Source organism: Aquarana catesbeiana, linkage group LG01, assembly GCF_042186555.1.
Source record: "Aquarana catesbeiana isolate 2022-GZ linkage group LG01, ASM4218655v1, whole genome shotgun sequence".
Classification (NCBI taxonomy): Eukaryota; Metazoa; Chordata; class Amphibia; order Anura; family Ranidae; genus Aquarana; species Aquarana catesbeiana.
In genome coordinates, this window is record NC_133324.1 from 17,408,140 (window position 1) to 17,696,497 (window position 288,358).

Here is a 288,358-nt window from a genome sequence, read left to right on the forward strand (position 1 = left end):
CACATTTATGGCATTATGAATAATCAGTATAGAATATGATGTACATCTAATCCTCACACCTGACAGACGTAAAACTTTTTTCTAGAAACAGTTTTCTATTTTTTGTATATATATATATATATATTTATGACACTTCTATTTGCACTGATAATATTATCTGTGTGACACTCACTCCCTCAGTTATTCCCCCTACTCTACCTCTCCGGTATTTGTCTTTAATGGTTTTGCTCTCTAATCCATTTTTATTGTTTTATATTTCAGCTCGCCTCTCCCCTTTTTTTTTGCCACACCAATAAAAATTGTTTGCTCAAAAGAAAAAAAAAAATGCTCAAAATTTCCCCAGTGCTACCCGACAGGTTTCACCATATTATATGGATTTTGAAAAGGAAAACCGTACAAAAAGAAAATGACATGCTAACAATGTAGATGATACACCTACATGCATGTATACTGTGTATATATATATATATATATATATATATATATATATATATATATATATATATATATATATATATATATATATATATATATATATATATATAGGGGAGATTATATATATATATAGAGAGAGAGAGAGAGAGAGAGAGAGAGAGAGAGAGAGAGAGAGAGAGAGAGAGAGAGAGAGAGAGAGAGAGAGAGAGAGAGAGAGAGAGATCTATATCTATATATATATATCTATGTATATGCAAACATTATATTGTCAAAAGTATTGGGACACCTGCCTTTACACACATGAACTTTAATGACATCCCAGTCTTAGTCCGTAGCGTTTAATATTGAGTGATTGGACACAACTGATCTCATGGCAAAGAGCCACTGAAGGACGCAGCGATCACAGATCAGTGCCAATGCGTGCCGCAGGCAGCGTGAGCAACGGGAGGACATCATATGACGGCCGCCCTGGCAAAGTGCGGCCATGCTGTAACCGTCATTCGGCTATAGCGTGGCCGCGAAGGGGTTAATCACCTTTAGATTTACCAAAAGTAGTATAAGTCCTGCCATTCAACTCACTCAATTTGTGTCTAGTGAGGTAGGTTCTCATAATACATCATTCTTGGTAGATCTAAAGAAGTCCGATCAGTAAGATTACATTGTGTATGGCCTTAATATGATATTTCTTTTTTTTTTAAGTAAAAAAGCATTTGGAGCACACAAAGTGGATTTATATCATTTGCAGCTATTGAGAAATGTACTTAAATAAAAGTTTTTTTGTGCCCCGAGTTCAACTTTAATGATATGATAGTCAGGGCCACCGATAGAGGGGTACCACCGATCCTCCTGTAGGAGGCCCAAGCACACAGGGGGGCCCAGATAGCAGGGGGATCGGTGCAGTGGGGACAATTACAGAACAGTGCCCTGTGTCTGTGTCTCTCCCTGCAGCAGCTGAAATCCGGTTTCTCACCCTCTCCCTCCCACTGGCTTTCAGCTGCTGCAGGGAGAGACAGACACAGGGCATCATTCTATAATTGCCCATACATCCCCCCCGTCCCACCACCCTGATCCCCCTTCCTGTCCTGCCCACTTCTGACTCCAGTGTGTGCCACCTGTATGCCCAGCCTCCCCTACCGCAGTTCTGCTGGCTTTCCTCTCTCACCGGCTTCTGTGGGTACACAGGGGGATGTGTCAGGATGGAGAGATAGAAGGGACTGGTAAATATGTCATTTACCGCCCCCCTTCGTCTTCAGAATGGACACAGTGAGTGATTAGTACTGATCACTAACTGTGTTCATTCATTACTGAAGCATAGTAAACTGTGTTTACTATACTTCAATTTATGAATGAACAGAAGCCTCTGTCTTCTGTTCATTCATCTTCAGTGCATCTGATGTTAGAGAAAGGAATCCCTTTTTCTGTTTCAAAGCTGAGATGTCAGGGGTCTGTTTAGACTCCTGATATCTTACAAGAACACCCCAACAGCGTTGTAAAAACAAATTGTAAAAAAACATTGTTAAAAATTGTAAAAAAAAAAAATTTTTTAAATGAAGGGCTCATTCACACGGGTTCTCTGGCTCATACAGTGTGAATGAGCAGTTTGCTGGGGCCGCATATTATATATATATATATATATATATATATATATATATATATATATATATATATATACTTATAAGGATTCTGCAGCTGAACGAACACAGCCGCAGGACCTAATCTATTCCTAATTGTTACAGACAGTCTACTGACTGGAATGGTACCAGCTGATTGGAGAAAAGCCAATGTAGCACCAATATTTAAAAAAAGGCCCAAAATACATCCCTGGGAATTACAGACCAGTTAGCCTAACATCAATAGTATGTAAACTCTTGGAGGGGATGATAAGGGACTATATACAAGAGTTTAGTAATAAGAATGATATCATTAGCAGTAATCAGCATGGATTCATGAAGAATCGTTCTTGCCAAACCAATCTATTATCCTTCTATGAGGAGGTGAGTTGCCATCTAGATAAAGGAAGGCCCGTAGATGTGGTGTATCTGGATTTTGCAAAAGCGTCTGACACAGTTCCCCATAAACGTTTACTGTACAGAATAAGTTCCGTTGGCATGGACCATAGGGTGAGTACATGGATTGAAAACTGGTTACAAGGGCGAGTTCAGAGGGTGGTGATAAATGGGGAGTACTCAGAATGGTCAGGGGTGGGTAGTGGGGTTCCCAAGGGTTCTGTGCTGGGACCAATCCTATTTAATTTGTTTATAAACGATCTGGAGGATGGGATAAACAGTTCAATCTCTGTATTTGCAGACGATACTAAGCTAAGCAGGGCAATAACTTCTCCACAGGATGTGGAAACCTTGCAAGAAGATCTAAACAAATTAATGAGGTGGACAACTACATGGCAAATGAGGTTCAATGTAGAAAAATGTAAAATAATGCATTTGGGTGGCAAAAATATGAATGCAATCTATACACTGGGGGGAGAACCTCTGGGGGAATCTAGGATGGAAAAGGACCTGGGGGTCCTAGTGGATGATAGGCTCAGCAATGGCATGCAGTGCCAAGCTGGTGCTAACAAAGCAGAGTATTGGCATTAAAAAAGGGATCAACTCCAGAGATCAAATGATAATTCTCCCACTCTACAAGACTCTGGTCCGGCCACACCTGGAGTATGCTGTCCAGTTCTGGGCACCAGTCCTCAGGAAGGATGTACTGGAAATGGAGCGAGTACAAAGAAGGGCAACAAAGCTAATAAAGGGTCTGGAGGATCTTAGTTATGAGGAAAGGTTGTGAGCACTGAACTTATTCTCTCTGGAGAAGAGACGCTTGAGAGGGGATATTATTTCAATATACAAATACCGTACTGGTGACCCCACAATAGGGATAAAACTTTTTCGCAGAAGAGAGTTTAACAAGACACGTGGCCACTCATTACAATTAGAAGAAAAGAGGTTTAACCCTAAACTATGTAGAGGGTTCTTTACTGTAAGAGCGGCAAGGATGTGGAATTCTCTTCCACAGGCGGTGGTCTCAGTGGGGGGCATCGATAGCTTCAAGAATCTATTGGATATGCACCTGAACGACCGCAACATACAGGGATATACAATGTAATACTGACATATAATCACACACATAGGTTGGACTTGATGGGCTTGTGTCTTTTTTTCAACCTCACCTACTATGTAACTATGTAACATGGCCCTAGCAGACTAAATCTAACAGGTTTCGAGGGACATGCCCTCTTTTTCAGAGCCCGAGTCCTAGATTCAAATATAAAATAGCAACAACCTCGCCTACTATGTACTGTAAGTGTGCAGGTGTGGGTGATAATACACACTGTTGTTTGGAAGACATACACATGCATCCACACACCTGTCAAATTAGGACCTGCGGCTGTGTTCATACAGCTGCTTCATCCCCATAGAGTAACATAGGGTGCCTACACACAGCCCCAGCCACAAAGAAAGACACGGATTCCCACTGTATACAGAAACCATGTGATCGACCCCCCAGACCTCATCTACAAGAGTTAACTCAACACAGTTTTATCTCTTAGATTTAGCAGGAATTTTGTGAGTTATGTTATGTTTGTGTCCGCTAATAATGATTTTAGTGTCATTTTAGTGAAAATATTGTTCTGATATTTGTTCTGATATTTTCGGGAGGGGGGTGATTGGGGTTCCTGTGAAGTATTCCCCGTGATTTCTAACAGCAGCCCTGATGATCGTTGATAAAATGATGACCCGGAGTTCATGTTTTCCAGTTAGATCCGTTTATTCATCACACCGAGGAGAGACAATTCACAACATTTTAGACCAGCATACATTTATATGATTTTCTATAAAGACAAAATATATATTAAAACAAAAAAAATGTCATTTGGATACATATGGTTCAGGACACACATGTATTAATATCGACAGGAAAAGAGTCACAGCAGAAAAGATCCACATTGGAGCTCTAAGCGCCCCATACACTGATCAATTCAATATGAATTCAAAACAACTGTCATCTAACATTGTCTTTAATATCTGTTATTGGGTAATATGGATGACATACATTATATTACCAAAAGTATTGGGACACCTTCCTTTACACACACATGAACTTTAATGACATCCCAGTCTTAGTCCGTAGGGTTCAATATTGAGTTGGCTCCGCCCTTTGCAGCTATAACAGCTTCAACTCTTCTGGGAAGGCTGTCCACAAGGTTTATGAGTGTGTCTATGGGAATGTTTGACCATTCTTCCAGAAGCGCATTTGTGAGGTCAGGCACTGATGTTGGATGAGAAGGTCTGGCTCACAGTCTCCACTCTAATTCACCCAAAAGGTGTTCTATTGTGTTGAGGTCAGGACTCTGTGCAGGCCAGGCCTCCACCCCAAACTCCCTCATCCATGTCTTTATGGACCTTGCTTTGTGCTCTGGTTCGCAGTCATGTTGGAACAGGAAGGGGCCATCCCCAAATGTTCCCATAAAGTTGAGAGCATGAAATTGCCCAAAATGTCTTGGTATGCTGACGCCTTAAGAGTTCCCTGCAATGGAACTAAGGGGCCAAGCCCAACCCCTGAAAAACAACCCCACACCATAATCCCCCCTTCACCAAATGATTGGGACCACTGCACAAAGCAAGGTCCATAAAGACATGGATGAGCGAGTTTGGGGTGGAGGAACTTGACTGGCCTGCACAGAGTCCAGGCATAAGTCAGGCCCTTGATGTTACAAAAAAAGACCACCATGTCTCAGAATATTGATCAGGGACCAATCAGTGAGGTTCTCTATCATGTCCCCATGTGATCACCAAAAAAGCTAATCATGTGGATCCCTGTACTTCTGAATTTTTGGACTGAAGGCAGGGACATGAAGGAGCTGCTGTTACTCAAACTGCAGGGGAGTGGTAGCTGTAGTCCTGATTCAGGACTGCGGCCTCGATGTGCATGAGAACGGCATTCTGTAGATCCCAATTCAGAAGAAGAGCTGCAAACTGACTGGTCAGTAGTAAACAGGAAATGGTTATTTGCTTAGGGGACTGGTGGGATCACCAGGTTGTGCTGTGACTTTAAAACAGGGGTCTCCAAACCTTCTAAAGAAAGGGCCAGTTTACTGTCCATCAGACTATAGGGGGACCGGACTCTGCTCAGTGGGAATAAATGGTTAGTGCCAGTGGGAGGAATAGTGCCCCATTGTTGGTGTCAGTGGAAGGAATAGTGCCCCATTGTTGGTGTCAGTGGAAGGAATAGTGCCCCATTGTTGGTGTCAGTGGAAGGAATAGTGCCCCATTGTTGGTGTCAGTGGAAGGAATAGTGCCCCATTGTTGGTGTCAGTGGAAGGAATAGTGCCCCATTGTTGGTGTCAGTGGAAGGAATAGTGCCCCATTGTTGGTGTCAGTGGAAGGAATAGTGCCCCATTGTTGGTGTCAGTGGGTTGAATAGTGCCCCATTGTTGGTGTCAGTGGGATGAATAGTGCCCCATTGTTGGTGTCAGTGGAAGGAATAGTGCCCCATTGTTGGTGTCAGTGGAAGGAATAGTGCCCCATTGTTGGTGTCAGTGGAAGGAATAGTGCCCCATTGTTGGTGTCAGTGGAAGGAATAGTGCCCCATTGTTGGTGTCAGTGGAAGGAATGGTCCCCCACTGTTGGTGTCAGTGGAAGGAATAGTGCCTCAAGGACCAGATAAAGGCAAGAAAAGGGCCACAGTTTGCAGACCACTTACATGAGATTACCAAAGGACTAAGAAAAGCCCCCCGACTTTTTAATGTAAGGAATCATAGAATTTAAAGCCCGGTACTGCGAAACGTTCTGCCTTTAGTTTTAGTAATATGGCGTTGGACACATATCGAGCTGATGAGGTCAGTTGTGTTTTCTGCTGTATAATGGAGTTTCCTTATACTGGGACTTTCCATCTTGATGGTCACATGAGGCCCCATCCCCCATTCCTATACACCTCTATTCTTACATAGCATTATATCAGCTGCTGGTGCCGAGCGGAGTCATCAGTCTTCCTCCTCCTACACCTCAATAATGACCGGTCCCAGGATGACCCCCCTATTCCTGATCATGGTGGTGTTGAGAGTCAGCTGGTCCACAGGTGAGAATTACAATGTAAAATCCCATTAATTGCAATATATATATATATATATATATATATATATATATATATATAGTGTGTATGGGCTGCCATAGAGGAACTACAAGCTTCGGCATTATATATACCCCTCTTTTTCTTCTTTTTTTATTTAATTTAGAATAATATTAGGGTGGAGGTTAGAAAGTTCACCAATCCCCCCCCAGATCTGTAATGGTGTACAATGGGGCGGTTGGTGTCCTATCAGTACGGTGTGCAGACCTCAGTCATTGGTACACACTCAGGTTGTGTTACACACTCAGGTTCTCTTCACTTTCTCTCTATTGAGTCACTGAGGTGGGGGTGGGAAGTCCTTCCAGTCTGTAAATAGTGTGGTGGAGTCATAGCAGGTCAGGGACAGTCTTTGCTGAGTCAGGACCTTGTATATGGAATGGAGGGGGGGTCCCCACTGTACATGTGGGGGATGCAGCAAAATGAGATTCCTGGTAAAGAGAGATAAGAGAGAGGTCACTGCTCCCACAGAGAGAGAGACCACTGCTCCCACAGAGAGAGAGAGAGACACAACTGCTCCCGCAGAGAGAGAGAGACCACTGCTCCCACAGAGAGAGAGACCACTGCTCCCACAGAGAGACCACTGCTCCCACAGAGAGAGTGAGAGACCACTGCTCCCACAGAGAGAGAGAGAGGCCACTGCTCCCACAGAGAGAGAGACCACTGCTCCCACAGAGAGACCACTGCTCCCACAGAGAGAGTGAGAGACCACTGCTCCCACAGAGAGAGTGAGAGACCACTGCTCCCACAGAGAGAGAGAGAGACCACTGCTCCCACAGAGAGAGAGACCACTGCTCCCACAGAGAGACCACTGCTCCCACAGAGAGAGTGAGAGACCACTGCTCCCACAGAGAGAGAGAGAGACCACTGCTCCCACAGAGAGAGAGACCACTGCTCCCACAGAGAGAGAGACCACTGCTCCCACAGAGAGACCACTGCTCCCACAGAGAGACCACTGCTCCCACAGAGAGACCACTCTCCCACAGAGAGAGAGACCACTGCTCCCACAGAGAGAGAGAGAGACCACTGCTCCCACAGAGAGAGTGAGAGACCACTGCTCCCACAGAGAGAGAGAGAGACCACTGCTCCCACAGAGAGAGAGACCACTGCTCCCACAGAGAGAGAGACCACTGCTCCCACAGAGAGACCACTGCTCCCACAGAGAGACCACTGCTCCCACAGAGAGACCACTCTCCCACAGAGAGAGAGACCACTGCTCCCACAGAGAGAGAGAGAGACCACTGCTCCCACAGAGAGAGAGAGAGACCACTGCTCCCACAGAGAGAGAGAGAGAGAGAGAGACCACTGCTCCCACAGAGAGAGAGAGAGAGACCACTGCTCCCACAGAGAGAGAGAGAGAGACCACTGCTCCCACAGAGAGAGAGAGAGAGAGAGAGAGAGAGACCACTGCTCCCACAGAGAGAGAGAGAGAGAGACCACTGCTCCCACAGAGAGAGAGAGAGAGAGAGAGAGAGAGAGAGAGAGAGAGAGAGACCACTGCTCCCACAGAGAGAGAGAGACCACTGCTCCCACAGAGAGAGAGAGACCACTGCTCCCACAGAGAGAGAGACCACTGCTCCCACAGAGAGACCACTGCTCTCACAGAGAGACCACTGCTCCCACAGAGAGACCACTGCTCCCACAGAGAGAGAGAGAGAGAGACCAGTGCTCCCACAGAGAGAGAGAGAGAGAGACCACTGCTCCCACAGAGAGAGAGAGAGACCACTGCTCCCACAGAGAGAGAGAGAGAGACCACTGCTCCCACAGAGAGAGAGAGAGAGAGACCACTGCTCCCACAGAGAGAGAGAGAGAGAGACCACTGCTCCCACAGAGAGAGAGAGAGAGAGAGAGAGACCACTGCTCCCACAGAGAGAGAGAGAGACCACTGCTCCCACAGAGAGAGAGAGAGAGAGAGAGAGAGAGAGAGAGACCACTGCTCCCACAGAGAGAGAGAGAGAGAGAGAGAGAGAGACCACTGCTCCCACAGAGAGAGAGAGACCACTGCTCCCACAGAGAGAGAGAGACCACTGCTCCCACAGAGAGACCACTGCTCCCACAGAGAGACCACTGCTCTCACAGAGAGACCACTGCTCCCACAGGGAGAGAGACCACTGCTCCCACAGAGCAGTAAAAAGGGTCACTGGTTCAAATCCCAACCTCGACACTACCTGCCTGGAGTTTGCATGTTCTCATTGTGCCTGTGTGGGTTTCCTCCCAAACTCCAAAGACATGCTGGTAGCATACGTCCCGACTGCCCCTGATTTTAAGGGACTGTCCCTCATTTGGAACAATGTCCCTCTTTCCTCCTCATTTTGGTCTGATTTATATAATTGTATATAAAATGCACTACTTATCTATCAAAAAGTGTTTCCCAGTGCTAAACCTTTCATCCCATCTCTAAATTGTTACATTTGTGAATTTCAAAAGCCATCATAAATGCATACTAGTGGTAAAAAGGGGGGGGAGCGAAACGCGTTGGTGGCAGGGCCTGGCTGAGGGTACCTCTTACACACCCATCTTAGGGACAGCATCTATGTGCGGCTACAGGGAGTCCTTTCTTAACCTTCAGTGGTAAAAAAGCACTTGGGAGTTTAACCAATCTTTTTTTTTTTTTTTTGTACAATTCTACTTTAAGGGGACGTGGCAAGGGGGTGTGCCCAATGCCTACATACTTTTGCTAATAGGTGTCCCCCATTCCCATTTCAGAAAGTTGGGTGATATGTGGGAGGTTAATTGGCTTCTGTCCAAAATTGTCCATAGTATATGAATGTGAGTTGAGGGCCTTGGATTGTGGGCTCCTTGAGGGTAGGGACCGATGTATGTGTGGAGTGATGTGTAAATTGGTACCTTAAATAAATAATGATATAATAGATGAGCATCTTAATGAGACACAATGTACAGGTCCAACTGGATGGACTGGTGTCTATATTCAACCTTATTAACTATGTATACCTTAGAACGAAGCCCTCCAGCAGTACGCTGTCACCGCTGAAGGCGCTTCCTTCTTCACCAGGTCTTAATTCCATGTTTGCTTCCTCTGGACGTCTGATTGGCTGCACCGTCACATGGGCGGCGAGAGTCACAGACCATGGCGCGGAGCTCTGAAGTCGGCGGCGCGGGTATGCCGTTTTTTTCAGAGCACGTCATGCAGTGTGAATGTCTCCTAAACCAGGTTTAAGAGATAACCACACTGTACCTACAGGTAAGTCTTATTATAGACTTATAGCATTCATAGCTCCCAACTGTCCCTGATTTGGAGGGACTGTCCCTGATTTGGAGCAATGTCCCTCTGTCCCTCATTCCTCCTCATTTCTCCCTCATTTTGCTCTGATCTATAGAGATGTATATAAAATGCACTTTTTATCTTTCAAAAAGTGTTTCCCAGCGCTAAACCTTTCATCTAAATTCTAAATTTCTGCATTTGTACATTTTAAAAGCCAACATAAAGGAATAGGGGTGGTAAAAAAATAAAATAAATAAATTGTGGATTTAATTAACCTGTTTTTGGGTTAATTCTCCTTTAAGGGGGGGTGGCAGGGGGCGTGTCCCATGCCTACATACATTTGCTGGTAGGTGTCCCTCATTCCCATCTCAAAATGTTGGGAGGTATGTAGCATTACCTGTAGGTACAAGATCATAAAAGAGGGTTTACTTCCACCAAGGAATGTGGGGTGTGAAGACCTGTCATCATCTACAGCAGAGATCAGAGGATGAAGAATTTATAGTGTTAAGTTGGCCATACACTAGCAGATTTTTTTGAACAGATGTGTATCCATGTGTGTTTGTATTTTATGTCTGTGTGTTTGTTACCTGGAGCTGTGCATTTTTTTGCTTTTTCTATAAGTCATGCTGCTGTCATTAAATGGTTAATTATTTTTAGCTGAACGCGTGACGCGTGATCATCATCTGTACACCTTACTGTGTAATTGGCTCGCCAGCAACAGCAGATGTTACTATACCAATGGGCAATCATAACAAGAAATAAAATATCCCAGCACTTCTTTCTTCTCACGCCACTTAATCAGACCTATTGGTAATATTGCATCAGAACCTGTGGATTGTCCTCACAGTATCCTCCCCACCCCTCACCCCGGCATTCCTCCAGTCTATGCAATCCCTGAGGTTGCATCAGCAGCATTGTGGATGTCTCTGCAGAGTCCCCCCAATCCCTGCACCATGAAGACCCCCCTGATCCTCCTGATATCCCTGACCACCCTCTACACAGCTACAGGTGAGATCTGCCAGTGTGGAGGGGGCACTGCCTGGTCTGCTGGGACACTGATCTCTGTGTCAGGAACAATGATCTTTGTTTTATTACTTTATCTTGGGGGTCTATTTGAGTGACAATGATGTCTATATTGGGGGTCTATGTTGAGGGACAATGATGTCTATATTGGGGGCCTATGTTGAGGGACAATGATGTCTATATTGGGGGGCTCTGTTGAGGGACAATGATGTCTATATTGGGGGGTCTCTGTTGAGGGACAATGATATCTATATTGGGGGTCTATGTTGAAGGACAATAAATTCTATATTGGGGGTCTATGTTGAGGGACAATGATATCTATATTGGGGACCTATGTTGAGGGATAATGATGTCTATATTGGGGGTCTCTATTGAGGGACAATGATGTCTATATTGGGGGCCTATGTTGAGGGACAGTGATGTCTATATTGGGGGTCTATGTTGAAGGACAATAAATTCTATATTGGGGTCTATGTTGAGGGACAATGATGTCTATATTGGGGACCTATGTTGAGGAATAATGATGTCTATATTGGGGGTCTCTATTGAGGGACAATGATGTCTATATTGGGGGCCTATGTTGAGGGACAATGATGTCTATATTAGGGGCTTATGTTGAGGGACAATGAATTCTATATTGGGGGGCCTATGTTGAGGGACAATGATGTCTATATTGGGGGTCTCTGTTGAGGGACAATGATGTCTATATTGGGGGTCTCTGTTGAGGGACAATGATGTCTATATTGGGGGCCTATGTTGAGGGACAATGATGTCTATATTAGGGGCTTATGTTGAGGGACAATGAATTCTATATTGGGGGGCCTATGTTGAGGGACAATGATGTCTATATTGGGGGCCTATGTTGAGGGACAATGATGTCTATATTGAGGGTCTATGTTGATGGGCAATGATGTCTATATTGGGGGTCTCTGTTGAGGGACAATGATGTCTATATTGGGGGCCTATGTTGAGGGACAATGATGTCTATATTGGGGGTCTCTGTTGAGGGACAATGATGTCTATATTGGGGGCCTATGTTGAGGGACAATGATGTCTATATTGGGGGTCTCTGTTGAGGGACAATGATGTCTATATTGGGGGTCTCTGTTGAGGGACAATGATGTCTATATTGGGGGTCTCTATTGAGGGACAATGATGTCTATATTGGGGGCCTATGTTGAGGGACAATGATGTCTATATTGGGGGCCTATGTTGAGGGACAATGATGTCTATATTGGGGAACTCTGTTGAGGGACAATGATATCTATATTGGGGGCCTATGTTGAGGGACAATAAATTCTATATTGGGGGTCTCTGTTGAGGGACAATGATGTCTATATTGGGGAACTCTGTTGAAGGACAATGATATCTATATTGGGGGTCTATGTTGAAGGACAATAAATTCTATATTGGGGGTCTATGTTGAGGGACAATGATGTCTATATTGGGGGCCTATGTTGAGGGACAATGATGTCTATATTGGGGGCCTATGTTGAGGGATAATGATGTCTATATTGGGGGTCTCTATTGAGGGACAATGATGTCTATATTGGGGGCCTATGTTGAGGGACAATGATGTCTATATTGGGGAACTCTGTTGAGGGACAATGATGTCTATATTGGGGGTCTCTGTTGAGGGACAATGATGTCTATATTGGGGGTCTATGTTGAAGGACAATAAATTCTATATTGGGGGCCTATGTTGAGGGACAATGATGTCTATATTAGGGGCTTATGTTGAGGGACAATGAATTCTATATTGGGGGGCCTATGTTGAGGGACAATGATGTCTATATTGGGGGCCTATGTTGAGGGACAATGATGTCTATATTGAGGGTCTATGTTGATGGGCAATGATGTCTATATTGGGGGTCTCTGTTGAGGGACAATGTCGTCTATATTGGGGGCCTATGTTGAGGGACAATGATGTCTATATTGGGGGTCTCTATTGAGGGACAATGATGTCTATATTGGGGGCCTATGTTGAGGGACAATGATGTCTATATTGGGGGCCTATGTTGAGGGACAATGATGTCTATATTGGGGAACTCTGTTGAGGGACAATGATATCTATATTGGGGGCCTATGTTGAGGGACAATAAATTCTATATTGGGGGTCTCTGTTGAGGGACAATGATGTCTATATTGGGGAACTCTGTTGAGGGACAATGATATCTATATTGGGGGTCTATGTTGAAGGACAATAAATTCTATATTGGGGGTCTATGTTGAGGGACAATGATGTCTATATTGGGGGCCTATGTTGAGGGACAATGATGTCTATATTGGGGGCCTATGTTGAGGGATAATGATGTCTATATTGGGGGTCTCTATTGAGGGACAATGATGTCTATATTGGGGGCCTATGTTGAGGGACAATGATGTCTATATTGGGGAACTCTGTTGAGGGACAATGATGTCTATATTGGGGGCCTATGTTGAGGGACAATGATGTCTATATTAGGGGCTTATGTTGAGGGACAATGAATTCTATATTGGGGGGCCTATGTTGAGGGACAATGATGTCTATATTGGGGGCCTATGTTGAGGGACAATGATGTCTATATTGAGGGTCTATGTTGATGGGCAATGATGTCTATATTGGGGGTCTCTGTTGAGGGACAATGTCGTCTATATTGGGGGCCTATGTTGAGGGACAATGATGTCTATATTGGGGGTCTCTATTGAGGGACAATGATGTCTATATTGGGGGCCTATGTTGAGGGACAATGATGTCTATATTGGGGGTCTCTGTTGAGGGACAATGATGTCTATATTGGGGAACTCTGTTGAGGGACAATGATGTCTATATTGGGGGTCTCTGTTGAGGGACAATGATGTCTATATTGGGGGCTTATGTTGAGGGACAATGATGTCTATATTGGGGGCCTATGTTGAGGGACAATGATGTCTATATTGGGGGCCTATGTTGAGGGATAATGATGTCTATATTGGGGGTCTCTATTGAGGGACAATGATGTCTATATTGGGGGCCTATGTTGAGGGACAATGATGTCTATATTGGGGAACTCTGTTGAGGGACAATGATGTCTATATTGGGGGTCTCTGTTGAGGGACAATGATGTCTATATTGGGGGCCTATGTTGAGGGACAATGATGTCTATATTAGGGGCTTATGTTGAGGGACAATGAATTCTATATTGGGGGGCCTATGTTGAGGGACAATGATGTCTATATTGGGGGCCTATGTTGAGGGACAATGATGTCTATATTGAGGGTCTATGTTGATGGGCAATGATGTCTATATTGGGGGTCTCTGTTGAGGGACAATGTCGTCTATATTGGGGGCCTATGTTGAGGGACAATGATGTCTATATTGGGGGTCTCTATTGAGGGACAATGATGTCTATATTGGGGGCCTATGTTGAGGGACAATGATGTCTATATTGGGGGTCTCTGTTGAGGGACAATGATGTCTATATTGGGGGTCTCTGTTGAGGGACAATGATGTCTATATTGGGGGGCCTATGTTGAGGGACAATGATGTCTATATTGGGGGCCTATGTTGAGGGACAATGATGTCTATATTGGGGGCCTATGTTGAGGGACAATGATGTCTATATTGAGGGTCTATGTTGATGGGCAATGATGTCTATATTGGGGGGGTCTCTGTTGAGGGACAATGTCGTCTATATTGGGGGCCTATGTTGAGGGACAATGATGTCTATATTGGGGGTCTCTATTGAGGGACAATGATGTCTATATTGGGGGCCTATGTTGAGGGACAATGATGTCTATATTGGGGGCCTATGTTGAGGGACAATAATGTCTATATTGGGGAACTCTGTTGAGGGACAATGATATCTATATTGGGGGCCTATGTTGAGGGACAATGATGTCTATATTGGGGGCCTATGTTGAGGGACAATTATGTCTATATTGGGGGCCTATGTTGAGGGACAATGATGTCTATATTGGGGGTCTCTGTTGAGGGACAATGATATCTATATTGGGGGCCTATGTTGAGGGACAATAAATTCTATATTGGGGGTCTATGTTGAGGGACAATGATGTCTATATTGGGGGCCTATGTTGAGGGACAATGATGTCTATATTGGGGGTCTCTGTTGAGGGACAATGATGTCTATATTGGGGGCCTATGTTGAGGGACAATGATGTCTATATTGGGGGTCTCTGTTGAGGGACAATGATGTCTATATTGGGGGCCTATGTTGAGGGACAATGATGTCTATATTGGGGGCCTATGTTGAGGGACAATGATGTCTATATTGGGGGCCTATGTTGAGGGACAATGATGTCTATATTGGGGGTCTCTATTGAGGGACAATGATGTCTATATTGGGGGCCTATGTTGAGGGACAATGATGTCTATATTGGGGGCCTATGTTGAGGGAAAATGATGTCTATATTGGGGGCCTATGTTGAGGGACAATGATGTCTATATTGGGGGCCTATGTTGAGGGACAATGATGTCTATATTGGGGGTCTCTATTGAGGAACAATGATGTCTATATTGGGGGCCTATGTTGAGGGACAATGATGTCTATATTGGGGAACTCTGTTGAGGGACAATGATGTCTATATTGGGGGTCTCTGTTGAGGGACAATGATGTCTATATTGGGGGTCTCTATTGAGGGACAATAATGTCTATATTGGGGGTCTCTATTGAGGAACAATGATGTCTATATTGGGGGCCTATGTTGAGGGACAATGATGTCTATATTGGGGAACTCTGTTGAGGGACAATGATGTCTATATTGGGGGTCTATGTTGAGGAACAATGATGTCTATATTGGGGGCCTATGTTGAGGGACAATGATTTCTATATTGGGGGCCTATGTTGAGGGACAATGATATCTATATTGGGGGCCTATGTTGAGGGACAATGATGTCTATATTGGGGGCTCTGTTGAAGGACAATGATGTCTATATTGGGGGCTCTGTTGAGGGACAATGATGTCTATATTGGGGGCTCTGTAGAGGGACAATGATGTCTACATTGGGTGTCTATGTTGAGGGACAATTATTTCTATATTGGGGGTCTCTGTTGAGGGACAACAATCTTTATTTTGGGGGTTTCTGTTGAGGGACAATGATCTCATTATTGGGGGTCTCTATTGAGGGACAATGATGTCTATATTGGGGGGCCTATGTTGAGGGACAATGATGTCTATATTGAGGGCTTATGTTGAGGGACAATGATGTCTATATTGGGGGGCTCTGTTGAGGGACAATGATGTCTATATTGGGGGCCTATGTTGAGGGACAGTGATGTCTATATTGAGGGTCTATGTTGAGGGACAATGATGTCTATATTGGGGGCCTATGTTGAGGGACAATGATGTCTATATTGGGGGTCTCTATTGAGGGACAATGATGTCTATATTGGGGGCCTATGTTGAGGGACAATGATGTCTATATTGGGGGCCTATGTTGAGGGAAAATGATGTCTATATTGGGGGCCTATGTTGAGGGACAATGATGTCTATATTGGGGGCCTATGTTGAGGGACAATGATGTCTATATTGGGGGTCTCTATTGAGGAACAATGATGTCTATATTGGGGGCCTATGTTGAGGGACAATGATGTCTATATTGGGGAACTCTGTTGAGGGACAATGATGTCTATATTGGGGGTCTCTGTTGAGGGACAATGATGTCTATATTGGGGGTCTCTATTGAGGGACAATAATGTCTATATTGGGGGTCTCTATTGAGGAACAATGATGTCTATATTGGGGGCCTATGTTGAGGGACAATGATGTCTATATTGGGGAACTCTGTTGAGGGACAATGATGTCTATATTGGGGGTCTATGTTGAGGAACAATGATGTCTATATTGGGGGCCTATGTTGAGGGACAATGATTTCTATATTGGGGGCCTATGTTGAGGGACAATGATATCTATATTGGGGGCCTATGTTGAGGGACAATGATGTCTATATTGGGGGCTCTGTTGAAGGACAATGATGTCTATATTGGGGGCTCTGTTGAGGGACAATGATGTCTATATTGGGGGCTCTGTAGAGGGACAATGATGTCTACATTGGGTGTCTATGTTGAGGGACAATTATTTCTATATTGGGGGTCTCTGTTGAGGGACAACAATCTTTATTTTGGGGGTTTCTGTTGAGGGACAATGATCTCATTATTGGGGGTCTCTATTGAGGGACAATGATGTCTATATTGGGGGGCCTATGTTGAGGGACAATGATGTCTATATTGAGGGCTTATGTTGAGGGACAATGATGTCTATATTGGGGGGCTCTGTTGAGGGACAATGATGTCTATATTGGGGGCCTATGTTGAGGGACAGTGATGTCTATATTGAGGGTCTATGTTGAGGGACAATGATGTCTATATTGGGAGCTTATGTTGAGGGACAATGATGTCTATATTGGGGGGCTCTGTTGAGGGACAATGATGTCTATATTGGGGGCCTATGTTGAGGGACAATGATTTCTATATTGGGGGCCTATGTTGAGGGACAATGATGTCTATATTGAGGGCTTATGTTGAGGGACAATGATGTCTATATTGGGGGCTTATGTTGAGGGACAATGATGTCTATATTGGGGGGCTCTGTTGAGGGACAATGATGTCTATATTGGGGGCCTATGTTGAGGGACAGTGATGTCTATATTGAGAGTCTATGTTGAGGGACAATGATGTCTATATTGGGGGCCTATGTTGAGGGACAGTGATGTCTATATTGAGAGTCTATGTTGAGGGACAATGATGTCTATATTGGGGGGGCTCTGTTGAGGGACAATGATGTCTATATTGGGGGGCTCTGTTGAGGGACAATGATGTCTATATTGGGGGGCTCTGTTGAGGGACAATGATGTCTATATTGGGGGGCTCTGTTGAGGGACAATGATGTCTATATTGGGGGGCTCTGTTGAGGGACAATGATGTCTATATTGGGGGGCTCTGTTGAGGGACAATGATGTCTATATTGGGGGGCTCTGTTGAGGGACAATGATGTCTATATTGGGGGGCTCTGTTGAGGGACAATGATGTCTATATTGGGGGGCTCTGTTGAGGGACAATGATGTCTATATTGGGGGGCTCTGTTGAGGGACAATGATGTCTATATTGGGGGGCTCTGTTGAGGGACAATGATGTCTATATTGGGGGGCTCTGTTGAGGGACAGTGCCAGTCTTGTGGGAAGTTATTGACTGATGAAAGAGCCAGAAATAAAACTATTTCTGTTTGAAGTTCTCCGCTGGGGAGGATGAAGATATTAGCTGCAGGCTGTGTTTAGTAAATACAGGGAATGTAGCATGCAGTGTTACAATGCTGTAGAAATGAGAAACCCCACCATGCTTAGACTGGTCATGCTGGACCTCGTGGTTCAATAGAAGCGGAGTCAGCGTATTGTTGCGTAATATAATAAATATTGCAGCGTGACTTGCATCACGTGGAGTTAAATGCCTCCCTTTGTCATATGATGGTTGGAGGAGGGTGTGTCTCTATGTCATTGGAATTCCCCTGTCTTCCTTGGCCAAATCCCATTCCCAGCATTCTTTCTTCTTTATATTCATATTTTATACAATAAAATACTAATATTTCATACAATGTAATCAGACAATTGTGATCTGGGAGTATGTGAAGGTATACACTTTGTATATAAAGTATCATAGAGCTCCCCGTGTCCAATGGCGTCTATTCTTTTGTACGATAAAAATTGTGCAACACTGGGAGTTTCCAACTTCATGGTCACGTGAGGTCGCCCTCCCCCCTCATCCTATATCCAACATATCATTACATCAGTGAATGCAGATCAGTGGAGTTCATTCTTCTCCTCCTCCTGCACCCCAATAACCCCAATACTGACCAGTCCCAGGATGACCCCCCTCATATTCCTGCTCCCATTGGTGCTGACAGCTAGCTGGACCGTAGGTAAGAATTTAAATGTAAAATCCCATTCACTGCCATCCATATTTTGTGTGAGTGTATGGGCTGCCATAGAGGAACTACAAGTCCCAGTATTATATATCTCTCTCCATTATTGTTTACTTTATTTTATTATAATTTTGGGGTGAAGGTTCACCAATCGTCCTCCAGATCTGAAAGGGTGTAAATTTAGGGGCGTTTTTGTTTTTACTATTGAGTCACTGAGGTTGAGAGAGTGGTCCCACAGAGAGAGACCACTGCTCCCACAGAGAGAGAGACCACTGCTCCCAGAGAGAGAGAGAGGCCACTGCTCCCACAGGGAGAGAGAGAGAGACCACTGCTCCCACAGAGAGAGAGAGGCCACTGCTCCCACAGAGAGAGAGAGACCACTGCTCCCAGAGAGAGAGAGAGGCCACTGCTCCCACAGAGAGAGAGAGAGAGACCACTGCTCCCACAGAGAGAGAGAGGCCACTGCTCCCACAGAGAGAGAGAGAGGCCACTGCTCCCACAGAGAGAGAGAGGCCACTGCTCCCATAGAGAGAGGAACCACTGCTCCCAGGGCAGCACAGTGGTGTAGTGGGTAGCACTCTCACCTAGCAGTAAAAAGGGTCACTTGTTCAAATCCCAACCTCAACCCTGCCTGGAGTTTGCATGTTCTCCTTGTGCCTGTGTGGGTTTTCTCCAGTCTACTCCCACACTCCAAAGACATGCTGGTAGCATACCCATAGAGAGAGAGAGAGAGAGAGAGAGAGAGAGAGACCACTGCTCCCACAGAGAGACCACTGCTCTCACAGAGAGAGAGAGACCACTGCTCCCACAGAGAGAGAGACCACTGCTCCCACAGAGAGACCACTGCTCTCACAGAGAGAGAGAGACCACTGCTCTCACAGAGAGAGAGACCACTGCTCCCACAGAGAGAGAGACCACTGCTCCCACAGAGAGAGAGACCACTGCTCTCACAGAGGGAGAGAGAGAGACCACTGCTCTCACAGAGAGAGAGACCACTGCTCCCACAGAGAGAGACCACTGCTCCCACAGAGAGAGAGACCACTGCTCCCACAGAGAGAGAGACCACTGCTCCCACAGAGAGATAGACCACTGCTCTCACAGAGAGAGAGACCACTGCTCCCACAGAGAGAGAGACCACTGCTCCCACAGGGAGAGAGACCACTGCTCTCACAGAGAGAGAGACCACTGCTCCCACAGAGAGAGAGACCACTGCTCCCACAGAGAGAGAGAGGCCACTGCTCCCATAGAGAGAGGAACCACTGCTCCCAGGGCAGCACAGTGGTGTAGTGGGTAGCACTCTCACCTAGCAGTAAAAAGGGTCACTTGTTCAAATCCCAACCTCAACCCTGCCTGGAGTTTGCATGTTCTCCTTGTGCCTGTGTGGGTTTTCTCCAGTCTACTCCCACACTCCAAAGACATGCTGGTAGCATACCTCCCGACTGCCCCTGATTTTAAGGGACTGTCCCTCATTTGGAACAAAGTCCCTCTGTCCCTCTTTCCTCCTCATTTGTCCCTCATTTTGGTCTGATTTATATAGTTTCCCAGTGCTAAACCTTTCATCCCATTTCTAAATTGTTACATTTGTGAATTCCAAAAGCCAATATAAAGGCATACTAGTGGTAAAAAGGGGGGGGGGGGGCGAAACGCGTTGGTGCGGCTTCAGGGAGTCCTTTCTTAACCCTAAGTGGTAAAAAGGCACTTGGGAGTTTAACCAATCTTTTTTTTTGTACAATTCTACTTTAATGGGGTGTGGCAAGGGGTGTGTCCTATGCCTACATACTTTTGCTAATAGGTGTCCCTCATTCCCATTTCAGAAAGTTGGGTGATATGTGGGAGGTTAATTGGCTTCTGTCCAAAATTGTCCATAGTATATGAATGTGAGTTGAGGACCTTGGATTGTGGGTTCCTTGAGGGTAGGGACCGATGTATGTGTGGAGTGCTGCGTAAATTGGTACCTTAAATAAATAATGATATAATAGATGAGCATCTTCATAAAATACAATGTACAGGTCCAACTGGATGGACTGGTGTCTATATTCAACCTTACTACTATGTATGCCTTAGAATGAAGCCCTCCAGCAGCACGCTGTCACCGCTGAAGGCGCTTCCTTCTTCACCAGGTCTTAATTCCGGGTTTGCTTCCTCTGGCCGTCTGATTGGCTGCACCGTCGCATGGGCGGCGAGAGTCACGGACCACGGCGCGGAGCTTTTTTTCAGAGCACGTCACCGGCTGCATGCAGTGTGAATGTCTCCTGAACCAGGTTTAAGAGATAACCACACTGTACCTACAGGTAAGTCTTATTATAGACTTATAGCATTCATAGCTCCCAACTGTCCCTGATTTGGAGGGACTGTCCCTGATTTGGAGAAATGTCCCTCTGTCACTCATTCCTCCCTCATTTTGATCTGATCTATATAGATGTATATAAAATGCACTTTTTATCTTTCAAAAAGTGTTTCCCAGCGCTAAACCTTTCATCCAAATTCTAAATTGCTACATTTGTACATTTTAAAAGCCAATATAAAGGAATAGGGGTGGTATAAAAAAAAATTGTGGATTTAATTAACCTGTTTTTGGGTTAATTCTCCTTTAAGGGGGTGTGGCAGGGGGCGTGTCCCATGCCTACATACATTTGCTGGTAGGTGTCCCTCATTCCCATCTCAAAATGTTGGGAGGTATGTAGCATTACCTGTAGGTACAAGATCATAAAAGAGGGTTTACTTCCACCAAGGAATGTGGGGTGTGAAGACCTGTCATCATCTACAGCAGAGATCAGAGGATGAAGAATTTATAGTGTTAAGCTGGCCATACACTAGCAGATTTTTGAACAGATGTGTATCCATGTGTGTTTGTGTATTTTGTGTCTGTGTGTTTGTTACCTGGAGCTGTGCATTGTTTTGCTTTTTCTATAAGTCATGCTGCTGTCATTAAATGGTTAATTATTTTTAGCTGAACGCGTGACGCGTGATCATCTTCTGTACACCTTACTGTGTAATTGGCTCGCCAGCAACAGCAGATGTTACTATACCAATGGGCAAGTCCCCCCAATCCCTGCACCATGAAGACCCCCCTGATCCTCCTGATATACCTGACCACCCTCTACACAGCTACAGGTGAGATCTGCCAGTGTGGAGGGGGCACTGCCTGGTCTGCTGGGACACTGATCTCTGTGTTAGGAACAATGATCTTTTTTTTATTTCTTTATCTTGGGGGTCTATTTGAGTGACAATGATGTCTATATTGAGGGTCTATGTTGAGGGACAATGATGTCTATATTGGGGGTCTCTATTGAGGGACAATGATGTCTATATTGGGGGTCTCTATTGAGGGACAATGATCTCTATATTGAGGGCCTATGTTGAGGGACAATGTTGTCTATATTGGGGGTCTCTATTGAGGGACAATGATGTCTATATTGGGGGCCTATGTTGAGGGACAATGATGTCTATATTGGGGGCCTATGTTGAGGGACAATGATGTCTAAATTTGGTGCCTATGTTGAGGGACAATGATGTCTATATTGGGGGGCTCTGTTGAGGGATAATGATGTCTATATTGGGGGCCTATGTTGAGGGACAATGATGTCTATATTGGGATCCAATGTTGAGGGACAATGATGTCTATATTGGGGGCCAATGTTGAGGGACAATGATGTCTATATTGGGGGCCTATGTTGAGGGACAATGATGTCTATATTGGGATCCAATGTTGAGGGACAATGATGTCTATATTGGGGGCCAATGTTGAGGGACAATGATGTCTATATTGGGGGCCTATGTTGAGGGACAATGATGTCTATATTGGGGGCCTATGTTGAGGGACAATGATGTCTATATTGGGGGGCTCTGTTGAGGAACAATGATCTCTTTATTGGGGGTCTCTATTGAGGGATAATGATGTCTATATTGGGGGTCTATGTTGAGGAACAATTATGTTTATATTGGGGGCCTATGTTGAGGGACAATGATGTCTATATTGGGGGTCTCTGCTGAGGGACAATGATGTCTATATTGGGGGCCTATGTTGAGGGACAATGATGTCTATATTGGGGGTCTCTGTTGAGGAACAATGATCTCTTTATTGGGGGTCTCTATTGAGGGATAATGATGTCTATATTGGGGGTCTATGTTGAGGAACAATTATGTTTATATTGGGGGCCTATGTTGAGGGACAATGATGTCTATATTGGGGGTCTCTGCTGAGGGACAATGATGTCTATATTGGGGGCCTATGTTGAGGGACAATGATGTCTATATTGGGGACCTATGTTGAGGGACAATGATGTCTATATTGGGGGCCTATGTTGAGGGACAATGATGTGTATATTGGGGGTCTCTGTTGAGGGACAATGATGTCTATATTGGGGGTCTATGTTGAGGAACAATGATGTCTATATTGGGGGCTTATGTTGAGGGACAATGATGTCTATATTGGGGGCCTATGTTGAGGGACAATGATTTCTATATTGGGGGCCTTTGTTGAGGGACAATGATGTATATATTGGGGGCCTATGTTGAGGGACAATGATATCTATATTGGGGGCCTATGTTGAGGGACAATGATGTCTATATTGGGGGCCTATGTTGAGGGACAATGATGTCTATTGTGGGGGTCTCTGTTGAGGGACAATGATGTCTATATTGGGGGTCTCTGTTGAGGAACAATGATGTCTATATTGGGGGTCTATGTTGAGTGACAATAATCTCTATATTGGGGGTCTATTTGAGTGACAATGATCTCTATATTGGGGGTCTCTGTTGTAGAACAATGATGTCTATATTGGGGGTCTATGTTGAGGAACAATAACCTCTTTATTGGGGTCTATGTTGAGTGACAATGATCTCTATATTGGGGGTCTCTGTTGAGGGAAAATGATGGGGGTCTGTGTTATGAGACAATGGTCTATATTAGGGGTCTCTGTGGAGGGACAATGTTGTCTAAATTTGGGCTCTATGTTGAGGGACAATGATGTCTATATTGGGGGGCTCTGTTGAGGGACAATGATGTCTATATTGGGGGCCTATGTTGAGGGACAATGATGTCTAAATTTGGTGCCTATGTTGAGGGACAATGATGTCTACATTGGGGGTCTCTGTTGAGGGACATTGATGTCTATATTGGGGGCCTATGTTGAGGGACAATGATGTCTATATTGGGGGCCTATGTTGAGGGACAACGATATCTATATTGGGGGCCTGTGTTGAGGGACAATGATATCTATATTGGGGGGCTCTGTTGAGGGACAATGATGTCTATATTGGGGGGCTCTGTTGAGGGACAATTATGTCTATATTGGGGGTCTCTGTTGAGGAACAATGATCTCTTTATTGGGGGTCTCTATTGAGGGATAATGATGTCTATATTGGGGGTCTATGTTGAGGAACAATTATGTTTATATTGGGGGCCTATGTTGAGGGACAATGATGTCTATATTGGGGGTCTCTGCTGAGGGACAATGATGTCTATATTGGGGGCCTATGTTGAGGGACAATGATGTCTATATTGGGGACCTATGTTGAGGGACAATGATGTCTATATTGGGGGCCTATGTTGAGGGACAATGATGTGTATATTGGGGGTCTATGTTGAGGGACAATGATGTGTATATTGGGGGTCTATGTTGAGGAACAATGATGTCTATATTGGGGGCTTATGTTGAGGGACAATGATGTCTATATTGGGGGCCTATGTTGAGGGACAATGCTGTCTATATTGGGGGCCTATGTTGAGGGACAATGATGTCTATATTGGGGGCCTATGTTGAGGGACAATGATTTCTATATTGGGGGCCTTTGTTGAGGGACAATGATGTATATATTGGGGGCCTATGTTGAGGGACAATGATATCTATATTGGGGGCCTATGTTGAGGGACAATGATGTCTATATTGGGGGCCTATGTTGAGGGACAATGATGTCTATTGTGGGGGTCTCTGTTGAGGGACAATGATGTCTATATTGGGGGTCTCTGTTGAGGAACAATGATGTATATATTGGGGGTCTATGTTGAGTGACAATAATCTCTATATTGGGGGTCTATTTGAGTGACAATGATCTCTATATTGGGGGTCTCTGTTGTAGAACAATGATGTCTATATTGGGGGTCTATGTTGAGGAACAATAACCTCTTTATTAGGGTCTATGTTGAGTGACAATGATCTCTATATTGGGGGTCTCTGTTGAGGGAAAATGATGGGGGTCTGTGTTATGGGACAATGTCTATATTAGGGGTCTCTGTGGAGGGACAATGTTGTCTAAATTTGGGCTCTATGTTGAGGGACAATGATGTCTATATTGAGGGGCTCTGTTGAGGGACAATGATGTCTATATTGGGGGGCTCTGTTGAGGGACAATGATGTCTATATTGGGGGGCTCTGTTGAGGGACAATGATGTCTATATTGGGGGGCTCTGTTGAGGGACAATGATGTCTATATTGGGGGGCTCTGTTGAGGGACAGTGCCAGTCTTGTGGGAAGTTATTGGCTGATGAAAGAGCCAGAAATAAAACTATTTCTGTTTGAAGTTCTCCGCTGGGGAGGATGGAGATATTAGCTGCAGGCTGTGTTTAGTAAATAGAGGGAATGTAGCATGCAGTGTTACAATGCTGTAGAAATGAGAAATCCCACCATGCTTAGACTGGTCATGCTGGACCTCGTGGTTCAATAGAAGCGGAGTCAGCGTATTGTTGCGTAATATAATAAATATTGCAGCGTGACTTGCATCACGTGGAGTTAAATGCCTCCCTGTGTCATATGATGGTTGGAGGAGGGTGTGTCTCTATGTCATTGGAATTCCCCTGTCTTCCTTGGCCACATCCCATTCCCAGCATTCTTTCCTCTTTATATTTATATTTTATACAATAAAATACTAATATTTCATACAATGTAATCAGACAATTGTGATCTGGGAGTATGTGAAGGTATACACTTTGTATATAAAGTATCATAGAGCTCCCCATGTCCAATGGCGTCTATTCTTTTGTACAATAAAAAATACGCAACACCGGGAGTTTCCAACTTCATGGTCACGTGAGGTCGCCCTCCCCCCCTCATCCTATGTTTTCTAACATATCATTACATCAGTGAATGCAGATCAGTGGAGTTCATTCTTCTCCTCCTCCTGCACCCCAATAACCCCAATACTGACCAGTCCCAGGATGACCCCCCTCATATTCCTGCTCCTATTGGTGCTGACAGCTAGCTGGACTGTAGGTAAGAATTTAAATGTAAAATCCCATTCACTGCAATCCATATTTTGTGTGTATGGGCTGCCATAGAGGAACTACAAGTCCCAGTATTATATATCTCTCTCCATTATTGTTTACTTTATTTTAGTATAATTTTGGGGTGGAGGTTCACCAATCGTCCTCCAGATCTGAAAGGGTGTAAATTTAGGGGCGTTTTTGTTTTTAGGAAATGACTCAGTCATGCGTCCCCTTTCTGTTTTACTATTGAGTCACTGAGGTTGGTGTGGGAAACTGTAGTCATTTGACTTTGTAATTAGTCAGCTGTGGTGGCGTCATTGCGGGTCATGGACGGTCTATGCTGAGTCTGGGCCCTATACGTAGAGTAGTGGGGCCCCTGATGTATAAGTTGGGACACAGTGAAAATGGGCTTCCTGGTAGGTTCAGGAGAGACTTCAGAAACTTTATATACAGTCTGGAGGAAAGAAGGGAAAGGGGGAGACCTGATTGAAATGTTTAAATATATTATGGGCTCTGAATAGGGGTCGGGAGGGGCAGTATTTTCAATGTCAAGATATCAAGACCAAGATCAAGAACACGGGGATATGACCTCAAACTAGAAGGGAGGAAAGTTCAAAACTAAGCTTAGAAAGTATTATTTTACAGAAAGAGTAGTTGATGCTTGGAATAGACTTCCAGCAGAGGTGGTCAGTCAGTTGGGTTGTGGTTGTGGATCGTGAGGAGGGCTCTATGGAGTCTAGAGGGGGTTCTGTACCATGCAGAAGTCCTAGTTAACACAGAATGGTATTCACAGCACAAAGGGGTTGTAAATAGTATAGAGTAGGGGTCTCCAAACCAAAAGAAAGGGCACGTTTACTGTCCTTCAGATTTCAGGGGGGCCAGACTTTGCCCAGTGGGAGTAAACAATGCCAGATCTTTGGTATTGGGGGGGGGATAGTTGGTGTCAGTTGGAGGAATAGTGCCCCATCCTTGGTGTCAGTGGGAGGAATAGTGCTCCGTCATTGGTGTCAGTGGGAGGAATAGTGCCCCATCATTGGTGTCAGTGGGAGGAATGGTGCCCCATCGTTGGTGTCAGTGGGAGGAATAGTGCCCCATCGTTGGTGTCAGTGGGAGGAATAGTGCCCCATCGTTGGTGTCAGTGGGAGGAATAGTGCCTCATCGTTGGTGTCAGTGGGAGGAATAGTGCCCCATTGTTGGAGTCAGTGGGAGGAATAGTGTCCCATTGTAGGTGTCAGTGGAAGGAATAGTGCCCCATCGTTGGTGTCAGTGGAAGGAATAGTGCCCCATTGTTGGTGTCAGTGGCAGGAATAGTGCCCCATTGTTTGTGTCAGTGGCAGGAATAGTGCCCCATTGTTGTTGTCAGTGGCTGGAATAATGCCTCAAGGGCCAGATAAAGACAAGCAAAGGGCCACAGTTTGGAGACCCCTGGTACAGAGGGATGTATGGGAAGGTTTATGTAGTATGCAGGGGTCCTAGATAATAAAGAAAACTCTTTTGAGCACAGAAAGGTTGAAGATATTGCTAGGGGGTGTATGGAACTGGGAGGGGAGATGGTTGATGTAGCACACAGGGGTTCTAGATAACAGCCATCCCCGCCCGGAGAACACAGTGGTTATTGCTAGTGGCTATAAAATAGCCATTAGCAATAATAGCTTGTAAAATCCAACAGGCTGGTTGTACCCAAGTTGATCGATCAACTTGGATACATTCAGCCTGCCCATACATGTTTCGAATCTTGGCCGGTTCCTGCTGAACCAGCCAAGATTCGAAAAATCTATGGCCGGCTTTGGAGTACAGATGGATTGTAGTAGTGCAAAAGGCTGTATGAAGTCTGTAACGAAGTGGGGGATGTTCTGTAGCACAAAGGGATCCTATATAATAGAAAGAATTTCTTAGAACACAGAAGGGTTGTAGGTAGTGAGGGGGCTGTATAGAGCCTGGCAGGTAGGTTAGTAGAATGCAGGGGTTCTAGATAATAGAGAATGGCTCTTTATGGTAAATGAGGTGTCTTCAGTTGGGTATACAGTTGGTGGACTTACCCTATATTGAGCTTTATGGCTACCTACACCAGCTAAGCCTTCACTCTGTTTTGTGGCACCTACAAATCATCGTGGTCTGCAGACATATTGACCAACAATGCTACGGTCCCCGGCTTAGAAGGTGCTAGAGATCTAGAGAACAAAACCTGACTGATCTAAGGCCATCCTATTTCATGGATATGAATCAATACTAAAATCCACCCCATCACTGGGGCACCACTGTAGGCAAGGAGCCACCTGGAATGTGGCATTGTAAAATTCTTGTGACTAAGTAGATGGAAGAATAGGACTTTGGAGGGGGGATGATTGTAGTTATCCAGATATCCTGTCTCTATATGTGATGGGTATAAGTCTGAGTTACTCTTGAGGGCCATAAAGGGCAGTTTTTCAAAAAGATCCAGAAGCCGGAGATTTTATAGAACCCCAAGGAGGAACTGTTGTAGAGTCCTGGCCCCACATCCTAACCATCTCTCCTCGAGCCCCCAGCAGTTAAAACATGTTCAGTTGATCACAAGATCAAATGGAACAAACATTGATTGGTAGGCAGTGAAAGCGCCCCCACTCTTGGCTAGATTTGTGGTGAAAAATATGGACAAATAATATAGACACAGATTCTGGGCTCATCTTGGCTCTAGCAATAAAAGTCCTGGATAGTTTGCGTCCAGCTGTTCCTCTTGCGTGAGGCCTTTTTGGGTGCCATTTTGTCCCCTTGACCATAACTTTGCCACTTACCTTCAGGGCTCCGCCAATGACACCCAGTTAACCCCCAATAAAGAATTATTAATCCAGAGTACAAGCAAAACCTTTTTGAGGTAGCAGTTGGAGCTGGGGTGGTTGTAGTCATCCAGATGTTCCATTATGGTGTGTTTATGGGTAAAATTCTGGTCGGTTCTTGAGGGCTACAAAGGATGCAGATGCCGAAAACCCCCCATAAATCCATTGGAACAATTTTTCTAGAAGATCCAGAGGCTGAGAATTGTATGGGGGCCCCTTGGAGGAGCTGTTGTAGAATCCCGATAGGTGATGCTGCTGGTAATCCATGGGGGTAGGTTTGGTGCTCCGTTGTGAAGAAGAAATTCAGATTATCTGTAGTTAGGTCTTTTCGTTTCTCAGAACGTTCAGGGACTTTCCAGCCTCGTTGTACTGAGTAACACGTCTTTGTTTGTTCAGGAAGTTGCCAACACCCAGTGTGATCTCATCACAGGACTGAGCTGTGTAACGTGATCTTCATTTCAGGAAACCTTTTCTGTAAGGGATAGAGAAAATTGAGTACTGTCCATGATACTTTTTTTATTTGCACTAATGTACAATTTTTCAGGACAAGCTTTCGGGGTATGTCCCCTTCTTCAAGGTCCAAGCAGCACTGATTCACAATTTTTTTTAGCAGAATGTTAAAAAAAAACAAAACACATCTCTGAGAGAGAGAAAAATAAAAAAAAGAGAAAAACAAACACATACAAATCAATGGTAAGGGATAAAGATTCTCAGCAAAATATGTGAAAAAATAGAGCCTGTTGGTAGTCATGCTTCCTCCGCAACACATTGTAATTGAACCTTTTTTTTAATTAAAAATTAGTATTTAATCACTTCCCATCCAGGCCAATTCTGATATTTCTCTCCTACATGTAAAATTCATCCTTTTTTTGCTAGAAAATTACATAGAACCCACAAAGATTATATATATTTTTTAGCAAAGACCCTAGAGAATACAATGGCAGTCGTTGCAACTTTTTATCTTGCACAGTATTTGCACAGCAATTTTTCGAAAAAACAGGTTAATGCTTTTAAAAAAAACAAAACATTAAAGTTAGCCCAATTTTTTTTGCACAATGTGAAAGATAAAGTTACGCCGAGTAAATAGATACCTAATATGTCATGCTTCAAAACTGCACACGCTCATGGAATGGCGCCAAACTTTGAAACATGAAAATCCCCATAGGCGACGCATTAAAAATTTTTTACCAGTTACATGTTTTGAGTTACAGAGGAGCTCTAGGGCTAGAATTATTGCTCCCGCTCTAACGTTCGCGGCGATACCTCACATATGTGGTTTGAACACCGTTTTCATATGTGGGCGGGACTTATGTATGCGTTCGCTTCTGCGTGCGAGCACACGAGGACAGGGGCACTTTAAAAGATTTTTTTTTTATTGTTAATTTTACTTTAGTTTTTTTAGTTTTACACTTTAAAAAAAAAAAAAAATTGATCACTTTTATTCCTATTACAAGGAATGTAAACATCCCTTGTAATAGGAATATGGCATGACAGGTCCTCTTTACAGTGAGATATGAGGTCAATAAGACCCCACATCTCACCTCTAGGCTGGAACAGCTGAAATAAAAAAAATAAAATAAACGATCTCGGCTTCCCAGCAGAGGCGGCGTCATTCGTTTGAATGCAGAGGCTGGGCGTGACGTCATAAAATCCCACCTCCGAGCGATCATAGAGACACCGGCGACCATCTGGTCCGCCGGAAATCTCTATCGTCACCATCCGGGGCCAACGGATCCTGTGTCCGACTCACCGATCGCTGCGGTAAATCGGTACAAGCACCAGAGGGCGGCGGGAGGGGGGGCGTCCCCTCTCGCCGCCCATAAGAACGATCAAGCGGCAGAACAGCCACTATCATCATTCTTATGGTGTAGAAAATCGACGGCTATCTGAATGATGTCTGTAGCTGCACCCATCATTCAGATATACCCGCACAAAGTCAAGGACGTCATATGACCTACCTTGGGCGGGAAGTGGTTGAAATGTGAAAATGTATTTATACTAGTATTCTGGGGTCAATCCACCGAAATTACATTTCAGTTATAGGTGGTGCCTGCTGGTGTCCTCTATAGTGCACTATTACACTATTACATAATACTGTACTTTCACATTTTTTTTTTTCCATCCTTTTATTGTATCCTAGATCTGCTGGTCTCCTGCAGCCTCTCCTGACAACATGCACTCCAGAGATGGATGCATGGCATTTCTCAGAGCGGCCTTCTTGATGGTGACAACAGCGGATCATACTTGAGTAATGTCCACCTGTAGTCTCCATCAGAAACCCAAGTGATAGGATGACGAAAAGCACAATTGGGAGAACATGGCTGCACGGAAGCTGCTTTAAGGTGTATAGGGGGCACCCGCGCTACTGCGCGACGTCGGAGCCAATGCGCGTTGCCGGCGGCCGTGATGTCTGGCGACGACCCGCAATCACTCCTGAGAGAGACAGAACGGGGATCTGTGAATGAAAACAGACAGATCCTTATTCTGTTAGGGAAGTAGAGACAGATCTGCTGTTCCTGGTGATCAGGAACAGCAGTACACTCCCCCCACAGTTAGAAACACCTCCCTAGGGAACACCTAACCCCTTGATCGCCCCCTAGTGTTAATCCCTTTCCCTGACAGTGACATTTATACAGTAATCAGTGGCTATTTTTAGCACTGATCATTGTATAAATGTCACCGGTCCCAAAAAAGTGTCAATAGTGTCCGATCTGTCAGCCGCAATGTAGCAGTCCCGCTAAAAATCGCTGATCACCGCCATTACTAGTAAAAAAAATAATAATAAAAATGCCATAAATCTATCCGCTATTTTGTAGACGCTATAACTTTTGCGCAAACCAATCAATATATGCTTATTGCGATCTTTTTTTATGTAGAAGACATAGTGGCCTAAACTGATTATGAATTTTTTTTTTTTTTACATTTTTTTGGGGGGGGGGGGATATTTATTATAGCAAAAAGTAAAAAATATTATTATTATTTTTTTTTTTCAAAATTGTCGCAAAAATTAGCGCAAAAAATAAAAACCGCAGAGGTGATCAAATACCACCAAAAGAAAGCTCTATTTGTGGGAAAAAAAAGGATGTCAATTTTGTTTGGGTACAATGTCGCACGACCGCGCAATTGTCAGTTAAAGCGATGCAGTGCCGTTTCGCAAAAAAATTGCCCGGTCATTAAGGGGGAAAATCTTCCGGTCCTTAAGTGGTTAAGTACCATAGTTTGACACGGTTCCACAAGCATGCACAATTTTAAAGCGTGACATGTTAGGTATCTATTTACTCACCATACCATCATCTTTTATATTTTACCAAAAAATTGGGTTATATATTGTGTTTTTTGCCATAAAATTCATAAAAGTGTATTTTTCTCCCAAAAAAATTGCATGTGAAAAATTGCTGCACAAAAACCATGTTACCATAAAAAATTGCAACACCCAACATTTTATTCTCTAGGGCCTCTGCTTAAAAATATATATAATGTTTGGGGGAGCTGAGTAATTTTTCTAGCAAAAAAAATGATTTTTTTTTTTACATGTAGGAGAGCAATGTCAGAATTGGCCAGGGCTAGAAGTAGCTATTAAATGACTTCAGACCAGACTAATAGGGCGTACACACGGTCGGACTTTGTTCGGACATTCCGACAACAAAATCCTAGGATTTTTTCTGACGGATGTTGGCTCAAACTTGTCTTGCATACACACGGTCACACAAAGTTGTCAGAAAATCCGATCGTTCTAAACGTGGTGACGTAAAACACGTACGTCGGGACTATAAACGGGGCAGTAGCCAATAGCTTTCATCTCTTTATTTATTCTGAGCATGCGTGGCACTTTGTCCGTCGGATTTGTGTACACACGATCGGAATTTCCGACAACGGATTTTGTTGTCGGAAAATTTTATCTCCTGCTCTACAACTTTGTGTGTCGGAAGATCCGATGGAAAATGTGTGATGGAGCCCACACACGGTCGGAATTTCCGACAACATGCTCCGATCGGACATTTTCCATCGGAAAATCCGACCGTGTGTACGGGGCATTAGAACAGTTGATGCAACTTTACTTTAACATTTTGAGGTAAAGTTCAACATTTCAATGGAACGTCCCCTAATTAACTTGACTAGGCTGCCCAGACATACCTCATCAAGGTGGTAGTCTATGATTGGTGTTCCCCCAAAGCTTGACTGATATCCTGGCAGTTCCTCATGACGGTTTAATATGTTTTAAAGGCAGTGAGAGCCACCTGCCTGCCGCTGACTGGGCCGGGGCCTGCTATCTTGTGACGGCTTCCCAAGGGTTCAGGCTGAACTGGGTTTGGCCCAAACCTTAGCTCATCTCTGTTCAGAATTCATTGACGGGTATATGTTACCTGCAGGGGACCTCCTTCTGACCTACATATCACCTCCTTTATAGACTTGTATTAGAATGCACAACCCTATGACATGAACAAAAGTCTTTTTCTATGTTTTATTTTTGCAGGGGTTGAAGTTATGGAGACCCACCATCTATACGGCGCGATTGGCTCATCTGTGCTCTTTCCTGAAGTGAATGTTGGTAATGACACGGTTTATGACTTGATACGAGGCGATGGAGCCCATAAAGGCTATGTTGTGACATGTCATGGAGTCTGCAACGTGCGATTTCCGTACACCGAACGTGGCCACTTCTTCCAAAATAATGGAACTTTTCTTTTAAACAAGTTAAGAGCGGAGGACAGCGGAACTTTTGACTACAAGATCAACTTAAGCCTGAAGGGACGGATCCATCTCCGGGTGATGGGTGAGTGTGGTGTATAGGTGGCAGTCATGAAACATGGGAGAGGTTGGAAAGAGACACAAATATAGGCCAAAGCACTCCAAACCAGGGCCAGTAATGTAGAATGTGTTTCTGTTTTTGATGCCTTGGTTTTAACGAAGGACAACTGTTGTTTACCTCCAGTCTCCGCACCATCCCCAGGCTTTTCCCCCTCCCTCCTCTGTAGTTCCCCTAATGTGTTATATATTTTTTTAAATGCTTACCTTTTCTAAAGCTTTCAGGCCAGTCATGGGTCTTCTCCTCCACTTACTCTCTTGCCCCATGGTATGTGATATTTATTGATGCAGGGGGTGTAGTTAGCACCATTTTCTGCACCAGTACATTGTAAAGGACGTGCACATTGGTGACATCCCTTCAGCAAGTGTGCCCACTACTCCCTTAATTCATAACCCTCAACCATACCCCCCAACTTTTTGAGATGGAAACGAGGGACAGCTGTTAGCAAAAGCATGCGTGTGTGTGTGTATCATGTACTGTACCATTCCTGAGACTTTCCTGCAGGCGATCCCTTTATGAATTGTTAAAATAGTAATGAAAAAATAGTACACAGAGTCCAGCTCAAGTTTGTAAAATCACTACAGCAGCGCTATTGTCATAATAGTAGATGACCAGCTTTCATGTGAAAACACCACACAAGTAAGTTCAGTTGATAGATGGTGAGTAAAGTCCCAGAAGATACACAAGTGAAGATCCTATTACAGTAAAACGACAGTGCACCTCACACCAAAGTCTGTGCGTCACACTCCCCTTTGGGGTTCACACTCACCAGAGAGATGAACACATCAGGCATTGATATGTATGGGCAACCGTCAGCCTCAGTATCATGGAAATGGTCACACTTTGTCCTGCAATCTCCACCGGTACTCGGATAGAAGAGAGTTTCAAGTTCATCTCACGTTTATTGAAGTATTCAATCAGTACATTCTATCCATTTCCATCAGTAAGTATGCATATGAGGTTAACTAAATAACGATCACCATTTAACACTACCCAGGTAGTATAAGACTCACACAATAGGACGGCAGCATCCAACGCATACTTCCTGGTTCGTCACTTCCTGATTGTGGAAAGCACACATAGTTTCCAGTCGCCGCAAGGTCACCCACTGACGCGTTTCGTCATCACGACTTCCTCTGAGGGCGTGGCCTTACGGCGCGGCGTCCCGGACCTATATAACAGCCCACTGATATGCAGGGATTAACCCTGCGAGTGCGTTTAGCTCTAACCTCCACCGCACATCAATACTACAGCATGGGCAACATTCTAATATATACCCTATATAACACAGACATCGATTATATCTGCATATTATATATAGTGTCTACTGATTAACAATAAGTCAGCCTATCATGATACACTATTCTATATGTCAACCTCCTCCTGAGGACATAACGCAAAGGGCTAAGCTGTACCACTCGTTAAAAAATATTCATATATAATGATGCATTAAAATACAATAGATTCCTAAAATTCCTACCAGAACAAACTAAAATGATTTATTACTAGTAAGTGTTAAAACTAATAATAAGCAATGATTAAATAAGATTAAAATGAAAGGCCATCCGCAATCTAGAAACTTATTACAAAACTAAAAACAAAACTAATAGCAAGAAACACCTTACAGTGCGGAACAGAGAACTGGAGTAATACTCAATAATGTGATAATCAGTACAATATAACTCCACAATATCAGCAAATGAATTACTAATATAGTGTTAAGATTACTCTTCATGCAGTGTGAAGGTGGGACCAGATCTGAGGCCAGAAGCTACGGTAATTTATATGAGGAGGGCAGAATTAAAATACAGGAGCGAGGATAAAATGAACGAGAATAGGATAGGATAGCAGGATCTTGTGCAAGGAGCAAACTGACTTACTGCAGGATTATACCAGCCATGAGAAATGTGTACACAGAGGGAAATGAGCCCAGAATAAATGAAAGAAACTTATCAGGAACAAAGGTGAAGTGTCCCGGAAAGGAGCGCAAGGTTATGGGACTGAAGAGGGCTTGATATATTGCAGTAAAGAGGAGAGCCAACACAAAGCTGGAGAGGCTGGAACAGAGCAGATGGAGAATGATAGCCTGAAGCTTCTGGCTGGCCGGGCCCCCCTGTTAACTGACGGGTCTCCGGCCCCCTACAGGAGGACCGGTGGTACCCCCTTATTGGCGGCCCTGCTGGTATACTTTAGAAGACACCACTCCCACTCCCAGTTGTGCAGCTCTTTGAGGCCATTACTGCTGGGGCTGTACCAGCTCCACCAATCCAGCAGTTCATGTCACCTCTCTCCCAATGACCCTCCCATGGTTGCTATGGGGTACAGGAAATGCTCTCCTCCAACCACTGTACTTACTGTTATTCTCCTGAGGTAACTCAACCATGGATTGACTCCTCTATTCCCCCATCAACACAAACAGTGTTGATAGGGGAATCCCTCACGCTGAGCCATTGTCCTCTCCCAGTGGGTAAGCCGTCCCCACCAAGAGAAGACAGTGATTATTGCAAGCAGCTATAACAGCTGCTAGCAGTAATTACACATAAAAATCTGGCAGGCTGGTTGTTCCCAAGTTGATTGATCACCTTGGGTACATTCAACCCAACCCAAATGCTATGGTTAAGCAGGAACCAGCCGACATTCAAACCGTCTACGGCCAGCTTAAGAGTCAATAGAGTCCTCAGATTCCCAACCCCTCAGGGAATCCCGACTGGTCCCCCCCCCCCCCCCAGATGGGGGCACAGGCCAACAGAGTAACAGCCTACATCTTACCAGTGTTACCCAGCAGCTCCCCCAGGCCATGTCAGTGAGCCCCTTTTATGTAGATCCCTGGAAAATTGGTGGGAAAACCTAGCCAATCCATTCCTCAGAACCATCACACATCTACATCGTAACAATGTGCACCTGGCTGATTCCTAAAAGTATGCTGCAGGTATGTACAGTAGGTAGATGAGGAGTATCCAGCAGGTATATAGTTTGGAGAATGCGGCAAGTATGTAGGTAGATAGGGAGTATCCTGCAGGTATGTCGGAGGTCTGCTGCAGGTATGTAGGTAGGTGGGAGAAAGTCACAGGTATGCAGCCACAACATCTTAAAACTTGTAAGCTCTAATACATCACATTTTTGTTCTTGGGTTTTCATAGATTTTAGATAGCACTATTGATAACAAATGTTCAGCTAATGTTCCAGGCGGGGAATGTTTCTAGAACTTGCTGTTGATATGTTTCGTATTTTTTTTTTTTTCTCTTTTTTTTTTTCTCTGCAGCTCCGGTGAAGGAACCGGTCTTGCTGAAACAAGAGGCGATAGTAAACGGTAGCCAATGTCTGGTCACCTTCACATGCCAAGCTGAGGGCGATGGTCCATTCAACTTCACACTACTCAGGAATAATAATGAGAAAATACAAAATGTCACCAGCCTGTACAACTCCAGCTCTCTGTCTATGGATGGCTGGCATCCCGGTATATTCTCCTGTATGGTGGCAAATGCGATCAGCTTCCAGACATCCTCTGGTATTGAACTTCTACCTCCAGGTACATTATTCCTATGCTGTAAGACTGAAACTGGTTGCTTACTGTAACACAGGCCCTAAAGCTGAAGTGTAGTTTACCCCTATAATACCTTCCCTCGTTCCCACCTCTTCCCCTTCTTCAACATGCAATTACAATTCTGCTGTGAAATCATTTTGTTTTAAAGAAATACTTCTTTTGAGACCCAATGAGGTAATCACTAGGTCCGTCTGATGCTCTTTGCTCTGAGTTTGGTGGGAGAGTCCCATGAAAAAACACATTCCTGGCATCCATGTAGGCTCCTCCCTGCTGGCCACTGGGTGCTAAAGACTGTAGATGTGCAATCTGCTGATCAGTTGACTGTGAATGCACATCTAAAGGGATGCCGGGGATGGGTTCTTTCATAGGATTGAAGGCCAAAAAAGCTGTGAGGGATGGGCAACGACAGTATAGATCAGAAGAAAAGGGGTTGATGATGACTGAAATCATACAGACAGGAAATGAAGGCAGGCTCTTGAGAGCTCATCATTGCCCCATCATTGGTGTCAGTGTAAGGAATAGTACCCTATTACTGGATGCAATGGTGCCCCATCATTGGTATTAATGGAAGGAATAGCACCCCATCATTGGTTTCACTGGAAGGAATAGTGCCCCATCATTGCTATCAGTGGAACGAATAGTACCCTATTGCTGGAAGGAATGATGCCTCATCATTGGTATTAATGGAAGGAATAGCACCCCATCATTGGTTTCACTGGAAGGAATAGTGCCCCGTCATTGGTACCAGTGGAAGGAAAAGTGCCCCATAATTGGTGTCAGTGGAAGGAATAGTGCCCCGTCATTGGTACCAGTGGAAGGAATAGTGCCCCATCTTTGGTATCAGTGGGAGTAATAGTGCGCAATGTTTGGTATCAGTTGGAAGAACTATGCCTTGTATCAGTGGCGGAATAGTTCCCCATCATTGGTATCAGTGGGAGGAATCAGGGCCCTCTTTAACGCGGGGCAAAAGGGGCAGCTGCCCAGGGCCCTGTCATTGTTGAGGGGCCCAAAGCAGCTGTTTCTTGAGCCCCTTGGCATGGGTAGTCCAGGACTGGGAGCAAGGAGAAGCGAGAGCCCGGGAGGAAAAAGAGCTTCCCGACCACCAGAAGGTGAGGAGCGGCAGGCGCAACCCCGATGCGGCGGCGCCACCCAGAGGCTGGATTCCTCCAACCACCTCTCCAAGCTTGGACAGTGGCCCAGAGGACAGGCGGATCGGGCCCCCCGGGGACCGGCGGGAGGTGCATGCACATGCAGACAGGGACTGCTAGTGCTACCCGGGACAGTCCCCAATCTAGGAAGTATCTGCTGGAACGAGCAGAGCACCCCCATCCTCACCACCCAGAAGGAGAAGGGCCCTGCCTGCTGCTGTCCAACGTGAACGTCCTGTGGAAGGAGGTACCAGGCATCATACACACCAATACACAGACTGTGACAGGGGGTGCACAGAAGGGACTGCAGCCAGGTCTAAAGCCCCCTCTCTCATCCTCCCCTCTCACCCCTCTCTCATTCTCATCCCCCCTCTCTAATCCCCAATCCCTTCTCTCATCCCCAAACTCCCTCTCTCATTCCCCCCTCTCTCTTATCCCCAATCCCCTCTTTCTCTTTCATCCCCAATCCCCTCACTCTTTCTCTCTTATCCCCAATCCCCCCTCTCTCTCATCCCCAACTTCCCCTATCTCTCTCATCCCCTCCCCTCTCACTCCCCCAATCCCTTCTCTCTCACCCCCAATCCCCTTTCTCTCATCCCCAATCCCCTCTCTCTGATCCCCAATCTCACCCCCTCTCTCTTCCACTCACCCCCTCTCTCCGAAAGACAAAACCAGAGAAAATCGGCAGGTCAACTCAGCAACCCTATCTCTTCCAACTCTTTCTCTCACCCTCTCTTTTTCACTCACCCCCCTTCCCTCTAACTACCCCCCCCCCTCTTTCGCCACTTCTCTCTTACCACCCTAGCTCACCCTCTCTCTCTCTAACCCCCACTTACACTGATCACACCCTCCAATCTCCCCCTCCCCATGCCACTGATACCAATCCACCACCACTGCCCACACCCCCCTAGCCCCAGCAACCAATGGGTGAGCGGTAATAATGTGCAGTAACCTCTAGCAACCAAAACCAATCAACAAGCAGAAATGATGTGCTGTAACCTCCAGCAACTAATCAGTGAGCAGTAATGTTATGCTTTAACCTCTGGCAACCAATCACAATTGCTGCCTGATCTGCTGCACTAAACTGATTTGGAGTTTAGCTGCTATTTACTGTATGTTTCAAAGCAGGTGGAGAGCAAAATTGCATTGGGGGGCCCGAAAAAAATGTTTGCCCAGGGTCCAATCAATATTAAAGATGGTCCTGGGAGGAATAGTGCCCCATCATTAGTGTCTGTGGGAGGGATAGTGCTCTCCATCTTTGGTGTCAGTGGGAGGAATAGTGTTCCATTATTGTTTGTTGTGGGGAAATAAAATGTTTTTAACAGGATTACGCTATGGAATTTGTCTCTTTCCTTCCCCTATGATTTGAAATGAGCACTATCTCTAGATGATCCATATCCATTGATGCAGCTGGTCCTGGGAAATCGGTTATAAAGGTTCTAAACAAGTAGTATTTGCTTGCCTATTGTCTTATACCATCTGGTAAGAATTTTATTCAGAGGGGGATGTGAGTACTCGCCTTTCTCTTCACATGTGGTGGTGTCGGTGGCAGTTTGCAATCTCTGCTAATACGAATTAACCCCGTTCTGTATCTGCCTGTGGACTTAAATGTTGCTCAAATTATGGACTTTTGCATATTTGCACTGATGTGATCTTTTATTGCATGAATATCTATGTTTGATATTTTTAACCTTGATTTTATTATTTAGGTTTTTTAAGCGCTGCCTATATTTGTTTCTTTTTTATTATCTCTTTGAACCCTGGTGCGGGTTTTAAGGTAGCAGCTGTTGCCTTAAATTGGCTATATATTACTATATTGTTCTATTGTTCTATTTCACCTTAACCATATAAGAAATAGGCGCTGTTTTCTCTCTATATATTTTTTTGCTAAATAGTGCCCCATTGTTGGTATCAGTGGGAAGAATAGTGCCCCATCATTGGTATTAGTGGGAGGAATAGTGCCCCATCATTGGTATCTATCAGTGTGAGGAATAGTGCCCCATCACTGGTATCTATCAGTGGGAGGAATAGTGTCCCATCATTGGTATTAGTGGGAGGAATAGTGTCCCATCATTGGTATTAGTGGGAGGAATAGTGTCCCATCATTGGTATCAGTGTGAGGAATAGTGCCCCATCACTGGTATCTATCAGTGGGAGGAATAGTGTCCCATCATTGGTATTAGTGGGAGGAATAGTGTCCCATCATTGGTATTAGTGGGAGGAATAGTGCCCCATCATTGGTATCTATCAGTGGGAGGAATAGTGCCCCATCACTGGTATCTATCAGTGGGAGGAATAGTTCCCCATCATTGGTATCTATCAGTGGAAGGAATAGTGCCCCATCACTGGTATCTATCAGTGGAAGGAATAGTGCCCCATCACTGGTATCTATCAGTGGGAGGAATAGTTCCCCATCATTGGTATCAGTGGGAGGAATAGTTCCCCATCATTGGTATCAGTGGGAGGAATAGTGTCCCATCATTGGTATCAGTGGGAGGAATAGTGTCCCATCATTGGTATCAGTGGGAGGAATAGTGTCCCATCATTGGTGTCAGTCTGAGGAATAGTGTCCCATCATTGGTATCTATCAGTAGGAGGAATAGTGTCCCATCATTCGTATCTATCAGTGGAAGGAATAGTGTCCCATCGTTGGTATCTATCAGTGGGAGGAATAGTGCCCCATCATTGGGGTCAGTGGGAGGAATAGTGCCCCATCATTGGTGTCAGTGGGAGGAATAGTGTCCCATCATTGGTATCAGTGGGAGGAATAGTGTCCCATCATTGGTGTCAGTGGGAGGAATAGTGTCCCATCATTGGTATCAGTGGGAGGAATAGTGTCCCATCATTGGTGTCAGTGGGAGGAATAGTGTCCCATCATTGGTATCTATCAGTGGGAGGAATAGTGTCCCATCATTGGTATCAGTAGGAGGAATAGTGTCCCATCATTAGTATCTATCAGTGGAAGGAATAGTGTCCCATCATTGGTATCTATCAGTGGGAGGAATAGTGCCCCATCATTGGTGTCAGTGGGAGGAATAGTGCCCCATCATTGGTGTCAGTGGGAGGAATAGTGTCCCATTATTGGTGTCCGTGGGAGGAATAGTGTCCCATCATTGGTATCTATCAGGGGGAGGAATAGTGTCCCATCATTGGTATCTATCAATGGAAGGAATAGTGTCCCATCATTGGTATCAGTGGGAGGAATAGTGTCCCATGATTGGTATCTATCAGTGGGAGGAATAGTGTCCCATCATTGGTATCTATCAGTGGGAGGAATAGTGTCCCATCATTGGTATCTATCAGTGGGAGGAATAGTGTCCCATCATTGGTATCTATCAGTGGGAGGAATAGTGTCCCATCATTGGTATCTATCAGTGGGAGGAATAGTGCTCCATCATTGGTATCTATCAATGGAAGGAATAGTGCCCCAAGGGCTGGATAAAGTCAAGAAAAGGGCCACCTCAGGCCTGCAGGTCCACAGTTTGGAGACCAGTGGATTAGATCATTTCCCTTTTAAATACATAATAATTGCTGAATTGTTTTCTCCATTTTACCTTTAATGGATTATGGGTGAATGGATACAATTTTGTACATGTTATTCTGCTTTAATAAAAAATAGTAAATGTAGTTTTGACTTGTTTGGCTCTGTTCCTTGGAGTGTGAAGCCCCACCGAGTCATTGCATTCTTTGTGTTCCTCTCTAGTAACCCTGAAGGAGATGGTAATAAGGCTGATTGTGATCGCTTTCCTGTGTCACTGGTTCTTTGCCTTGTGCATCCTATCTAAGGAATTTATTTACAAGAAGTTGAGAAAAGAGAAGCAGAAAGACGAGGACAATACAAAGAAGACTCTACAGAGCGATGCTCATCAACATCGTGGTCCTGAACATCGTGACACCGTTAACAGTACCGACGGCTCGCATTCCATCTGCCCACTTACCAAGTGGAGGTGTCCAAATCACAACCGTTCTACAGGTTGGTTCAATAAAAGCCATGCATTTAAATCTGTGGGGGCCACCCACTTAGGGCCCTGGTCCATGCAATTCATGCCTTTCCGAACTACTGTAAATGTGCAGTAACTTAAATACAGTTGAGGCTGTGATCCAGAGTCTGATGTGATTGGCTCAGTTTCTCTGTACAGCACTTCAGTATACGTTAGAGCTATATAAATGTATAATAATAATAGTGTGTGACTGTGGGGGGCATTAGAGTGTAAGCTCTTCTGGTACAGAGACTGGTGGGACTGACTCAGTGTTCTCTGTACAGCACTGTGGCATAGGTCAGAGCTATAAAAAAATGTATAATAATATTGTGATCTACCTATTCAGATCAGATGTTGCTTTTCATTAAAGTTTGTTTATGCTTTTTCTTTGATTTAGTGGACAAGATACTCTGCCTGATCAACAGAATCTTCACTATTGCAGACAATTTTCTCGGGTTCCTAAAAGAGTGTGCTGTGCTGATCATCTGTCTGGATGGTAAGAAAATCGGTCTCTGTCAGAGCTTTGCAATGACTCCAGTGAGACTCAAAACTTTTTTTTAGAGTACATAGATACTAAATAGGTGCCTGGAAAATTGCGAAAGATTATGCATTATTGGCCATAAAACTGCTTAAAACCTGCAGAACATTATATATATTCTGAACACAGAGGGTATATAGAATAAAAATATAGTTGCAAAATGGGAAGGCTCCCCCAGGGTTTTTTTTTTAGCAGCAAGGTAAGTAATTCAATAGAGTGATATACAGTGGGGACGGAAAGTATTCAGACCCCCTTAAACTTCTCACTCTTTGTTATATTGCAGCCATTTGCTAAAATCATTTAGGGTTCCTTTTTTTTCCTCATTAATGTACACACAGCACCCCATATTGACAGAAAAACACAGAATTGTTGACATTTTTGCAGATTTATTAAAAAAGAAAAACTGAAATATCACATGGTCCTAAGTATTCAGACCCTTTGCTCAGTATTTAGTAGAAGCCCCCTTTTGATCTAATACAGCCATGAGTCTTTTTGGGAAAGATGCAACAAGTTTTTCACACCTGGATTTGGGGATCCTCTGCCATTCCTCCTTGCAGATCCTCTCCAGTTCTGTCAGGTTGGATGGTAAACGTTGGTGGACGGCCATTTTTAGGTCTCTCCAGAGATGCTCAAATGGGTTTAAGTCAGGGCTTTGGCTGGGCCATTCAAGAACAGTCACGGAGTTGTGAAGCCACTCCTTCATTATTTTAGCTGTGTGCTTAGGGTCATTGTCTTGTTGGAAGGTAAACCTTCGGCCCAGTCTGAGGTCCTGAGCACTCTGGAGGTTTTCATCCAGGATATCCCTGTACTTGGCCGCATTCATCTTTCCCTCGATTGCAACCAGTCGTCCTGTCCCTGCAGCTGAAAAACACCCCCGCAGCATGATGCTGCCACCACCATGCTTCACTGTTGGGACTGTATTGGACAGGTGATGACCAGTGCCTGGTTTTCTCCACACATACCGCTTAGAATTAACGCCAAAAAGTTCTATCTTGGTCTCATCAGACCAGAGAATCTTATTTCTCACCATCTTGGAGTGCTTCGGGTGTTTTTTTAGCAAACTCCATGTGGGCTTTCATGTGTCTTGCACTGAGGAGAGGCTTCCATCGGCCACTCTGCCATAAAGCCCCGACTGGTGGAGGGCTGCAGTGATGGTTGACTTTCTACAACTTTCTCCCGACTGCATCTCTGGAGCTCAGCCACAGTGATCTTTGGGTTCTTCTTTACCTCTCTCATCAAGGCTCTCCTCCCCCGATAGCTCAGTTTGGCTGGACGGCCAGCTCTAGGAAGGGTTCTGGTCGTCCCAAACGTCTTCCATTTAAGGATTATGGAGGCCACTGTGCTCTTAGGAACCTTAAGTGCAGCAGAAATTTTTTTGTAACCTTGGCCAGATCTGTGCCTTGCCACAATTCTGTCTCTGAGCTCTTCAGGCAGTTCCTTTGACCTCATGATTCTCATTTGCTCTGACATGCACTGTGAGCTGTAAGGTCTTATATAGACAGGTGTGTGGCTTTCCTAATTAAGTCCAATCAGTATAATCAAACACAGCTGGACTCAAATGAAGGTGTAGAACCATCTCAAGGATGATCAGAAGAAATGGACAGCACCTGAGTTAAATATGAGTGTCACAGCAAAGGGTCTGAATGCTTAGGACCATGTGATATTTCAGTTGCAAAAGTGTCAACAATTCTGTGTTTTTCTGTCAATATGGGGTGCTGTGTGTACATTAATGAGGAAAAAATGAACTTAAATGATTTTAGCAAATGGCTGCAACATAACAAACAGTGAAAAATTTAAGGGGGTCTGAATACTTTCTGTCCCCACTTTATATATAGAAAAGGTATTTTATTCATTTGTACACAAGATAATACCATGGTAGTTAAAATATGAGCTCTGGTAGGAGAATAAAAGCAATTCCAAATACAAAGATTGTAAACAAAAAATTATACATAACATTACATATCAGAAAGTCAATTGTATTTACAAGTCTGACGCGTTTCGACCCATATATTGGGGTCTTCTTCAGAGGATTAGTTTGCTAATGAATTAATGTATTCGGAAAAGAGGTCTCCTACACAGAAATCCCTTAAAACCTTGTCAGGAATGATCCTGCACACTCCCCGGTCAGATGGCAACCAGGAGAGAGACAGCACCTCAGAGGTATGGCTTACAAGGAGTCACACGTGTAAGTGCCCCTCAGGGCGTGACAGGCAAAGAGGACCGCACCTGTAGCAGATACCCAGATTGTAGTTAAATAATAGGTCTAAGAATGGATGTACAAACTCCATAAAATCAAAAATATATAAACAGGTGGTCAGAGTAGTCAAAGCAAGAACTGTATGAATGTTGTAATCTTTTGTTTATATATTGTATACATCAAATGAGAGTAAAAATCAAAAATGAGTGATGGAGAGAAAAGAGCAACTGGCGAGTGTTGCATATGAGGGTAAAAGAAGTGAAAAAAGTGAGAGAGAGAGATATTTGCAATTTTTTTATATTGTTAAATTGTATATATTTTCAGGAAAAAATACACCAAAATGAATTTCAGTGCACGCAAATGCCATATCATACTTATTTTTTGTGAAAAAAGTTCTGTGGAGTAAATAGATACCAAATATGTCCGTACAAATCACATATGATTCTTTTCCACATTGGTTTTAACATTTCACAAAACATCTAAGTAAATGTAATGCCGCGTACACACGACCGGACTTTACGGCATACTTTGCCCGGCGGACTTTTCGACGGACTTTCCGAATGAACGAACTTGCCTACACACGATCAACTAAAGTCCAACGGATTTGTACGTGATGATGTACAACCGGACTAAAACAAGGAAGTTCATAGCCAGTAGCCAATAGCTGCCCTAGCGTCGATTTCTGTCCATTGGACTAGCATACAGACGAGCGGACTTTTCAACCGGACTCGAGTCCGGGGGATAGATTTGAAACATGTTTCAAATCTAAGTCCGTCAAACTTTTGAGAAAACAAAGTCGGCTGGAGCCCACAAACGGTCGAATTGTCCGACTAAATCCGGTACGCCGGACCAAGTATGCTGTAAAGTCCGATCGTGTGTACGCAGCATTACACATTTAATCACCAAGCCTTTTTTCTGAGATTTGGTGTTTATAAGTTAAAAACTTTTTTTTTTTTTTTTGCTAGAAAATTACTTAGAACCCCCAAACATTATATATATTTTTTTCTAACACCCTAGAAAATAAAATGACGGTCCTTGCAATACTTTCTGTCACACCGTATTTGCATAGCGGTCTTACAAGCGCACTTTATATATATATATATATATACAATTTTAGGGTTGTGGGGAATTTGGGATAGGGAGGCTCTGTACAGGGTGGGTAGGGGAAATTTGGTGGGAATGTCATTTTTGTAAACTGGCCTCTGTGATATGCACTCTGAACCCTGTACCCTGTGTGTAACACACTCCTGAACCTTGTACCCTGTGTGTAACACACTCCTGAACCCTGTACCCTGTGTGTAACTTACTCCTGAACCCTGTACCCTGTGTGTAACACACTCCTGAACCCTGTACCCTGTGTGTAACACACTCCTGATCCCTGTGTGTAACACAATGTTGACCCCTGTACCCTGTGTGTAATGCACTTCTGAACCCTGCACCCTGTGTGTAATGCACTTCTGAACCCTGCACCCTGTGTGTAATGCACTTCTGAACCTCTCACTGTATACACGTTTTTGTACATTTCATGTTCCTGACCACTGCACTCTGTATGCTGGGCTGTATATGAAATAATCCTAACCACTGCACTCTGTACCCTGGGCTGTATATGGCAAACTCCTGACCACTGCACTCTGTACCCTGGGCTGTATATGGCAAACTCCTGACCACAGCACTCTGTACCCTGGGCTGTATATGACATAATCCTGACCACTGCACTCTGTACCCTATGCTGTATATGGCGAACTCCTGACCACTGCACTCTGTACCCTGGGCTGTATATGACATAATCCTGGCCACTGCACTCTGTACCCTATGCTGTATATGGCAAACTCCTGACCACTGCACTTTGTACCTTGGGCTGTATATGGAAAACTCCTGACCACTGCACTCTGTACCCTGGGCTGTATATGGCAAACTCCTGACCACAGCACTCTGTACCCTGGGCTGTATATGACATAATCCTGACCACTGCACTCTGTACCCTATGCTGTATATGGCGAACTCCTGACCACTGCACTCTGTACCCTGGGCTGTATATGACATAATCCTGGCCACTGCACTCTGTACCCTATGCTGTATATGGCAAACTCCTGACCACTGCACTTTGTACCTTGGGCTGTATATGGAAAACTCCTGACCACTGCACTCTGTACCCTGGGCTGTATATGGAAAACTCCTGACCACTGCACTCTGTACCCTGGGCTGTATATGGCAAACTCCTGACCACTGCACTCTGTACCCTGGGCTGTATATGACATAATCCTGACCACTGTACACTTAATGCTATGTTTTACATTACATGAAGTGTTTATTGTCTTAACAGTTGCTGGTTGCTAAGTAGTCACTGACCATTCTGTGAAGTTCTTCTTTAAGGTGAGCTGAAAATCATAGGTAATGGAAGAGTTTACTATTTTCTTGAAATAATTGTGCTGATTGTTGTATGTGTCTCACTTTGTGGCAGAGAAACGAAGGCCTATTGTGTGGTTACAAGGACTGCGGCACACGTAGCTCAGCCTGTTCCTTTAAGACCCATTGTTTGGCCACACTCACTATTTGGCACACTACTCTGCGGGGGGGGGGGGGGGGGGGGGTTCTGCACCAATTTCCTGGCAAATAAACTCCTGCTATTAATTGCTATTGATAAGAAAGATTGGAGTAGTCATTTGTTCCTAAGAAAGGGTGGCAATATTATCATTATTCTGGTTTCCCCTGACCCGTACACCGCCCCCCCCCAGTCAGCACCCAATATTGATATACTACTGGTGGAGAAGTGGGGGTCAGATCAGACCATTTACCAAGAGAGTGATCTGAGCTCCGGGGCGCCCCTACCTCTGCAATATGATCACATTTGCATTGTGTGCTGATTCATGCAGTCAGGTGATCCTGCAGAGGACATTTTTGGGTTGCATGCTATGTGTCCCCTGGTGTAAGGAAGGGCATGCCAATAGATGAGATGGCTCCTCTGGACAGATTTCTGTGCACAGGCTAATACATGTTCCCTTTCGTGCTTGCAGCAATTGAGCACTAGCTAATGTTCATGCGCATACCCGTGCGCACGCTCATACGCGTCTGCGCCAGCGCTTACGTGCCCTTGTGACAGATGTTGATGCCAAACAGGCTATTTAAACTGGGCCAGTGCTCAGGATCAGATTCTTTGTCTTCAGCTTCCTGTGTATCCTGTGATCCTGTATCCTGATTCCAGTTGCTGACCTGGCTTGTCTTGACCAATCTCTGATCTCCGCCTGCACTGACCTCAGCTTGTCCCCCTCGACCTCGGCTTCTGTCTGCTCCACTGGCTTCTGCTTTACTGATCAGTTCCAGACCCGGCTTGTTCCCTGACCATGCTCCTGCCTATGCCTTGTGCTCGATCCATCATATCTGTGTATGACCCGGCCTGCCTGACTCTATTGCCTGCTGTCCTCAGGACCTGCCTACCACGCTGCTATTCCGGCTGACTTACTATCTGCTACCAGCAGCCATCTCAGCTGTCTGCTGTCGCCAGTGCCAGCCTGCCTTAGTCTGCTGCCTACCAGCTTGCCTGCTACTGGAGTCTTCTGATGGCTTCACCTGCCCTGCTGCTAGCAAGACCTATAGGTACCAGTGACTCCTGGTGCTCAATTTTCTTGGGGGGGTGGCCCCCTCAGCCAGCCACCCCACCCATCCAGGTCACGGCTTTCCCCCTGCGTCTCCTCACGAGTCCCGACAGTTGCTTCTCCTCCTGGCCAATCGGGATTTAGGACGCAGGGCCAATCGGGATCTTAGAACTCCTGGACAATCGGGTCTCAGGACCCGCTTCCTGATTGGCCAGGAGGAGAAAGAGGAAGACATTAGCGAATAATAATTTGCTAACGTCACACAACTGGGTGGGCTCCGGGCACTGTGCTCTGCTCCTGGAGCACACCCTTTTTGAAGCCAATTAAAATCAAGCTCTAATCACGTTCTTCTGAAAAAACATTGGAATCCATTCGTCCAGCGCCCTGCATGTAGATTAGGGGCCGGGCCCATGGATTGGAGGGGCAGCGCCCCTAATGGAGCGGCCGCCACTGTATTGCTTGAGAGTGTGTTTTTTTTTTCCTTGGGAGAGTGCATGTGATCAGCACAGGGCCAATCAGCACTGTCCAGACAGAGGGTCAGGAGTCCTGCATCCTGATAGTACAAAATATTTTACAGCGCACACATACAAGAATGACATTTCCTGCAGGGCTAGTTAAAAACACCTGAACATATTTAAAAAATACGGGGGGTTTGGTCACACTATATGGTCATATAGTTCTAAGCCCACTTACTGCGACAAAGTACCCCGAATTAGTGGGTCCTACACTAGTAATAGAATGAAAGATCCTTTGTCTCAACCATGGGAGCTAAACTCCTCTATGTGGGAGAACTGAAGGGGATACATCCTAAACACTGGTGGCCACTAAATAGGAGGTATTGAGGAGGGGGAGGGGTGCTCCAGCCCAAAAAACCTGGTCAGGGCCTATTGCATCTTGATAGGACAGCCAGTGCAGTATGAAAACTCCTCCTACAAGCTTTAACCAGACACTGATAAAAGTCACAAGACTGTTATATACTGCTGATGAGAAAAGGTATTTAGCAGTTTATATTTACTAAAATAATTGCATTTCCATGTTCTGTGTACTGTGGCAGGCCAGTTATAGTGAATGCAGGGTCCTGGGTTTACTAACACTTTAAATTGTCCAGCTGTTAATAATTAGTTCAGAGCTGGTCTACTCCCTAAGCCCTGGTTCACACTACTGCGACTTGTCCTGCGACTTGAGAGTTCAAAGTCGCATGACAAGTTGCACCCCATTAGCAGCAATGGAACTGTTCTAATAGGAGCGACTTGAGTTGCTCTGACTCTGAAAGAGGTTCCTGCCCTACTTTTAGTGGGACTTCTTAAATACGACTTGCATTGACTTCTGGTAAAGTCGTATGTAAGCCGCGATGAAGTCGCACCAGCATGTCCGAATTCGATGTCGTGGCAGTGTGAATCGGGACTTAAGCCTGGTACACGCTATCCATTGTTTTTTTTTTTTTTTTTTTGTTTTTCTGCTCAACCCAGCGGGCTGAACTAAAAAAAACCTGAAGAGCTCGGGAGGAGATCCTGTACTAACAATCCGATGTTAGTACAGGGATCTCTTCACTGAGCTATCGTGTTTTGACAGAGGGGGCTCCCCAGAACACTGTGGCCAGCGCCTTTGGCTGAGAGCGCCAATCAGATGCCGAATGGCAGACCTTTTTCGGTCATGCCCCTTTGACAGAAGCAGAACATTCTGCCAAGTACTTGATTTACCTGATCACTTGTAAAATTTGCCACATACAATATGTAGGCAGGACCACACGAAGGCTGCGTGATCGCCTCCATGATCATGTCTATGACATACAGAAAAAACATTCTACAAATGTAGTGAACCATTTTAATAGCAAGCATGGGTGGGGGGGGGGGACATGCAGCCCTAAAGCGGAGCTTCACCCAAAAGGGGAAGCTCCGCTTGTTTGACATTTGGCACTTTTTGGTCGGAGTGGGGTACCTGGTTTTGATAGGTACCAGCTCCCACTTCCAGCTCAGATCGACGCAGTGATCTGAGCCGGAAGTTCAACCCCCCCCTTACCCTACATTCTTCTGGGACTCATCACAGGTCCCAGAGTACTACGGGGCCATTCACAAGGTGCAGCACAGCTCTCGCATGCGCATTAGGAAACAGGCCGTGAAGCTGCAAGTCTTCCCTTCCTGATTCCCCTACTAGAGATGGCGGCGGCAGCACCCAAAGCCGACTGAAGAATCGGCTTGGGTGACAGCATCGCTGGATGCCTGGACAGGTAACTTTTAATTTTTTGGGGAGAATCTGGAGCTCCTCTCTAAGTATACAGGAGATTAGGAGGCCACCCAGGGGAGGTGATTTACTGTGCAAGGCGGAAGTTTTTTGGATTTTTTACTTAAAGACACTAATTCCGAAGGGTCTAAATTTTGAGTGGGACCTCCACACACTTTTATGATTAGACCTGATGTCTCCGGGGGCCTCCCCATATTCTTATTTCTTTATTTTCATTTATTTATTGGTTGGTTTTGTTCACTAGAAATATTTTGGCTATTGGTTATTTTGCATTTTTGTATTTACATATTTTGATTTATTTCAATTTTTTTTTTTTTTTGATTTTTGATCTTTAGTGCACATATCTCTATAATGTACACAATGTCATAGTAATCCCCTGTATTTCTGCTCTCTTTGAACAATGATGGGTTCAGCTTTTGCTGCTGTGTAGTATGGTATATGTATCTGCCAAGATTTATATTGGGCGCAATGGTTTACTGTAGGGACAGGGGTGCCTTCCTTCTGTTGCAAGGCTGGCCGGAGTAGTGATAGCGACAGTGATTTTAACAAGTGAGGGACTGCTGGATGTAGGATCCTCCAAGCTTGCACATCATGAACCAGGGGGGTGCAGTTTGCCTGGGCGCTGGATGACCTTGTCCTGGCACTGTTGGTGAACTTCATGTTTTGTCAGATGTCGGCTTCCCTGCTCCTCACAAGATGTGGTGCAGCCATTAGAAAATGTATTTTTATGGTTGAAGTGGTTCTGTGGGGGGACATCCGAGCCAAGTTTTCAGTGTGTGGGCTTAGGGAGTAGACAAGCTCTGAACTAATTGACAGCTGCACAATCATTATATTAATTTGCTCAGTGTTTGAGTCTTCAGGTTATAAATAAGCACTAAGTGTACAAGAGGCGTCAACCCCTCTCTCCCCCCACTGAATGTATCCTGCCTTGGAGTTTAAATTTGACCTCAATATACCTGTAGTGGATTATCTTTTTCACAGTGTGGCATGTCTGGACTTTTTCCTGGTCTCTAGTGCAGCATACGAACTGGGGGTGCACCCTGTTGGAAGGTGTGTCGGGTTTGTTCAACAGGAACTACCTGCAGCATTGGCTTTCTATTTCCATGGAGATAATGTCCTGGCCAGGTTTCAGTGGGAAGACTGTCCCTTACATTGGTGGTCAGTGGGAAGAATGTCCCTTACATTGGTGATCATTGGGAAGAATTTCCCTTACATTGGTGGTCAGTGGGAAGAATGTCCCTTACAATGGTGGTCAACTGGAAGAATGTATCTTACATTGGTGGTCAGTGGGAAGAATGTCCCTTACATTGGTGATCATTGGGAAGAATTTCCCTTACATTGGTGGTCAGTGGGAAGAATGTTCCTTACATTGGGGATCAGTGAGAAGAATGTCCCTTCCATTGGTGATCAGTGAAAAGAATGTTCCTTACATTGGTGATCAGTGGAAAGAATGTTCCTTACATTGGTGATCAGTGGGAAGAATGTATCTTACATTGGTGGTCAGTGGGAAGAATGTTTCTTACATTGGTGATCGGTGAGAAGAATGTTCCTTACATTGGTGGTCAACTGGAAGAATGTCCCTTACATTGGTGGTCAGTGAGAAGAATGCCCCTTACATTGGTGATCAGTGAGAAGAATGTCCCTTACATTGGTGGTCAGTGAGAAGAATGCCCCTTACATTGGTGATCAGTGAGAAGAATGCCCCTTACATTGGTGGTCAGTGAGAAGAATGCTCCTTACATTGGTGATCAGTGAGAAGAATGCCCCTTACATTGGTGATCAGTGAGAAGAATGCCCCTTACATTGGTGATCAGTGGGAAGAATGTCCCTTACATTGGTGGTCAGTGGGAAGAATGTCCCTTACATTGGTGATCAGTGGGAAGAATGTCCCTTACATTGGTGATCAGTGGGAAGAATGTCACTTACATTGGTGATCTGTGGGAAGAATGTTCCTTACATTGGTGGTCAACCGGAAGAATGTTCCTTACATTGGTGATCAGTGGGAAGAATGCTCCTTACATTGGTGATCAGTGAGAAGAATGCCCCTTACATTGGTGATCAGTGGTAAGAATGCTCCTTACATTGGTGATCAGTGGTAAGAATGCTCCTTACATTGGTGGTCAACTGGAACAATGTTCCTTACATTGGTGGTCAACTGGAAGAATGATCCTTACATTGGTGATTAGTGGGAAGAATGTTCGTTACATTGGTGATCAGTGAGAAGAATGTTCGTTACATTGGTGATCAGTGGGAAGAATGCTCCTTACATTGGTGATCAGTGAGAAGAATGTTCCTTACATTGGTGATCAGTGAGAAGAATGTCCCTTACATTGGTGATCAGTGAGAAGAATGTTCCTTACATTGGTGATCAGTGAGAAGAATGCTCCTTACATTGGTGATCAGTGAGAAGAATGTCCCTTACATTGGTGATCAGTGAGAAGAATGCTCCTTACATTGGTGATCAGTGAGAAGAATGTCCCTTACATTGGTGATCAGTGAGAAGAATGTTCCTTACATTGGTGATCAGTGAGAAGAATCCTCCTTACATTGGTGGTCAGTGAGAAGAATGTCCCTTACATTGGTGATCAGTGAGAAGAATGTTTCTTACATTGGTGATCAGTGAGAAGAATGTCCCTTACATTGGTGATCAGTGAGAAGAATGTTCCTTACATTGGTGATCAGTGAGAAGAATGTCCCTTACATTGGTGATCAGTGAGAAGAATGTCCCTTACATTGGTGATCAGTGAGAAGAATGTTCCTTACATTGGTGATCAGTGAGAAGAATGTCCCTTACATTGGTGATCAGTGAGAAGAATGTTCGTTACATTGGTGGTCAACTGGAAGAATGTTCCTTACATTAGTGGTCAGTGGGAAGAATGCTCCTTACATTTGTGGTATGTGGGAAGAATGCCCCCATACAGACAGCAAAAAAAGATGACCGTTGTCATGTTGTTGACTCAATGACATTGGCCCTAGAACTATGCAGGCACCATCAAATTGGAGTTTAATCAATCCATAGCTCAAGAAGGAAATCTGGTTGAGAATGGCTGCTCTAGACTGTTCTTCAGATCCCTGTCTAGTTGATGCATATATCATTTTCTATGGAATAGTGACTTTTTTTTTCAGAGTTGAAGGATAACGTGAGTGTTTTTTAAATTATGTCTGTTTTCTTTGGTTATGACTTCTTCCTAGGAAAAATATGATTTATTTATAGACTTATAGACTTATATCATCATATGATTATAGACATGATTGTTATGATCCTTGGTATATACTGTATGTTGCCCAAATGGCGGAGATGCATTCAAAGCAAATAAAAGCTAAAAATGTAAAGCTCATATCTGGCATAAAGCTATCCCCCCTTCCAGTCCCCTTTAACTGATTGCTCTAGTAACAAAAAATTGCTAAAATTGAAATGCCCCTGTCTACTTACTTTAGTTATGTGACTTTCTGTTCCCAAGCCTTCTTCCTCTGCATTCTTCCTGCATGGGTTCTCCTTTGGTTACTCAGTGACATGGTCACTTCCTATTGAATGTCCAGTGGTGGGGTTCTCTCAGGATCCAGAAGGGGACTGATAACAGTGGAGAGCTGAGAGGACCAGAGGTCTAAAGGAGCACCAGATTAGTGGTCTCCGCACCTGAAAATGGCAACAGCTGAGGACCTGGATGAGGGACTGAGGGAGGGTTGGAACTCCTTTTGGGTTTCTCTTACTGTCCTAGATACATACAGAAAATAAATATCTGACAGGGTGTTAGTCTTCCTCTACCAACTGTCAGATGGAAGAATCGTGTCCCATTATTTGTGTCTGTGGGAGGAAGAGTGCCCCAAGAGCTTGATAAAAGCAAGCAGAGGCTGAGCATCCGGCCCCAGGCCCGCAGTCTGGAGACCACTTTTTTACCCTACCAAAAAAAAAAAAGTGTATTTCTATCAGTGTTGCTGTTGGAGAGTTCCCCTCACTTCCTGTCTGGTAAATCAATTGTCAGCAGGACAGGAATTGAGGGGAAATCTCTCTAATGGCGTCCCAAATCGCAGTAAAAACCCAACAGGGATCTAATCCTTTACCATCTAAAACAAAACCTTTAAAACACACTTTAAGACGGTTGTTAAAGTCAAACCGATTAAGAGATTTAAAAAAATAGGCAATACGTTTGTTTGGATTTATCTAGTTCTTTATGAATGCATTCTTTTTTTACCTATGTTATTATACATCATAGTTGGGCCTCATGTACACGGGGCGTTGGAATAAACGAGCTGTGAAGCCACTACCAACGCCAGGAAAAAACAGCTGTACAAACGCGTTTTTAGTAGCTTTTTGCATTGGCGTCAATGTACGTTTAGCCGCGTTAGCTTTTAGCAGTGTTTCTCTGCCTCTATTCAAAATTAATGGTTCCCTATGAAAGCTGTCTACTGATCCAACTTTCAGCCAATTAATTTGAAAAGAAGTCGCATCCATGTCCATCATTCTTCCTGGCCTTCTTCCCCCTCCGATCTTCTTCTTTCGGTCTTCTCCCTCCGGTCTTCTCCGACACTGCTGTCTTCTCCGCCACCGACCCGGTCCTCCTCCGGCACGGTCTCCGGTATTTGCACTATCTCTGCTCTCTGCCCCGTTCTTGTATAGCCATGGGGCGTGCCCATCCGGTGACGTCACCATGAGACCCCTCCTCCTTGTGACATCATGTGACGCCACAAGGGGCGGGGGTCTCATAGTGACATCACTGGATGGCCACGCCCCATTGATATTTAATAACTAGTAGAGAGCGGAGCTGTCACAAAGATGGGAGACAGTGTCAGTGGAGGACCGGGTTGGCGGCAGAGAAGACCAGAGGAAGAAGACCAGAGGAAAGACTTGTCGAAACCGTCTCTTGTTTTTATTTACACTATACTGCCTTTTTTTGGGGGTGAATGGGTAGCGGTACAATGTACCCCATACTCCTTCACATGGTGGGGAGGGCCCAGGATCTGGGATCCAGATTCTAATAAGCCCCCTGCCCACAGACCCCAACAACCACAGCCCAGGGTTGTCAGGAAGAGGCCCTTGTCCCCCTCAACATGGGGAGTGGGACAAGGTGCTTTGGCTCTGCACCCCCCCAGCCTCAAGGCACCCACACCCCCCATGTTAAGGGTGTGTGGCCTGGTATGGTCTGGGGGGGCACCTGCTCCCCCCTCCTTCTCCTGACCTGCCGGGCTGCATGCTCGGATAAGAGTCTGGTACAGATTTTGAGGGGGGCCCTGTGTGTTTTTTTTTTTTTTTTTTTGCATGGGGTTTCCCCTGAAAATTCATACCAGGACAAAGGGTCTGGTCTTAGGGGGACCCCTCTGCAGGTTTTTTCAAAACAATGAGCTGAAAGTGCAGCTTAATGCTGTGTCTTAACGTTTTACACACATTTACAAGCATTTGGCATTTGAAATATCGGTAAACTACAATCCTGAACGCAATTTATCTGCTTTCCTTGTCAAAAGAAGTTTATTGAGTATACAATGTTATAAAGATACATAAAGTAAGTTTACAAGGATCTATAAAGTAAGCTCATTGTTTTACAGTAGGGTTTATATAGGTAAATATCATGAAATTTCAAATATTAAACATTGGGTTCACGTAAACCTAAATTAAAGATATATATCATTTCCTTAGTTACTTTTGTAGGTATTTAAATGATTTATACCTACTATACATATTGTTTACAAGTAGAGTGTATATAGGTCAAATAAATTCTGATAATGAGCTTTAATCGTAAGATGGAGAAAAGGAAAAAGAAAGAAGAAAAAGGGTTGAAAGGTAGAGGTATGGTCCACAAGGTTGTCCCACTCGTCAGTTTATTATTCTTTTTAGTTCTCTTTGAAGCCTTAGAATGGGTGTCTCTGTAAGTCATTTAATCTGTTACCATGGCAACAGGACAGAGTCATTGAAGTTTGACAGGAACTGTTGTTTTATCCAAGGATGCCAAAGTTTTTCAAATTTTGGAATTTGATTTTGATCGATGGCTACCATCTTAGCATGGGACATTGTACAATTTATCTGCTTTCAAAGAAACGTCAGTAAACGCCTCTAAACTCCTATAAACAACAAGTGTACATCTATACATAGGACAACATTTGAGGAGAGTTCAGGGGGCTGCTGAAAAAAACACCAAACTGCTCCTAAACGTCCGTTTAGCAGCTGCAGTTGTACATGAGGCCTAATTCTCTATTTGTTTTGTGTGTTTCAGGAGAGATTATCCCAGCAGAGTGTGGTTGCGTGCCGGCATTTTTCCTGCTCTGTAGAGTGATCTACTGGATATTCTTCTTCGTAAACAGATGTAGGCAAACAAGTGGGTATTGATAAAGATTATTTTCCTTTATGACCTAACGGGACGATCCATATAGAGGAATTTGCAGGTTTTGTTGTATTTACTCTTTTGTGACCCGGGATCAGTGATCATTGGATGCCCAGACCAAAATGTGGCAGTGTGAGTATATGTTGGTCAACCTAACCCTGACTTTGTGGCTTATTTTCTATCCTAAATCCAAATTTTTTTTCTGAAGAACATATTGTTCATGGTTTCTATTTAGCACACTACTTTACTTAAAACAAAAAATCCCTGCTATGTTAACCAGGTCACGACCGCCCTATAGCAGATATAGTGGGCATCCGTTCTGTGCAGAATCATATATATATATATATATATATATATATATATATATATATATATATATATATATATATATATATATATATATATATATATATATATATATATATATATAGTGGAACCTTGGATTACAAGCATAATCCTACAGAAGAATGCTTGTAATCCAAAGCACTCGCATATCAAAGCGAGTTTCCCCATGGAAGTCAATGGAAACGAACATAATTTGTTCCACATTGACTTCTATTGCATGCGGCCAGAGGTGGGGGGGGTGCCGGAGAGCCTCGGAAATACTCGATGGCAGCTCGGCTGAACTCGAAAAGCCTCGGGAACGGAATATTTCCGAGTGATTCCGAACGGCTCCGAATCGTTCCGAGTGTCACTCACCGGCGCCTACCGCACCTCTGGCCAAATGTGGTACTGCACAACCCATTAGCTTGCATTCTGCTCATTTTGCGAGACAACACTCACAAACCGAGTCAGAATTTGAAAAAAAAGTTGCTCGTCTTTCAAAACGCTTGTTAACCGCTTTACTCGTAAACCAAAGTTCCACTGTGTGTGTGTGTGTGTGTGTGTGTGTGTGTATATATGTATATGTGTATATATATATATATATATATATATATATATATATATATATATATATATATATATATATATATATATATATATAATTCTGCACTTTCGCCTAGGGGGCAGTGGGATGCTTTTGCTGTGATTACTCAAAGCAGAGGTTGATCTGCGGGTGCCGGGCACTGGATGTCCACCAGCATCCGCCGATCACAGATCGACTCTCTGCCTATGTAAACCAGGCAGAACTCTGTCCTGTCTGGGGGAAAGTGATGGATTTTGTGTCCCTGCAAAGCAGAGAATAAAAGCCATCACTTCCCTGAGTAAAAGCACCACACACACAGTACACATAAACACTGGCTAGGCACACATTTAACTCTTTGATCACCCTAGATGCTTAACCCCTTTCCCAGCCAGTGTCATTAGTACAGTGACAGTGCATATTAGCACATTTAGCACTGATCACTGTATTGGTGTCACTGGTTTCCACACTGGTTTCCACACTGGTTTCCACAAAGTGTCAGTTATTATCAGATTGTCCTCAGCAATATCACAGTCCCGCTATAAGTTGCTGATCGCTGGCATTACTAGGATAAAAATTAAATATTTCAGTATATATCCCATAGTTTGTAGATGCTATAACTTTTATAGCAAACCAATCAATATGCGCTTATTTTTTATTTTTTTTAGCAAAAATATATAGCAGAATACATATTGGCCTAAATTTTATGAAAAAAATAGATTTTATTTTATTTATTTTTTTTATTGGATAGGTTTTATAGTAAAACAATATTGATTTTTTTTTATAGATGTCGGTCTTTTTTTGTAAAGCATGAAAAATAAACGCAGAGGTGATCAAATGCCACCAAAACAAAGCTCTATTTGTGGGAAAAATAAACAACAAAAATTGTATTTGGGTACAGCGTTGCATGACTGCGCAATTGTCAGTTAAAGTGATACTAAAGGTTTCTTTAAAAAAAAAAAATAACAAACATGTTATACTTATCTCCACTGTGCAGCTCGTTTTGCACAGAGTGGCCCCAATCCTCCCCTTCTGGGGTCCCTTGGCGGCTCTCTCGGCTCCTCCCCACATTATAACCCCCCAGAAGAAGCGCTCCCAAGTCCAGCATTCGGCGTCCATAGACGCCGAATGCAGGACTCGGCCCCGCCCCCCCGGCGGCCGCATCATTGGATTTGATTGACAGCAGCGGGAGCCAATGGCTGCGCTGCTATCAATCTATCCAATCAACAGCCGAGAACCCCATAGCCAAGAGACGGCGCGTCCCCATGGGACAAGTTCGAGGGTTCAGGTAAGAAGAACGGGGGGGGGGGGACCGGTCACTGCCAGGTGTTTTTTCACCTTAATGCATAGGATGCATTAAGGTGACAAAACACTTACCTTTTACAACCCTTTTAAAGTAACGCAGTGCCATATCGCAAAAAATGGCATGGTCATAAAAGAGGGGGTAGGGGGGAGGGTAAATCTTCCGGAGGTCGATTGGATAGGCAAATGAATGCACAAAAATGTTTACTTTTTTAATACTGTAATCAGCAGATCGCAGGTGCAATGCCGGGATCCTGCAGCCTCTCAGACAGCTGTCGGCCCGTACCTCGTACGGGCAGGCAGTTGCTGAATGGCAGGAAGAATCAAAAAACTACAACTAAGTAGCAGATCTCTGCAGAAGAAGATCCACTAATCTCACCTCTCCAGTGGCCCCCATGCCTTCTATCCTTGTTGCAGACTCTTCATCATTCAACACTTCTTGGAGTATCGGCCTCCTGTATCTCCTTCCATGTGGAGGTTCCACCCTCCATCCCCTACATCACGGCTGTGTCCTGTAGAGATGTAGGGGTTGAAGGATATAATCCAGAAGGGACACAAGCATCCCTCAGTCCCGGAAAGTGATAGATGCTTAACCGTCTAATGGACACTGCAATGCTTTAACGGAGAGAAGATCGGCAACACGGGCCACCGGAAAGGTAGGTATAATTCCTCATGTTTTTGCTGGGACCCGCTATTTAGACTTTTTTGGGGGACGATTAATTTTCTGTTGCTCCCCTGACTTTTTTAAATGTATCTTTTTAGACCTGACCATATGATGATGATCCAAGTCATGTAGAAAACAACCATCCATTCCCTATTAATAATATCTTTGTCCTTTGTTTTTTGACCATTTCTCAGATGTAAGATTCTCTTCTGCTGTCGAAGTTTTCTGTAACCCGGCCATGATCTTCTCCAATATGGTTGTCATTCCGGCATTCTGCATTGCTATTTTGGTGATCATCACCATACGCTGTGAGTAGAAGGGTCTTCCTGTGTGTCATAGCTCTTTTTTCAGCTTTCTCTCTGTTGGGGTTGGTTGTGTGCAGGGGCGGACTGATAACTCATGGGGCCCCCGGGCAACAGGAGATTATGGGGCCCCCCAGGCAATCAGAGATTATGGGGCCACACAGTATACACACACACAGTATACAATCACACAGTATACACATACATGTACACACAGTATACGCACACACAGTATACAATCACACAGTATACACATACATGTACACACAGTATACGCACACACAGTATACAATCACACAGTATACACATACATGTACACACAGTATACACAGACAGATGTAAAAAAAACAGATTTATACATACTGTCCCTGGTTTTACTGAGGCTGGCAACCCTGATGGGGCCCCCTAGTGGCCCAGGGCCCTCGGGCAATGCCCGAGTGGCTAAATGGTCAGTCCACCCCTGGTTGTGTGCATTTACAGGTTGATTAGATCTGTCTTCTCCATCCATGTGGCTGAAGGACCAGCTTCAAACTGCCCGCCTTATATATTTTTTAATGCAGACCAATGGCAGTGCGTTGTTGTGAATGTACACAATAGATTAGGAGGCTTTTTGCCTTGTCCATGTGTTTGGCGCTGTGTTGACCAATGTAGCCCACGATTGCCAACCGCCTGTAAATTTAAGGACAGTTTGAAAAATCGGCCAAGCTACAAGCTGCCCATAAATGTCTGTCATGGACAGCGGCTCTCCGTAAGAAATATGACGGCGGACTGGCTTGGGAACAGCGCGTGTGCAGTTCTGAAGCCAGGTGAGCTTGGGCAGGGCTCGGACAGGCGTGTGGAGACATCATGGCGCCACTTGGCATCTTTTATGAGTTACAGTGAGACTAGAGGGGGAATCCCCCTTACATCAGAGTCCACAGTGTTCCACCTATACATCAGAGTTTGCAGGATTCCCCTTTACAGTGCCAGGGGGAACTCTGTGGACTCTGATGTAAAGGGCAATGCTGCAGACCCTGATGTAAGTGGGAATGCTAATGCTGCAGATGTAAGGTGGGGGGGGCCCTGTTGACCAGAGACCACCTTTGATCGGGGGCCTCAGCGTTCCCCCTTTTATCAGAGTCCTCAGAGTTTTCCTTTACATCAGAGTCTGCAGCATTTCCTCTTACATTATGGTCTGCAGAATTCCCCTTAGCATTGAAAAGGGGGACCCTGCAGACTCTGATGTAATGTTTTTTACCTTTTTGTTATACCTTGAACACATTGCTAATTGCACTAGCTTTATGTTTGTAGCTTAAATATTAACAATTGCTCTGAAAATGTTAATTTTGGCTAACTTTTTAAACTGTCTGTAAAAATGTGGTTTGGTCAGTAATGTTTTCATGTTGTGTCAGTAATTTGGCCCTGCCAGTATTTTTTTTGCACAAGTAAATTTCACTTAGGGAAACCCTGATGTAGCCTAACACATGGTGTGAACCAGGGGCGTTGCTAGGTCTACAAAAGATCTGGGGCTAGAGCCCATAGCAGCGTAGTAAGGAAAGTCATATGCTTGGGCGGGCATACACATGTATATACAGTAATATATGTGTGTGTGTGTAATATATATCCCCAGAAAGCCCCCCCCTTGCATCAGGGTCCCCAGAGAGCCCCCCACTTGCATTAGAGTTCCCAGAGAGCCCCCCCTTACATTAGGGTCCCCAGAGGGCCTCCCCCTTAAATCAGGGTCTCCAGAGAGCCTTCCCCTTAAATCAGGGTCTCCAGAGAGCCTCCCCCTTAAAATCAGGGTCCCCAGAGAGCCCCCCACTTACATCAGCCTCCCCTCCCCTTGGGGACCCCTGCAGAGACTCGGGGCTATGGGCCCCAGATTCGGGGCTATAGCCCCAAAAGCCACCCCCTAGCAACGCCCCTGGTGTGAACAAACCCTCACACCTGGAGGAGCTTGTTGGACATCCTATTCCAAAACCATGATCATTAATATGGATTTGGTCCTTGTTTATGGCTATAAGAATCTCCACTCTTCACATAAGGATTTGGAGGAAGTCTGTGGGAATTTGTGCACATTTACGAAGTCGGGTACTGATGTTGAGAAGACCTGGCTCACAATTGGCCTTCCAAATTAAGGTGTTTAGTGGGTTGAGGTAAGGGTTCCTCAGGGGGGAACTCGGGTTCCTTCCTCCATACTAAACCATGTCTCTATGGAGTTGGCTTTGGGACACAGTCATAGTGGAACAGAAAAGGGTCTTAACCAAACTGTTGCCACAAGCATTTGCTGTATCCTTCATTGGAAACACCTTAACTCAATTATTTTAAAGAAGGTCCCACATATATTTGGCCATAAAATGGTAGGATAGATGTATACCTGATCCCTGATTTTTAAGGGCACTTCCAATCACACCTAGAATATAGTCAAGTAGGTGCATTATTTAGCTTTAAGTGTTAGTTTATTTTTGTGCCAAACTATTCAAGGCCAGATGTCCACCTTTGGCACTCACCTGATTCTAAAATTCTACTACTTTTTTTCATTACGAACAATTTCTGGAACTGCTGACAAGTGCGGGTTGCTATGCTTCTTTTTATTTTTTTGGTGGAGGGGGCCTGGTCTTTCTGGTCTTTTCATTGTAATTTTTGTGAATGACAATTCTACCACGTGATATTACACTAGGAAAAGTAATTCTAAGTAAATGATCAGCTCACCATAATTCTGGAAATCTATCTGCAAACTTGAACCTATCCCCCAAGTCTTATCTGCACCTGAATCGAACTCCCAAATCTTACCCTAAACCTTAGCCTGACTCCCAAATCTTACCCTAAACCTTAGCCTAACTTCCAAATCTTACCCTAAACCTTAGCCTAACTTCCAAATCTTACCCTAAACCTTAGCCTAACTCCCAAATCTTACCCTAAACCTTAGCCTAACTCCTGAATCTTACCTTAAATCTGAGCCTAACCCCTGAATCCTACCTACACTTGAACCCAATCCTCAACTCTTCCCTTTAAACCTGAATCTAACCACCACATCTTACCTTAACCTAAGTCCCAAATCTTACCTTAAATTTGAGCCTTACTCCTAAATCCTACCTAAACCTGAACCTAACCCTCAACTCGCCTTAAAGAGTAAGTTTACACAAAAATCTGTAAGGTGAACTTACACAGGAACCCCTCCTCACACCCCCTCCCTCCCGAATTAACACTGACCTGGATCGCGCCAATCTCCTGTTCTGAGCCCCGGTATATCCGCGTCAGGAGTCCAGGGCTTAGAAATCCCCTCAGTATCCACGCGTCTTCTTCCCAGCTGACAGAACAAGCTACGCAGCTTCTGATTGGTCGGCACTGCCCATGTGATGGTGTCGACCAATTAGGATGCTCTGAAATGTCCCTCCTGAGGGCGTACATTTTGGAGATTCAGCTCCGTGGATATCCTGGGGCTCAGAACGGGAGATTGCTGCGATCCAGGTCAGCGGGACTGGGGGAGGGGGGGCGGGGGGGTTGTTGGGGTTGAAAGGAAGGGGTCCTGTGTAATTTCACCTTACAGATTTTTCTGTAAAGGTGAACTTACCCTTTAAGGTGAGTTGAGGGTTAGGTTCAGGTAAAGTGGTTCTAAAGGCTCAAGGTTTTTTGCATGACAGTAAAAAACCTCTGTACATCTCTGCAGCTTCCCCACCCCAGTCCCTCCTAAGACATACTTGAGCCCCATCGCAATCCAGTGGTGTACAGGAGCCTCAGCTCTCCAAGGACTCCCCCTCCTCATTGGCTGAGACAACAGCGGGAGCCAATGGCACAGCCAGCCTGTTCTGTCCAAAACCATTTTGCAGGTAAGTATAACATGTTTGTTATTTAAGAAAAAAAAAAAAAAGCAAATTGCCTTTAATGTCACTTTAAACCTGAACCTAACCCCTGAATCTTACCGTAAACCTGAACCTAACCCCTGAATCTTACCGTAACCTGAACCTAACCCCTGAATCTTACCGTAAACCTGAACCTAACCCCTGAATCTTACCGTAAACCTGAACCTAACCCCTGAATCTTACCGTAACCTGAACCTAACCCCTGAATCTTAGCGTAAACCTGAACCTAACCCCTGAATCTTACCGTAACCTGAACCTAACCCCTGAATCTTACCATAAACCTGAACCTAACCCCTGAATCTTACCGTAAACCTGAGCCTAACCCCTGAATCTTACCGTAAACCTGAGCCTAACCCCTGAATCTTACCGTAAACCTGAACCTAACCCCTGAATCTTACCGTAAACCTGAACTTAACTTGGAAAGAAGAAAGTAATGGCTGCACATCCAGAACTTCCAATTGCCTTTTATTTTGTTTCACAAAGATAACCCCAAAGACACCAAACTTTGGTCACGTAGGCGCGTTTCACACATACATCTTGTGCTTAAACATTACAATGACAATTACAATTTGAAAAACAAAATTCCCCTTTAAGACCATTGGGCGTAAGTGACATTTGACGTCGCTTCCGCCCTCCAATGCTATGGAGCCGAGCGGGGGGGGGGCCCATCTTTCCCTCTCTCGGCATCCATTTTCAGAGGGGAGAGGATCTGATCGTCTCCGCCACTACCGACGGCTCTGGTAAGTGTCCGAGACGACCAGAGCGCGGCGGGAGACGGGGCACCTCTCCCGCCGCGATAAAAGTGATCTTGCGGCGAATTCGCCGATGACACCTCTTTTATCTGAAAGCCAGCCATCCGCCGTTTCAGAGGATACCAGGGTTATGGCAGCTAGCTGCTGCAATAACAACTGCATTCCATGTCAAAGTACCAACGTATAACGAAGGCAGCTGGTCGTTAAGTGGTTAAAGGTGTCAGCGCTGAAAGCTGAAAATTGGCCTGGGCAGGAAGGGGGTAAAAGTGCCCGGTATTGAAGTGGTTAATAAAAGTCAACTTTGTCAATATAAGGACCTGTAATGGAACTTTGAGCGCCGATGAAAGCTAAGAGATGAGCCGATTCCCTTTGTTCCTAGAGATCGGGGTCTCGGTATGTGTATTCATTTACCCTCTACTGATGAATGCACTTTCTATTAGGAAGCTGCACTCCCAGCCCGACTGCAGTGTGGATATGGAATGGCCTCAGACAGCTTGCCTTTGTAGGCCACCTTCCCTGACACGTTTTGCCCCAACCACTGGAGGGCGGTGGTGGGGCAAAATGCATGGGGGGGGGGCATGGCCTGTAAAGGAGAGTTGTCTGAGGCCGTTCCGTATCCACACTGCAGTCGGGCTGGGAGTGCAGTTTCTTAATAGACATTGGGGTTTATTTACTAAAGATGGAGACTGCAAAACCATGCTAACTTCTTCATAGAAACCAATCAGCTTCCAGGTTTTATTGCCAAAGCTTAATCGAACGAGTTGAGGTTAGAAGCTGATTGGCTACCATGCACAGTTGAACCACATTCTGAGTGCTCCAGTTTTAGTAAATCTCCCCCATTGCCAATACAAACCTCACTAATGGCATTCTGCCCAAAATTGTATATACCACGAAAAAACAAAACATATATCAAAAGGGAAAATGTCACTGAAATACTATATAATGTGCACATTTACTAGGAATAGAATAATCTGTGACGTATCTGGATGCCATCATTTGAAATGTTGTGATTACATTACAGACAGATGTGTTATGTTGGTGTCACCCGTATTTTACAGATGGTTCTCCTTGTGGAACGATGGACATATCGCCGGCTGTTCTACCCGTGGCCTGTGTATTGATTTTCATCTTTTACTCATGTAAGTGAATATTTGTTGGTGAAGAAATATGAAACCAAAGATGCTTTTCAACAAGGTTCTAGCAGCTGTAGACTTATCTACATGCAAATATTATTATAGATATTAATACAGCACCAACAAATGATGCAGCGCTTTACATATATTGTACATTGGCATTAGTCCCCACCCACGAGGAACTTACAACCTAAGGTCCCAACCTCACATTTACCTACCAGCATGTCTTTGAGGTGAGAACCCTAGTGCTGCAAGGCAGGACTTTTAACCACTAAGCCACCATTTTCCTTGGAAAATGTTGCCACTGCTCAAAATAAAATCCATGGCTAAAATGAATAATGGAGTGTAAATTTGCCGTCCCCTCAAAATAACTCAACACACAGCCATTAATGTCTAAACCGCTGGCAACAAAAGTGAGTACACCCCTAAGTGAAAATGTCCAAATTGGGCCCAAAGTGTCAATATTTTGTGTGGCCACCAATATTTTCCAGCACTGCCTTAACCTTCTTGGACATGGAGTTCACCAGAGCTTCACAGGTTGCCACTGGAGTCCTCTTCCACTCCTCCATGATGACATCACGGAGCTGGTGCATGTTAGAGACCTTGCGCTCCTCCACCTTCCGTTTGAGGATGTCCCACAGATGATCAATAGGGTTTAGGTCTGGAGACATGCTTGGCCAGTCCATCATCTTTACCCTCAGCTTCTTTAGCAAGGCAGTGGTCATCTTGGAGGTGTGTTTGGGGTCATTATCATGTTGGAATCATGCCCTGTGGCTCAGTCTCTGAAGGGAGGGGATCATGCTCTGCTTCAGTATGTCACAGTACATGTTGGCATTCATGGTTCCCTCAATGATCTGTAGCTCCCCAGTTCCGGCAGCACTCATGAAGCCCCAGACCATGACACTCCCACCACCATGCTTGACTGTAGGCAAGACACACTTGTCTTTGTACTCCTCACCTGGTTGCTGCCACACACACTTGACACCATTTGAACCAAATTATCTTGGTCTAATCAGACCACAGGACATGGTTCCAGTAATCCATGTCTTTAGTCTGCTTGTCTTCAGCAAACTGTTTGCGGGCTTTCTTGTGCATCATCTTTAGAAGAGGCTTCCTTCTGGGATGACAGCCAGAAGGAGAACTGACAGGCTGACCCCCCACCCCTTCAACCTCTGCAGCAATGCTGGCAGCACTCATATGTCTATTTCCCAAAGACAACCTCTGGATATGACGCTGAGCACGTGACCTCAACTTCTTTGGTGGACCATGGTGAGGCCTGTTCTGAGTGGAATCTGTCCTGTTAACCACTGTATGGTCTTAGCCACCATGCTGCAGCTCACTTTCAGGGTCTTGGCAATCTTCTTATAGCCTAGGCCATCTTTATGTAGAGCAACCATTCTTTTTTTCAGATCCTCAGAGAGTTCTTTGCCATGAGGTGTCATGTTGAACTTCCAGTGACCAGTATGAGAGAGTGAGAGCGATAACACCAAATTTAACACACCTGCTCCCCGTTCACACCTGAGACCTTGTAACACTAACGGGTCACATGATACCGGGGAGGGAAAATGGCTAATTAGGCCAAATTTGGACATATTCACTTAGGGGTGTACTCACTTTTGTTGCCAGCGGTTTAGACATTAATGGCTGTGTGTCGAGTTATTTTGAGGGGACAGCAAATTTACACTGTTATACAAGCTGTACACTCACTACTTTACATTGTAGCAAAGTGTCATTTCTTCAGTGTTGTCACATGAAAAGATATAATACAATATTTACAAAAATGTGAGGGGTGTACTCACTTTTTTTAGATACTGTATATATACATACATACATACAGTGTATATATAATATATACTGGGATGTAGGTGTATGCACAGATGTTGCATCCATCCACAGAACTAAAGTAGATGTAAAACCCAATTGCATGATATTTCGTTTTTCAGAGACCATGTAAACAACTGCCTTTAATACTATATCATAGGCATGCGCACATGGGGTGCCAGACGTGCCTGGGCACACCTAATCACCCTGTACTGTGCAGATTTCCCCTGCTGCCTGTCTGCAGAGAAAAGGAATGGGAAATCTCTGTCCTCAGTCCCTTTCTCTGTCTCAAAAGTGAGGCATCAGGGGTCTGTTTAGACCCGGATATTTCACCAATGCCTCTTGACGGGGCTCACAAAAAAAATAAAAAATAAAAATATTGTAAAAAAATGAATAAAATAATAAAATTGAAAGAAAAGAAAAACAAACTACTGACACTAATGCACTGACACTAATCTCTGCCCTTCTGACTTGTCCACTGCTGTATACACGTATATGTGTTTGAGCTTTGGGGTGCATACCCTAATGCAATAGGCTGCGCACACCTATGTACTATATATACCTTTTTTTTCTCTAGTCATCTTCCAGGACGGCACACCTGAGAGATGAGAGGCTCCTCCCTACAGGAAACACAATCAATCGACAGCTGTTTTAAGTCCCCAACCTTCCCCTTGATCCTCAGTTTTTGATTGTGTTTCTCCCTACACAGCGAAACCGTTTGTTTTTTTCCAAATAACCTGAAGCCTGGGGCTGGTGGTCCCCCCCTGGGAGCCGGACCAAATGCCTGGGGAAGGCCTACGGCCACATCACCCTGAAAGTGAAAGAGGGCGCCCCCTGCCCGATCTCGTATGATCTCGGAGGCAAAGCAGGGTCGGGCCTGGTTAGTACCTGATGGGCCTCTGGGTCTGGCCGGATATATTTATCCTTCCTGGGGGGTTCCCCTATCCTTTCCTCAGGGGGGGCAGCAGAAACTGGAAGAGCCCTCCTGAGAGCTGAAGGCCCCTGGGTACAGTGGTGTCCCCAGAACTTCAGGGGCCTTTTTCCTGTCTCCCCCCCTTACCTGTCTGGGCGTCCGTTCAGACAGGGGTGCTGGCTGTCAGTTCTTTCCAGGGCCCCCGACTCCTGGGCCCCTGGTAGCTCGCGTGGGCTGCTGGGGAGGGCGCCACCTGAACGACCCACGTTCTTACCCAGGAGGGAAGGCTGAGAGTCAGCAGGAGCAGGCGCCCACATCCTCCTTTCGAGGAGGCACCAGTTCACTACGGTGAATGTCTGCCTAAACCACCTCAGAATGGAATGAGGAACGTACGGCATTGCCCCCCCAAGTGTATATACTGACTGGCAGGACACAGCCTAACCTTGCAGCTCCCTACGGGGACAGTAGTTGGGGGGGGCACTTTGGCGGCTATCCTCCTTGCGTGTGGACCATAAGGATGGAAAAGCAAGCCCGGTAGCTGTGGAAAAAGGGGAAGACTACAACGGTGAGTACTTTCCTTTACCTTGGGAATTTAGCTGCAAAATCCCCAATCCCAGCCAGATGGTTTCTGGGCATTTGAGATAATCTCCCCTGGGGTCTAGATTCAAATAGCCCAGAAGCTTCTGCTAAAAACACCAGCTACAGCTCCCTCTTACATCAGAGATGCTGTATGGTGGACAAGTGGTGCAGAGGAGCGAGTGTGCCTAAACCACCTCAGATGGGAAAGAGGTAGGTAAGGCATTTCTTCCCCTTCCCCCTGAATTTACTGAGTGGTGCAGTGCAGGACCTGGGGTCTGCATAACAAAATAGCCCAGAAGCTACTGCTAATACCACCAGCCACAGCTCCCTCTTACAGCAGAGACACTGTGGTTATCACAACAGTAGGTTTCCAGACTCTCCCTACATGTCCGGTTGTGGGACATTAGTAGGGATGAATAGAGCGAAGGGGGGGGGGGACCTGGTAGATACAAAGAGTTCCTTACAGGCCAGGTATACCACTGAACAATTTATGGATTGTGCAATGGTTGAAGGATTCAGGAGTAAGCTCTCCTGGTCAGCAGGTGCACTAGGTTATATGGCCCTATTAGCCCAGCTGCTAGGAATCTGAAGTCATAAGCCCCAACCTCCCACTCCACCTTTACATTGTGGTTATATTGAAGTGCAGGAGGTAAGAAAAAACCTTTTTGTTGGTTTGGGTTACAGTCAACTCAGTGACAGATCTAAAGGCGATTTACTATAAATCGCTTCCTATATCCTTTAAGGATTTTCTGTGCAAACATATGCAAGAGCTAGATAGATACATGATTGCTTGTTTAAGGCCTGCAGGTGGCTATTTTCCTCCAGGCTAAATTGGTGATCACCTTTTCTAGAGGCTGTCCTAAATTGGTCTCTAGGGCTGGGCTCATTGAGTCTTTAGTTTCTGATCAGCCCCACCTCTGTGTGAGCTGGCCAGCGTTTGCTCAGTCTACGGAGGTAAGGTAGGACAACAGCTACTATAGTAAGGTGTCCAACCATTTTTAGAATTTGTTCCTTCACTGGGGGTGAAGTGTTAGTATCTACAGCCCAGGCTATGCCTAGAGATCAAATTGCTCTGTTTGGTTATTTCATAAAGGGATACACCATGACTCCTCCTTGGTTGCACACCAGTAGACCTCAGTAGTGAAGGTTTGTCCTTGCTGGGATGTTTTGTGGCACAGCAGAAATACACATTGAGATTTGTGACATCTCTGCTCATAAGGGGTATAGTGCTGTACATCAGAAATGCACTGCACTGAAGCTTTGTTGTTGTCTGTTATATCCTAAAGGTACTGCCTTATTTGGCTACAGGTCAGAAAAATACAACAGGGAAGGTGGTCTGTACTTTCTGGTCTTGTGACGCACGGCGGAAATGCACATCATTGAGTCTTATGACATCTCTGCTCATATTTGTTATATTGCTGCACATCAGACATACTCAAAATTGAGTTCTGTCTGGGTTTTTTTGTGTCCTGTATTACTGCCTTATTGGTTGCTTATTAGAAAGGCAGTAGTGAAGATTGATGGTCCTGAATTGTTGGGAAATACAAATTGAACCTGTGCCAGGGGTAGTACTGGTACTGCCTTTGGTAATCGGTGCAGCCCTGAAAAGTGGCGTCAGGCTGACAGTGCTATTAACGGAAAAGGTTGCCGATTTTAGGCATGCGATTTGACATGTTGAGTCGCATGCCAAATCCCTTCAATATGGATGTGCTATCTCTATTCAGATTGTTATGTTGTTGCACATCAGACATATACAAGATTGAAGGTTGTCTGTCCCTTTATGTCTTACATTTACTGCCTTATTGGCTGCATATCAGAAGGGACACAGCAGTGGGGTTGCTTGTCCTTTTCTGATTTGTTTTTGCTGCCTCAGCAGGGAGACACATTGAGGATGGTGGCGTCTCTGCTCAGTATTGGTATATTACTACACATCAGACATACACAAAGATTGAAGATTGTTTGTGTCCTGTATGTTCTATATTTACTGCCTTATCGGCTGCATATCAGAAAGGCACAGCAGTGAGGGGTGTCTTTTCTGTTTCTCATTGTTCTACCTTGCTGCTTCTTAGGGATACACAGCAGGGGGTTGTTGGCTGCATGCCTCCAGGGAGATACAGCATTGGGGACCCCTCGCTTGTTCAACCTGAAAATTGCAAGTTACCTGCGACCTGTGTAATCTTGAGGTCTGTGGATCCAGAAAGCAGGGTCTGCTTGGTGGCGCTGCGACCTGGAGTTGCACAGACACAAATGGTTCCCATTGGAAGCCATAGTGTATGACTTTTCTCTTGCGTTTTTGCGGTTGCAGGTTGGGTCGCACAGGTGTGGGAGCCCTAAGTTTCCCTTCTGGTTGAGGTTTTGCTACACACAAGAATAGACATCATGGAGTTTATTGCCTTACTTTGCAATACACCAGAAAGATCACAGCTAGGAAGGCTGTCTGTTTTTATATGGCTGCACAGCAGAAATACTCAACATTGAAGCTTGTTGGTGCTTTCTGTTTCAGATTCCCTTACCTTACTGCACTTCAGAAAAACACAATGCTGCAGGTTGCTTGGGTCCTTTCCATGTTGGTGCTATGTGACTGCACTACAGAACTGCATAGCAGAAAAGATATTGTCTTGTTATGTTGGTTTAGCTAGCCAGTGCCATATTGATCTTATAACTGTATTTGGTGGTTCATCAGAAATATGCAACATAGAAGTTTGGGTCTTTCTGTCTTATATTTATTGCCCTGTTTTGCTGTACATCAGTAAAACTCCACCGTAAACAGGACTCCCGTCCTTTATGTATATATATCAGTTATGACCTAGCTAGCTGCACTTCAGAAACACGCAGCATTTAGGGTCGGTTCACACTAAGGCAGCACGACTTACAGCGCGACTGCCTCAGGCGACCCAGGACACGACTCAGCGGTGACTTGCGAAACGACTTCTGTATAGAAGTCAATGCAAGTCGCCCCCAAAGTCCTACAGGAATCTTTTTCTAAGCCGGAGCGACTTGCATCGCGCTGATTTAGAACGGCTCCATTGCACAGAACAGGACGCTACTTGTCAGGTGACTGTCGCCTGACAAGTCGTCCCAGTGTGAACCAAGTCTGAGGGTTTGCGTGTGTCTTAATGTTTTTACAGATTGGCTGCACATCAGAAAACCAGACTGTGAGGATTGTTTATCTACATTGAAGTTCAGACTTGGGTCTCTCCCATATTTGATATGTTGGTTTAGCTAGCCACACTCGGATACACATTATTGTCTATTCTTGTGTCCTTCTGTCTAAATCTATTGTGCTGGGTCCACAATCTATGATCTTTTTTAATTTGTGATATTAATAATGCATGTATCACCTTTTGTATTTCAGCCCTCTTTTCCGTGGAGGGGCCTGGAGTTCTGGCTGCAGACGTCGCATGTCAGAAAGCCTCAGCCCCTTACATTCAGGGATGCTGGAACCATTTCCTAGGGTTGAAGCCCAGTAGGGTTATAGGACACTGGAGGAAGGCGATAAAGAATCACCCTGCTTAGTAAGAACTTGGGAAGTTCTGTTTAGAGGAGTATTATGACCTGAAGATGAAGTATAAAGATGTCCACCCGACCGAATAGGTTACGGCTCGGTGCATGGCCTTCATCTCACCCTTCTAGCAGAACTAGATGTAGCAGTATAAGTGTTATACTCCTGCTATGAACTTTATTCTCCTGAAGTAGGCACTCAGGCGTAAGTAAAGCCACAGAGTGGGCATGCCTTAAACCCAGGGATCAAGCCTTGGTTAATCTATTACCCTTAAGTAGGCTTCCCTTTAGTCTTTGCTGATGTAAAGATAAAAATGAACAAAAAAGGTTGTCTGTTAGGGGCCCACCTTTTTTTGCAGTTTAATTCCCTGAACAGGGTAGTGTTAAGACAGGCCCTCTTAGTGATCAATTAGTGTCCTTGTCTTACAACACAGGTCTCTGATTAATCTTTAAGGGTTCTAAGTAGCACCTACAGGCACAATAGGCCAGGGTTGTTAGATGTGTGAGACAGGCAACATTGATAACCTACAAGTTTAACATGTTTTCTGATTCCATCTTTAAGAGCCCACTCCACCAAGGTCCTGCATCCGAAGCAGAGAAGGCAGGGACATCGGTGGAGTAGACATGCAGACCAGCCGCATGATCCAGCTATAATACCTTCATCAAGCATATGGAGTGGAGGTAAAACTCACTGCAGAACCAAGGTTCGCCAAGAGGGTCTTGCAGTGGTCCCACCCTAAGGTAGGCCTGAGGTACTTGATTATCCTCTCAGGTGTGCCGTCCTGGAAGATGACTAGAGAAAATTGACAGTTACTTACCGATAACTGTTTTTCTAGGATATCTTCCAGGACGGCAGGCCTACTTCCCGCCCATTGGAGGAGGGAAAATGGTAGAACACTAGAAGGTGAGTACCTATGAGGAATGATTTCCCTTGTGAACCAGGTTCAGGAGTTACTTCTCTACAAACCGAGGATCAAGGGGAAGGTTGGGGACTTAAAACAGCTGTCGATTGATTGTGTTTCCTGTAGGGAGGAGCCTCTCATCTCTCAGGTGTGCCGTCCTGGAAGATATCCTAGAAAAACAGTTATCGGTAAGTAACTGTCAATTTTTTTTTTCATTCTACATCACACCTCAGATGCTGAGATGCTGACGATCTCATGCAGCCTCTTTGCAGAAATTTCCTGTCTACATGCACTACAGCAATGGTTGGATGGCATTACTCAGAACGGGTTTCCTAAAAGAGACCACCTCTAGAGCAAGCTCTATGACTAAGCCCCAGTAGAGGTGAAACATGTTAGTGGGAGGATCCTGGATGCAGTGTCTGTTTTTCTGTTACCTTGGGTCTTACCCTTTGGAAGTGGTTTTCAATAAATGATATTTGAGTGATCGGGTTTACATCTACTTTGTCTATTTTGTGAAAGTTACAGTGCTATGGAGTGCCCTCCATTGCACTGAACAGAGAGAGCGTCATGGGATTTTATGGGCTCCACAACACGGCCTACATTTTATGAATGTGCTACAAGATGCAGGCAGTGGTATGCAGTAGTGTTGGACAGTATGAAGAGCTGATAGTTATATCTACTCTCCATATACAATTGTACTCAAAAGTTTTCCTCCCCTTGGAGAATTGGTAATATACAGGGTGTACCATTTTTAAAGAAAACATGAGTGAGCCAACAAAACCCATTTCTTGTATTTCTTATGGCATTCATGTTCTGTAACTGGAGGTGACAACAGAATGGCGCAATCATAAAAAGAAATGGCAACAAGTAAACCAATGAACTGCCCCCCCCCCCCTGTTCAAATGTCTGCATCCCCTTAGTTTTTAATACAGTGTATTGCCCCCTTTAGTATCAATGACAGTGTGCGGTCTTTTGTAATAGTCTATGAGGCCCTCAATTCTTGCAGCTGCCCATTCATCTTGGCAAATTGCCTCCAGGTCATGCAAAGTCTTTGGTCGTATGACAAGGAGACAGAAATTACCCAACGCGTTTCAAAATAGACAGGTTTCTTCCTTCTTCAGAGGTAGATGGTTATCATGAGTAATTCTAACAAAATGAACACCATCAGATAACACATCAATAATAGGAATACAAACTAAGATACAGTGTATATTATTGACTAACCCACTCGGGCAGAGAACATCAAGTGCAAAAACGTATCATATAAAATCACAAGGAAAGAGTTTTGCAATTGCATGCTACCAGAAGTCCACCAGAACATTGTGCCAGAGCCCTAGTCTCTTTGCCCACTGGGGGACCCTCACTTGAGAATACGCCTAGTCTTCATCAAAAAAGACAGATATGCCAAATAAAGTAAATGAAAATAAAATGAACCAAAATATAAACTGGCAGTGGTAAGCAATATATAATATTTAGACAGCCTTGAATGGGTACTTATTGCTTATTGCTTTACATCAGTAGGTGGGACTGACCAGAGTGCCCAGGTGAACCATAAGGAGGCTGAAAGAAAAGGGGTGTAAGGAGGTGCGCTTCACTCAACTCTTAGATAAAATGTTGAATGCCTAAGGAGGAGGAGGGCCGTTAAATTGCAATCTGATAAATCCCCAAATGTAATCTTATAACTAGCAGGGATATACACAAAAAGCTTACTTTGCTGAGAAGATGGTGGAAAGTGAGGCGTTCAAACAAACATACATGAAGGTTGATCATATTGCATGAACCTCACGTTTGAGATCTCCCCAGAGTGGCTCGATGATATTAAGGTCAGGAGACTGAGATGCCCACTCCGGAACCTTCACCTTTTTTTCTCCTGTAACCACTGGAAGGTCACCTTGGCCTTGTGCTTGGGGTCATTAATCAAGCAAATGATTCCGGATGGCTGCACTTCCAAAAATCCTCTTTACTGAAGCTTCATTTGACAAGTGGTTAACATATGGAGCAGGGGACAAAGCAGTAGATGCGTTTTGCACAAATGTTAGTGCTTTGTCATTGGGCAGGGCCATGCAGTCAGGGAGGACAGGTGAGGCAGAGTCTCACCTTCCATGAACATAAAAAAAAAAAACGGGTAACAAGCTGAAATTAGGAGCACTCCCTTTAAGAAAGTGCTCCTAATCTCAGCTTGTTACATGTATAGAAGACACCTGGGAGCCATAATTGAAATGCGTTTTTTCTGGATATTTTTGTTGTTCTCTCCCTCACTGTTAAAATAAACCGACCATTAAAATTATAGACTGATCATTTCTTTGTCAGTGGGGCAAATGTACAAAATCAGCCGGGGGGATCCCTCACTGTATGTTCAATTTCAATGCCAAAATTTCACCATTTCTACCAGGCAGGGTGACTATGCAAACTTTTGAGCACAACTGTAAATGAACCCCCTAAATGTCATCCAGTTAGGGTCTACAGCTACTTGAACCCTAAATAATATGTAGCTTTAACATAAAACTTGATTGGCTTATAATGCCTGTAGGTCAGCGTCGAAAACCCAACTTCAGCCAAAGATTTATTTTTTAGAAGTGACAGGACATTTCTTTGTGGTCAGACACAAATTTCAAACCCTCCCTAACTCCAATACATAACTACAAAAAAAAAAAAATTGTTAAGAGCTGGGCTTGGGATAAGTACGTTGGAGACTAATGGTGGCCATACACGTTTCATTTTTAATGTCCAAACAGTGTGTAATTCGAATCGGCAAATAATCAAATAGCCATTAACTTCCCTTCCGATTGATTTAAACTTAATTCTGATCAGAATTGATCAAAGTGGATCAGCCAGGGAGGAAAATTATCAATCGTTTTGCATAGAACATGAGCACTGGGATACCTTGTTCATGAACACGATCATATTTTTCGATTGATCATGTTATGAGATTACATGGTGAAAATAGAGATGACTTGTAATCAAATCTTAAGTATCAATCTACTTCCCCATGTGTGGCATATTGATCAAATAAGTTGCCAACTATAGATCATTTATTCCTATATGGAGATGTTGGCCATTGATTATTGTTCAAAGCTTGTATGGGCCACACCATAAGATGGCATGAAGCAAGTAAAATCATTTTTAACCAGTTGTTTCTGCCTATAGGGATAAAGGCCAAAGTCAAGGCTAAAGGAAAAGCGTACATTCAAGGGAAAGAAGGTCAACCGGAATCTCAACATCTAGTAGACATACCGAACGGTGACATAGGACATCCAGAGAACAACAATGACATAGGACGTCCAGAGAACAACGGTGACATAGGACAACTAGAGAACAACGGTGACATGGGACAACCAAAAGACAACAGGAACCCTAATTGTGAAGGACCTGTTCCTCCTGGCATCATAGGCAATCCAAATGTTGAGCAAGACGCTCCAATGCAATGTGAGGTCTTCAATGAGGGACATCCAGAAGACCAAATGATCCCTAAGCCCAGGGATGGTCAACTAGCCGAAGCGGTCCCATGTAACAGTCATGTGGGAGCAGGACATTGCTTACTGACTATTGAGAAGGAGTTGGTGGTTGACAAGGGTCCAGTATCGAATGGTTAATGAAGATTGAGAGAGGTTTTTTTTTCAGGTCCGCTAAGTGGAAGCATTCCGAACCTTCCCCAGGAAATATATCTACTCTGCAGCTGTGCAGAGAGACACCAGGATGAGATGAACCTGGTGGAGTAGAGCAGAAACAGCAAGAGGAAACACTGTATGTATAATGAATTGTTAAATCATTCGGGATTATGTATGAACCCGTACCTATGTACAGATAATGTGGCTAGTATGGATATTGAAAGCACAATGCAATTCCAAATTTTTCTTGCATTAGCAGTAATGGTACAGCATGTTTCGGCAATGCCATGTGGTTATCATGAAGGGTTTAAGGTCCAATATCCCGAAAAAATATTGTATTGCGTTAACTGTATATGGTGAATACATGTAGTATTCAACATATGAATTTATTTTTATTTCACCTGTATTTATATTTTGCTCCATATTTATATGCTGGTCAAGCTGTCAAATAAAAGTGATATCATGGTTGTTTCATGGGCAAATTATCTCCCAAATTAAACAGGAGCTATAAGAAGAAATAAACTGCCAGGAGTCAAATAAACAAGGACATGACCTCAAACTAGCAGGAAGAATGTTCAAAAATGAACCATAAAGTATTATTTTACTGAAAGAGTAGTTGATACGTGGAACAGACCTACGGGTATGTGTAACGAGTCAGTAATCCATATGGGGTCCAATTATTAAAAAAACTGGAATAGTCATTCATCCAGTGAATCTGCATGTACATCTATTCTGTGCACACTGGCCAAAAAATTACCTCTAGCGTATTCTAGAATTGTTACATTGGTTCTCTTGCAACATTATGTATTTCTTGTACCCCAAAAAAACAAATTGGTTACATTTATTTTCAAATTCCCTCTAGAGTTCTCTAGAATTGTTACATAGTATCTCTTGTTACAAAGACCCATGCATTTCCTGTGCCCAAAAAATGAATTGGTTAAATGCATTTGCTAATTCCCTCTAGCGTTCCCTAGAATTGTTACATTGTATCTCTTGATACAAAGATCTATGTATTTCTTCTGCCCCAAAAAACAAATTGGTTACATGTATTTGCTACTTCCCTCTAGCGTTCTCTAGAATTGTTACATGGTATCTTTAGTTACAAAGACCTATGTATTTATTTTGCCCCTCTGCTTTATCTAGTGGTCATAATGCCCATAAGAGTTTTGGAGATAAAGTAGGTTCACTAGATGAATGGCTATGCATTTTCTTTTTTTTTTTTTTTTTTTTATAAATGTACCCCTCAGTGAATTCACACATCTTTGGGACAGGTATAGATCTATAATCAGAATTTATTTTATTTGGGGGGGAGCACACTAGATGTTTGTCATATGACCCCTCCCCCTTCCCTTTCCCCAAAACAGGATTGTGAAATTAATAAAAATATATAAGAGTGTAGTTTACCGCAACCCTTTTCATGGTCACTTTTGCTGGACAGCTTGGCCCGCTGGTGAATGTGGAGGAAATAAATGAATGGATTCATATGTTGGGAAAGCCATAAACCCCATATAGTTATCAAAACACGGTGCAGGTTGTGGAAGCCACCTTGCAAAGTGCTTTTCATTTTATTGTACACTATAACTCTAAATCCATAAGTACTATAAACCACCAAAAAAAGAAAAAGGAAAACAAAACTTTATCTGTGGAGAGTAAAGGTTAACGTGACATAATGTAAAATCCACACAGATTTAGTGTCATGTGACACTCGCAGAACACATGACCACAACCCAAGAGAGTGACGTGTCATCTCATTTATAACCTAGAGGCCGGTTGTGTGAGCAGATTCCTCACTGCTAGACTCTTGTACTGTTGGGTCTGTGCAGTTCAAGCTGAGCTCCAGGCACAAAAATTTAATCGAACTCCTTGCCTACCGGGAACTTTCACCCCCTCCCTGCCCAGGCCGATTTTCAGCTTTCAGCGCTCTCACACTTTGAATGACTATTGCGCGGTCATGCTACACTGTACACATATGACATTTTTTGTCATTTTTTTTTTCACACAGATAGAGCTTTCTTTTAGTGGCATTTAATCACCACTGGGTTTTTTATTTTTTGCTAAACAAAGAAAAAAAGACCAAAAAAAAAAAAAAAAGTTTCCTAGTTTGTTATAAAATTTTGCAAACATGTAATTTTTCTCCTTCACTGATGCACTGATAAGGCGGCACTGACGAGCACTGATAGGTGGCACTGACAAGCACTGATAGGTGGCACTAATGTGCACTGATAGGTGGCATTGACGAGCACTGATAGGTGGCACTAATGTGCACTGATAGGTGGCATTGACGAGCACTGATAGGTGGCACTAATGTGCACTGATAGGTGGCACTGACGAGCACTGATAGGTGACACTGACAAGCACTGATAGGTGGCACTAATGTGCACTGATAGGTGGCATTGACGAGCACTGATAGGTGGCACTAATGTGCACTGATAGGTGGCATTGACGAGCACTGATAGGTGGCACTAATGTGCACTGATAGGTGGCACTGACGAGCACTGATAGGTGACACTGACAAGCACTGATAGGTGGCACTAATGTGCACTGATAGGTGGCATTGACGAGCACTGATAGGTGGCACTAATGTGCACTGATAGGTGGCACTGACGAGCACTGATAGGTGACACTGATGGGCACTGATAGGCGGCACTGATGGGCACTGATAAGGCGGCACTGACGAGCACTGATAGGTGGCACTGACAAGCACTGATAGGTGGCACTAATGTGCACTGATAGGTGGCATTGACGAGCACTGATAGGTGGCACTAATGTGCACTGATAGGTGGCATTGACGAGCACTGATAGGTGGCACTAATGTGCACTGATAGGTGGCACTGACGAGCACTGATAGGTGACACTGACAAGCACTGATAGGTGGCACTAATGTGCACTGATAGGTGGCATTGACGAGCACTGATAGGTGGCACTAATGTGCACTGATAGGTGGCATTGACGAGCACTGATAGGTGGCACTAATGTGCACTGATAGGTGGCACTGACGAGCACTGATAGGTGACACTGACAAGCACTGATAGGTGGCACTAATGTGCACTGATAGGTGGCATTGACGAGCACTGATAGGTGGCACTAATGTGCACTGATAGGTGGCACTGACGAGCACTGATAGGTGACACTGATGGGCACTGATAGGCGGCACTGATGGGCACTGATAGGCGGCACTGATGGGCACTGATAGACGGCACTGATGGGCACTGATAGGTGGCACTGGTAGGCAGCACCCCACCCACTACAGAAACCTACAGGAGGGGGTGGAGACAAGACCAGCCCCCCCTGCACAAGGAGAGAGAGCAGCAGTGATCGGTCTTTATTACAGGAAGTCCCACACTGGATTACTGCACAGATCTGGAAGACATACACAAATCTCACCGAGATTCAAGAAAAAGACACACAATGAATGGATTTAGATGATCTTTCCTTATCCTGGAGTTCAGCTTTATGACTTCTAGACTAGAGTCTGCATTCTGGTGACTAGGGCAGAGGAGACTGAGGAAATTCTTCCTACTGCCTGCAGCAGACTAATGCCATCATTATTATTATAATACAGGATTTATATAGCGCCAGCAGTTTGCGCACCACTTTACAACATGAGGGTTGACAGTACAGTGACTATACAATTCAATACAGGAATCAGAGGGCCCTGCTCATTAGAGCTTACAATCTAAGAGGGATCACTAATAATATATTAGAAAATTATATAAAGTATGTGTGTATGTATGTATGTGTATATATATATATATATTACACAAAGCCAACAGCCAATCAGATGCTGTTTTGGCAATGCCGACATGCTGAGTGTCCATAATAAGCCGGGTAATCTGTATACTTTGTGGGGTTCATACATTTCCTTCCTCCTGTTTCCTATGTGAGTTTGAGGAGTACATTTCGGTCATATTCTGTAATTGAGTCCAGGAATATACTGTATGTTGAAGAAAGGGATCCCCATTTTAAGTTCCCTGTAAGAGATTTTATTTACTAGACCTCTAATTTCATGTCACCTTTATTTAAATGAGAATTCCAGTCGGGTTATGAACCACTAAAACTTTTATATCCAAATGTGGAATGTGAGCGGCAGATTTATCCCCAGCTGGAAGTCAGAGCAGAACGTCAGCCGAGGATCTCTTTTTAGTTTTGGGTAGAGAATGGAACGGTTAGAACCTCCTGTTATGGTAAAAAAAACCAATGAATCCTGTTCTGGTTAATAATGATTAAATGACATTAGTGCTTATATGCTAACATCTGGAGTTCTCATTTAAATCTATGACAAGGTGACTTTTTTTAATACGTGACCTGTTAAAAAAACATCCTAACGTTTGTTGAGAAGAATGAGAGATGATGAGGTTGTGTGTTGTGAGCTGTAACATTCTCAGGTGTAGATAATGTGCTGGGTGAGGACTTGTGATATCAGATGTGTATGGAAGAAGAGGTTCTGTGTGCGTCCAGGAGAGGTCTGCCCACCCGCTGTACATACCCCCTCATCTCCTGGAAGGGTGTGTGTCCCAATGTTCAGTTCAGGGGTTAAATGCCATGTATAGGTCCAGAGCAGCACAGAGCGTTTCAGGAGTTTGTATTGTCCAGCAGGGGGCGTCCTATCCATCTATGATTGTAGAAATACATGGGTGGTGGTACTCTCCGGGCTTTGTGGTTATAAGCGCGAGGGCGCCATTCACCTGATCAGACCTATACCCAATCATGTGTAGGTATCTGATGGATCCGGACACCTTGTGATTACAATGTATCTTTTGTGTCTTTTTTTTTTAATATATAATATATTCAACTTATTGTAAAATGTATCTTTATGTGAAATGTACTGTGATATTGTATCCGGATTCATTGATAATAATAACTGTATTGATTTTGATCATGTAAAGCTTTGATAACCTAAAATGACAGAATATTCTCCAATGTTACTAACAAATGAAGTGCAGTCTGTAGCACTGATGTATTGTACCTCTAATATACAATCTGTTACAATAAATATTGGATATTTCTAACCACATGCTGTATGTTGTGATGTTAAATTAAAGTTCTTTCAAGTAGATTTAAAGAAGAATTCCAGGCATATCTATATAACTATCTCTCTCTATCCATCACTCACTCTCTCTCTCTCTCTCTCTCTCTCTCTCTCTCTCTCTCTCTCTCTCTCTCTCTCTCTCTCTCTCTCTCTCTCTCTCTCTCTCTCTCTCTCTCTCTCTCTGTATTTGTGTGTATATATATATATATATATACACACACACATACACTATATTACCAAAAGGGACACCTGCCTTTACACACACTTGAACTTTAATGGCATCCCAGTCTTAGTCCGTAGGGTTCCATATTGAGTTGGCCCGCCCTTTGCAGCTAAAACAGCTTCAACTCTTCTGGGAAGGCCGTCCACAAGGTTTAGGAGTGTGTCTATGGGAATGTTTGACCATTCTTCCAGATGGGCATTTGTGAGGTCAGGCACTGATGTTGGATGAGAAGGCCTGGCTCGCAGTCTCCACTAATTCATCCCAAAGGTGTTCTATCGGGTTGAGGTCAGGACTCTGTGCAGGCCAGTCAAGTTTTTCCACCCCAAACTCGCTCATCCATGTCTTTATGGACCTTGCTTTGTGCACTGGTGCACAGTCATGTTGGAACAGGAAGGGGCTGTCCCCCAAACTGTTCCCACAAAGTTGGGAGCATGAAATTGTCCAAAATGTCTTGGGATGCTGATGCCTTAAGAGTTCCCTTCACTGGAACTAAGAGACCAAGCCCAACCCCTGAAAAACAACCCCACACCATAATCCCCCCTCCACCAAATGATTTAGACCAGTGCACAACGCAAGGTCCATAAAGACATGGATGAGTGAGTTCGGGGTGGAGGAACTTGACTGGCCTGCACAGAGTCCTGACCTCAACCTGAGAGAAAACCTGTGGGATGAATTAGAGCAGAGACTGTGTGCCAGGCCTTCTCGTCCAACATCAGTGCCTGACCTCACAAATGTTCTTCTGGAAGAATGGTCACACATTCCCATAGACACACTCCTAAACCTTGTGGACGGCCTTCCCAGAAGAGTTGAAGCTGTTATAGCTGCAAAGGGTGGGCCAACTCAATATTGAACCCTACGGGCTAAGACTGGGATGTCATTACAGTTCATGTGTGTGTCAAGGCAGGTGTCCCAATACTTTTGACAACAGTGTACACAAAAAGAACATAATGAGAAAGGATTCCAAAAGAAGTATTCTTCAGAAAGGATTCATAAGTAAGCGGGACCAACAATTTTTTATTAATTATCCATACAAAAATTAGAAACAACATTAATATGTGGTGTAGTTTAGTAACCCTCCTCCAAAAACATTTAGTTTAAAATGAAGACAACAAAGGGTCTTAAAGAGAGACAGCGGTGTCTATCACAATCAGCCACACATGTCTTAACACTCCATAAACGCAGCTTGACAAGGAATTTGGGACTCTGATCCGGGCATTGATTGGTTAGGGGGTTAATTGATTATTGTAACACACACTCCGAAGAGTGATTCAAGGTATAGCCTGAAAAAATCTTGCAGACAAGATTTTTGGTCGCTTTAGAAAGAGAATTGTCCAAGTATAAGCGGAATGGTCCTGCTAGATCTTCACTCGAGCATAATCCATTGGCTTAAGCTATCATATACAGCAGAGTTCATCTATCAGCCATAGGGGTCAACAGAAGAGTGACTTAATAAGTATGGAACGTGGTGAGTTAGATAGGGAATGGCACAGGTCAAGGAAACCAAAACGGGTGATAGTAGCAGTAAATTCACTTTACCCTCGTTCACATTGTTTGGGAACTAATGCAGCTCACCGTTTTGACGTCTTGACCCGGCAGTCCTTTATCCCTTTGTATAAACTTCACCAAGACGATCCTAATGCTTCAGAGAGAGACCATAAGCAGGTTATCAAGCGAGTAGTATATTTCTTCAAGGAATTCCGCTGGCTGGTTAACCTTGGTAGGTGTCTTTAGAAGTTTTCCATGCAGCAATGGCGTCCCTGGGGGGGGGGGGGGGAGGGGGCCCTGACCCCCCCCCAACATTATGCTGTGCCCCACCATGTGCCCCCCCAATAAAAAAAAATGTATTTATTTATTTTTTTTTTACAAAAAATCAATGTCTAAGAGGGAGAGCGTCCCCAGTCAGCTCCTGCGGGTGATTCCTCCCCCCTCCGTCTGCTCGCTGACACTGCATAATGTGAGCGCTCACACAACCACAGCCGCCCGATCTGCTCCTTCTCCTGCATCCTCATTGGCAGGGAGAAGAGCGAGTTGCAGGAAGGACTCCACCAGGGCTCTCAGTTACTGAAAAAACAGACTGATTTCTCCCATCCTTAGGACGGGAGAACAAGCCTGTAAATTCCAAGAGATGCCAGACCAGCGCTGTCAATAGCAGGGGCAGGACAGCAAGAGGAGGCTGGGGAACCCCACAGTGGCAGAACACCAGGGCCCGGTGGCAAGACAACCTTTGCAACCCTGATAGTTCTCCCACTGCTTTGGACCCTTATATTTTCTTGGTATGCTGGTGACATATATCTCTTGTTTTCTGCCACCCTGGGGGGGGGCCCCAATACAGTAGGAAGGGAGCTCACTGCAGAACATGTGAAAGGGCCCGATGTGGGGTTGTAGTAAAGGGCCCCAGGAGATATATATATATGTATATATATAATTGCATTTTATAGTTGCCCCCCTAATTTTGTCCCTGTCCCCCCAGGTGCCCCCCCTAAAGCTGGAGACACGACTGCCATGCAGAGTCCGTTTGTTTAGCCAATTCACGTCAGCCCAGTTAGATCAACTATTAGTTGTAGGCTGGGTATGTCAGCCAAGCAGAGCGGAGCTACAGGTGGATGGATGAAGTTTCACCGTGGAGCCATCATATAGGCAGATAGACTGGTGCTCATGTTGCAGGAAACACAAGTTTGTCTTGCTTACATGTTTCGCTTGTACACCAAGCTTCCTCAGAGCATGCGCATTTGCAACAAGAGTGTCCTTAAGTAATCAGGAATTTAATTGGGTAACTTGGAATCAAGGTAGGAAAACATAGTGTACACAGCTACACAATATCTGGCGGCTGCCCCACCTCTCCACCTCATCCATTCAGAGAATGCTTTGTTGCTTTATATTCATTTAGGAAATGCAAAGCATTCTCTGAATGTGTGAATGGCACCCCCTTGTGTTCAGTAAGCAGAAGTGCAATCGCTCGGCACAGGACACAGAAACAAGTGGAGAATAATGTAGTAGCGGTGTCTATACAATGATTTCCAGCTTCCAGGGGGATTGGCCTGGCATGGCAAACACGTGCCTACTTACAGTGGTCCAAGCTGGAACAATGTATCTATGTATAGAATACCCGTGCCTGGAATTCTTCTTTAAACCTTGATGATGACATTGAGTTTCCTATAGCATTGTGTGTCGTAAACAGTCGCCATTTATTTAAATAATCTTTTTTATACTTTTTAACATCCTTTGTTATACCTCAGTTTTGCCGATCTCTTGCAGCCTCTTTTGTAGCAACTTCCTGAGAGGCAGGGTGGTGACGTCATGATCTCCACCTCGTCCAATCATAGAACACCTTGTAGTCATTGAGAAAATGCAAAGTAACCTCTGAATGGTGCCTGTGCCAAGCAAGTGACCTCCTGTGTTCACTATGCAACGGAGCAGCCGCTCGGCACAGGACCCAGAAGCTAGTAGCAGAGGTCACAGGAATAGCAGTGCTTAGTTAAAAAAAATCCAATATTACTAGGTGTTTTGTTTCATTTTGGCTGCTTTGTGGTAAAGCAAGGAAATGCAAAACCAGTAGTGTATTAATGTGTATTTACTAAACAAGAATGCTGCATATACAAACCACTTACAATTGTGGTAAAACAATACAAGATATACAGAGTAATACAAATATGCATACAACACATGCACACGCTACCTAACCATCCTAGCCAAGGTGCATTGACATTGCTCTGTATGTTATAGGGGTATACTAAAAAGTCACTAAGCCCGCTGGGTTGGCCAAAAACAAAAACTAGTGTGTGCGAAACTTTAGTAAATCAAGCTCAATGTCATTAACTGAAAAGAAAACAGCTGTGTAGGAGGCCTAAAACTGGGTGAGGAACAGCCAAACTCTGCTACTAAGATGAGGTTGTGGAAGTCAGTTTCATGTCACAGGTCATACACCATGGTGAAGGATGAGAAAGAGTTAACATGACTAAAACTTTAAAAATAGCTGACAGAGGAATATTTTTATTTTAGGGTCTTGTTTGTCATGATGACCATGGGATAGATAAGGTCTGGTAAGAACGGGTTTTGAAATTATGTCTTCAGACAAAGTCAGAACGTCAGCATTAAATAGTTTAAATTATGTTTTTAGATAATATCAACCATCAGCTAAAATATTAGTTTAGACTGTGTCTGAGATGCTATATGTTTATATAGGAATTATGCCTCATGTGATGAACTCTGTCCTCCCTTCCTCCCTCCTTTTCTTTGTGCAATATTCTTTGTCCATAATTTGTATAAAGGTACGACCCTTACCATAAAAATCAAGCATTCATTGAACGACTCTCTTCTGTGCATTGGATGCTTCCGGAGCTCTGAAAGAATTCTCACTGATTGTCCAGGTCTAAGCAGATTTAACCCCTTACACATGGCAAGACTGATCACAGCAACAAGACACAACGTAGTTATACTGATTCCAACATTATCTTTATTGAAATGATTGGACTGTCTTTTTTCCCTCTTATTCTCTATTTCTCACTTTTTACATTTCATTTCCTCTTTTGCAATATATATATATATATATATATATATATATATATATATTTTTTTTTTTTACATGGCCTCCATTGCGGAGATTCATTTCACTTCCTTTGTGGTCACAGGCACAGGAAATAAAAAAGATATCTCCCCAGCAGAGACAGTGACGGGAGATAAAACTTAACAGAGGTCCTAACCCTTCCCTACACTAAACAAACATAAAAAAAAAATGCTGTCAGTTTTGTATTGTCCCTTAGGGCTATCTTAATGCATGTGCACCCCTGGGCAGTGCCCGTAGCCCCAGGTGCATGTGAGCCCCATGATAGCGTTGCATCATACTTGCCAACTGTCACGGATTTGCTGGGACAGTCACGCTTTTTTACTAAGCTGTCCCAGGATGGCAGCGTCCCAGAATATGGGATGCAGATACAGCAGTAGCAGGTCCGGCCACACCTGGAGTATGCTGTCCGGTTCTGGGCACCAGTCCTCAGGAAGGATGTACTGGAAATGGAGCGAGTACAAAGAAGGGTAACAAAGCTAATAAAGGGTCTGGAGGATCTTAGTTATGAGGAAAGGTTGCGAGCTCTGAACTTATTCTCTCTGGAGAAGAGAAGCTTAAGAGGGGATATTATTTCAATTTACAAATACTGTACTGGTGACCCCACAATCGGGATAAAACTTTTTCGCGGAAGGGAGTTTAACAAGACACGTGGTCACTCATTAAAATTAGAAGAAAAGAGGTTTAACCTTAAACTACGTAGAGGGTTCTTTACTGTAAGAGCAGCAAGGATGTGGAATTCCCTTCCACAGGCGGTGGTCTCAGCGGGGAGCATCGATATAAAAAACTATTAGATAAGCACCTGAATAACTACAACATACAGGGATATACAATGTAATACTGATATATAATCACACACATGGGTTGGACTTGACGGTCTTTTTTCAACCTCACCTACTATGTAACTATGTCACAGTGTTAAATCTAGAATCAGAATGACATGTCTCTCCTTCCCCCTGCTGTTTTCGGTGCTCTTCCAGGGCTTTGCAGAGGTTAAGAAAAGTCCCTGAGGCAGAGCATCTTACTACTACTGCTGCTACTGCTAAGTATTCTTAAGAATAGGTGCATAAATTGGGGTAGGCTGGTAGGGGCCCCAGTGCATTACTTTGATCAGAGGCCCATGATGCTATAAAGACAGCCCTGTTGTCACTAGTACAGAAGGTAAAGCAAATCTTCTAATGGTGGGACCCGCTTAGATTACATCAAGAAAAGGCACTTCCCCCTAATTTTGTTGAGATTTATTCTCACTTCTTGTTGTGTCTCCAGGACAGGAAGTGAATGGGAAATCTCTCCAACGGACTCAGACAGCAAAAAACTGACAGAGTTTTCCCTAATCTATCTAATACTAAACAGAAAGGTCTATACATACATTTTAATATGTTCTCTTTCTTTTTCTTACAATAAAATCTCTCTTCATTTGTTGGATAATGTCCTCAGCATCTTTAATCTTCAAGCGTTTACTTTCTTCTATCAAAGGTTTCTCATCTATGCTGCATGCCGCCAGGTTCTTTAAAAGTTGCCCTTTTGGGACCTCCATGCAAAGATCATTAGGGAGATGGAACGCAAAAATTAGATGATTCCAAATACTCCATACCTCATATTTTTCTTCTTTGATATGACTGCAATAGCCATTGTCAATGAAACGAACACATTGGATGGGGCATTTCCTCCAGGCAATACCTTGATCAGAAATCTTCACTCTCAAAACACTGGAGGTGGATTCGGGTCTCCAGTACAATATTCCATCCTTCCTGTAGACAAAGGGAAGGGGTTCAGAAGGGTTCAGAAGGGGTTCAGAGCTATCTCTTACTGTGGGCACCATCGGGAAGTTCTTGAACTGGTCACTCCAGTCAGGGCTGTGCACTAATATATAATGAGCCATCTCCTTCTTGTACAAGTCAGTACCCAGAATCCTCAGCTGTGGTTCTTCACCCCCACAATGCTGAGCCTGGTACAAATCCAGAAGAGAAAACAAAGGGAAGGAAAACTTGAAGTTACCATAACGGGAGGAAGATGCATTAAAAGCGGGAGAATTGGCAAATTGTGCTTTAATTCTTCCTTCGTATCTTCTGGCCATCTCTTGTAAGATCACTCTACTTACGATTCCATATGAATTTTCACGTGCTGCTTCAACGTTTTCTGAATCAATACTTGCACTCCAGAATGAGAGATCTCTAAATCCAGGTCTTAAGGTGGGCTTTACTATCCTGAAGCCCCCTTCATTATAAATTGCCTCCATAGAGGCCCTGTCGGTGACGTGCTGTAGGTAAGAGACTGGAAACTCCTGTTGGATGAGTTGGAAATCATGTAATTCCATATTATCAAAGGTTTTTAACATTTTATTCCCACTGACATTAAGTTGTCTGAAATTTCTGTTCAAGATGGTGTAAGCACCTTCTAAAGACAAAAGTTCTCCCTGTACACAGTGGGCTTTACTTCCTCTGGAGCTGGTAAAGCTCTGAAGCTCCATGTTCCCGAGGTCTCCTGAAGCCCATGACTCTGCCATAGTTGATGCTCTTCTCTGGTGTGGGTTCTGAACCTTTTCTCTCTTCGATCTGACCAGGTATCAGAGTTACGTGTAGTTTGTCAGGTTATCTAAAGATATGCCAACCACACCCACAACAACATCACAATATAGAAACACAAATCATAGTAAAGTTAAATATTCTTTACAATATGAGTGAAGTGATATATGAGAGTCATCTACTTAAATTCTAGTTTTCACATTTTTTCAATAAAAGCATATTTCATTCAACCCTTGTACCAGGAAACACTTCAAAGGAAGAACCAGTAAATGTAACTTAATGTGGTTGTACACCCTGTACAACCACTTTTACCTACAGGTAAACCTATATTAAGGCTTACCTGTAGGTGCTGGAAATATCGAAAGATCGGAATATAGGAGATATTTACTAAAAAGACGAGCGCCGATGACTAGAATCATGTCGTTTCGATTAGGGGTCATGCTGTGACTGGCGGCTCCCGTGCGCATGCGCGGGAGTGACGTCACACGACTCCGGCCAGTCACAGAGCCGGAGTTCGCAGCCCCAGAAGGAAGAGGGGTGAAGATGGAAGCTCCCTGTTAATGGGGACAACGGCGACAGCGCAGGCTTCTGTGTCAGGTAAGTGACACATTATGGGCTACTATGCGATGCATAGTAGCCCATTATGTTTTACCTTTGCAGGGAAATAAAGAGGAAGTAAAACTCACCAGAGTTTACTTCCTCTTTAAAGTAGTTGTAAACTCTATCGAAAAAAAAACAAAAACCTGCAAGACAAAGGCATAATGAGCTACAGTAGTATGCATAGCATACTAGCTCATTATGAATTACTTACCTGAGATCGAAGCCCCCGCAGCGGTCCTTGTTCACTACTACGGCGGCCGACATCTCCCCGGGGACTTACTTCCGGGTATCGCGTCTCCGGCGCTGTGATTGGCCGGAGCCGCGATGACGTCACTCCCGTGCATGCGCGCGGGAGCCGCCGGGAATGGCACAGGCTAACTGAAGCAACGGCATGTATGTGCCATTGCTTCAGTTTGCGTAAGTGCGCACGTGCCGATGACGTTGGCACATGCAAATACAGGGGATATCTCCTAAACCGTGCAGGTTTAGGAGATATCCAGTGTAGCTACAGGTAAGCCTAATTATAGGCTTGCTTGTAGTTTAAAGTGATTGTAAAGGGTTTACAATCACTTTAATGATGACCTTATCTCCAGACCTTATCTATGTTAACCTTCCCAATCAATAGTGCACTCCTTGTAGAAGTATGATTCATCAGATGACTAATAAAAGATATGGAGTATCAGCCCCAACGGTGGCCTATGGTAGTAGACGAGTCCACCAAAGAGACGGAAGTGAACCATTTGTCCTTCAAGGGTATTTTTTTTACGCTCTTTTTTTTATTACCAGTACAGTTCAACATAAACTCCCACAAAATGTGAGCTAGTTTTAACTGTGTATAATGATGGCTTACATGTTGTCAGCTTCCTGTATGGCTATCTCTCTCTATCACACTCTCACACTCACATTTAGCCTGTAAAAGCACTTCTATGTAACCCAATGGGGGTTATTTACTAAAGGCAAATCCACTTTGCACTACAAGTGCACTTGGAACTGCAATTGCTGTAGATCTGAGGGGGGCATGCAAGGAAAATAAAAATCAGCATTTTTGCTTGCACATGATTGGATGATAAAATCAGCAGAGCTTCCCCTCATTTCAGAGCTTCCCCCCAGATCTACAGCAATCCACAGTGACTGCACTTACAAGTGCACTTGCAGTGCACTTGTAGTGCAGAGTGGATTTGCCTTTAGTAAATCAACCCCAATGTCTCCATGCACACATAGGCATTTACGGGCATATTGAAAGAAGACTATTTACGGGCTGAAAAAAAAGCACCAAAAACACGTTCAGGAGAGGAGCTGAGGAGCAGAAAAAAATGATAGACTCTCCTAAATGCTATTTTTTTCAGCCGGCAGGTGAATGGGGGAATCCCCGCCATCGGGACATTATATTCTGAGAGCGGCTTCCACTGCTGTTAGAATAAATTGGGGGCTGTAGCATTTCTAACATTTTAGTTTTCTCGAATTTCGCCCATCAAAGGAAAGACAATCTGTTTCCTTTTAAGGAACGAAAAATACCTCTTAGATTTGTGAGGTGGTTCCTCGGGGTCCTCCCAGGCGATTGCAGTCTTGACTGCCTGGATGAAAGGATGCACCAGAGCATAACTAAACCCAGAAGGATCTGATTCTTCTGAAGAGTCCTTCGAGGGAACTTCAGGTAACGAATCCTTAGCCGGTCGGCTTGACGGAAGAAGTGGAGTGCTCACTGCTGATGGACTGTTGATGGACCTGGAACTAGGGCCACTAACTCTGAAAAGGAGTCCTTCATTGTCCGCTTAAGCAGATCAACAACCTGCTGACTCTCCAGCTCACGGTTGGCCGTATAGTCCCTGAAACAATCCTTACAGACCAGCTTGTCCAGTAGTGGTGTAGCCCCACATGCCCAGCATTTCTTCCTTGCATAAGTTGGAGGAGAGGGAGACCGATATCGTCTTCTGGATCTTGACCTCTAGTTGACCTATGGCGTAAAGAACGGGACCTGCGGTCTGGGCTGTCATCATCACGGTGTCTTGAGGATTTTCTGGACATATATATATATAATATATATACAGCCCTCCAAAACTCCACTCGCCTGCTCGCATTTTGCGAGTGGATTTTGAGGGATGGCGAGAAAGGGCTGCCCGGGAGCAGGGGGGGGGGGGGGGGCGAGCACCGCCGGAGGCAGATTGAACCCGAGAAAAGGCTGGACACAGGCTGCATGGTGGACACAGATAGGCTGCATGGTGGACACAGGTAGGCAACATGATGGACACAGGTAGGCAACATGATGGACACAGATAGGCTGCATGTTGGACATGGGCAGGCTGCATTGGTGGACAGGGGCAGGCTGCATTAGTGGACACAGGCAGGCTGCATTGGTGGACACAGGTGAAGCAGCATTGGTGGGCACAGGTGAGGCATCATTGATGAGCACATGTGAGGCTGCATTGATGGGCACTGATAAAGTTGTTGTTTATATTTATTTTTAGAACTTAATTCTGCATAAAACATTTAAGTGTCATTTCATGAGATAATTTATGAGGGCATGTTTAGGGGTGGAATTAGGGGCGGGGCGGGGTAGTGGTTGGGTGGGGCAACTGGTGGTGATTAACCCTTGAGGCCTGGCTAGTAGCCCTATATATATATATATATATATATATATATATATATATATACAGACCCAGTATATATATATAGTCTTCATTCCCCTTTTTTTTTTTAGCCTTGCACCTACCACAGAGCAGTGTCAGGTAAAACCTGCAGGGCACGGCTGAGCAGAATCAACAGCCATAGCCCTTAAGATTCTGACCTTTTATATGCCAGAGGTGGGTGGGTTGATCCCAGAGCCCACCCCCCTCAATCGATTCCAGCAAGATGGCAAAAACTGTCTGTGAGGTTGTTTACATTCATGCCTGGTACCTATCATAGAGTTCTTATTACAAATAGATTCTTCCTGTTGATATATAGATACATATATACACTGTTCTTCTTAGACATATATACATTCTTCCTATTACTGCTTTGGTTGTATGTAATGTCATCACTCTATCATATATAAAGTTACACTAATCACCTGCTGGTATGTCTGCATATATTTACTTATAGAATTATATGCTGGGTGTATTAGTACTACTGCTGTCAGTTATTTGGGGTGAGTTACTAGTTATTGTCCTAGAAAGGAATCATCTCTACATACGCTGGAACCCCGGCCAAAATTTAAAAAAAAAAAGGCGTGGGGTCCCCCCAAAAATCCATACCAGACCCTTATCTGAGCACGCAACCTGGCAGGCCACAGGAAAAGAGGGGGGGACGAGAGAGCGCCCCCCCTCCTGAACCGTACCAGGCCACATGCCCTCAACATTGGGAGGGTGCTTTGGGGTAGCCAACCAAAACACCTTGTCCCCATGTTGATGAGGCCAATGCCTCATCCCCACAACCTTGGGCGGTGGTTGTGGGGGTCTGCGGGTGGGGGGCTTATCGGAATCTGGAAGCCCCCTTTAACAAGGGGACCCCCAGATCCTGGCCCTGGCATGTGTCCTGGTACGGTTCAGGAGGGGGGGCACTCTCTCATCCCCCCTCTTTTCCTGCGGCCTGCCAGGTTGTGTGCTCGGATAAGGGTCTGGTATGGATTTTTGGGGGGACCCCACGCCGTTTTTTTTTTTTTATTTTGGCGCGGGGTTCCCCTTAAAATCCATACCAGACCTGAAGGGTCTGGTATGGAATTTAGGTGGACCCCCCATGTCATTTTTTTTTTTTAATTTTGGCTGGGGTTCCCTTTAATATCCATACCAGACCTGAAGGGCCTGGTATGGAATTTAGGGGGACCCCCCACGTCATTTTTTTTTTTTTTTTTTGGTTCGGGGTTCCCCTGTGGGAAATTTCCATGCCGTTTTTATCAATGAACTTCTATGTGTATTGTCGGACCGGCAATGCATTAATAGCCGCGAGTAGTTTTAAATGACTTTTTTTCCTTTGAAATGTCATTTTGCTGTCAGACTGTGCTAAACACGGGAAACATGCGCCCCTTTACAGGCATACTATAGACACCCCCCAGGTACGAAATTTAAAGGGATATTACACTTTTATTGTTTCACTTTAAGCATTATTAAAATCACTGCTCCCGAAAAAACGTCCGTTTTAAAAAAAAAATTTTGCATTGATCCATGTCCCCTGGGGCAGGACCCAGGTCCCCAAACACTTTTTATGACAATAACTTGCATATAAGTCTTTAAAATTAGCACTTTTGATTATTCATGTTCGTGTCCCATAGACTTTAACGGTGTTCGCACAAACTTTTTTCCTGTTCGCATGTTCTGGTGCGAACCGAACAGGGGGGTGTTCGGCTCATCCCTATTAGAGACTGAGTAACCCCCACCTTTTTAGTGAGGTGGGAGGGAAATTGTTCATTAAAAGCCCGCGTTTTCCTGTGGAACTATAAGACAAAAACAAACTTTTAAGCCAGCCTTTATGGGAAAAGGTGGGGGCTGATTTGAGTAGTAAAAAGCTAGTAACGAGGGCATTCAGACAGATTCTGCAGACACTCACTCCAGCAGACACGAGAGACTTGGAGACATTCTCACACACACACACAAAGATACATTTATACAATCTTCATGAAAAGAATAAGAAACGTATTGATGCTATTTTTATATTCTATATTTTGACATTTTTTGCTATTTTCATTATTAAATACATTTTTGAGTTTTTACACGAGAACTGAACGGATTTTCTTGGACCTTTCCTCATCAATATGAATTATTGATATATCATTATTAATACAGTAATAACTCTATTTATTTTATCCGCTAGTTATCCTTCCAGTTTGGTTAGGGATAGTGAACCATCTAGTGACAATGCAATGTATAATTTAACTAAGCTGACAGAAATGCTAGCACAGGGGTTTCAGTCTGGACACTATAACAAGTTAAAATCATTCTATGGTATTGTTCCTGTGCCACAAGGAGAAGAGGGGTTCGAGGCATGGAAAGGGCACACCCTTCAATGTCTGGGGAAGTGGTTTTAGTTACATAGTTAGTCAGGTTGAAAAAAGACACAAGTCCATCTAGTTCAACGATAAAAAAAATATATATATATCATACAATCCCATATACCCAATCCTATACCCACATATATTATACCCCTATACCCAATCCTATACCCCTATATCTTAGTTTCCTCTTGCTCAGAGGAAGCTAAGAAGCAGCGCCTCTCCGAAAGCCTGCGCTCTCCAGCCGCTGAAATAATTTGCCTGTACCGAGATGCACACAAAGGTGTTTCTGGTGACAGCGGATGTCTCTTGGCTTCATACTATGATTCCCCATCATAGGGCTTATGAGGCAGTGGAATATTTCTTGGGATTTAATAAGCAACTACCCAGGAAACAAAAACTTCATTCTGGAGCTTTTAAGGTTTGGAATTGAACATTATTACTTCTATTTTGGCGGGGATTTACTCTTTTGTTTGCAAAAAACAGGTGTGGCGATGGGAGCCAAATTCGCTCCCAGTCTCGCCAACCTGTCTATGGCCTTTTGGGAAAATGAAGCCATATACACTCTCCCTAAGAAGGAATCATTTTTTTTAGCGGAGGTATATAGACAATGCCTCCGAGTGGATGAACAGTCGTTACACACTTTCATGTCTCAACTAAATTCTAACTTATGGGGAATTTATTTTTAATTTCAATAGTTTTTATTGGTATAAAAGTTATACAATCAGCAATTGACATCACAGAATTACATTTGTATAGTTGTCATTACATGTGAGGCTTGTACTGCCTACAAAAGTATGTTCCAGTAAATAAGTACAGTAAACCAGGTAACTTCTGGATGCATTATACACTTTATATAGAATTATTTATGACTTGGTATAACTTGCTCTATAAGTAATATCAAAACAAAGGGAAACATCGTTGTGTTGTAGGCTGACACTAACTTAAGGTAAAGAAGAAAATAAGGAAAAAAATATAATATTGCACAGTTCGGGTCAAGCAAAAATCAATAACAGGCAGAACATTTGTTCATTACTCAACTCAATCAATCATACTTAAATCACTCATAGTACCATATGTACCAGCTAGACCACTTGGTTCTCATTTTTTGGTAATTACCTTGGGTTGCTGCAAACATGGGGAATTCATTTTTCTTTGTCAAAAGAAGTTTATTGAGTATACAATGTTATAAAGATACATAAAGTAAGTTTACAAGGATCTATAAAGTAAGCTCATTGTTTTACAGTAGGGTTTATATAGGTAAATATCATGAAATTTCAAATATTAAACATTGGGTTCACGTAAACCTAAATTAAAGATATATATCATTTCCTTAGTTACTTTTGTAGGTATTTAAATGATTTATACCTACTATACATATTGTTTACAAGTAGAGAGTATATAGGTCAAATAAATTCTGATAATGAGCTTTAATCGTAAGGTGGAGAAAAGGAAAGAGAAAGAAGAAAAAGGGTTGAAAGGTAGAGGTATGGTCCACAAGGTTGTCCCGCTCGTCAGTTTATTATTCTTTTTAGTTCTCTTTGAAGCCTTAGAATGGGTGTCTCTGTAAGTCATTTAATCTGTTACCATGGCAACAGGACAGAGTCATTGAAGTTTGACAGGAACTGTTGTTTTATCCAAGGATGCCAAAGTTTTTCAAATTTTGGAATTTGATTTTGATCGATGGCTACCATCTTAGCATGGGACATTGTATTATTCATTCTGTGAATTGTTTCTGCTAGTACCAATGTAGGAGATTTCCATGCCTTGGCCACTGTTTGTTTTGCAGCCGTTATTAGTTGGATCATAAGTTTGAATTGAGAGAGTGTTAACCATTCCGGTTTTAGATTAAGTAAAGTTAAATATGGATCTGGTTGTATTATTTTTTTAAATATTTTAGATGCAATCACGAAGACTTCCTTCCAGAAGGTTTGGATTACTGGGCACGTCCACCATATGTGTAAATATGTGCCTATTTCTGGGCATCGGGGAATTCATTTTTATATGAGTACGGTGACACTAGTGTTCATTTTCTTGATTTAAAACATATATATATATATATATCGCAAACATAATCAGTTGTTTACTAAAAAAATTGTAGTTGCCACCACCCAGCATGGCTAAGAGCCATTCCCAAAGGACAGTCAAAAGAAGAGGACTTCTCAATGCAAGCTAAGATCTTGAGGGAAAGTTTTTTGAAGAAGGGGTATCCCCAAGATGCTGTGGAGAATGAGGTCCAATGTACCTTGGCTCTAGATCGTCAGTCTGTGTTAACATCCAATAGGAATAGATAGCTAGAAGGCACTAACAGATTTGATTGGGCTTTTGTTACCACTTTCTCTACCCAACAGTGGGTTCAGGACCTTTTGAAAAAACATGGAACATCCTTAAAATACCGGGCACTTTCACCCTCTGCCTGCCCAGGCCAATTTTCAGCTTTCAGAGCTCTCACACTTTGAATGACAATTGCCCAGTCATGCAACACTGTACCTATAAGAAAATTTTATAATTTTTTTACACAAATAGAGCTTTCTTTTGATGGTATTTAATCACCACCGGGTTTTTATTTTTTTGCTAAAAAAGACCGACAATTTTAAGAAAAAACATTTTTCTTCATTTCTGTCAGTAAATTTTGCAAATAAGTAATTTTTCTCCTTCACTGATGTGCACTGAAGAGGCGGCACTAATGGGCACTGATGAGGCGCCACTAAAGTGCACTGATTGGGTAGCACTAATATGCCGCACTGATGGGCACTGATATGTGGTACTGATGAGCACTGATAGGTGACACTGATGGGCACTGATAGGTGACACTGATGGGCACTGATAGGTGGCACTGATGGGCAATGATAGGCAGCACTGATGGGCGGCACTGATGAGCAGGCACTGATGGGCACTGAAAGGCAGCACTGACCGGCAGCACTGATGGGCACTGATTAGTGTCACTGATGGGCACTGATAGGTGGCACTGATGGGCACTGATGGGCAACACTGATGAGCAGGCACTGATGGACACTGAAAGGCAGCACTGACCAGCAACACTGATGGGCACTGATTGGTGTCACTGATGGGCACTGATAGGTGGCACTGATGGGCAATGATAGGCAGCACTGATGGGCGGCACTGATGGGCGCCACTGATGAGCAGGCCCTGATGGACATGATGAGCAGCACTGACCGGAATCATGGATGGGCACTGATTGGTGTCACTGCTGGGCACTGATAGGCGGCACTGATAAGTGTCACTGATGGGCACTGATAAGCAGGCACTGATGGGCACTAAAAGGAAGCATTGGACGATATCACTGATGGGCACTTATTGGTGTCACTGATGGGCAATGATATGCAGCACTGATGGGCACTGATGGGCGGCACTGATCAGCAGGCATTTATGGGCACTGAAAGACAGCACTGACCAGCATTACTGATGGGCACTGATAGGCGGCACTGATGAGCAGGCACTGATAGGCAGCACTGACCAGCATCACTGATGGGCACTGATTAGTGTCACTGATGGGCACTGATTGGTGTCACTGATGAGCACTGCTGGGGCTGCACTGATCATCAGGGCACTGATGATCAGTGCCATGATTATCTGTACAGGTATCACCTATGAGGAGATGCGGTTGATCGGCTCTCCTCTCCTCACACTCTGTTAGTGTGAGGCGAGAAAACCTGATAAACGGCACTTCTGTGTTTACATGTAACCGGCTGTGATTGGACACAGCCGATCACATGGGTAAAGAGCCGTATCATTGTCTCTTTACTGAGATCAGGGTTGCGGCATGTCTTAGGAACACGGTGCGACCGCAATCGCCGTGCTGCATGCCCCCGCGGGCGCGTGATTGCGGTGGGACTGGGCAATGCCATATGATGTTGGCCCAGAACAAGAGGGGATCCTGCCCGCCACCATTTTACTATACGGCAGGAGGGAATTGGTTAAAGATGACAATGTTTTGGGTCTTACCGACAGGCCTTCAGGTCAGTTTCAAAAGCACCTGAACTCTTAAAGACATAATAGACCCAATCCAATAGAACCTTCTCCAGGAAAAAAAAATGTTTGAAAATCTCAAAAGTTTTTCTCCCTGTAAGAGATGTAAAGTATGTAAAACCTCAAACTATCCGTACCTCCATTTTTTATTCCAGTACCACTTCTAAAAATTATCCTATTAAGGATTTTTTCACTTGTCACTCTAAAGGAGTAGTTTATCTGCTGCGCTGCAGATGTGGCTTACAATATGTAGGAAGGACTGCCCGACCACTAAATGTTCGCATTGGGGAATATTTGGCCAATATTAGGAAAGGCTTTCCCTCATTTTGCTCAATGTCACAATAAAAACCCATCATGCTTACAAGTTTATGGCATTGAGAAGTATTCCTCATTATGGAGAGGTAGTAGCATTAAAAGACAATTCTCTCACCGTGAGATACGGTGGATTTTCGACCTTCAGACCCACCAAGCCTGGGGGCTAAACATCGAATGGGATGTGAACACCTTCCGTAATAACAGCTAGCCCTCACGGGCACTACACCATAGTTTAATAATTCCTCCTTTGTTCCCTTTTTTGCATGTTCTTTTTTCTGTATGTATTTTTAGAATTTTAATCAATCTATTTTTGGTACTGTATTTTTTTTATATATATTACATGTTTTTATTTCATTTTTTTTCTTTTTATTATTTTATTTGTATTTTTTAATATCTATTATCCCTTATTATTATTAGTATTTTTAAAAAATGTATTATTTTTGGTATATTATATGTTTTTCTTGCAGATAATATATATATATTTGTTAATAATTCATTTCTTGTTAACCACTTCACCTCCGGAAGGTTTCCCCCCTTCCTGACCAGGACATTTCTTGCGATACAGCACTGCGTTGTTTAACTTACAATTGCGCAGTCATTCGACGCTGTACCCAAATAAAATTGATGTCCTTTTTTTTCCATAAATAGAGCTTTCTTTTGGTGATATTTGATCACCTCTGTGGGTTTTCTTTTTTTGCGTTATAAACAAAAAAAGACTGACAATTTTGAAAAAAAAATATATTTTTTTTACTTTCTGCTATAAAACATATCTAATAAATTTTTTTTTAAAAAAATCAAATATCTTCACCAATTTAGGCCAATACGTATTCTGCTACATGTTTTTGGTTAAAAAAAATCCCTATAAGCATATATTGATTGCAAAAAAATTATAGCATCTATAGCATCTACAAACTATAGTATATTTTATGAAATATTTACTTATATTTATTTATTTCTACTAGTAATGGCGGCAATCAGCGACTTATAGCTGGACTACGACATTGTGGCACACACAAAGTGACACTTTTGATACTTTTTTGGGGACTAGTGACACCAATACAGTGATGAGTGCTAAAAAAATGCACTGTCACTGTACTAATAATGACACTGGCTAGGTAGGGGTTAACATCAGGGGCAATCAATGGGTTCCTATGGAGTGCTTTTTAACTGTGGGGGAGGTGCTTGGGAAGACAGAGGTCCCTGTTCCTGCATAGCAGAAACACAGGATCCCTGTCTTCTCTACTAACAGAACGGCGATCTGCCTTGTTTGCATTGGCTGACCACCATTCTGTCTCTGTCAGGAACTATACGGTCAACAAGGGGTTAAAGGAGCACCTTTGAGATTAAACTACACATCGAGCACCTTTCACATATATGGACTAGTATTTAATTTATTGATCATTAGTGGTTTTTTGATATATTGTTTGCAAATTATTTCTTAGAATTTTGTATAGGGAACATTCAAGGTCTTTATTACTGTTTATTTGCATATTGTTTATTTGCGCACTGTCTTTGTTTGCACTTTATGTTTTGTAAAGGAGACATTCAAGGTCCATATTGTTGTTTATTTGCACTTATGTATTGATTACAATGTAAGATCTATTTTTAAAGGGACAGCGCACTATTGTTTTGAGGATTTGCTAGTTTGCCCAGTGTTGGAAATGTATAGGCTGCCGTAGTCCTACCAGGTTTATTTATTTAAAACTTGAATCAGTGTGTACCAAGCGCCAGAATTTCCTTTATATTATTGAACTTTAATTTGTGTCCATTCTTTTCCTCATCCTATGATCGCTCTTCATTTGTCGGATAATGTCCTTAGCATCTTTGATCTCCAAACATTTGCTTTCTTCTAACAAAGCTGGCTCATCTATGCTGCATGCCGTCAGGTTCTTTAAAAGTTGCCCTTTTGAGACCTCCAAGCAAAGATCATTAGGGAGATGAAATGCAAAAACTAGATGATTCCAAATACTCCATACCTCATAATTCTCCTCTTTGATATGACGGCAATATTCATTGTCAATGAAATAGTCGCAGGGTATGGGGCATTCCCTCCAGGCAATACCTTGACCAGAAATCTTCACTTTTAAAACACTGGAGGTGGATTCGGGTTTCCAATACAATATTCCATTCTTTCTGTAGACAGAGGGAAGGGATTGAAAAGGGTTCAGAAGGTGTTCAGAGCAACCCTGTGCTTTGTGCACCATCGGGAAGTTCTTGAACTGGTCACTCCGGTTAGGGCTGTGCACTAATATATAATGAGCCATCTCCTGCTTGTACAAGTCAGTACCCAGAATCCTCAGCTGTGGTTCTTTGCCCCCACAATGCTGAGCCTGGTACAGATCCAGAAGAGAAAACAAAGGGAAGGAAAACTTGAAGTTACCATAACGGGAGGAAGATGTTTTGAAAGCGGGAGAATTGGCATATTGTGCTTTTATTCTTCCTTCGTATTTCTTGGCCATCTCTGGTGAGAGCACTCTCTTTACGACTCCATATGACTTTTCACGTGCTGCCTCAATGTCTTCTGAAGCAATAGCTGCGCTCCAGAATGAGAGGTCCCTAAATCCAGGTCTTGAGGTTTGCGCTACTATCCTGAAGCCCTCTTGGTTATAAATTTCCTCCATAGAGGACGTGTCGGTGACGTGCTGTAGGTAAGAGACTGGAAACTCTTGTTGAATGAGTTGGAAATCATGAAATTTCATATTCTCAAAGGTTTCTAACATTTTTTCCCCACTGACATTAAGTTTTCTGGAATTTGTGTTCAAGGTGGTGTAAGCACCTTCTAAAGACAAATGTTCTCCCTGTACATAGTGGACTTGACTTCCTCTCGAGCTGGTAAAGCTTTGAAGCTTCCTGAGGTCTCCTGAAGCCCATGACTCTGCCATAGTTGATGCTTCTGTGGTGTGGACTCTGAACCTCTTCTCTGTCTGACCAGGTATCGGAGTTAGGTGCAGTGTGCTATGATATATAAAGATATAATAACCACAGCAACAATTAGATCACAAAAAACACAAGTCATAGTAATGCAATACATGAGGGTCACCTACCAACATTCTAGTTTCCATTTTAACTATTTGACCTCAGGAAGGTTTTACCCCCTTCATGGACAAGCTGTTTTTTTTCTGCTTTTAAGCACTGCGCTACTTTAACCGCTCGCCAACCAGCCGCTGCAGTTGTACTGCGGCAACATTGCTCGGCTGCACGAATCGCCGTCATGTTACGTCGCTTTTATATTTGGCCACTAGGGGCGCTTGTCCACGGAGCCCATACTCGCCCACAGCTCCCGGTTCTTTGAAGGGAGAACAGACAGATCGTCTGTTCATACAGAGTATGAACAGCGATCTGTCATCTCCCCTACACAGCCCCCCCCTCTTCAGTTAGAACACACAATAGGGAACACATTAACCCCTTGATCGCCCCCAAGTGGTTAACCCCTTTACTGCCAGTGACATTTTTACAGTAATTAATGCATTTTTAGAGCACCGATCGCTGTAAAAATGCCAATGGTCCCAAAAATGTGTCAAAATTGTCCAACGTGTCCGCCATAATGTCGCAGTCTCGATAAAAATAGCAGATCAATATACGCTTATTGCGATCTTTTTTTTACCAAAAATAGGTAGAAGAATACATATCGGCCTAAACTGAGGAAAAAAGGAGTTTTTTTATATATTTTCGGGGGATATTTATTATAGCAAAAAGTTAAAAATATTGCGTTTTTTTTTCAAAATTGTCGCTCTTTGTTTATAGCGTAAAAAATAAAAAAACGCAGAGGTGATCAAATACCACCAAAAGAAAGCTCTATTTGTGGGAAAAAAAAGGGCGTCAATTTTGTTTGGGTGCAACGTCGCACGACCGCGCAATTGTCAGTTAAAATGATGCAGTGCCGAATCGCAAAAAGTGCTCTGGTCAGGAAGGGGGTAAAATCTTGAAGCGGTTAACTGGCAATTGCGCGGTCATGCAACACTGTACACAAATAAAAATGTATATCATTTTTTCACACAAATAGAACTTTCTTTTGGTAGTATTTGATCACCACTGTTTTTTTAATTCTTTATTATATACAGTTGCAATAAAAAGTATGTGAACCCTTTTGGAATGATATGGATTTCTGCACAAATTGGTCATAAAATGTGATCTGATCTTCATCTAAGTCACAATAGACAATCACAGTCTGCTTAAACTAATAACACACAAAGAATTAAATGTTACCATGTTTTTATTGAACACACCATGTAAACATTCACAGTGCAGGTGGAAAAAGTATGTGAACCCTTGGATTTAATAACTGGTTGAACCTCCTTTGGCAGCAATAACTTCATCCAAACGTTTCCTGTAGTTGCAGATCAGACGTGTACAAAGGTCAGGAGTAATTCTTGACCATTCCTCTTTACAGAACTGTTTCAGTTCAGCAATATTCTTGGGATGTCTGGTGTTAATCACTTTCTTGAGGTCATGCCACAGCATCTCAATTGGGTTGAGGTCAGGACTCTGACTGGGCCACACCAAAAGGCGTATTTGCTTCTGTTTAAGCCATTCTGTTGTTGATTTACTTCTATGCTTTGGGTCGTTGTCCTGTTGCAACACCCATCTTCTGTTGAGCTTCAGCTGGTGGACAGATGGCCTTAAGTTCTCCTGCAAAATGTCTTGATAAACTTGGGAATTAATTTTTCCTTCGATTATAGCAATCTGTCCAGGCCCTGACGCAGCAAAGTAGCCCCAAACCATTATGCCCCCACCACCATACTTCACAGTTGGGATGAGGTCTGTCCACAGAATATTTCGCTAGTACTGCTGTGGAACATCTAGGTGCTCTTGTGCAAACTGTAAACGTGCAGCAATATTTTTTTTGGACAGCAGTGGCTTCCTCTGTGGTATCCTCCAATGAAATCCATTCTTGTTTATTGTTTTAGGTATCGTAGATTCGCTAACAGGGATGTTAGCATATGCCAGAGACTTTTGTAAGTCTTTAGCTGACACTCTAGGATTCTTCCTCACCTCATTGAGCAGTCTGCGCTGTGCTCTTGCAGTCATCTTTACAGGATGCCCACTCCTAGGGAGAGTAGCAGCAGTGCTGAACTTTCTCTATTTATAGACAATTTGTCTTTCCGTAGACTGATGAACAGCAAGGCTTTTGGAGATACTTTTATAACCCTTTCCAGCTTTATGCAAGTCAACAATTCTTAATCGTAGGTCTTCTGAGAGCTCTTTTGTGCGAGGCATCATTCACATCAGGCAATGCTTCTTGTGAAAAGCAAACCCAGAACTGGTGTGTGTTTTTTATAGGGCAGGGCAGCTGTAACCAACACCTCCAATCTCATCTCATTGATTGGACTCCAGTTGGCTGACACCCCTCTCCAATTAGCTCTTGGAGATCTCATTAGTCTAGGGGTTCACATACTTTTTCCACCTGCACTGTCAATGTTTACATGGTGTGTTCAATAAAAACATGGTAACATTTAATTCTTTGTGTGTTATTGGTTTAAGCAGACTGTGATTGTCTATTGTTGTGATTTAGATGAAGATCAGATCAGAAAATTGTAAAAAAATATATATATATATATATATATATATATATATATATATATATATATATATATATATATATTTTTTTTTTTTTACTTTCTGTTATAAAACAATTCCAATAAGATCTAATTTCTTGGGGGGGGAGGGGGGCGTGACCGCAACGTGGGCAAAATGGCCACTTGAGACTCCAGCTCCTCTCAACGGACCGGCTTCCTCAGTATCTGCCCGCTTCCCAACGCCTCGATTAGCTTACCCAGCCCTGTCAGCAAGCCCTCACCACCCGAGGAAACATGTCGCTAAGGCGAAAGGAAGATAGAATCCTGTAAGCTCACAGATTACATGTTCCAGCCGACCGCGAGGTGCTTCCAAGATGGTGCAGCGGCCAACTCACTGGCTGCAGCACCTGTGGTTCTCTCCTCTCCTCACCCAGAGCTGCGCTCCTGTTCCCATGGCAAACTTCCACAATCCAGGACTGACTCTCCAATCCCCTCTCCTGCTTCTCCTCTATACAGCAGCCCTGTCAAAGCCAAAATGAGGATGGACTCAACAAGTGACTGCCAGGAGGCAACTAGTTGGGAGCATAAAATTGTTCAAAATGTCTTGGTATGCTGACGCCTTAAGACCCCTTTCACACTGGGGTGGGGTGGGGGGGCATTAGCGGTAAAGTGAGGCTAGTTTCAGCAGTGCTTTACCGCTTTTTTAGCGACGCTATTCGGCCACTAGCAGGGAGCTCTTAACCCCTCTAGGACTTTTTTTTCCCCATCCTGCAAGCGCACCGCCCCAGTGGGGAAAGCACTCGGGATTTCACACTGGGGTTGCAGAAGAGGCACTTTTCGGGCGCTATTTTTAGTGCAAAAACGCCTGTAAAATGCCTCAGTGTGAAAGGGGTCTAAGAGTTCCCTTCACTGGAACTCAGGGGCCAAGCCCAACCCCTGAAAAACAACCCCACACCATAATCCCCCCTCCACCAAATGATTTGGGCCAGTGCACAAAGCAAGAAAAAAAGTTATCACCCTGGTATTTGAAAGGAACTTCACTAATTATAGTCATATGGTTAAAGTTTGGGATATTGCAGAATGTGTTTAGCCAGTTAGAAGAGTAGGGTGTTCTATTTGTCTTTTACAGGAACACAGCGGGACAACTTGTCAAGAGTTCTGCTTAGGGGGCCGGCTGTACAAACTATCTCTACGTGAAAGTTAGTGATAGGGGCATGTTCAGGTGAGAAAGTCGCCTCTGTGGAGAGGACAGTCTCACTAATAGCATTCTAGGTTAGATAATTGCAAAGTATATATGTACTTCTCTTTTGCAGGCTTGCAAGAAGTTCTTATGCCTCGTCTGAGGAAGTCCATGGTAATACGAGAAAAACTCACCCAAGCTCTAGCGCTATATAGTATATTTGGTGTGTAGAGTAGTCGGTGCTCTGGCTAATTAAGCTTACAAAAGATCCATAGAAAGTACAGGCCGGAAACTCGACAGCTTCTCCATGGAAAATATTTATTTAAGCCTTACAGCAATAACATCATCCAAAAATACTGACGTGTTTCGGCCTTAGCCCTGAGTCCATGGTAATACATTATAAATATGTGGTGATATTATACTTGAAGCATAGTTAGTTAGGGTGTTTGGCTATTTTACCCTACCAATCATTTTATGTTTGGCCGGGGGGGGGGGTGCACTAACAATGTGTACTTGGTAGAGTTCTCCTTTAAATGTGTTTATATATATTGTTCAGCAGATGACTTATATTTTTTCCCTCTAATTTATTGTACAGATTGGCCACATATTGGGTATGCCCCATGGGATTTGTTCATATGTTATTTCCCTTTTCCCCCTCTTCCAAGTTTGTGAGATACTAATTGTAAATTTTTGTAGGGGCGGCTGCCCAAAGCCACTGAGGACATGGCTTATTTTTTTTAGCGGGGGGTAGATGTAGAACCCTCCTAGGTAGGTGCTAGAGAGTGCATCGTTTTTTGGGTTTCCCTCTTCAACAGGGAAATTTAGGTGCTCTCTGCCTAGCAGGGAGCAGTGATCCATTGATTGGGTCTGCTCAGTGTGATCAGATGCTGCTCATGTTGTCTGCCCGTTTCACACAATAGGAGGGGCAAATTGGAGAGTGGGAGGAAACCTGAGAAATGGGAGCATGGGTGTAGATACAGCCCTCGCCATTGGCAGAGGAAGGTGGCTCAAGGCACGCTGGGTGACTGTATTTATACCAAGAGAGCACATGTGCTCGGGGTCTTCAGCTGGAGAGCAAGGTCCCGTAGGGTTGACACCTGTCCGGGATTTGAATCATGTGTCCGGGTTTCAGGGACTAAAACCTGGACACATTATTCAGACTGGGCTGTGGCTCCCCAAGTAACCACGATAGTCACACACAAATCTGTTGCCGTCCGGGAGCTGTGGGCGGCTGTCTGGGGGCAGGTTCAGCATCACTGGGGGCAAGGCAATGATGTTAGCAAGAGCAATTTGCCCACACCCACTGTTAGCTGTAGCACGCTATGCGGACCGCATTACTACTCTCCTTGGGGCACCCAAAGGTGTCCCAGGCCGCTAAAGTGTTCGGGTTTGGCTTGAAGAAAAGGTTGTAACCCTAGGGTCCCGGAGAAAGGCGGTCGCTGCCCCTTCTCTGTACAGGCTGCCATGCGGCCCCAGGTAGGTCGACCTGAGAGCCAGGGCCACAGAAGCTGCAACCCAGATGTCCTGCAAAACTGACTGGGAGGGAGACGTACCTAGAAGAATCTGTTCCCGGATACTGTGAGTACAGACATTCTAGGGGCCTGTTCTGTGAGGGCCATCCCTTGAAGCAGTGGCGTCGGGAGGGGGGGGCTGGAGCCCCGAATGGGTCTCCGAAAAGCCCCGGGTGTCAGGCATGCACAATTTTAATGTTAGCCCCGAGTGCTGCTGTGCCGGGACCGAGTGAGGCCGAGTGTGGCCGAGTCACATAGCAGGTCCTGCCTTCTGGAGCCTGCAGCACCTTTGATGGACGTTACACTGGTCCAATGGGCACCATCATAGGCACTGCGGGCTCCAGAAGGCGGGAATTACAATGCAGCCACCGTGCCACATCAATCCCCGCTCAGCGCTCGGGCGGGCAGCTCTCCTCCTCTCCTCTGGCTGCCTCGCACACCACGGCTGATCTGCTGCTGCAGGACACAAGATGAAGTCTGTCACCTGGTCAGGTAGGTCAGTGTGTGTATATCAGTGTTTGTCAGGTAGGTAGGTCAGTGTATGTCAGGTAGGTAGGTCAGTGTATGTAAGGTAGGTCAGTGTATGTCAGGTAGGTAGGTCAGTGTATGTCAGGTAGGTAGGTCAGTGTGAGTGTAGGTCGGTGTATGTATGTCAGGTAGGTAGGTCAGTGTGTGTATGTCAGGTAGGTAGGTCAGTGTGTGTATGTCAGGTAGATACATCAACCCCACACAACCCCACCTCCCAGCCAAAAAAACCTGCGCCACAATCAAGTGAAGCCAAGTTAGAGTTGTCCTCCTCTGTGTATAGTTAAAAGTTGGAGTATCCCACTAATCCCTTCTCCTATCCAAGTTCTGCCAATAAAGTACAAAAAATGAATCCCCTTGACTGGTCATTGGATAACGAGTGAATAAGTGTGCACTTGGTCATGTGAAAAAATACCCAAGCTTCTGGCTGCAGGATATGAGGATAATCAGAGGGAGGCCCAGGGAAGTCTATCCTCAGCGACCTCTACGGGGCAGTGCTACAGTCCACTCATTGTAGAAGCAGAAGATATGGGATATCAGCCCCAAAGGTGGTCTATGGTAGCAGATGACTCCACCAAAGAGACAGAACAGAACCCATACGTCCCTAGTTCAAAAGAAATCCAACCAAGAGTTTTCTTACCCACTTTTCTTCATCAGCAGCACTGTCCCGCAAAAACTCTTCCCAGCCGGGACACACCAAGCAGAACACCAAAATCCAGCTTCTTGGCTTAGAGTTACAGCTGTGTATGATGTCGGCGTACGTTTTGTCAGCCTGCGACAGGGCTCTTTCTTTCTTCTTCTCTCTCTCTGTCACACTTTATCTTCTTACAAGAGGCCCTAGGGGGATGTGACCACACCTGAAACTTTCAGTTAACCCTCCGTAATCTGCTCCCCTTCCACCATACACGTCTAGCACGCTTTGCATGAAATGAAAGTCTTTTTTTTCGGCGGGAACTTTCACTTTGGAAAGTACATTTTCAAATAAATGAGTAAATACGGTGACGCTATGTTGACTTCAATCATTTGCTAGAGTATTCTTTGCGGAGTTAATTTTCACGTTGTTCAACCTTATTCACTAAGATAAGTGAAAAATTAAGTTTCCTGACGCCTTCATGGCAGCACATACTGGGGGTTGTGACTCCGCCTCCACAACCTGACAGGATTGGTCTAGCTATAAAAGTTTGAAGAGAGATGACCCCCACCATTCTCTTTTTTATCCTCACCTGACAAGATGGATGGACATCGCAGAGCCTCTTACCGCATCGCCCCAGCAGGTTCAAGCCTCTCCTGTTTGGAAGTCCCTCCTGTACAGTCTCTAAAGGAGCTTCTATGGAGGGAACCCCACTCTGGTGGTCTCAGGGGCTTCAGCACATATCCTCTGGCATCAAGCAAGCTTTAAAGAAGCTTCAACAATTGCAGTGGTCTCCGTTTTTTCTTTTTCCTTCTTTCCTTTCACTTTTACCTCCAGTATCTTTCTACTATCTAATCCCAACATCTTCCAATAGACTTGGCATCTTTTCTTACTTTTCTCATACTTTTTTGTTCTCCTCTGGGACCTGTAGTCCCACAGCGCTAGTTCTATGCCTGTCATGGCCACCGCGTGTCTCATCTGCATCGCGCATGCGCGAGGGGCAAAGATAGGGCCGTTCTAAGCCTTTTCCAGCTTCCAAGATGGCGCCGGAATCTTCGCGCTGCTTCTGCGCATGCGCGAAGCGTCATTTTGCCGCGACGGCGGCGGTCTTTTTTAAAAGAGGACTCCAGATGAAGGAAAATATTCTAGTTATGGTTCCAGCCTTCGTTTCTGCACATCATTGCCCAGAAACTATTCCACTGGATCCAGGTAAGTGCCTGTTTCTCTTCCTCTCTGATTATTATTCTTGTTTATCTTTTTAAATAAATAAATAAAATCGTCATGATGAAGGTAGTGTGTATATGTTTATACACACATATATATATGTATATATATGTCTGTTCTGTCCTCCTTCCAGAACTTCTTCTGTTCCTGCCTGCCTCTTCCTCTCTGCTCATGGAGACCACTGCCCCAGCAGACCATCCACGGCCGGTAAGGTAAGAGGCTGTCCGCATTCAGTGGTAAGTATTGAAGAGAGAGAGGAAAAAAGAGAGCATATCTTCTAACAAGAATCCTTCTGACAGCCCTTCCAGGTCTAAATCAAAACGCACAGAGAAATCAAGTCACTCAAGCAGGAAATCCCGCAGAAGTCGGTCACGCTCCTCATCCCGTCACAGGCACTCACGCCGCAGTCATTCCCGCCATGGTCACTCACGCCGCAGTCACTCTCGGCGTAGTCGATCGCATCACAGAAGATCTTCTTCATCACGTCATGGGCGAAGTCAACATACCCGTCCCGCAGTTAATACCTGCTGGGTTTGTGGCGCCACCGCATTGCCAGACAAATTAGCATGCCGTACGTGCTTCAATGAAGCCACAAAAGAAAGAGAATCTGACGTCAGAGAAGTAACCGAACTAATTCGGGAATCCGTGCGAGAATCCATAATAGAATCAGCAACACCCATGCCGGCCAGATCAGACCCAGGTACTTCCATGACCCCCCCTCGTTCAGCTATCGAGGCTGGGATGGAACCAGAATCCCCTTCAGAAAACGAAGATCCAGATGGACCACCAGGGTTTGACTTCACTCTGGTCGAACCATTTGCAAAATCAGTCAAGGAAGCCATAGGTTGGGAAGAATCTGAGGAAGCACCTCAGAAAATCCGGAAGTATTTTCCAAACCTAAAGAGGGACCCAGATTCCCTTTCATTGAGGAATTGAATGATTTGATCAAGGATGAGTGGCAAAGATCCGACAAGAGGCCCAGCCTAAACAATAGACTAGCCAAGATGTATCCTTTGAAAGAACCTAAAGTCAATCCCTTGATTAACGCTCCCACTGTGGATGCCTCCCTAATGCGTCTGGCAAGACATGTCACCCTACCCATCGAGGACGCTGTTTCTTTCCGTGACGTTCTAGATCGGAAGATTGATCTGGAACTCAAGAAAGCCTACTCCACAGCAGGTGGTGCATGTAGACCAGCAGTCACCACAGCAGCAGTTGGTAGAGCCATCTCTAGCTGGACTGTCAATATTGAAAAATCTCTCCAAGAAGGAACGGACTTACAGAAAGTGATTACGTCTCTGCAGGAACTTAAATTGGCAGGCGATTTTATCGCAGAAGCCTCCGTGGACGTTATCAGGTGCTCGGCCCGAGCAATGTTAGCCTCGGTGATGGCTAGGAGGGCTCTGTGGTTAAAACCCTGGGTGGCCGACACAGCATCAAAGACGAATTGGTGCAAAATCCCCTATGATGGTTTGAATCTCTTCGGCTCTAAGTTGGATGCAGCCATTTCCAAAGTGACAGGGGGAAAATCCGGCCTTATTCCCTCTGACAAAAGACCTAGGAGATCAAGAGGTCCTGCTTACAAGGGTAGTCTTCCCGAAAGATACAGAGAAGCCAAAACCTATAGACCAGGTAAAGAATTTAAAAGAAACTGGAGGAACACACAATCATCCTTTCTGAGGATGCGGAAAACCAAGGCCACCCCTTCCGGCGAACAACAGAAGTCCTTTTGAAGGTACGCCCGCCCATCCTCTGAGGGTGGGCGCCAGACTCAAAGAATTTGCACGAATATGGTCAGAAAACATCAAGGACCCTTGGACCATTTCCACGATCAAATTCGGTCACAAGTGGAAATTCCTGTGCAAGATTCCCAGAAACCACTTCCTTCCAACAAAACTACCGTCTTCTCCAGACAAGAAAAGGATTCTTCTGAAGTACATAACAGAATTAGTACAGAAAAGGGCCATTTTGGAGGTTCCGCTATGTCGAAGAGGCAGAGGATTCTACTCCCCTCTTTTTCTAGTAAAAAAGAAGACAGGGGACTTACGGCCAGTGCTGGACTTAAAGAGACTAAACAGAAACATCAAGTTAGAATCCTTCAAAATGGAAAGTCTACAATCCATTCTGTTAGCAGTAAATCTAGACGATTGGATGCTGTCCGTAGATTTATCGGACGCTTATCTTCACATCCCAGTACATCCTGCCTTTCAAAAATTTCTCCGCTTTTCAATCAACCAACATCACTTCCAATTCCAGTGCCTACCCTTCGGCATCTCGTCAGCTCCCAGGACCTTCACCAAAGTTCTTCTACCCGTCATTGCATACCTCAGGGAAAAAGGTCTGAGGGTGCACCATTATCTAGACGACATACTTCTTCTAGCAGAGAGTCGCCAGGTCCTGATACAACACCGAGAAATCTTACTCTCAACTCTGCAAGATTTCGGTTGGCTAGTGAACTGGCAGAAAAGCAGGCTACAACCCACACAGAAGATGGTATTTCTGGGGGCAGAACTAGACACCATCCAGAACAGAGTGCAGCTTCCTCAGGAGAAGATCATGCCCCTGATCCAGAAAATTCAGAGGCTAATCTCAGCTACACACCTACCAGCCAGAGTATGTATGAGTATCCTAGGCTCCATGTCTGCAACCCTGCCCATGATCCAGTGGTCCCAATGGCACACAAGAATCTTACAGAATTCCTTCCTGAGGCAGTGGAATGGAGCATCAATGCTTCAGACGATCTACATTCACAGGTATGTGAAACAATCCATATGGTGGTGGACACGATCCAGCAACCTCAAAAGATACAAACCTATAGCACCTCCACAGCCAGAGGTGGTCACTTCGGACGCCAGCCAGGCAGGATGGGGAGCTCATTACCAAAACCTAGCAGCCCAGGGGCAATGGAAGTTTCAAGCTCATGGTATAGTGTCGAATATACTAGAACTCAGAGCAGCCTTTCAGGCACTCCTGGCTTTCTCTCCATACCTGACGGGAAAAAGCGTTGTGATCCAAATGGACAACAGAGTAGCAGTAGCATATATTCAGAGGCAAGGGGGTACGAGGAGTCGCACATTAATGGAAGAAGTTCGTCCTATCATGGATTGGGCACAAGTGCATCTAGTAGACCTGAGAGCGGTATATGTCCCAGCAGCCCAGAACATGCTGGCCAACTATTTGAGCAGGGAACTTCTCTCGAACAACGAGTGGTCATTGAGCCAACAAGCTTTTTCCCTCCTGTCAACAACTTGGGGAATACCGGAGATCGACCTAGCAGCCACCCCTACGAACACCAAATGTCGGAGATTCCTGTCGAGGGCGGCTTTCCCGTCGGCCGAGGGGATAGATTGTCTGACCCATCCATGGAATTTCAAGCTGGGCTACATCTTTCCACCAGTACCCTTAATCGCGAGGTTCCTATCCAGGCTTCGGAGATCGTCAGCCACAGTAATAGCAGTAATTCCTCTTTGGCCGAGGAGACCTTGGTTCACTACCCTACTACAGCTCAGCCTGCAACATCCACTGCCTCTCCCGGTAACATCAGACCTCCTATCTCAGGGTCAATTTCTACATCCAGCACCAGAGAAACTACACTTGACAGCTTGGAAATTGAAAGGACTAGGCTATTAGAGCAGAGATGCTCGCAGGAAGTAATTGCAACCCTTTTACAAGCAAGAAAAAGCACCACCAACAAAACGTACTCACAAGTCTGGGATAGGTTTTGTTCACTAGCTCAACAAAAAAATTGGAACCCAGTATCACCCGAGCCACCGCAAGTTCTGGAATTCCTTCAGCTGGGTATTAACAAAGGATTAAGCTCAAGTACCCTTAGAGTCCAGATTTCTGCCCTATCAGCTAAAACAGGCATTAGATGGGCCCTGCATCCTCTGGTGATCCAGTTCATGAAGGCTTGCCTAAAAATCAGACCTCCAAGAAAACCCACTTTTCCAGCATGGGATCTTTCTACAGTACTTGACGCATTATCAAAACCTCCTTTTTTTCCGGTTGAATCAATATCTCTTTGGAACCTGACTCTAAAGCTAACCTTCCTTATCGCTATTACATCTGCAAAAAGAGTTTCGGAACTTAGAGCACTACTGATAACAGAACCATACCTAGTTCTCTATCCCGATAGAGTGGTATTGAAGCCTTCGGAGCATTTCACTCCCAAAGTAGCATCTTCTTTTCATTATAACCAGGATATCACCCTTCCATCCTTTACTGACGACCAAGGTGAGCCTCATGCATTGGATATCAAAACAGTCATTACCAACTATCTAGAAACCACAGCTTCCTTCAGGAAAACCGATACTCTTCTCATAATTCCACACGGACCTAGGAAAGGTCATCCAGCAACTTCTCGAACGATCGCATCCTGGCTGGTTAACACCATCAAAAAGGCATACTCTACTCAGCAACTTAATATCCCGGAAGGTATCAAGGCACATTCAACCAGGGCAGTGGCAACTTCATGGGCAGCATACTGCAGGGTTTCACCAGAAACAATATGTAAAGCAGCGACCTGGTCATCTAGACATACGTTTACTTCTCACTACAAAATTGACTTTGCTCAACTAACAACAGCAGACTTTGGCAGATCCATTATTAAAGCCAACTCCACAGCTCTTTAGAATAATAAAATGTGTTTGTTTGCACCCTCCCGACTGGCGAGTTATTTCCCAGTGTGTGCTGCCATGAAGGCGTCAGGAAAATGGAAAATTGTATACTCACCTTTCCGTAATTTTCCTTTCCTGACGCATCTTCATGGCAGCACACAGGTTCCCACCCTGTTCTTAGATGATATATACAGAGAATGGTGGGGGTCATCTCTCTTCAAACTTTTATAGCTAGACCAATCCTGTCAGGTTGTGGAGGCGGAGTCACAACCCCCAGTGTGTGCTGCCATGAAGATGCGTCAGGAAAGGAAAATTACGGAAAGGTGAGTATACAATTTTCCATTTTTTAACCACTTGCTCGCTGGGCATTTACACCCCCTTTCTGCCCAGGACAATTTTCAGCTTTCAGCGCTGTCGCACTTTGAATGACAATTGCGCGGTCATGCTACACTGTAACCATATGACATTTTTATCATTTTTTTTCACACAAATAGAGCTTTCTTTTAGTAGTCACCACTGTTTTGTTTTTTGGTTTTTTTTTGTTAAACAAACAAAAAAAAAAGAAACTTTGAAAAAAAATAGTTTTTCATATTTTGTTATAAAATTTTGCAAACAGGTAATTTTTTTTCCTTCACTGATGTGCGCTGGTGAGGCAGCACTTATGGACACTGGTGGGGCAGCACTGATTGGTGGTACTGATGGGCACTGAAAGGCAGCACAGAGAGGTGGCACTGATAGGCGGCACTGGGCACTAATTGGTGGCACTGATGGGCACTGATGGGCAGCAAAGAGAAGTGGCACTGATAGGCGGCACTGATGGGCACTGATAGGCAGCATTGATGGGCACTGATAGGCGACATTGATGGGCACTGATGGGCGGCATTGATGGGTACTAAAAGTCAGCACAGAGAGGTGGCACTGATAGGCGGCACTGGGCACTAATTGGTGGCACTGATAGGCAGCAAAGAGAGGTGGCACTGATAGGCAGCACTGATAGGTGACACTGATGGGCACTGATTAGCACTTCTGATGGGCACTGATGGGGCGGCACTGATTGGTGGCACTGATGGGCACTGAAAGGTGGCACAGAGAGGTGGCACTGATGGGCACTAATTGGTGGCACTGATGGGCACTGATATGCGGCACAGAGAGGTGGCACTGATAGGCGGCATTGATGGGCACTGGTAGGCACTGGTAGGCGGCACTGATAGACAGCACTGATAGGTGACACTGATGATGAGGCACTGATTAGCAATTCTGATGGGCACTGATAGGTGGTACTGGTGGGCACTAATTATCAGCACTGGAGGGCACTGATGTGCACTGTGTGGGACTGATGTCCCCTTAACAGAAGCAGGATATCAAGCCGCTGCCCGCCCCCAGGGGTGCGCATCGCGGCGATCGTTGTTGCGGTGTGTCAGTCTGACACACCGCAACACTGATCTAGGTAAAGAGTCTCTGACGGAGACTCTTTACCATGTGATCAGCCGGGCTTAATCATGGCTGATCACAGTGTAAACAGGAAGAGCCATCTGTCAGACGCGAGTAGAGGAAAGCCGATCGGCTGCTCCTCTCACAGGGGGGTCTGTGCTGATCGATTATCAGCGCAGCCCCCCCCCCCCAAGAATGCCCACACTGGACCACCAGGGACCCCACTAGGACCACCAGGGATGCCACCACTAGTCACCACTAGGTATGCCACCCTAGACCACCAGGGATGGCATTCAGGGCCCACAATGGATGCCAATCAGTGCCCACAATGGGCATCACTGATTGGCAGGCATTATTGTTTGGCACTGATCGGCATCCATCAGTAACATTTATTAGTGTACAGTGCCACCTATCAGTGCCCATCAGTGCTGCATATCAGTGCCACCTATCAGTGCCCCATCAGTGCCACATATTAGTACCCATCATCAGTGCCCATCAGTGCCACTTCATCGGTGCTCATCAGTGCCGCATTATCAGTGCCTGTCAGTGCAGCCCCATCACTGCCCATCAGTGAAGAAGGAAAATTACTTATTTACAAAATTTTGTAACAGAAACTAAAAAAAAAACATTTTTTTTCAAAATTTTTGGTCTTTTTTTTATTTGTTCAGCAGAAAATAAAAAATCCCAGAGGTGATCAAATACCACCAAAAGAAAGTTCTATTTGTGGGAACAAAATGATAAAAATTTAGTTTGGGTACAGTGTAGCACGACCGCGCAATTGTCATTCAAAGTGCGACAGCGCTGAAAGCTAAAAGTTGGTCTGGGCAGGAAGGGGTATGTGCCCGGTATTGAAGTGGTTAAGGTGGGAGGTGCTGGGGCTTAGGGTCTGTTCTACCCAGGTAAAGCTTTAAAAAAAGGAAGGTTTGAAGAGCATGTATGCCAACATTTCAAAAAAGGTTTTTTTTGAGTGTCCAGAAAGTCATTGTAGGCGGAGCATGTACTTTAATTAGTGGCGGGGAATTCATTTAAAATGGGCATGGTTCTACAAGAAGCATATCAATAACATATTCATTTATTTGGTGCAGGTATATGTATAGCGCCTACAATTTATGCAGTATGCCACATTAAATTTTTAAAATACTGTATATACTGGAAGATTGATAACAATAAGAACAGAAACACGGCTATTTCTTCCTGAAAATAGATCTTTTATAAGCAGCTGCACAAATATCGTGCAACGAAAAGATCGCAAGTGCAATCATTTTATTCTACAGGGCCTTTGCTTTCAGGAAACCTATTATGTTTGGGGGTTCCAATAAATTCTTCTCTTCCCCAAAAATGCAGATTTTAACTTGTGTATGAAACATTTAAAATTGCACCAGTTAAGAGTTAAAGGGGTTGTAAAGACAGAAGCTTTTTTTTATCTCAATGCATTCTGTGCATTAAAGTGTTACTGAAACCCACAACAGTAAAATCTGTCTGTATATGCAGCATAGCATGCTTGTTATACTCACTGTGGAACTTAAGGGGTTAATCCTCTGCATTGTGTAAAAAGGCTGTTTGATCCTGTATGCACAGGTCCTCCCCCTCCTGCACTGTCTATCTGGGGAAGGCCAGCTAACACACAGGCAGGGTAGCCGAACCTGCACATGCTCAGTTGTGTCTTTTATGCTGGAGAGAACATTTCCTATTTCACACAAGATTTTATTACATGTTAATAATATATTTTGGGTTGTATACGTCTCGTTTTTAAACAATATCATATCATGCTGTGTTGTGTGAACTTTGTTTTTTTTAAAGTTTGTAAGGTTTTTTTTTTATTTGTGAACTGAGCATGTCATTGGCACAGCGCCAATCAGCACTGGCCGGATCGCGGGTGAGGGTTCACTGATGCATAGGAAGTTTCATCAGAGGAAAGTGAAATCTCCTCCTACATGAACACGGAATCACTGGGACCCTGCAGTTTACCATGTGACCACGATATACAGATGAAAAAAAGGTATATAGCGGCAGTATTTTGATATAAAAAGATGATTTGGAAGCTGTGTGCACTGTGGGGGGTGAATTCATTGTTTTTATATTGCTGGGTTTGGTAACACTTTAAGATAAAAAGCCTTCTGTGTGGATCAGCCCCCCTAATACTTACCTGATGCAGCGATGTTGTGCGAGAGACTCGGCTGTCCGGGACTCTCCCTCCTGATTGGCTGAGACACACAGCAGGTGCCATTGGTTCCCACTGCTGTCAATCAATGTCAGTGAGCCAATGAGGAGAGAGAGGGGGTGAGGCCGAGTCATGCCTTCATGTCTGAATGGATTCATTCGATCAAAGATTGTTATGGCTCAGAACAGTGGAAAAAGAAGTCTTTGGAAGTTTGCAGTCAGGGTGTCCAAGCCGAGGTGTCCTCCCACACACCAATAGAAAAACCGTCATCAAGAAAAAGAAGCAGCCGGCAACTCCATAACACAAGCGTATTTATTGTAAAGCCTTCACAGTCAGCAGCAGACTAGTTTTGGCGATAAGCCGTGTTCACAGCACACCATGTCTGAATGGACACACAGAGCAGCGGCTTGGCTCAGGTGCCCCCATAGCAAGCTGCTTGCTGTAGGGACACTCGGCAGGAGGGAGGGGCCAGGAGCCCGAAGAGGGACCCGAGAAAAGGAGGATCGGGGCTGCTCTGTGCAAATTTACTACACAGAGCAGGTAAGTATAATATGTTTGTTATTTTTAGACAAAAAAGAAAGACTTTAAGGATTGGTTATATGATTGTAAGACTGAGCTCTCTCTCTCTCTCATTCTCTTTCTTTCACTCTCTCATTCTCTCTCTCCTCTCTACTCCCCACTCCCCCCTCTCTCTTTCCTCTCTCTCTCTTTATCCCTCTCTCTCTACCCCCTCTCTCCCTCTCTATCTCTCTTTATCCCCCCCTCTCTCTCTCTCTCTCTCCTCTCTCTCTCCTCTCTACCCCTCTCTCTCTCTCTCTCCCCCCTCTCTCCTCTCTACCCCTCTCTCTCCCCCCTCTCTCCTCTCTCTCTCATTCTTTCACTCTCTCATTCTCTCTCTCCTCTCTACTCCCCACTCCCCCTCTCTCTTTCCTCTCTCTCTCTTTATCCCTCTCTCTCTACCCTCTCTCTCCCTCTCTCCTCTCTATCTCTCTTTATCCCCTCCCCTCTCTCTTTCTCTCTCTCATTCCCCCCCTCTCTCTCTCACCCCTCCTCTCTCTCTCTCTCTCTCTCTCTCTCATATTCTCTTTCTTTCACTCTCTCATACTCACTGTCCTCTCTTTCTCTTTCCCCCTCTCTCTCTCATTCTTTTTTCTCATTCTTTTTTCTCATTCTCCTTCCCTCTTTCTCTCTCTCATTCTCTTGTTCTTCTCTCTCATTCTCTCTTTCATCCCTTTCATTCTCTCTGTCCACTCTCTCTCATTTTCTCCTTTATTTTCTCTCTCTTCCCTTCTCTCTCTCTCTCTCCCTTTCTCTCATTCTTTGTCTTCTTCATTCTCATTCACTCTTTCTTCTCTCTCTCTCTCTCTCCCTCTCTCGCACTCTCACTCTTTCATCTCTCCTTCTCTCCATTTCCTCTCTCTCCTTCTTTCTATTTCCTCTCTCCTTTTCTCTCTTTCCTCTCTCCTTCTCTCTCATTTTATTTCCTCTCTCCTTCTCTCTAATTCCTCTCTCTCATCTTTCTTTCCTCTCTCTCATTCTATTTCCTCTCTCCTTCTCTTTCTTTCCTCTCATTCTATTTCCTCTCTACTTCTCTTTCTTTCCTCTCTCTCATTCTATTTCCTCTCTCCTTCTCTCTCTCTCTCTCTCATTCTCTCTCTCTCTCTCCCATTCATTCCTCTCTCTCATTCTCTCTTTCCTCTCTCCTTCTCGTTCTTTCATCTCTCATTCTCCCTATTTCCTCTCTCTCCTGCATTCTCACTTTCATCTCATTCTCTTTTTCCTCTCCCATTCTCTCCCTCGTTTATTCCTTTCTGTCATTCTCTATTTGCTCTCTCTCTCTCATTCATTCCTCTCTCTCCTTCATCCCCCCTCTCTCTCTCCTCTTTCTCTATTTCCTCTCTCTCTCATATTCCACTCTCTCTCATTCTCTTTCTTTCACTCTCTCATTCTCTCTTTCCTCCCTCTGTCTCTCTCTCTCTCTCCTTCTCTCTTCCTCATTATTTTCTTTCTCACTTTCTTTTTCTTCTTTCTCACTCATTCTCTCTTTTCTCTCTCCCTCTCTCTCATTCTCACTTTCCTCTCTCTCATTCTCTCTTTCATTACTCTCTCTCTCATTCTCTCTTTCATTACTCTCTCTCTCATTCTCTCTTTCCTCTCTCTCATTCTCTTTTTCATTCCTCTCTATCTCTCTCTCTTTCTCTCTCTGTCTCTGTGTCCTCTCCCTCATTCCTGCTCTCTCTTTCCTTCTTTATCTCTCATTCTCCCTCTATCGTTCTTTTTCTTTCTCGTTCTCGCTTTCTTCTTTCTCATTTTCTTCTCTCTCTCCCTCCCTCATTCTCTCTTTCCTCTCTCTCTCTCATTCTCTCATTCCTTCTCTCTCTCTTTCCTTATTTCTCTCTCATTCTCCCTCTATCATTTTTTTCATTCACATTCTCCCTTTCTTCTATCTCCTCTCCCTCTCTATTTCCTCTCTCTCCCTCTCTATTTCCTCTCTCTCTCTCTCTCTCTCTCTCTCCTCTCTCTTTCCTCTCTCTCTCTCTCTCTCTCTCTCTTTCATTCTCTCTTTTCTCTCTGTTTTGCATTCATTGAAATGTTTGGCTGAGTGCACATTGAAGAATCTCTCTATTACACAATATAAACATTCATATGATACAGACAGTCAGTGTACTAACAATGGTCACAGCACTTTCCAGGCAAGTCTGTAGTATCCGTGATGTGTAAGGTAATACGGTTGTATTGGTAACACCGGCCACATGAACACATCCTTACCTATCTATACAGAGAATACAGAGCCTGTGGAGGGGATTTCATGGCTGCCCTATACTAAGCAGGGACTAGGCTGACCGAGCAAACTCTCTCAGTGTCTGCTGAACAGTTGCACCTCCCTCCCGTTCTAGATGTGACATCGCAGGTCAGGAGGGGGTGAACTAAACCCCTTGGTTTTACTGTGAACTGTTAGGGTCAATTCAGTTTGTTGCAGGCTGGCTGGATAGTTGAGCTGGGTATGATTGCTTGCTGTTTTTTGACATGCGCTTCTTGCTGCAAAGGCCAGTTATAGGTTGTGGTGGTTGCCATTTGTGTGTACCAGGAGGGGGCTGGGCAGATGGAGACAATAGATTTCATTGGAAGAGGCTTCCTGACACTAAAGGGTGGAAGTCAACTCTTTCACCAAAGTAGCAGGAAACAGAATGTTATGATATGACGGCACTGCCCGGTTGAGAAAGGCTGTGCAAGTGTCACTGAAACATGAAGGGTTCTACTCACAGAGATCAGAAGAGCACTGCGGTGGAGAAGAATAGTCTGTGCTGAGGCTCCAGGCACCAGACCTCTGTCATGTGCCAAGCATAGCAGGAGGTTGAAAACACCGCCAGAATGCTACGCTCTGACTGGACCAGTCTCCCACTGACGTCATCGTTGGAGTTTGCATAATACAGGGCGGCCCCATCCTCGCCCACTCATATAGCATAACCAGCAAGGAGGAGGCAGGCTCCTTCTAGGGAATGGGTGCTCAACTTGTGTCCCTCCAGCTGTTGTGAAACTACAAGTCCCATCATGCCTCTGTTTTTGGGAGTCATGCTTGTACTTGTCAGCCTTGCAATGCCTCATGGGTCTTGTAGCTCTGCAACAGCTGGAGAGCCACAGATTGAGCACCCCTGTGGATGTTCCTTCAGTTCTCCACCAGAGACCTAGAGCAAATGAATTACTACTGGGGGAGGGGGAGATTCGTCCCGATCTATGTCTGCCTACATGATCACAGCAGCAATGTAGCAAATCAATGTCCCCCCAATGGGATGGTAAGACAAGGCCTCGGGCCCTCATCTGTGTACATTGTAACCTGTATGACTAAGGGGGCTTTGCTGCTTGTGATGGCCATGTGTGAGGCAGTTTGAGTACTGCCTACATAGGGAAAATGGGGGGATAGAGAGAGGGGGAAAAGAGAGAAGCGGGAAGAGAAAGAGGGGAGAGAGAGGAAGGCAGGGAGAGGGGGGGAAGAAAGAGTGAAGGCAGGGGGGAGAGGAGAGCAGAGGGGGAAATAGGGAGGGCAGAGGAAGGAAAACAAAGGGGAGGGGGAGAAGAATGAAGCAAGAGAAAAAAAGGAGGGGGAGAAGAGAGAGAGAGAAAGGGGTATAAGGGGGGAGAGAGGGGAGGGAGGATGAGAGAGAGGGGGGGAGAGAGGAGGGAAGAGAATGAGAGAGGGGGAGGGGGAGAGAGAGAGAAAGGAGGGGAGCGAGAGAGGGGGGAAGAGAAAGACAGGAGGGAAGAGAGAGGGGGGAAGAGAAAGACAGGAGGGAAGAGAGAGGGGGGAAGAGAAAGACAGGAGGGAAGAGAGAGGGGGAAGGATGAGAGAGAGCGGAGGAAGAGAGAGAGGAGGGAAAGACAGGAGGGAAGAAAGAGGGGTGAGGAAGAAAGGGAGAGAAGGGAATAGAGGGAGAAGGGGAGGATGAGAGACAGAGGAAGGAAGAGACAGAGAGAGAGGAGGAAAAGGAGAGAGGAGGGAGAAGAGAGAGAGGAGGGAAGAGAGGGAGAAGGGAAGAGAGGGAGAAGGGGAGGATGAGAGACAGAGGAGAGACAGAGGAAGGAAGAGACAAAGAAAGGGGAGGTAAGAGAGAGAGGAGGGCGAAGAGAGAGAGAGAGAGGATGGAAGAGAGAGAGAGGAGAGAATAGAGAGAGAGGAAAGAAGAGAGAGGAGAGGAAGAGAGATAGAGAGGATGGAAGAGAGAGAGAGGGAGAAGATGGTGAGAGAGTGAGGAGGGAATAGACAGAGAGGAGAGAAGAGAGAGGAGAGAGAGTGAGATAGAGAGGATGGAAGAGAGAGAGGAGGGAAGATAGAGAGAGAGAGAGGAGGGGAGAGAGAGCGGAGAGAGAGGGGGGTGAGAGAGAGAGGGGGGAGGATGGAAGAGAGAGAGGGGAGGAAGAGAGAGAAAGAGAGAGGGGAGGGAGGAGAGAGAGAGGAGGGAAGAGCGAGAGTGGAGAGAGAGAGGGGGGATGAGAGAGAGAGAGGAGGGAAGAGAAAGAGGGGGAAGAGAGAGAGGGGGGAGGAGGGAAGAGAGAGAGTGGAGAGAGAGAGAGGGGGATGAGAGAGAGAGAGGAGGGAAGAGAAAGAGGGGGAAGAGAGAGAGGGAGAGAAGGAAAGAGATAGAGAGAGGAGAGAGAGGGGAAGGAAGAGAGAGAAAGAGAGAGGGGGAGGGAGGAGAGAGAGAGAGGAAGGAAGAGAGAGAGAAGAGGGAGGAGAGTGAGAAAGAGGAGGGAAGAGGGAGGGGGGAGAGAGAGTGGGAAGGGAAGAAAGTGAGAGAGGAGGGAAGAGAGAGTAGAAGAGACAGAGAGAGAATAGAAGAGAGGGGAGGAAAGAGAGAGAGAGGGGGAGAGAAAGATGGAAAAGAAAGAGAGGCCAAGGAGGGAAGAGAGAGAGTGGAGGGAGATGAGGGAGAGGAAAGTATAAGTGGGGGAGAGAGGGGAGGGAGGATGTGAGAGAGAGGGGGAAGAGAGAGAGAGGAAGGAGAGAGGAGGGAAGAGAGAGAGGAGGAGGGGAGAGAGGGGGAAGAGAAAGACAAGAGGGAAGAGAGAGAGGGAAGGAAGAGAGAGAAAGTGGAGGAAGAGAGCGAGGAAGGAAGAGAAAGAGGGGGAGGAAGTCAGAGAAGGGAAGAGAGGGAGAAGGGGAAGGATAAGAGACAGAGGAAGGAAGAGAGGGAGAGGAGGGAAGAGAGGGAGAGGAGGGAAGAGAGGGAGAGGAGGGAAGAGAGAGAGAGGAGGGAAGAGAAAGAGAGAGTGGTGAGAAAGAGCAAGGAGGGAAGAGAAAGAGGGGAGGGAAGAGAGAGAGTGGAGGATGCGAGGGAGATGAGGGAGGAGAGAGGAGGAAAGAGAGATGAGAGACAGAGGAAGGGAGAGAGAGAGAGGAAGGAAGAGAGACAGAGGAGGGAGGGGGAGAGGAAGGAAAACAAAGGGGGAAGGGGAAAAGAATGAAGAGAGAAAGAAAGGCGGGGGGGAGAAGAGAGAGAGAAAGGGGTATAAGGGAGAAGAGAGGGGGGAAGAGAAAGACAGGAGGGAAGAGAGAGAGGGGGGATAAGAGACAGAGGAGGGAAGATAGAAAGAGAGAGAGTGGAGTAAGAGAGCGAGGAGGGAAGAGAGAGAGAGAGAGAGTGGAGAGAAGGAGAGACAGGAGGGAGAGAGAAAGACAGGAGGGAAGAGAGAGAGAGGGGAGAGAAGAGAGCGGGGGGAGAGAGAGGAGGGAAGAGAGAGGAGGGAAGAGAGAGAGAGTGGAGGAAGACAGGGAGATGAGGGAGGAGAAAGAGAGGAGGGAAGAGAGAGAGAGATGAGGGAATAGAGAGAGAGACATGAGGGAAGAGAGAGAGGAAGGAAGAGAGAGGAGGGAAGAGAGAGAGGGTAGAGGTGGGGGCGAGAAGCTTTAGCACAGGGGTCAGCATAGGCTAGAGCAAAGTTAGGCATCCGACAGCCACTTAGGTAGTTAGTGTTGCATGACAGATTAGAAGGTAGTAGGCACCAAGACCCAGAGTAGATTTTTGAATCGATGGCTTTTGCTGGGGAGAAGCTACAGTATGTTCCAGGCTGGTTAGACAATGGCTGTAGGATCTCCCCATCATTATTGATCTTGTCTTCAGGTCTCTGACATCAAGACAGATGCAACATCATGATCATTTTTAGGGGCCCCTGGAACTGAATTTTGCTGCAACATTCATCTGGAGGCATCTCTATTAATATGTCAATTTGACCTGCACTAAAAAAAAAATCCCGCCACCCACTGATCATAACTGGCCTTGTCCAGAGAAATTTGCCAAATGACAGCTGCTTCTCCCCAGCTGGTAAGTAAACATGGGGGCGGGGTCACCCTATGGCGTCATGCATGGTGGTCTCGGAGAGACAGCTATGGTCACTCAGTGATATCACTGTGTGATCTACCCCATATGTGGTTAGGTGGACAGAGGTCATCGTGATTGACACTGGATTTACATCAGGGACACGTTTATTGATTTTTAATAAAGGACTTGTCGAAAATTGTCTTTGTGTTTTTATTTACTTTTCACATATTTTTGGTGAATGAGCAGGGGTACTAAATTCACATTGGGGGGTCAGGATCTGGGGGGCCCCCAAACACCAAACCAGGCACTTGGGTCCTGTCAAACACTGAGTGTGCGTTTTAATTTACTTTTTGACACTTTGCTGGTGAATGAGTAGGGGTACAATATACCCCTACTCATTGACATGGGGGGCTGGAATCTAGGGGCCTCCTTATTAAAGGGGGCTTCCAGATTCTGATAATCTAACCCCCTCAGCCCCACAATCTCTGGACCAGGGTTGTGGGGAAGAAGCCCTTGTCCTTATCAACATGGGGGCAAGGTGCTGTGGGGGGAGCACCCCTCCCCCATGTTGAGGGCATGTGGCCCTCAATTTTCATCTCCTCCCTTTCCTGGCCTGCCGGGCTTTATGCTCAGTTAAGAATCTCATATGGATTTTGGGGGAATTTTGCTCTCTGCCTGCTGCCATTTTATGGAGTTTTCTTCTTAAGCCACTTGGTGGCCATTGGTAATGCAAGTCCCATGGATTCGTACTGTAGCTGCATTATTACTACAGATAAAAATATTATACAGATCCCACAAAACAAGACACAGTCACTTCCATTAATGTAAGTGAATAATTAATATTAAAGCTATACAAATATAGAGTGCAATTTTTAAAGAGATCGCTTTTAGTATTACAACATTCATCAGATAAAAGAAAAGCAGTGAAAAAATGCTTTGGCGTTAATGACATGAAGATTGTCCATGAGATTTGGAGAGGTTTCATTAATCACAGGTGTGGCTGGAATCCAACATTCCTCATGCAAGCAAATAAAGCCCAGCTGGTCCATGATATTTTAAATTCAGTCCACCATCACCCATCAACTCCAAGTTCTACTACCTATGAAGAAGAATAACAGTGATAAGAACAGACGAAGGTGAAGCTCATGAATGGAAAATGGAATAAGGTGACAATAAAACAATTACTGTGACTTGATATAGTGAAAGTTATTTCTCTTGTAGTAATGGTGTTTTGGAAGCCATTTTTTGGTATTCTATAAACTACCCCAAATTGGAGAGCCATTGCTCTGGGCACCATGTGTCAGTCCCACTGTTGGTCTGGTGGAGAACTTGGATTTGGTGCCAATAACTGAGTAATGCTACATTTAGTGGCACCAGTAGTATTGGCAATGAGACTGGACCTTTGGCATTAAAATCAGGGTCAGGGCTTAAGGGGTAGGATTAGGAATTAGGTAGTAGCTAGAGATTAGGTTATGTTAGGGGTTACGGTTAGGATTGGTGTTGGTGGTTAAGAATTAGGATATATTTAGATTCAGGGGTTACAGGGTGAGTTAAGATTATGGTTAAGAATAAGATTATTAGTTAATATTATTAAGGTTAATGTAGAACTACAGTGCCTTGAAGAAGTATTCATAACACTTGAAATTTTCCACATTTTGTCATGTTAAAACTAGAAACATAAACGTATTTTATTGGAATTTTATGTGATAGACCAACTCGAAGTGTGAAGTGGAAGGAAAATGATAAATGGTTTTCCAAATTTTTTACAAACAAATATGTGAAAAGTGTGGGGTGCATTTGTATTCAGCCCCCTTTACTTTGATACCCCTAACTAAAATCTAGTGGAACCAATTGCCTTCAGAAGTCACCTAATTAGTAAATAGAGTCCACCTGTGTGTAATTTAATCTGAGTAGAAATGCAGCTGTTTTGTGAAGCCCTCAGAGGTTTGTTATAGAACCGTAGTGAACAAACAGCATCATGAAGGCCAAGGAACACACCACACAGGTCAGGGATAAAGTTGTGGAGAGGTTTAAAGCAGGGTTAGGTTTTAAAAAAATATCCCAAGCTTTGAACATCTCAAGGAGCTCTGTTCAATTCATCATTCAAAAATGGAAAGAGTATGGCACAACTGCAAACCTACCAAGACATGGCCATCCACCTAAACTGACCGGCTGGGCAAGGAGAGCATTAATCAGAGAAGCAGCCAAGAGGCCCATGGTAACTCTGGAGGAGCTGCAGAGATCCACAGCTCAGGTGGGAGAATCTGTCCACAGGACAACTATTAGTTGCGCAAACCAATAGCCAAAAAACAAACAAACCACAATAAACAACTGCGTGTTGTAAAGTGTATTCACTATGGTGATTTATGATATAAGAGCGTGGTTCCTTTGTTTCTTTTTCACGGTATAGGTGTTTTTACACTTTACAACACGCAGTTCTTTATTGTGGTTTGTTTGTTTTTTGGTTATTGGTTTGCGCGGGTTTGGAACCTCTAGTTCCCATATTTTCGTTCAACATTTTTTCAGTAGTGGATTTAGGAGTAGAGATGGATTAGAATACTGGAACGAAAAGTATAGCCGGAAACTCCAGATAATCCTTACGAAGACTTTATTATGACATGATAGTAAATATAATAAACATAGGCTCACACGTTTCGGCTAGACGACTTGGTCACAGTGCTGTGATCAAGGGGGCCCTTACCAAGTTTGATAATGTTTGGGGGGTGGGCTGGATTTCTTCAGCTACAGTCTAGCATTGATATATGGTACTATTCCTCTGTCCTCCTAAATGCTTACTTCCTATTGGTATCCAATGGTTATTTAAAAAGTAACTCTTGAGGGAAATGGAATGATGTTCAGAATTACTTCTCTTTAATGTTACCTGAATGATAGTTTTATATGGGGTGGTGCTTTCCTGGTGGGGAGAGGAATGTGGGAACTCTTCTACTTGTCATACTTTGATGTGATAGGGTAACATCTCACTGGCTTGACAATCATCTTCCTCCAGCCGGAGGATTTATCAGTGCATGTTCTGTGGGGCAAATGTTTAGTTTGCTTCATTTTTTATCTTGTAATGGTTTTATATTCCACTATTGTGGGTTGATATTTTTTTGTGCACTGTTGTGTATAATTTTTTAATATTTGTAAAACTTCAATAAAATGTACTTTGCAGAAAAAAAAAAAACAGGGACGGCCACACCCTGCTAACCACTTGCCCTCTGGAAGATTTACCCCCTTCATGACAGGTATTTTTTTTTGCGATACGGCACTGTGTTATTTTAACTGACAATTGCACCACTGTAAAATTTATGTCAATTTTCCCAATAAATAGAGCTTGGTGGTATTTGGTGGGTACTCAATCTGTTATGTTAATTTACAGCTAAAAATGCTCCATTCACAAATATCACTTAGGTGTGGAATTTTTAAAGCTGAACTCTGGGCTACAGTGGCAGCTGGTGCTAAAGTTTTTTTTTTTTTAAACAAACACCCCCAGGTCCACACTCACCCCTCCACAGTTGCGGCGCTGCAGCTTCTTCCTTGGCTTCTCCTCCCGGCCAACCCGACCCGCCTCCTGTCCTGACTGGCTGGGAGGCGAAGCCAAAAGACAATAGCGAATATTGATTTGCTTGTGTCACAAGTGGGTGGGTTCGGGGCGCAGTGCTCTGTGCCCCAAGCCCAACCTTTTTCAAGCCAATTAGAGCCTCAATCACTGCCTGCCTGCTGCAATCAGGCACCATATAACAGTTTTGTGTGTTTCTTTAGGATTCCACACACAATACAACAACAGAGTTACATGTACGTTTAGCCCAACTTATGTACCATCAGAAGGAATTATTTTCATCTCTCTGCCACTAATATGGGAGTTTTTATGAGAGATCAAATATATTCCTTCAGATGCGTTGATACCAATCAAAGCTTGCAGACATTTTGAAGCCTTGTGAATTCCCCCTGAAGATCCTTGTAGCCAGAAAAAAGGGGGTTTGCTGCCTGGATCAACCTCCAAAAATAAATACATTAATCAAGTAATAAATTGTGTATAAACCTTCATCCACACTGAAACGTGGGATGCAGTTCGGGCTGCCCTAAAGGCATACAAAGAAACTAAGAGAATACAGTTCTCTTAAGAGGGCAGAAAAAACCCGAACACAGTGGAAAAAACAAATTAATTTTATTAATACAAAAATTCAACACCACACTAAAGGACAATTATAGAAAAAGGGGGGGGGGGGCAAGGATAAGTGACTATCATTGACCCATTAAAATAAGGACAACGTTGTCATTAAAAACTAAAAACAAAGGGAGCCGCGGCTATAGATCACACATACATGCCACAATCATCACTCACAGGCACTGATGACATCGGGAAAAAAATCAAAGCAAATATTAATGGAGTAAGTCCTGTTAATCATAGGTCATTGATGTGGTATAGTTGGGTATATGGTGAATGGATGGAGCTTGCTAGTGAAAGTTCATTAGATGTGTTGGTTCAGCACGGTCAGTAAAACATGTAGACCCAAACCATAATGAGTGAGCAGGATAAACAGCAGATGCAGCCGGCAAGTTTGCATAGATGATGTTAGGTAAATAGCAGAGGGGAAAAGGGGATGAAGAGTAATGGCAGAAGCATCAGGGGGAGTGCTAATAGCTGGGAGAGCACATCCAGGTATACAAATAAAGACTGGATCAATAGATCTCTCACCGTTTGGAGGGTGTCCACCGTCCTCATGTAGCGATATTCTACCCCAGGAAGTTTATGGCTGACAAAATTGCTCCTACTTGGGCCATGTTCCTGCCATGAAGTCGAAACCCTCGCTGTATATTGGTTACCGCTCTTGAAGTTGCACGACCGTCCAGGATGGTAAAAGGCCGGTCGTCAGCTGTTCATTCCTTGCTGCCACTCCATCCAGTAAGCACGTGGTTCCGGAGTGACGTGCTGATGTCACGCTGCTGACGCGTTTCACCAGCCCTTGTAGCCAACCTGGCTAGTATTTTACTTTGAGGCTTCAGAAAGGTGGCAATCTTTGTTTACTCAGATGGGAGACTTTTATTGGCATCTAGGTTTTAACTCGATCTGTGGAACTGGTCCTGTCCTTTCAAATGCTAATGAAAGAACATATGTGTATGACTGATTAGTGTGAAAACTATATCTTTAATAACCCAGAATTAAACTATATCTACATTTTTACAACTTCTACAGATCACATCACATCTCAGCTACTTTCAAAACTATCCTACTCTTACATTTATGTTACACTATACCACAAAGGTTGTGGAAAGAGGGGGTTGGGGGGAGAAACTAATGGGGACTACTCCAATCAAGTCCCACCTCACCACCCACAGCTAATTGGACTATCCCGGTACCTCATAAAGGCATACAATTATAAGTAAAAATTGAATTTATTCAAAAACATCAGCTTAAAAACATCTATACATACTCAATATAGATTTCACAAGTATCTATTACAATACAAAAATTACAGTAACGTTTAAAAGCGCCCACAAGGGTAGTTGAAGGCTGTTATTAGAATACTTGGGAACGTAACCTCAACAGTTTCGCGAATTGACCGCTTCTTCAGGAGGCGTCCAAGTAAGTTCCCTATAAATCAAATAACCATAATTATACATACAATATACAGAAATGATATGATAACAATAAATAACGTTGGAGTGATAGTTGTTCTCAGATAAGAGTATACGCTCACCAACCACTGCCCAATCCGGGCTTTAGACGGCACTGTGCGACACCCAGAAACGGGCGCTCCCCCGGGGGTGAGCACGGGGTTTTTTTTATGGCAGAGTACACTGGTATATAAAGAAGATAAAGTGTACATTAGGTAATGGAAATTAGGATCCAATTTGGATAAGTGGCAGCCACCCAAGTGAACTGAAATGAAGGATTGAGTAAGATGACCAGAGAAAAAAGGGGAAAAAAGGGAAAAGAAAGAAAGGAAAGAAAGAAGGATAAGGGAGCCAGGGAGTGGATGAGAAGGATAAGGAAGCCAGGGAATCAGAGAGAAGGAAAAAGAAAAAGAAAGGGAAAAGGAACAGGCCCAGGGGAAGAGGAAGGGGGGGAGGGGGGGACAGGAAAGGGAGGAGGGGGGGGAGGGAAAGGGAGAAGGGGGGAGGAGGAGAAGGGGGGGAAGGGGGGGAGGGGAATAAAGAGGGAAGAGGAAAAAGGGAAGAGGAGGAGAAGATAAGGAAGGGGGGAACAACTAGGATAGTGAGGGATGCAGTAAGAGAAAAAAAGGGGATAAAAAGACAATCCTCCACCCAAAGTGCACCTAGTTAAATATTGGTAAAGGAGTAACGAAATAACACCCACCATTACTTTAATAATGAGGATAATGAGGCAAGAGGGATTAGTACGTGTTTGTCTTAACAACCTAGACATAGTATTCTGCTAGTGTGTGCTCAGACTCCTCAGTAGTAGGGATAAGCTTCGTGTTCGAGTCGAACCCATGTTCGACTCGAACATCGGCTGTTCGGTCGTTCGCCGAATTGCGAACGATATGGGCCATTCGCGCCAAATTCGTGTGGCGCGTCACGGCCCATAATTCACTGCGGCATTGCAGTGCATTGCTTGCTGATGATTGGCCAAGCATGCACTATGACCCGCATGCTTGGCCAATCACAGCGCCGCCTTAACAGAGAGCCGTAATTGGCCAAAGCCAAGGAGGCTTTGGCCAATTATGGCTCAGGGGATTTAGTACACGCCCCACACTATATAAGGCCGCCTGCACGGCGGCCCTGTGCAGTGTGTTCCGGTGTGCTGAGAAATAGAGAGAGAGAGAGACAGTGTCATTTCATTTGAGTTAGCTAGATTAGGCAGGACAGTCAGTCAGTTAGCTGCACTTAAAGTGTATTGTGTATATATATGCATCCCAGGTGTTGCATATATATATATATATATACACTGTATTCAGTTTAGCTAGATCCGTTCCTGTTATCTTCTAGACTATTTACATTTAGTGCAGTGCGTCCTGCTCACAGTGTTCAGCTAGATCCGTTCCTGTTATCTTCCTACTGACAGGCAGGCTTGTCTTGTTACAGTATATAAAGCTACCTGAAGAAAATTACTGGTGTTCTTTTGATCCTATTAGTACCACAGTCAGGCAGCTAGACTATTTACATTTAGTGCAGTGCGTCCTGCTCACAGTGTTCGGCTAGATCTGTTCCTGTTATCTTCTTACTGACAGGCAGGCTTGTCTTGTTACAGTATTTTGAAGAAAATTACTGGTGTTCTTTTGATCCTATTAGTTAGTGCAGTGCGTCCTGCTCACAGTGTTCTGCTAAACTTACAAGTTAGTGGGGTGCGTCCTGCTCACAGTGTTCAGCTAAACCTACAAGTTAGTGGGGTGCGTCCACCTTACAGTGTTCAGCTAAAGCTACCTGTAGAAGGTTGGTGGTGTTCTCATACTACAGGCAGGCAGTTGATTTTGCTAGCTGCAGTATCAGTATATATATATATATATATATATATATATATATATATATATATATATCCCAGCTTAGTGCAGCTACAGGCCATTAGTATGTCTGGAAGGCCAAGAAGGAGAGGCAGACAGTCACAAGCCAATAAGAGAGGGCAAGCAGGCTCTGTGTCTAGTGCTGGTCGTGGAGACGGTGCATCCTCATCAGCACGTGGCCATGGGACACGCTTGGCCTTTTTTTCGGCAGCTGTTGAGCCGCAACATGCGGAAGACTTGGTCGAGTGGATGACCAAGCCGTCTTCATCCTCCTCATCCTCTCTCACCCATGCCCAGGGTACTTTGTCTGGCAAAGCAGCGGCCTCTTCCCTCGGCTCAATGTCATTAGTGACTCCTTCCCTAGCCCCACCATGTCCTCCTGAGGAGTCCCTCGAACTGTTTGACCACAGTGTTGGGTACATGCTCCAGGAGGATGCCCAGCGTTTGGAAGGCTCTGATGATGATACTGAGCTCGATGAAGGCAGTAACATGAGCACGGACAGAGGGGGTGCCCAAGAAGGACAGCAATCTGGCAGTCATGCTCCCCCTGCTGCAGCATACTGCCAGGTTTGCTCCAGTGATGAGGAGGGAGGGGATGATGAGGTCACTGACTCAACGTGGGTGCCTGATAGGAGAGAGGAGAAGGAGGAGGAGGAGGCAGCACATCACCAACGAGGCAGGATGCCCTCCAGGGGCCAGCCTAAGGGCAGCACATTGACTGCATCACACCCCAAAGCACCACATGTGCAGGGCGCTGCAGTCTCTGCGCGTTATTCAAAAAGTTCTTTGGTGTGGGCCTTTTTTGAGACAAGTGCATCAGATCGCACCGCTGCTATTTGCAACATATGTTGCAAGCGTATCTCACGTGGCCAAAACATCTCCTGCTTGGGTACCACATGCTTGACCAGACATATGTTGACCTGCCATGCAGTTCGTTGGCAAGTGTATCTAAAAGACCCACACCAAAGAACAAAGAGGACCTCTCCTTGCTCCTCATCAGCTGAGATTTCCAACCCCACTAGACCTTCAGTCCTCTCTGAGACCTGCACTGAGAGGAATGAAGGTGTACAATTAGGTGTGTCACAGCCAAGTACTTGTGGGCAATCTGCTTTTGGTACACCAACGTCAGATTGTACCAGGCAAATTTCCCTGCCCCAGCTGCTGCACCGCCGAAAGAAGTTTTCTCCCAGCCATCCACATGCCCAGCGGTTGAATGCTAGCTTGGCAAAATTGCTAGCACTTCAACTGCTGCCTTTTCAGTTGGTAGACTCTGCCCCCTTCCGTGAGTTTGTGGAATGTGCGGTTCCTCAGTGGCAGGTACCCAAACGCCACTTTTTCTCACGGAAGGCGATTCCGGCTCTCTACCGGCATGTGGAAGGCAATGTCCATGCCTCGCTGGACAGGGCGGTCAGCGGTAAGGTGCATATTACCGCTGACTCATGGTCCAGCAGGCATGGACAGGGACGTTACCTAAGTTTCACGGCGCATTGGGTGACTCTGCTGGCAGCTGGGAAGGATGCAGGACAAGGTGCAGTAGTGTTGGAGGTTGTTCCGTCACCACGCCTCCAAAATGCTAATGATTGTGACACACCTCTCTCCTCCACCCCCTCCTCTTCTTCTTCCTCCATGGCCTCTTCCTCGGAACCAGCGGTGCTCCGTAGTCATTCAAGGGGCTACGTAAGTATGCAGGCCAAAAGATGCCATGCGGTGCTTGAGCTGGTGTGCTTGGGGGACAGGAGCCACACTGGGGCAGAGGTTCTGTCAGCTCTGCAGGGGCAGGTTCAGAGGTGGTTGACGCCACGCCAACTTAAGGCAGGAATGGTGGTTTGCGACAATGGCACCAACCTCCTCTCTGCCCTCCGACAGGGACAAATGACCCATGTGCCCTGTTTGGCTCACGTCCTTAACTTGGTGGTGCAGCGGTTCTTGGGCAGGTACCCGGGCTTACAGGATGTCCTGAGACAGGCCAGGAAAGTCTGTGTGCATTTCCGCCGGTCATATAATGCCAGTGCTCGGCTGACGGACCTCCAAAAGGAGTTTAACCTGCCCAAGAACCGCCTAATCTGTGACATGCCCACCAGGTGGAACTCAACGTTGGCCATGCTGTAGCGGCTGCACACGCAGCAGAGGGCCATCAATGAGTACCTGTGCAACTATGGCACCAGGACAGGGTCAGGGGAGCTTGGTTTTTTTTCCCCACGCCAGTGGGCCATGATCAGGGATGCATGCACTGTCCTGTCACCATTTGAGGAGGCCACGAGGATAGTGAGCAGTGACAGTGCATGCATCAGTGACACTGTCCCCCTTGTCCACCTGTTGGAGCACACGCTGCGTGGAATAATGGACTGGGCACTTGAGGCAGAACAGAGGCAGGAAGAGGAGGACTTCCTTAGCTCTCAAGGCCCCCTTTATCCAGACAGTGTTCCTGCGTGCCCGCCGATCACACAGGAAGAGGAGGAGGAGGAGGAAGATTGTGTCAGTGTGGAGGTGGAGCCTGGCACTCAGCATCAGCAGCAGTCTTTAAGGGATCAGTCCCAAGAAACACATGGACTTGTATGTGGCTGGGAGGAGGTGGCTGCGGACCATGTCGTCCTTAGTGACCCAGAGGACTCCGGACCGAATGCCTCAGCAAACCTACGCTGCATGGCCTCCCTGATCCTGCAAAGCCTGCGTAAGAATCCTCGTATTCGTGGTATCAAGGAGAAGGACCAATACTGGCTGGCAACCCTCCTTGATCCACGTTACAAGGGTAAGGTTGCGGACCTTATCTTGCCATCGCAGAGGGAGCAGAGGATGAAACATCTTCGGGAGGCCTTGCAGAAAGGTCTGTGCAACGCGTTCCCAGAGACTGGGAGGTTACAAACTCCTGTTTCTGGACAACGTGTTGCTGAGGCTTCGGTCAGTCAAAGAAGGAGCGGTGGAGAAGGTGGCCGTCTGACCGATGCGTTCAGACAATTTTTTGGTCCGCAGCCCCAAGGTATGATCGGTTCCAGCAACCATCGCCAGCGTCTGTTTTACATGGTGCAGGAATACCTAGGGGCAAGATCAGACTTGGACACCTTTCCCACCGAAAATCCACTGGGTTACTGGGTCTTGAGGATGGATCACTGGTCAGAGCTTGCACAATATGCAATTGAGCTACTGGCCTGTCCTGCATCCAGCGTTCTTTCTGAACACACATTCAGTGCTGCTGGAGGCTTTGTAACCGATCACAGAGTGCGCCTGTCCAGAGACTCAGTTGATCAGCTCACCTTCATAAAAATGAATCAGTCTTGGATCACCAGCTACCAAGCACCTGATGCTGATGTAACCGAATAATTTTTCTATGAATGTGAGATCCCTTGAAGACTGCCTATGCTGAGTGACTATCCTGTTATGCTAAGTGACTATCCTATTCCTCCTCAATGTTCATGTTGATAGCTTCTAAGAACATTTTTGTTTCAGGGCACCACCACCAGTGCCTAAGGCTCGTTCCTGCGCTCAACTAGAGTATACGTGAGGGGTTGCAGTGTTGTGGCACCACCACCAGTGCCTAAGGCCCAATTTTTCTGCCCCTGTTTAACAGGGGCATGTAATTACAATATTTGCTCTAATATTTCACAGCAGGGCCCATTCCTGCGCTCAACAAGAGTATCTGTGAGGCTTTACAGTGTTGTGCCACCACCACCACCGCCTAAGGCACAATTTTTCTGCCCGTTTAACAGAGGCCTGTAACTACAATATTTGCTCTAATATTTCACAGCAGGGCTCATTCCTGCGCTCAACAACAGAATCTGTGAGGGGTTACAGTGTTGTGGCACCACCACTGCCTAAGACCCAATTTTTCTGCCCCTGTTTAACAGGGGCATGTAATTACAATTTTTGATATAATATTTCACAGCAGGGCCCGTTCCAGCGCCCACCAAGAGTAACTGTGAGGGCTTACAGTGTTGTGGCACCACCACCACACCACCACCAAAGGCCCAATTTTTCTGCCCCTGTTCAACAGGGGCATGTATTAAAATTCTTGATATAATATTTCACAGTAGGGCTCGTTCCAGCATCCAAGAGTAGCTGTGAGGGCTTACAGTGTTCTGGAACCACCAACACCTAAGGCCCAATTTTCTGCAGAGTATATAGGGCAGGCCGTATAGTATATACAGGCGGTCCCCTACTTTCAAACATCCGACTTACAAACAGAGGGAGACAACAGGAAGTGAGAGGAAATCTACCCCTAGGAAGGGAAATTCTCTCCTCTAAGAGTTAATATGGGAAAAAGGTGTCTCTACTTATGCTTTATCACCGATCCTTGTTTCCCTAATAACTCAAAATTTTCAAAATCCAATTGTCATTGGGACAGAAAGTGAGGTGAAATCTTCTGAACAGGGGCACAGACAGCAAAACAAATGTTACAGGGGTAATTATAATCTTTCCCTATATTATCCAAAAAGCTTAAAAATGTATTTTTTTGGCTGGAGCTAGACATGTACTGTAGGGGTATACATTTTGGCCTAAATTGATGAAGTAATATGATTTTATCAGATATGTTTTATGACAGAAATTTAAAAATATTGTTTGTTTGTTTTTTTCAAAATTGTTTGTATTTTTTCATTTATATTGCAAAAAATTAAAAACCCAGTGGTAATCAATTACCACCAAAAGAAAGCTCTATTTGTGTGAAAAAAAATTATATAACTTTAATTTGGGTACAGTGTTGCATGACCGTGCAAATGTCATTTAAAGTAGCACAGTGCTAAATAGCAAAAAATGCCCTGGGCATAAAGGGGGTAAATCTTCTGGAGCTAAAGTGGGTAATGGCAAAATTAGTAAGAGAAAAATGAATATCTCATTAAAAGCTAAAATAACAAAACCAGCATTTACTTCAATTGTCACCTTTAACCACTTCAATACTGCCAATTTTCAGCCCAGGCCAATTTTCAGCTTTCAGCATTGTCGCACTTTGAATGAGAATTGTGCGGTCATGCTACACTGTACCCAAATGACATTTTTATCATGTTTTCCCCACAAATAGAGCTTTCTTTTGGTGGTATTTATTCACCACTTAGTTTTTTATTCTTTGCACTAAATAAACGAAAAAGACAGAAAATTTTGAAAAAAAAATCATAGTTTGTTTTCAAATTTTGCAAACAGGTAATTTTTCTCCTACACTGACGGGCACTGATGAGGTGGCACTAATGGGCACTGATAGGTGGCACTGATGGACAGTGATAGGCTGCACTGATCGGCTGCACTGATAGGCGGCACTGATGAGCACTGGTAGCGGGCACTGATAGGTGATACTGATGAGGAGGAACTGATAGGCTGCACTGATTGGCACTGATAGGTGGCACTGGTATTGGGCACTAATGGGCACTAATAGGTGATACTGATGAGGAGGCACAGATGGGCACTGATAGGCTGCACTGATGGGCACTGATAGGTGGCACTGATGGACACTGATAGGTGGCACTGATGGGAGGCACTGATGGACACTGATAGGCAGCACTGATGGACACTGGTAGGGGGCACTGATAGGTGATACTGATGAGGAGGCACAGATGGGCACTGATTGGCAGCACTGGTGGGCACTGTTGGGACTGCACTGATAATCAGTGTAGATGTCCCTTTTACCCAAGCAGTTTATCAGCTCTCTTCTCCTCTCCCCATGCCTGTCAGCGTGAGGAAATAAATGCCGATAACCGGCTTGTGTGTACATTGTGATCAGCTGTGATTAGACACAGCTGGTCACATGATAAAGGGCCGCTGACTGGCTCTTTACCTCAATCTGTGATCAGCAGTGTCCGGAGGACACTGCAGTGGGCGCGTGGAGGGCATGATCATGAGAGGACTTCATATGACTCCCTCCCAGAACTGGTCGACTGCACTGTATCCGTCATTCGGCTATAGAAGTATCTTATTCAGATCCCCTCCTCTAGGGGTTTGATGGAGTCGATCAAGTACTAGCACTGAAATTTTGGGGAAGCCGCTGTTATGGACAGCCGCTACATGGCGACCCCAAGAAAAATCAGAGTTGCTACTTTTCATAGCTGCATTATGTCGGTATAGTCTTTTGCACAGTTTTTGAATAGTTTTACCAACATAATAGCAGCCGCACTCACATTGCAATAAATACACTACAAATGTGGTTTGGCAATTGGCATAATGTTTGGGGGTGAACCTCCACCCATTGGGAAGGCATGGGTTTCTGTCTGTGTTGATATAACGACAGTAGCCACATGCGCCACAGGGAAAAGTGCCAAGGGTGTTACAGGGATCACCTTGAGTGAGTCCCTTGAATTCGCTTTTAACTAAAAGGTCCCCTACTGATGTATTACGTCTAAAGGTGACAAGGGGAGTTGGGGAAACGAAGGGACCTATGAGTGGATCATTAGTTAGAACATGCCAATATTTGTTCAGGATTTGTTTCACTTGTGAGTGTTCATTCCAAAAAAGTAGTAACTATTCTAGTATAAATTGGTATACAAAGGTTAAGTACAGCGCTGCGCTGGAAGTAAACAAAAACAGCAACCAACACACCCGTAGACTCAGGATCAAAATAACAATAAAAAATTCAAAAGTGTGGCGCTATAAGCTCCGTAAATAAGTGATGAATAAATGAATCTGAATAGTGGAAAAATCTTAAATATTAAGTGACTTCAAAGCAAACATTTCAGTGTGAACCAAAAAGTGCCACGTGAATGAATGTAACTAGTGAACAAAGTAATAACACTTATATACATTCACTAAATCAAATGGTAGGTGAAAAAAAAACATCACAAAATGGTATTAGATATAAAGTCCATATCACAATAGGTGAAAAAAACAAAAGCAAAAAGTCCGTGGTAACAGTGCATAAGCGATGATAAACAGGTGTCTCCTGAGCATGCAGAGGGATTGTTTAGACCCGGCAACCTGGTAGATAAATGGACCGTAGGGAGACCAGAAGTGCACAGAAGATTGAAATCAGTGCCAGGACCATCACCAGAAATCATGGAGGCTTACCAGAAATAGTGGCCTGAAATAGCATATGCCATACAGGTCAAAAGGGCTTGATGACCAACAGGTCTGGGTATTATATCTGGTCAGATGTCATCACCACACAGAAAGGGGGAAGAAATCAGCACGGCATGCATCTTTTCAAATACCTTGGAATGTCTTCAAACATTTATTTTTATTTATTTTAAATAGGTCCTGCCTTCTCTCTATGGGGGGTTTCTGACGTTTGAAACGCCCTTTGTGGAACTGCAGCAAAGGTATGGGACACCTTTCATCTTCTAGGCGCTATATCCCTTTCTGGCTCATCCTGGCTCTTGCAAGGCTGCAGCTGATCGTTTACATAAATGTATGACTCAGAGGGTTGGCCGTGTCATTGCCAGCATCCCTTGTAATTTTTAGAACTAAATGTGTACCTCAAAATGGGATTTTAAGGGCAATGCAGAAATTGGCAGTGTTGAATTATAGTTAAAAAGAAGTTTATTGATACAAAAACGAATAGGATATACATGAACATACACATTGATCTATAGTTAAGAATAATTATAAAAACATCAGATATATGGAAACATATGATGCATCCTACTGCTAGTTACAAGTACCACCCCCGATAGGTGTGATGGCGTCCTGATAGCAGATTTCCAACGCGTTTCAACTTATTGTAAGGATAAAGTCTTCCTCAGGGAGGGACTGCATTACATTCTAAAATTTTAAGTAACAGCATGATTATTGGTATATACTTAAATATTTGTTTGTTACCTATATCTACAGAAATCGCATTACAACAGAAAAGTATTATATGCGACTTACATTTGCATTTAACTGTGAAAAATCGCTTTCCCAGTGCTGGCAGGGGTCCTAACACGTGATTGTCAATGCTGCTCAAATATCCTTTACGGGATGGCCTGGTATATTGTGAAGAAACCAGTATTTGGCAGTCGTGATAATTAAACAACTGAAAAACATGAAGGTATAAGGGAAATGCTAAGAAATTGAACATCAAAAAGGTCAAAGAATGGAAATAATGGTGATTCGTAGGGAAAATAAGGTTCCCCAGGGCCATCATAGAGTAAAAGAGATCAAATACCTTAAATTGGTTGTGTCAGGTGTATTGTTCCAAGTGACACCTGACACAACCAATTTAAGGTATTTGATCTCTTTTACTCTATGATGGCCCTGGGGAACCTTATTTCCCCTACGAATCACCATTATTTCCATTCTTTGACCTTTTTGATGTTCAATTTCTTAGCATTTCCCTTATACCTTCATGTTTTTCAGTTGTTTAATTATCACGACTGCCAAATACTGGTTTCTTCACAATATACCAGGCCATCCCGTAGAGGATATTTGAGCAGCATTGACAATCACGTGTTAGGACCCCTGCCAGCACTGGGAAAGCGATTTTTCACAGTTAAATGCAAATGTAAGTCGCATATAATACTTTTCTGTTGTAATGCGATTTCTGTAGATATAGGTAACAAACAAATATTTAAGTATATACCAATAATCATGCTGTTACTTAAAATTTTAGAATGTGATGCAGTCCCTCCCTGAGGAAGACTTTATCCTTACAATAAGTTGAAACGCGTTGGAAATCTGCTATCAGGACGCCATCACACCTATTGGGGGTGGTACTTGTAACTAGCAGTAGGATGCATCATATGTTTCCATATATCTGATGTTTTTATAATTATTCTTAACTATAGATCAATGTGTATGTTCATGTATATCCTATTCGTTTTTGTATCAATAAACTTCTTTTTAACTATAATTCAACACTGCCAATTTCTGCATTGCCCTTAAAATCCCATTTTGAGGTACACATTTAGTTCTAAAAAAGGCTGCAGCTGATCAGCTTTTTAATTGGATGCCATAGATGTCTGCAAATATGTACATAATATATATGTGGTCAGTATTCATCTATCAATGTATGTTTTGAATACTATATTAACCACTTCAGCCCCGGGTCATTTGTCTGGCCAAAGACCAGAGCACTTTTTTGCGATTCGGCACTGCATCGCTTTAACTGACAATTGCGCGGTCGTGCGACGTGGCCCCCAAACAAAACTGACGCCCTTTTTTTCTCCCACAAATAGAGCTTTCTTTTGGTGGTATAAGATCACCTCTGCGGTTTTTTTTGGGGGGGTTTTTTTGCACTATAAACAAAAAGAAAACGTCAATTTTGAAAAAAAAGCAATATTTTTTACTTTTTGCTATAATAAATATCCGCCAAAAATATCTAGAAAAAAATTTTTTTCCTCAGTTTAGGCCGATACGTATTCTTCTACATATTTTTGGTAAGAAAATCGCAATAAGTGTATATTGATTGGTTTGCGCAAAAGTTATAGCATTTACAAAATAGGGGATAGTTTTATGGCATTTTTATTAATAATTTTTTTTTTTACTAGTAATGGCGGCGATCAGCGATTTTTATCGTGACTGCGACCATATGGCGGACAGATCGGACACTTTTGGCACTATTTTGGGACCATTCACATTTATACAGCGATCAGTGCGATTAAAAATGCACTGATTACTGTGTAAATGTGACTGGCAGTAAAGGAGTTAACCACTAGGGAGCGGTGAAGGGGTTAAGTATGTCCTAGGGAGTGGTTCTAACTGTGGGGGGGAGGGGCTGTGTGTGACACGTCACTGATCACCGCTCCCGATTACAGGGAGCTGTGATCAGTGACAGTGTCACTAGGTAGAACGGGGAAATTCTTGTTTACAATAGCATTTCCCCGTCCTTCCTCTCCATGAGATGATCGCGGGTATCCCCACGGACATCGAGTCCGCGGGACCCGCGATCCTACTCATGGAGCTCGCGGCGGGCACGCACCGCCGCCCACACGATGGCACGGCGGCAAATTCAAAGGGACGTACAGGTATGCCCCTTTGCGCAGCCGTGCCATTCTGTCGATCTATATCTACATGCGGCGGTCGACAAGTGGTTAATAAACTTGTTTTGGGCATTTGAATGAGATGGAATACATTAGATGTTCTTACAATTATGTCTTTTTTTCCTTTTTAATTACAGACTTAATTTTGTCGCAACGTAACCCTTTACCCCTGAAGAAGAAGTTTACCTTTAATAAACTCGAAACGTTGGGTCTGCTATTGTCATATCATATATGTCGATAGAGTTGGTTACTGTATTATGTACAATTGAATCATTATATTGTCATCTGTGCATCCTGCCCCTTTTGATAGTTTTGTATAATTGCGATAGTTTTTATCTTTCTCAATAAAATAATTTTCAATATTTTTGAACTATACCTATTAATGAGGTTTAACAGTGACCCAATTCAAAGTTTCATTTAGAGAATATGCACTCTTGGAGTGGTTTGTTCTATATCGTCTCGGGCAGTGTTTCTCAACTCCAGTCCTCAAGGCGCCCCAACAGGTCATGTTTTTAGGCTCTCCATTATTTTGCACAGGTGATTTGATCAGTTTTACTGCCTTAGTAATTACCACAGCCATTTCATCTGAGGGAAATCCTGAAAACATGACCTGTTGGTGCGCCTTGAGGACTGGAGTTGAGAAACACTGGTCTAGGGATGTGGGCCAGCTGACCTCGTAGACCTTCACAAGGAAAACACCACTCTCTAGTAACCAGGCCCGGACTGGGACAAAAAATAGGCCCGGGCATTTTGGATTGAGCAGCCCATGACATGTTAACCGGCCCCTTCCCCACTCTCCACCCTGACAGATTCCCTGAGAGAGGGGAGGGGGAACCCAGCAGAGGTGGGGGGGGGGGGAGGTGAGGTGGGACCAGGAAAGAGCATGGTGGGATGGAGAGCACAGGGAAGAACCTTGAGAACATGGGGTGGGGAGAGAGCACAGGGAGGAAGAGAAGAGCACAAGGGGCAGTGGAGAGCATGGGGGGAGGTTGAGAGCATGGGGGGAGGTGGAGAGCACAGGAAGGGCGGCGGAGAGCAAGGGGGGCTGGTGGAGAGCACAGGGGGGCTGGTGGAGAGCATGGGGGGGATGTGAAGAGCACATGGGGGGAGGTGGAGAGCACAGTGAGGACAGCGGAGAGCATGGGGGGAGGTGGGAAGCACAGAGAGGGCGGCGGAGAGAATGGGGGGAGATGGAGAGCACAGGGGGCTGGTGGAGAGCATGGGGGGGTGTGAAGAGCACAGGGAGGGCTGCAGAGAGCATGGGGGGGAGATGGAGAGCACAGGGAGGGCGGCGGAGAGCATGGGGGGAGATGGAGAGCACAGGGAGGGCTGCAGAGAGCATGGGGGGGAGATGGAGAGCACAGGGAGGGCTGCAGAGAGCATGGGGGGGAGATGGAGAGCACAGGGAGGGCGGCGGAGAGCATGGGGGGAGATGGAGAGCACAGGGAGGGCGGCGGAGAGCATGGGGGGAGATGGAGAGCACAGGGAGGGCGGCGGAGAGCATGGGGGGAGATGGAGAGCACAGGGAGGGCGGCGGAGAGCATGGGGGGGAGATGGAGAGCACAGGGAGGGCTGCAGAGAGCATGGGGGGGAGATGGAGAGCACAGGGAGGGCGGCGGAGAGCATTGGGGGAGATGGAGAGCACAGGGAGGGTGGCGGAGAGCATGGGGGGAGGTGGAGAGCACAGGGAGGGCGGCGGAGAGCATGGGGGGAGATGGAGAGCACAGGGAGGGCGGCGGAGAGCATGGGGGGAGATGGAGAGCACAGGGAGGGTGGCGGAGAGCATGGGGGGAGATGGAGAGCACAGGGAGGGCGGCGGAGAGCATGGGGGGAGATGGAGAGCACAGGGAGGGTGGCGGAGAGCATGGGGGGAGATGGAGAGCACAGGGAGGGCGGCGGAGAGCATGGGGGGAGATGGAGAGCACAGGGAGGGCGGCGGAGAGCATGGGGGGAGATGGAGAGCACAGGGAGGGTGGCGGAGAGCATGGGGGGAGATGGAGAGCACAGGGAGGGCGGCGGAGAGCATGGGGGGAGATGGAGAGCACAGGGAGGGCGGCGGAGAGCATGGGGGGAGATGGAGAGCACAGGGAGGGTGGCGGAGAGCATGGGGGGAGATGGAGAGCACAGGGAGGGCGGCGGAGAGCATGGGGGGAGATGGAGAGCACAGGGAGGGCGGCGGAGAGCATGGGGGGAGATGGAGAGCACAGGGAGGGTGGCGGAGAGCATGGGGGGAGGTGGAGAGCACAGGGAGGGTGGCGGAGAGCACAGGGAGGGTGGCGGAGAGCATGGGGGGGAGATGGAGAGCACAGGGAGGGTGGCGGAGAGCATGGGGAGAGGTGGAGAGCACAGGGGGGCTGGTGGAGAGCATGGGGGAGAGGTGGAGAGCACAGTGAGGGCAGCAGAGAGCATGGGGGGAGGTGGAGAACACAGGGAGGGTGGCGGAGAGCATGGGGGGAGATGGATAGCACAGGGAGGGCGGCAGAGAGCATGGGGGGAGGTGGAGAGCACAGGGAGGGCTGCAGAGAGCATGGGGGGGAGATGGAGAGCACAGGGAGGGCGGCGGAGAGCATGGGGGGAGATGGAGAGCACAGGGAGGGTGGCGGAGAGCATGGGGGGAGGTGGAGAGCACAGGGAGGGCGGCGGAGAGCATGGGGGGAGATGGAGAGCACAGGGAGGGCGGCGGAGAGCATGGGGGGAGATGGAGAGCACAGGGAGGGTGGCGGAGAGCATGGGGGGAGATGGAGAGCACAGGGAGGGCGGCGGAGAGCATGGGGGGAGATGGAGAGCACAGGGAGGGTGGCGGAGAGCATGGGGGGAGATGGAGAGCACAGGGAGGGCGGCGGAGAGCATGGGGGGAGATGGAGAGCACAGGGAGGGCGGCGGAGAGCATGGGGGGAGATGGAGAGCACAGGGAGGGCGGCGGAGAGCATGGGGGGAGATGGAGAGCACAGGGAGGGCGGCGGAGAGCATGGGGGGAGATGGAGAGCACAGGGAGGGCGGCGGAGAGCATGGGGGGAGATGGAGAGCACAGGGAGGGTGGCGGAGAGCATGGGGGGAGATGGAGAGCACAGGGAGGGCGGCGGAGAGCATGGGGGGAGATGGAGAGCACAGGGAGGGCAGCGGAGAGCATGGGGGGAGATGGAGAGCACAGGGAGGGTGGCGGAGAGCATGGGGGGAGGTGGAGAGCACAGGGAGGGTGGCGGAGAGCACAGGGAGGGTGGCGGAGAGCATGGGGGGGAGATGGAGAGCACAGGGAGGGTGGCGGAGAGCATGGGGAGAGGTGGAGAGCACAGGGGGGCTGGTGGAGAGCATGGGGGAGAGGTGGAGAGCACAGTGAGGGCAGCAGAGAGCATGGGGGGAGGTGGAGAACACAGGGAGGGTGGCGGAGAGCATGGGGGGAGATGGATAGCACAGGGAGGGCGGCAGAGAGCATGGGGGGAGGTGGAGAGCACAGGGGGGAGGTGGAGAGCATGGGGGGGCTGGTGGAGAGCACGGGGAGGGCAGCGGAGAGCATGGGGGGAGGTGGAGAGCACAGGGAAGATGGTGGAGAACATGGGGGGAGATGGAGAGCACAGGGAGGGCGGCGGAGAGCATGGGGGCACTGGGGAGGTGGAGAGCACAGAGGGGAGGTGGAGAGCACAGGGGGGCTGGTGGAGAGCATGGGGGAAGGTGGAGAGCACGGGGGGGGCTGGTGGAGAGCATGGGGGAAGGTGGAGAGCACGGGGGGGGGCTGGTGGAGAGCATGGGGGGATGTGAAGAGCGCATGGGGGGTGGCAAGCACAGAGAGGGCGGCGGAGAGCATGGGGAGAGGTGGGGGCAACGGAGAGCATGAGCGGGCAGCGTAGAGCATGGGGGGATGTGGAGAGAACAGGGGGGAAGCAGAGTGCGTGGGGGGATATGAACAGTGCAGGGGGGGTGGCGGAGAGCATGGGGGGTGGCAGAGAGCACAGGGAGGGTGGCAGAGAGCATGAGGGAGGTGGAGAGCACGGGGGGGTGGCAGAGAGCATGGGGGAGGTGGAGAGCACTGGGTGGGGGCAGAGAGCATGGGGGAGGTGGAGAACACTGGGGGGCGACAGAGAGCATGGGGGAGGTGGAGAACACTGGGGGGCGACAGAGAGCATGGGGGAGGTGGAGAACACTGGGGGGCGACAGAGAGCATGGGGGAGGTGGAGAACACTGGGGGGCGACAGAGAGCATGGGGGAGGTGGAGAACACTGGGGGGCGACAGAGAGCATGGGGGAGGTGGAGAACACTGGGGGGCGACAGAGAGCATGGGGGAGGTGGAGAACACTGGGGGGGGGGGGCAGAGAGCATGGGGGAGGTGGAGAGCACTGGGGGGGGGGCAGAGAGCATGGGGGAGGTGGAGAGCACTGGGGGGGGCAGAGAGCATGGGGGAGGTGGAGAGCACTGGGGGGGGGGCAGAGAGCATGGGGGAGGTGGAGAGCACTGGGGGGGGGCAGAGAGCATGGGGGAGGTGGAGAGCACTGGGGGGGGGCAGAGAGCATGGGGGAGGTGGAGAGCACTGGGGGGGGGGCAGAGAGCATGGGGGAGGTGGAGAGCACTGGGGGGGGGCAGAGAGCATGGGGGAGGTGGAGAGCACTGGGGGGGGGGGCAGAGAGCATGGGGGAGGTGGAGAGCACTGGGGGGGGGGCAGAGAGCATGGGGGAGGTGGAGAGCACTGGGGGGGGGCAGAGAGCATGGGGGAGGTGGAGAGCACTGGGGGGGGGGGCAGAGAGCATGGGGGAGGTGGAGAGCACTGGGGGGGGGCAGAGAGCATGGGGGAGGTGGAGAGCACTGGGGGGGGGCAGAGAGCATGGGGGAGGTGGAGAGCACTGGGGGGGGGCAGAGAGCATGGGGGAGGTGGAGAGCACTGGGGGGGGGCAGAGAGCATGGGGGGGGGCAGAGAGCATGGGGGAGGTGGGGAGGCAAAGAGCATGAGGAGGCAAAGAGTATGGGTGGTGTGGAGAACCTAGGGGGGGCAGCAGAAATAAGTAGGATAGGAGAGGCGGTGGGGGCGGCTGCATATAGAACAATCATTCTCTCCATCTTCCTCCTGCAGTCTCCTGCTTCTCCTCTACCTCTCGCAGGCATTCTGATACTGCAGGAGGAAGATGGAGAGAATGATTGTTCTATATGCAGCCGCCCCCACCGCTCCTCCTATCCAGGTTATAGGTGGGTGGCGGAGAGCACGGGGCTGCACTCACGTTTTCTGTTATCGGCTTCAAGATGTTAGCAGCAGCAGGTGTCTGCTCTGGCTCCTCCCCCTTTCGCAGTAACGCCCCCTGGCACCGACGGCTGACGTCTGACCTATGCGGGCGGCCGCAGAAGGCTCTAGCTCCACCCCCCCTCTATGTTTACGTCCCCCCAGCGCCGATGGAGTTTAACTGGCAGCCGGGCGGCCGCGGAGAGGCTGCATGAGCGGCGTGGGCTCAAAGAGCCTTGTGACCCGCAAGGACTTGCAGCCTGGTGGCCCAGGCAGCCGCGGCCCACCGGGCGAATGCCCGGTTTGCCCTATGGCCAATCCGGGCCTGCTAGTAACCGGCAACCGAGCAGCCTGATCACAGAGAAGGGAGCTGCTAAGAGCCCAGCCCTGACACACACTATGCTTAGGTTATGAATGAACGCAGTGAGTGAGAGGGGGGGGGGGGGGGTGCTGCGCTACCCAAGGGGTCTCAGCTTATAGGTATTAATGATAATTCCTAGTATTCATGGATCACGAGGTTTTAAATATAAATGGTCAAAAACGTAAAAAAATCACATGAATTGGAGTAGAGAGTATGCGTAGATATAGTGACTCGAAATTGTTGCATATATGTTAATCCAACAGGTGATGTAAATATCAATATAAACACTAATACATATGTTGATCTAAAAGTGAAAAAAATATATATATAGGTAGAAAACCAATTCTGCATGTGTTAAAATTTTCTTAATAGTACAATATATCCAAAGTGCTCGTGCTCTCGTGTCTTAAATGAAAAAGATCAAAACTAATACATATGCTAAAGTGCAAAGAATGAAGCAGTAATATAAAACAGGTCACGTATCAAGTGAAACAAACAAGAAAGGGGATATGGTCGCCTGATCCTAATGTTGCGACCGGTGCAACAGTGCAGATATAGTGTGAATGGTCAAGTAAGTAAATAAATCACTTATTGACCCACTCTCCTTATTAGTGTCCAAAATAAATTGGTATTCACGTGTCCAAAAAATCCGTGCAGTCAAGAAACAAAAGGTATGAATGGTGTACAAAAACCAGTGCTCAAACACAGTAATCAAATGACAGTGGGGTGTTGTTATGCAGATCAGACACTCTATGTCCTCTTCATGCAGCATGCACTAGTGTAGGTAATGGCCCCTTACCTAGCGGTGCTAGGTCAACCGCATATAAGTTGTTAAATCCCGAGGTCCTGGGTCTCTCCTGCATCTCTGTGTCCAGACTTGCTGACTCTACAGGATCCTATTGGGGGCTGGGGTATGCCTAGTTGTGGTCCTAATTGGGGTCCTAGGACAGTGCGGCTCCTAGCTCCTCCTCCACATCATGTCTACAGTGTATGTAAGATATAGGACAAGGTACCCAGATAGTGAAGTATGTTTTTTTAGGGTCACTTTATTCACATATGCAATATACAGAGTACTCACATTAGCAGTTTTTCTCATACAGCGTGGTATCCTACGAGCAGCGAGCTCGCAATGCATTCAGCAAGGAAAGTAAAACGAAACAAGCCTATTCCGTCCCTACGCGTGACGTCACCGATCACGTGACTTCTTCAGGGGATAAACGAAATAGGCTGATGTTGGTCTTAAATAGTCTCTCCCATAGGAATAGATTGGCGGCCATTTTCTTGTAGCCGCGCCGGCCATTATTAAGTTTCCAATGCCTATTCCGTCCCTACGCGTGACGTCACCGATCACGTGACTTCTTCAGGGGATAAACGAAATAGGCTGATGTTGGTCTTAAATAGTCTCTCCCATAGGAATAGATTGGCGGCCATTTTCTTGTAGCCGCGCCGGCCATTATTAAGTTTCCAATGTGCGCGGCCATTTTTTTGGTTGGTAAAGGGTATGGCAAATGTATTCAGTGGGAGGAGGCCAAATTGTTGGTATGTTTCCATGGTGATGGAGCGGAAAGTCCTTGTCTCAGTTGAATATCTTTCAGAAATGGTCGTTACACAACGGCAAACTCTGAAAGGGTGCAGCCCCGCTGACATGTGGTTTAAATAGTGAGCTAATCGTAGGTTCCTGTTATGTGTAACATTGTGAGAGGAATATATATAAATCTTTATTATAAATGTTAAAAAATGTAAAAAGATGTTAAAAAATATTAAAAAAGAACTTTAAAAAGAACACTTGGGTTTTCAGTATAAAAAACTTATGTAAAACTCCAGGGGTGTATCCATAGGTAAAAAGGACCAGTTCGTTCTATATAAAATATGTGTATATAAAAAAGGGGCGGTATATATGGTGATTGGTTGGTTGGCTACTTCACAGGGAGGTGATGGAATAGGCTTATTTTCCCTATCCTGTAAATAACACACTTGAGCAGGAGAGAGGGGGGGGGGGGGAGGGGGTGAAGGGAATCATCCAGAGAAACAGGTATCAGCATACAGGTAATATGTATTAAAAAAGTGGGAAGAGATTGTCATGCACACTACTCATTGGAAATCGCATAAAAAGTCGCATTAAAAATCACTTAGAAACAATCGCATTAAAAATCACTTAAAAAGCAGTTTAAGTCGAACTCAATGTTCAAACCTCTCTAAGGTGTATATCCACTTGGATTCGAGTTGGCTGAGGGTTCTTACTTTGTGACTTCCCCGCCAGTGTCTCACATACGGTTCAATTCCCCAAAATTTTAATTGTGTGGGGTCTTTGTTATGACACAACAGGAAGTGTTTAGAAACACTGTGTTTGTCATACCCCTTCAGGATGTTATTCACATGTTCCTTAATCCTGACTCTGAGGGGTCTTTTGGTGCGGCCTATGTATTGTAGGCCGCAACTGCATTCTAGAGCGTATACTGCTCCCTCTGTGTTGCAGCAAATGAACTCTTTGATCTCGTATGTCTCTCCAGTGCTATTTGATGCAAAATGGAGTTTCTTTTCATTTGGGCGCTTGGTTCTTAAGCACGCGAAACACCTTTTGCAGGGGAAGAAGCCATTACGTGTGAAGAAGGAGATCATTTTCTTTGGGGGGTCAATAACGTTTTTTACGATTTTGTCTTTCAAGGTGGGTGCTTTTTTGTATATGAATCTAGGGTTGTGGGGAAGTTTATCTTGCAGGTCTTTGTCGGCCAAAAGTATATGCCAGTGTTTCCTAATAATTTTCTCTATTCTTTTATGTTGAACGTTAAAATCCAAAATTAGTGGTGCTAGCATAGATTCCGTTTCCTTCCTGGTTTTATCTCTGATAAGTTCATTTCGATCCATATTTTTTACTTCCAATATCTTGTTTCTTATAAATTGCTGATCGTATCCTTTGTTGGTGAATTTCTGTGCAATATGCTCTGCCTGTTCCAGGTAGGTATTTAAGTGGGTACAGTTTCGTCTGACTCTCATAAGTTGGCCTTTGGGGACATTGAACAGCCAATTCCTGTGGTGACAGCTGTCTCTCGGGAGGTAGCTGTTTCTGTCCACTGTTTTAAAGTGCGTGCTAGATGATAATTTGCCGTGTTCCTGTATGATGTCTAGATCTAGGAATGTCACCTTTTCTTCGCTAATTTCCCAGGATAACCTGATATTTCGGTCATTAGTGTTCAGATTCTCTAGGAATCTAGTGAGTTGGTCTACTTCGCCTTTCCAAAGTATAAAAATATCGTCAATATACCTCTTGTAGATGGCTAGTTCAGTGGGTCTGTTCTTAAAAACATTTTGCTCCTCCCACTGGGCCATGAAAAGGCCTGCCACGCTTGGGGCAAACTTGGCCCCCATGGCTACTCCTGTTCGTTGGTGGTAATAGTTTTTATTGTACCAGAAGTAGTTCTCCTTAAGACAGAAGTCTAGGCATTTCACTAGAAACTTCCTTTGGACGCAAGGTAACTCGGTGTATAGTCTAAGGCCCCATTTTGTGGCTTCACATGCTTGATGGTGCAGTATCACTGTATATAAGGAAGAGACATCTGCCGTGGCTAGGATCCAGGGTCCTTCTTCTTTCGGAATTTCTTCTAATATTTGTAACATCTGCTTCGTATCTCTGAGGTATGCCTCTGTGTTCTGGACCGCTGGCTGTAGGAACACGTCGATATATTGTCCAATCCTTGATGTTAGAGAGTCTATGCCGTTTACAATGGGTCTTGGTGGTGGATCCGTCTTATTTTTATGTATTTTCGGCAGTGAGTATATGATTGGGGTTCGGCAAGAGTCCGGAATCAGGTAACGGGCTTCTTTTTTATTTAGTATGTTTTTCTTGATTCCCAGACACACCACCTTTTCTAATGCCTTTCTGCACTTGAACATTGGATTACTTAGCAGTCTACTGTAGGTCGTCTCATCTTCCAGCATCTTAGTCATGCTCGTGTGGTATTGCTCTTTGGATAAAATCACAATTCCCCCTCCTTTGTCAGCTGGTCTTATGACCAGATCTTTCCTTCTTGTCAATTTCTTAATACCGCTTTTTATATGATTAGGTTCTTCTTTCTTTTTGATTTTTAAAACTTTAATATCATCTAAAACAACTTGTTTAAAAACTTCAGTGTACTTGTTGTTTTTTACAGGTGGATTAAAAACAGATTTATTTTGTAGTGTGCTGTGTACAATCTCTTCATCATAGGGTGCCGTATATCTTGGCCTTACTGGATTTCCTGCCATATACTTGGCAATGTTCAGTTTTCTCACGAACTTTTGGATTCCCAAATAAGTTTGGAATTTGTCCATATTTTTGTAGGGTGCATATTTCAATCCTTTGTCCAGAACCCCTATTTCTTCATGCGTTAGGGTCTGGCCACTCAGATTGAATATACCCTCTCCTTTTATACTCTTCTTCTTTTGCTCTCTCTTTCCGGATCGCCTTCCTCTCTTCTTTCGTGGCTTCTTCTCTGGCTTCTGTTTTCGTCTAAATGTCTCTGGGGGGGATTCTCCCGGCCTCTGTCTAAAAAAGGCCTGCTATGGTCGGGATTTTCATTTTGTGGGGGGTATTGTCTATATTGGTTGTTTCTCTCTTCCCCTCGATCGGTCAGAGGAGCATAATAATTGTAGGTGGGTATCGGACTTCGTTCATGGTCTCGGTAGTCTCTCTGTTGGGGTACTCTTCTTTCTCTCTGTTCGTAGTCTTGGCCAGGACCCCAATTAGGACCACAACTAGGCATACCCCAGCCCCCAATAGGATCCTGTAGAGTCAGCAAGTCTGGACACAGAGACGCAGGAGAGACCCAGGACCTCGGGATTTAACAACTTATATGCGGTTGACCTAGCACCGCTAGGTAAGGGGCCATTACCTACACTAGTGCATGCTGCATGAAGAGGACATAGAGTGTCTGATCTGCATAACAACACCCCACTGTCATTTGATTACTGTGTTTGAGCACTGGTTTTTGTACACCATTCATACCTTTTGTTTCTTGACTGCACGGATTTTTTGGACACGTGAATACCAATTTATTTTGGACACTAATAAGGAGAGTGGGTCAATAAGTGATTTATTTACTTACTTGACCATTCACACTATATCTGCACTGTTGCACCGGTCGCAACATTAGGATCAGGCGACCATATCCCCTTTCTTGTTTGTTTCACTTGATACATGACCTGTTTTATATTACTGCTTCATTCTTTGCACTTTAGCATATGTATTAGTTTTGATCTTTTTCATTTAAGACACGAGAGCACGAGCACTTTGGATATATTGTACTATTAAGAAAATTTTAACACATGCAGAATTGGTTTTCTACCTATATATATATTTTTTTCACTTTTAGATCAACATATGTATTAGTGTTTATATTGATATTTACATCACCTGTTGGATTAACATATATGCAACAATTTCGAGTCACTATATCTACGCATACTCTCTACTCCAATTCATGTGATTTTTTTACGTTTTTGACCATTTATATTTAAAACCTCGTGATCCATGAATACTAGGAATTATCATTAATACCTATAAGCTGAGACCCCTTGGGTAGCGCAGCACCCCCCCCCCCCTCTCTCTGTATACCATTTAATTCGGGCTTGTGTCTGAGCCCTTGTTTTCGGTGCATGCAGCCGCCCAGCGATAGAGGTTGCATATAGGTTTAAAAGTCGAGTATACGACCATTATAACATTTTTTCCAATCTGGTAGCGCAGGAATAACCCCCGTTTTTATTTTACTGATTCATTACATACATACATTCCCGCAGCAACCATGGAAGTGTTGTCATTTTTGGAAAAAAGAAAAATAAACCTAGAGGAAGTGTTTAATGTTAACCAACCCAGTAGAAATAAAACAGGCGACCTAGAAAGCTTAATGAGAAGATTGGGACACAATATGGAAAAACAAGTCAGTCTATGGTGGGACGTCAACACCTTTGAGACATTTTTAAAAGAAAGTATTGTCCCAAGGAGATTAAGATGGGACGTCCCTCCAAATGACGGCCTAGTTGACCAGGAGTCGATTGACGAATGGTTCAAATTCTTCAACGATAAAGGCCTAGAACTCCTGAGGTTCCTATTACAAAGGAAAAAGAGGAAGACCGAAATAATCAATCGGAATATTGCTGAAATTAAGGAGCAACTGGAAACTTTTAAAGAAACAACAGAATTCAAAACACTCACCACACAGCTAAATAGGGATTTAACCAAGAAGGACAAAGAGGTACAACAAAGAAAAAGTAAAAAATACATTAGGGACATTAATGATTTTAGGAACGACCAAGCCTTCAAATGGCAAAATCAAATAGGAAAGACAGAAGTCAGCTCCACATATTCAACTCCTGAGAAAACAGTAAGAATGTACCCACAGCAGACAAATGAACCTCCCATACAGAGCCCACAAAGAAGAGGCTACTACAATCAAAAAGACGGAAACGAAGGAATGACACCCAGACAACAATATCAAGATTATGGATATAGGAACGAATATCCACATACCCCCCAGAGAGGGAACAGAAGACCTCAACAAAGCGATAGAACGCCACAGAATGGAGGGAGGAGACCATTTTATGGAAAAAACAACAGGAAGCCTTACAACAACTGGCACAAACCCCCATACGACCAAAGGGATCAAAGAGGATACATACAAGATTACAGAGAACACAGGAGGCCATATGAATACAGGGAAAATAGAGGACCAGTACACGATTACCACGGACCAAGGGGTAGAAGTCCTGGCCAAGACTACGAACAGAGAGAAAGAAGAGTACCCCAACAGAGAGACTACCGAGACCATGAACGAAGTCCGATACCCACCTACAATTATTATGCTCCTCTGACCGATCGAGGGGAAGAGAGAAACAACCAATATAGACAATACCCCCCACAAAATGAAAATCCCGACCATAGCAGGCCTTTTTTAGACAGAGGCCGGGAGAATCCCCCCCAGAGACATTTAGACGAAAACAGAAGCCAGAGAAGAAGCCACGAAAGAAGAGAGGAAGGCGATCCGGAAAGAGAGAGCAAAAGAAGAAGAGTATAAAAGGAGAGGGTATATTCAATCTGAGTGGCCAGACCCTAACGCATGAAGAAATAGGGGTTCTGGACAAAGGATTGAAATATGCACCCTACAAGAATATGGACAAATTCCAAACTTATTTGGGAATCCAAAAGTTCGTGAGAAAACTGAACATTGCCAAGTATATGGCAGGAAATCCAGTAAGGCCAAGATATACGGCACCCTATGATGAAGAGATTGTACACAGCACACTACGAAATAAATCTGTTTTTAATCCACCTGTAAAAAACAACAAGTACACTGAAGTTTTTAAACAAGTTGTTTTAGATGATATTAAAGTTTTAAAAATCAAAAAGAAAGAAGAACCTAATCATATAAAAAGCGGTATTAAGAAATTGACAAGAAGGAAAGATCTGGTCATAAGACCAGCTGACAAAGGAGGGGGAATTGTGATTTTATCCAAAGAGCAATATCACACGAGCATGACTAAGATGCTGGAAGATGAGACGACCTACAGTAGACTGCTAAGTAATCCAATGTTCAAGTGCAGAAAGGCATTAGAAAAGGTGGTGTGTCTGGGAATCAAGAAAAACATACTAAATAAAAAAGAAGCCCGTTACCTGATACCGGACTCTTGCCGAACCCCAATCATATACTCACTGCCGAAAATACATAAAAATAAGACGGATCCACCACCAAGACCCATTGTAAACGGCATAGACTCTCTAACATCAAGGATTGGACAATATATCGACGTGTTCCTACAGCCAGCGGTCCAGAACACAGAGGCATACCTCAGAGATACGAAGCAGATGTTACAAATATTAGAAGAAATTCCGAAAGAAGAAGGACCCTGGATCCTAGCCACGGCAGATGTCTCTTCCTTATATACAGTGATACTGCACCATCAAGCATGTGAAGCCACAAAATGGGGCCTTAGACTATACACCGAGTTACCTTGCGTCCAAAGGAAGTTTCTAGTGAAATGCCTAGACTTCTGTCTTAAGGAGAACTACTTCTGGTACAATAAAAACTATTACCACCAACGAACAGGAGTAGCCATGGGGGCCAAGTTTGCCCCAAGCGTGGCAGGCCTTTTCATGGCCCAGTGGGAGGAGCAAAATGTTTTTAAGAACAGACCCACTGAACTAGCCATCTACAAGAGGTATATTGACGATATTTTTATACTTTGGAAAGGCGAAGTAGACCAACTCACTAGATTCCTAGAGAATCTGAACACTAATGACCGAAATATCAGGTTATCCTGGGAAATTAGCGAAGAAAAGGTGACATTCCTAGATCTAGACATCATACAGGAACACGGCAAATTATCATCTAGCACGCACTTTAAAACAGTGGACAGAAACAGCTACCTCCCGAGAGACAGCTGTCACCACAGGAATTGGCTGTTCAATGTCCCCAAAGGCCAACTTATGAGAGTCAGACGAAACTGTACCCACTTAAATACCTACCTGGAACAGGCAGAGCATATTGCACAGAAATTCACCAACAAAGGATACGATCAGCAATTTATAAGAAACAAGATATTGGAAGTAAAAAATATGGATCGAAATGAACTTATCAGAGATAAAACCAGGAAGGAAACGGAATCTATGCTAGCACCACTAATTTTGGATTTTAACGTTCAACATAAAAGAATAGAGAAAATTATTAGGAAACACTGGCATATACTTTTGGCCGACAAAGACCTGCAAGATAAACTTCCCCACAACCCTAGATTCATATACAAAAAAGCACCCACCTTGAAAGACAAAATCGTAAAAAACGTTATTGACCCCCCAAAGAAAATGATCTCCTTCTTCACACGTAATGGCTTCTTCCCCTGCAAAAGGTGTTTCGCGTGCTTAAGAACCAAGCGCCCAAATGAAAAGAAACTCCATTTTGCATCAAATAGCACTGGAGAGACATACGAGATCAAAGAGTTCATTTGCTGCAACACAGAGGGAGCAGTATACGCTCTAGAATGCAGTTGCGGCCTACAATACATAGGCCGCACCAAAAGACCCCTCAGAGTCAGGATTAAGGAACATGTGAATAACATCCTGAAGGGGTATGACAAACACAGTGTTTCTAAACACTTCCTGTTGTGTCATAACAAAGACCCCACACAATTAAAATTTTGGGGAATTGAACCGTATGTGAGACACTGGCGGGGAAGTCACAAAGTAAGAACCCTCAGCCAACTCGAATCCAAGTGGATATACACCTTAGACACTTTTGCCCCGAGAGGTTTGAACATTGAGTTCGACTTAAACTGCTTTTTAAGTGATTTTTAATGCGATTGTTTCTAAGTGATTTTTAATGCGACTTTTTATGCGATTTCCAATGAGTAGTGTGCATGACAATCTCTTCCCACTTTTTTAATACATATTACCTGTATGCTGATACCTGTTTCTCTGGATGATTCCCTTCACCCCCTCCCCCTTCCCCACCCCCCCTCTCTCCTGCTCAAGTGTGTTATTTACAGGATAGGGAAAATAAGCCTATTCCATCACCTCCCTGTGAAGTAGCCAACCAACCAATCACCATATATACCGCCCCTTTTTTATATACACATATTTTATATAGAACGAACTGGTCCTTTTTACCTATGGATACACCCCTGGAGTTTTACATAAGTTTTTTATACTGAAAACCCAAGTGTTCTTTTTAAAGTTCTTTTTTAATATTTTTTAACATCTTTTTACATTTTTTAACATTTATAATAAAGATTTATATATATTCCTCTCACAATGTTACACATAACAGGAACCTACGATTAGCTCACTATTTAAACCACATGTCAGCGGGGCTGCACCCTTTCAGAGTTTGCCGTTGTGTAACGACCATCTCTGAAAGATATTCAACTGAGACAAGGACTTTCCGCTCCATCACCATGGAAACATACCAACAATTTGGCCTCCTCCCACTGAATACATTTGCCATACCCTTTACCAACCAAAAAAATGGCCGCGCACATTGGAAACTTAATAATGGCCGGCGCGGCTACAAGAAAATGGCCGCCAATCTATTCCTATGGGAGAGACTATTTAAGACCAACATCAGCCTATTTCGTTTATCCCCTGAAGAAGTCACGTGATCGGTGACGTCACGCGTAGGGACGGAATAGGCTTGTTTCGTTTTACTTTCCTTGCTGAATGCATTGCGAGCTCGCTGCTCGTAGGATACCACGCTGTATGAGAAAAACTGCTAATGTGAGTACTCTGTATATTGCATATGTGAATAAAGTGACCCTAAAAAAACATACTTCACTATCTGGGTACCTTGTCCTATATCTTACATACACTGTAGACATGATGTGGAGGAGGAGCTAGGAGCCGCACTGTCCTAGGACCCCAATTAGGACCACAACTAGGCATACCCCAGCCCCCAATAGGATCCTGTAGAGTCAGCAAGTCTGGACACAGAGATGCAGGAGAGACCCAGGACCTCGGGATTTAACAACTTATATGCGGTTGACCTAGCACCGCTAGGTAAGGGGCCATTACCTACACTAGTGCATGCTGCATGAAGAGGACATAGAGTGTCTGATCTGCATAACAACACCCCACTGTCATTTGATTACTGTGTTTGAGCACTGGTTTTTGTACACCATTCATACCTTTTGTTTCTTGACTGCACGGATTTTTTGGACACGTGAATACCAATTTATTTTGGACACTAATAAGGAGAGTGGGTCAATAAGTGATTTATTTACTTACTTGACCATTCACACTATATCTGCACTGTTGCACCGGTCGCAACATTAGGATCAGGCGACCATATCCCCTTTCTTGTTTGTTTCACTTGATACGTGACCTGTTTTATATTACTGCTTCATTCTTTGCACTTTAGCATATGTATTAGTTTTGATCTTTTTCATTTAAGACACGAGAGCACGAGCACTTTGGATATATTGTACTATTAAGAAAATTTTAACACATGCAGAATTGGTTTTCTACCTATATATATATTTTTTTCACTTTTAGATCAACATATGTATTAGTGTTTATATTGATATTTACATCACCTGTTGGATTAACATATATGCAACAATTTCGAGTCACTATATCTACGCATACTCTCTACTCCAATTCATGTGATTTTTTTACGTTTTTGACCATTTATATTTAAAACCTCGTGATCCATGAATACTAGGAATTATCATTAATACCTATAAGCTGAGACCCCTTGGGTAGCGCAGCACCCCCCCCCCCCCCCCTCTCTGTATACCATTTAATTCGGGCTTGTGTCTGAGCCCTTGTTTTCGGTGCATGCAGCCGCCCAGCGATAGAGGTTGCATATAGGTTTAAAAGTCGAGTATACGACCATTATAACATTTTTTCCAATCTGGTAGCGCAGGAATAACCCCCGTTTTTATTATAACACAGTGAGTGAGCGGTACCAATCACTCACTGTTTACATTCAGAAAAGGAAGGGACCTGTAAATGGGTTGGGCAGCAGGGGGAATCTGCGCCACAGAGGGTAATTAGGGTGTGCTAAGGCACACCCGGCACCCCCTGTGCACATGTCTACGTCTGTATGACTCAAATGAGGAGCACGTCCACTGATATCTCAAAGTGGGCCCTCTGGGTATCCAGTCTCCAGGAGCACACAACAAGTGCTGAGCTAGTGCTGGGCTCTCTTATCGGACAGGCCAGCATGTACTGCACACATGAAAAGCATGGAAGCATTATGTATTGAAGCAGGAGATAGCTGGGGGATACAGGAGAACTTGCTATAATAAACTTTTTTCTTAGCTTACATTTGCACAGCAGTGACAGTTTCTGTGCTTCCCGTCTGCTGCCATTTTTCAAGTTCTTCTGCATATGGCATCTTCCTTCTTAGGCCGCCGGGTGGCCAGTGATGATGCAAATCCCCTGCATGCGTATTGCAGCTGCATTATCACTAATATACAGATCCGACAAGACAAGACACAGCCACTTCCATCAATATTTTTAATGATTTCAATTAATTAATTATTATCAATGCCATACAAATATAGATGGTCAAGATACAGCCCTAACCCAGTAAACCAATTACAAAGTATCACCTGAATACACCAAGGGGCCCTCAAAAACATATACAGTAGGTGCAAAATATAAATCATTCTTTCAGGATATATATGGAGAATATTATGCTGTATATTGTACTGAATAAACTATATCAGCACAGACCTCCGGCTTATGCTTGATCCAGAACACCATAAGGCCTCGTTTACATTGACGTACTACAGCATACACCTGTGTGAGGGTCAGTGCTATCTTCATCCACAAAAATATATTCGTCAACTAAATTAACGCTATTTTAGTTGACTAAAATACGACTAATACTAAAACAATTCAGATGACTAAAATACGAACAAAAAAAAAAAAAAAAAAAGAAAAAAAAAACGATTTAGATGAATAAAATACTATGGCATTTTAGTTAAAAAAAGCTTTGACTAAAGCTAAATTGAAATTTGACGTCAAAATTCATACTGCACTACCACACAAGAATAAGTAGGGGGGATCTACGATGCTGCTGAAGGAAAAAAAAAAATAAGAAAAAGGCATTTCTTATTTGGTTTCTTAATATTTAGTGATGGTAATATATTCAGGTAATATGTGCAATGCCATTACATTCAATAGAGTTTACAGTTTACAAAAAAAAATATATATATATTTTAAAGTGGTTGTAAAGGCAGAAGGTGCATTCTATGCATTAAGATAAAAAGCCTTCTGTGTGTAGCAGCCCCCCCTAATACTTACCTGAGCCCCATCTCTATCCAGTGATGTCCACAAGTCCCTTGGCTATCCGAGACTCTCCCTCCTGTTTGGCTTAAACACAGCAGCGGCGCCATTGGCTCCTGCTGTTGTCAATTAAAGTCACTTATGCAGCGTACACACGAGCGGAATTTCCGACAGAAAGAGTCAGACTGAAGCTTCTCATCATGGAACAAATTACTATCGGGAAAACCGCTCATCTTTATGCTGTTCCGACGTACAAAAAACGATGCATGCTCTGAGGCAAGTAAGAGACGGAAGCTATTGGCTACTGGCTATTGAACTTCCGTTTTCTAGTCCCGTCCTACCTGTTGTACGTCACCGCTAGGGATGAGCTGAACACCCCCCGGTTCGGTTCGCACCAGAACTTGCTAGAACCCTATTGACGTCTATGGGACTCGAACGTTCAAAATCAAAAGAGCTAATTTTAAAGGCTAATTTGCATGGTATTGTCCTAAAAAGTGTTTGGAGACTTGGGTCCTGCCCCAGGGGACATGGATCAAAAAAAAGTTTTAAAAACGGCCGTTTTTTTGGGAGCAGTGATTTTAATAATGCTTAAAGTGAAACAATAAAAGTGTAATATTCCTTTAAATTTCGTAGCTGGGGGGTGTCTAAAGTATGCCTGTAAAGGGGCGCATGTTTCCCGTGTCTAGAACAGTCTGACAGCAAAATGACATTTCAAAGGAAAAAAAGTCATTTAAAACTACTCGCGGCTATTAATGAATTGTCGGTCCGACAATACACATAGAAGTTCATTGATAAAAATGGCATGGGAATTCCCCACAGGGGAACCCCTAACCAAAATAAAAAAAAAAACTGGCGTGGGGGCCCCCCTAAATTCCTTACCAGGCCCTTCAGGTCTGGTATGGGTTTTAAGGGGAACCCCGCGCCAAAATTTAAAAAAAAATTGGCGTGAGGTCCCCCCAAAAATCCATACCAGACTCTTATCCGAGCACGCAACCTGGCAGGCTGCAGGAAAAGAGGGGGAGACGAAAGAGCCCCCCCTCCTGAACCGTACCAGGCCACATGCCCTCAACATTGGGAGGGTGCTTTGGGGTAGCCCCCCAAAACACCTTGCCCCCATGTTGATGAGGACAAGGGCCTCATCCCCACAACCCTTGGCCGGTGGTTGTGGGGGTCTGCGGGCGGGGGGGCTTACTGGAATCTGGAAGCCCCCTTTAACAAGGGGACCCCCAGATCCCGGGCCCCCCCCCCCCCCCGTGTGAAATGGTAATGGGGTAAAAAGTAGCCCTACCATTTCACAAAAAACTGTCAAAAATGTTAAAAATGACAAGAGACAGTTTTTGACAATTCCTTTATTTAAATGCTTCTTCTTTCCATCGTCTTTCTTCTATCTTCTTTCTTCTATCTTCCTTCAGTTTCTTCCTCCATCTTCTTCTTCCTCTGCTTCTTCCTCCGATCCTCTGCTTCTTGCTCTGGTGTTCTCATCCGGCATCTTCCTCCGCGGTGTCTTCTTCCCTTCTTCGTTCTTGGCCCGCTCCGTATCCATGGGAGGCTCCCGCTGTGTGACGCTTCTCGTCTTCTGACACTTCTTAAATAACAGAGGGCGGGGCCACCCGGTGACCCCGCCCCCTCTGACGCACAGGGACTTGACGGGGACTTCCCTGTGGCATTCCCCGTGACGTCAGAGGGGGTCACCCGTTACGTAATGACCCCGCCCCCTCTGACGTCGCGGGGAATGCCACAGGGAAGTCCCCGTCAAGTCCCTGTGTGTCAGAGGGGGCGGGGTCACCCGCCCTCCGTTATTTAAGAAGTGCCAGAAGATGAGAAGCGTCACAAAGCAGAAGCCTCCTATGGATGCGGAGCGGGCCGAGAACGAAGAAGGGGAGAAGACGCTGCGGGGGAAGATGCCAGACGAGAACACCGGAGCAAGAAGCAGAGGATCGGAGGAAGAAGCAGAGGAAGAAGACGATGGAGGAAGAAACCGAAGGAAGATAGAAGAAAGAAGATAGAAGATAGAAGAAAGAAGATAGAAGAAAGAAGATAGAAGAAAGAAGATGGAAAGAAGAAGCATTTAAAGAAAGGAATTGTCAAAAACGGTCTCTTGTCATTTTTAACATTTTTGACACTTTTTTTGTGAAATGGTAGGGGTACTTTTGTACCCCATTACCATTTCACACAGGGGGGTGGGATCTGGGGGTTCTCCCTGTTAAAGGGGGCTTCCAGATTCCGATAAGCCCCCCCCGCCCGCAGACCCCCACATCCACCGGCTAAGGGCCCTTGTCCTCATCAACACGGGGACAAGGTGCTTTGGGGGGCTACCCCAAAGCACCCTCCCAAAGTTGAGGGCATGTGGCCTGGTACGGTTCAGGAGGGGGGGCGCTCTCTTGTCCCCCCTCTTTTCCTGCGGCCTGCCAGGTTGCGTGCTCGGATAAGGGTCTGGTATGGATTTTTAGGGGGACCCCACGGCAATTTTTTAAAAAATTTTGGCGCGGGGTTCCCCTTAAAATCCATACCAGACCTGAGGGGTCTGGTATGAATTTTGAGGGGGGCCGCTACGTCATTTTTTTTTTAAATTTTGGCGCGGTGTTCCCCTTAATATCCATACCAGACCTGAAGGGACTGGTATGGAATTTAGGGGGACCCCCACGCCAGTTTTTTTTTTAATTTTGGTTTGGGGCTCCCCTGTGGGGAATTCCTATGCCGTTTTTATCAATGAACTTTTATGTGTATTGTCGGATCGGCAATTCATTAATAGCCGCAAGTAGTTTTAAATGACTTTTTTCCTTTGAAATGTCATGTTGCTGTCAGACTGTTCTAAACACGGGAAACATGCGCCCCTTTACAGGCATACTATAGACACCCCCCAGGTACGAAATTTAAAGGAATATTACACTTTTATTGTTTCACTTTAAGCATCATTAAAATCACTGCTCCCGAAAAAAAACGATTGTTTTTAAAACTTTTTTTGCATTGATACATGTCCCCTGGGGCAGGATCCAGGTCCCCAAACACTTTTTATGACAATACCATGCAAATTAGCCTTTAAAATTAGCACTTTTGATTTCTCCCATAGACTTTTAAAGGGTGTTCCGCGGCTTTCGAATTTTTTTTTATATTGTGAAAGATAATGTTACGCCGAGTAAATTGATACCGAACATGTCACGCTTCAAAGTTGCGCCCACTCGTGGAATGGCGACAAACTTTTACCCTTAAAAATCTCTATAGGCGACGTTTAAAAAAATTCTACAGGTTACATGTTTTTAGTTACAGAGGAGGTCTAGGGCTAGAATTATTGCTCTCGCTCTACCGATAACGGCGATACCTCACATTTGTGGTTTGCATATGCGAGCGCTACTCACGTATGCATTCGCTTCTGCGCACGAGCTCGTCGGGACGGAGCGTTTAAGAACATTTTTGTTTTTATTATTTATTTTACATTATTTTTTTACATTTTTTTCACGGTTTAAAAAAAAAAAAAAATTGGGTCACTTTTATTCCTATTACAAGGAATGTAAACATCCCTTGTAATAGAAAAAAGAATGACAGGACCTCTTAAATATGAGATCTGGGGTCAAAAAGACTTCAGATCTCATATTTAGACTAAAATGCAATAAAAAAAATAAAAATGACCCTTTAAGAGCTATGGGCGGAAGTGACGTTTTGACGGGGGCCATCTTCCCCTCACTCGTCTCCATACAAAGCATCGAAAAGGACCCGATCGCCTCCGCCGCTACCGACGGCTCCGGTAAACAGCGGAGGGCACGGAAGAGAGACGGGAGGGGGGGCCCTCTCCGCCACAGAGACCACCATTATCGTAAGCCGAACCACTGGCTGAAGACGAGGATATCTGGGTTATGGCAGCTAGCTTCACACTGAAGGCGGGTTTGAAATCGCGCGAGTTCAACATTTCAGTGTGAGTTCGGGGGGGGTGATTTTAAAAGGTTCGTTCACAGATGTCTATTGAAATCGCCCCAAAGTTGCCAAAAGTAGTACAGGAACACTTTTAGAAATCGGTGCGGCTCCACAACGCCAGCGTTGCACCGATTCAAACGGTGCCGTTGCCAGTAATGGGCTGCGATTTGGCATGCAATTTGACATGTCAAATCGCGCCGATGTGAACGGAGGCTAATACCAGAAATAATAGCTTAACAATGCATTACAATGTAACTAAACCCATTTGACTAAAATACGGCTAAAACTAAGACAATTCAGATGACTAAAACACAGCTAAACCTAAAATGGTATTTTAGTCAAAAGACTAGAACAAAATCGAAATTTGACATCAAAATTAACACTGGCAAGTGCCATCTGTGCCCTCACCGGGATCGACAGATGTTCCACGTTTCCCCAAGCAGGCAGTCCCATACACACTGTCCATGTGAACGAGGCCTATGTACCAAAAACTGACTTTTTAATGGAGGTATACAACAGTTAGTTCTGGATTGAATATGTATGTTTTTAAGAGTTTTTTTTTTTCTCATAGATATACCTGTCTGGAGTACAGCTCCTTAACCACTTCAGCCTCGGAGGATTTGGCTGCCAAATGACCGGGCCACTTTTTGTGATTCGGCACTGCGTCGCTTTAACTGACAATTGCGCGGTCGTGCGACGTGGCTCCCAAACAAAATTGACGTCCTTTTTTTCCCCACAAATAGAGCTTTCTTTTGGTGGCATTTGATCACCTCTGCGGTTTTTATTTTTTGCGCTATAAACAAAAATAGAGCGACAATTTTGGAAAAAAAAGCAATATTTTTAACTTTTTGCTATTATAAATATCCCCAAAAATATAAAAAAAACAAATTGTTTCCCCAGTTTAGGCCGATACGTATTCTTCTACGTATTTTTGGTAAAAAAAAAAAAAAAATCGCAATAAGTGTATATTGATTGGTTTGGCCAAAACTATAGCGTCTACAAAATAGGGGATAGTTTTATGGCATTTTTATTAATTTTTTTTTTTTTTTACTAGTAATGGTGGCGATCTGCAATATTTATCATGACTGCGACATTATGGCGGACACATCGGACACTTTTGACGCTATTTTGGGACCATTGTCATTTATACAGCGATCAGTGCTCTAAAAAGGGGTTAAACACTACGGGGAGATCAAGGGGTTAAGTGTGTCCTAGGGAGTGATTCTAACTGTGTGGGGGATGGGCTACGAGTGACATGACACTGATCACCGCTCCCGATCACAGGGATCAGAAGATCATTGTCCTGTCACTAGGCAGAATAGGGAAAGGCCGTGTTTACATCTGCAGCTCCGTGACACGATCGCGGGCACCCGGCGGACATCGAGTCCGCGGGTCCCGCGGGCACGGTCACTGAGCTCGCGGCAGGGGCGCGCACGCACCCGCATGGCGCGAAATTCAAAGTGACATACAGGTGCGTTACTTTGCGCAGCCGTACCATTCTGCCGACGTATATCGGCGTGAGCCGGTTGGCAAGCGGTTAACTTATTTATGCAATGAAATTATTAAAGAGATCCCTATTAGAATTATAACATTCAGTAGATTAAAGAAAAACTGAGAAAAAACGTTTTGGCCTCAACAATGTGAAGATTGTACAGGAGATCTTGGGGAGTTTCATCTGGTATCCAAAATTCCTTGTGCAGTTATAATCAGTCCGAGTCTTCTTCAGATAGAAAAACAAAACTTTCATTAGGATGTGGCCATAGGAGTGCTTTCCTTCTATTTTTCTTCTTCAGAGCTCTGGAGAAATAAAAAATGATAAGAACAGAGTGAAGATGGTGACAATGAAGGCGACAATCGGTGGCGGCTGTTTTTTTTTTTTGGGGGGGGGTGGCAAACAACAGCCCCCCCCCCCCCACCTGGTCGGCCGGCGGCAACTCCCCCCACCCCCGCTGTAGGTCGGCCGGGTCACCCACACCACCCCCCCTCACTGTCGGTCGGGTCACCCGAACCCCCCACGGGCAGTCGGTCAGTTATCCAGCCCCACACTTACCCAATGCAGATTGTGGGCGGGTAGCGCTCCAATCGGTGATGGGCGTCTCCTCTGCATTAAACAAAAACAAAAATCCTCAATGTGTAGCGCTGGGGAAATGTCAGTCTATGCAGCCAAAACTGTGTGCTGTTAAATAAGCTGGCTGTTACTTGTAGTCCCACAGGGTCAGACACATGACTCCAAAGGATTGTAGTCACCAGAGTATGTGTAAACATTTGAAGTTTATTAAAAAGTAATCATTGAAAACCATCATAAAAAAAACAGATCGACAAGGAGGGCTCCAAATACCATACAGGGAACTCTGCTGAAGAGGAGAAGGGAAGTGGTCTGCCTGGGTCAAGATCACTCCATCCCAAGGAGGTCAGCTGAACCAATACAGGCATGGAAGACACTTGTGGGAAGCGCTGCTGTGCATCCAACGTGAGGTGCAGGAGGAAGGACAGCTGGAAAAAGCTGGCAGCACATTGGTGAGGACGTCTGCTGCAGTATACAGCGTCTGGCCCGCTGTTGGCCCTGACGGTGGGGGATAATCCACAGACTGAGTCTGATCGACCGCACTAGGATGACGTCAGAGGCTGGGAGCAGCACCGGAGCCGTCCTCCTCCTCGTCCAATAGGATTGCCTGTCCTTTCAGCCAATCGGGACCCGCTTCCTGATTGGCCGGGAAGAGGATCAGTGTGAAAATAGCGAATATTCATTTGCTATTGTCACACAACTGGGTGGGCTCGGAACACAGTTCTCTGCACCCCGAGCCCACCCTTTTTTGAAGCCTATTAGAGCCTCTGGCTCTGCTCACGTGCTTCAACCCCCCCCCCATTGGAATACATACATACGGTGCCCTTCATGTAGATTAGAGAGCCGGGCACATGGATGGGGGGCGGCACTCGTGCGCCCCTAATGGATGGGCCGCCACTGGTGATAATCAAACAGTTGCTGTGATCTGATAAAGTGAAAGTTATTTCTCATGCACTAATGGTACCTTGCAAGCTATTTTGTTATTCAATAAGTTAACCCAGTTTGGGGAAATGTTGCCCTGGGTGCCAAGTGTCAATTCTGCCAGTGTTCTGGTGGAGCTCTTGGATTTGGTGCCAATAACTGAGCAATGCCACATTCAGTGACGCCAACAGTAAAGGCCTTGATTGGGGTTTAGGGGTAGAGTTAGGGGTTTAAATCATACGGCGCTCCCCCACAATCCAATAGTGGACCATTCTAGATGTCCTTACATCCAGAGCAAGTCTATGGGCTTGATGAACTCAGGAATGGTCCACCTCTCAGGTTCGCTAGCTTGCGGGGGACAGCAGTTGGTCTTGTGCGGGGAGGATCGGAAGACCAGGTAAGTATTTCTCTGTTCTCCTCTTCCCTGGACAAAAACGAACACTTAACCCTTGCAGTGTGGGAACAGCCCCACTGCAAGGGAAAATTTTTTTTTAGCCCGGACATGGGCTTTAAAGTAAGGGGTTAGGGTCAGTGTTAGGGATTAGGATAAAGTTGGGCTAGGTTTACACACGTGGCAGCCCTTTCTGTCTCTCTAAAAAATGGGTCTAAAAATGTACGCCTCCATCTGACTGCCTTTGCAGTATAAGGATGGTGGAAAACACAGCTTAATTGCCTGGTTTACTGTCCCCCAACAAATGTAAAGGAGCCCTTAAGCTGAGGGTTAGGTTAAGCGTTAGGTCAGTCTTAGAGGACTTGGCATACCTAGTACAGAAACATGGGAAAGCATACCTACTGTACATATGTTTTCAATCTAAAGCAATGCTGAGGGTCAAGTATTAAAGGAAGAAGTCAACCAGGAGAGATCAGATCCCTCGTAAAACTGACCAAGACCAGAAAAGTGTGATCAACAATTAGAGACAAACCTGGTCCGGTGGTTGTGTCATCAGAAGGCAGTGGTAGCTCGCTTTGAGGAGGTGGGTCCTTGGTACACTTGTTCTTCACTGGGGCTGCCAATGAGAGAGGTGACGTTATATCATTCTGATTCATTCTGATTTTACCTCAATCTTTTATGCTAATTTCCAGCTAAAATGTTCCATTTACAAATGTAGCACCACCCCCGTGAGAGCCGCTTGAGAATGGTTAATCCCAAGGATTACCCTGACCTTGCAAGTTTCCTGATACCTTCCACACCCTGGGTGCAGACATTCCTAAATGAAAATGCAATTGTACAGACACCAGACTGCAATAGATAAATTAAGTGTTGTTTTACTTATGGTTCTTAGAGCAGGTAGTGCAGGAACGACATAAGCAGATAATGTTACAGCCTAAATTCTAAACACACTTGAACAGGTATGCAATATATGAAAAATCACAGTAAAACTAACAGCACACAGGGTGTTCTTCACACTGACAATGCTGTGCCGCTTTTTGCAGTCCTCTGAGTGTCCGGGTCCCTGCTCTTAGTTGAAGGCCCAAGTCCCAAGGGGCTGGCTCCTCATCAACTCAGGCTAAGTACCCCTCCCAGAATTCTGTTCACTCCTTCCAGCCACCTGGAACCTGTAGTTCACAACAATATGCTCCCTGTGTTAACTTGGCTTTCTGGACTACATGTCCTAAAATCATTTGTTCTTCTGTGGAATCCCGCTCTGCACTGAAAGTATGACAAGGTAGAGTCTAAGCGAAACACTAGAGGACAAGAGGATCTGCCAGTTCAGTATTAGTGGGTGTAAAAGGGTGGCCCCATGCGGTTCCACATCTGACAATGGGATTTTAACTTCTGAGAAACACTTTGATCATAACTGTAATGTCAGGAAAAGGTGTGACCAGAAATGCGTGGACTGCCACAGAGACTATCAGTTACAAGTACAATGTAAATAATATATATTATTTTTAAATAAGTGAACAACATAAATGTAAACGCACCTCCAATATACCAAACTGTGTAAAAAAAAACAGAACCAATCAAATAATGACACACAATGAACAACTGCCCAACCCAAATATGTCATACATGGGAGATCAAGCAGAGGGAGCTGGGAGCAAGACAGAGCAGGGAGAGGGTAACAAGAGATGGAGAGAGCAGGTGGGAAACGATCAGGCTGCAGGGTTGGACTCAGGGTCCAGGAACAGGATACAGGAAGCATGATGCAAGAACAGAGGAATGCGGGTCAAGGGCACATGGGGACAGAACACCAAGGCAACAGGAGAAGCACAGACAGGACTTAAATACACTTCCTGCAATGAGCATCAGTTATGACTGATGATATGAGCTTCTGGCTGCTGAGAGACACCCGCTGGTTTAGATTCAAGGGTTACAGGATGAGGTTAGGGATTAGGTTAAGATTAGAGATTAGGTTAAAGCCCAACTCTAGGCAAAAAAATAAGTTTCACCTGCCAGTGGGGCTGTGCTAGCACTGCAAGGGTTAACGTGCTTGTTTTGTCCAGGGGAGAGGAGAAAGCCTTATACTCACCCGATCCTCCGCTCCACTGGCATACGGCGCTCCCCCACAATCAAATGGTGGATCGTTCTTGATGTCCTTGCATCCAGAGCAAGTCTATGGGCTTGATGAGTTCAGGAACAGTCCACCTCTCAGGACCACTAGACTTGCACGGGGAAGATCGGAGGACCGGGTAAGTATTTCCCTGTTTTCCTCTCCCCTAGACAAAAATTAACACTTAACCCTTGCAGTGCGGGAATAGCCCCACTGCAAAGGAAAACCTTTTTTTTGCCCGGTGATGGCCTTTAAAATAAGGGATTAAGGTTAGGGTCAGTGTTAAGGATTAGGATAAAAATGGGCTAGGTTTACACATGTAGCAGCCCTTCCTGTCTCTCTAAAAAATGGATTGCATTCATTGGGTGGAAAGGATCATTTTTGCCACACCCACAAAGCATGTGTACTCTACGTCTCCATCTGACTGACTTTGCAGCGTAAGGATGGTGGTAAAAACACGGCTTAATTGCCTGGTTTGCTGTCCCCAACCACAAATGTAAATGAGCCCTTAAGCTGAGGGTTAGGGTTAGGTTTAAGGGTTAGGTCAGTCATAGAGGACTTGGCATACTTAGTACAGAAACGTGGGAAAGCATACCTACATATAATTCCAATCTAAAGCAAAGCTGAGGGTCAAGCATTAAAGGAAGAAGTCAACCAGAAGCAGAGATCAGATCCTTTGTAAAGTGACCAAGATCAGAAAAATATGATCAACAAATAGAGACAAACCTGGTCCGGTGGTTGTGTCACCAGAAGGCAGTGGTGACTCAGTTTGAGAAGGCGGGTCCTTGGTACGCTTCTTCTTCACTGGGCCTGCCAATGACAGAGATGGATATATCATTCTGGGTTTTATTTTAATCTTCTATGTTAATTCCCAGCTAAAATGTTCCATTTACAAAATGTAGCGCCATCCCCGTGAGGGCCGCTTGAGAATGGTTGACCCCGAGGATTGCCCTGACCTTGCAAGTCTCCTGACACCTTCCACACCCTGGATTCAGACATTCCTGAATGAAAATGCAATTGAACAGACACCAGACTGCAATAGATAAATTAAGTGTTGTTTTACTTATGGTTCTTAGAGCAGGTAGTGCAGGAACGACATAAGCAGATAATGTTACAGCCTAAATTCTAAACACACTTGAACAGGTATGCAATATAAAAAAAATCACAGTAAAACTAACAGCACACATGGTGTTCTTCACACTGACAATGCTGTGCCGCTCTTTGCAGTCCTCTGAGTGTCCGGGTCCCTGCTCTTAGTTGAAGGCCCAAGTCCCAAGGGGCTGGCTCCTCACCAACTCGGGCTAAGTACCCCTCCCAGAATTCTGTTCACTCCTTCCAGCCACCTGGAACATGTAGTTCACAACAATATGCTCCCTGTGTTAACTTGGCTTTCTGGACTACATGTCCTAAAATCATTTGTTCTTTTGTGGAATCCCGCTCTGCACTCAGAGTATGACAAGGTAGAGTCTAAGCGAAACACTAGAGGAAACAGTCTCCCTGCAGTCAAAGCTGCAGCATGTCTTCTCCCCCTGATAGCGCAGGCAATCCAGCCAGCTCCTGGCTACATCCCCCCCACCCAAAATCTTTGGTCCTCCAAAGTGATGAACTTCACATGGTCTTTACAGAGAACAAGATCAACACACAAATGTAGCAAAATGAACCATAACTCAATGTCAGTAGTAATGTGCACATATCAGGGTTCTGTTGGAACCAGTTATATACATCTTCTGTTAGTTCATAATCAGCCTGTTTTTAGGCCAGGGCTATGGCTGTGGCCCACCCAGTGGTGTCGGATGGCAAGGCAAGATCACCCCGTACCCAATGAATAGCAGTGGGGTCTGGCACTTAATTCTGTCTTTAAATAGTGGGTATCAGTTCATCACTTTTTCCTAGAATGTCATAAATTAGTCTCTTGGGAGGATTTTTGTTCCATCTCAGTTGAATAGCTGAAACATCTTCAGACACAGAGTTCGGGTCTAGGTTCAGATTTCCAGTACTTCTAGGGCTGGTGGGATCCACTGGGGGAGCAGTAACATCTGCCTCAAGGACAAGAGGATCTGCCACTTCAGTATTAGTGGGTGTAAAAGGGTGGCCCCATGAGGTTCCACATCTGACAATGGGATTTTAACTTCTGAGAAACACTTTGATCATAACTGTAATGTCAGGAAAATGTGTGACCAGAAATGCGTGGACTGCTACAGAGACTGTCAGGTACAAGTACAATGTAAAATAATATATATTATTTTTAAATAAGTGAACAACATGAATGTAAACGCACCTCCAATATACCAAACTGTGTAAAAAAAAAAACAGAACCAAACAAATAATGACACACAATGAACAACTGCCCAACCCAAGTATGTCATACATGGGAGATCAAGCAGAGGGAGCTGGGAGCAAGACAGGGCAGGGAGAGGGTAACAAGAGATGGAGAGAGCAGGTGGGAAACGATCAGGCTGCAGGGTTGGACTCAGGGTCCAGGAACAGGATACAGGAAGCATGATGCAAGAACAGAGGAATGCGGGTCAAGGGCACATGGGGACAGAACACCAAGGCAACAGGAGAAGCACAGACAGGACTTAAATACACTTCCTGCAATGAGTATCAGGTGATGACTGATGATATGAGCTTCTAGCTGCTGAGAGACACCTGCTGGTTTAGATTTAAGGGTTACAGGATAAGGTTAGGGATTAGGTTAAGATTAGAGATTGGGTTAAAGCCCAACTCTAGGCAAAAAAATAAGTTTCACCTGCCAGTGGGGCTGTGCCAGCACTGCAAGGGTTAACATGCTTGTTTTGTCCAGGGGATAGGAGAAAGCCTTATACTCACCCAATCCTCCGCTCCACTGGCATACGGCGCTCCCCCACAATCAAATGGTGGATCGTGCTTGATGTCCTTGCATCCAGAGCAAGTCTATGGGCTTGATGAGTTCAGGAACAGTCCACCTCTCAGGACCACTAGACTTACACGGGGAAGATCGGAGGACCGGGTAAGTATTTCCCTGTTCTCCTCTCCCCTAGACAAAAATTAACACTTAACCCTTGCAGTGCGGGAATAGCCCCACTGCAAGGGAAAACCTTTTTTTTTGCCCGGTGATGGCCTTTAAAATAAGGGATTAAGGTTAGGGTCAGTGTTAAGGATTAGGATAAATATAGGCTAGGTTTACACATGTGGCAGCCCTTCCTGTCTCTCTAAAAAATGGATTGCATTCATTGGACGGGAAGGATCATTTTTGCCACACCCACAAAGCATGTGTACTCTACGTTTCCATCTGACTGCCTTTGCAGCGTAAGGATGGTGGTAAAAACACGGCTTAATTGCCTGGTTTGCTGTCCCCAACCACAAATGTAAATGAGCCCTTAAGCTGAGGGTTAGGGTTAGGTTTAAGGGTTAGGTCAGTCATAGAGGACTTGGCATACTTAGTACAGAAACGTGGGAAAGCATACCTACATATAATACCAATCTAAAGCAAAGCTGAGGGTCAAGCATTAAAGGAAGAAGTCAACCAGAAGCAGAGATCAGATCCTTTGTAAAGTGACCAAGATCAGAAAAATATGATCAACAAATAGAGACAAACCTGGTCCGGTGGTTGTGTCACCAGAAGGCAGTGGTGACTCAGTTTGAGAAGGCGGGTCCTTGTTACGCTTCTTCTTCACTGGGCCTGCCAATGAGAGAGATGGATATATCATTCTGGTTTTATTTTAATCTTCTATGTTAATTCCCAGCTAAAATGTTCCATTTACAAAATGTAGCGCCATCCCCGTGAGGGCCGCTTGAGAATGGTTGACCCCGAGGATTGCCCTGACCTTGCAAGTCTCCTGACACCTTCCACACCCTGGGTTCAGACATTCCTGAATGAAAATGCAATTGTACAGACACCAGACTGCAATAGATAAATTAAGTGTTGTTTTACTTATGGTTCTTAGAGCAGGTAGTGCAGGAACGACATAAGAAGATAATGTTACAGCCTAAATTCTAAACACACTTGAACAGGTATGCAATATAAGAAAAATCACAGTAAAACTAACAGCACACATGGTGTTCTTCACACTAACAATGCTGTGCCACTCTTTGCAGCCCTCTGAGTGTCCGGGTCCCTGCTTTTAGTTGAAGGCCCAAGTCCCAAGAGGCTGGCTCCTCACCAACTCGGGCTAAGTACCCCTCCCAGAATTCTTTTCACTCCTTCCAGCCACCTGGAACCTGTAGTTCACAACAATATGCTCCCTGTGTTAACTTGGCTTTCTGGACTACATGTCCTAAAATCATTTGTTCTTTTGTGGAATCCCGCTCTGCACTCAGAGTATGACAAGGTAGAGTCTAAGTGAAACACTAGAGGAAACAGTCTCCCTGCAGTCAAAGCTGCAGCATGTCTTCTCCCCCTGATAGCGCAGGCAATCCAGCCAGCTCCTGGCTACATCCCCCCCACCCAAAATATTTGGTCCCCCAAAGAGATGAACTTCACATGGTCTTTACAGAGAACAAGATCAACACACAAATGTAGCAAAATTAACCATAACTCAATGTCAGTAGTAATGTGCACATATCAGGGTTCTGTTGGAACCAGTTATATACATCTTCTGTTAGTTCATAATCAGCCTGTTTTTAGGCCAGGGCTATGGCTGTGGCCCACCCAGTGGTGTCGGATGGCAAGGCAAGATCACCTCCTACCCAATGAATAGCAGTGGGGTCTGGCACTTAATTCTGTCTTTAAATAGTGGGTATCAGTTCATCACTTTTTCCTAGAATGTCATAAATTAGTCTCTTGGGAGGATTTTTGTTCCATCTCAGTTGAATAGCTGAAACATCTTCAGACACAGAGTTCGGGTCTAGGTTCAGATTTCCAGTACTTCTAGGGCTGGTGGGATCCACTGGGGGAGCAGTAACATCTGCCTCAAGGACAAGAGGATCTGCCACTTCAGTATTAGTGGGTGTAAAAGGGTGGCCCCATGAGGTTCCACATCTGACAATGGGATTTTAACTTCTGAGAAACACTTTGATCATAACTGTAATGTTAGGAAAAGGTGTGACCAGAAATGCGTGGACTGCCACAGAGAGGTACAGGTACAAGCTACAAGTACAGTGTAAAATAATATATATTATTTTTAAATAAGTGAACAACATAAATGTAAATGCACCTCCAATATACCAAACTGTGTAAAAAAAAACAGAACCAAACAAATAATGACACACAATGAACAACTGCCCAACCCAAGCATGTCATACATGGGAGATCAAGCAGAGGGAGCTGGGAGCAAGACAGGGCAGGGAGAGGGTAACAAGAGATGGAGAGAGCAGGTGGGAAACGATCAGGCTGCAGGGTTGGACTCAGGGTCCAGGAACAGGATACAGGAAGCATGATGCAAGAACAGAGGAATGCGGGTCAAGGGCACATGGAGACAGAACACCAAGGCAACAGGAGAAGCACAGACAGGACTTAAATACACTTCCTGCAATGAGCATCAGGTGATGACTGATGATATGAGCTTCTGGCTGCTGAGAGACACCCACTGGTTTAGATTCAAGGGTTACAGGATGAGGTTAGGGATTAGGTTAAGATTAGAGATTAGGTTAAAGCCCAACTCTAGGCAAAAAAATAAGTTTCACCTGCCAGTGGGGCTGTGCCAGCACTGCAAGGGTTAACATGCTTGTTTTGTCCAGGGGAGAGGAGAAAGCCTTATACTCACCCGATCCTCCGCTCCACTGGCATACGGCGCTCCCCCACAATCAAATGGTGGATCGTTCTTGATGTCCTTGCATCCAGAGCAAGTCTATGGGCTTGATGAGTTCAGGAGAAGTCCACCTCTCAGGACCACTAGACTTGCACGGGGAAGATCGGAGGACTGGGTAAGTATTTCTCTGTTCTCCTCTCCCCTAGACAAAAATGAACACTTAACCCTTGCAGTGCGGGAATAGCCCCACTGCAAGGGAAAACCTTTTTTTTGCCCGGTGATGGCCTTTAAAATAAGGGATTAAGGTTAGGGTCAGTGTTAAGGATTAGGATAAAAATGGGCTAGGTTTACACATGTGGCAGCCCTTCCTGTCTCTCTAAAAAATGGATTGCATTCATTGGACGGGAAGGATCATTTTTGCCATACCCACAAAGCATGTGTACTCTATGTCTCGATCTGACTGCCTTTGCAGCGTAAGGATGGTGGTAAAAACACGGCTTAATTGCCTGGTTTGCTGTCCCCAACCACAAATGTAAATGAGCCCTTAAGCTGAGGGTTAGGGTTAGGTTTAAGGGTTAGGTCAGTCATAGAGGACTTGGCATACTTAGTACAGAAACATGGAAAAGCATACCTACATATAATTCCAATCTAAAGCAAAGCTGTGGGTCAAGCATTAAAGGAAGAAGCCAACCAGAAGCAGAAATCAGATCCTTTGTAAAGTGACCAAGATCAGAAAAATATGATCAACAAATAGAGACAAACCTGGTCCGGTGGTTGTGTCACCAGAAGGCAGTGGTGACTCACTTTGAGAAGGCGGGTCCTTGGTACGCTTTTTCTTCACTGGGCCTGCCAATGAGAGAGATGGATATATCATTCTGGTTTTATTTTAATCTTCTATGTTAATTCCCAGCTAAAATGTTCCATTTACAAAATGTAGCGCCATCCCAGTGAGGGCCGCTTGAGAATGGTTGACCCCGAGGATTGCCCTGACCTTGCAAGTCTCCTGACACCTTCCACACCCTGGGTTCAGACGTTCCTAAATGAAAATGCAATTGTACAGACACCAGACTGCAATAGATAAATTAAGTGTTGTTTTACTTATGGTTCTTAGAGCAGGTAGTGCAGGAACGACATAAGAAGATAATGTTATAGCCTAAATTCTAAACACACTTGAACAGGTATGCAATATAAGAAAAATCACAGTAAAACTAACAGCACACAGGATGTTCTTCACACTAACAATGCTGTGCTGCTCTTTGCAGTCCTCTGAGTGTCCGGGTCCCTGCTCTTAGTTGAAGTCCCAAGTCCCAAGGGGCTGGCTCCTCACCAACTCGGGCTAAGTACCCCTCCCAGAATTCTGTTCACTCCTTCCAGCCACCTGGAACCTGTAGTTCACAACAATATGCTCCCTGCGTTAACTTGGCTTTCTGGACTACATGTCCTAAAATCATTTGTTCTTCTGTGGAATCCCGCTCTGCACTCAGAGTATGACAAGGTAGAGTCTAAGTGAAACACTAGAGGAAACAGTCTCCCTGCAGTCAAAGCTGCAGCATGTCTTCTCCCCCTGATAGCGCAGGCAATCCAGCCAGCTCCTGGCTACATCCCCCCCACCCAAAGTCTTTGGTCCTCCAAAGAGATGAACTTCACATGGTCTTTACAGAGAACAAGATCAACACACAAATGTAGCAAAATTAACCATAACTCAATGTCAGTAGTAATGTGCACATATCAGGGTTCTGTTGGAACCAGTTATATACATCTTCTGTTAGTTCATAAACAGCCTGTTTTTAGGCCAGGGCTATGGCTGTGGCCCACCCAGTGGTGTCGGATGGCAAGGCAAGATCACCCCCTACCCAATGAATAGCAGTGGGGTTTGGCACTTAATTCTGTCTTTGAATAGTGGGTATCAGTTCATCACTTTTTCCTAGAATGTCATAAATTAGTCTCTTGGGAGGATTTTTGTTCCATCTCAGTTGAATAGCTGAAACATCTTCAGACACAGAGTTCGGGTCTAGGTTCAGATTTCCAGTACTTCTAGAGCTGGTGGGATCCACTGGGGTAAGCAGATAATGTTACAGCCTAAATTCTAAACACACTTGAACAGGTATGCAATATAAGAAAAATCACAGTAAACTAACAGTGACAGTATTGGTCTCTTATAGGGCCTATGACCCCAGGCAGTGACGGCTGGTGCTCAAAATTTTTGGGGGGGGCGCAAACAAACTAAAAACTTCTGAAAAAAAAAACATCGAATGCCACTGTGCCATCAAATGCTGCCACTGAGCCCATCAAATGCTGCCACTATGGCCAACAAATGCTGCCACTGTGCCATCAAATGCTGCCACTGTGCTCATCGAATGCCGCCACTGTGACCCCCCCCTGCCCGCTCGTCGTCTGCCCGGCACTTACCCTGTCTCGGTGGGGCAGCGGTGACAGCGGCGAGTGGTGTCCTCCATGCGTCTCCTCCTGTCCTCTCCTTCCATCCTCTCCTCCTGATAGACATCCAATCACAGCGCCTGTCGTTTCAGCCAATCAGGTGATGGGTAACAGACCCGAGCACCTGATTGGTGGAGAGGCAATTCAGTGTTAGGAAAGCAAATTTTCATTCGCTGTTCTAACACACCTGGGTGAACTGCGAACGACAGGCATAGTGCTCGCAGGTCATCTTTTTTTACGTCTATTAGAGCCAATGGCTCTAATCAGGTGCTTCAAAAACACCCCCCACTGTAATTCAGGTGCCTGGCGCCCGAAAAGGGGCTGGGCGCCTGAATAGAGGGTGGCAGCAGTGGTCATGGATAGATTCATGCTACGCATGAATCTATCCATTGGTCTTAGAGTGGGTGGCTGGAGAGAGGGGTGGCACCCGTGTGCCCTTATGGATGGGCCACCACTGACCCCAGGCATAAAAGGCAGAGGAATGACCTCTTTCTCTGTCAGACAGCTCCCTCCAACACCTGGTGTCGCGGGCCCAGAACCCTTGTGAACAGATATCAGCACTATAATATCAGAACAGTAACAACCAATTTCCAAGAAGGAAGAGTTCCCCTTAAATGTGTGAATATTATTCACAAAGTCCTTTAGGTGGGGGGGGGAAGGAATGATGAAGAAGTCCTGATGATGTAATGATCTGGGGTCTTCAGCTAGCTTAACAAGGTCCCAGAGAGAATCTCTGTGTACAAGCATCCATTATTGTAAATGGCATGAGCAAAATGTCTCCTTGTTAACTTCGGTACAAAGGGGTAGAATATGGTTTCTGCATGCAGTGTCTCTAGGGTGTATAGTAGGTGAGCTTCTGCCTGCTCACCAATGCAGATGATACCAGGTTTACAAGAACATAGGGCTTCAGAACAGGTCCCCACAGAATCTGCCACCAGGAAAGAGGTGTCAAACCACACACCTCGTGCCGTGGGTGTTCAGCAGGATCTGTGTTTGAGGCGGTGAAGGTGACCCCATCGATGATCTCTCATCTGTCAGGAAGCTGGCAAAGGCGCTCTGGGTTTTCTTCACAGTGACAAGGCTGCACTGCTCCTCGCAGCCCTCCGAGCGTCCGGGTCCCTTTGCTCTTCTGTGGAATACCGCTCTGCGCTCAGAGTATGAGAAGGTAGAGTCTAAGCTAAATACTAGGGAAAACATTTTCCCTGCAGTCAAAGCTGCAGCATGTCTTCTCCCCGTGATAGCACAGGCTACATCCTCCCCCCACCTGAAGTCTTTGGTCCTCCAAAGAGGTGAACTTCACACAGTCTTATTATATTACCTTTCAATTAGATACTGTATATGTCAGTAGTAATTTGCACACATCAGGGTTCTGTTGGAACCAGTTACTGTATATACACCTTCTGTTAGTTCGTAATCAGTCTGTTTGCAGGCCAGTGCCATGGCTGTGGCCCACCCAGTGGTGTCGGAGGGCAAGGCAAGATCACCCCCTACCCAATGAATAACAGTGGGGTCTGGCACTAAATTCTGTGTTTGAATAGTTGGTATCAGTTCATCAGAACTTTCTCCTAGAATGTCATAAGTTAGTCTCTTGGGAGGATTTATGTTCCGTTTCAGTTGGATAGGTGAAACGTCTTCAGACACAGAGTTGGAGTCTAGGTTCAGATTTCCAGTACTTATAGAGCTGGTGGGATCCACTGGGGAAGCAGTAACATATGCCTCAAGGACAAGAGGTTCTTCCAGTTCAGTATTTGTAACAGTATAGTATAGATGTAACAACCCCGGCTTCAGCCTTCCTTCTCCAAGTACTCCAGCAATGACCACCATAGCTTAACCAGTTCCCGACCGGCTCACGCAGATATACTGCGGCAGAATGGCTCCCCTGGGCGAAATCCCATACGGGTATGGCCACCAGAGGGCATGCACAAATGCCAGCATGGGGATTTGTGTGTGTAAACACACAAATCCCTGTGCTGTCAGGGAAGAGGAGCCATATCGTTTGTTCCTACTAAGTAGGAAAAATGATATGTCTCCTCTCCTAGTCAATCCTATCCCCATACAGTTAGAACACACTGCGGGAACACACATTTAACCCCTTGATCGCCCCCTAGTGTTAACCCCTTCCCTACCAGTTTCATTTACACAGTAATCGGTGCATTTTTATAGTTCTGATCGCTGTATAAATGCCAATGGTCCCAAAAAAGTGTCAAAGGTCTCCAATCCATCCATCGCAATGTCGCAGTACTACTAAAAATCGCAGATCACCACCATTACTAGTAAAAAAAAAAGAAAAAAATGCCATAAAAATGCCATAAATTTTCCCCATAGTTTGTAAACACTATAACTTTTGCACAAATCAAATTTTTCAATATGGTTGCCCTTTTTTTGTTTATAGCGCAACAAATAAAAACTGCAGAGGTGATCAAATACCACTAAAAGAAAGCTCTATTTGTGGGGAAAAAAAGGAAGCAAATTTCTTTTGGGTACAGTGCCGAACGACCGCGCAATTGTCAGTTAAAGCGACGCAGTGCTGAATTGTAAAAAGTGCTCTGGTCAGGAAGGGGGTAAAATCTTCTGGGGCTGAAGTGGTAGAAATATAAAGAGATAGACCTCATGGTGCAGTATATCAAAGTAGGTTTTATTATATTAAAAGGGGATAAACTCACATGCTCCGTATAAAAAATAAAGCTTTGTTTGTCATAGCATTCAGTATTATGTATTCTGCTACCTATTTTTGGAAAAAAAAAAGCAATAAGCATATATTGATTGGTTTGTGCAAAAGTTATAGTGTCTACAAACTATGGAATATTTTTATTCATTTATTTAAAGAAATTTTTTTACTAGTAATGGCGGCGATCAGTGACTTATAGCGAGACAGAGATATTGCAGAGGACAAATCGGACATAACTGACACTTTTGACACATTTTGGGGACCAGTGATACAGTGATCAGTGCAAGAAATATGCACTATCACTGTACTAATGACTGGCTGGGAAGGAGTCAGGGGCGCTCAAAGGGTCAAATATATGCCTAAGGTGTGCTTACTAACTGTGGGGGAGGTGCTTTGTCTAGGGAAAAGCAACGACCTGAGTTTCTGCTTTGCAGGAACATAGGATCCATGCCTTCCCAAATGACAGAACGATAATCTGCCTTGTTTACTGTAACGGATCCCTGTTGCACTCCACTTGAGTGCTTCCGTCAGTACACTGCTTCCTCCAACCTGGACCTTCAGATATCAGATATCACAGTCCATATATTGTAAGAACCAGGTGAGACTAGCTCAGTTACACAGCTTGAACATGGAACTGTTTATTGAAAACACAGGTACACAGAGGTAACACTCGGAACAATCCCCCCCCCCACCTTTGCATTCAGGGAGGGGCAAACTTTACCTCCTCCAGTAGCATGCCACACAGGTATTTAACTATCCAATAGTAGACTGTCTTTGGGAGGGGCTGCTGGGGGGATCCCCCTCCCACTCTTACAGCTTATTCACATAGACATACATTGCATAATACTTTGCTCACAAGGCAGACACAAACAATAGAACAATGGAATACAGCCACACCCCAAATGACCCAGCAAACAGTCCACAACAGTATATAAGCATAGGCGTGCGCACAGGGTGTGCTAGGTGTGCCTAGGCACACCTTAATCACCCTGTGTGGCTTAGATCTTAGATTCCCCCTGTTTAAACCCCTGATATTTCACCAAAGTCCCCTATCTGGGCTCTTAAAAAATTTGTAAGAAATAATAATAATTAAAAAAAAAAAATTGTAAAAATACAAAATAACATAATAGAAATAAAACCCACTGACAACGTCCACTGTCCTACTGAAACTGCCCACTGCTCTACTGACAGTGTTAGTATATATACATGCACACACACACATATGTGTTTGAGCTTTGAAGTGCACACCCTAATGCAATAGACAATATTTATATATATATGTAGCAATAACTCTCGGTGGAGCTGCTGGTTTAAAGCGGGCTGTTATCTTCACTCTCACCACCTCTGTTTCACTGGCACAAGGTCTAGGGTCCCGTTGAGTTTACCTCCGGACAATGTAGGAACCAAACACTTGGGTATCTTTTTCCAATGCTTTAATGAACAGGTAATAAAGGAAGTAGCAGGAAAGAGGTAGAAGGAAAGTTGCAGGGAAGCTCAAATACCTTTTCGTAGTATTCTTTAGTACATTGTTAGGAATTGAACACTTGTAGTTGAATGCACTCCCCTTGTGGGATTCAATCTTTGCCCGCCTGGATAGGCCTCTCTCACTTGCCTGGCAGCCAGTACGTAGCACGAACAAAAGTCTCTGCCACAGACTTGTTTAGAACAAAACCCGTACGATCCTCTGCCACAGGATGTATTGGTTTACGATGAATATTAGACACAGCACTTGAACCTTTAAGCCAACCCGGCAGTACTATGCAGTAAGATTACTTCAGGATACGTCCTCCATCGGAGTCACCAGGCCCCTCTCCAGACCAGCACTCTGCATGATCCTTCCATGACGGGTCCTCCCCTGGGATCTCCTCGGTTGTCCAGCTTCTTCACTCAGGATAGACAGCCCAGGACCATTCCTCTGCCACTGTGGTAGGCCCCAGACAGGCTTCTGGGCCCACCCACACGCTGCAGCGACGTGGGCCTCCGGAACAGAGGACCACAAGGTGGTATTCCTAATGCATACCTGTCAGCCAGGAGGGCCAGCAGGTGGCTGAAAACGAACCCCTAAACATGGCGTCTGTCCCATAAATACCCTCTCCCAGAATGCAACTCGGAGGACCACCTCCACCAAGTTGTCTCCGGGACAGAGGAGCACTCATATGCTTCAACACGTTGCCTTTCCAACACCGGCCCATGGGGACAACGACACCCACCAGTGCAGTGCGGAACTACAGGCAACTCAGCCAAGCTGGAACAGAGGCAAATCTAACTTCACCTAACAAGTAACCCACAAGATTTACCTATCAGTAGTAGATTAAAAATCTACCAGCACTACATATACATATATATATATATATATATATATATATATATATATATATATATATATATATATATATATATATATATATATATATATATATATTAGGGATGAGCCGAACACCCCCCTGTTCGGTTCGCACCAGAACATGCGAACAAGAAAAAAGTTCGTTTGACCACGCGAACACCGTTAAAGTCTATGGGACACGAACATGAATAATCAAAAGCGCTAATTTTAAAGGCTAATATGCAAGTTATTGTCATAAAAAGTGTTTGGGGACCCGGGTCCTGCCCCAGGGGACATGGATCAATGCAAAAAAAAGTTTTAAAAACGGACGTTTTTTCAGGAGCAGTGATTTTAATAATGCTTAAAGTCAAACAATAAAAGTGTAATATCCCTTTAAATTTCGTACCTGGGGGGTGTCTATAGTATGCCTGTAAAGGGGCGCATGTTTCCTGTGTTTAGAACAGTCTGACAGCAAAATGACATTTTGAAGGAAAAAACTCATTTAAAACTACCCGCGGCTATTGCATTGCCGACAATACACATAGAAGTTCATTGATAAAAACGGCATGGGAATTCCCCAAAGGGGAACCCCGAACCAAAATTTAAAAAAAAAAATGACGTGGGAGTCCCCCTAAATTCCATACCAGGCCCTTCAGGTCTGGTATGGATATTAAGGGGAACCCCGGCCAAAATTAAAAAAAAAAAAATGACGTGGGGTTCCCCCTAAATTCCATACCAGACCCTTCAGGTCTGGTATGGATTTTAAGGGGAACCCCGCGCCAAAAAAAAAAAAAAAACGGCGTGGGGTCCCCCCAAAAATCCATACCAGACCCTTAGCCGAGCACGCAACCTGGCAGGCCGCAGGAAAAGAGGGGGGGACGAGAGTGCGGCCCCCCCCTCCTGAACCGTACCAGGCCACATGCCCTCAACATTGGGAGGGTGCTTTGGGGTAGCCCCCCAAAACACCTTGTCCCCATGTTGATGAGGACAAGGGCCTCATCCCCACAACCCTGGCCGGTGGTTGTGGGGGTCTGCGGGCGGGGGGCTTATCGGAATCTGGAAGCCCCCTTTAACAAGGGGACCCCCAGATCCCGGCCCCCCCCTGTGTGAAATGGTAAGGGGGTACAAAAGTACCCCTACCATTTCACTAAAAAACTGTCAAAAATGTTAAAAATGACAAGAGACAGTTTTTGACAATTCCTTTATTTAAATACTTCTTCTTTCTTCTATCTTCCTTCATCTTCTGGTTCTTCTGGCTCTTCTGGTTCTTCCTCCGGCGTTCTCATCCAGCATCTCCTCCGCGGCGTCTTCTATCTTCTTCTCCTCGGGCCGCTCCGCACCCATGGCATGGGGTGAGGCTCCCGCTCTTCTCTTCTTCTTCATCTTCTTCTCTTCTTCTTTTCTTCTCTTCTTCATTTTCTTCTCCGGGCCGCTCCTCACACATGCTGGCATGGAGGGAGGCTCCCGCTGTATGACGGCGCTCCTCGTCTGACAGTTCTTAAATAACGGGGGGTGGGGCCACCCGGTGACCCCGCCCCCCTCTGACGCACGGTGACTTGACGGGACTTCCCTGTGACGTCACGGGGAATGCCACAGGGAAGTCCCGTCATTTCCAGTGCGTCAGAGGGGGGCGGGGTCACCGGGTGGCCCCTCCCCCCGTTATTTAAGAACTGTCAGACGAGGAGCGCCGTCACACAGCGGGAGCCTCCCGCCATGCTAGCATGTGTGAGGAGTGGCCCGGAGAAGAAAATGAAGAAGAGAAGAAAAGAAGAAGAGAAAAAGATGAAGAAGAAGAGAAGAGCGGGAGCCTCCCCCCATGCCATGGGTGCGGGGCGGCCCGAGGAGAAGAAGATAGAAGACGCCGCGGAGGAGATGCTGGACGAGAACGCCGGAGGAAGAACCAGAAGAGCCAGAAGAACCAGAAGATGAAGGAAGATAGAAGAAAGAAGAAGTATTTAAATAAAGAAATTGTCAAAAACTGTCTCTTGTCATTTTTAACATTTTTGACAGTTTTTTAGTGAAATGGTAGGGGTACTTTTGTACCCCCTTACCATTTCACACAGGGGGGGGGCCAGGATCTGGGGGTCCCCTTGTTAAAGGGGGCTTCCAGATTCCGATAAGCCCCCCGCCCGCAGACCCCCACAACCACCGGCCAGGGTTGTGGGGATGAGGCCCTTGTCCTCATCAACATGGGGACAAGGTGTTTTGGGGGGCTACCCCAAAGCACCCTCCCAATGTTGAGGGCATGTGGCCTGGTACGGTTCAGGAGGGGGGGGCGCACTCTCGTCCCCCCTCTTTTCCTGCGGCCTGCCAGGTTGCGTGCTCGGATAAGGGTCTGGTATGGATTTTTGGGGGGACCCCACGCCGTTTTTTTTTTTTTTTTTTTGGCGCGGGGTTCCCCTTAAAATCCATACCAGACCTGAAGGGTCTGGTATGGAATTTAGGGGGAACCCCACGTCATTTTTTTTTTTAAATTTTGGCCGGGGTTCCCGTTAATATCCATACCAGACCTGAAGGGCCTGGTATGGAATTTAGGGGGACTCCCACGTCATTTTTTTTTTTTAACTTTGGTTCGGGGTTCCCCTTTGGGGAATTCCCATGCCGTTTTTATCAATGAACTTCTATGTGTATTGTCGGCAATGCAATAGCCGCGGGTAGTTTTAAATGAGTTTTTTCCTTCAAAATGTCATTTTGCTGTCAGATTGTTCTAAACACAGGAAACATGCGCCCCTTTACAGGCATACTATAGACACCCCCCAGGTACGAAATTTAAAGGGATATTACACTTTTATTGTTTGACTTTAAGCATTATTAAAATCATTGCTCCTGAAAAAACGGCCGTTTTTAAAACTTTTTTTTGCATTGATACATGTCCCCTGGGGCAGGACCCGGGTCCCCAAACACTTTTTATGACAATAACTTGCATATTAGCCTTTAAAATTAGCACTTTTGATTTCTCCCATAGACTTTTTAAGGGTGTTCCGCGGCATTCGAATTTGCCGCGAACACCCCAAATTGTTCGCTGTTCGGCGAACTTGCGAACAGCCAATGTTCGAGTCGAACATGAGTTCGACTCGAACTCGAAGCTCATCCCTAATATATATATATATATATATATATACATACACACACAGTTGTGCTCATAAGTTTACATACCCGGGCAGAATTTATGATTTCTTGGCCATTTTTCAGAGAATATGAATGATAACACAAAACCTTTTCTTTCACTCATGGTTAGTGTTTGGCTGAAGCCATTTATTATCAATCAACTGTGTTTACTCTTTTTAAATCATAATGGCAACAGAAACTACCCAAATGAACCTGTTTAAAAGTTTACCCTGGTGAATTTGGCCTGATAACATGCACACAAGTTGACAAAGGGGTTTGAATGGCTATGAAGGCCCCTTTCACACTGGGGCGTCGGTGGTGAAGCGCCGCTATTTTTAGCGGCACTTTACTGTCATATTTGTGGGGGTATTCGGCCGATAGTGGGGCACTTTTAACCCCCGCTAGCGGCCGAAAAAGGGTTCAAACCACCCGCAAAGCGCTGCAGCAGCAGTGCTTTGCCGGCGGTATAGCCGCGCTGCCCATTGATTTCAATGGGCAGGAGCGGTGGAGGAGCGGTATACACACCGCTCCTTCACTGCTCCAAAGATGCTGCTAGCAGGACTTTTTTTAGCGTCCTGCCAGCGCAGGGCTTTCACACTGGAGTGTGAGGAGCGGCTCTTTCAGGGCGCTTTGCAGGCGCTATTTTTAGCGCTGTAGCGCCTGCAAAACGCCCCAGTGTGAAAGGGGTCTAAAGTTAACCACCGTCAACTATGATCTGTTTGCTTGTAATTAGTGTGCGTGTATAAAAGGTCAATGAGTTTCTGGACTCCTAAATAAAAAATTGCCCTGCGTTTAGGTGTGTATCATATGTGACTGTTTACCATAGTGATACCAGAAACAATAAGAGTATATAAATATAAAAAAATATCTCTAATTCCTCCTAAGTGTAATGTGCAAATAGGTTATTTCAACATATAATATACTATGTGTACATAGAATGAATAGACAAATTTATCAGAAGTAAATCAAAAACACCTATTAATAAATACTCTGCATAAAATAAATAAATAGATAAATAAAAAATAAAAAGACGTGCAATATTTGCAATACTTCACACAAAGTGTAACATGCAATGCTTAAATACATTCATATGAGTGACAAGTGATTCTTGAATAAATCAATGTAATCCCTAATAGTGAAATATCATCCAGAAAAAACTTCATATAACAGTGTTCAGAAAAAGTTCCCAAAAGGAGATTCTGTGCATAACGTGTTCAAAGGGTAAATTAAATGTCCGAATTATCCAACGTGCTGAGTCCAGGTGTCACAAAAACATGCCGTGATGTGCCTCAGTGAACCCCAAAGTGATTGTGCTCACCTTAGAGCGTGTGACACAGTGTTCAGCTTTGTCAAATCACGCTGTGGAGCCACTCCCGGGCTCTGTGTAGCAAGCAAGATACGACCTCCAATCAGGCTCCCTATGGCTCCATAGACATCGTACCAGAAAGTAAAAAGAGACAACTACAAGAAGCATGTGGCCTGGAGCATGACCAAAAAAAGAGAGCATGTTCTTTTGGTGTCACCAATAATGGGGCACTATTCTTCCCACCGATACCAATGATGGGGCACTATTTCTCCCACTAATACCAATGATGGGGCACTATTCCTCCCACTGACACCACAGATGGGGAATTTCTCTTCCCACTGATACAATGATGGGACATTATTCTTCCCACTGATACCAATGATGGGGCACTATTCCTCCCACTAATACCAGTGATGGGGCACTATTCCTCCCACTGATACCAATGATGGGACACTATTCCTCCCACTGACACCAATGATGGGGCACTATTCCTCCCACTGATACCAATGATGGGACACTATTCCTCCCACTGATACCAATGATGGGGCACTATTCCTCCCACTGACACCAATGATAGGGCATTATTCCTCCCATTAATTACAGGATTTTTTCTACTTGCATTGGCCACAGTCCGACCCCCTTAAGTCTGAAGAACAGTAAACTGGCCCTTTGTTTGGAAATTTTGTAGACACCTGTTCTAGACTAACTTTTTTTGTTAGCGTACATACATTAGCCTACATCATGCCTTATATATATAAGAGTATATATTTGCTTAACATAAATAAAAGAATAATATTTTTGCAAGTTATTACCGTTTGGGTCTTGAGAACTTCCTTTTCTTTTTTGGCTCTTAGGCTTCATTTCTTTGATAAAATTCCTTGCCATATTTAACTCCAACCATTTATTCTGATCAAGCAAAGGTGACTTATCTATTTTACAGGCTTTCAGGCTCCTAAAAAGTTGCATTTTCTGAATCTTCAGGCCATGATGATTAGGAAGATGGAATGCAAATACCAGGTGGTTCCACACAGACTTTATATCTTTGATATAAACACATTTATCATCAACTTTAAAATGATCACAGGGTTGGGAGCATTTTTCTGGGCCAGGAGAATCTTTAGAAATCTTCACTTTGAGAGAAATTGAGGTAGATTCTGGTCTCCAATACACTATTTTATCCCTCAGGTGGACAAAGTGATCCCCATCCTCAACGGTGGGCATCACTTCGAGGTTCATGAACGGATGACTCTGGTCAGGGCTGTGCACTACTATATAATGCGTAATCTCTTGTTTGTACAAATCAGTACCCAGAATCCTCAGCTGGGGTTCTTTGCCCACACAGTGTTGATCCTGATACAATTTCAGAAGATCAGATAACTGGAAGGAGAACTTGAAGTTACCATACCGTGAAGCATATTTGTTAAATGCTGGAGAGTTGGCAAATTGTTTGCTAATTTTTTTCTCATGTGGATCAAAAATTGATTCTGGCAGTATTTCCTTTGCCTCCTTGCATGCCTTTTTACGTGCTGCTGTAATATCTTTTTGTGCGATGTCTGCACTCCAGAATGAGAAGTCTTTATATGCAAAACGAAAGTCTGATTTAATTATCTTGAAACACTCCTCCATATAAATTCCATCCATAGAGGACTTGTCAGTGACATGCTGTAGATTATTGACCGGGAACTCTTGTTGAATGTGTTTGAAACTATGGGGTTCCAAATTTGTAAGGGTTTCTAACATTTTCTTCCCGCTTTCAAGTTCTGTGTATTTTTTGGTCAAGAGGATTTTAGCATCCTGGATGGATAAATGTTTCCCTGCTGCAAAGTATACTTGACTTCCTTTTGAGCTAAAAAAGCTCTGAAGATCCACGTTACTGAGGTCTCCTGAAGTCAGTGGCACTGCCATAGTTACTACTTCTCTGCTGCGAACGTCTTCTCTCTTCTGTCTAGCAGGGTGTTGGAGTTATTTGTGTCGTGAAAGATTTTATACAGGTGTACTAACCACACCTACAACTATATCACTACGCAGAAACGCAAGTGAAAGTAAGATTGAATATTCTATATCAGGGATCTCCAATCTCTTCTCTACAAGAGCCACGTCATATATTGTACAAATATTTGTATGCCAAAAAAATGTGTTTCATGAATCAATGAACAATAAATTATTAGTTAAGCTTTGCTAGGATCCTTTTGGGAATCGTCATGAAATGAGTCAAAACAAAGGAGAGAGAACGTCAGTAAAACAAAATGTAGCAATAACTCACGGTGGAGCTAGTGGTTTAAAGCGGGCTGTTACCATCACATTCCTTACCTCAATTTCACCAGAACCGGGTCTAGGGTCCCGTTGAGTTTAATACCATACAATGTAGGCACCGGATACTTGAGTATCTTTTCCAATGCTTTAATAAACGTAACTGTAGGAAGTAGTTGGAAAGAGGTAGAAGAAGAGTTGCAGGGAAGTTCAAATACCTTTTCTTAGTGTATTATTAGGAATTGGAATCTTGTAGATGAATGTACTTTCCTCTTAGAGTTGAATCTTTGCCCGCCTGACTAGGTTTCTCTCACTAACCTAGCAGCCAGTACGTAGCACGAACAAAAGTCTCTGCCACAGACTTGAATAGAACAAAACCCGTACGATCCTCTGCCACAGGATGTAATGGTTTATGATGGATAGCAAACACAGCACTAGAACCTTTAAGCCGACCCGGCAGTACTATGCGGTAGGATTACTTTAGGATACGTCCTCCAACCGAGTCACCAGGCCCCTCTCCAGACCAGCACTCTGCATGATCCTTCCATGATGGGTCCTCCCCTGGGATCTTCTCAGTTGTCCATCTTCTTCCCGTAGGACTACAGCCCAGGACCATTCCCCTGCCGCTGTGGTAGGCCCCAGACAGGCTTCTGGGCCCACGCACACGCTGCAGCAACGTGGTCCTCCCAGGCGGAGAGAGAGGGGGAGGGGGGGTAGAGAGAGAGAGAGGGATAGAGAGAGAGGGAGAGAGAGAGGAAGAGGAGATAGAGAGGAGAGTGTCCCTACAGCAAGCAGCTTGCTATGGGGGCACCTGAGCCAAGCCGCTGCTCTGTGTGTCCATTCAGACATGGTGTGTTGTGAACAAGGCTTATCGCCAAAACTAGTCTGCTGCTGACTGTACTCACTGTGAAGGCTTTACAATAAATATGCTTGATGTTATGGAGTTGCCGGCTGCTTCTTTTTCTTGATGACCGTTTTTCTATTGGTGTGTGGGAGGACACCTCGGCTTGTGCTGTCCTAATTGGATTTCCAGGCTGTGGGCGCTCAGTCTGTACAGGCTCAGGGTCTGTCTGTCTTTGGGGTCTTGTAGCACCTCCAGGTACGGGGCCAGTTTGTAATTTCTCTGCAATGATTGGTAAACAATTAATTTTTTTTAGAGTTTGTTAGCTCATTTCTCCATTCTCCAACATGTTTTTCTTTGGAGTCATTGATTATGTTTTTTATTTGAGATTTTGTCAGGCCGCATTGTTGAGAGTTTGGGATAGACAAGGTGTTAATGAGTTGTTGCAGGCCACACGGCTTGGACTGGTCTTTACTGTTTAGTAAGGCTTTATGGTGGTATGAGTTGGGACTGCTGTTTTGTAGGTGGTCCCAGTATGATAGCGCTGTACTGCAAGAAGTAAGGGAAATCTGCCCAATTCAGACCGGCAAGCACTGTTGGAGATACTCCGATAGACTTGGAGGAGGTGCTTGCAGAATTCCAGATGGAATATTTCTGTTGTGCTGGGGTCCCATTTGAATTGGTCTGGGTAGGTGAATGGACCCCAAACTTCACTGCCATAAAGAAGAATTGGGGTGATGATGCTATCAAAAATTCTGAGCCAGACTCTCACTGGTGGTTTTAGGTGGTACAGCTGTCTCCTGGTGGCATAGAAGGCTCTGCATATCTTGTCTTTTAGTGCCTCTATGGCTGGCTTGAACTCTCTCTCATTCCCTTTTTCATTCTCTCTTTCCTTTCTCTCATTCTCTCTTTCATTCCTCTCTCTCTCATTCTCTTTCTTTCTCTCTCTCAGTCTCCCTGTCCTCTCCCTCATTCCTGCTCTATTTCTTTCTTTCTCTTTTTATTCTCCCTCTATCATTCTTTTTCTTTCTCGTTCTCGCTTTCTTCTTTCTCATTCTCTTCTCTCTCTCTCTTCCTCCCTCCCTCCCTCCCTCATTCTCTCTCTCTCTCTCTCATTCTCTCTTTCATCTCTCCTTCTCTCTATTTCCTCTCTCTCTCTCTCTCTCTCTCTCTCTCTCTCTCTCTCTCATTCCTTCTCTCCCTCTTTCCTTATTTCTTTCTCATTCTCCCTCTATCATTTTTTTCTTTCACATTCTCTCTTTCTCTCCTCTCCCTCTCTATTTCCTCTCTATTTCCTCTCTCTTTCCTCTCTCTCCTCTCTCTCTCGTTCTCTCTTTCTTCTATCTCCTCTCTCTCTCTCTTTCCTATCTTTCTCATTCTCTCTTCTCTCTCTATTTTGCATTCATTGAAATGTTTGGCTGAGTGCACATTGAAGAATCTCTCTATTACACAATATAAACATTCATATGATACAGACAGTCAGTGTACTAACAATGGTCACAGCACTTTCCAGGCAAGTCTGTAGTATCCGTGATGTGTAAGGTAATACGGTTGTATTGGTAACACCGGCCACATGAACACATCCTTACCTGTCTATACAGAGAATACAGAGCCTGTGGAGGGGATTTCATGGCTGCCCTATACTAAGCAGGGACTAGGCTGACCGAGCAAACTCTCTCAGTGTCTGCTGAACAGCTCCACCTCCCTCCAATTCTAGATGTGACATCACAGGTCAGGTCCGGAGGGGGCGAATAATACAGGACGGCCCCATCCTCGCCCACTCATATAGCATAATCAGCAAGGAGGAGGCAGGCTCCTTCTAGGCAATGGGTGCTCAACTTGTGTCCCTCCAGCTGTTGTGAAACTACAAGTCCCATCATACCTCTGCTTTTGGGAGTCATGCTTGTACTTGTCAGCCTTGCAATGCCTCATGGGACTTGTAGTTCCGCAACAGCTGGGGAGCCATGGGTTGAGCACCCCTGTGGATGTTCCTTCAGTTCTCCACCAGAGACCTAGAGCAAATTAATAACTACTGGGGGAGATTAATCCCGATCTATGTCTGTCTACATGAATACAGCAGCAATGTAGCAAATAGTAGGCACCAAGACCCCGAGTAGATTTTTGAATAGATGGCTTCTGCTGGGGAGAAGCTACAGTATGTTCCAGACTGGTTAGACAATGGCTCCCCACCATTGTTGATCTTGTCTTCATGTCTCTGACATCAAGACAGATGCCACATCATGATCATTCTTAGGGGCCCCTGGAACTGTATTTTGCTGCAACATTCATCTGGAGGCATCTCTGTTAATATGTCAATTTTACCTGCACAAAAAAAAAAATCCCGCCGCCCACTGATCATGACTGGCCTCGTCCAGAGAAATATACCAAATGACAGCTGCTTCTCCCCAGCTGGTGAGCAAATATGGGGGCAGGTTCACCCTATGGCGTCATGCATGGGGGTCTCAGAGAGACAGCTATGGTCACTCAGTGATATCACCGTGTGACCCCATCCCATGTGTGAATCGGTGGACAGAGGTCATCCTGATTGACACTGGATTTACATCGGGGGACATGTTTACTTATTTTTAATAAAGGACTTGTCAAAAATTGTCTTAGTGTTTTTGTTTACTTTTTACATATTTTTGGTGAATGAGCAGGGGTACTATCTACCCCATACTCATTCACATTGGGGGGATCAGGATCTGGGGGCCCCCAAACACCATACCAGACACGTGGGCCCTGTCAAAAACTGTGTGTGCATTTTAATTAACTTTTTGACGCTTTGTTGGTGAATGAGTACAATATACCCCTACTCATTCACATGGGGGGGCTGGATACTGGGGGCCCCCTTATTAAAGGGGGCTTCCAGATTCTGATAAGCTACCCCTCTCAGCCTCACAACCACCGAATCCAGGGTTGTGGGGAAGAAGCCCTTGTCCTTATCAATATGGAGGCAAGGTGCTGTGCCCCCCTTCCCGTGTTATTATTATTATTATTATACAGGATTTATATAGCGGCAACAGTTTATGCAGCGCTTTGCAATATAAAAGGGAGACAATACAGTTATAATACAATAAAATACAAGAGGATTAAGAGGCTCAGAAGAGCTTACAATCTAATATGGCACGTGGCCCTCAATGCTCATCCCCTCCCTTTCCTGGCCTGCCGGGGGCTTTATGATCGAATAAGGGTCTGATATGGATTGGGGGGGGGATGTTGCTCTATGCCTGCTGCCATTTTTTTGCATTTGGACGTCTTTCTTCTTAGGCCGCTTGGTGGCCATTGATAATGCAAGTCCCATGGATTCGTACTGTAGCTGCGTTATTACTAAAGATAAAATTATTATACAGATACCATAAAACAAGACACAGTCACTTCCATTAATGTAAGTGAATATTTCTTTTTAATGCTATACAAATATAGATTGCAATTATTAAAGAGATCGCTTTTAGTATTACAACATTCATCCGATTAAAGAAAAGCAGTGAAAATATGCTTTGGCGTCAATGACATGAAGATTGTCCATGAGATTTGGAGGGGTTTCATCAATCACGGATGTGGTTGGAATCCAACACTCCTCATGCAAGCAAATAAAGCCCAGCCCAGCGGGTCCATTATATTTTAAATTCAGTCCATCATCACCCATCGACTCCAAGTTCTGCTACCTCTGAAGAAGAAAAACAGTGATAAGAACAGAAGAAGGTGAAGCTCAAGAATGGAAAATGGAAAAAGGTGACAATGATATAGTAAAAGTTATTTCTCTTGTAGTGATGGTGTTTTGGAAGCCATTTTTTGGTATTCTATAAACTACCCCATATTGGAGAGCCGTTGCTCTGGGCACCATGTGTCAGTCCCACCATTGGTCTGGTGGAGAACTTGGATTTGGTGCCAATAATTGAGTAATGCTACATTTAGTGGCACCACTAGTATTGGCAATGAGACTGGACCTTTGGCATTTAAATCAGGGTCAGGGTTTAGGGGGTAGGATTAGGGATTAGGTTAAGGTTAGGAGTTAAGGTTAGGATTGGTGTGGGTGGTTAGGAATTAGGATATATTTAGATTCAGGGGTTACAGGGTAAGGTAAGATTATGGTTAGGAATAAGATTATTAATTATTATTATTAACCGCTTCCCGACCGCCGCTCGCCTATGTACGTCGGCAGAATGGCATGGGTGCGCAAAAGGGCATACCCGTACGTCCCTTCGTAATCCCGGGCTAGCTGGCGTGTGCTCCGCCAGCGCGCAACGTGGGGGGCGTGCCCGCGGACTTGATGTCCGCCGGTGGCCCGCGATTGCGACGAGGAGAGGCAGAACGGTGCAATGCCTATGTAAACAAGGCATTTCCCTGTTCTGCCTAGTGACATGACAGGGATCTAATGCTCCCTGTCATGTCCTAGGTAGCCCACCCCCCCCTACAGGGAACACATTTAACCCCTTGATCTCCCCCTAGTGTTTAGCCCCTTCCCTGCCAGTGACATTTACACAGTAATCAGTGGCTATATTTAGCTCTGATCGCTTTATGAATGTCAATGGTCCCAAAATAGTGTCAAAAGTGCCCGATCTGTCTGCCGCAATATCGCAGTCCCGCTAAAAATCTCAGATCACCGCCATTGCTAATAAAAAAAAAATTATAATAAAAATGCCATAAATCTATCCCCTATTTTGTAGGGGCCATAACTTTAACTGACACTTTTTGGGGACCAGTGACACTAATATAATGATCAGTGCTAATAATATGCACTTTCACTGTACTAATGACACTGGCAGGGAAAGGGTTAACATCAGGGGCAATCAAAGGGTTAACTAGTGGGCCTAGCCAGTGTTCTTGTACAGTGTGGGATGTCCTTTTACTAGGGGAAGAGAAGGATCCATGTCCCTGCTTTGCAGGAACGCAGGATCAATGCCTTCCCTACTGACAGAATGGTGATCTGCATTATTTACATAAGCAGATCGCCGTCCTGCCTGTGTACTGAACAATCGGCGGGTGCCGATGGACATTGAGTCCACGATAACTGCCGATAGGCTCCTGATGTGTGTGATCACAGCAGAAGCGAGCTGCCGGTAGCGTGCGTGCAAGCACGTATATATACGTGTTCGGCGCACACGTGCCGCCCTGTACCAATTAAACTGCTATGGGGCGGACCTGAAGTGGTTAAATAGATGAATTTAGATCAATGTATGGCCAGCTTTAGACAAGACAAAATATGATCAACAAATTGAGACAAACCCAAGTCTAGAGGTTGTGTCACCGCAAGTAGGCACTTCGAGGAGGTGGGTCCCGAGTACGCCTGGTCTTCGCTGGACCTGCCAATGAGAAAGATGGAATTATATCATTCTGATGCATCCTGACTTTATATCAGTCTGTTATGTTAATTTACAGTTAATAATTCTCCATGAACAAATATCACTTAGGTGTGGAATGTCTAAAGCTGAACCCTGGGCTACAGTGGCGGCTGGTGCTAAAGTTTTTGGGTGGGGGGGTAGCAAACAAACCCCCCCCCAAGTCCGCACTCATCCCTCCACAATTGCAGCGCTGCAGCTTCCTCGGCTTCTCCTCCCGGCCAACCCGATCCGCCTCCAGTCCTGATTGGCCAGGAGGAGAAACTGGAAGAGAATAGCGAATATTGATTCACTGGTGTCACAAGTGGGTGTCACAAGTGCTCTGCGCCCCAAGCCCAACCCTTTTTGAGCCAATTAGAGCCTCAGGCTTTAATCATGTGGCTTAAAAAAAAAAAAACTAACAGAAACCTATGAGTCCGGCGCCCCGCATGCATCCCCGCATGCAAACTAGGGATGCAGCACCCCAGCACCCCTTATGGACTGGCCCCCCCTCCTGTGGGGCTAAAAACTCTCATTTTAAATATATTCCGCAATAGCCAGAGAGGATATAAATCTACTTTGTGCACACCAAATGCATGTAAAAACCCAGATATTACCTTGTCACTGTGCTGTACACAGCCTGTGCAGATAGCAGAGCTGTGGAAGGGGCCCGGCAGGCTCCTCCCTCTACAGACTGCCTACAGAAAACTACAGGAGGGGGCGGAGACAAGACCCGTCACTGTGCACAAGGAGAGAGAGCAGCAGTGAGCGGTCTTTAGTACAGGAAGTCTCACACCGGATTCTGGAAGAAATACACAAAGCGCACCAAGATTCAAGAAGAAGACGCATGATGAATGGATTTAAACAAAATGTGTTTATACTGAGTTCAGCTTTAACCATTTGTCTACCAGGCAATTTAGCTTTTTTTTTTTCCATTTTATGCACACATGTTAAAATCTGCATTTTTTTGCTAGAAATTACTACCCCCCCCCCCCCCCCCAAAAAAAAGTATATATTTTCTCAAAGCAGACCCTGGAGAATAAAATGATGATTGTTTCTTTTTTTTTGGGGGGGGGGGGGGGGGGTTGCACGTTATTTGTTCAGTTATTTATTAAAAGCATAGTTTCAGGAAAAAATATCCGCTAAAATGTATTTTAGTTCAAACACATTATTATACCCACTTTTTTTTTTTTTTTTAGTTAAATATAAAAGATTAGGTTGTGTCAAGTAAATAGATACCAAACGTGTTAATTCTTAAATTTGCACACGCATGTGGAATTGCAAAAAAAAATTTTGGTACCCCAAATTCTCCGTAGGAGATGCTTTAAAAGCCTTTTACAGGTTATCAGACCAGGTTAGATTAAACTTTGAATTATGGGCCAAGAATTATTGCTCTCACCCCAACATTCACTATGATACCTCACATGGGTGGCGTGATTAATGTTTACATACATGCCCTGTGCTGCGCTTTTGGAGTGCGTGCAGAGGGATGGGTGGGGGTTGCTTGAATTTTTTTACAATTATATTTATTTATTTTATAAAATTCTCTTTCTTTTTACCATTTTTTATAATGACAGCTGTGACCCTAGTAGGGACCTAATAGACCTCCCATCCGGGGTCATCAATCGCGGGAGGGAGCTCCTCCTGCTTACTCTGGGGAAGTAGCTTCCCATGGTCCCGGAGAGCCCAGGAACCACCACGGGCGGCTGTGAGCTTAATGTAACCACTTATCTACTATGACACTTATGAACTTACCTTGAAAGCCTTATTTTATCTCAGAGAAGGAGCATTTCACAAAAAAAAAAATATTCCTGGTGGTTGGCTGTTGCAATCACACCTTTTCTATATCAAAGCTCAGTGTTGATTTATGAGCTATATTCACAAAGATTGCCGCTCAGGCTTCACACCTTAAACAGCTTCAAGGCCAGGGATAGCAGTGAGTTTCACTTTGGATTTCAATCGTTTCAGCCTTTGGTCATGCTTTTTCCCTAGAGAGAGCAAACTGAATGTATGCAAGAAACCTCTAGTTCTGAAATAAAAACTGAATAAAAAATATTACTGGCTTCATCCTGATGTAGTGTAACATATAACATCTCTATGTTGTCTGTTTTTGTATATTGTATGAAAAAGTAATAATAAAGAATGATCTGATTAAAAAAAAAAAAAAAATATATATATATATATATATATATATATATATATATATATATATATATATATATATATATAAAACATCTCTGGGGGTAATATTATTATTATTATTATACAGGATTTATATAGCACCGACAGTTTACGAAGCACTTTACAACTTGAGGATCAATATCATGTGTGAAACTTTTAGTTCCACTCATCCTGTAGGTATACACTTGCCTGTAGAGTTTGCTCTAGTGCTGACTTATTTTTTGGATTTTTTAATTATTTTCATCTAATTTCATGATTATGGTTTATTGTAGGGTTACCATTTGTCCCTGTTTTGAGAAGTCTGTCCCCAACAGTGTAGTCCTCCTTCTTAACTTCTTATTTAGTACAGTGGGTATAGAAAAGAACCCCCCCCCCAGCACATATTGTTACTTTGCAGCCCAAAATGAAGACAGACACAGTTTTTGTTTTATCCTGCTGTATTTACTCAGTGCAACGTACAACATCCAAGTGAAAGATAGAACACCAACTTTTCAGAAAAAAACAAATAAAAAAAATAAAAAAACAGAATCACTAATTTGGAAAAAGGACTCCCCACCTTGTATCAGTATTTTGTTGGACCACCTTTTGCTTTAATTAGTGGTGGCACAGTGGTGTAGTGGGTAGCACTCTCACCTAGCAGTAAAAAGGGTCACTGGTTACATAGTTACATAGTAGGTGAGGTTGAAAAAAGTCACAAGTCCATCAAGTCCAACCTATGTGTGTGATTATGTGTCAGTATTACATTGTATATCCCTGTATATTGCGGTCATTCAGGTGATTATCTAATAGTTTCTTGAAGCTATCAATGCTCCCCGCTGAGACCACCGCCTGTGGAAGGGAATTCCACATCCTTGCCGCTCTTACAGTAAAGAACCCTCTACGTAGTTTAAGGTTAAACCTCTTTTCTTCTAATTGTAATGAGTGGCCCCGAGTCTTATTAAACTCTCTTCTGCGAAAAGTTTTCTCCCTATTGTGGGGTCACCATTACAGTATTTGTAAATTGAAATCATATCCCCTCTCAAGCGTCTCTTCTCCAGAGAGAATAAGTTCAGTGCTCGCAACCTTTCCTCATAACTAAGATTCTCCAGACCCTTTATTAGCTTTGTTGCCCTTCTTTGTACTCGCTCCATTTCCAGTACGTCCCTCCTGAGGACTGGTGCCCAGAACTGGACAGCATACTCCAGGTGCGGCCGGACCAGAGTCTTGTAGAGCGGGAGAATTATCGTTTTATCTCTGGAGTTGATCCCCCTTTTAATGCATGCCAATATTCTGTTTGCTTTATTAGCAGCAGCTTGGCATTGCATACCATTGCTGAGCCTATCATCCACTAGGACCCCCAAGTCCTTTTCCATCCTAGATTCCCCCAGAGGTTCTCCCCCAGTGTATAGATTGCATTCATATTTTTGCCACCCAAATGCATTATTTTACATTTTTCTACATTCAACCTCATTTGCCATGTAGTCGCCCACCCCATTAATTTGTTCAGGTCTTTTTGCAAGGTTTCCACGTCCTGCGGAGAAGTTATTGCCCTGCTTAGCTTAGTATCGTCTGCAAATACAGAGATTGAACTGTTTATCCCATCCTCCAGGTCGTTTATAAACAAATTAAATAGGATTGGTCCCAGCACAGAACCCTGGGGAACCCCACTACCCACCCCTGACCATTCTGAGTACTCCCCATTTATCACCACTCTCTGAACTCGCCCTTGTAGCCAGTTCAAATCCCAACCATGGCACTACCTGCCTGGAGTTTGCATTGTTCTCTCCGTGTCTGCGTGGGTTTCCTCTGGGTACTCCGGTTTCCTCCCACACTCCAAAGACATGCTGGTAGGCAGGGGCGGACTGACAACTCATGGGGCCCCCCAGGGAATCAGAGATTATGGGGCAACACAGAATACACAAACACACACACAGTATACAATCACACAGTATACACAGAGATGTTGCTATTGGGTCAGAAGGTACTGGAGAGGTGGGGCAGCTATAATCTCAGGCTTTTTAGACCAGGAGGATGTAGGTAAGGGCCATTTCAGAGACAGATGTAAAAAAAAACACAGATTTTTACATACTGTTCCTGGTTTTACTGAGGCTGGCAACCCTGATGGGGCCCCCTAGTGGCCCGGGGCCCTCGGGCAGTGCCCGAGTGGCTGAATGGTCAGTCCGCCCCTGCTGGTAGGTTAATTGGCTTCTGTCCAAAAATTGGCCCCAGTATATGAATGGAGTCGGGGACCTTGGATTGTGGGCTCCTTGAGGGTAGGGACCGATGTGAGTGTGTGATGTATGTGTGGAGCGCTGCATAAATTGACAGTACTATATGGGGACCTTAAATAAATAATAATAGATGAGCATCTTATTGAGACACAATGGATAGGGATAGGGACAATTGTAGACACTCACTCAGGTTGGACTGGTGTCTTTACTCAACCTTACTAACTATGTAACTATGTAATTTATAGACTTTAGTCTGTTGGGATTTGTCTCTACTCTCTACTAAAATCTGCTGCCCTCTGCCAGAAGGTTGTCAATGGGAAGAAGTTTTACCTTCCAACATGACAATGACACAGCAAAAATGAGCACACAGAGGGTGAAGGAGAAAAAGGTGAATGTCCTTGCATGGCCTGGTCAGAGCCCAGACTTAAACCCCATTGAAAATCTGTGGAACGACTAGAAAACTGCCGTCCACAAACGGTCACCATCAAATGTAACTGAACTTGAGCAGTTCTGCAAAGAAGAGCGGGCAAAGTCTAGATGTACAAAGTTAGTAGAGACAAATCGCAACAGACTAAAGGTTGAAATTGAAGCAAAATGTGGTTAAACAAAATACTGACGCAAGGGGGTGATCCTTTTTCCAACTCAGTGGTTTTATTTATTTTTTCCTGACCTATTGGTGTTATATCGTTCACTTGGATGTTATAAGTTGCAATAGTAAATACAGCTGGATAAAACAAACACAGTGTCTGTCTTCATTTCAGGTTGAAAAGCAACACAATGTTATTATTTTAAGGGGGGGGGTATTCCTTTCTATACCCACTATATGTTAGGTGCTAATTAATGAATTATTAATTAATGAAATTAAATGAATTATTAATGCATTTTGAATATATTTTATTTATATTTTATTTATATTTCTAATTATATATTATATAAATAAATACGTACATAGCTACTGTGTTATATATCTAACCTCTCTCTATAACATTTTATTATAAATTTACATTATTATATTATATTTAAATATATTATATTAATTTTATAAATATTTATATGTTGAATAAATTGGACCCTGTCTACTAGATTGCTCGTAATCCTGTTTTCTATACTCTGATCAATTAGCACCCCCAACAATGAAATATTGCTCTTTTAAAATATACCATTGAAAGTGTTTTGTTATATGCGTTTGAGAAATGAAAAAAACATATCATATATAATAAATGAAACAATACAGACAGATCCTAATGGTGTGCCTTTTGTAAAACAAGTAAAGCTATTTTATCACAAATATTATATTGTTTTACTTGTCGGGTGCTCTTCTTAGCTAAATAATCAATTACACATTAGCTTTGCTACCTAGGACAGCCTGTCATTCATCCTTACTCCAAAAATATCACATTGTTGTAGGCTAAACCACGTTTTAGAATAATCTGTCATTATTCTTTATCAGATGCTGTGAGGAAATCCGTGTTGTCCATTTATTTTCATTTTTAAGCTATTTCTTGAAAAGGAGGCCAAGAAATTCTGTTTAATTTCTAGTGAAATTCTGGGGCCGTTATGACCAATACTTTTTTAGCCAGAGTTGTTTTAAGAGTTTAATACAAGGGTATTCTAGCTTAGCATTTCTCAACCTTTTTTTCCCAATCGTGTCACCCTTATAAAGTAATCAAAATCTCAAGGCACACTGGTCTAAAATCTAAAAACAGAAATGTAACCCTTTAATGAGAAACCTGAGCCGGGGGGACAATGCACAAAACCACCTTTGATGAAAGTAACGTCACATCAGAAGCCATCCTTCACGTCAGAGGTCCCCCCATCACATCAGAAGTCCTTTTCACTTCAGAGGTACATAATCATATCAGAGGTCCCCCCATCACATCAGAAGTCCTTTTCACTTCAGAGGTACATAATCATATCAGAGGTCCCCCCATCACATCACAAGCCCCCTTCACTTCAGAGGTACCCAATCATATCAGAGGTCCCCCCATTACATCACAAGCCCCCTTCACTTCAGAGGTACCCAATCATATCATGTACCCAATCATATCATGTACCCATTACATCACAAGCCCCCTTCACTTCAGAGGTACCCAATCATATCAGAGGTCCCCCCCATCACATCACAAGCCCCCTTCACTTTAGAGGTACCCAGTCACATCAGAGGTGCCCCATTACATCACAAGCCCCCTTCACTTAGAGGTACCCAATCATATCAGAGGTCCCCCTATCACATGCCCCCTTCACTTACGAGGTACCCAATCATATCAGAGGTCCCCCCATCACATCACAAGCCCCCTTCACTTAAGAGGTACCCAATCATATCAGAGATCCCCATCACATCACATGCCCCCTTCACTAAAGAGGTACCCAATCATATCAGAGGTCCCCCCCATCACATCACAAGCCCCCTTCACTTTAGAGGTACCCAATCACATCAGAGGTGCCCCATCACATCACAAGCCCCGTTCACTTAGAGGTACCCAATCATATCAGAGGTCCCCCTATCACATCACAAGCCCCCTTCACTTAAGAGGTACCCAATCATATCAGAGGTCCCCCCATCACATCACAAGCCCCCTTCACTTCAGAGGTACCCAATCATATCAGAGGTCCCCCCATCACATCACAAGCCCCCTTCACTTAAGAGGTACCCAATCATATCAGAGATCCCCATCACATCACATGCCCCCTTCACTAAAGAGGTACCCAATCATATCAGAGGTCCCCCGATCACATCACAAGCCCCCTTCACTTTAGAGGTACCCAATCACATCAGAGGTCCCCCATCACATCACAAGCCCCCTTCACTTCAGGAGGTACCCAATCATATCAGAGGTCCCCCCATCACATCACAAGCCCCCTTCACTTTAGAGGTACCCAATCACATCAGAGGTCCCCCATCACATCACAAGCCCCCTTCACTTCAGAGGTACCCAATCACATCAGAGGTCCCCATCACATCACAAGCCCCCTTCACTTAAGAGGTACCCAAATACATCAGAGGTCCCCCATCACATCACATGCTCCCTTCACTTTAGAGGTACCCAATCATATCAGAGGTCCCCCCATCACATCACAAGCCCCCTTCACTTCAGAGGTACCCAATCATATCAGAGGTTCCCCCCATCACATCACATTCCCCCTTCACTTCAGAGGTACCCAATCATATCAGAGGTTCCCCCCATCACATCACATTCCCCCTTCACTTCAGAGGTACCCAATCATATCAGAGGTCTCCCCATCACATCACATGCCCCCTTCACTTCAGAGGTACCCAGTCATATCAGAGGTCCCCCCTATCACATCAAAAGCCACTTTTACTTCAGAGGTACCCAATAATATCAGAACCCCCATCACTTCAGAGGTACCCCATTATATCAGTAGTCCCCATCACTTCAGAGGTACCCCATCACATCAGAGGTCCCCCATCACTTCACAAGCCCCCTAAACTTCAGAGGTACCCCATCATAGCAATAGCCCCCATCACTTTAGTGGTCCCCCCATCACATCAGAGGTCCCCCGATCACATCAGAGCCCCCCCATCACACCAGAGTCCCCCCCATATATCAGAATCCCCTCTACACATCAGCCCCCCCCACATCAAAGTTCCCCATGTACATCAGAGTTCCTGTTTTACATCAGACGTCCACCCATAACGTCAAAGCCCCCTGTTTATACATCAGAGTCTCTCCTATATATAAGAGAGGATTTCCACCTTCTCCTGAATGCTGAGGGAGGCCATGCATTCTGCTTGCCCTAGATCAGAGGCATGCGTTACCATGGTTCGGGTGAGCTGGCCATCATCGCAACGAATGATGCTGTGCATCCTGGCCCTAGAGTGTCATTGATTATTGAAGTGCTGGAGGCCAGTCAGCTTGATGGCAACTCATGATGCTGATCCAGGGCTAACTGGGTTCAGTATTCGTGGCACTCCATGGGAACCCAGACAGCACCCCGGGGTGTCACATGACTCTGATTGAGAAGCACTGTTCTAGAGCGAAGAAATGGATTAGATAAGCAATAAAATGTTTCTGAAATTACAGAACAAGTCCAGCTCCAGCTGAAAGTAACAATTACTAGCTATACCTATTTATTTATGAAGTAACAATCTTTATGTCTCATTTTTGTTAATCGAGACTGACTTTGTTCGCATACACTCCAATCATTAGCTTGAACCCTTGAATATAATGAGAGCAAATTAATGATTAACATAGCTCTAAGAATACTAGGTTTGCAGGTTATTACCGTTTAGGGCTTGAGAACTTCTCTTTCTTTCTTGTCTCCTAAAATTACTCTTCATTTTACGGATAATATCCTTAGCCTCTTTTTCCTCCAGCCATTTATACTCATCGATCAAAGGTGAGTCAGCTATAGCGCAGGCCGTCAGGCTGTTTAGAAGTTGCTCTTTTTTGATCTCCAGGCCACGGTGATTAGGAAGATGGAATGCAAACACCAGATGGTTCCACACACTTAGCACCTTATACTCTTCATTTCTGAGATGAAAACAATAGCCTTGCTCTTTAAAAAAATTGCAGGGTAGGTGGCATGTCCTTGGACCAGGATCCTCAGCAATCTTCACATTGAGATAAATAGAGGTGGATTCTGGTCTCCAATACACTGTTTCATCCCTCAGGTAGACAAAACCATGTCTGACAGTGTGAACATTTGAGAGGTTCCTGAACTGGTGACTCTGGTCAGGGCTGTGCACTAATATATAATGCGTAATCTCCTGCTTGTAAATGTCAGTACCCAAAATTCTCAGCTGTGGCTTTTCACCCCCACAGTGCTGAGTCTGGTACAGAGACAGAAGATCATATAAGTGGAAGGAGAACTTGAAGTTACCATACCGTGAAGATTTATCAAAAGCTGGAGAGTTGGCAAATTGAGCTTTAATTTTTTTCCCATATCTTTTAGCCATCCAAGATGGGAGCACTTCCTTGGCTTCCTTAAATGACTCTTTGCGTGCCTCCCTAATGTCTTCTGGTGCGATTTCTGCACTCCAGAATAAGAGGTCTCTAAATTCAGGACGAATGGCTCGCATTGTTATCTTGAAACGCTCCTCGTCATAAATTCCATCCATAGAGGACTCGCCAGTGACATGCTGTAGACGACAGACTGGAAACTCTTGTTGAATGTGCTCAAAACTATGTGGTTTCATATTTTTCAGGGTTTCTAACATTTTCTTCCCGCTTTCATTAAGTTCCGTGCTTTTTTTGGTCAAGGTTTTATAAACCTTTGTGATAGATAAATGTCTCCCCTCTACAAAGTGGACTGGACTTTTTTTTGAGCTGTAAGAGTTCTGAAGCTTTATGTTCCTGAAGTCTCGTGAAGCTGATAGCACTGCCATAGTTACTACTTATCTGCTGCAAACGTCTTCTCTCTTCTGTCTAAGTGGGCGTTTGAGTTATGCGTGTTGTGAAAGATTTTATACAGGTGTACTGACCACACCTAGAACCAGATCATAATGCAGAAACGCAAGTGAATGTAAGACCAGGCCCTAGCTGCAGGCCATAGTTTAGAGACATCTGCTCTAGATCATATTATAGGGACTGAGTGGGTGTTTAAGCATATTTATCAGAAATTAGAAGTTGGAGTTATGTGTATTGAGAAAGATTTTATACAGATGTACTAACCACACTTAGGACTAAATCAGAAATGCAGGACTGCAAGTGAACGTAAGATTGAATATTCTATATCAGTGATCGCCAAGGTTTTTAGTATGAGGGCCATATTGTATATTTTGCAAAAATTTGTGGGCCATAAACCAGTCAGTTTTTAAAATCGATGAATAATAAATGAATAAACATGTTTTGCTATGATCTTTTTGGGAATTGGCATGATATGATTCAGAACAAAAGGGAGAGAAATTCATGACTCCTGCTTGGTACGTTATACCCACATAAACCTCCCAAACTTATGACTATAAGCAAATAACGAATGACACCGATTTGGAGAAAATTTGGCCATGTTGGCCATTTATTAACAAATAAACAAATTAACATTCCTAAAAACAATAACCGTAACCCAGTACCCGTAACATAAAGGTTGCTGGTTTTGGGAGGCACCAAAGAACCAAATTCAGGTTGTGTATCTGAGTTAAAACTTAACGATCCCTAACTGCACAACGCCGACTCTGGGACAAACACATATCCCCACAGATGCCTCCTTGTTACCCAGTTATTCGTGGCCAAGATGATGATCTGAGTGGATGTCTGTGCTTAATCCTTAATCGCTTAATCCTCCCTTCACTGTGACTGCTGGCACACTCATGTGCCGTTGATCGTCTGGGGCAGCAACAGCAAGGGGTAAGAAGCTTTGTTTCCCTCCCCTGGCAGAGAAAGCTGTTCCGGCCTCTTGCACCCACGTGGAGACCAGTACGCGCAGACTTACCAACACAGCGTCCCAGACAGAGCTGGGAGAGCCGACCTCCTCCAACCAGCAAGGCTTGTTTGATGTGATGGCGGCCATCACGGCCTGTCAGGCCACCCTGACTTCCAAGATGGAAGCTGTGCAACTAGATTTGGGACTCCTCCGCCAGGACAAGGATATGGGCAGGTCCCGGTTCTATTAAGCAGAACAGCGCCTAGGCCATGCTGAAGACACTGTGGTGGAACACACTACTAACCCCTGCTCCTTACAAACAAAATTTCGTGCCTTAGAGTATAAGGCTGAGGATGCTGAAAATTGCAACCGGAGAAATAACCTTTGCATTGTGGGCCTCACAGAAAGTGTTGAAGGCCCTAATCTGACTGTATTTGTGGAGAATCTACTGTGCACCATACTACCTGTGGCTCAGTTCTCTCCTTTCTTTGCAGTAGAGAGAGGCCACCATATTCCTCCCAAGCCTGGACCCCCTGGGGCACCACCCCGCACCTTCATCCTAAAATTTCTCAACTTCAGGGATATAAATTAAGTTCTTTGGGCGGCCAGAGTGCAAGGAAACCTAACACATCAGAACACCAAACTTCTCATCTTCCCTGATTATTCAGTGGAGACCCAAAAATTAAGTTTGATAGTTTGATCAGGTTAAAGCAGCCCTGTGCAGCCGTGGCATTTGCTACAGCATTCTCTTCCCGGCCCGCCTGCGGGTTCAAGATGGGCCAACAACCTGGTTTTTTTTTTACCTCTCCCTATGAAGCATCCAACTGGCTGAAGTCATTACCTCCAAACCGCTGAAAGCAGAATTAGTGCCTTGGCTAACAAATCTTTTGCCCTCAGCTGATACTAGATGTGGCTCTTTTGTTTCAGATGCTTTCCCTGTTTTGTTGAGCTCAAATCAAGTACAGTACCTGAGCATCACTGTAGGTTTACAAATATAAAAGATGATGTTACGCCAAGTAAATAAATACCAAAGATGTCACGTTTTAAAATTGCGCACGCCTGTACAACGGCTACAAATAACAAAATTTTACTATCCATAGATGACGTTTTTTTTTTTTTATGTTTTATTTATCAAGTTTTGCAATAACAATTAAAAGAAACATTAGCAACAAAGGCCCGATGGGCCACATACAATATTACAACATACACTTCTTCAGCATTTGGCTCATTGGAAAACCCCAAGACCCATACCTAACGATAATGTAACAAGATTAAAGACCCCCGTGTACAGAATATACAATTCCAATGAAAGAGTAAATATCCCTTTGGCTCCACCAATATATACCCCCTTCTTGTAATATATCAGCACCAGTGACATGTATGTAGATGAATGAGCCCACTGTCACTCCAATGGTAAAAAAACAGGCAAATTACCTACACCCCCAGATCAGCATCTACACATATGATAGGTTACAATATATATCCATCAACAAGAATAGCCACTTAATCGGACACTGTGGTTGCACTATTCGCCCAAATACCTCACACCTTATCGAACTTCTTTGGTATACCCCTGCTAGTGTAAGTAGCCTTGTATAAGGGGGCAGCCTTGTTAGCCAGAGCCTTCCATGCTGAAATAGACGGAGGGGTAGACTTTTTCCATGAGAGAACTATTAGTTTCCTAGCATAATCAATTAGAAGTGCCAGCAAAATACGTGTCACTCTTTTCGGAGCTAGAGTGTCAACCAGTCCTAAGAGACACACCTGCACCGTTGGCTGTATATGAATAGTAGTAAACTCCTCTATACACTCGGTGACCCCTTGCCAGAACTCTTGGCTAGCCACACAATTCCAGTATATATGTAGGAAATTTGCGGCGGATGAAGTGCAGCAACAGGGCGAAAGGGTAGGGAACAGCTTAGCCAATCTAGCTGGAGTAAAGTATATGCGATGTAAAAAATTTACATTAGATGAGCTGATCCCTGGCTGTCACCAGTCTAGTAAAATTAATATCCAGATTATCGTCCCAGTCATCCCCATCCATGTGGGGGAACACAGCCTCCCCATGCCATTCTACATCGTGAAAGAAGCTCACCAGCCGCTGTAAACAACTGTTTGCATATAGTAGACAGGACCTTATCTAAAGCGTCATCTCTGAGTAAAGATTCCAGATCACTCATTTGTAGTCTATTACTGGTATCGTCAAAATGGGTACTATACGCATGTCTAAGCTGAAAATAACGAAACAAGTGAGTATTGGGGAGATGAAATTTAGTCTTCAGAGAATCAAACTGTAGGAGTTTCCTGTTGCCCACTATGTCCTTCAGAGTCTTAATACCATATTTAGTCCAAGTATAGCATGGCCCCCATGGGGACAGCTGAAAATTACCTACTCATCTGCACAGCCATGACCAAGTAAACCTTCCAACCCACCTGACACTCTGGGTTCAGACATCTTTGTTACATTGTGCAGCAAGAATCAAACAACTCAGTAATATTAGGTTCTGAGATATTTTACTTGAGCCAGATAGAGTAAGTTACTTCACAAAGGTAATGAATCTGCTGAGCCGGCTTAACAGCGCCAACTCAGCAAACAAGTTCCTCCAAAGGACACAAACAATAGTTCAGCAACAAACAATGGTATATACATGAATGTACACTGTATTTAGATCCGAAATCACCACCTAGTGGATGTTACAGTTAACTACTTATGTCCCCACACACCCTCTCACCTGCTGACCTGTGGATGGGGGAATCACTTCCGCAGTGTTATTGTGTTCTGCAAGTAGGGAGCCTTCCCAACCCACACAATACAATGATCAGTGTTGCTAACCATAGCTGGCAGCACTGATTGTTTTGGGAAAAACCTGGCAGGCTGGTTGTACTCAAGTTGATTAATAGTTTGAATTATGTACAACCAGCTAGCCCATACATAGATCAACTATGGCTGGTCTCTCCTTTAATTGGCTTCATTTCAATCCATGTATGGCCCACTTAACCACTGCGCAGTCCCTAAACATCCTTCAACAAACCATTACATTTTTCCTTCCCAGATTCCTTCATCCTCCACACCTTTACATAGTGCCCACTGTCATACCCTCCGCAATCCTCTCCTGTATATATTGCCTGCTGTCATACCCTCCACACTCCTCTCCTGTACATACTGCTCACTGTCACACCCTCCACACGTCTCTCCTGTACATAGTGCCCACTGTCATACCCTCCACACTCCTCTCCTGTACATACTGCCCTCTGTCATACCCCCCACATTCCTCTCCTGTACATAGTGCCCACTGTCACACCCTCCACACTCCTCTCCTGTACATAGTGCTCACTGTCATAACCTCCACACTCCTCTCCTGTACATACTACCCTCTGTCATACCCCCACACTCTTCTCCTGCACATACTGCCCACTGTCATACCCTCCACACTCCTCTCCTCTACATACTACCCCTTGCCATACCCCCCACACTCCTTTCCTGTACATACTACCCTCTGTCTTACCCTCCACACTCCTCTCCTGTACACTGCTTACTGTCATACCCTCCCCATTCCTCTCCTGTACATACTTCCCACTGCCTTACCCTCCACACTCGTCTCCTGTACATACTGCTCACTGTCATACCCTTCACACTCCTCTCCTGTACATACTGCCCACTGTCTTACCCTCCACACTCATCTCCTGTACATACTGATCACTGTCATACCCTTCACACTCCTCTCCTGTACATACTGCCCACTTCCATAAACTCCTCTACTGTACATAGTGCCGGCTGTTATACCCTCCACACTCCTCTCCTGTGCATACTACCCACTATCATACTGTCCACACTCCTCTCCTGTACATACCACCCACTGTCATATCCTCCACACTCCTCTCCTGTGCATACTGCCCCATCATACCCTCCACACTCCTCTCCTGTTCATACTGCCAACTGTCATACCCTTCATTCTCCTCTCCTGTACATACTGCCAACTGTCTTTCTTTCCACACTCCTCTCATTTCCACACTCCTCTCCTGTACATACTGCCCCTATCATACCCTCTATACTCCTCTCCTGTACATACTGCCCCATCACACCCTCCACACTCCTCTCCTGTACATAGTGCCCCCATCACACCCTCCACACTCCTCTCCTGTACATAGTGCCCCCATCATACCCTCCACACTCCTCTCCTGTACATACTGCCCACTGGCATACCCTCCACACTCCTCTGCTGTGCATACTGCCCTCTGTCATACCCTCCACACTCCTCTCCTGTACATAGTGCCCACTGCCATATCCTCCACATTCTTCACCCTCACTTGCACATACTTCCCACTTTTATATCATCCATACTCCTCCTCTATGCCTCTTCAACTAAAGGAAATCTTCTCAGTCCTCATATTTGTTCTGCCCATTAGTAGTGCTCATTGCATTTTGTGATTACTACTGTGATGTATAGAGGAAAATAGGGGAAGTCAGCTACTCAAAATACACCACTGGTAAAAAAAAGTGTCCCTGAAAATATTTTTGAAATGTTGACAACTATGCACTTGGGTCAGTAGGGGGTCCCATGAGAGTTTCCTAGGATCATGTGATATTAAAGTGGTAGTAAACTTCACTAACATTACTACTTTTTAGAGGCCCTGAGGTAGTTTATGCCATAATGTACAAGTATGCACAGCATATTAGCACATTAGGGTACACTTACCTGTCAGACTGAGCCCTCCAACGCTACGCTGTGATAGATCTGGTGGGTCCCAGGCACTTCCATCTTCACCCGGTCTTCCTTCCGGGTTCTGTGCCTTCGGTCACCTGCCTTGGCCGGGCTGCGTTGCTGTCACTCCCACGTATGCTCATGCGCATCCTCTCTCTCTCATCCTCCCTCCCTTACCCCTCACCCCCACCCATCCCCTTTCTCTCTCTCTCATCCTCCCTCTCTCTATTTAATGTAATTTGTTTTAACAAAAATTTTTTGCATTTTTATTTTTTATAAAAAGCCCCACCAAAATCCTCAGCACCAGGCCCATGATGTTCTTATTCTGGCCCTGCTTGTTAACTGTAATCCGTTTGGTTGTAGATAAAGCAACAGGTTCCTAGTGATGAAGATCTAAGGCGTCTGAGCAGGGCCAGTACAAGGGGGGGGGGGGGGCGGAAGGGACGGATGCCCTGGGTGGAACTATTTACTGGAGGAAAGGGGGCGCATGTTAAGTGCTGGCTGTGTGCTTCTAAAACTATCTGAACACACCAGCCGCTAATACCTACACCTGCAAAGATGTGCTCAGCGCTCCTGCACTCAGCGCTCCTGCACCCGGCACAAGCCTAGAACAGATCAGCGCTTCATCTATTCACTCCCCTGTCAGTGGAGATACTCCCCCTGACAGGCACTTGGTATTCCCTACCCAGCGTCACACACTGAGAGGCTGGCCGGAGGTGGGATGGGAGCAGTGGCGTGGGGTTGCTATGGGGATGGGGGGGGCGACCGCACCTGGGTGACGCCATAAAGAAAGCTGGCAGGTGTAGTGGGTGCTGTCAAGCCCCCCTCCCTCCACCCCCCATCAGTGAAGCTCTGATAGCGGCAGTGTGACAGGGTAGAGGCGAGCTGCGGGATGTCAGAATGTCCCCCCCCCCTTTCTCCTGTCAGCAGTGCGGGAGGAGAGATAGCGGTTCTCTCATTAGGTTTGCCGCCCAGCTTCCTGCCCGCTCTTTTCCCCTCCCCATTGGCCACAATGCAGGGCCAATCACAGCGACCCATTGCTCTCCACAGGGAAGTGACTACAGCTCCCAGCATGCACTCTGCTGGGGGAAAAAAGAGAGAGAGAGCCCGGAACCCAGAAACAAGCTGGGGGAATGAGTGCTATACTTGAACTGCTCCAAAAGACAGAAACAGAGAGAGAGGAGTGTACCTGGGGAAGCCAAACAGAGAGCCATGCTGCTAACCAGAGAGAGCCACTCTGCAAACCAGTGCCACCAGAGTGAGCCACGCTGCTAACCAGCACCACCAGAGAGAGCCACGATGCTAACCAGCACCACAAGAGAGAGCCACGCTGCAAACCAGCGCCACCAGAGAGAGCCACGCTGCTTACCAGCGCTACCAGAGAGAGCCACACTGCCAACCAGCGCCACCAGAGAGAGCCACGCTGCTAACCAGCGCCACCAGAGAGAGCCACGCTGATAACCAGCGCCACCAGAGAGAGCCACGCTGCCAACCAGCTCCACCAGAGAGAGCCATGCTCCCAACCAGCGCCACCAGAGAGAGCCACGCTGCTAACCAGAACCACCAGAGAGAGCCACACTGCCAACCAGCGCCACCAGAGAGAGCCACGCTGCTAACCAGCGCCACCAGAGAGAGCCACGCTGATAACCAGTGCCACCAGAGAGAGCCACGCTGCCAACCAGTGCCACCAGAGAGAGCCACGCCGCTAACCAGCACCACCAGAGAGAGCCACACTGCTAACCAGCGCCACCAGAGAGAGCCATGCTGCTAACCAGCGCCACCAGAGAGAGCCATGCTGCTAACCAGCGCCACCAGAGAGAGCCACGCTGCTAACCAGCGCCACCAGAGAGAGCCACACTGCTAACCAGCGCCACCAGAGAGAGCCATGCTGCTAACCAGCACCACCAGAGAGAGCCACGCTGCTAACCAGCACCACCAGAGAGAGCTACGCTGAGCCACTACCAGGGTACAGACGTGCTACACTACTGACCAGGGTCGCCCTGGGCAACACAGAGTGAGCAAACATCTAGCTGGAGGGATCACTGCGGCAGTTTCCCTGGGTCTGGTAAGAGGGCCTGTCGGCCATTATCCTTTACTGATCCTAGGGACTGAGCCATTAGGAACTGCCTAACCTGCTATCCTCTAGCCCTAATACTGCCACTGCAGGCTAGAGGATAGCAGGTTAAGTAATTACTGACTGCCACAATGAGCTCCAATGCTGTGCTGCTGGCTCAAAAATATTGTGCGTGTGTGTGTGTTTGGGGGGGGGGGGCGCAGTTTGCCATCTTCGCCCTGGGCACCAAATGACCCGGCACTACATCTGAGCACAGTGTTCAAGCAATGCAGTAAAGTGTTCTTGGGGTAGAGATGTCTGTGCACAGTGTTCTGTAATATTGTCAATGAATAGATGAAGGGTCGAGCAATTTGGCCTCTCACCAACGACCAAAGCGATCCGAGGTCTTCTGGACAGGAACTCGTGTAGCAGCGCTCGGCAGCGGATTCGCTGGCTCGGTTTTCCGAAGTGAAACTTGCCCCACGCACTCACACCGTCAGGCAGGTGATCCAAATTATGTTAGCGTCAGGATGTCCGACAGCTGATAACAGAGCTAGGCCCCTTAGGTTATCAGACCTCTCTCTGGAAGTAAGGCTCCGCGTGGTAGGCCGCGACCTCTCTCTCCCTGTTACATAGAGAGGTCTGTCTCGCGTCAGGCCCAGGAGGAAGAGACTCTGCTTCTCGCTCCTTATATGGTCACTCCCAGCAACCTTCATGTCACCGCGGAGATCCCTGGGATGTGTAGTCTTGGGGTACGTGGTTGCATAGAAATAGTCTGAAGGAGAATTATACGTCCCATAATTCACTTTGTTGGACTCACAGATATGTTGTCACTGATTGCACTAATTACCAAAGGGACAAGTGATGTCTAGAAACCCTGAAAGGTATGGTGTTTTCTGCTGACAGTCCATATCGCTACACAAGTAATTGGATCAGGGTACTCAAAGAAATGTATCAGGTTGGGATTCCTCCATAACGGTGTGTGAGGAGAAATCACTGTATCGCTACTCATCTTAGTAGCCACTTCCCATGCCCTACCAGTTGCACGCATGGATACTGTAACATTATATGGAGCCCTATTTCCACGTATCAACAGATGTCTCAGTGCCTCATAAGAGCTGATAATAGCCACCTCAAGTGCATTAGCAGCATCGTCCTCATGAAGACTAAACCACCTATGAGCGAAGACCAGCTGACCCAATAGAAAGTATCTATAGGAATCAGGGAGCGCCAGCCCCTTGTTTCCACGGCAATTGCAACACCCGGTGAGCGTTAAAGGTAAATTCTGCCATGCCTGCAGCCTAGATTTAAGTTTTGGGGGCGTGGCCTAGACATGGCGGTGTGAGGATCTGCTCTCCTTGAGCTCTACTCTCCCACCGATGAAACAGTGACTTACGGACCTGTTCAAAACGGCATGTGCCTGCCGGTTAAGTGCAAGAAAGACCAGGTACCGGCAATAGCCCCAGCTCGGTCAGATATCAAGCATTATTTTCCGGGAGTCCAGACTCGCAGTGCACGGACGCGAATGGCAGAATCACGTGGTAGTAATGAATAGGGATGGGCTGTCTGTTCAGGTCGAACATGAGTTCGACTCGAACATCGGGTGTTCGCCCGTTCCCTGAAATAGCGAACAATTTGGGGTGTTCGCGGCAAATTCGAAAGCCGCGGAATACCCTTTAAAAGTCTATGGGAGAAATCATAAGTGCTAATTTTAAAGGTTAATATGCAAGTTATTGTCATAAAAAAGTGTTTGGGGATCCGGGTCCTGCCCCAGGGGACATGTATCAATGCAAAAAAAAGTTTTAAAAATTGACGTTTTTCGGGAGCAGTGATTTTAATAATGCTTAAAGTGAAACAATAAAAGTGAAATATTCCTTTAAATTTCATACCTGGGGGGTGTCTATAGTATGCCTGTAAAGTGGCGCATGTTTCCCATGTTTAGAACAGTCTGACAGCAAAATGACATTTCTAAAGGAAAGGAAAGTCATTTAAAAGTACTAGCGGTAGCGCCGGCAGCTATAATGAATTGTCAGTTCTCTGCAATACTCATAAAAGTCATTGAAAAAAAAGGCCTGGGATTCCCCCACAGTACATTACCAGGCCCTTTGGGTCTGGTATGAATATTAAGGGGAACCCCTAACCAAAATTTGAAAAAAAAAAATGCGTGGGGGTCCCCCCAAATTCCATACCAGGCCCTTCAGGTCTGGTATAGATATTAAGGGGAACACCACAACGAAATTTAAACCTGGCAGGCCGCAGGAAAAGAGGAAGGGAAGAGAGAGCACCCCCCCTCCTGAATCGTACCAGGCCACATCTCCTCAACATTGGGAGAATGTTGATGGGGACAAGAGCCTTCTCCCCACAACCCTTGCCCAGTGGTTGTGGGGGTCTGCAGGCGGGGGGCTTATCTGAATCTGGAAGCCCCCTTTAACAAGGGGACCCCCAGATCCTGCCCCCCCTGTGTGAAATGGTAATGGGGTACAAATACCATTTCACAAAAAAAGTGTCAAAAATGTAAAAAAAATACAGGAGACGGTTTTTGACAATTCCTTTATTAGTGTCTTCTTCTTTCCCTGCTTCTTCTTCCAACTTCTTCTGGTCTTCATTCAGTTTTCTTCCTCCATCTTGTTCTTCCCCTGCTTCTTCTTCTTCTGCCTCTTCTTCCTCCGATCCTCTGCTTCTTCCTTTGGTCTTCTCGTCCGCATCTTCCTCCGGCGTCTTCTTCCGCATCTATGGGAGGTTCCCGCTGTGTGACGCTTCTGTTCTTCTGACAGTTCTTATATAACTGAGGGCGGGGCCACCCAGTGACCCCGCCCCCTCTGACGCACGGGGACTTTCCTATGGCTTTCCCCGTGATGTCAGAGGGGGGCAGGGTCACCCGGTCTCAAAATATCAATAACCAAATTGTTCTCTTCGTTCCTCCCAAGATCTCTTGCTCTAGTTCCCTTGCCACCTCCTCCCATGCTCTCCTCCCGGACTTCTCCCGAGCCTCCCCCATCCTTTGGAACTCCCTACCCCACTCTGTCCAACTGTCTCCTAATCTATACATCTTTAGACGATCCCTGAAAACCCTTCTCTTTAACCACTTCCCGCCCGGCCTATAGCAGAATGACGGCCGGGAAGTGGTTTAGTTATCCTGACTGGGTGTCATATGACATCCAGCAGGATAACATGCCAGCGTGCACTCGCAGGGGAGCACAGCGCGACGATCAGTGGTGTGGTCTGTCACTCTGACACGCTGCATCTCCGATCGTGGTAAAGAGCCTCTGACGGAGGCTCTTTACCACATGATCAGCTGTGACCAATCACAGCTGATCATAGCGTGAACCAGGAAGTGCCGGTAATTGGCTTTACTCGGTTCACGCTAACAGGGAGAGACGGTTGCCGGCTCTCCTGTCAGAGGGGGGTGTGCACTGATAATCAGCACATTTATTATCAGCGCAGCCCCTTTTAGAGGTGCCCACCACAATGCCAATCAGTGCCCACCCAAATCCCAATGAGTGCCCATCTAAATCGCCAATCAGTGCCCATCAAAGTGCCAATCAGTGCCCATCAGTAACGCCTGTCAGTGCCCTATACAGATGCCAATCAGTGCCCATAAGTAATGCCTGTCAGTGCCCTTCACAGATGCCAATCAGTGCCCATCAGTAATGCCTGTCAATACCTTCTCATCAGTGCTGCCTATCAGTGCCACCTATTAGTGCCCATCAGTGCTGCCTATCAGTGTAGCCTACCGGTGCCCATCAGTGCTTCATATCTGTGATGCCTATCAGCGCCCATCAATTCTTCATATTAGTGCCTTCTCACCAGTGCCCATCAGTGCCACCTTATCAGTGCCCATCAGTGAAGGAGAAAACAAAATTTTATAACAGAAACAAAGAGAAAACTTTTTTTTTTCCAAAAATGTCGGTCTTTTTTAGTTTGTTTAGGAAAAAATAAAACCCCCAGAGGTGATCAAATACCACCAAAAGAAAGCTCTATTTGTGGGAAGAAAATGATAAAAATGTAGTTTGGGTACAGTGTTGTATGACAGTGCAATTGTCATTCAAAGTGTGATAGCACTGAAAGCTGAAAATTGTCCTGGGCAGAAAGGGGGGGGTTACTTTCTCTATCAGCCCATCCCCCACAGTTATTACGTTTTGTATCACTTGAACCCTCCATCTTATATTGTAAGCTCTAACGAGCAGGGCCCTCTGATTCCTCCTGTATTGAATTGTATTGTAACCGTACTGTCTGCCTTTATGTTGTAAAGCACTGCGCAAACTGTCGGCGCTTTATAAATCCTGTATAATAATATTATGTGCCTCCCCCCCCCCCTCGTGGGGTAAAAAGTGCAAACTCACCCGACATAAATGACCAAAAATTGCCAAATCAGCATGTATCACAATGAATCCACCGAGACAGCAATAGGGAAATCTTCAGCACCTTCCAATAGTACTCAGACATCGAAATCCTCTCTCCATCATGGACAGCGAATAACAGATACCAGGGAAATAAAGGATCTTATAATGTAGTACGTTTATTAAATTGCACATCTATTATGATATAAATCAGTTCATTCACACGCTCTGGTGCCATAAAAAGCCCCAATGTAAACAGCCTCTATTGCACAGATGGGGAGCGCACCGGCGTTCCTAACCACAGAGCCGGAGTGCATTGTCGCCTGGAAGTGATGTCACGAGGAGCCGGATATAACAACACTGGTCCTGCCTCAAAGCGTTTTGCACTCTAGTATCCTCAGGGAGCACCCTATGCTGAAGATTTCCCTATTGCAGTCTTAGTGGATTCATTATGATACATGCTGATTTGGCCATTTTTTGGTAACTTATGTCTGGTGAGTTTGCTCTTTTTACCCCACGAGGTGGTGCACATATTGACATAGAAGAAGACACATTCATTTTGGTGTTGGGATGTGGACATTATATGGACTCTTATTTGTCAAACTCACTTCCAGGTTTTTGTATCTCATGATTTGCAGGTATTTTGTATGTTGACATTTTATGTACATTTACTGATTGTTGTAGTGCCTTACTTTTTAACTTAGCATCACTGTGTATACAAAGTACTCCCATTTGGTCCAAAACAAACTTGTCAGGATCCACCAGACCAGTATTATGAGGCTTTCAGAGGCTAATAATGCTTCCTCTATTGTAATAAGACATCACTGACTTTGAGTCTCTGTTGCAAGGTTTGCTTCTAGGTTTGGCAAAGAGTGACATATGTCTCCCCAGGTCATCTTTCATAGGATCATGTAATATGGGGCAATTAGTAGCCATATGTCACAGTCTTTAGCCCTGCCAGGACCTGCTAGGCTGTGTCTCTCTCTCTAGGTGGAGACTCCTTTTTGATTAGGAGGCCACTTGTGTGTGGCTCCTACCAATTTCCAACATCGCTCCTTAAGAGCTTGTCTACCTCTTTCATAAAAAGGAACAGTCTTACCTGAGGTTGATGTTTTTCTGTTTTCAGGTGTTACCATCTTGGAGGTAGGCCTCAGTAGCAGTTTGCCGCTCAACAAGTTCATAAACCCTCATGCAAACCCCCGGGGTTTCGTATGCCTAATGCAGTGCTGTGTCTTAACATCCAAGACTCCAATGAAATGGTTGCAGACCACTCACCTTACAATCTAAGTGGGCTTGTGTACCTACAGTTCCAACTACTTGTTTGTAAGGTGGGACCAATCATGCATTTCAAAACTCGCGGGCCTCCCAGGGTCATATTCTCATTTAAACATATGGTGCGCTTTAATGGTTATGGTCACCCCAAGCGTGGTTAAGAGTTCTCCTTTAGGATACTCCTTGGCATCTTGGTTGTAAGTCCAAGTAGGTCTTGTGGGGATTCCTTATTAAGAAAGTGGGTAGCACATCATGCAACACTCTCTACCGCCTTCTCTGCAGTTACTGCAGGAAGCTCTAAGTTATACAAAATCATATTAACCCCTTTTCTACCAGGGAGAGACTCTATACCATTCACAGATCATGTTGCATGTGGTGTATACTATGAAACAGCTAGACTAGAGTTATTAACCATTGCAGCACCGGATGCTGAGCAGCAGGAAGAGGAAGGGGCATCCTTGTGTAGCGCACCCCCTAAGGAGCTGCAAGTAGAAATGGATCTCCCACCCTTCACAGCACACTTGAGTCAGAAGAACAGTCCAGTGCTTTGTTTTATGTTTTATTGAGGGGAATAAACTTTGATAGGGATATGTTGGAATGCCTACTTGATCAAAACAGTAGAACTATATACAGTCCGTATATACCTTTTGTCCCTCTACCTCCAGCACAAATCTTGTTTGTGTAGAACTACATCTCCCAGGACCAGCTGGCACTGTTTGGATGATCTGACAAAGGCTCAGTCAGACCATAGCAAATGCCCTTTACAGACAGGGACCGCGGGCCCCTTGTTTGTGTAGCAACATCCTAGTGCCCAGGTGTCTTCCCCCTGTCGTTACCGATCCCAGAACCACCTCTTCAGGCACTGCCACCCCGCCTGGCTTCAGCTGCCCCTTTCTCCAGCCCTCCTGGCTAAGACTCCACAGTCCTCCCAGTCTGACTCTGCATCCATCCCAGACTGCTCTCTCCCAGTCCTCTCAGGCATGCCTCTCAGTCTTCTCCAATTGTAACTCTCACCAGCCCACCTAGCTGTCTTCCTCCCTGGAGATTTGCCCATAAGTGTTCTCCTGCTGTCCTCCATCTGCTCCTGTGCCTCCATTCAGGACACTTCTGTGTGTCATGAAGAGAGTCTCTTTCACACCCCAGCCCAGGCCCAAGGCCCCCCCCCCAGACTAGAGAGCACCCTTAAGGGCCACCGACAGCCTAATAGTCCATCTTCAGCTGCCACCCGAACTCCACTGACCCTGAGTATTTGAGGGGGCCTGCCCCCTGCCAACCCATCGGCCGGGGATTGGTCAGGGCCCTCGGAATACTCCAGGCAGCTCCTCCTCACCTCCACACCCATTCTTCTGGAAGTTTCCAGCAAGTTCCAGAAGTAGGGGGGGGGTCTCAGAGATACTGCTCCTGTGAGTCATCCAGGCCTCCCTGAGTCACTCAAACCCTGACCCAGAAAAACACCAGGCTTAGCTGCCACCCAAGCCAAACAATTTACCTACTCTAACAAAAAATCTATTCAAGCACACTAGAGGGTGCTACACTTGCATTGATCGTTTCCCCAGGATCCAGCTGCACAAAATGGGACATCCTTCATTACAGGTAAGTTAGCTTACTAAAGCTATAGAGAATGTTTTTTTTCTAGTTACATAGTTAGTCTGGTTGAAAAAAGACACAGGTCCATCTAGTTCAACCCATAAAAGGGAAAAAAACAGGGGCTTCTATTTAAATGTAGTTTTGGCTGGGCTGTAGTCAGCTCAGACTGATTGTATATTTTTTCAACTGGTGTTTCCCTATACTTAAATTCTCTCTGTCACCAGTAGATGTCACTAGTATCACTGGCCATATATGAGATTTCCCAAACAAAGTTATGAATATTTATGTTTCCTTCAGCCAATCCAGTAGGAGGTTTAGGCCACAGGTGCATGCTGGGGGAGAGTATAAATATTTAGGTCAGTCCATGTGCTCGCTCTCTTCCCCTGGGCTGAGGCCTAGGAAGATGCTGCTGGAAGGAGCTCTGCTGTTAGGCTCAATAGCCTGTTTGGGGCCTAAGGTGTGCTGAAGTGATCCTGAAGCTATCCTGTCTGGTGTGGAGAAAGCAGTTTCAAGGGGAGACGAGCCAGAGGGGCTCTTTTGCTGGAGAAAGCCAGGAAGAAGGCTGGTTTCTTACAGGGCCTAGTGGCTCACTTAGAGGACTCATTGAACTTACCTGCAGTGTTGCTGGGTTGGTTTAATGGTTCTGTCATTGTGAAGCTGGACGTTGGTCTGGAGCAAGAGAGTCTGTAAATGATCTGCTATGGTATCTGGGACTCCTAACCCTCATCCTTCCACCTCCTTTCCAAGTTCAACATTAAAACTTTAAAAAGACAAAAGTGACTGGCGCCCAATGTTCTGTCTCAATTCCCCACTTTAGCCATGGATTCATCCCTGGGGTGAAATGCTAGCCCACCCCTAGCCTCTGGAGGTGCTATCCTGCCTTTGGGGTGTCGGGGGAGAGGCGGTGCTACAGTAGCTACAGTTCAGCTTTAATTTGTTTTACAAGTATTGGGTAATGTGGATTGATGCCAAGTCTGTTATGGGGTACATTCTCCCGACCAGTGGCAACCACTCCATACGGGGCACAGCGGCTCCACCCCCCTAATCCATGTGCCTGGCCCCTAATCTACATGCAGGGTCCCGGACGCATGGATTCCAATTGAGCTTTTTTAAAGCACGTGATTAGAGCCTGAGGCTCTAATTGGCTTAAAAAAAAGGTAGGCTCAGGGCGCAGAGCCCACCCACTTGTGTGACAATAGCAGATTAATATCGGCTATTTTCATCCTGCTTCTCCTCCTGGCCACTCAGAAAGCGGGAGGAGCACGATTGGCTGAGAGGAGAAGTGTATTGGCCGGTACCGAGGAGGATGTACAGGAAGATCCGGAAAAATGTGCGTCCCCATTGGCTCTGCATCCGTCATCTGCTCTGCATCGCCACCAAGAGCCCAGCCGCGTGAGTACCACCCACCGGGCGGGGGGGTCAGGTGGTCTGTTTGCTGCCCCCAGGGGAGGGGGTTTTGTCAGGTAGTTTGTTTGCCATCCCCGTTCCCCCCCCCCCCCCCGGCCAGAGTACCAGCCACCACTGTTCCCAGTGTCATTCATCTATATGACTATGACCATATTTTTTTGTGATTTTGTCGCTAATTATGGAAACATCCATAACCGCCACTTGTCAGTCAAAGTGTTTACTTTAGAGTACACTAACCTCCTGCATGAAGTGCATGTCGCCATACCACTTGCATTTCTTTCTTGCACAAATTGCTTGCTGTCATACCCTCCATACTCCTTTCCTGCACACACTGCCTAACACATATATTTCCCACAGTCATACCCTCCTCACTCCTCTCCTGCATTTATTGCCCACAGTCATACCCTCCACACTCCTCCCCTGCATTTATTGCCCACAGTCATACCTTCCGCACTCCTCCCCTGCATTTATTGCCCACAGTCATACCCTCCTCACTCCTCTCCTGCATTTATTGCCCACAGTCATACCCTCCACACTCCTCCCCTGCATTTATTGCCCACAGTCATACCCTCCGCACTCCTCCCCTGCATTTATTGCCCACAGTCATACCCTCCGCACTCCTCCCCTGCATTTATTGTCCACAGTCATATGCTCCGCACTCCTTTCTTTTCCTCCTATTGCGGGGGGAACTTCTGATTGATACCCTGCTGGCTACCCATGTGACTTGTGTTTGCCGAGATCTGTGCCGGTGCTGACCCCTTTGTGGGGATTGTTGGATTATCGTTCCTTTGATTCCCCCTTTGGATAAAGGCCCTGGCCTGGTAACAGGTCGCAAGCTTCCAAAGCTTGCCTTGTGGTAAGCGCGCACTCTATGTGGGGTTATCACTGCGGTGCAGTGGAGGATTTATTTAATCATCATAATAGAAGATTATTCACATGGGCTCAAGGCTTTGAACATTATCACTTTTTCATATAGATGGACGCTTTATCTCAACATATGCACTTTTTTGTTCGATTAATAGAGTCTTTGGTTAAAACTTTTGGCTTAATATCACTATTATCAGCGCTGCTACCTACGACTCCATATGTTTTTGTGTGTATCCCACTTTTAGCAGCTGCTTTTTTCTTACTGTTTATTTATCACTGAGTTTTCACATAGTTTCACTATTTGATGATGCAATTTTTATTAACTTTTTCCAAGTGTCAGTAGATTAGTTTTTCACTTAATTTATATAGCGCGGTATTTTTTATATTATTTATTGCCCACAGTCATACCCTCCGCACTCCTCCCCTGCATTTATTGTCCACAGTCATATGCTCCGCACTCCTCTCCTGCATATATTGCCCACTGTTACACCCTCTGTTCCCCTCTCCTGCACATACTGCCCACTGTCATACCCGCCGCACTCCTCTCCTGCATATACTGCCCTCAGTCATACTCTCCACTCTCCTCTCCTGCATATATTGCCCACAGTCATACCCTCCATACTCCTCTCCTGCATATATTGTCCACAGTCATACCCTCCGCAATCCTCTCCTGTATATATTGCACACTGCCATACCCTCTGCATTCCTCTCCTGCATATATTGCCCACAGTCATACCCTCCGCACTCCTGTCCTGCATATATTGCCCACAGTCATACCCTCCACAGTCCTTATCTGTACATACAGACTGCTAGGACAATTCTTTTTCATTATATTCATTCTGGAATGGACACACATTTGTTATTTCTTATTGGGTATTATAGTATTGATGACCACCACATGGCCTCGCACCATGGCTAGAGCAAGGATGGACAAACAGGCAGAGCCTACAGTGGTTTCTAGGTTAATAAATTAACTCTGCTGGCAGTAGAGTACATGTTAGGGAATCAGGTGGCAAACAAAAGTTAGTTTAGGTCCATTTATGGGTTGTTTTCAGACTAAAGCAGTCCCCACCCCGGCCAATCATTCTTAATGTAGGAGGTGGTCAACCATGCATGACTGTCACAGCTTCTGTCATTTGTTCCCTATAGATAATTTTAAGGTGAGCTATCTCCATAGGTGTCTGGCCGAGGTAAAGACACATAAATGATGATCATGTATTGTATGTCTACACAGGTTTTTATATTCTTTATTTAAGATTATCACAATACACTTGATAGCAGGTCCATAGAAACAAAAAAACATACAATTATACTGTAAATGAAGACACAATAGTTATGACAGCTAAAAATTAGATGAATTGGGAAAACAGTTGTTTTTTCCAAACATTTTTAGGGACACTTGGGCAATGAATAGGAAAATAATTGTTGTGAGGGATCAGTTTGGGAGGTTATGAAGCAATCTTAAGGTTTTTCAGGGTCTGCTACAGTATGTATGTCTACCTGCCTTTTTGTAGAAAGAGAATGTTCAGTAGTCACATTGGGGTTGATTTACTAAAACTGGAGAGTGTAAAATCTGGTGCAGCTCTGCAATCAGCTTCTAGCGTCAGCTTGTTCAATTATGCTTTGACAATGAAACCTGGAAGCTGCACCAGATTTTGCACGCTTCAGTTTTAGTAAATCAACTCGATTGTTTCTCCATAGCTGACCAATTTTGACATCTATGCCTAACCTTAGTAAAAAGAAGGTTGAAGAACTGGACTGTTGAAGGTATGGACAGGGTTGCATGGGCAGGTGAGTTGGAGGATCCCTGAATGAAGAGCGAGGTCGGAAAATGGTTTAACAGTCTGAATGGATACTTCTAGCCCATGGATGAAGTTAATTTTTAGGTTTAGACGCAGTGGTCAATATTTGGGGAGGGGGCGGCAGACAAACCTGGCCCCCTCACTTGCACTACCCCCCGGCGCTCGCTCACACTACCCCCCCCGGCGCTCACTCACACTACCCCCCCCGTGCTCGATCGATCAATCAGGAAGGCGGCGATCCACTCACATTACACCCCGGCTCTCGCTTGCACTTCCCCTAACCCCTCCGGCGCTTGCTCACACTACCCCCCCCGGCGCTTGCTCACACTACCCCCCTGGCGCTCGCTCGCACTTCCCCTAACCCCCCCGGCGCTCACTCACACTACCCCCCTGGTGTTTGTTCGATCAATCAGGAAGGCGGCGATCCACTCACACTACCCCCCCGGCTCTCGCTCGCACTTCCCCTAACCCCCCCCCGGCGCTCGCTCACACTACCCCCCCGGCGCTCGCTTGCACTTCCCCTAACCCCCCCGGCGCTCACTCACACTACCCCCCCGGTGCTCAATCGATCAATCAGGAAGGCGGCGATCCACTCACACTACCCCCACGGCTCTCGCTCGCACTTCCCCAAACCCCCCCAGGCGCTCGCTCACACTTCCCCTAACCCCCCCGGCGCTCACTCACACTACCCCCCCCGGTGCCCAATCGATCAATCAGGAAGGCGGCGATCCACTCACACTACCCCCCGGCATTCGATCAAACTATCAAGAAGGTGGCGTTCCATGGCCTTACCTTATCCTCCAGGAGAGGTGCGGGGAGGAGGTTGCGGAGGGAAGAGCCAGAGCCGCTGCTTCACCTCCCAGCTGAACAGGAAGCGAGTCCTGAGACCCGATTGGCTGGGAGTCCTAAGACTCCCGGCCAAACGGGACTCAGGACCGGCTTCCCGATTGGCCAGGAGGTGGGCCACTGAGTGGGCTTGGCGCGCTGCACTCTGCGCCCCGAGGCCACCCTTTTTTAAGCCAATTAGATCCTCAGGCTCTAATCATGTGGTCCAAAAAAAAAAACCATTGAATTCCATGCGTCTGGTAACCTGCATGGAGATTAAGGGCGGGGTGCATGGATTAGGGGAGCGGCGCCCCTGCACCCCTAATGAGCGGGCTGCCACTGATTAGGCGTGAAGTACAGTAGGTAAATTATGTTTTTAAATGATCTTGAAAATGGTACCATTTAAAGAAAGCCGAACAAGTTTGGAGGAAATATTACATCATTTCTCGCACCAAATTACAAAATAATACAAAAAATACAACGCAATAAAAAGGAAGGGGGTGATTTTAGTGTACAGCCAATTTCCCCATAGAGGAGAGCGGGACTGTGTCCGTGTCTGCTCTGCACAGTGGAACAGACAGGACCTGTCATCCGCCTGCTCATCGGGGATCAGCAGAGAGAACCCCCCACCGAGCAAGTTAAATCCGCTGCACGGAGGCGCCCGTGTGAAAGGGGCCTTGCGCTTGTAGTCTCTGCTTTCAGTTCATAGCTGAAAAGGGAGATACTGTATTGAGAGAGTAGAATGAATTGTACACGCAAGCACAAGGAAATGAATGCAGATGGGGATCTCTGGAACCATTCTAAGGTATTCATGGGTACTAAATGTACACAGAATTGTAAGGAAACAATTTCAAAGAAATTATAAAACAATTGAGAATTGAAATTTTAAGCATATACTGTATTTACATTTTTTTGTACTTTAATTATGCATTATGTATTTACAGGTTATTTTATTACCATCTGAGGAACTGAGGTGGTCTCATTGTCTTCCACTCATTATAAAATCCTCTTTTAGTCGCTGGATGATTTTTCTGGCTGCCTCTGGCTCCAGGCTTTCCTTTCCCAAATACGGCTCCTCGGTATTACATGTTGTCAGTTTCTGAAGAAGTTGATGTTTGGGAACCCTCAGAAGACGATCACCAGGGAGATGGAATGCAAATATCAGATGGTTCCACACACTGTAGATCCCCTCCTCAGTGTGACGGCAGTAGCCATTGGTGATGAAGAAGTCACAGTTCAGGCAGCATTCGTTTATGATGGAACCTTGCTCAGTAATCTTTATTTTCAAAGCCGAGGCAGTGGATTCTGGTCTCCAATACAATGATCCCATCTTCCTATAAACAAAAGGCAATGGCCCACAGCTGTTCTGGTCATAGGAGGGAACAATTGGGAGGTCACTGAATTCTGTGACGTCCGGACTATGCACTAATATATAGTGAGCAATCTCTGTCTTGTAGATATCAGTACCCAGAATCCTTAGCTCTGGTTCACCATACCAAAAGCCCAGATCTTGCAAAGAAGCTTGGTACAAAGAGAGAAGTTCGGACAACGGGAAGGAGAACTTAAAGTTACCATAACGAGAAGCTGATTGGTTGAAAGCTGAAGAGTTGGCAAACTGTTCCCTTACTTTCTCTTCATACATTATGGCCATCTCTGGTGAAAGCAAACCCTTTACGTTCTCCAAAGCCCGTTGGCGGCCTCCATCAATGTCATCTAAGGAGATGCTTGCACTCCAGAATGACAGGTCCTTAAATTCAGGTCTGGATTGTATCTCTGTTGCTTTGAAACCATCTTGTTTATAAACTTCATACATGGAGAACAGGTCGGTGACGTGTTGTAGGTTGGACACCAGGAATGGAAATTGGGTATGTTGGAAGTGATGGAGCTTCACCTGCTCGAGCCTTTCAAGCATTTTCCTCCCACCATCGTTCAGTTGAGATTTGCCAGCAATCAAGGTGGAAGAAATATCTATAATGGATAAAAGTTTCCCCCGTGTAAAAGAGCTTGACTTTCTTCTTGAGATAAAAAAGTCCTGAAGGTCTTCTTCTTTATTATTGTCCCCATTTCTTGACATTTCCATAATGTCTGAGTCTCAGTTTCGAATCCTGTGCCTTCTAGTGTCTCTGCTGTCCACACAAATGTCAACGTTCTCAGGAGAGTTGTAGGTTATATAAAGCACAAGGTACACACACAGACGATGTAGATCACCCTATAGGAAGAAAGTAGCAGAAATGAGGTGAAATGTTTCATGTGTTATTGGTACAGCTGTGTGGTTTCACAAGCTCCTTGTAAAAAATACCAGGTTTCTTCTTTTTTACTATTCTATAGTTTTAACCACTTGAAGAACAGGCCTTTTCTGACACTTATTTTTTTTTTACAAGTAAACATCAATATTTTTTGCTGGAAAATTACTTAGAACCCCCAAATAATATGTATATATATATGTATATATTTTTAGCAGAGGCCCTAGAGTGCGGGTACCCAACCAGTAGATCTCAGAAAGGTGACTGGTAGATGGAGGTCTGGGATTGCTGACCCACCATTCCATGCTTCAGGTCAGTGTGAAACTATACACTGGAGATAATAGTATAGGGCTGTTTTCACACTGATGTGCTGCAGTTTACCCACACCGTGGGTGCAGTACAGTGTACATGCAACTTTCCTGTGTGTTTGCTGCACTTAGCCATAGACTTCTATTATATCCTGTGGGTTTGATGCACTTTCTGAATGCAGGAGTTTTGGTAAGCTTTCAGAAATTGCACCACACCTGCAGGATATAATAGAAGTCTATTGCGAAGTGCAGCTAACCCAGTAAAGTTGCAGATGCACTGCGCTGCACCTGGGGTGTAGGTAAACCGCAGCACATTAATGTGACCGCAGCCTTATAGGTGGCTCAGAACAGTAAGAGTTTATTTACATTTTGCAGTTAATTGGAGTATCTTTATCTGCTGATTTATAAAACTTTCTGGAATACACATATTTTTATTGTGGTGTAGGATCTGGGCCTGCTTTCTTTCTTTCTTTCTTTCTTTCTTTCTTTCTTTCTTTCTTTCTTTCTTTCTTTCTTTCTTTTTCTTTCGTTCTTTCGTTCTTTCGTTCTTTCGTTCTTTCGTTCTTTTTCTTTTCTTTCTCCCTCCATCCATCCCTCATTCATCTCCGACTCTAACCACACCCCCTTTAGAGCCACGTCCATTTAAGTCACGCCCACTGTTTCACGTAAACCATGCCCACTTTGCGCGCCGCATTTTACTATTTTGCTATGTCACGCCTACAAACAAATGCCCTGCCCCCTAATTATAGCAAGGCTCTGCCTACATGCAAAAAAGTGTCCCTTAATTTTTTTTACAATGTTGGCAACTATGCCAGGGGTGTACACATATCACAGGTGCAGCAGAAGTTACACGCCCTGTAATGGTTGGTGGGTGTAGCACCTGCCAAGTATGACCCTACAAGTGAATGAGGCATCTCTGTAAGGGCCCTGCAACCATGTACAGCAAACAAGGGTTAAAGCAGGCAGTGTTGTGTTACTTTCTCACCACCTGCTTTAACCCCTTGGACCCCGCAAAAGCATGCAGTAGCAGGGCCCCATTTACTTGAGTGGGGCGTGATTGGCAGGTGGTAACACCCCACCAAAAGCAACAGGGGGTTTAATTCCTGTTGTGGCATGTGTATGTAACAAAGTCTTCATCCTCTCTATCGAAAAGCCAGTGGCGTGCAAAACACACCTCAAAAACTTCCACCCGGTGCCAAAAAAAAGTGCCCACACATAAAGAGTGAAACACAAAAACGTGCAACGGGTGTACAGAGTCCTCCACTAGGGAAGGACCTTACCCTGATCCCCCGGGGCGTTAGGCTCCAGACAGGGACTGAGGTACTCAGACAAAGGGTCCATCCGGCCGAAACCAGGCGGACCCCCACAACTGGAAGGACTGCCGAAGCAGACCAACCCAAGTACAGTGGGGCTCTCCCGAAGAGAGACCCCTCAAAGGAGAGGGCGAACCAAGCCAAAAGGCCTATGTCCACCCCCTCCCAAAACTTTCAGAGTAGGCCCGAGGACCCACACCCTACTCGCCACACAGTGACAAAACGTGTATACAAAGACAACCAAAAAAAAAAGACAAAAAGGTGACAAACAGGGGTAAAAGAAAGAGTGGGGAAGATAGTGAGATGGGAGAGTGAAAGTGGCCATTGTGCTATACAATGGCCGGCCCTCCGGCCAGGCATAAAAATTTCCCCTGGTCCTGGCCAAAAGGCCCGGCCCAAGAGGCAGGTGCGAAAAACGTGTGTTGTGGTGAAGTGACCATGGTGCCATAAAATCAAGTGCTTTCACACCGTGACTATACGGCACCCCTGAACTGCCACTTCAGGGGCACATTCACCACTGGCTTTTCGAAAAAGCCCTGATCCACAGCCCAGACCACAGCAGCCCCCACCCCAGGCAGAAAGGTATGGAGTTCTGGAAGCTTGGAGAGAGCCCTTGCCATCAGGCTTCACCGTCATTCCGTCCCTCCTACCTAATTACATTTGGGAAATACTGGCTGCTCCCCCGGTGGGAGCAAGAGGAGCCAGCGTTCTCTCCCAAATAACTGTCCAGAGCTAGAGCTGCCCCAATCCAGGCCAGAAGGCCAGGATCCCGACCCTCCGCCAAGACCGAATGGTTCTCCGTCCCCATCAGAAGGCTTCCCTTTCGGCTACAAACCGCTCCGAGTTACCTTCACTCCAGCAGGTTTTGCATAGCAACCGCAATCCCATCTCTATCTCGCCATAGATCAGGGACAGAAGCAAGCGCCACCTCCTGGAAACTGATAAGAACAGATACTAGATTTGATCTTAGCCAAAGGGCCGAGAAGCAATTAGCAATAATCACGCCTCAGTTGACCCTCATTGGCTATGATACTGCCACTGCGCAAAGCAAGGGGACCCCCAGATCCCGGCCCTTTCCCCTGTGTGAAATGGTAAGGGCTACCATTTTACAAAAAAACTGTCAAAAATGTTAAAAATGACAAGAGACAGTTTTTGACAATTCCTTTATTTCTTCTTTCTTCTAACTTCTTTCTTCCTTCATGCTTCGGTTTCTTCCTCCATCTTCTTCCTCTTCTGGTTCTTCTGGTTGTTATGGTTCTTCTGGTGTTCTGGGCCGGGAACTGGGGCCTGGATCTGGGGCCAGAATCTGGGGGTCCCCTTGTTAAAGTGGGCATCCAGATTCCGATAAGCCCCCCGCCCGCAGACCCACACAACCACCGGCCAGAGTTGTGGGGATGAGGCCCTTGTCCTCATCAACATGGGGACAAGGTGCTTTGGGGGGCTACCCCAAAGCACCCTCCCAATGTTGAGGGCATGTGGCCTGGTACAGTTCAGGAGGGGGGGGCGCTCTCTCGTCGTCCCCTCTTTTCCTGCAGCCTGCCAGGTTGTGTGCTCGGATAAGGGTCTGGTATGGATTTTTGGGGGGACCCCACGCCAATTTTTTTTTTAATTTTGGCGCGGGGTTCCCCTTAAAATCCATACCAGACCTGAAGGGCCTGGTATTGAATTTAGGGAGACCCCCCACGTAATTTTTTTTTAAATTTTGGTTCGGGGTTCCCCTGTGGGGAATTCCCATGCCGTTTTTTTATCAATGAACTTTTATATGTATTGTCGGGAGACTCGGGACCGGCAATTCATTAATAGCCGCGAGTAGTTTTAAATGACTTTTTTTCCTTTGAAATGTCATTTTGCTGTCAGACTGTTCTAAACACGGGAAACATGCGCCCCTTTACAGGCATACTATAGACACCCCCCAGGTACGAAATTTAAAGGGATATTACACTTTTATTGTTTGACTTTAAGCATTATTAAAATCACTGCTCCCGAAAAAAGGGCCGTTTTTAAAACTTTTTTTTGTATTGATCCATGTCCCCTGGGGCAGGACCCAGGTTCCCAAACACTTTTTATGACAATACCATGCATATTAACCTTTTAAATGAGCACTTTTGATTTCTCCCATAGACTTTTAAAGAGTGCTTTCGAATTTGCCACAAACACCCCAAATTGTTCACTGTTCAGCGAACTGGCGAACAGCCGATGTTCGAGTGGAACATGAGTTCGACTCGAACTCAAAGCTCATCCCTACCCATAACCTGACCTTGGGTTGTCCTTCTCGTATCTAATACCACCAAGTACCCGGCCACCTATCGGTAGAAGAGAAAAGTGCAACAAGTCCAAACTTAGGAAGAAATCAATAGATCTCTAACAATTGACCTAAGGTAACTACTCCTGGCAAGTACATCTGTGAGGAGCATCCCTGACCCTACGTTCACACCTATGCGTTTTTTAGTGCATTTTGCAGTTTGCAGAAATGCACTACAGTCCATTTAACATGGTTTACTATAGTACTAGTTCACATCTATGCGTTTTGCGGCGGGTGCGTTTTTGGAAAGGGTCGGGGACTTTTTTCACTGCAATTGGCAGCTAATATGGACTTCAATAGAGCTTCACCAGAAATGCAAGGTGCATTTTGTTATGTGTTTTGCGTTTCTTATTTTACCACTGTATATAGCTGGTTGCTAAGCAGGGGTGTGGGAAGCCAGCCCCCGTGTCCTTAGCAACCGATGAGTCATCAGCAGTCAGTGGGGTGCCCCGCTGAAAGCTGAATGTAAAAAAAAAAATTTGTCGCCAAAAAAATTTGAGAAAAAAAATGGCGTGGGGTTCCCCCCCCAGATCTATACCAGGCCCTAGTATGGATTCGGAGGGGACCCCCCACACCAAAATTATAAAAAAAACATACCAGACCCTTATATGAGCATGCTGCCAGGCAGGTCAGGAAAGGGAGGGGACTAGCGAGTGCCCCCCCTGAACCATACCAGACTGCATGCCCTCAACATGGGGGGGGGCGGGGAGTTTGGGGCAGGGGGGCTTTGCGCCCCCCACCCCAAAGCACCTTGCCCCCATGTTGATGAGGACAAGGGCCTCTTCCCAACAACCCTGGCCGGTGGTTGTCGGGGTCTGCGGGCAGGGGGCTTATCGGAATCTGGAAGCCCCCTTTAACAAGGGGACCCCCAGATCCCGCCCCCCCATGTGAATGGGTATCACCTACCAATTCACCAAAAAAGCAGTGAAAAGTAAGAAAAAAAAAACAAGAGCCAGTTTTTGACAATTTCTTTATTAGTAAATTAGCTCTGAGCCGTCGTCTCTCCCGGTGCCCTCGTCTTCTTCCGTCATCGTTTTCTCCCCGAGCTGTCATCTACCTGTGCCCTCGTCTTCTTCCGTCACCGTTTTCTCCCTGAGCTGTCATCTCTCGGTGCCCTCGTCTTCTTCCATCACCGTTTTCTCCCCGAGCTGTCATCTCCCGGTGTTGTCGTCTTCTTCCGTCACCGTTTTCTCCCCAAGCTGTCATCTCCCGGTGTCGTCTTCTTCTTCTTCTTCCTCGCCACTGCCGGTTACCCGCTAAAAAAAACAAAAAAGAAGCTGGTCTTGCTGCAAAGCTGTCTTCCTCCGTTGTTATGTTCCCCGCTGTCTGGTGCCTCTTATATAGGCATGGGGCATGGCCAGCCAATGATGTTGCTCAGAGAGCCCGCCCCTTGTGACATCACAAGGGGCCTGGTATGGACCTGGGGAGGGAACCCCACGCCTTTTTTTGAGCATTTTGTTTGCCGACAAATTATTATTTTTTTGTACATTCAGCTTTAAGCGGAGAACTCCGCTGACAGCTGATGACTCATCGGTTGTTAGGGACGCGGTGGCCGGCTTCCCGGCCCCCTCCTTAGCAACCAGCTTTATATAGTGCGTTTACGTTCAATACGTTTTTATTGTTTTAGTACATTTTTAAACATAAAGGAACAAGAACAGGACCAGACACCAAACAGAAGGTGTACTGATCCAATATGATTGAAATCTGTGAACATCAATACAGTGCATTCCATTCCATTTATATAGATAAGATGCATGGTGATTTCTACATAGTGCTGACATTCGGGTAACCGCCTACTCCATTGGCCTGGACGCCCCTTTGGGAGCCTGCTGCGTCCAGAAGCCGAGGAGGCAGATTTGAAAGAAGAGAAGGGGGGAAGGGGGGGTTAGACAGTGGGGTGTATAGTGTGTTTAAAGAGAGAAAAAAAAACGTAAAATGCATGAAAACTGCATGCAAAAACACAAAAAAAAGCTGGTATAAAATCGCTAATATTCACGGAAAAACGAGCCTGAAAAATGCATAGGTGTGAACCTAGACTGACTAAACCCCAGGGTGCTACATGTACAACTTTGGCTGCTGCCTCAGGGTAGGGATAGGGGGCAGTAAAACCGCAAATCAAACAAGGGGTTTTGCCACCACCCAACTTTGAGTGAATGAGCATTAAGGGTGCCAAAGCCGAATGCAACTAAGGGCTCATTCATAAGTCCAGCAGGCACTACTGCTCCTTTGAAACGCCATCCAAGTGTGTGTGACAGGTGGTGAAGAGGAGATATGTCGCCTCCTCACCACCTGATTTAAACCCATGATTGTCATGCAACGCATGTGATTGCAGCACGGTAGTACGGCGATTAGACATTTAAATCCAGTGTGAGGAGGGGACACTGTGCCCGGTGATAGTTGACTTCTCCCATGTTGTTAAGGTAGATCTCCACCTCTTTAGGGTTGTCCACCCCTGCCCTAGAGAACACATGATGCATGAACAATGCATCCCTTTAATCCTTTAAAATGATTGGCTGTAATCTGCTGCCAAACTCATGCTGCACTAATGAGTCTGCACTGATAGCTGGCACTGATGGGCACTGAAGGGCACTGATTGGTGGCCCTGATAAGAACTGGTAGGCAGCACTGATAGGTAGGCAGCACTGATGGGCACTGATAGGCAGCACTGATAGGTGACACTGATGAGGAGGCACTGATGGGCACTGATTGGCAGCACTGATAGGAACTGGTAGGCAGCACTGATGGGCACTGTGGTGGCACTAATGAGTCTGCACTGATAGGCGGCACTGATGGGCCCTGATAGGTGGTACTGATGGGCACTCATATGTGGCACTGATGGGCACTGATAGGTGGCACTGATGGACACTGATCAGTGGCACTGCTAGGAACTGGTAGGCAGCACTGATGGGCACTGATAGGCAGCATTGATAGGTGACACTGATGAGGAGGCACTAATGGGCACTGATTGGTGGCACTGATGGGCACTGATAGGAACTGGTAGGCAGCACTGATGGGCACTGAGGCGGAACTAATGAGTTTGCACTGATAGAGGGCACTGATAGGTGGCACTGATGGGCACGGATAGGAACTGGTAGGCAGCACTGATGGGCACTGATATGCAGCACTGATAGCTGACACTGATGAGGAGGCACTGATGGGCACTGATAGGCAGCACTGATAGCTGACACTGATGAGGAGGCACTGATGGGCACTGATAGGCAGCACTGATAGCTGACACTGATGAGGAGGCACTAATTGACACTGATTGGCAGCACTGATGGGTACTAATTGGCAGAACTGGTAGGACTAGACTGATAATCAGGACACAAATAATCAGTGCCGATGTCTCTTTAGCATAAGCTGGTTATCGGCTTTCCCCTTCTCTCCTCATGCTGTCAGGGTGAGGAAAGAAAAGCCGATAACCAGCTTATGTTTACAGTACATCCTGTGATCAGCTGTCATTGGCTGACAGCTGATCACGTGATAAAAGGCAGCTGGGATTGGCCCTTTACCTCGATCTGTCACAGAGTGCGCTGCCAGGGTGCCCCAGGGGGCGGGCACACATCGTGATCACGGGAGGAGGTCCATGGACTTCCACCTGGCAAACTACAAAGCCTACACTGTAGCCATCTTTCGGTTATGGCACGGGCAGGAAGTAGTTCTACATGGCGTTTTACTTTTAGCAGCATATAACTGGCTCAACTGTACTGATTTAGGGGGGCTAAGATGACTGAGGTCATTCCATCGTCATTGACCATCGGACTCGGCCCAGCCTACAGTACTAGATGACTGTGGGCCATGAGATCCTCCAGAGGAATGGACTGGAATGATGCTGAAAATGATCATTTTATAACCTGTTTCTAGAGTCAATGTGGCTGTAAAGGCTCAAAGTTTGCAATCTACACATTAAGGTAAAGTAACCTTCTGTGTGCTACAGCCCCCCCCCAATACTTACCTGAGCCCCCTCTCGATCGATTAATGTGCACCAGACCCACGGCTCTCCAGGGACTCTCACTCCTCATTGGTTGAGGCAGTCACAGCCAGTGAGTCAATGAGGAGAGAGAGAGAGAGGGGGCGGGGCCCAGCCACGGCTCTGTGTGTGAGTGGACACACTCGGGAGCGAGGCTGCTCGGGTGCCCCTCATAGCAAGCTGCTTGCTCTGGGGTCACTGGGCTGGAGGAAGGGGCCGGGAGCGTCGACCCGAGAAGAAGAAGATAGGAGCTGCTCTGTGCAAAACCATTACACAGACCCGGTGAGTATGACATGTTTGTTATTTAATAAAAACCCAAGCCTTTAATATCACTTTAAGTAAATGTTGGTTTTCATTAATTTCACTGTATGTTTGTGTGTTATTATTCCGGCTATTTATAACCCCCGTGACATTACCTTTGGGGTATTATTTGCAACTTTTCAGCTTTCATTGAGGATGGGTATTGTACATTGCCTACCCCATTCTCTTGTAAACTAGCGGAAGGTCTATTTGGATGCTTTACAAACTCACTATGCTACAAAGTATAAATGATAAAAAAATAAAATAAATAAGGCACGCTTTTCTGCCCTGCAAGTATGAAAAGCCTGGATACAACAGAGTTGAATTACTAAAGGCAAATATACTGCAAGTGCTGGGGGGAAGCTCTGAAATGAGGGGAAAGCTCTGCTGATTTCTATCATCCAATCATTTTAATTGAGAAAGAACACGCGGGACTTTTGAAGGTACCAAAGTAATGAAAGTAGATTGATTAAAAAAGAAATGTTTATTTAACAAAGTTTCTTTTAAAATAACAATAACTGTTCAAGAGGATCAAATATCATTTACAATTTACAACCACTTCTTGCTCTACATGTTTCGCTCAGAAGAGCTTCCTCAGGAGTTCTTGAAAGTGTAGTGACCAGTAGTCTTTAAACTTCATGCAACACTTTCAAAAACTCCTATCATGGGGTACCAATAGCGTATATACCTTTAAAACATTGAGTCCAGGGTTGCCATAAAAATTGCTGTTCAGGCGTTGTGACCTTTGCTGGAGGCCATCATTTATTCATAAGAACATTGAGTTTGGACTTGGTCAAGTTTCCTTCATTACCAGAGAACGCATTTTTACAAAGAGCTGTTTTTGTTGAAATAATGTGTAGAAGAGTGTAATGCCTTTCTGGCTAGGTGGGTTGGTAGAGAAGTAAGACCATGTGGGTTGAGGCAGGGTACATGGCACATTTGGGTCATGCATAAGACAATGTACAACTTGGAGGTATCTATTTAATTCTGACTAGGGCAGGTGAAATTCTGGGACATAGGTTTTGAAGTCAACTGTCTAAGATGAGAATTGCTCTCACTTTGGTGGAAGTTCCTTTCCTTTCCTGTTAACATGTCAGGACAGGAAGTTAAGAGACAACTAAAAATACCTAATAAGGGGGTTTAACCGTTTTCTACTTTATCTAAAATGAAATAAAACAGTTTTGACTATGCATACACATTAACTCTGAACTGTTTCATCATGGTTCAAACCTATACTGCCTTTTGATATTTGCAATGTCTTTGGCAAGATCTGCATCTAAAATAATAACACAAAGGTGTTTGCTTTTAGTTTATGGTGTGTATGTAAAAAAAAAAGGTCTATTAATCAATGTGGCTTTTAATCTTTTTTAAAAAAAGTGAAAAAACTTTATTAGAGAAGAAGCCCTCTCCTTAGCCTCCTTCTCCACAGGGCTGGGTTGGCATCAACCTTCTCCCTCTACTGCCCCTCAGAGACAGTTTGGCGGAGCTCAGGTTATCCTAAGGACAGAACTGCATGGGCGGATGCTAGGGTCGGAGCAGAGCTCAATGAGGCAACCCCTGCACTTAATATTAGTGTAACCAAGTGCCGCCAGCTGTGTGCACCAAGGAGGCTGTGAAGAGACGCAGAGGAGGATCATGAGAAATGTAGTCTTAAAGGGGCACTATACAATACAAGGGGTTGGATGCAGAACTACAATACCCAGAATTGCTTGTTACATAGAGGGGGAGAACACAGAACTTTTCCTGGGCAATTCTGGTGAGATTGGAGTCTTTTTCGGGAAGAGGCCAAGCTGTATAGTTGTGTGGCCTTGGCTGGGACTGTGCAGAGACCAGGATGCCATCTTAGAGGGGTGCGAGGACCAGAGAGTGCGGACCTGTTGCATTTGCTGAGCCTGTGCAGAGATTGGGTGCCCATGCTGTGTTCATAAAAGCCTGAAGTCTGAGCTGCAAAGAGATTCACTTTCTGTGCCTTGGGACCAGAGCTGGGAGACCCGTTGTACCTACATTAGAGAGGAAAGAGGAGGATCATAGCTGAGAGACTGAGCCTAGTAATGACCTGTTCAAGAGGACTGAGTTACCTGGTCCCTGTACATGAGAACAGCAGACCGCCAAGTGATCTGGAGAGGATTCCTGTGTACCAGGAGGGGTGAGCTGAATCATCTGTGTGACACTGCTCTTCACTTAGTAGCCCATCAGCCATCCATTACACACTCCTAAAGAGACGGCTCCATGTGCACCTTCTTGCAGAAGGGCCCCAATGATGGCCGGCTAATACTCACAATTAGGCGCCAGGTACTTCATAGCCACTTACAGGGTTACCTTTTTGTTAGGAACTCACATACCCACCAACTATGGGGGCTGTACGTGTAGTGTGCACACAAGAACCTTTAGATTTGGGTTAGTTAAAGCGGAGTTCCACCCAAAAAATGGAACTTCTGCTTTAAGTGCTGGTGACCCCCTGACATGCCAGATTTGAAATGTCTTTTTTTTGGGGGGGGGGAGCGGTTACCCAGTTTTTACAGGCACCCAGCCCCCACTTCCTCCCCTGGCGCTGCAGCGCCAGAAGGAAGATCACCTCTCCCCCTTCCTCCCTGCAATCTTTTGGGACACGTCACAGGTTCCAGAATATTGCCCGGCCATTCACAGCATGCAGCGCGGCTCGCGCAGTGCGTGCCCGGCCGGGCGCCCACAGTTAGAATGCCTGCGCAGCCGAGGGAAGGTAGAGAGGAGTGGGGCTTCGGGTGCTCCCATCGCTGGACCGTGGAACAGGTGAGTGTCTGATTATTAAACATCAGCAGCTACACTTTTTGTAGCTGCTGACTTTTTAAATGGGTGGAACTCCGCTTTAATACCCATATTCCTAAAGCGGAACTTCAGTAATTTTTTCATCTTTCCATCTATTAAATCCTCTCCCCTTGTTGTCTTAACTTTGGATAGTAAAACATTTTTTTTCTGCCAGTAAATCCCTTATAAAACCCACTTTCTTGTCCGGTCATTAGCCTAGGCTTATGACATCATGCACAGCTCTCTCTTTTTCACTCTCGTGAGAGTTTGCCAGGAAGGGAGGGGGGTGAGTCATAAGTGGGCCAATGAAAGCTGCAGGGCTGGAGGTGTGCCTCTGTGTGTCTGTGTAAATCCAGGGAGTGAACAGCCAGCAGCTTCAGTTGCCCACAGTTAAAATGGCTGCAGCCAGACTCAGTGGAGGGAGATTTCTGCAGCATATTTGGCAAGTACAGAATCACAGTATATATATAAAATAATATGCAAAGTGGTTGGAGGGGAAGCTTCAGAATGGCAAAGATGTTTTTATTACAAATTATGTGAGCAGACTGCAGTTCCTCTTTAACAATGTTTGCATCAGTTGTAGTTTGGTTAAGCATCACAACAGTTGGGTTGATTTCCATCTTATGGGTCAATGTTCACATTATCTAGCACAATAAGCAAAGTATCTGTAATCATGTTCAAACTGCCTGGTGGTGGTTTCATGCATTGTTTATCTGCATTGCCATAATACATCCTTTTAGTCTACCGTCCAGTTGCTTGGGGCAGTATTATAGCGTGATAGCATGCTATATTTTGGGTTGCACAGGTGTGTCAGTTGGGACCCAGCAGTTTAACCCCTTCACACCTAAGGGTAAAACAAATCTAAATGCCTAAGCACAATTTTGCAATTTTGACATGTGTTGGTAGAACCGTACATATCGTCACCGCCACTTTGTGCATCTAGGTGGATTATACCGCATTTTTTTAGAACAAATCGGGCTTTCATTTGCAAATAGTTATGGATATCTCCTTGGTTTTTTTTTTTTTATTATTATCAAAGGAAAACAGGCCCAAAATAGTAAAATATATATATATATTTGAATTTAGCTGTATATTTCTTGTTATTACCATAACCTGCCACCGAAGAACAACCCAAAAAAAATTTTCCTGCTCCTGATAACTGCAACAATATCACATATGTGTTTATTATTTGATGTTTGTACCCGTAGTACAGCCCCGAAGCAATAGTGCGCATTTTGCTTTTATTTATTTATTTTTTTATTGTCCTGCTGTTTTATCTCCTCCCCTTTGGTTTTCCCCATACACCAGGTATGATTCACTTTCACCCACGATTTCACTAGTCTTCCCCTTCACCTTCTCCAATTAGTCTCACTTCCTTTCTATTGGCACCAGGTCTATCCCCTCTTCTCCTCCAATTTTCACTTGCACTCACTCAAGGACCACTTTTAGTTTTGTTGGCACCCATCTCTCTTAGCACGTCCCATCCCCCCCCCCCCCCAATATAACCAACAGCCTGTTCACTCTCACACCCCAGTCTACTTCCCTGGCGACCCCCCTCAATTTCTTCACCCCATACTCTCACCCCTCACCAGGGCTTTCTTTCTCAGAAAATAGATACAGGAACTCAATCATGACCCCCCCTTACACAAACCCTCCAAACCGCATCCAATAGTTGGCTCCGCCTCTCTCACTTGCGGGGACATCATCCAGTGGTGATATTAGCATTTGTTCTGCACCCCAGGCACCTGCACCTCCCTCGTCCCCATCCCACTTAGTGGGAGGCACTCAGGAGATCTGATCTGCGGGAGCTGTTGGGGAACAAGCTGTCACTTGTAAGCATAGAAGCTGGACTTTTGTGTTTTCAATTAATAGTGGTGAGCAGAGGGCCTGAGCCAGAGGTGGTGGAACTGAGGTGGAGTTCCACCAAGTTCCAGCTGAAAAAAAGCCCTGCTCCTCACGCAGGTATGCCTCGTGGGTCCATGCCAGCCTTGGATGATGCCTTGAGGGTTGCCCCCGTTGACCTGTCTGCCTCAGCTCCCGGAGGGTGGTGTCTCCGAATAGCCGGTGGTGCCCGGCATTCAGCAACCATCACACGAACCATAGTACTTAAGCATGTACCTCGTGTGGGGTTCTTCTTATCACCCCACCCCTGTTTCATGTCTGTATTTCTATTTTAGACACTACACGCGCTTGCTCCTGATGAGTGGCACATCAGCCACGAAACGCGTAGAGCTACCAAAAGTCGCATTCTCTTCAAACTCTACTCAAATTTCTACAGTTGCCACGGAATTTTTACCTTACAGGATAGTGAGGCCATCGGTCAAGCAGGCACTACCCCATGTTTTATGGTTCTATACAAACTCAAATTTGGTGTACTGTGGAATACTATTGCGTTCACATTATCAAATATCTATGTTATTATCATGTTCATTGTCAATACCTCCTTATTGCTTATAATTGATATTATGATTATATGTATGTTTATACCTTTTATGAACCAATAAATCTTCCCAATTGTTCGCCAAATCTATCTCAATCGCAATCACGCACTTCATGTAAAGTCCCACCCCTTTGCTCTCCTCATTTTAAAACACAGACACTGATGCTAAAAAAAAAAAAAAAAAAAAATTCTGGTAGCAAAGTTTGTGTTTTTTAAAATTTTTTTTTTTTAAATATGATGATGATATATAACAAGTGAAAAATATATAGAAAATGTCTTTGAGACAAACTACTGCATGGCTATTATGACAAAAACAGGCTATTATACCACCATTTCAATAATATTTAATGAGCTAAATGTTGAAAAAAACAAGATAAAACGCTTCCTCAAAAAAAAATCAATAAGGGAAGAACAGACAGTGGGATTTATTTTAGAATCGGACACTCATCCAGTCTAAGGCTGGATTCACACCTATGACATTTTTAGTGCTTTTTGAATTTTGCAGATTTGCACTACAGAACGTGTTCCATAGGAAACCATGCTAAATGGACTGTAGTGCAAATCTGCAAAATGCAAAAAGCACTAAAAATGCCATAAGTGTGAATCAGGCCTAAATCCAACTGTGTCTCAGCAGGTAAGAGCTGATCAGGTATGTGTTCTGTACCGGGTGCAACTCCACTTGTGACCAACAGAGGGAGCATCCTAGGAATCTACCATATTATATATAGGAGAAGTGTCCCATGATATACACAAGAGCTGATCCATCCAAAAAAATCTCCAAAAGTGGGAAATTAATCTTTAGTGCTGCTGTAGGCGATTGCTGGGAGTGTTGGAATCGTCTGATTAGAATAAAGTGTATGTAAACCGTAACAATAAACTTCTTTTATTTGTTCTTTTTGTTCTGTTAACCTCTTGCCCTCCGGAAGGTTTTACCCCCTTTATGACCAGGGCATTTTTTAAAATTGATATTTAGCACTACTGCACTACTTTAACTGGCACTTGTGCAGTCATGCAACACTGTACACAAATAATATTTATATAATATTTTTTTCACACAAATAGAGCTTTATTTTGATGGTTTTTATTTCTTTGCTATATAAATGAAAACAATTTTGCAAATAAATTATCTTTCTTCATAAATTTAGGCCAAAATGTATTCTGCTACATTTCTTTGGTAAAAATAACCCAAATCAGTGTAAATTATTATTCAGTCTGTGTGAAGGGTATAGAATCCACAAATTAGGGTGTAAATATTTGAAAATCGATCAATCCTGATGTGCTGACACCTTCATCTCATTGGTTCTAAAATGCCAAAACAGTGCAAGTATCCCCCAAATCACCCCTTTTTGGAAAGTAGACAGTCCGGGGCATTTAGTAGGAGGCATGGCGAGTTTTCTGAAATTTTTATTTTTTGTCATCATTTTTTGGAAAATGAAGAAATTACATAAGATTATTATTTGTTTTTTACAATTTATTTTTACATACTGTCACCAGTGGAGTTACAGCATCATCATGTGGTGGTGATCAGGGTGGTGACAGTATGTAAAAAAAACGAATTAAAAAAAAAATATATATATATATATATATATACAGTGGGGACGGAAAGTATTCAGACCCCCTCCTTAAATTTTTCACTCTTTGTTATATTGCAGCCATTTGCTAAAATCATTTAAGTTCATTTTTTTCCTCATTAATGTACACACAGCACCCCATATTGACAGAAAAACACAGAATTGTTGACATTTTTGCAGATTTATTTAAAAAGAAATATCACATGGTCCTAAGTATTCAGACCCTTTGCTGTGACACTCATATATTTAACTCAGGTGCTGTCCATTTCTTCTGATCATCCTTGAGATGGTTCTACACCTTCATTTGAGTCCAGCTGTGTTTGATTATACTGATTGGACTTGATTAGGAAAGCCACATACCTGTCTATATAAGACCTTACAGCTCACAGTGCATGTCAGAGCAAATGAGAATCATGAGGTCAAAGAAACTGCCTGAAGAGCTCAGAGACAGAATTGTGGCAAGGCACAGATCTGGCCAAGGTTACAAAAAAAAAATCTGCTGCACTTAAGGTTCCTAAGAGCACAGTGGCCTCCATAATCCTTAAATGGAAGACGTTTGGGACGACCAGAACCCTTCCTAGAGATGGCCGTCCGGCCAAACTGAGCTATCGGGGGAGAAGAGCCTTGGTGAGAGAGGTAAAGAAGAACCCAAAGATCACTGTGGCTGAGCTCCAGAGATGCAGTCGGGAGATGGGAGAAAGTTGTAGAAAGTCAACCATCACTGCAGCCCTCCACCAGTTGGGGCTTTATGGCAGAATGGCAGACGGAAGCCTCTCCTCAGTGCAAGACACATGAAAGCCCGCATGGAGTTTGATAAAAAACACCTGAAGGACTCCAAGATGGTGAGAAATAAGATTCTCTGGTCTGATGAGACCAAGATAGAACTTTTTGGCCTTAATTCTAAGTGGTATGTGTGGAGAAAACCAGGCACTGCTCATCACCTGTCCAATACAGTCCCAACAGTGAAGCATGGTGGTGGCAGCATCATGCTGTGGGGGTGTTTTTCAGCTGCAGGGACAGGACGACTGGTTGCAATCGAGGGAAAGATGAATGCGGCCAAGTACAGGGATATCCTGGACAAAAACCTTCTCCAGAGTGCTCAGGACCTCAGACTGACCATTCTTCCAGAAGAGCATTTGTGAGGTCAGGCACTGATGTTGGATAAGAAGGCCTGGCTTGCAGTCTCCACTCTAAATCTTCCAAAAGGTGTTCTATCGGGTTGAGGTCAGGACTCCACCCCAAACTCGCTCATCCATATCTTTATGGACCTTGCTTTGTGCACTGCTGCAAATCATTTGGTGGAGGGGGGATTATGGTGTGGGTTTGTTCTTCAGGGGTTGGGCTTGGCCCCTTAGTTCCAGTGAAGGGAACTCTTAAGGCGTCAGCATACCAAAGCATTTTGGACAATTTCATGCTCCCAACTTTGTGGGAACAGTTTGGGGATGGCCCCTTCCTGTTCCAACATGACTGCGCACCTAAGCAAGGTCCATAAAGACATGGATGAGCGAGTCTGTAGTGACACTGTACTACTCTGGGGAGGTGATCAGGAATTTTTTTTTTTTTACACTGATGATCACTGTTAGAAGCAATAGTTTTAGCTGTCATGAATGGCTTCCATTCATGACAGCTTGCCTACTATTATGATCTGTGATTGGCTACAGCTAATTACATGGTACAGGGTGCCAGGTGCCATGTGATAGCTGTGGGCCAATTGCATCATCACAATGGTAAGCAAGCTGTCATGAATGGAAGTAATTTACGACTGTTTTGCTTACATTGTAATTATGAGATCGCTATGATTGGTCACAGCAATAACATGATACCCTGGCTGCTCAAAGCAGCCGGGTACTGAGCGTAATAATGCACTGTGTCCATCGGAACACAACAATCATTGGATGGCACCGCTGTGCGCCCCAGGGGGTGTGCCAGAGAGCATGTGCTCAGCGACGTATCAGTATGTTGCTGGTCCTGTAGCTGCCACCTGCTTGCAGCAAAAGTACTGTAGGCGGGCAGTAAGTGGTTAAATATATAATTGAACGCATTCGTTATATCTTTTAGATACAGTGGGGGAAATAATGATTTGTTCCCCCTCAGATTTTGTAAGTTTGCTCACTTACAAAGAAATGAAGGGTCCATCATTTTTTATCATAGGTGTGTTTTAAATGATAGAGACAGAATATCAACCAAAAATTATGAAAAAACACACGATACAAATGTTATAAACAGAGTTGCAGTTCAGTGAGTAAAATAAGTATTTGATCCCCAAACAAAACATGACTTGATACTCGGTGGAGAAACCCTTGTTGGCAAGCACAGAGGTAAGACGTTTCTTGTAGTTGGTGACCAGGTTTGCTCACATCTCAGGAGGGATTTTGGTCCACTCTTCTCTTCAGATCTTCTCTAAATCCTTAAGGTTTCTTGGCTGTCTCTTGGCAACTCGAAGTTTCAGCTCCCTCCATAAATTTTCTATAGGATCAAGACCTGGATACTGACTGGGCCACTCCATGACCTTAATGTGCTTCTTTTTGAGCCACTCCCTTTTTGCCTTGGCGGTATGTTTTGGGTCATTGTCATGCTGGAAGACTCATCCTCGACCCATCTTCAGTGTTCTGGCTGAGGGAAGAGGGTTCTCATCCAAGATTTTACAATACGTGGCCCCGTCCATTGGCCCCTCAATGCGGCAAAGTCTGCCTGATCCATTAGCAGAGAAACAGCCCCAAAGCATCATGTTTCCACCTCCGTGCTTGACTGTAGGGATGGTGTTCTTAGGGTCAAGTTAATGCCAAAGAGCTCAATTGTGGTCTCATCTGACCACAGCAGTTTCTCCCAATCCTTCTCTGAATCATTTAGATGTTCATTGGCAAACTTCAGACGGGCCTGTACAAGTGCCTTCTTTAGGAGGTGGACCTTGCAGGTGGTGCAGGATTTCAATCCATGGCAGCGTATTGTGTTACCAATGGTTTGTTTGGTGACTGTGGTCCCAACTGTCTTGAGATCATTCACAAGCTCCTCCCGTGTAGTTCTGGGCTGATCCCTCACTTTTCTCATGATCATCCTCACCCCATGAGGCGAAATCTTGCATGGAGCTCCAAACCGAGGGCGCTTGATGGTTATTTTGTATTTCTTCCATTTGTGAATAATTGCTTCAACAGTTGGCTCCTTCTCACCAAGCTTCTTGCTGATGGTCTTGTAGCCCATTCCAGTGTTGTGCAGGTCTACAATCTTGTCCCTGATGTCCTCTGACAGCTCTTTGGTCTTGCCCATGATGGTGAGGTTCGAATGGAAGAGAGAGATTCTGTGGACAGGTGACTTTTTATACACATAACGAGTTGTTGTTAGGAGCACCTTCTTACATTGACATGTAGTGGTACCCTGATCCCAGTCAGCCCTTGGCAGTCCCTGACAGCCCTCCCAGCTGCAGCAGCATGACTTCACTGCCAGTAACATCACAGTCTCTCCTGCTGGCTTTACATACATCTCAGACTGCACACTCCCAGTCCACTCCGGCATGCCTCTCTCAGCTCTCCCGACTGTGCCTGTCACTCACCGACACCTGATGAATGAATGAATGATTGATTTGTATAGCGCTGCATTTGCGAACTGAATCGCCCCAAGGCGCTGGATCCGGCCTGTGTTGTCAAGCTTCTCAGAAGAGGTAGGTCTTGAGTTTCTTTCTGAAGGCCTGATGGTTTTCTTCCATGCGAATGTGAGTAGGTAGCGCGTTCCATAGCCGTGGTCCTTGGACTGCGAATCTTCGTTCTCCCTTTGTTTTGTAGCGGGTTTTTGGAATGAGGAGGAGGTTATGGCTAGAGGATCGAAGACTGCGATTCGGTGTGTAGCGTTTTATTTTCTCGCATAGGTAGTGAGGAGCGTTTCCGTATATGCATTTGTGGGTGAGGCAGAGGGTCTTGAAAGTTATCCGATTCTTTACGGTTAGCCAATGTAGGCTCCTCAGGGAAGGGGAGATGGAATCCCAGGGTTTTTTTCCTGTTAACAGTCTTGCCGCCATGTTTTGAATGAGTTGTAAGCGCGCAAGCTGATATTGGGGTAGTCCTATGTAGAGGGAGTTTGCGTAGTCGAGTCTGGAATTGATGATAGTTCCAACTACTGCTGCTTTGTCCTCTTCTGGCACGAATGGGATGAGTCTACGTAGTAGGCGGAGGAGATGGTGAGATCCGCTGATGGATCCCTCCTGAAGACTTGCCTGGCAGTATTCCCCGCTGTCCTCTCCTGCTCTTGTTCAGGACACCCCTTGGGTTGTGTGGATTTCCTGTACAGCTCCAAGCCCCTGGCCCAAGGTCACCCCCCAGACTGGGGGGCTTCCTCAAGAGTCCCCAGCTGGGCTGACTCCTTGTATTTAAGGAGGCCCAACTACTGCCAATTCAGATTGGGGATTGGTCAGGGCTCTTTAGAACACCCCAGACAGCTCCACCTCTTTTCCACTCCTTCCTTCTAGAAGCCTCTAGAAGCAGAAGGGAGGTAACCAAAAGATGAAAAAAGTCACCAGCCTACTCTAAGCCACTCCCAGCCCACAGATCAAAACAAACAGGCCTGGCTTTTAGCAAGGTCTGCATACATTTACCTGCACTCAAAAAAAAAACCTATTTCTAGGACCTACCTAAGGTAGAGGGTGCTACAGACAGGGCTAATCTGTGTACCACATGAGTACATACTGTAGCCAGTCTGTGGGAAGCAGAATTATTGTTGGTTGGTAGGGAATCAAGTACTTATTTTACTCACTGAACTGCAACTCCATTTATAACATTTGTATCATGTGTTTTTTCTGGATTTTTGGTTGATATTCCATCTCTATCATTTAAAATACACCTATGATAACAATTATTGACCCTTCATTTTTTTGTAAGTGAACAAACATGCAAAATCTGCAGGGTATCAAATCATTATTTTCCCCACTGTATGTGCAAAAGAAAAAAAAAAAAAGTTGATCCTGCCATAAACCCAGTGCTCTCCTGTGTCCCATGCATGCTTCAGTGTGTTCTCAGCCAGTGTTAAGTAAGTGTATTGGGACTACAAAACCCTTCCTCTCTTTGTCATGGAGTTGAGGATGGGGGGGGGGGTTTGCAGGCCAGATCAGGAAAGTAGCCTAGAGTGATAATGCTTCCCCTCCATAGATACAATGTAGTGAGTGAGCGTTGTCATCCTAGGACAGGAAGTGTGTTACTGGTAGGATCACCAGATGAGCTTAAAGTAAAGAAAAAAAAGCCTGAAAAAAAGAAAACTAATGCAGTCAACATATTTATAGACTGATGGGCTGCAAAGTGTTATAATTTGTTCAAAGCCATTCCACACCGACTGGCTTCATACTGGAGTGAATGTCATCATTAGCCAACATCTCTGGGGGGCTAACAGCCCAATGATGGATGAATCCACCAATACAATTATAGTTTATCATTAATACAATTTATTAAAAATTCTGCACAGGTCTAACTAGGGCTAAACCAATTAGCAGTAAACAGGAGGGGAAGACAGAGGACAATGCCAAAATCATGTAGTAAACAAGTTGCAGTGTCCCAAAATCGCCACTAGATATCCACAAAAAAGTGATAACCTCATGCAGTTCAATACAAAACATAAAAAAATGAATGAAAGTGGGACAGAACACCAACAGAGATGACCCATTGGGGCCCCATGTACACTGGGCATTTAGATCCGGTGAATGAGGCTCTGGCGTTAGGGTACGGGCAGAAGGAACAGGTGCACCGTCCAACCCCATTGCTGGCAGCCTATTAAACAGAGGCGGCCTGTCCATTAAGGGCACACGGGCGCCGCCCCCCCCCCCGTTCAACGCTGCCTCCCATATCCATGTGTCCAGCCCCTTTCAAGACACCAGCGCATAAATTCCAACGGGGAGGGGCTGTTTCTTTGAAGCACCGATTAGAGCCAGAGGCTCTATTAGGCTTCAATATAGGGTGGGCTCGGGTCACAGAGAGTGCGCTTTGAGCAGTGCCGGGACATAGTCATCTAGCGCCCAGGGCGAAGATACCAAACGGTGCCCCCTCCCCCCAAAATGTAAGAGCATTATGCCAAAAAAAGTCCCCCCCGAAAATAATTTCCCCTCTTACAGTACAAATTCCCCCCCTCCCAGCTCAAATCCTCTCTCTCCCCAGCTCCCCCCTCCTAGTGTAAATCCTCTACCCCTCAAATTTCCCCACTGAACATAAATCCCCCCCCCTCCAAAAATCCCCTCTCCTAGCCCAAATCACCGCCCCCCCCCCCCAATCCCCTCTCCTAGCACTTATCCTCACTCCCAAATTCCCCTTCCTAGCAAAAATCCCTCCAATGATCCCTGCTAGCACAAATCCTCCCCATTCTCCCCCCACCTTCCCCTTCCTAACAGAAATCCACTCTCTTAGTACAAATCCCTCCCTCCAAATCAACCATTCTAGCACTTACCTGCAAAATTCCCACAGCACCCAGGGCAGCTGCCCCTCCTGCCCACCCCTTGTCCCGGCCCTGGCATTGAGCCCACCCAGGTGTGTTACAACAGCAAATCAATATTCGCTGTTGTAACACTGATCCTCCTCCCGGCCAATCAGGAAGCGGGTTTTGACACGGGTCACTCGATTGGCTGAAAGGACAGGCGTTCCTATTGGATGCCTAGGAGGAGAAGGGGAGGTGCTGGAAGCCGCCATGGAGGAGATGACTTGGGGGCGAGTCGCTGCACCATGCTGCCTGCCAGCCGCCACGATGGGGTAAGTGCCAGACCGACCAGCAAACAGCGAGGGGGGGTGGGTGTCGCTCGAGGGAATGGGTGGTCATTTGCCACCCCCAAAAAAAAAAATAGCCAGCACTGCTATTAAACTTTATGAGAGGGGTAGATGGTGCATTGAGCGGTACAAACATTTATGGCAGTATGCAGACTTCTGCCCCAGGAATTCGTCCTTGGGCACATACTGTCCTAAATGTTAGTACCACTTAGCACACCATCCAGCCCCACTGCTGGCAGCCTATCCAACTCTATGAGAGGCTGACAGCTGCTGTGGCTGGAGAGGGGTAGATGGTGCATTGAGTGGTACTAATATTTAGGCAGTATGCCCTCAGATACAATTGCCCACAATGCAATGCAGACTTCTTGTGCACCGGACATTTGTCTCTGGTCACATACTGTCCTAAATGTTAGAACCGCTCAGCACACCGTCCAGCCACAGCAGCTTTCAGCCTCTCATAAAGTTTAACAGGCTGCCAGCAGTGGAGTTGGGCAGTCTACCTGTGCCCATTCCTATATGCTGGAGCCTCATGCACCAAGGCTAAACACCCAGTGTGCATGGGGCCTTAAGCTGCCCATAGATTATGCAATTTTCTTTCCTTCCACCACGGCATGAAGGAAAGAAAATTGCTGGATTCTTCCACCAACACAGTCAGTGTTGATGGGTGAATCCATTCCGCAGCACTATCATGTTCTGCCGGTGGGGAGCCTAGACCAAATAGCCACTATTGGTGAATTGACTTCGGTACAACCAGCCTGCCCATAGATGGATTGAATCTCACCTGGCCCTGCTTAACTGACTGAGATTCGATCTAGCTATGGCTGGCTTTAATACATGCAGTGCCTGAAAAGTTATCTATCTGCTGCTCTGCTCATCATTACTGTCACATTGTAACTTTACTGCTGGATGATGAGTATATAAGCTTGTCTCCTATGGTGCTAAGGAGGAAGGCTTTAAAGGGCTCCAAAAGGAGGAAGGCTCTATCTCCTAAGTCATCAGAAAATGATTGAAGCTGACCTCTGAACAAAAAGAAAAAAGAAGCCCCAGTCAATGGGACACTGGCTGCTGCTCTCCAGAGCTGTCCCCACAATAAGCATCTCTGGCCACCATTTACAATGGTGCCCAGCATTGTTTAACCTGCAGGACTGAGGACATACTTTGAGGGTTTGCTTACATTTGTGGCTCTCTTTGCCACCCAATAGGCATTTGACAGGTGGCTGGGATGAGATATGTCACCTCCTCACTGCTTCCCTACCCTAACACTTGAAAGCCTGCGGCACCGTGCTGCAAATGCCTGCACTACACAAGTTGCAGTGCAACTGCAGCATTATCCTATTCACTTGAATGGGTTGCGTGTACCAGAGGTACTGCCCACTGAACTCAATATGTGGTATATATTTTGGCAAGTCATGTATGCCACCCCCTTTGGCCTCCATGTTAGCTAAGGTGAGTTGTCGGTAAAACTATAGCTCAACTGCCTACTTTTAGCACCCCTCTGGTGTGTGTGTAAACATAGTCTGAGTGCAGGGAGTCATGGACCCACCACCTGTCTATACGATATCCTGATCTTACCCTGTAAAAATGTACACCAGGGTTCTTAACCAGGATTCCATGGAACTATAGGGTTCCTCCAGAGCTTGGTCTTTCAACCAGGGTTCCATGAAACCCTAGGGTTTCTCCAGAGCAGGGTTTTCAACCAGGGTTCCATTGAAACATAGCATTCCTCCAGAGCAGGGTTTCTTAGCCAGGGTTCCATGGATCCCTGGGGTTCTTCCAGAGCAGGGTTTCTTAACCAGGGTTCCATGGAACCCTAGGCTTCTTCCAGAGCAGGGTTTCCTAACCAGGGTTCCATGGAACTCTAGGATTCCTCCAGAGGTTGCTAGGGGTTCCTTAAGCAATGAGCAATTTCTGCCTCTCAGATAAGTTTCCACTGACACCATTGATCTCTTTAGTGATCTTTAAGGGGGTAATTCTTCCAAATGACCACAAGTGTAAAGAACATTCTTCCCACCGACCATCACACGAATGAATCATGAGTTGTAGATAAAGACATTTTTAGCAGAGGGTTCCCTGAGACCGGAAAGTCAAGGGTTCCTCTGTGTTGAAAAGGTTGAGAAAGGCTGATGTAGAGGGCGGTGCTAATCTTATCACATCAATGCCTATCCCTGCAAAATTGAGGACCATCCACAACTGGAAAAAAGATAGGAATAAGTGGACCCCATGTCAAGTAGTTGGCTTAAAGACTACGTAAAAAATGTTACGTAAAAAAAAAATACATCCTGGGGGGTCCTCCAGGTGGAAGTGGGGAGTGGGCCTCAATGGGCTGGAAAAAAGATAAAAAATATCTATCTATCTATCTATCTATCTAATCACATTAAATGATCCTATTGCTAAGTGTATGAATGCTTTTTTTTTTAAACTGGCTGGCCATACATTATACAATTTTCTTGTACAACTTTCCTTTAGACTTACCAAAACCATATAATATGGGGTCAAACCTAAACACTTTCAAATTGTATGCAATCAGGCAGACCCTTGCACTACATACAGTAGTTGAAGGTAAATCTAAAGAAAATTTAATAAGAAAATGGTATGGTGTATAGCCAGCTTAAGCCCAGAATGCGGTAAAAAAAGATTTTAAAACATTCTATCTATCTAATCACATTGTATGATCATACTTCAAAATGTATCCTTTTTGGAGTGTTCTTATTATTTTTGTTCATATTCCATCTTCACTCATATCCTCACGTTCTCCATCCCTCTCTTGTATTACCACTTCCTAGACATCGTAGCTGTAGTACACCACAGTCATATTTGCAAACCTTCCTAGTCGACTTCTGCTGGGAATGACTTTTGCTGTCTTGAATCCCAAATGTCGATACAGTTTATGAGCATTGACTTGCATGGTCGACGTATCTAGGGTGATGCGTTGGTATCCTCGCTGGCGAGCAAAGTCAAAGACCTTCATGCACAGGGCCCTGGCGATCCCCCGGCGTTGCTGGTCTTTAGCCACCGACAAGCGTCGTAATATCATGTCGCTGTTGGAGTTTGGATCAGGCTGGACACCCACCATCCCTACAATCCGACCACCGGACGCGGCTACCCAGAAGAAAGAGTTGGGTCTCTGAATATAAGACTCCTCAATGTTTAGTAAATCTCCGTTGTGAACCTTCTTTATAAACATGTTTACTGCCAACTTTAAAAGGCCGTGGATTGCAGCCAAGAATGTCCCAACGCTGAACAGAGAAAGGACGTAGGAGCGATAGTACAAGTGCAGTGTGATGGATGAAGCCAAGATGGTGCAGTAGACTTGTGGGCGCTTCAAGATATATGAGGTAGTGCCAGGAATGTAATCTAACATTCCTTGGGCAAACAGTTTACGAACGGCGTGGTAATCCCCATTGTTGTACTTCCGTATGGAGTAGTCAGCCATTCCCCTAGCAGCTCGTCTTGCTTCTAAGTCTAAGTAAAATGAGAAATAGGATCTCGTGTGAGTGTAAACAGCAGGAAGGTTAGAAAAGAATAAAGAGATAGATCGACATCCACAGGGGATGCGCGGTATCATGTGTTTATGGCTCTACTGATTTGCACGTAAAATATATTGTAAATACTAATAGGGCCTGCTTATAAACTGGTGAAATGAAGGGTTACCATGTAAAAGTTATGATTTATAGGTAAGTTTATAATTATTACTGTTTATGGACTTTATCAGTGGTCCTCAGCTGTGGTCACTCTTCAACCCTCAATGGAAATTCTGTGCATAAACCTGTAATAATGAAAGAATATCAGCAAGTCTGGTCATACATTGTGTCCTCAGTGAACCCATCATTTAGTGGACTAATAGAGGGGTCCTTTGGGATAATTATAGATCACCCTTATAGCCAATACTCTATCGTGCAACATAGGCTCCCAGCCGTCATTTCTAATCCTCATCCAATGTAATGATGTCCATTTTCTTAAATACCAGAAATATTCTCTCTCACTTATCACCAATCTTTGGGGTTCCCACAACAATGTGAGGGGCACTACACTGACCACCAAAGTGAGGGGCAGTATGCTGACCACCAGTGTAAGGATTTACATTTAGCATGACCGCTCAGGGAATGGGCATTGTCGATGGGGCATACAATGGGTGTGGATTGGTTGTGGGTTTATTTCCTATTGTCCTTTTTTCATGCAGGGGATGGAGGATATCCAGGGTCCTCTTATCTTAAAAGGGGCATCCTATTTCTTCCCACCCCACCCCAGATCCCCAGATCCACCAGTCCAGAATTGTAGGGAAGAGGCCCTTGTTGAGGACCCCCCATCCCATGTTGAGGGCATTTGGCTGGGTATGGTTCAGGAAGAAATGGGTAGTGTTGCTGCCCCCCTCTTAATTTCTGGTCTGCCAGGCTTCATGCACAGATTATAGTCTGGTATGGATTTTAGGGGGGACCTCATGCCGTTTTCTTCTGTGCTAGGTTCCCTTTAAAATCTGTACTAGATCTGAAATGTCTGGTACTGATTTAAGGGGGGGGGGGGAGGGACCATGAAATCCATACCAGATGAGAAGGATTGGTATGGATTTTGTGAGACTCCCTTAGATGAGTATGTATTTTGGGGGTCCCCATGCCCCCCCCCCCCATATTTTTTTACAGAACAAAGGAAGGTGGCAGGGAATTATTTTTTTGGGTACATGTCCCCCCAGGGTAGTGCCCAGCCCCCATTCACTTTTTGTTGATCCTTTGCCTATTAGCCTTAAAAATAGGGATAATTGTCACTATAAATTTGTCACCCAATGACTTCAATGTGGTTCAAATTCAGCATTCAAGTATGTAATATGTTGTAATATGTTCACCTAACATTCCACCAACTGAACCAGGGTAGGTTCTCTGCGACCTAAAGGTTATCGTGACATAAAGTGTATAACAGGGCCTAAAATACACCACTCAGCGCCACAGAGCTCAAAAAATTCTTCACAGCATAAATAAAAGAAATGACATAAACAAATTGAATATCAGCCAAGACCCCTAAATAAACATTAAGGGCGTTGGTATGAGCTGCTGTTTAAAACCAGAAACCATATGCAAACAGTAGTATAACACCATACACAACCTACACAACGCCGGAAGTGACACGTGCGCTTCATCGTGGTGGACCCGGAACTAGGAAGTGACTCCACTCTTTGATTGCTGAGGCGGTGACCGGAGATCCTACGGTTCGGTGCACGGTGATGTCATCCTTTTTGCTTGTTGACTGCCTATGTTTAGTACGTAGCTAGTGATGGGGGAATTTTAATGTGATGGGTCTGTTTTAATAATAAATGGAATTACGCTATGTGTACTCTCCTTTGTTTTTATTGCTCTGGAGCCCCTCTTTCTACCCATCACTTGGAGAAGTGCTAATTTATTTATCCCAGGATTTCTGTTATTTGGAGGCTTGTGATACACCTATCTCTGGTGAGTTTAACCCCCTGAGGGGAGTGTGTTCACATCTGGTGGAGTGGAGTGATCGGTGGATGGTGCATGCTTTGACAATTCTATGAGCTACCTAGAACAACCTCTGAACCACTACTGCTACTATACCACTCTTATGGACATTGCTCTGTGTGTAGTTGGCCACACAATTGTTTAGTTTGCTCAACAATAGCGCTGTTTTAGTATAGACCTAAAGGTTATGTCAAGGTATTTTTCCATGTTACAAAAGGTTGTGAAAGAACTGGTATAAGCGATCGAGTGTGTACTGTCAGCAGATAGAAAGACATTGTGTGCCAAAAGAATTACAGAAGTATCGTAATCCTCATTTCCTGGCACATTTCCCCTTTGGACTCAAGATTGCAAAACCATATAGATTTCAGTTAAAAATCCTCAATGTTGTCTTACAGTCCTAACGTGGACAGACTTTTTGTTTTTATTACAGTAAAAAAAAAAAAATGGCAGGTAAACATACAATTTTGCATATGAAAGTCATTGTTGTTGGATCTAAAACTGGCATTTTTTAACCCCTTGAAGGCCTTTTTCTGACAATTGTTGCTCATAAGATACAATCAGTATTTTTTTGCTAGAAAATGACTTACCCCCAATATATATATATATATATATATATATATATATATATATATATATATATATATATATGTGTATATATGTATATATATTTACTTTTACAGATAAACTACGGTACTTAAAAATCTCCATAGGTGACGCTTTAACATTTTTTAACGGGTACCAGTTTAGAGTTACAGAGGAGGTCTAGTGCTAGAATTATTGCTCTCGCTCTGATGATCGCGATGATACCTCACATGTGTGATTTGATTACTGTTTGCATTTGCGGACGCGACTTACGTATGCATTCACCCCGCTTTAATAAAAATACATTTTTTTTCCTATTTATTTATTTTTTTTTTTTACACTGTTCCTTTGATTTTTTTTTTTCTTATCACTTGTATTGCTGTCACAAGGAATGTAAATATAGTTACATAGTCAGTAAGGCTGAAAAAAGACAATAATCCATCCAGTTCAACCTGTGTATGTGTGTCAGTGTCTATAATGATTTCCCATATCCCTGTATGTTGTGTCCTTTAAGATGTACATCTAAGAGTCTTTTAAAAATATCCATACTCCCCGCAGCCACCACCAATTGTGGGAGAGAGTTCCACATCCTTATTGCCCTGACAGTCAGGAACCCCCTACGCAGTTTGAAGTTAAACCGCTTCTCCTCCAGTCTCATAGTGTTTGTCCGTGTCCTCATACACTCCCTAGGACTGAATCGTTTATTTTTTATGCTGGGATGCCCATTGAGATATTTGTAGATCGCCATCATGTCTCCTCCTGAAGCGTCTCATCTCCAGTGAGAATAGATTTAGTGCTTGTAGTCGCTCCTCGTAATTGAGGTCCTCCAGTCCCCTTATTAGTTTTGTTGCCCTTCTTTGGACTCTCTCCATCTCCAGCACATCCCCTCTGGCCTAACCAGAGTTTTATAAAGTGGTAGGATTATAGTTTTGACCCTGGAGTATATCCCTTTTTTTCTGCATGGTAATATCCTGCCGGCTTTGGTAGTTGCAGCTTGGCACTGCCTGCTGTTGCTCAATCTGTCATCTATTAGCACCCCTAGATCCTTCTTCATCCTTGATTATCCCAGAGGTTCTCCACCTAGTGAATATTTTGCATTTATGTTTTTTGCCCCCAAGTGCATTACTTTACATGTCTCCACATTAAACATCCCTTGTGACAGCAATAGTCACGTGTTAGGTATTTTTTTTTTTTTGGAGGGATCTGGGGTCTATAAGACCCCAAATCCCTCCTTTGCACTTAAAAGCATTCAAAACTAAAAGTTTAGCTATTTCATATCCTGACATTTTTAGAATCTGGCGCCTTTAAGGCACTAGTAAATCGAAAGTGATGTCATGATATCACTTCCGGGTTACTATATCCGAGACCCGATCAAAGCCGGTTCCGGCATTGTTCGGGTCCCTGGCCAGCCGGCAGACATGCCCGGCTTCTTGCTCGGGCCTCCTGGTGGGACAGGAGACACAGGCTGAGCAGCGGAAGGCCGCTACTTGTAATAACAGCCGCATCGGTTGTAATTACAAGCAGGGCCGGTGCAAGGATTTTTGACCCCCCCTATTGGCTCCACTCCTGACTGCACCCCTTTCCCCTGCCCATGTATACCCCACCTTTTTAATGAAGTGCCCATCAAATGCAGCCTCACCAGCGCCCATCAAATGCAGCCTCACCAGTGCCCATCAGCTGCAGGCATTACCCTGGTACAACCAGTTGAAGCAGAAGGCCGCATCGGCATGTAGGGGTTAAAGTGGTTGTAAACCCCTTTTTAGAACTTGTACCTATAGACAGGGCTTTTTTTCAGTGAGAACACGGGGGAGCGCAGTTCAGGCACCTTCACCACTGACTGTATGTAATGGCAAGGGGTGCTGGGGTGGGCTGCAGAGTCCATTGATACTCACTGCTAGGGGATCTGTTCTAGCTGGAGGGGATCCATTTTTGCAGGGGGGGGGGGGGTCGATTGTTGCTGAGGAAGTCTATTGTTGCTGGTGGAGTACCTATTGTTGGTGGGGGTGGGTCTTAAATTGCTGGGGGGTCAGTTTTTGCTGGGAGAGATCTACTGTTGATGGATGGGGTCTATTGTTGCTGCCTGCCAGAGAGTCTATTGATGCTGGCTGTGGGGAGATCTGTTGTTGCTGCCGGGAGTCTATTGTTGCTGGGGGGGTGGATTTTGTGGCAGGTGGTCCATTGTTGTTATGGGGATCTATTGTTGCTGGCGGGAGCTCTATTGTTAATGGCTGCAGGGGATCTATTTTTTACTGCTTTTCTTGTTATAATTATCAAATTCCTTACAAATTATTTAGCACCACAAAATAATACTTGGTTCTGTAGGGCAATACTGGGAGGTGGGTAGGGGGTGGAACCAAGGAATGGTGCCCGGAGGTGGGTAGGGACGGAAAAAAGGAGCGACTTAGACAGGGGGAGTTCCCGCACCTATTCTCTGAGAGAAAAAAAGCCCTACCTATAATTAAACCTAGAATAAGGTAAATATCTCCTAAACTTGCGCAGTCTAGGAGATATTTACCTTGTAGTGCGCAGATTATGTCATCGGCGCGTGCGCTGTGAAGAAACGGGCCGTTTTTTTTCCCGAGTGTCTGCCGTGACTGGCACACACACACATATTATATATATATATATATATATATATTGTAATGTTTGGGGTATTTAGCTCAAGCGATAAATGCGTTTTAGTGCAGTGAGTCCACATCAGACAGGCATTATAGTTAAGGGCCTGGTAGCCCACGTTTATTAAACCGAAAAACAAAAGCAAAAAGGTCCATTCAGGATTCCCACGCAGGGGTTTAACTTCATTAAGCACTCCAAAAATAAGGAAAACATACCAAGCCACCTGGCTCTCTTGTCAGCAGTTCCTCTGCTTGCTCTCAAAAGATTTGCCAATTCTTTACAGCCCCCTGGACTCACTGGCTTCCTCAGTCTCCCCGACTCTCAAGGCTGGCCAGCCTTTCCCAGTCCCTGGGCAAAGAATCCCCTTTACATAGGCTGCAGACTCCCACAGGGCAGACCACTCTCCAGACACAGGTCTGTCTTCACACAGCAGTAGCAACAAGCTACACACACTCCACCTTCCTCCACACTCTGCTCTCACTAGCCCCTCGTTATATGGGCTGTGTGCACCTGGGCACACAACCTGCTGGCTCTCCATAAGACATGGACACAGGGTTAGAGATCCCATCCCTTTTCCCAGTGACAGGGACTATTACATATCCCCCCCCTTTGTTTCGATCCGGAGGGAGGAACACCAGCACCCATCATGGTTGGGACACCTCTGTGCTGGCTGTCAGCCACGTAGGCCCAACCTTTTTTTCGGGTGCGCTTCCAGGTACGTCCCACCCTGGATCTTAACAGGGTCCTATATTTCCCTATACTCCCCCCTTGTTTCGCACCGGAGGGAGGAACACATAAACCAGTCACTAAGAATGGGACACCTCTGTGCCAGCCATTCGCTGCGTAGGCCCATTTCTTTTTCCGGGTATGTTTCCACCAGCACTTCACCTTGAACCATGGGCTCCCACTAATCTCTCTATCCCTTCCACCTTCTGGCCACGGGATCCTCCTTTTCCCTCCCACAGACCTACTCTCCTGGGACTGTTGGGGACCCATTTCCATGAAATCTGTCAGGGACTGACCCCTCTCACTACCTGACGCAACACTAACCAACAACATCTGTTTATCAGGTTCACTAACCCCTGTGTGGTTACCCTTGGCAACCAAATCATTCTGTTTAACCTCGATAGCAATGTTCCACAAGGGGTTATTTAATTCAATATTATCATCATCATCAAGACCTCTTGTCACCTGGTTTGCTAGGACAGGGTCTAGGGAGGGACCATCTACAGGCAAGCAGTTACTCCCTATGGGACATTCCCACAGTTTCACATCGCTCCCGGTTGTCCAACACTCCAATAGCGACTGTCCTACCAACACACATTTTGCGCCACATTTTTCCACACCAATCTCTTTAACCATTTCTGTGTCCATTGGTACCTCAACCAATACCTCTGAGTTGTCCGACAGTGCTCTACAGTGCTTCTCATACACTTTTTCATTACAGTTACCAACACTGCCATTTCCTGTCAAAGTGTCTCCGGGTACCTCAAACTGCACCTCCCTGCGAGTGATGGATTGAATTCCCACTACTGCTGCGTCTTTTCCGGGCCCTTCCCTTTCACGAGGTCTAGCGGGTGAGACAGCACACGCGCCATGTACCAACCACTGCTCAGCTGCACCTCGGATCGCACCAGCAGGAATGTACCTCATCACACCAGCATACGGAGAGACTTCTACTATGTCTATCATTTCTGATTCCTTTAGCAGTTCCCCTGAACGCCTTCCGCACCTAACTGTCGCTGGAAGCACTCTCGCAGAGAACTGCGAGACCACTTTCTGCAAAAGTAACCAACATTGCAGTAACCAATTTTTATCAACATTGCTTAACATCGCCTGTACCACGTGTCTCCACTGATTGGTACTACGCAGTACCAGGTCGCCCATCTGCGGTGGATACATGCAGGTATACAGCGGAAAGATTTTCACCAATTCCAACAACATCTCAGTTATTTCTAGACATGCCACATCTAAACACAGAACTCTAGGGACTTTTCCCTTACTAACGACGTGGAGGGGCTCATTTGCTAAGGCTTGAGAGGCTGAGACACTCAAAGAGACCTCCACCTCAGAGGCCACTGACAAAACTTGCGGCTCCCAATGAGCACCGCTAAATGCATGTGTCACACTCATCCTCTCATTTTCAGCAACACTGAGCTCTTCCATGTCCCTATCCATTATCCCATCATCCTGACACTCAACATTACTCATCTCTTTTGCTGTGGACAAAACTTCTGCTATATATGCGCCCTTTTCCGATCCTTCCGCCTGGAGGGGGTTAAGTTCTGCAACAGCCAACGCACCTGTGTCTACTGGCTTTGCAGCCTCTCCATTTGTCACAGCAGCAATAGTGTCCAGCTTACTATTACCTTCAGAAATTTCTTTCCACCACGCTATCACCTTAATGGCGAGACTATCCCAGTCTATCCTGTCTGTGCTCCAGTCATCAGCACTCTGTAGTACTGCTCCCTCTGCCCATGGAGACACAGGTGGACAGAGTGGTTTAGCAGCAGACAATCTGCACCAGTCACTGTCAACCACATCAGATTGTGATAATACATACTCCCTCATTTGAGCTATTTTCCCATTGTTTTCCACCTGAGCAGTATCAGAGCTGTCCTGGAGCCCCGCCGGCTCCAACACTGGGAGTCCTCCTGAGATTTCCTGGGACAACTCTGCTGCACTACCTGTGGTTACCATGGGAGACACCAAACCATCAACATTGTCAGTAATACACTTTTCAACATCATCATTACTTTTGAATACATCACAATAAGTACATGTATCATCAGCCATAGACATAGCAGTGTTATAAGCTTTAACAGGCTGTTTTTGGTCAGAACACACAGCACCCCGTGTAACGCTCAGCACACCACCCTTCCTCTCCAAAGGCATTCTTTTGCCCACTAGGGCGGCTCCACAGTTGTCCTGGGAAACCATGTGCCTCACCACTGCGGGCTCCTGGGAGGTTTCCCTGGGCATCTCTGTAGCACCTGTCACTAGGGAACCTGGCACACAAACTGTATTGGTCACCCCTAGGTTACCACTTCCAGCACTCTGGTGGATTACACCAGGTACATACAGAGTCCAGTCTTTTTGAGTTCTTAACCTTGCTGCAGGTTGAGCTTCAACCTGTGTCTCCCCACTACTCGGGGTAGCAAACTGCAGCAAGTCCATTTTTACCACTTCTGCTGATCTCCCAGCCGGATATACTCCCACTTCACTGGGATCAGTCCCGCAAACTGCAACAGTCTTACCATAATCTGTAGCAGGTAACTCTGGCTTCATTTGAGTACGTTGTCTATCCTTTATCGCACTTTTACTGACTAACTCTCCCTGGTGGCCATGGGATGAAACTGCAGCAGCCACTTCTGACTCCTTAGCACCCCCTGCAGGCACAACAGGTACTTCCTCACTGTTGCCAGAGGTGACTGAAAATAGGTTTGCACAAAAATCTGGGCTTGCAGACAAAGACTTCTGCCCAGTAACCACATCTCCAGGCATGTTCCATAACCTGGGACAAGAAAAAATTTCATGCCCCAGTTGACCACATTCCAGGCATGGTACATTTTTACACATATCTTTAATGGGATGCCGCTCCACATCTCCACTGTATCTCCTCCTTCCGGTTAACACCCGATCCCTTGTTGCTAAGGGAGATGGCACTCTTCCAGCTGTACTTTGCTGACTCTCCCAAAAGCAGCGACTTTGCGCTCCTTGAAGCATTGTTGCTTTAAACATGCCACGATCCTCTGTCGGCAATACGTTTCTCGCGTAGACCACAGACTTGACATCACTGCCGTTGCTACGGGCAACCACATACTTGTCAAACTTCTGATAAGCCTTTTGGACACTCCTGGGACTTAAATCAGGCTTTCTAAACATTGTTGCAGACCTCTGTCTGGCCGTGTCGCCTTGTATTGGAGACTGAGACAAAGGGCACTTGGAGATAACATGCCCCCACTCTCTGCACCGAAAACAGCGCTCTTGCTTCAGAGCCTTGACAGGGCTTCCCAAATTGCATCCTCTTGTAAGCTTGGGACTTTGCACCTTAATAGCTGGCCTGCTTGCACCAGCGTTGCCAGGGGCAACAGCATGCACTTCCCCTTTAAGTGTAGCAAAAAACAGTCTGCAATATTCTCCGGCAGGCTCAAACTCTTGCTTCATCTCTGCAGTCACTCCACCACACTTTTGCGCTTTCCAGCAAAAAATGAAGCACTGTTACTTTAAAGCAAGTTGCTTTTCACTTCATGCAAGCTTTCCTCACCTGCACAGTGCACACACAGATTGTGCTGTCTCATGCACACAAACACAGTTCATCAATTTAACTTCTGCGCAATGCAGTTTGCCTGGCTGCCACACACCGCTAGCAGCAATTCCTGAAATGACTCACTACTGGCGCAGAGACCCGGACTTCACCATCTGTGTGCCCGCATTCGAACACCACTTGTAATGTTTGGGGTATTTAGCTCAAGCGATAAATGCGTTTTAGTGCAGTGAGTCCACATCAGACAGGCATTATAGTTAAGGGCCTGGTAGCCCACGTTTATTAAACCGAAAAACAAAAGCAAAAAGGTCCATTCAGGATTCCCACGCAGGGGTTTAACTTCATTAAGCACTCCAAAAATAAGGAAAACATACCAAGCCACCTGGCTCTCTTGTCAGCAGTTCCTCTGCTTGCTCTCAAAAGATTTGCCAATTCTTTACAGCCCCCTGGACTCACTGGCTTCCTCAGTCTCCCCGACTCTCAAGGCTGGCCAGCCTTTCCCAGTCCCTGGGCAAAGAATCCCCTTTACATAGGCTGCAGACTCCCACAGGGCAGACCGCTCTCCAGACACAGGTCTGTCTTCACACAGCAGTAGCAACAAGCTACACACACTCCACCTTCCTCCACCCTCTGCTCTCACTAGCCCCTCGTTATATGGGCTGTGTGCACCTGGGCACACAACCTGCTGGCTCTCCATAAGACATGGACACAGGGTTAGAGATCCCATCCCTTTTCCCAGTGACAGGGACTATTACAATATATATATATATATATATATATATATATATATACATATATATATATATATATATATATATATATATATATATATATATATATAAAAATAAAATAAAATAAACATTAAAAATAGTTAAATCATTTACATAAATATGAATAGAAAGGACCAAAAACATTTATAATTTCTTTTTAATAACACAAATCAAGCTCAGACATGATGCATATGATTGCTAAATATTCCCGGCACAAACACCAAGTTGTCATCAAGAGTTGTCAGTCTCTATTCGTGATTGCAGGCCGAGCGGGAGGGGCTCCCAATCCTGTGACCACTGTGAGAGCCAATCACAGTTGGTTTGACGGTTACCTCCACCCTCCCAGCAATAACACCCACTTAAAAGACTTTAAATAACCACAATGTATCAAGTAGAACATTTAATTCATAAGCTTCCTGTGATACAAAATGTAATAAATGAAAATCCATGATAAAGCTACTATACAGATAATAAATGTGCTACAGGAATAACTATGACATTTTAATAATGTTTAATAAAGTATAGTATAAAACATTTTTTTCTTTTCTAGTTAATAACAGAAAAACAGACGTATTAGAGAATCAGATGACCATCCAGTCTATAATATCTCCTATATATAGGAATTTGTAACAATTCTCTGTGTGTTTAACCCTCTATTCCACCTGAAATCCTGGACATTATGCACAGCTCTCTCTCTCTCTCCTTGCCAGGAAGGGAGGTGGGGATGAGTCATAGGAGGGCCAATGAGAGCTGCAGAGCTGGAGGTGTGCCTCTGTGTGTCGGTGTAAATCCAGGAAGTGAACAGGCAGCAGCTTCAGCTGCCCACAGTTAAAATGGCTGCAGCCAGACTCAGTGGAGGGAGATTTCTGCAGCATGTTTGGCAAGTACAGAATCACAGTATATATAAAATAATATGCAAAGTGGTTGGATGGGAAGCTTACGAATGGCAAAGATGTTTTATTACAAATTATGTGAGCAGACTGCAGTGCCTCTTTAAAACAGTGTATGTAAGATCTGGTAAGGGGTTTTATACAGGAGTATCTCCAAGTCCCCGAGTCTGGCCAGCAAAATGGTAAATCAGGCTAAAGCTCTTGACCTGGGCTACCTCATTATGTGCCATTGCTTATATATTCTTTTTAAACATGTATTTGGTTCCCAGGATTCTGTAAACTCTCTGAAACACCAGTTACCTGCAGTCCTATACATTTTAAAGCAGGGGTCTCCAAACTTTCTATACAAAGGTTCTGTTTACTGCCTTATAGGCTTTAGGTAGGCCGGACTGTGGCTAGTGGGAGTAGAAAAGGTTCTGACGTCGGTGGGAAAAAAATAATGCCCCATTGTTTGTTGCAGTGGGAGTAATTGTGTCCTATCATTGGTGTCATTGGGAGGAATTGTGCCCCATTGTATTGGGAGGAATTGTGCCCCATTGTTGGTATCAGTGGATATAGCTGGTATAGTGTCTCAAGGGCCAGAAAAAAGCAAGAAAAGAGGCCACATCTGGCCCCCGGGCTGCGGTTTGGAGACCACTGTTATAAGGTGAGATGAACACTTGTTTCCTGCCAGAAGCACTGGAGGATATACTGTATGCATCAGTATAAAGTGGACAGTGCCACTTCTCTCTCAACATTTATGAGATCATTGGTTATCTCATTTCAAACCATGGCCATTAATATGGAATAGTCCTCCCTTTGAAGCTATACCAGCTTCTACTCTTCTGGGAAGGCTTTCCACAAGATTTTGGAGGATGTCTGGAGGGAATGTATGCCCATTCAGCCAAAAGAACGTTTGTGAGGCCAGGTACTGATGTTGGATGAGAAGACCTGGCTCACAATAGGTGGTCCAATTCATCCCAAAGGTGTTTAGTAGCTTTCAGGTCAGGGCTCTGAGCAGGACACTGAAGTTGCTCCACACCAAACTCCCCAAACCATGTCTTTATTGAAGCTGGCTTTGTACACAGAAGAGGGTCTTCACCCACAAGGGTGGACGAGCACCATTGTCTAAAACAGGGATTCTCAACCAGGGTTCCTCCAGAGGCTGTTAGGAGTTGCTTGAGCTGTGGCTGATTGATCTCCCATCTTATGGTGCCTCCATGGTTCTGGTTCAAACAGCACTTAGCAGAACCAGTGGTATGACACCAATGAACAATGAGCATTCACCACTGTAAAAATGTAATTCTTCTTACTGGCCACCAATATAAATGGCATTCCTCCCACTGACTGTTCTAAAATGTCTTTGTATGTTGCAGAATAAACAGTGCCCTTCTTTGGAAACACCTGAACTCAATCACTTAAAGCCCTTGCACACTGGGGCGGTTTGCAGGCGCTATTGCGCTAATAATAGCGCCTGCAAACTGCCCCGAAAGTGCCGCTGCTTGTATTCCAGTGTGAAAGCCCCGAGGGCTTTCACACTGGAGCGATGCGCTGGCAGGACGGTAATAAAAGTCCTGCTAGCAGCATCTTCGGAGCGGTGAAGGAGCGGTGTGTATACCGCTCCTTTACCGCTCCTGCCCATTGAAATCAATGGGACGGCGCGGCTATACCGCCGGCAATGCGCCTCTGCAGAGGCGCTTTGCGGTGGTTTTTAACCCTTTCTCGGCCGCTAGCGGGGGGTAAAACCGCCCCGCTAGCGGCCGCATACCGACGGTAAAACGCCGCTATTAATAGCGGCGTTTTACCGCCGACGCCACCCCTGCCCCAGTGTGCAAGGGCTCTTAGAGGAGATTCTATGTATGTTTGGCTATATTTGTATCTATCTAGCCTTTCCCAAACAGGGTTCCATTAAAATTACCACCAATGTATGAAGGCTAATGTTGTGGAACCCCACAATCTGAGTATTTTGTTATCCTAATATTTTCCATGCCACATTATTACTCGTTAAAGCAGAAAATAAGTTAAACATTTCTTTTTGGGCTATTGCTTCAGTCACATAACTTACTTGAATAGACGTGTATGCCGTGTCCACATGGCTTTACCTTAGTGAAGGAATCTTCTCTCCAGTGATGGCCGGTCTTCCTCACAGCCCTGAACTTCTGATACTAAATGGGTTAATTGCCTTGGGTGTACCATTGCAGTACATGGAAGAGGGCTACCCACTCCTTTCCGTCCTCTCCTCCATTCATAAAAGTCTTTCTATTGTTTTAACTGAATATAACATGTTCTGTGAATGGGGGGAAGGTGGATGAATGACAGGATTCCCTTATCCACTCAAAATAATACAAGGGCTTTTCTGAATGGAGAAAGAAGGGATGGGCAGCCGCCAGTACTTCTTTTAAAGTACATAAATGTTAGATATAGGCAACTAAGCCATATAGCACCAGGGCTATGAAGAGGGCCTGTCATCACTGGAGAGAATTCTACATGAAGGAGCAATCAGCAGGACACAGGATATACTTCATTACAGGTAAGGTATGATACTGAAGCTGACCCCCCCCCCCCCCCCCCCCCTCCACAAAAAACTTTAACTTAACTTTCTACAACATATTGATGAATTGATAATGCTAATGCACCTTGGGCTGTTGATAGAATCTTTTTAGCAGTGTCCCAAAACCTGAAAATTATTTCAAGGGTTCCTCAGGGGTAAGAAAGTTAAGAAAAGCTCTATTCACATTGCTTCACCTTTTCCAATTTTTTGCTATGTTATAGCCTTATTCCAAAATAGATTACATTCACTATTTTCCTCAAAATTCTACAAACAATACCCCATAATGACAATGTGAAAGACATTTGTTTGAAATCTTTGCAAATTTATTAAAAAAAAAAAAATCCCATTTAGGCTAGGTTTCCACTAGTGCGTCCCCAAAGTCGTGCGATTTTGCCGCGATTTTTTACCGCGATTTTACCGCGACTTTTTACCGCGATTTGAAGCAATGCCTGTATCTATAGACCTCAAGTCGCATCAAAGTGGGACCAAAGTAGTGCAGGGACTACTTTGAAGTCGCTGCGACTTGAAGTCGCACAGATATGAACGGTACTCATTGGAAATCATGGGAAACAATTTGTCATGCGACTTTTCAGTCCCAAGTCGCATGAAAAGTCGCACTAGTGGAAACAGAGCCTTACATAAGTTTTCAGACTTTGCCATGACACTCAAAATTGAGCTCAGGTGCAACCTGTTTCCACTGATCATCCTTGAGATGTTTCTACAACCTTGGTTGGAGTCCACCTGTGGTAAATTCAGTTGATTGGACATAGTTTGGAAAGGCACACACCTGTCTATATAAGGTCCCACAGTTAACAGTGCATGTCAGAGCACAGACCAAGCCATGAAGTCCAAGGAATTTTCTGTAGACCTCCAAGACAGGATTATATCGAGGCACAGATCTGGGGAAGGGTACAGAAAAATATTTGCAGCATTGAAGGTCCTATTTAGCACAGTGGCCTCCATCATCTGTAAATGGAAGAAGATTGGGGCCACCAGAATTCTTCTTAGAGCAGCCTTAGTCAGAGAGGTGACCAAGAACTGGATGATCAGTCTAACGCTCCAGCGTTTCTCTGTGGAAAGAGGAGAACCTTCCAGAAGAACAACCATCTCTGCAGCACCCCACCAATCAGGCCTGTATGGTAGGGTGACCAGACAGAAGGCACCCGTCAGTAAAAGGCACATGACAGCCCACCTGGAGTTTGCCAAAAGGCACCTGAAGGACTCTCAGACCATGAGAAACAACATTCTCTGGTCTGATGAAACAAAGATTGAACTCTTTGGCCTGAATGGCAAGCGTCATGTCTGGAGGAAACCAGGCACCACTCATCAGCAGCAGGAACTGAGAGACTAGTCAGGATTGAGGGAAAGATGAATGCAGCAATGTGCAGAGACATCCTTGATGAAAACCTGCTCTAGAGCACTCTGGACCACAGACTGGGGTGAAGGTTCATCTTCCAACAGGAAAAAGACCCTAAGCACACAGCCAAGATAACAAAGGAGTGGCTACACTCAACTCTGTGAATGTCCTTGAGTGGCCCAGCCAGAGCCCAGATTTGAACCCGATTGAACATCTCTGGAGAGATCTGAAAATTGCTGTGCACCGACACTCCCCATCCAACCTGATGGAGCTTGAGAGGTCCTGCAAAGAAAAATGGGAGAAACTGCCCGAAAATAGGCGTGCCAAGCTTGTAGCATCATACTCAAAAAGATTTGAGGCTGTAATTGGTGCCAAAGGTGCTTCACCAAAGTATTGAGCAAAGGCTGTGATACTTATGTACATGGAATTTTTTTTTTCGTTGTTTATTTTTAATACATTTGCAAAGATTTCAAACAAACGTCTTTCACATTGTCAATATGGGGTATTGTTTGTAGAATTTTAAGGAAAATAATTAATTTAACTCATTTTGGAATAAGGCTGTAACATAACTAGATGTGGAAAAAGTGAAGCGCTGTAAATACTTTCCGGATGCACTGTATCTTTAACATAGCCCCCATATACTGTATCTTCCACACACGTCCCCACAATAGCAGTCCCTCACTTGTATTATCACATCTAGAGCTCATAGCTGTAGAACACTACAGACATTTTTGCAAACCTTCCAAGTCTAGTTCTGCCTGGTATTATTTTGGTTATCCTGAAACCCAAGTGTTGATACAGTTTATGAGCATTGACTTGAAAAGTTGATGTATCTAGAATAACACGTTTATATCCTTGCTGACGAGCAAAATCAAAAACTGTCATGCACAGGGCCTTGGCGATCCCTCGGCGTTGCTGGTCTTTAGCCACGGACAAGCGTTGTAGTGACATGTCACTGCTGGAGTTCGGAGCAGGACGGGCACCCACCATCCCTAAAATCCGACCACCGGACTCGACTACCCAGAAGCAGGAGTTGGGTCTGCAAATGTAGGTCTCTTCAATGTTTAGTAAATCACCATTGTGACATTCCTTTATCAATTTACGACACGCAAATGTCATAAGAAAATGAATGGAAACCATGAATATCCCAACAACCAACAGAGACAGGAAGAAGGACCGATAAAACAACTGCAATGTGATGAATGATGCCAGGATAGGGCAGTAGACTTGGGGGAGCTTCAACATGTACGAGGTAGAGCCCGGAACGTAACCCAACATTCCTTGGGCAAACAGTTCACGGACTGCAAAATAATCCCCATTGTTGTACTTCCGTATGGAGTAGTCAGCCATTCCCTAGCAGCTCGCCTTGTAGCTAAGTCAAAGGAAAATGAGAAATACGATGTCTTATGAATGCAAAAGAAACAAAGGAAGAGAGAAGATGAATAAAGAGATACAAAAAAAGTAGAGTGTAGTTAGATCATAGGACAATATTTATAAATTCTCTATTGATTTGCAAGTAAAATTATTAAAAGGGGCTATTTGGGATTTAAATGCTGTTGCAATAAAGTACGATTTTTAAAATTGGTCATATTTTTTTTTTTTTTACTTTTGAAAGACCGCAAATGGAAATTCCAAAGGGAACCATCACAGCCTGTAGTGGTCACTGAATAATAGCAGTTCTGCTCTGCCAGTGGTTAGTCTCAATCTGTGCCATTTGTAATGAACTGCTGATGACTTACTGGTCAACCTAGGAAGCCGCAGTGTATCTTGCAGCACAGGTTGTCCACCCCTAACTGCTGACCTCCAGTCATTGAGCGCCAGAGATCCAATGAGATTGTTCTTTTATTTAGTCACTGGGCCTTGGAGATTATGGGACAAGCCTCCCTGTCTCTGTGAAACTGGCTTTTAAGGAAACGCTGTGCTAAATCAGTGTTTCTCAACCAGGGTGCCATCTGGGTTCCCCCTGGGGTGTCAGGAGCACGGGGACCCAGTTTGCTCTGGATCAGCATCATGAGTTGCCATGGTCTGGTTGGCAAGCCACCAACACCAAAGCAAACAATGACGCTGTAGGGCCAGGACACACTCTTTCACCTCCCGTCCTCTTCCACCTCACTGGATGCAAAAGGTAGGGCTCTAATGTGAAGAGGGGACTGTGTGTGTGGGGGTCTCTGTGATGGGGGACTGTGTGATTGGGGTGCTGTGTAATAAGAAGACCTGTGAGACTGGGGAACACTGTGATTGGGGGGGGGGGGGCGGGCTCTGATGTGATGAGGGATTCTGTAGGGATGGTGATGGGGAACTATGATTTAATGGGGAGGCTCTGATGATGTGATGGGGGCACTCTGATGTGATGACAGGACTTATGTATAGGGGGCCCTGATGTATAGGGATGCCTCTGGTGTGATGGTAGCTCTCATGTATTGGGGAGGGGGGCTCTGAAGTGATGGAGAGACCTGTGATATGATGAGGGACCTCTGAAGTGAAGGGGGTTTTCGATGCAATGAGGGGGGATCTCTGATGTTGATGGTGGAATCTTTGATGTGATGGGGGCATCTGTGATAGGATGGGGGGATATGTGATATGATGGGGGACATCTGATATGAAGGGGCACTGATGTGAAGGGAGGGACCTCTGATGGGATGGGGGGATATTGGATGTGATAGGGGGATCTGCGATATGATGGGGGATGTCTGATGTGAAAGAGGACCTCTGATGTTATGGGGTGGCTTCTGATGTGAAATCACCTTCATCAAGCCGGTTGTGTTCATGGTCCCAGGCTCAGGTTTCCCATTGAAAACTAACAGTTAGGTTTTGCAAATATGGCATTAAAGCATTAAAGCTATTACATAGCAGGTTCTCAGGATCCCACCCTACAATCTTGTGTGTTCCCTGTGCATAAATAAAAGTTGGACTTCCACTGGATCTGAAGCACTTGTTGATCGGAGGTCTGTAGTAAGGGTTTGTAAGGCCATGTTTCAGGACTGAATTGCGGGATCCACCAATAAAGTGGTCAATGGATGGTACATAGTCCCTAGCCATTAATCATTTTCTGGTTGGATCCCAGTTAGAATGATTAATGCCGCGTACACGCGATCGGACATTCTGACAACAAAACCGTGGATTTATTTCCGACGGATGTTGGCTCAAACTTGTCTTGCATACACACGGTCACACAAATGTTGTCGGAAATTCCGAACGTCAAGAACTCAGTGACGTACAACACGTACGACGAGCCGAGAAAAATGAAGTTCAATAACCAGTGCGGCTCTTCTGCTTGATTCCGACCATGTGTGGAATTTTGTGCATCGGAATTGTGTACACACGATCGGAATTTCCGAGAACGGATTTTTTTTGACGGAAAATTTGAGATCCAGCTCTCAAATTTTTGTTGTCGGAAATTCCGACAGCAAATGTCCGATGGAGCCTACAACAAGCGGTCGGAAATTTCCGACAACAAGCGAACATTTGTTGTCGGAAATTCCGACCGTGTGTACGCGGCATTAGTCTGCCCACAAACACCACCCACTAACACCACTTTAGCTTTGCTGTTACATCAAACTTCGGGACCTTTTTAGACACTGAGAAGATGATTCTGAATTCACAGGCTATATCTCATAAACCTGAAAAAGTAAGATCTAATGGTCAGCAAATTACTAAAAAAGGGAATCAGCTTTCGAAAATAGAGAACCATACTGAAGAAGTTTTGTAAGTTCCCACGGATGCAACCCTATCAACCTGCAAAAGAAACTTTATAAAATCTCTTTTTAATATATTAATAAAAACAGAGGTCTCCACTTACAGAATATATATGGAAAAGCCACATGCTAGCATCATGGCATCTCTGGAAAGTGTAGTCCTTAAAGTATAACTAAAGGCAAAGCTTTTTTTTTTTTTTAATTTTCTACAGATTTTAGAAGGATTAGAAAACCTGCTAGTTTTTATTGTTACAGTACAAACAAATGGCCACTATCCCCACCAATAACCTGCCTTGGCAGCAAGGAGCACATGGAAGGGCAATGAATGCGAAACAAAACCAAAAAAATTTGCGGCTCAACTTACCGACCAGCTGGCTAACCAACTGAATTATCCTATCTAACAGTATGCGGTAAAAACAGGGGTTTAGCTTGCACACATTTGTAAATACATGCGTAAGCTACAGAGCCCCATCAAGGCACCCCAGTATCTATAGTCCTAACTCTAAATTTTGAGAGGCTCTATAGTGGAAGCACATGCATTATAATGGATAGGTGGAGGGCAGGTGAGCCTAGAGGGAGCCCACCCTTCCATAAATGCACAGGGGCACACTGGATACCCCTGTTTTTAACGTACAATTTGGTTGGTTAGCAAGCTGGTCGGTAAGTTGAGCCGGGAATTTCTTTGGTTTTGTTTGGCGTTGCCCTTCCATGTGCTCCTTGCTGCAAAGGCCAGTTATAGGTGAGGGCAGTGGCCATTTGTTTGTACTGTTGAAATATTGGTGAGGGTGCATACTGGACACCTTTGCTGCCATGCCAAGTTAAAAAAGGATGGCTTCAACTGACTGTGACACTTCCCGAAAAACCCGAACTCTCTGGCGAGTTTGAAGTCTGCTATCTTCAGGCAGTACAGTCTCCAGGTAAGTCTCCCAACACTTCCAGTAGTGTTGAACATCTCTGTTCCCTCGATGCTCTAAATGGCTCATCCAGCCAGCCAATATGTAACTACTAAGTCCTGTAGAGATGGAGGAACAGGTGGGAGGAACCATTCCCAGAACTGCCAAATGATGAAGACCTTGCCGTTGGCTGTACTGCTTGAAGACATTGGAATTCTGACTCCAGGCCAGCTGTAGAGGTAAGTATTCCTTTACAGGCTGCAGGGTCATTTTACCTTCACGCAACCCTTTCAAATTTGGCTTGAAGTGATTGTAAAGTCTAGATTGTTTTTAATAAAATAACAAACATGCTCTATTTACCTGCTCTGTGCAAAACCAGGTATGATCACTGTCTTTTCCCTAGGGATGTGGCTCTCCTACAGAACCAGGTATGATCACTGTTCTTCCCTAGGGATGTGGCCCTCTGACAGAACCAGGTATGATCACTGGCTTCCCTAGGGATGTGGCCCTCCTACAGAACCAGGTATGATCAGTATCCTTCCCTAGGGATGTGGCCCTCCTACAGAACCAGGTATGATCAGTATCCTTCCCTAGGGATGTGGCCCTCCTACAGAACCCAATTCAATCATTGTCCTTCCCTAGGGATCTGGCCCGTCTACAGAACCAGGTATGATCACTGTTCTTCCCTAGGGAGGTGGCCCTCCTACAGAACCAGGTATGATCACTAGCTTCCCTAGGGATGTGGCCCTCCTACAGAACCAGGTATGATCAGTATCCTTCCCTAGGGATGTGGCCATCCTACAGAACCAGGTATAATCACTGGCTTCCCTAGGGATGTGGCCCTCCTACAAAACCAGGCATGATCACTGGCTTCCCTAGGGATGTGGCCCTCCTACAGAACCAGATATGATCAGTATCCTTCCCTAGGGATGTGGCCCTCCTACAGAACCCAATTCAATCATTGTCCTTCCCTAGGGATCTGGCCTGTCTACAGAACCAGGTATTACCACAGTTTTCCCTAGGGATGTGGCCCTCCTACAGAACCAGGTACGATCACTATCCTTCCCTAGGGATGTTGCCCTCCTACAGAACCAAATATGATCAGTGTCCTTCCCTAGGGATATGGACCTCCTACAGAACCCGGTACGATCACTTTCCTCCCCTAGGGATGCAGTCTACCTACAGAACTAGGTATGATCACTATCCTTCCCTAAGGATGTGATCTGCCTACATAACCAAGTATGATCATTGTCCTTCCATAGGGATGTGGCCCTCCTATAGAACCAGTTGTGATCACTGTCCTTCCCTAGGGATGTGACCCTCCTATGGAACCGGTATAATCATTGTCCTTCCATAGGGACGTGGCCCTCCTATGGAACCAGGTATGATCACTGTCCTTCCCTAGGCATGTAGCCCCCCTACAGAACCAGGTATGATGACTGTCTGTCCCTAGGTACGTGGCCCTCCTATGCAACCAGGTCTGATCACTGCCCTTCCCTAGGGATGTGGCCTTCCTGTGCAACCAGGTATGATCACTGTCCTTTCCTAGGGGTTTGACCCTCCTACAGAACCAGATATGATGCCTGTCCATATCTAGGTATGAGAACTGTCCTTCCCTAGGGATGTGGACCACCTTTGGAACCTGGCATGATGACTGTCCTTCTGTAGAGATGTGATCCTCCTACGGGATCAGGTATGATCACCATAGGAATATGGCCTTCCTACAGAACCAGGTGTGGTGACTGTCCTTTCCTAGGGATGTGACCCTCTTATAGGTTTAGATATGATCACCATAGGTATGTGGCTCTCCTACAAAACCAGATATGATCACTGTCCTTCCCTAGGGGTATGACCCACTTATAGGACCAGGTAAGAAGACTATCCTTGTTATAAACAGGAAATCTCCTTACTGCTCTCCATCCATGCAGCAATAGTAAAGTGACTCACCTTTCTCCTCAGACTGTCTGTTATGAAGGTGTATATATGATGGTATACGGAATGTAAGCCTCCGTCAGACAGAGTGTAATTGTGTGACAACAGAACTACGGAAGAGTTTCTTGGCACATTTCCTGGACCTCTCACCACTTCCCTATTACTCTATTTCTCTTAAAGCTAAACTGCCGGCAGAAAAATGTTCATGCACATACACCATATTACAAAAAGTATTGGGACGCCTGCCTTTACACACACATGGACTTTAATGGCATCCCAGTTTTAGTCTGTAGGGTTCAATATTGGGTTGGTCCACCCTTTGTAGCTATAACAGCTTCAACTCTTCTGGGAAGGCCGTCCACAAGGTTTAGGAGTGTGTTTATGGAAACGTTTGACCATTCTTCCAGAAGGGCATTTGTGAGGTCAGGCACTGATGTTGGACGAGAAGGCCTGGCTCACAGTCTCCGCTCTAATTCATCCCAAAGGTGTTCTATCAGGTCAGGACTCTGTGCAGGCCAGTCAAGTTCCTCCACCCCAAACTCCCTCATCCATGTCTTTATGGACCTTGCTTTGTGCACTGGTGGGCAGTCATGTTGGAACAGGAAGGGGCCATCCCCAAACTGTTCCCACAATGTTGGGAGCATGAAATTGCCCAAAATGTCTTGGTATGCTTACACCTTAAGAGTTCCCTTCACTGGAACAGAGAGGCCAAGCCCAACCCCTGAAAAACAAACCCACACCATAATCCCGCCTCCACCAAATGATTCAGACCAGTGCGAAAAGCAAGCACTAACAACCCCCCCCCCCCCCCCAAAACACACACACAGACGGGAGAGAAGAGAGGGCTCGATCTGCACCTCTTCCACCCACCACTCCGCCTCTGTGTCTAGGGCCGGACTGGGAAAAATGTCATACCAGCCCCATAGCATTAATATACCCACCCAACAGCATAACATTATTATTTTCTTGTTCATAAAATGGAAAACCATGCATTTTAAAGCACATTTGAAGAGTGCATTATATATAGATAAGACACATATAAAAGCCCACCTCCTTTTTATAGGGCACACAGTGTATAGGGACGTATAATGTAAAACATGGTGGTATTTCCCCACCCAGGGGAAATACAACTGGGCAGTGGCGGTGCGTCCATTGCAACCGTCAATCTTCAATAGATAGATTCATGCAACGCATGAATCTATCTATTGTCGCTGCTGCTGCCCCCTATTCAGGTGTCCAGCCCCTTGTCGGGCATCGGGCATCTGAATTACAGCGGCGGGGTGTTTTTAGAAGTGCCTGATTAGAGCCGTCGGCTCTAATAGGCTTCCAAATTGGTAAACAGCGGGCACACTGCTGTACGTTCGCTGCTTACACAGTGCTGTGTTAGGAAATTAAATAAATCGCTTCCCTAACACTGACCCCCCTCTCAGCCAATCAGGTGCACTGGGTCTGGTTACCTGTCACCTGATTGGCTGAAGCGACAGGCACTGTGATTCGATGCCTATCGGAGGGAGCGTGGAGGAACGCGCTGACCTGAGACAGGTAAGTTCCGGGCGGGGGGACACTGGCAGCATTTGATGGGCAAACTGGCGGCAATTGATGGTTACAGTGGCTGCGTTTGATGGTAGTGGCACATTGGCTGTGCTTAATGGCACAGTGGCTGCGTTTAGTGGGCACAGTGGTGGCAATTTTTGGGTACAGTGGCTGCGTTTGATAGTACAGTGGCTGCGTTTAATGGGCACAGAGGTGGCAATTGATGGGTACAGTGGCTGCGTTTGATAGTACAGTGGCTGCGTTTAATGGGCACAGAGGTGGCAATTGATGGGTACAGTGGCTGCGTTTGATGGGTACAGTGGCTGCGTTTAATGGGTACAATGGCTGCGCTTGATGGGCACAAAGGTGGCAATTTTTGGGTACAGTGGCTGCGTTTGATAGTACAGTGGCTGCGTTTGATGGGTACAGTGGCTGCGTTTGATGGTACAGTGGCTGCGTTTGATGGCATAGTGGCTGCGTTTGATGGGCACAGTGGCTGCGTTTGATGGGCACAGTGGCTGCGTTTAATGGGTACAATGGCTGCGCTTGATGGGCACAGAGGTGGCAATTGATGGGTACAGTGGCTGCGTTTGATGGTACAGTGGCTGCGTTTGATGGCATAGTGACGGCGTTTGATGGGCGCAGTGACAGCGTTTAATGGGCACAGTGGCTGTGTTTGATGGGCACAGTGGCAGCAATTTATGAGTACAGTGGCTGCGTTTGATGGTACAGTGGCTGTGTTTGATGGGCACAGTGGCAGCGTTTAATGGGCACAGTGGTGGCAATTTATGAGTACAAAGGCTGAGCTTGATGGCAGTGGCTGCGTTTGATGGCACAGTGGCGGCAATTTATGAGTACATTGGCTGAGTTTGATGGCATAGTGGCTGCATTTGATGGGCACAGTGGCAGTGTTTAATGGGCACAGTGGTGGCAATTTATGGGTACAAACTGCAGACAAATGTGACTGCCACAAAAATTGATGGTTACAGTGGCTGCGTTTGATGGTAGTGGCACATTGGCTGCGCTTAATGGCACAGTGGCTGCGTTTAGTGGGCACAGTGGTGGTAATTTTTGGGTACAGTGGCTGCGTTTGATGGTACAGTGGCTGCGTTTGATGGTACAGTGGCTGCGTTTGATGGGCACAGTGGTGGCAATTTATGGGTACAGTGGCTGCGTTTGATGGTACAGTGGCTGCGTTTAATGGGCACAGAGGTGGCAATTGATGGGTACAGTGGCTGCGTTTGATAGTACAGTGGCTGCGTTTAATGGGCACAGAGGTGGCAATTGATGGGTACAGTGGCTGCGTTTGATGGGCACAGTGGCTGCGTTTAATGGGTACAATGGCTGCGCTTGATGGGCACAAAGGTGGCAATTTTTGGGTACAGTGGCTGCGTTTGATAGTACAGTGGCTGCGTTTGATGGGTACAGTGGCTGCGTTTGATGGTACAGTGGCTGCGTTTGATGGCATAGTGGCTGCGTTTGATGGGCACAGTGGCTGCGTTTGATGGCATAGTGGCTGCGTTTGATGGGCACAGTGGCTGCGTTTGATGGCATAGTGGCTGCGTTTGATGGGCACAGTGGCTGCGTTTGATGGGCACAGTGTCTGCGTTTGATGGCATAGTGGCTGCGTTTGATGGGCACAGTGGCTGCGTTTGATGGGCACAGTGGCTGCGTTTAATGGGTACAATGGCTGCGCTTGATGGGCACAGAGGTGGCAATTGATGGGTACAGTGGCTGCGTTTGATGGTACAGTGGCTGCGTTTGATGGCATAGTGACGGCGTTTGTGACAGCGTTTAATGGGCACAGTGGCTGTGTTTGATGGGCGCAGTGACAGCGTTTAATGGGCACAGTGGCTGTGTTTGATGGGCACAGTGGCAGCAATTTATGAGTACAGTGGCTGCGTTTGATGGTACAGTGGCTGTGTTTGATGGGCACAGTGGCAGCGTTTAATGGGCACAGTGGTGGCAATTTATGAGTACAAAGGCTGAGCTTGATGGCAGTGGCTGCGTTTGATGGCACAGTGGCGGCAATTTATGAGTACATTGGCTGTGTTTGATGGCATAGTGGCTGCATTTGATGGGCACAGTGGCAGTGTTTAATGGGCACAGTGGTGGCAATTTATGGGTACAAACTGCAGACAAATGTGACTGCCACAAAAATTGATGGTTACAGTGGCTGCGTTTGATGGTAGTGGCACATTGGCTGCACTTAATGGCACAGTGGCTGCGTTTAGTGGGCACAGTGGTGGCAATTTTTGGGTACAGTGGCTGCGTTTGATGGTACAGTGGCTGCGTTTGATGGTACAGTGGCTGCGTTTGATGGGCACAGTGGTGGCAATTTATGGGTACAGTGGCTGCGTTTGATGGTACAGTGGCTGCGTTTGATGGGCACAGTGGCTGCATTTGATGGGCACAGTGGTGGCAATTTATGGGTACAGTGGCTGCGTTTGATGGTACAGTGGCTGCGTTTGATGGGCACAGTGGTGGCAATTGATGGGTACAGTGGCTGCGTTTGATGGTACAGTGGCTGCGTTTGATGGTACAGTGGCTGTGTTTGATGGGCACAGTGGCAGCAATTTATGAGTACAGTGGCTGCGTTTGATGGTACAGTGGCTGCGTTTGATGGGCACAGTGGCTGTGTTTAATGGGCACATTGGTGGCAATTGATGGGTACAGTGGCTGCAATTGATGGGTACAGTGGCTGCGTTTAATGGGCACAGTGGTGGCAATTGATGGGTATGGCACAGTGTTGGCAATCTATGGGCACAGTGGCAGCGTTTGGTATACAGCTTTTCAAAGTTACATGGCACTTGAACAAAACGAGAGAGAGAGAGAGAGAGAGAGAGAGGGAGGGAGGGAGAGAGAGAGAGAGAGAGAGAGAGAGAGAGAGAGAGAGAGAGAGAGAGAGAGAGAGAGGAGGGAGGGAGGGAGAGAGAGAGAGAGAGAGAGAGAGAGAGAGAGAGAGGGAGGGAGGGAGGGAGGGAGGGAGGGAGGGAGAGAGAGAGAGAGAGAGAGAGAGAGAGAGAGAGAGAGAGAGAGAGGGAGGGAGGGAGGGAGGGAGGGAGAGAGAGAGAGAGAGAGAGAGAGAGGGAGGGAGGGAGGGAGAGAAAAAAAAAAAACTAAACTAAACTAAATACCTTGATTCTTGTGTTGTAGCAGCTGCACTGCCGGCCATTCACTGAAATTCTCTCCTCGTGCAGATAGTGGGCGGTGCTGGCTGGCGCCGCACGGGACGAGGCAAAATGGAGCAGCACGGCGTTCTCCTGCTCCTCCCCACAGACAGAGCGAGGCTGAGGCGGCATGATGGTCACTGTGGTGGGCGGCGCGAACGGAGGAGACAGTGACGAGTGACACACAGTCAGGCAGCCATGGCATAGTGCAGCAGCGGCGGCCACCGCTGCTGATCTTTAGGTCAGGAGAGGAGAGGAGTCACTCAGTCAGGACACAGGCAGTGAGCGGCCCCGGAGAGCGGAGACACACACAGAGAGTAAGTCAGTGAGTGACACACACAGCTGGCATAGACAGTGCAGCAGCGGCGGCCGCCGCTGCTGTTCTTTAGTGCTGATGCTGACACAGGCAGTGAGAGCGGCCCCAGCAGTACTACAGTGCAGCCAGCCTACCGGGATATTTCCCGGTATCCCGGTAGGCCAGTCCGGCCCTGTCTGTGTCTGCCCACACTCCAATCCCTGGGGGAAAGTGGGGGTTGGAAAAGCAGCCTCAGATACATCTGGATGTGAGGTGCTGACTGCCAAGGGGTGAGTGAGCTCACCATCCATCCCTGTCTGTGACTGAAGTCTCCCCCCTTCTCTCTCCTGCCTCTGAGTACACTAAGGCAAATCAGGGTTCTCAGAGCACCCCTTACATCAGAGTTCCCCTTTACACCAAAGGCCACAGTGTTCTCCCCTTACATCACAGTCCTCTCCGTACATCAGCGTTCTCAGTGTTCCCCATTACATCAGAGTCTGCAGAGTCCTCCCTTACAGTGGAAGGGAACTCTGCGAGTTCAGATGTAAAACTCTGTGGACTCCGATGTAAAGGGGGACTCTTGTTATTAACTTCATATGATTAGAAATGTTATTTAACCGCTTCAGCCCCGGAAGATTTTACCCCCTTCCTGACCAGAGCACTTTTTGCGATTCGGCGCTGCGTCGCTTTAACTGACAATTGCGCGGTCGTGCGATGTTGCACCCAAAGTTTACGTCCTTTTTTCCCCACAAATCAAGCTTTCTTTGGGTGGTATTTGATCACCTCTGCGGCTTTTATTTTTTGCGCTATAAAAAAAAAAGCGCGACAATTTTGAAAAAAAAGGCAATATTTTTTACTTTTTGCTATAATAAATATTCCCAAGCATATATAAAAAACAAATTTCTTTCTCAGTTTAGACCGATATGTATTCTTCTACATATTTTTGGTAAAAAAAATTAAAAATCGCAATAAGCTTATATTGATTGGTTTACGCAAAAGTTATAGCGTCTACAAAATAGGGGATAGATTTATGGCATTGTTATTAAATTTTTTATTAGTAATGGCGGTGATCTGCGATTTATATCGTGACTGCGACATTATGGCGGACACATCGGACACTTTTGACACCATTTTGGACCTTTGTCATTTATACAGCAATCAGTACTATAAAAATGCACTGAATACTGTGTAAATGACACTGGCAGGGAATGCGTTAAACACTAGGGGCGATCAAGGGGTTAAGTGTGTCCTAGGGAGTGATTCTAACTGTGGGGGGGAGGGGCTTCCAGTCACATGACAGCGATCACTGCTCCTGATGACAGGGAGCAGTAGATCTCTGTCATGTCACCAGGCAGAACGGGGAAATGCCTTGTTTACATAGACATCTCCCCATTCTGTGGCTCCGTGACACGAACGCCGGGAGACCGGCGGACATCAAGTCCACGGGTCCCGCGGGCAAGGTCACACTGTACGCGGCACGTGTGCGCCCGCTAGCCCCGCCATTTAAAGGGGACGTACAGGTACGTCCATTTGCCCACCGCTGCCATTGCGCCGACGTATATCGGCGTGTGGTGGTCGGCAAGTGGTTAAAAGAAAAAATTGCTGTGCGTCGCTTAAGTGTTGGGGTTTGACTTGATGAAAAGGTGGCAACCATAGGTCACGCCCTGACACCTTTCGAAACCCCCTAGGGGGGTGTGACGCACGTGTTGTGGATCTTGGTGTATGGTGCACACTTTTTTTATTTATCACTAGGACCACCATCTGTTATCTGGACTTTAATCACCAACTGTCATTCATCTGTTTCTCATATGACTCAACCACATGAATGCCGGTCAGATTATGGACTGATAGGAGCGCTGCTATAGTATTTGGTGGTGCATTCCCCACTTGCCGACCAACCGCCATCGTTTGACGGCGGTAGGTCGGCTCCCCTGCATGAATCGCCGCAGCTGTACAGCGGGCACTTTAAGGGGTATAGGACCGATCACGGGTCCCACGCGGACATCGCGGCCGCCGGGCACGCGCAGTAGCGCCTATGTCATGCGGCAGGCGCACGTGCTGTTCACGGGGTACAAATCTCCATTCTGTCAGGGGTGAGGAGAAGATCTGTTGTTCCTAATGCTTAGGAACAGCGATCAGTCTCCTCCTCCAGTCAGTCCCCTCCCCCTACAGTTAGAAACACCTCCCAGGGAACACAGTTAAAGCGGGATTCCACCCAAATTTTGAACAATATCTGTATGTATTCTCTTCCTGGCCTAGATGCTGACATGCCGTTTAAAAAAATTGAAATCGCCGTAATTACCTTTTATTTTTCTATTCTTCTTTGCACTTCCTGGTTCTCCTCCCGTGGGAGTAGGCGTGTTTCTAGCCTCTCCCAGACTCCTGGGAGCTAGTCTCAGGCTTCCCAGGATGCCACTGAGCATGTGCAGGAACGAGCGGTGAATGCTGGGAGCACAGCATTCACCACATCCAGGAAATAAATGCTTGTGGGCTTCAAATGGCCACAATGAAGATGAAAACCGCCTGCAGTGAATAATATAAGTTATTCTTTCCGACAAAATCTGACACAGGCGGACTTATACACACAATATGTGAGTATGTAATGCTGAGAAGAAAAGTTTGTGAATGAACTCAAAAAAAAAAAAAGCATAGATAGGTGGACCCCTGCTTTAACCCCTTCACCGCCCCCTAGTGTTAACCCCTTCACTGCCAGTGACATTTTTACAGTAATCAATGCATTTTTATAGAATGTTAAGATAGGGGTAAGTGGCGCTACCTCTAATGGGGTATCTATTGTGATAGGTGTGCTAAATATGTGATTAAAGACACCCGCTCAACGGCAAGAAAAAACTTTGTGCATAAATAATGTCCCCACCTGTTGTGTGAAGGGGGTCTAATCTATGAAATTCCCCTCTACATACTGTGTAGTAAACCAATTAATATTCAATACATAAAAGTGAGAGCTCATATAGCCAACAAGCATATGTTTAGTACCCTCCAACCATCGAATAAACGTGTCTAATTATGATAGGGGGTGTACTAGACAATCAATACTCCATGTGAGTGATTAGTGAAAAAATATTGTATAAATATATACAAAACATACAGGTGTGAGCATCTAGTCCACATATAAGAAAATAGGCCTTTGATAACGTCGATGACGAAACACGTAAGGCGGAGCTATGCGATTACGTCACACGCGGAAGTGGAAGAGAGTGTGGAACGCAGCTGAGGCGCACGCCGCTCAGCTGTTGGATTTGGGATCCACGAGCTCTCTTTGTGCCTACCACTATACGCAGTGTGACTGTTTGACTTTGTTTTTTAGTTCTTTTAGTGTATTTACATATGAGCCCGAGATGTTGGGCAATTAAAAAGATTTTTTAATAAATACATTTTTTTTAAAAACGTAATACACTACGGGAGCCCTGTTTCCTTTCCTATGTGGATGATCATACTACGGATCGTTTGTGTCTGGAGCGGGAGTACCTCACTGGAATCAAGGAGATCATAGCAAGGCCTAATACTACATGCCTATTACCCCTGCAGGGGTGCAGGGAGCCGGTGAGTGGGGATCCTTGAGGGGGAGCACTGCAAGTCACTGGATACTAGCTGGTTATCTGCACGAAAGTCACTATTAAGAACACTGTTGGAACACTGCTGGAGTACTATATATCCATCTCTTTGCTGGAACTTTATATACACTTATATATATTTTTTGGGACTGTATTTGATTTATATATATTTTTTGGAAATTGGAGTTTCTTGCTGGGATTATATATATATATATATATATATATATATATATATATATATATATATATATATATTTTTTTTTTTTTCTTATATGTGGACTAGATGCTCACACCTGTATGTTTTGTATATATTTATACAATATTTTTTCACTAATCACTCACATGGAGTATTGATTGTCTAGTACACCCCCTATCATAATTAGACACGTTTATTCGATGGTTGGAGGGTACTAAACATATGCTTGTTGGCTATATGAGCTCTCACTTTTATGTATTGAATATTAATTGGTTTACTACACAGTATGTAGAGGGGAATTTCATAGATTAGACCCCCTTCACACAACAGGTGGGGACATTATTTATGCACAAAATTTTTTCTTGCTGTTGAGCGGGTGTCTTTAATCACATATTTAGCACACCTATCACAATAGATACCCCATTAGAGGTAGCGCCACTTACCCCTATCTTAACATTCTACATACCATTAGCCACCCTCTAGTAGGGTTGTTTAAGGGGAGGCTGCACACCTAAGTCCGTGAGCGCGGAAACCCTCCTCTATTCAATGCATTTTTATATCACTGATCGCTGTATTAATGACAATGGTCCCAAAAATGTGTCAAAATTGTCCGATGTGTCCGCCATAATGTCGCAGTCACGATTAAAAATGCAGATCGCCACCATTACTAGTAAAAAAAATAAATAATAATAATAATAATAAAAATGCTATAAATCTATCCCCTATTTTGTAGACGATATAACTTTTGCGCAAACCAGTCAACATTTGCTTATTGCGATTTTTTTTTTTCACCAAAAATATGTAGAAGAATACATATCGACCAAAACTGAGGAAGAAATTTGTTTTTTTTTGTTTTTTGGATATTTTTTATAGCAAAAAGTAAAAAAAAATGTGTTTTTTTTCCAAATTGTCGCTTATTTTTTCTTTATAGCGCAAAAAATAAAAACTGCAGAGGCGATGAAATACCACCAAAAGAAAGCTCTATTTGTGGGGAAAAAAGGACGTCAATGTTGTTTGGGTACAACGTCTCATGACCGCGCAATTGTCAGTTAAAGCGACACAGTGCTGAATCGCAAAAAATGGCCTGGTCAGGAAGGGGGCAAATCCTTCCGGGGCTGTGGTTAATATATCCCTCTGGACTGGATACTATTAGTTCATGAATTATACAATTTTCTTGTACAACTTTCCTTTCGATTTACCAAAATCATATAATATGAGGTCAGACCTAAACACTTTCAATTTGTATGCAATCAGGCAGACCCTTGCACTACATGGTTGAAGGTAAGTCTAAAGGAAATTGAATAAGAAAATGGTATAGTGTATGGCCAGCCTAAGACTGGGATGCCATTAAAGTTAATGTGTGTGTGTGTAAAGGCAGGCATCCCAATACTTTTGGTAATATAGTGTAAATCAGGGGTCTCAAAGTACCAGCCCGCGGGCCATTTGCGGCCTGCGAACTGGTTACAAATGGCCCGCAGGCAGGGCCGATCCTGGATGGGTTTGCACTGCACCCAGGCACCGCAGAGGGGGAGGCGCCGAAGAGCTTTATCTCTCCATTTCCTGTGTCCTCTCCGCTGCACGCTGCTGCAGCCCAGAGAGAGAACAGGGCGGAGGAAGGATCCGCCCATCGCCCCGCCCATCGACCCGCCCTGATGATCGACCAGAGCCCCGGATCCAGGGTCCTGCTGCCACCTCGGGGCGGGAAGTTGTGTCATTCTCGGGGTGCCCTGTCACTAGGCCTGTGTTGAAGCCAGGAGCTGACAGGAGGAGAGGACTCGGGAGGCAGACGATCAGGTCACCAGCTGACTGCCAGGAGGAGGGGTGAGTGACCAATGACACTGAGGCTGAGTCCTTAGTGGGGTGACTGGGGTAGAAATTTGTGTGTGAGGGGTATTTGTGCAGTGTGAGGGGTATTTATGGAGTGGGGGGTATTTGTGCAGTGTGAGGGGTATTTGTGCAGTGTGAGGGGTAATTATGGAGTGTGAGGGGTATTTGTGCAGTGCGAGGGGTATTTATGGAGTGTGGAGGGTATTTATGGAGTGTGGGGGGTATTTGTGCAGTGTGAGGGGTATTTATGGAGTCTGGTGGGTATTTGTGCAGTGTGAGGGGTATTTATGGAGTGTGAGGGGTATTTATGGAGTGTGGGGGGTATTTGTGCAGTGTGGGGGGTATTTACGGAGTGTGAGGGGTATTTATGGAGTGTGGGGGGTATTTGTGCAGTGTGAGGGGTATTTATGGAGTCTGGTGGGTATTTGTGCAGTGTGAGGGATATTTATGGAGTGTGAGGGATATTTATGGAGTGTGGGGGGTATTTGTGCAGTGTGGGGGGTATTTATGGAGTGTGAGGGGTATTTGTGCAGTGTGAGGGGTATTTATGGAGTGTGGGGGGTATTTATGGAGTGTGGGGGGTATTTGTGCAGTGTGAGGGGTATTTATGGAGTCTGGTGGGTATTTGTGCAGTGTGAGGGATATTTATGGAGTGTGAGGGATATTTATGGAGTGTGGGGGGTATTTGTGCAGTGTGGGGGGTATTTACGGAGTGTGAGGGGTATTTATGGAGTGTGGGGGGTATTTGTGCAGTGTGAGGGGTATTTATGGAGTCTGGTGGGTATTTGTGCAGTGTGAGGGATATTTATGGAGTGTGAGGGATATTTATGGAGTGTGGGGGGTATTTGTGCAGTGTGGGGGGTATTTATGGAGTGTGAGGGGTATTTGTGCAGTGTGAGGGGTATTTATGGAGTGTGGGGGGGATTTATGGAGTGTGGGGGGTATTTGTGCAGTGTGAGGGGTATTTATGGAGTGTGGAGGGTATTTGTGCAGTGTGGGGGGTATTTATGGAGTGTGAGGGGTATTTATGGAGTGTGAGGGGTATTTGTGCAGTGTGAGGGGTATTTATGGAGTGTGGGGGGTATTTGTGCAGTGTGAGGGGTATTTATGGAGTGTGGAGGGTATTTGTGCAGTGTGGGGGGTATTTATGGAGTGTGAGGGGTATTTATGGAGTGTGAGGGGTATTTGTGCAGTGTGAGGGGTATTTATGGAGTGTGGAGGGTATTTGTGCAGTGTGGGGGGTATTTATGGAGTGTGAGGGGTATTTATGGAGTGTGAGGGGTATTTGTGCAGTGTGAGGGGTATTTATGGAGTGTGGGGGGTATTTGTGCAGTGTGGAGGGTATTTATGGAGTGTGAGGGGTATTTGTGCAGTGTGAGGGGTATTTATGGAGTGTGAGGGGTATTTGTGCAGTGTGGGGGGTATTTATGGAGTGTGAGGGGTATTTGTGCAGTGTGAGGGGTATTTATGGAGTGTGAGGGGTATTTGTGCAGTGTGGGGGGTATTTATGGAGTGGGGAGGTATTTATGGAGTGGGGGGGTATTTATGGAGTGGGGGGGTATTTATGGAGTGTGAGGGGTATTTGTGCAGTGTGGGGGGTATTTATGGAGTGTGAGGGGTATTTATGGAGTGTGGGGGGTATTTATGGAGTGTGGGGGGTATTTATGGAGTGTGAGGGGTATTTGTGCAGTGTGGGGGGTATTTATGGAGTGTGAGGGGTATTTGTGCAGTGTGGGGGGTATTTATGGAGTGTGAGGGGTATTTGTGCAGTGTGAGGGGTATTTATGGAGTGTGGGGGGTATTTATGGAGTGGGGGGTATTTATGGAGTGTGAGGAGTATTTGTGCAGTGTGGGGGGTATTTGTGCAGTGTGAGGGGTATTTATGGAGTGTGAGGGGTATTTGTGCAGTGTGGGGGGTATTTATGGAGTGTGAGGGGTATTTATGGAGTGTGAGGGGTATTTGTGCAGTGTGGGGGGTATTTATGGAGTGTGAGGGGTATTTATGGAGTGTGAGGGGTATTTGTGCAGTGTGGGGGGTATTTGTGCAGTGTGGGGGGTATTTATGGAGTGGGGGGGTATTTATGGAGTGGGGGGTATTTATGGAGTGTGGTGGGTATTTATGGAGTGGGGGGTTAATAGTTCTCAGAAGGGGAAGTGTGAGCTCCGCACACAAATATACACACATTGTGTAATGATAACATGTGATGACACACAGTGATTACTGGTTTTTCTCTATAATTCTATCCTTGGCTTGTATTGTACGAAGTGCTAATGACATCTGGAAGTGGAAAGTCTTCTCTGACCTTGTAATACACAATCATGTCCGTTAAATCTAAAAGAAAAGTTGATGCTGAACAGAGAAAATTTCAAGAGAGGTGGACAAGTGATTATTTTTTGTGGAGTTTAATAAGACGGCTACTTGCCTGATCTGATCTGCAATGAAAAAGTTGCGGTTCTGAAAGATTAGAACCGATAGCGGCATTATAATACTAAACATGCCGATCACTATGCAAAGTATGGAGGGAAAAGAAAAGGAGAGACAAATTGGCCAACTTCACAAAGCATTGTCCATGCAGAAAAATCTCTTTAATCGTGCAAAAAAGGATTTGTGATGCAGCAGTTGAAGCCACCTACAGTGCCTTTTTATCTATTTTGTTACATTACAGCCTTTAGTTCAATGGGTTTTTTTTTATCTGGATTATATGTGATGGATCAGAACACAATAGTCTAAGTTGGTGAAGTAAAATTAGAAAAATATATACATAAAACTATTTTTCAGAAATAATAAATTGATAATTGGCATGTGCGTATGTATTCACCCCCTTTGTTAAGAAGCCCATAAAAAGCTCTGGTGCAACCAATTATCTTCAGAAGTCACATAATTAGTGAAATGATGTCCACCTGTGTGCAATCTAAGTGTCACATGATCTGTCATTACATATACAAACCTTTTTGAAAGGCCCCAGAGGCTGCAACACCTAAGCAAGAGGCACCACTAACCACACACTGCCATGAAGACCAAGGAACTCTCCAAACAAGTAAGGGACAATGTTGTTGAGAAGTACAAGTCAGGGTTAGGTTATAAATAATATCCAAATCTTTGATGATCCCTAGGAGCTCCATCAAATCTATCATAACCAACTGGAAAGAAC

General features: G+C 45.2%; 5 protein-coding genes, 1 long non-coding RNA gene and 1 pseudogene across 17 annotated transcripts; 1 reads left to right on the plus strand and 6 right to left on the minus strand.

The window, feature by feature from the left end:
* Positions 1 to 8,538: 8,538 nt before the first annotated feature.
* Positions 8,539 to 29,129, minus strand: LOC141130201 (uncharacterized). The gene is made up of 3 exons (XR_012242036.1): positions 28,682 to 29,129; positions 21,275 to 21,396; positions 8,539 to 10,187 (listed from the first exon to the last, which is right to left on the minus strand). It is a non-coding gene; the product is annotated as an uncharacterized lncRNA (long non-coding RNA).
* Positions 10,512 to 82,320, plus strand: LOC141130158 (uncharacterized). 5 transcript variants are annotated; one of them, XR_012242023.1, is made up of 10 exons: positions 10,512 to 10,798; positions 33,198 to 33,497; positions 36,793 to 37,059; positions 41,926 to 42,195; positions 42,600 to 42,698; positions 56,978 to 57,079; positions 60,150 to 60,263; positions 65,910 to 65,990; positions 76,848 to 80,110; positions 80,157 to 82,320. XR_012242023.1 is itself a non-coding variant. In XM_073618110.1 (9 exons), the coding sequence occupies exons 1-9, from the start codon at positions 10,711 to 10,713 to the stop codon at positions 77,291 to 77,293; spliced, it is 1,767 nt and encodes a 588-aa protein (XP_073474211.1). In that variant the 5' UTR covers positions 10,512 to 10,710; the 3' UTR covers positions 77,294 to 82,320. The 5 variants fall into 5 exon arrangements, 3 of the variants coding, with proteins under 3 accessions (XP_073474211.1, XP_073474217.1, XP_073474215.1); XR_012242017.1 differs by having other exon boundaries at positions 76,848 to 79,488; positions 79,558 to 82,320; XM_073618110.1 differs by having other exon boundaries at positions 76,848 to 82,320.
* A 17,463-nt stretch (positions 82,321 to 99,783) lies between these two features.
* Positions 99,784 to 147,759, minus strand: LOC141130212 (uncharacterized). 5 transcript variants are annotated; one of them, XM_073618119.1, is made up of 4 exons: positions 147,667 to 147,745; positions 130,625 to 130,720; positions 129,824 to 130,224; positions 99,784 to 102,469 (listed from the first exon to the last, which is right to left on the minus strand). In XM_073618119.1, the coding sequence occupies exon 4, from the start codon at positions 102,394 to 102,396 to the stop codon at positions 101,269 to 101,271; it is 1,128 nt and encodes a 375-aa protein (XP_073474220.1). In that variant the 5' UTR covers positions 102,397 to 102,469; positions 129,824 to 130,224; positions 130,625 to 130,720; positions 147,667 to 147,745; the 3' UTR covers positions 99,784 to 101,268. The 5 variants fall into 5 exon arrangements, 4 of the variants coding, with proteins under 4 accessions (XP_073474220.1, XP_073474219.1, XP_073474221.1 ...); XM_073618118.1 differs by lacking the exon at positions 130,625 to 130,720 and having other exon boundaries at positions 147,667 to 147,759; XR_012242075.1 differs by lacking the exons at positions 99,784 to 102,469; positions 130,625 to 130,720 and adding an exon at positions 125,948 to 126,223 and having other exon boundaries at positions 147,667 to 147,759.
* A 15,933-nt stretch (positions 147,760 to 163,692) lies between these two features.
* LOC141130263 (uncharacterized) lies at positions 163,693 to 189,640 on the minus strand. Its single transcript, XM_073618121.1, has 7 exons — positions 188,490 to 189,640; positions 176,599 to 176,682; positions 173,745 to 173,828; positions 170,894 to 170,977; positions 168,599 to 168,682; positions 166,740 to 166,790; positions 163,693 to 166,486 (listed from the first exon to the last, which is right to left on the minus strand). The coding sequence occupies exons 1-7, from the start codon at positions 189,580 to 189,582 to the stop codon at positions 166,479 to 166,481; spliced, it is 1,488 nt and encodes a 495-aa protein (XP_073474222.1). The 5' UTR covers positions 189,583 to 189,640; the 3' UTR covers positions 163,693 to 166,478.
* A 4,519-nt stretch (positions 189,641 to 194,159) lies between these two features.
* On the minus strand, positions 194,160 to 205,872 carry LOC141130279 (uncharacterized). Its single transcript, XM_073618122.1, has 3 exons — positions 204,723 to 205,872; positions 195,995 to 196,071; positions 194,160 to 194,435 (listed from the first exon to the last, which is right to left on the minus strand). Exons 1-2 carry the CDS (start codon positions 205,822 to 205,824, stop codon positions 196,013 to 196,015), a joined length of 1,161 nt encoding a protein of 386 aa, XP_073474223.1. The 5' UTR covers positions 205,825 to 205,872; the 3' UTR covers positions 194,160 to 194,435; positions 195,995 to 196,012.
* A 19,674-nt stretch (positions 205,873 to 225,546) lies between these two features.
* LOC141130296 (probable N-acetyltransferase camello) lies at positions 225,547 to 275,269 on the minus strand. Of its 4 annotated transcripts, none has more exons than XM_073618123.1 (2): positions 274,629 to 275,269; positions 225,547 to 227,863 (listed from the first exon to the last, which is right to left on the minus strand). In XM_073618123.1, exon 2 carries the CDS (start codon positions 227,732 to 227,734, stop codon positions 226,634 to 226,636), a length of 1,101 nt encoding a protein of 366 aa, XP_073474224.1. In that variant the 5' UTR covers positions 227,735 to 227,863; positions 274,629 to 275,269; the 3' UTR covers positions 225,547 to 226,633. The 4 variants fall into 4 exon arrangements, with proteins under 4 accessions (XP_073474224.1, XP_073474227.1, XP_073474225.1 ...); XM_073618126.1 differs by lacking the exon at positions 225,547 to 227,863 and adding an exon at positions 249,960 to 253,075; XM_073618124.1 differs by lacking the exon at positions 225,547 to 227,863 and adding an exon at positions 263,456 to 269,465 and having other exon boundaries at positions 274,629 to 274,771.
* LOC141124504 (U4 spliceosomal RNA) lies at positions 230,504 to 230,568 on the minus strand (annotated as a pseudogene).
* Positions 275,270 to 288,358: the final 13,089 nt, after the last annotated feature.

Excerpts from the sequence above, each read along its gene's own strand:
- LOC141130158 (XM_073618110.1), top strand. The coding sequence starts at position 10,711 with ATGTCTCTGCAGAGTCCCCCCAATCCCTGCACCATGAAGACCCCCCTG. Across the intron at positions 60,264-65,909 it reads GGTGATCATCACCATACGCT|ATGGTTCTCCTTGTGGAACG; the intron begins GTGAGTAGAAGG and ends CGTATTTTACAG. Across the intron at positions 65,991-76,847 it reads GATTTTCATCTTTTACTCAT|GGATAAAGGCCAAAGTCAAG; the intron begins GTAAGTGAATAT and ends TTCTGCCTATAG.
- LOC141130263 (XM_073618121.1), bottom strand. The coding sequence starts at position 189,582 with ATGGCAGTGCCACTGACTTCAGGAGACCTCAGTAACGTGGATCTTCAG. Across the intron at positions 173,829-176,598 it reads TGACACAACCACCGGACCAG|GCCCAGTGAAGAAGAAGCGT; the intron begins GTTTGTCTCTAT and ends TCTCATTGGCAG. Across the intron at positions 170,978-173,744 it reads TGACACAACCACCGGACCAG|GCCCAGTGAAGAAGAAGCGT; the intron begins GTTTGTCTCTAT and ends TGTCATTGGCAG.
- LOC141130279 (XM_073618122.1), bottom strand. The coding sequence starts at position 205,824 with ATGGCAGTGCTATCAGCTTCACGAGACTTCAGGAACATAAAGCTTCAG. Across the intron at positions 196,072-204,722 it reads AAGTTCTCAAGCCCTAAACG|GTCCAGCGAAGACCAGGCGT; the intron begins GTAATAACCTGC and ends TCTCATTGGCAG.
- LOC141130296 (XM_073618123.1), bottom strand. The coding sequence starts at position 227,734 with ATGGAAATGTCAAGAAATGGGGACAATAATAAAGAAGAAGACCTTCAG.